Below are 278,709 nucleotides of genomic sequence, written 5' to 3'. Positions count from 1 at the left end.
GCCGCTCGGGGACGGCCCGGGCCCGGTGGGGCGGCGGGGCGGGCTTCGGCCGGGAAGGCGGGCGGGCGGCGGGGCCCGCCGGCTCCTCCTCCCCCACTGTCCCCTGGAAGCGGCGGCCCGGACTCCCGGCTCCGGTCCCCGGCTGCGCGGCGGGGCTCGGCGCCCTGGAACGGGGAACCGACCGGGAGGGGCGGGGAGGGGAGCTCTGGCCCCTTTGGTCGGCTCGGGGCGCGCGGAGGCAGGGCAGAGTGGCCTTCGGGTTGGGGGGGGGCGGAATTGAGGGCTTGGGGGAGCCCAGGTGGCCCAGAGCTGCCGGGTGAAGGCTGCAGCCTCCGGTATAGGGGGCTTCTCGGGGGCAGGCCCAGGTCCCCCAAACCGAGCGAGCGAGGGAGGCTCTGAGCGAAGCAGCGGGGAAGGCGAGTACCTCCACCGAGCCCTTTATCCCACCCAGCGGCCTTCACCCTTTCACTGCCAGGCCGACTGCGGGCTCCCTCTCAAAGGAGCAGCTGCTAGACAGCTGGCAAAACAATGGAGACCCCGCTTCCCCAGACCCCCTCCCCGGAGATAGAAGATGGGGTGAGCGAATGGTAGGCTTTGGAGACTAGGGAGTGCTGGCTGTCCCCGGTGCCTGGTTGCTCACCTCACCTTTCCCTGCAAAGGGGTGGGGTGTGTGTGGGAAGGTCGGACAGCCTGCCCCAGGCCTCTGGGAGCGACTGCCCGGACGCCCCGCCCTACTAACCTGTCATGCCAGTTATTTCGCCAATGGGAAGAGGGAGGTGGTAAGGTTAGCTGCTCCCCCATCCCCGTGTTTGGGTGGGGAACGGGTGCTGCTTGGTACCAAGCATGGTGAGGAGTGGGTCTTGTTCCTGGCTGAGATAAGGCCTGCAGGGACATACCACACATGGGGCTTTGTTGGGGGAAGGGAGGGGGGAATGGGGATGTCACCCTTTTGCAAGGCACATGTGTCCTGCTGATTAGTTAGAAAGGCTGCCAGCCAGAATGAACGGGGGTGGGGGTGGGGGGGCAGGATGGGGTTGGAGGAAGGCAGACAGTATGTTTTTTAAGTGGTGCTCCTTTTGCCTGGTCACTTGGCCCATGGGGCATGTGTTTGGCAGTGTCCTCTTGGTTTGTGTTTTGTAGAGAGGCCCCAGGACAATGCTTCCTGGGAGGGGCTCTCCTGCCTAGTGCCTTCCTGCCCTCAGATGGACCCCCCAAATTATGGAATCAGATTCCCTCCCGCCCTTCACCTGGCGAGTGATTCAGGCTGGTTTGTGTGGGCTCATTTGTCTTTGGAGTACCTGGCATGTGTAGTGCTGAGGAGGCCTTGTAAATCCCCCCAAAGAGAGTGAACTGTCGGAAGTACGAATGCAGTGTGTCTGTGCTGGAAGGGAGGGAAGGTCAACCAGCAGGTAAAGAGTGAGATTGCTTAGCCAGACGTTGAATCCAAGCAGTCAGGCTGCCTTTCCATGTGCTTATGAGATCTGGAGCCCTTTTCTTGGGCAGGTTGGTTTCCTGTTGTCATGGCAATGGGCCAGGCCTTGTCTAACTTTCCCCACCCTTTTGGTTCAGAAGCTACTTTCTATTTGGGGATATTGAAAGTTGCTCTCCTGAGGTCTCTGGCTTCCTGACAGACCTCACTGGCTCTTTGTCAGTGGCCTGCCACCTCCTCAGCTTCCCCTCTGTCCTTTTGTGATGAGGGTTTTCCAGGAAACATCCTCCTGGTTGCTGGTCATGGCTAATTATATATAGCCTGGGGTGTGCTTGTCCATTTGGGGTTGGGGACATTGGTGTGCTGGGGCAGGGGCCTCGATTTCAGGAAGGTGACAGGGAAGCTATTGTGTTGGAGGGTTAGGACAATGAGAAGGGTCGCAGGTGGGGGTGGGTGGGATAGAGCGCTGGTGGTCACTTCCTTTGAAAGCTTTGAACTTTGAACTATTGATGACCTGGTGCCTGGCAGCTCTGAGAATCTAGTTTGTTTACGCTCTCCAAGCCTGGCTCAGGTGCCAGGGTGTGTGCCTGAAGGCTTCCCCAGGTGCCCCAGGCTCTCCTCAGAAGTCCTCACTGTGGATTGTGCCCTTCCTGACTTTCCTGCCCGGTCCCTCAGCCTCACTCCCTGGCAGCCCAGGGAAGCCAGCCTGGAGCCTGGAGCCCCCTTCAACAGCCCAACTCCAGGCTGCTCATGAAGGGGTGCATGTGTCTTCAGAAATTGGGCCTGAAACATTCAGGGTCCCCCAGAGGCAGGTCCCCGAAGGTGGACTGGGTGGGGCAGAAGTGAGGCTAGCGTGAAAAGGAGAATCCACCCAGCTCGGGTGGAGCAGGGAGTTGCTGGAATTCAGGAAACCATGATCCACACTTGGTGTGTCACAGGTCTCCAGAGCAGCAGGGTGGTTCTGGTTCCTTCAAACCTGAGATCTGTACTCCCCCCACCCCTCCACCCCCCACCACCAGACACCCTCACCTGAAGTGGACACCATGGACTGGACCTCCATCACCCGGGTCCTGTGAGCTGGTCCTGCTGGTGGCTCTGGGCCCCAGGTCTCATCCCAGGCCTCTCCTGAGTGTGGTGGGTAAAGCTGAGGGGCTCTAAGCCTAGCATAGTTTAAAGGTTCAAGGTTATGAGAGTGGTTCCCCCAGAACTGGGGCTGGGAGGCTTGATGGAGCTTTGAAGTTCTACTTTGGGTCAGGCTCGTGGGTGCTTGAGGATCTGCTCACTCTGCCCCCACCTCTATCACCATAGGTTAGGATTAGGAGGGGCGGGGAGCAGAACTGGAAAGCCTCCACTCCTCTCCCCACCTCCCTTTCCTTGAGGTGGGACCTGTGTGGCTTGTAAATTATCCATATTCCCTTGATGGTTCAAAGAGCTTACAGTCAGGCAGGACTTTAAACTGTGGACTGAGGTTTTTACAGGGCCCAGGGCCCTTTCTCTCTGCCAGGCACTTTACCATAACTTACAAGGGATTCTTTATATTATTCTCGGAGATTCAGAGATGTTGGATGATGGGCTCAAGGTCACACAGCAAGCACAGGCAGAGCAGGATTAGAACCTTTGCAATTTAGAGTTGAACAGAGTTAAGTCTCCAGCAAAGGCAACGCTTGCGGCCAAGTGTGAAGTCTCAGGCCCACGGAGATTTTATAGTTGAAATAGCTGAGGCCTACAGAGGGGAAAGGACTTGCTCAAGGTCACACAGAAGGGAGGGGGGAGTGGTGTTCCCGGAGTTCAGCGCCCAGCCGGCTGCGGCAAACCCCGCGGGAAGCCGAGGAGGTGCACCTAGAGGAGCAGCGGAGCACTCGGCCGCGCCGCTGGCACGTCTGCCGCTGTCGTTCCTCCCGGGGCCTGCGGGATCCCTGTGTTCCGGGGGAGACGGTAAGCGGCGGGAGGCACCGCGGGCCTGCGGCTGCCTGGAAATGCTCGGCGCCGCGGTTTCCGAGGGAGCGGGAGCGGGAGCCGGCGGGCGGACTGATGTCATGTGAGAAGCGTGCAGTCGGACCGAGCACACCTGGAGCCCGATAAGCTCCGTGTGACCTGGCAGTGAGTCACGGGGCGCTGCGGAGCTCTTAGCGCGACCGGTCGGGAAGAGGCTCGGTGGCAGCGGCCGGCGTCACCCTGCGCTACTCGGTGGAGGCGGCTCCCCACTCGCCCTGCCCCGCCGCCGGGGCGGGTCAGGTGCCGCGCGAGCCCCGCCGGGTTGTCTTTGCAATCCTCCTTGCGGGACTGGCGCCGAAAAAGGCCTCTGGGCTGTAGGAAACGGCCGCTTAGGGAGGTCAGAGGCCAAGGGAGAGAGGCCGGCTCTCTTGGGAAAGTATTTCCTTTGTATTTATTTATGAGTGTGGTCTGGGAGTGGGGAGTGGGGGACTGACCCTTTTTAGTGTCCACCCACAGCAGCCAAGTCTGGGCGCCTTGTCTTGGGATTCTAACGTTATAGTTTCCATTTCCTGGGGTTTCTACTTTGCCAGCTGCAGGGTGACCCATTTAAATCTGTCCCCTCTTAAAGCCACAAGACACTAGTGAGATCTATTTTAACCAAGTCCCCCAAGTCACTGAAACTTTTCCGAGGCATGAGATGGCAAGCCTTGAACCTGCCCATTGCAAACTTGGTTCACAGTTCTCACGCTAAATGGATTGTCAAGCTTTTCTTTTTTTCTTTGTCTGCCCTTCTTTTTAATCTTTAAAAATAGCAAAATTAACATATTCTGGGAAAAGGTTTAATTCCTAGGAAGTCTATTAGATAAAACGATAAAGAGGTATTCCCCGTTTGCTCCAACTGCACGAAAACCCCAGACAAAATTATGTAATGGATATTATATATATATGGGTACATATGATACATATTTATGATAGATTTATATATAACATTATATTACATGATACAATTTAATATAAATATAAATTTTTTTTCTGTAGGAAATAAAGAGCATACAGAAAAGTAGAAGAAATGTTATATATAATCCCACTATCTAAAGTCCCTAGGCCTAGATACACACACACACACACACACACACACACACACTAGCTAAATATTCTCATTGTAAAAAAATAGAACAATACAGATGAAACACCAATCTGCTTTGACTCTTCTAAAATCTGTCTCTTCCCAAAAGCATACATTTTTCTATGCATATGCAAATATTGCATATACATAATACATAATGCACATACATATATGTGCACACATAAACATAGTTTTTAAAATATATGGTTTTAAAAATTAAATATTATCTGAAAACTTGGGTTTTTTCACTTAACAGTATAGTATTGAGTCTTTCCAGGTGGGTGTATACAGATCTCCTTAATTCTTTTTTTAAAATTTTTTTTAAAAGATTTTACTTATTTGACAGAGACACAAGTGAGAGAGGGAACATAAGCAGGGAGAGTGGGAGAGATAGAAGCAGGCTTCCTGCTTCAGGGCTCAAACTCAGGACCATGGGATCATGACCTGAGCAGAAGGCAGGTGCCTAACGACTGAAGCACCCAGGCACCCCTCCTTCATTCTTTTTAATAACTGCCCAGTTCTATAATTTAGCTCTTCCTCCAGTGACAGACCTTTATATTGACAGAATTTTACAGTTGCAAACAATGATGCAAAGATGAGCCATGTTTCTTGTGTGAACATATCTGTCGAGGTCCTGTATGTGGAATTGCCTAGAATATGTACATTAAAATATTTTCACAGATACCCCCAACTTGCCCTCCCTACACCAATTTATACTCCCAATAAACACATGAACTACCCTGCTTCCTATCTTCTATTTGATTGATGTTACTAATAATGGTGGTTTTTACTAAACTGTTAAGTGAACAGCAGTATACCTCTGTGTTCTTTCATGTGTGTGCAGATAAGACTGAGGCTGAAAATCTGTTCGTGTCTGTTGGCCATTTGTATTTCAACAGCTATGAATTGCCTGTACTTAGTCTTGGCAGTAGTTACCTGGGCCCTCTGAACTTGAACCAGTGTGCTCTGGCTTGGCCATGTGCTCACGGGATTGCCTTCACCTCTTTGGGCCGTACTTTTTTCCATATACAAAGGCTCTGTCCAGCATTAAGGTTTATGTGTGGATTTATTCTAGTCACACTTGGGCTGAGGTGCACACTTTGTGGACCTTATGCTGTTTGTCATTCCATTTAGATGATAAAAATGTGTCCTGCTGTGATTAGGTACTGTTCTTGAGGGCCTACTCTGGGCTGGGGTTATCTGGAGGGCTTATAGACCAATTTCATTCAGTTCCCATGCCGTATGTGGTAGGTGCTGTTATTACCCCATTTTACAAATGGGAAAACAGAGGCACAGAGGTGTGAAGTGGCTTTCCCAAGATTGCATAGCTATTACCCTGGATTTGGTCCTAGGTTTGCTACCTGACATCTGAAGCCTTTCTTGAGTTTCACTTATCTTTATTTATTGAATTTATTTTTTGAGGCGGGGGAGAGGCAAAGGGAGAGAGAAAATCTCAAGCAGGCTCCACACTGGACCAGGGACATGACCTGGACACAGGGCTCCATCCCACAACCCTGAGATCATGACCTGAGCCAAAATCAAGAGTCAGACACTTAACCAATGGAACCGCCCAGACCAGCATATCTTGCCTCAAATACTTTAGTATACATATCATTAAGCAGACTTCAGTGTTTGTTTACAGTTCTTTTTTCTTTTGAGTGAATACTTCACATAATAAGATGCACAAATCTTTTTTTTAAGATTTTTATTTATTTATTTGACAGAGAGATACAGAGCACATGTAGAGCAGCAGGGAGAGGGAGAAGCAGGTTCTCTGCTGAGCAGGGAGCTGGAAGTGGGGCTCCACCCCAGAATCCTGGGATCATGACCTGAGCCAAAGGCAGAAGCTTAACCTATTCAGCCACCCAGGCGTCCCTGAAATGCACAGATCTTATGCATGCTATTTGATAACTGTTGGCAAATGTATACACCTGTCAATCCAAATCCCTATCAAGATAATTAAGGTAATATGAACATCACTCCAGAAAGTTCCCTCATGCTCTTTTCCAGGCAATTCCTACCCCTACCCCCTTCCTCAGCATCCAGAGGTAATCAGTGTTCTGATTTTTTTTCACCATAGCTTATTTTTATCTATCCACATCTGTGGCTTACAGTGGCTTTACCTCCTTCCTGATAAACCCATCGTAACTTGAAAATACCATAAGTTGAGAATGCATTTAATCCACCTAACCTACCAAATTTAGGTTAGCCTACCCTCCCTGAAATGTGTTCAGAACACCTTCATCAGGCTACAGTTGGGCCGAATCATCTAGCACAAAGCCTATGTTATGATCAAGTATTGACTATCTCATGTAATTGCTTGCACACTGTGCTGAAAGTGAAGACAGAATGGTACAGCACGGGTACAGAATGGCTGTCAGCATTTCATTTGTTTACCCCTGTGATCACATGGCTGCCTGGGAGCTGCGTCTTGCTGCCACTCCCCAGCATCCCTAGGGAGCCTCTCACTGCATATCGCTACATCAGGACAAGATCCAAATTCAAAATGTGAAGAATGAGTTTTATTGAGTGCAAATTGCTTTCACACGTGTAGCGTCAAGTCAAAAAATTGGTAAGTCGAACCATTGTAAGTCAGGGACCATCTGTACTAGAACTTCATATTAATAGTACTATACTAGTATGTACTCTGTTGTCAAAGCCTTCTTTTGCTGTCATTTGACTCCCTGTTTTTGAGATTCATCCCTGTTGTGTGGATCAGTGATTGCTTCCTTTTGCTTGCTGTGTAGTATTCCATTGTATGAATATGTAAATTGTTTCTCTGATTGATGAACTGGTCGGTGCGTATTGGAGTCAAGTGGTCCTTGCCCTCAAGATGCTTTCTTTCTTTCTTTCTTTCTTTTTTTTTTTAAGGTTTTATTTATTTATTTGATAGACAGAGATCACAAGTAGGCAGAAAGGCAGGCAGAGAGAGGAAAGGAAGGGAAGCAGGCTCCATGCTGAGCAGAGAGCCCAATGTGGGGCTCGATCCCAGGACCCTGGAACCATGACCCGAGCCGAAGGCAGAGGCTTTAACCCACTGAGCCACCCAGGCACCCCCCTCAAGACACTTTCTGTCTTAACATACTAAGGCCTCTGAGTTGACCAAGTAGATTATACTTTGCAGTGATTTGGGGAGCAGTGAGGTCACAATGATGTAGGTACAGACCCTAACTTATATGCATACCTTTCCTCCACGTAAAATTAGGAAAGGCCCCCTGGAATAGGCTCAGGGGAAAAAGCCAGAGAAGGAGGTCAGAAAACTGTAAGGTTCCCTTCATGGGACAGGGTAAGAGATGAAGGGGAGCCCAGAATGAAGAATGGGAAGGTGCTGATATCATCCCTGCTGGAGTCTTTGGGCCCGGGGACAAGAGATGCTAAAAAGTCCAAGGTCTACAAGAAGGTGACAGAGCCCCAGGGTCCCGCAGAGTCGGCTCCAAGGAACAGAGGAGCAGCAGTTCCTGTACCAGGGGTCTGACCCTGGACAGGGAGGTCGCAGGTGGCTCTAGATAGGTGGCACAGGAGAAAACCCAGGCCACAGCCAGGCAGTTGTAGGGATGACAGTGGGTAAGGGGTACCTTGGGAGCCGTGTGCATGACTTTGGCAGGACAGGGGTGCTGAGGGGAGGCCTGAAATGGACTCAATCTCCAGAGGCTCCAGGGTTGGGATGAGAGGGGTAACTTCGGCAGCAAGTTAATAAACAACCTGTGTCCACAAGAGACTTAGATAGTTGGAATTTTCGAGCTAGAAGAGACCTAGGTCATCCTGTCCAGCCTTGAGCAAAGTGACAGGCTGAAGGTCCCCTAGTGATCTGTTGGCAGATCTGGGCCTAGATAGCAAAACCGCTAACCTTCCTGGCCAGTGGTTACCGCCGCCCCCATACTGCTATTCTAGGGCTGACTGTGTGCGCTTCCTATCCATCACAATGGCAGTGAGGGGCAAGCTTTTGCCAAGACAGGGATTTCCATGAAATTACTTCTCAGGGACCTTTCCAGCCCCAAAATTCTAGAATTCTGGGGCCTGTTGTCCGTTGATACTGCTCAGATGTCTAGTCCCCACCCAGCAGAGAGTCAAGATTGGGTAAGGATTACAGAGTAAGAATTGAAGACCAAAAGAGGTGTCTTGCTGGGATAGCGTGGGTAGGCAGTTGGGTTCTCATGGTTGGGCTGAAGCTGAGGCCAGTGGACACATTTGTCCCCTTCCAGTCCCCAAGGTGGGTTTCTTTCTTCATTTCCCACATGGGTGTCTTTGGAGCCATCTTCTAAATCAGTCTTTTTTTTAGAGAGAGAGAGAGCGTGGGGGTGGGGTAGGTAGAGGGAGGGGAAGAAAGAAAATTTTAAGCACTCTCCATGCTGAGCCTGGAACCTGACACGGGACTCCTCCCACAACCCTGAGATCATGACCTGAGCCGAAATCAAGAGTCGGATGCTTTAGCAACTGAGCCACCCAGGCGCCCCTAAATCAGCCTTTTAAGACAGTGTGGGTAGTGTTGGGTGGAGGCAGTGACCACCAGAAGATCCCACATTCTGTTATATGGTAGGTCTGTGCCCCACCCCATCAGTATTCAGGAGAAAAGAGAGAGAAAGACTCCCCAGGTCAAAATAGAGCCCTGAAGAGGGTAGCCCCCCCCCACCCTAAATCAGCCCAGACTCAGCTGGACAGGGCTGCCCCTGGCTTCGCACTTCCAGGGCCCCAGACTTCCTGTCTTCCTACCTCTTCCAGGTACTATGTGTATGGAGCATTTTGAACCAAAAAGTCCAGAGGGAACTTTGTTCTACTAGGTAGAAATAGGTCAGGGGATCAAGGGGTGCCTGTTAGGCCCACAGGGAGCTAGTAACTGGGCCAGATTCCCCACCTCTTTGGATATGCTCTGCAATTAAAGATTTTTCTAGAATTCACTGCCCAGTTCAATAACCAGTAGCTGTTGAATACTTGAAATGTAGTTATTCTGAATTAAGATGTGCTCTGAGTGTAGAAATTACATGGGACATTGCAGCCTTCTTATGGAAAAGAGAATGTAAAATATCTTGATAATTTTCATGTAGATTACATGACATTGTCTTGGATATATTTATATGAAAGTATATCATTAAAGCTAATGATATACTTCTTACCTTTTCTTCTTAGCTTTTTTCTTCTTACCATTTTTAGTGTGGCTGCTAGGAAATTTTAAGTCACACCTGGGACTTGAATCATATTTCTGTGATGAGCGCTGCTCTGGGAAGGATACATCGATCGCTCAGGAACCTCATGGGTCAGGGTGCTGGGCAGGGAGGAGGCAATTAGCCAGAGCCACCAGCACCCTTGGGAGTTCCTGGCCTTGATGTTCCCCTAGGCATTGTATCAGGGCTAGGGGTCCCTCTCAGTAGGTTGGGGAGCCTGGAGGGCCTTGCTTGGTCGTGGCGGTGGGGTACACAGACAGGAAAGGCCTCTCCAGGGCCTCACAGAAGGTTATTCCTGGAAGAAGTGAGCTCGTTGGTCATGTGTCTGGAAATCGGAGGGGGAGGCCTTCTTGGAGAAAGAAAAAAATTGTACTTAATTTCTAATTAGATGGTATGGCCTACTTCTACTCCTTGTTCCCGGCTGGTTAGAACGTGTTCCCTACCTTGCAACTCCACCCCCACCAGGTCTTTCTCAGTCCTGTCCCGAGTCGGGTGCCCACCGTGGGTGCAGGTGTCCGGGAGCTGGCTTGTCTCTTGGGCTGCCACAACTTTCTTCCCAAGGCTATATTTAGTTGTTGGTCTGGGGAAAAGGATATGAGTTTTTCAGGATCCTGTTTATCCAGCAGACCCAACCCCCCACCTCTCAGCTGTCTGTCCTCCGTCCAGTCTGGAACTTCCCCTTCCCTCCCTGCTTCACTTGGGGCGCCATGGGCCCAGAGAGAAAACTGTATTTGCCGCCAACTAGCCAGGTGACAGCTAACATATACTTAATTTTCTGCACCCTGTTTTCTCATTTGTAGAGATAATGATACCTGCCTTGCGGGGAGGCTGCGAGGCTCAAATGAGTGTGGGTCACGCGCCCAGCAGCTGGAAATCACAACATAAGGGTTGGTGCTCTGAGCTTCTCTGTCAGGCAGTGGCTAAGGCGGCTTTTGTGTCCCTTTCCTTCTTCCTTTGTGTTGAATCTTGACTCAGGCCCCAGGTCGGCTTGATGGCACCGTCCTGCCAGGAGGTCCGAGCTCTGGGAGCCACCTCGGTGCACACCTATCAGGGATAAAAGGCGATGACAGGCTCTGGAGTTTGCATTTTTACAACCCTTATCAAAACCTCAAGTTTTCTTATTTGTAAAATGGGGGTAATCGCAGACCTTCTCGTAGCAGTGCTGTGAGGATTAACTTAACAGAGACCGTATTGTATCAAGCCAAGCACCTGGCACAGAGTGAGCCTGCTGTCGGCGAGGGGGAGCTGTGCTCATTAGTTCACCTTGTCTGGACTAGAGACACGGGAACAGGCTCTGTGCAAATAACATCTCCCTCTCTCTCTCTCTTTCTCTCTCTCTCTCTCCACTTCTGTTTGCAGCAGCAAGGTGGGGTACAAGCACCCTGTGCTAAGCACCCGTAATCCTCCGGGGGTGCCCCCCCGAAAGCAACACCCCACCATGTTTAACCTAATGAAGAAAGACAAGGACAAAGATGGTGGGCGGAAGGAGAAGAAGGAGAAGAAGGAGAAGAAGGAGCGGATGTCGGCCGCGGAGCTGAGGAGCCTCGAGGAGATGAGCCTGCGTCGCGGCTTCTTCAACCTGAACCGCTCCTCCAAACGTGAGTCCAAGACACGCTTGGAAATCTCCAACCCCATCCCCATCAAGGTGGCCAGCGGCTCTGACCTGCACCTGACTGACATCGACTCCGACAGCAACAGGGGCAGCGTCATCCTGGACTCGGGCCACCTGAGCACCGCCAGCTCAAGCGATGACCTCAAGGGCGAGGAAGGCAGCTTCCGGGGCTCGGTGCTGCAGCGGGCGGCCAAGTTCGGCTCCCTGGCCAAGCAGAACTCACAGATGATCGTCAAGCGCTTCTCCTTCTCCCAGCGGAGCCGGGATGAGAGTGCCTCAGAGACCTCCACCCCTTCCGAACACTCTGCTGCCCCATCCCCGCAGGTGGAGGTGAGGACCCTCGAGGGACAGCTGGTGCAGCATCCTGGCTCTGGCCTCACTCGGCCAGGGCCCCGGTCACGGGTCCCGGAGCTGGTGACGAAAAGGTTCCCAGCTGACCTGCGCTTGCCCCCCGTGGTGCCCTTGCCACCACCCGCCCTCCGGGAGCTGGAGCTGCAGCGGAGGCCCACTGGAGACTTCGGCTTCTCCCTGCGCCGCACGACCATGCTGGATCGGGGTCCCGAGGGCCAGGTCTACCGGAGGGTGGTTCACTTTGCTGAGCCCGGCGCGGGCGCCAAGGACCTGGCCCTGGGGTTGGTGCCAGGTGACCGGTTGGTGGAGATTAACGGGCACAACGTGGAGAGCAAGTCCAGGGACGAGATCGTGGAGATGATCCGGCAGTCTGGGGACAGCGTGCGGCTCAAGGTGCAACCCATCCCGGAGCTCAGTGAGCTGAGCCGGAGCTGGCTGCGGAGCGGCGACAGACCCCGCAGGGAGCCAGCTGATGTGAGTGTTCCCCTGTGCAGCTGGGCTGGAGCCAGGATTGGGAACTGTACTTGGGTGGATGACTGGGGTACTCAGGAGCTGTGAAGTTGTGCCACTTCTTGGCCCCAGTGACAACTTACCTGGCCTGCAGGGTGGAACCACCTTAGCACGGGTTGGTCCATGGGGATATAGGCTTCAGGAGACAAGGGTGAAGGCTTTGGGCACCTTGTTTCCTGAGCCCTAAATCAGGGCACGGAGGCTCACATGGGTCACTTCAGATGAGAGATAGTCTGGACTACTAGTCCAGCCCAGCATCTGGACAAAAAGAGAGGAGTCCCATCTTTGGGCATTAGACTTGAAAGAAAAAGATGACTTATTTCAAATCAGGGCTGTCTTGGAACATCTAGGCTGTGCAGCTGTTCTGCGAGCTCTTGGGTAAGATGACTTCAGGTTTCCTCTTGCCCTTGAATGAGGAGCTGAATAGGAAGTAGGTTACAGAGACAAGTAGAGGCCAGATCATGAAGGACCTTGTAAGTCATGATAAGAATTTAGATTTTTGTCCCAATGAAATGGGACCTTTGTGGAGTTTGAAGCAGGGGAGTGACTGGACCTGATTTATACAGATCACCTGGGTTCTAAGAGTCTTTATTACCTCTCCTGGAGGAAGAAAATACCCCAGAAACATAACAGGTATCAAGCCCACAGAAATAGTATGACCTGAGTGTCCCCGAGACCCCAGCCTTTATCTGGCCCACACAAAACAGCAGTGGAGGGGGTGACACAGGAGCAGAAAAGATTTAGTCTATGTATGAGACGGTCTCCACGGGGACAGTGATCTCTAACCCCAGGGGTCTTTCAATAGAGTAGCTATGTATCAGTTTGGAATGTTCCACTGGAGACAGAACAGGAATGACAGGTTGGCCTCTGGCCATCCCTGTCTCCCAGCTGTGGGCTTTAGGATTGCCCAGATCTGGTCCAGTGCACAGCCTGGCCAGGACCTGTCAGCACTAAGTGACCGACCAGATGGGTCAAAGTCAGAAGTAGGAGGAAATGCTAAGGAAGCAGTCAGAGTCCTGATGCGAGCTTTCTCCCCGGGAGGGGAAGCAGATACTCAGATGGCAGCTCAGCTGAGCAGCATGGAGGGCCTGGAGGGCCTGGGAGCGGCTGGGTCAGAGTCTGGCAGGAAGCACAGGAGGTGGGTTCCAGACCTTCCTTTATCCTGGGCCCAGCAGAGCTCAGGCAGTTTTGCTAGTCAGTAAGGGATAGTGAGTGGGAGGGAGCCTATTGTGGGAACCAGGGAAGGACCTGGACTCATTCATTCCAGAAACTCACACAGAGCATGTACTGTGTGCCAGTCACCGGACTAGACTGAGCTCAGGGAACCACAGTGTGGCGGGAGTGGGCTTTATCCTAGAACCAGAGCCCATACCATGTCTGTCTTCTTTCTCCCAGGCGGACGTTATTTTTAACAGATGGAATTTTCTTCTTCAAGAATGAATCGCCTGGGGGGGTTGTTGCCAGTTCCCTGTTGAACCACAGCACAGGCCTCTGTGGGGCCCTGGGCCTGGCATCCCAGATGCTATTTTGTTTTCTCTTTATAGCCTAGGGATCATCTTGGCATCTCGTATTTCTCAGCCGCTCTCCCTTTCCAATGAGCGGCTACTCCCCCATCCCTGGGGAAGGGGGTGTTTCGGCTTCGGAGGCCCCAGTAGATTCCCCAGTACCGCCGGAGCTGGTATCCCTGAGATGCTGGCTTGCTTCAGCCCCTGTGGGGCAAGCCCAGCGGTGCCTAGAGGACTTCTTCCCCAGGCTGATGCCTAGGGGAATCCGGCAGGGGCCACACAACAAACTCCAACCTCATGAGTCTCTGAGAACCATGTGAGAGGACAGTGAGAAGCACAGGGCTAAGGAAGCCCTGCATCTGTCCCTCCCTGGCAGGTGGCGGGGACTCAGGCCACCGCAGGGAGGAGCAGAGCGGGCCCGGCTTCCTGGCCTCCCGGGACAGACCGGGAGCTGGTGTGGGAGTGCCGCGGCCACCACGGTGGCTCTCCTCCTCCTCCTCCGTCTCCTCTTCTTCCTCCCACTCCCGCTCCGGCTCCTTTCCTTGGCAGCCGTTCTAAGCTCAGCTCCATGCCAAGAAGAGTCTTCCCACTTCCCTGAGGCTCCTGGGTGGGGTACTCTGACAACTCTGGCCCCGCGAGGACGGCTCCCGGCGGCCACCCTGCCCGTCACGCCATCCATCAACGGTGTCCACACATGGCCCGTCCCCAGGGAGCTCCGAGGGAACCGGCTGGCCATCTGTTCTCTCTCTGCACACAGATGGAGACCAGGCGTCATGGCTCCTCTCCATGGCCTGTTCAGAAGGCCCCAGGGAAAGACAGCCCCTCGGGTTTCCTTCTCACAAGAATGGTTGGCTCACACCTCCGTGTGTCCCTGTAGCTGCCAGCAAGGTTCCACTGGGAGTAGGGGTGAGCCACAGCAGGGGGATAGACATGGAGCCCTGATAGAGATCCCTCAGCAGGCCTGGGACACACAGCTCTTCTCCCCCCATCTAGTCTTCCCCTCCACTCGTTAAACAGACATGCGCTGAGCACCCACGGTGAGCTAGATCTGGGGAGCCAGCAGCAAGCCGCATGTAGCCCCAGGCCCCTCAGAACTCACGGTCTAGCGGAAGAGACGGTCAAGTAGCAGCGGATGTCAGTGTTGTTTGAGAAGCTCCCCAACAGGGGCCAGTACGGGGTCCCAGGGAGCACAGAGGAGGGACCGGAAGACCAGTCTTGGGAGTGATCCCAGGGAAAGCTGCCATCTGGGTGGGAGATGAATGCAGGGGAGGCAGGAGGAAGGGGAAGGCTGTGAGAGACACATACCAAGGCCTAGAGGTTGGTGGGGGGGGGGGGGATAAAGCTGGGGGACAGTGCATGGGGAATGAGGATTGAGAGAAGCAGCAGAAGCAGCAGGCAGGGGACAGGCCAACAAAGGCCCTTGTGAACTAGCCTAGGGAATGTGAACTTCAACCGAAGGGTGAGAAGCTCTTTAATCAGGAAGTGGTGGGAACAGATCTTAGAAAATCTCTGTGGAGAATGCTTTTGGGTGTAGCGAGAGCAGCCATGGGGAAAATAGTGAGGGCCCTGTCACTGTCATCCTAGTGGGATGGAGGCCCGCACTCGGGTAGGGCAGTGGCGATGGAGAGGGATTTCGGACGTGACTGACTGGTGTGGGGGAGAGAGGTGAGGAGAGCCAAATGGGCTGTCAGCTTTGGAGGAGGATGCTGAGTTCCTCCCTTGGCTCCTCAGGGAAAGTGTTTTAGGGTATTTGGTTTTGGATCAGTTACTCTTAAATTGTCTAAAGGCAAAGCATTCCCCGAGTCTGGCGAGATGAAAGAGAGTGTTGGTACCGACAAGGATCTGAAAACCCCAGCTGGATCAAAATTCTTTTCTCCTGCTCCATGAATCTGAGTGGGAAAGTCAAGGGCCCACTGAGAAGGATGAGGGCCCGGGAGGGTGGAGAGCTGCACCCTTCTGTTTGTATCCTCAGTGGACCCATTGCAGGGAGCAGGGATGTAGGATGTTCCTGCCAAGCTCCGAAAAGCCCACCTGCTTACCCCCAGCTGATGTCACTGTCCCTCTGCCACCAAGAGCCAGGGGAGCTAGCCCCCAAGAGGGCTCCACCCAGAAAGGGCTGCTTCCCTGAGATTCCAAAGTTGTGGTGGGAGGGGTGAGGTGGGGATTTCCAACAAGGCACCTGCCCCCTGCAGTCAGGCCTGCTTCCTCGGGCTCTGTATGGAGCTGTCAGGCATTTCCCAGAGATCTGTGATATGATTTCTTCTCCGCTTGGACTGTGGAGTTTCTACTCAAAGGTTCTAGGGCTACGAGGTTCCTTAAGAGGTTCTCATGTCTGTAAACCAGTCACCTGGTTTGCTTACATAGACATGTGTAAACCACCTTCCATAGATTTTGGGAGGTAGTAAATGCCTAGGATGATGGTTAGTACCTTTCCCCCTGCCTGGTTTCTGAAGCCATCAAGGGAAGGTAATTTTGCTGCTTCCTTAGTTAACCCATCCTGATGTGCTTTCCTGTCTTTGTTCCTGGTAAGGTTTTCTTTCTAAGGGGAACTCATGATGCTTCTGTTCCAACCCTTTCCCAGTAGCCCCATCCTCAGAAACACCCAGCTGAAGGAAGAGCTGGGATGCTGGGTGCTCCCTAGATTTTTCCAGCATCTCAGGCTTACCGATGGAAATCAATGGCCTGAAAGGTGACTGGCAGGTCGGGGTTGCCTGCATCCGGGAGAACGGCAGGTGTCCCTCTGCCAGGAAGCCCTAAACCCTTGGGCAGAAGCTGTATGAGTATCACCAACCTCGTCCCCTGACCGCCAGGGACTTTCAGGAGGAGGGTACCAAGGGAAGACAGAAAATCGTCCTGGCCCAGGTCTGCCAGGCCCATGGGCTGTCCCTGGGGCTTCTGGTCATGGTGTTGCTGCCTGATACTGCCTGGGCTCAGTGTTCTAGAACACCTCTGTTCCTAGAGTCACTCCAGATGATCCTTGGAGGGGTTTGGGGTTTTTTTGTTTGTTTGTTTGTTTGTTTGCTTGATTGAAACAAAAAATTCTTCATTTTGTGCCAAAGCTTTAGGCACGTCTGCCATCAGTCTTGCCATGTGAGAGCTCTGGCTTGGGGCCTCAGAGTAGAACCCAGACTCAATTCTTTTGGTGATGAGGTGGCTGGAGAGCTGATGGGTGAAAGGTCTTTGGGAGCATTTTGGCAGTTATCTATCCTGGATTAGTGGGATGCATGGGACCAACAGGATAACCTGGTGGACAGGGTCATATCTATTCTGCTAGGTCTTCTTTCTTTCTCAGAGGCACATTCTGCCTTCTTCCTGACGAGCTGCCAGATGAACTACAGCCCCAGAGTGCCCTGGCCACCCAGTCCGTGGGTGGTGGGCATAGTGCCCAGGCCGCATTGAGCTGGGTGTGGGTACACGTCATGGTCATTGGTTGTTTTCGCCAGCACCGCTTGGCGCCCTGGTGTGGGGGCAGGGCCTCGGTTTGAGGTGGCCCACACTGGCCCCATCCAGCCCTGGCCACAGCACCGTCCCCCCCCCCCCGGCCACACCCCTCCCTGGGGCCCATCGTGCTACCCCCTGGCCACCGGGTCTTCTGCTCCCTTCTAATCTCTTATTTACGTTGAAATGGTTCTGGAAAATACCAGATATGCAAACACCCAGACTGGGGGTGGGTGAGGAGTGGGGTGAAGGGGGGCGTGTGGCGGGTGGGAACACAAGTATTTTAAAAATGCTGCAGATCGCTACAGCGTTTCCCAGAAACCACAAGCACGCGGTCTGCCTGCCAGCAGCGCTCCCCGCCACCCCAACACCACTGAGCTGCTGGGCTCTCCTCGTTTGCCTTAGCTGGAGGTGGAGAGTAGTGTCAGTGGGGGTAGGGGGCCAGTGACCCAGCTGGGGAGGGGGCTCCTCCCCCCCCCCCCCCCCCGCCTGCTGGGGCTGCCTGGCGCTTCCATTGTCAGTCCTGAGCAGTGCAGATGGATGTGCCCCAGGCTTCCAGTAGCACTGTGGGCGCCCACCCGTGCCAGATAGGCGCTGGGAAGGAGTGGAGTCTTCATGGCCTCCCACCTCCTGCTGTGCAGTTTGGTTGGGGGAGAAGGGAGGAGCTGGGGGGAGAGCCTAGTTCAAAGCCCTGCGTGGTGTTTGGCAGCCACTTCTGTTCTGTTAAATACAGGGGACAGTGTCAGCAAAGCTCATGTTTTCAGCTGTTGGCTCTAGTTTAGTTGGGAAACTATTTCCTCAGACCTGGGTCCCCACTCTGGCTGCATTGATCTCCCGCTATGAGTTTCTCAGAATCAGGGCGCAACAGTCTTCCCCCAGCATGGCTTAGCCCAGCCGCTTTGCACTGACTTGGGGGGGGGGGGTGTGGGCAGGCAGGGAAGCAGGTAGGGTGTTCGTCCCAGGGGAAGGCAGCGCATGGCACGGTCGTCTTCCCAGGTGGTGATTAACTGATCTGGTAAAGATTCCCCAGAACAGCAATGCCCTGGGGGTCGGTCATGAGAGGGGACAGCTGGGATGAGGATGGTGGCCAGTGTTCACTCTGTCAGGCACCTCTCTAGCTGTTTTACACATACTAACTCATTTAAAGTGCTCAACAACCCTTTGCAGCAGGTCATGCAATCATCTTTATTTCACAGACGAGGATACCAGATCACCAAGCGGTTAAGGATAAGTCTGTGGCCAAAGGTTTCAAGGCGATTTAAAGTCCCTTGTTGGGAGTTGAATTTAGGATATCAGCTCCTTGCCCTTCATGAGTGCGATGTATGGGGCAGGGGAACACAGTATCTGCGTATCCTTATAAATCCACCAGCCAGCCCAGGCCTATGTCCTCTTGGCCTCTATAGGCCTCGCCTCCAGAAGGGGAGGGAAGCGAGGAGTGACTGGCCATTCTTGCTGTTACTCTGTGGATTGTGAACTACAGGATGGTGAGACTGTCCTTCCAGAAGTTTAGCCAGAGGAAGCGAGCCCACACGGCAGCAGTGGGATTACATCGGGTGGGAGCTGGGAGAGGGACTGGGATGCTGGCCCGTTTGGCCCTTACTGACACATTAATATGGACATCTGCAGTACTTTGGGGTGGCGGGACCCCCCCAGAGCGTCACCTCTGATGGAAGACAGGTCCTCTCCTGTCCCACGGGGGCTGCACACTCTTGCTTCCTAGGGTGCACTGTGGGGGAAAGGTGAGCACGGGCCTCGTGCAAACTTAAATTAGGTATTCATTTCAAGTGGCAGAGGGCCTCGCAGGTGGTGGGTATGTAACAAAGAGTTCTCATTGGCTTCTACCATGGAGTCCCTGCTGTTACTTATGTATGTCATGCTTTTCTTCGCCCATCCTCTTGCCCTCATAGGCGCTGGCCCCGGTTTGAATGTCATTTCCTCAGGGAAGCCTTCCCTGACCCTCTGAGTGGTCACCTCCTTCTCCTTCATTACAGTCATCAAGATTGTTGTTCGTTAGTCACCTCATTTCTCCAGTGCAGAAGGGCTTCGTGAGAGTTGTGGGATGTTTGTTGAAGGAAAGAAGATGGTTCTGTGCTCAGGAACTGGTTTCCCATTCTCTCTGCATGGTTTTCCTCATTTACCTCAGTTTGGGTTCCTAGAACCCTTTCCCCCACTCCGCCCCGCCCACCCTGACTCGCCTTGGTGACTTGTCCATGGTACCTGTCCCACCTTCACCCCCGGACTCCACTTCTTCTGTCCCTGGGCACTCAGCAGCCCCCACAGGAATGGAGGAGACAGGGACTCTAGGCATCCAGGAGCAGGTTGCAGGATGGTCTGCCTCCTGGCCCCGCATTGGTGTTTTTGGAAAGGCTCTGGGCTTGGATGAGTAGCAGATTTGGGGTTTTACGGGGGTCATATAGTGTGCAGACCAGGGGACCTGGGAGCAATGTCCTTGGCATCCTAGCTGCAGGTCTCTGAGGGGGAGGATGTGGCCCAGCAGGGCTCATGGCTCCCTCTCTCCTTCGGCTGCTTTTCCCACTCTGCCTGCATGCTGGAATGTCAGCAGGCTGGGAATTTTCACAGCAAGGATTTTTCCCTGTCAGAGCAACAGATTCCAGCTGGAGCCTGGGGACAGCTCCCACATGGGCATTTGGCTGCCAGATAGGGCCAGGGTCCATTCTAGGCCACCCCACCAGCTCTGCTCTTGGAGCCAAGGCCCCACTCCCACCCTCCACGGGAAATGCAAATATCTGTCTCTCCACTGGGTCAGGTGGAACCTGGAGCTCAGGAGAGGCAATGGGAGGCCTTGGGCACCAGAAACTCCCCCTTGGGGAGGAAAGAACATGACTGGCCATATCCCACAAGCCTCACTTCCTCCCTGGGTGAGTGAGTCAGGAAGGGGAGCTACCTTGGATTCCATCCTCAGGTGGGGCTGTGGCTGCCAGACCCAAGTTCTCTGGCCTGTGGGGGCTACCCAGCCTGGGCAGGAGGTGGCCCTGGAGAGTTAGTCACCCTTATCATGTCTCCAGGGCCTGGTTCCCTCTCTGAGTGACCCTTTCCTGCCTCTGTGCCCTTTGCCCCTTGATCTCAGTTCCGCTGGCCCCTCCCTTCCACTCCCATTTCTGCAAGGAGCTGACTCACTTCCTCTCTCCCTCCCCAGCTTCTCTCACTGCCAGGCCCTGTGGGTACAGGGTACCCACAGGGAGGGGGGTCTCTCACAGGGTGCCTCCTAGGCTCCTTTTCCTGGCGGTAAGACGGAGGCTGCCCCTGGTGCTGGGCAGAAGAGGGCTAGGAGATGGAGTGGGCAGTGGGGGGCATGGCTCTGGGCTGTAGGAAGGCCAGATGTAAGTGGCCCCAGAACCTTAGCGCAATCGAGGTTGGATGTCAGAGGCCGTGGGGAGTGCCAGCCCCATGTCACCCTTTGGGTTCCGTGGAGGAGAAAGGCTGAAGATGCCATCCCTGTGACCAGGAGGCCTGTGTTTTCCCCAGAACAGAAGACATCTGCAGAGGGATCAATATCAGCCCAGGGTGGCATGGGCTAGAGGCCAAGCAGTGATGGCACTGTCAGGCAGCATGAGATGGTCATGACTCTGTGACACCCCGTTTCGTGCCCAGCCCCATCTCATCATGGAGAACATGTCTGCAGATCCCAGCAGCGCCTTCCAGGGTCTGATACCGTCTCCCTGTCGGTTCTTCCTGCTGGGAGCCCTCGTCCTGCCTCTCCCAGCCCCCGCCTCTCTCATCCATGGGTTGGTCTAGTTGTGGAGCCCACTACAGAAGCTGGCTTAGAACAGTAGAAGGTTTCCCCCGCGAGTGGCTAGCATCATCTAGCTTGCCATCCTTGAAGCTGTCGAGGCTGGGGAAGCCTGTGGTTTTAGGGCATTGGGGATTCAGCTTGTGCTGGGCCTGGCATGGCCTGGGATCTTCCCCTTCAGGGGGCCTAGGTTAGCTAAAGGGCACAGGTACCCGGTAAGAGCGAGTCCCCATTTTTCTTGGCCATGCAGCAAGTTCAATTGATGCTGAAGGGAAACTGGGCCTACCCCTGGGAAGCCTGGGGGACTGCTGTGAGCTGTCTTCCTAGAATCAAGCGACCAGCAAACATTCCAGCTCCCCTTCGCACAGGCGGCCTGCCGTGATCCTGATCCTGACCTCAGGAATTCTGGACCCTGACGGGTGTTCTCTTATTTAAATAAGGTTGGGGGTGGCAGGCTAGAATGAGGCCTAGGTGTGGCGAAGGTGAGGGGCACCTACCTGACCACCCCACCCAGGGTACTCTAATCCTCTCTGGCAGGAGGTCCACCACCCCCCACAGGCATGCAGGTACCTGTCTGGTACCTGTCTGTGTATCTCTTCTAGAGTTTCTTTATTGCTCCCTGCCACTGGCCATCACTACCTGGCATTTACCTGTAGCTCAGAGCCAGGCTCTGGGACAGGATACCCAGTTTGGAAATGGCTTGGGACACACATGCATGTACATACACACACACACACACACACACACACACACACACACCCCTATCCTACAAAATTTAAGCCAGGTGTCTTTTTCTCTCAGACTCTTCCAAAGAATTTCTGCCGCTGGCTTCAAATTCTTCTAACCGGCCTTCCCCTTCTCTCTCCAGACCAGAGGATGTGGTCTCCAGGGCAGGGCATGGCAGAGTTTTCTGGCTCCCAGCAAGGGCCTTGCATCTACCTTATTAACACATCAGTTCTCAGGTCTCTTTCCTGTGCCTTTAAAAGAGGGACCCATGTCATAAAGGGTCCCCTCTTCTCCCTCCCTACTCATTCTCTTCGAAAATCCCCAAGCTGTAGATTTTATTGTTGCTATAGAAACAGATGCTTGGCAAATATGAAGTTGGATGGAAGGGCTGGTTTTGGCTGTAGGAACTGATTTCAGCTCATTCAGGGAGGAGGAGGAGGCGGCAGGCAGCACAGGGGAAAAGGCCTACAATTCGGAAGAATGCAGATGGTGGTGTTATTAGTACATTGGGGTATATTGGGTACAACATGGACGCCGGAGCTGGACTCCTGGGTTCAAATCCTGACTCTGCTGCTTCCTAGCTGTGTGACCTTGGGCAAATAATTTAATTTCTCTGTGTTTACCTTTCCTCATCATAAAATAATAATAATACTTTCTTATAAGGTGGTTTTAAACATTAAATGAATCAATACCCGCGAATCACTTAGAATGGCATTACCCTCATCCTTAATCTGTCTGTAAGGTGCTGGGAGGTACTTGGTGCCTGAGAACTTGATGGGCCATCTGCCCAGGAATGCCACAGGCCTGCTAATGACTCAGCTCTGCTGCTGGTGGGGGGCGGGCTTAGGGGGCAGTGCAGCACAGTTTACAATTGTCCCTCGAATGATGCTTTTCCCCAAAGGGCCCTCTGGGTAAAGACAGGGAAATAAGACCCAGGTTGGTCCCCGTGTTTACTCAGGGCCGCATGATGGCCTCAGAGGTTTGTCCATACTAGTCTGTAGTTCGATGCATCCTTAAAATTGTGCTCCTTTTCCGATGACTCCCTCCCTTCGGGTTCTTGACTTCTTTCTCCCTACTTGTTTTCCAGTGGAAAAGACACTACTTTTTCGTGGTCTCTCTACAACGTCTTTTGTTTCTTCATGCCTGTCTTGCTTCTGGATTAGGGCTAAGCAGGAGCTGAGGCCAGAACAGAGAGGCAGTCCCGACCATACCCATTCCTGGGCCTGTTCTCTGCTTTACATATGAGCTTGCCCAGACACTCCCACTTGGATTTTCTAAATCCTGTGGCAAAACCTTTCATATGAAGCACCCAGCAGAAACTAGTAGCTGTCAGATCTGTGTACTTTCTGTTCGCTTATTCCTCCATGGATCCTGGGCTGGGGAAGCTTGTTTCTGCCTCTCTAGCATGGCGAGTGTGCCCTGAAGTCCTTGCTCCACCATGCCCTCCTCCCCCTCTTCCTCATTTGGTTCATCTAGCTAGTGACGCAGGGAGGTGGCCAGTTGCAGTCCCCATTTGCCCCATGGGCAGAATTCCTGGCATGCTGCTCAGAATAAGGCTTTATGGGCCTTATTTGCCCTTGACAGTTCAGGGTTCTGCTGGGACGTCTCTCTCTGGGAGCCCTAACATCAGATGAGTCCGGCAGCCCGTGGTGTGGGGAAGCCCTCAGGCCACTACATTCCAGATGTCTTACCCATGCCTGGTCCAGAGATGCTGCAGAAACAAGGAACAATTGTGTGGCACTAAGGGGCTTTCTCCCAGGCCTGGGATGCCTTGGAGTGGGGGCTGGCTTCCATTCAGCTTTGCCTTTTATAGCCCCTCTGCATCTGGCTTCTGCTCCCTGGCTAGTTGTTCAACTGTGGCTCAATGGTGTCCCCCTCCCCCAGGTCTTTCTGAGGCCTTAGGGGTCAAGGCAAGGCACAAGGAGACGGGAGCCTCAGCAGACTCGGGGGCAGGGGGTGGGAGAGAACAGCAGGGGCCAAGGGCAACACCTGAGGGAGTCTTTGGCAAGGCTGACCAGGGCCCACTGAAAAGAGGACTCTCTGGATCAGAGCTGTCCAGTAGGACGTTCTGCCAAGACGGAAATGTTCCATAGTCTCTCCTTTCCAACTTGGTAGCCATTAGCCATATGTGGCTACTGAGCACTTGACATGTGGCTGGCATGACTGAGGAACTAAATCTTATTTTTTTAATTTGTTTTAATTTAATCCGAAGTATGCCCATTGTTTCGATTAAACTTAAGTAGCCAGACATGGCTATTGCCTGCTGCACAGTGCAACTCCAGATAGCTCCCAGAAAAAAAATGGTGGGATGTTCTTGAAGGATTCTGTCCTCTTGGAGTGCCCCTGGTGAGGCTGGGGTTGGTGTCATTTTCCCTTCCTCTCAGGAAGGAAGCCTCCTCCTCTCTGGCAATTTCTACACTTCAACTCTGGAATCCTGATGCCCCAGGGCCAACAGGTCCCTGGCCGTGCGCCACCACATCTGGGGCAGTGTTTCCCCACCTTGCCAAGCATGTTTTCTGCCCAGCCTTGTAACACACAGGTGCTCACATGCCCCAGTGGCTTTGGCCAAGGCTGTTAATGTGGAGGTGGTAGGCTCGTAGGAAAAGGAGAAGCTTTGGCTTCATCCTTCCTACTTCTATGGAGGCTGAGTTTGCGATTTATTTTCACTTGAAAGGGTTCTAGAAATAGGTCCAACCAGAGCCTCCAGAGGCGAACACACAGATCCTCAAACATGTACTGAGTGCCCAGTGTTTGGAGGAACCCGAGGCTTGTCTAAAGCAGCTCCCTGACTCAGAGAATAAGCACCTTGGATTTCCAGCTCTCACACCCGCAAAGACCTTACTGAGGTTTTATTTAAATTTGTATGGCTGACCCTTAAACTGGCTTTCCTTTTTTTCTTCCCTGGAAATAGAAAACAGTTGTCATTTATGTGAAAAAGAGAACAATAGTTCATTATGCTTATTCTCATGTCTGCCAGAGGGGGTTGGGGATGGGAATATTGTGTATGCGGTACATTTGGTAGACTCAGAAGTGAACCAAGTCTGGGTGGGATTTGGGCAGGGGTCTGGAGGATGTTGTCAAGACCAGCCACCCTTGGTTTTGGGCCTTGTGGGAGTTTGGCTAAGCAGAGGCAGTTTGGAAATCCCCAGGGGCCATGAGGAAATCCCCCGCAGCTGAGCGTCTTCGGGGAGCAGCAGGCCTACTGGAGTGGTCTCTGCAGGCAGCCACGATCTCACTCTGAGGGGACAGACTGCTAGTCTTAGCAGAGAGGACGAACCCAGATGTCACCACTTGGGCTCTGTGCCTGTGAGCAAAACCTTGGGTGTGCTAAGGCAGGCGCTGGGGGCGTGCCGAGCACTATGCCTCAGTGGTAGTGAAGGCAGTGATCTGGGGCGACCCTCTCTCCCTGACTTTCCTAGACTGCTACTCCCAGACCTCCTCCCAGCCCACAGGAATAAAGCGTCCCCGGAGTCTTATATTTATTCACATAGTCGTTCATTCATCCCTTTTATTCCATCAATAAGCATTTATTGAGTGCCCACTATATGCAGGGGCGGTTGGGGGGATGGACCGGCGATTAAAACAAAGGCAGCGCCGAGCTCAACGCTGCCCCTTCTCGCTGTACCCTTCCAGGATAAAGCGAGAGGCCATCTTGCCGCGGCAGCCCCCTTGGTCTGGAGCTCCCGGGGGACGCCTCTTGGGGGCGTGGCCTGGACGGAGGTGAAATCCCGCGGCTAAGGCAGCCGGGCTGGCGAGAAGGGGGCGGCCGCCCTCTGCCGGGCTCCGGAGGCGCTGCAGGGCGGGTGCGTCCTGTAGCTCCGAGCGCACTGCGCGTGTGCGGGAGCTGGCCCCGCCCCTGCGTCTGTCGGCTGGTGGGCGGGGCCAGGAAGCGCGGCCCGGGCTCCCACTGGCCTGCCGCAAGGGCCTGAGTGTCTGGGCCCAGGCTGGGCTTGCACTTTTCACCACCTCCTCGAAAGAATGCATGCCCCCTAACGTCCCTAAATAAGGAGTTGTACTGATGACATTTTAACATTGCAAATTAGTAATAATACAAGCACTATACGATAAGTGTTCATATGTGGAGACTGTTTCTAGACCTTTTTAAAGGAATTTTAATTTAAAGAGGAACTAGAAAGACAAATAGGGTCAGAGCAGTATTCTTTTAAGATGTTAGGTAGAATGCCAGGCTCAGTACTTTTTCAAGCTATCTCCTGAAGTCAGCCTCCATCTGACATTCCTGTTTTGGATAGTGGCTTCAGGCTGTCCTCTTGAAGTCTTGACAGCTTGAAACCTTGGAGGCTTTAGATCTTCTTCCCAACTATCACCCCCGTCCGCTTCCCAGCCTCCCCCACAGCCACCAATTCTCTGTCTTGCATCACCTTCTCTTCCCACTACCAGAATAGGGCAGACCCCTGCCCATCTTTCCTCTGGCCATAACGTTGACTTCCAGTGGTCTTTCAGCTTCCAGCCTCCTTTGCTTCCCAGCATCCTTCTGTTAGATCAGCATTCCTAAAGCACAGGTTTAATCATGCCCCTTCACTCTCCAGAAACCTGCTATGACTCCCACTGTTTTCTAGGCAAGAGGCAGAGTGGAAGGAGCCAGGCTTGGAGTCAGAATAACTAGAGTCCTAACCCAGGCCTTGCCAGTCACTATCCATATGGTTGCAGGCAAGTTATTTAACCTCTGTAAGCCTCAGTTTCCCAAACCACCATTCCCCTTTTGCAGCACTCACCTCCCAGGATTTTGTGAGGAAAAAAAGTTGCACTGTCCCAGAGCCACAGCTAGTGCTCAGAATGTGCCTGCTTTGTCTTTAAGCTGCTTACCTCACTTTTGTCCTCAGGCACCACCCTTTCTGTTGTAAGTGATGGAGCCCAGCTGACCAGGTTTAACAAGAAGAACTGCAGAGGCTCAAACATCTGAAACATTCCAGGGGTAGAACTGGTTATAGGCTCAGCCTTATCTAGAACCCAGGCCTTTTCTAGGTCTCTCAGTTCATCTTCCATGTCGCCTTGGTCCTCAAACAAGTGGTGGGCAAATGGCACAGCACAGGTTTCAGGTCTTGTGGGGAAAGAATAATCCCAGAGTTTCATTCTATGGCCTTGATACTGATTGGGTCATGTGCCTTCCATGAACTAATAATCCCTGTAGTCTGGAGTCATGACACGCTGTGGGCCCAACTCAAGTCACATGCTGGGGTAGGTTGAAATTGGGGTGCTCTAGGCAGGAAATGGAAGGATGGATCATGGGCAGCTGAAACCAGACCTGTCCACTGTGGCATACAGGCCTTCTTGATCTGGCCCCACTGACCTTTCCAGCTTTGTCTCGCATTGTTTACCTCTCTGTGTCCTACACTTCACCCAGTTTCATGCTTTCCCAGTTTCTTACCTTTTGTCATTCTAGTTCTTTACCCTGGAATTCCCTTCCTCCCTCATCTCCTCCTGACAGACTTCCTTCCATCCTTCATGGCCCAGCCCTGAGCGGCCTCTAAGCTATCTGCCTCATTCCCCAACAGGAAAAGAGATCTGCCTCAGAATCTCCCTAGAACATTATCAGTGCCCCTTTTGGAACACAGAGCAGATTCTAAGTCGAATTCTAATTCTTTGGGTACATTTGTTGTCTCTTCTTCTGGTCTGCATGTTTGCTGAGGTCAGGGTCTACATCGGCTTCACCTTATTTCAACTGCTCGCTCACTCACGTGTCGAGCACTGTCTCTGAGCAGGGCCCAGTGCTAGGTGGGTGCAGGGGTACAACCGTGAACAACGAACATATCACCCCTGCCTCAAGAAGCTCATAGTTTAGTTGTGAGGAGACAGAAAAAGTAGCAGGCATTGGGCTTCCCCACAGTGTTGACCTTGAAGGTGTGACACCAAACCACTAGTTGAGTACTGGAATGACTTCCTTCACTCCTCAGAGCTTCCCGTGTAGCCGTGTAGTCAGCCCCCCAACCCCCAACCCCACTCTCCTTCACCACCCTGCCGGGCCCAGGGTCACAGAACTAAGGACCTCTCCCTCACCCCATACCACCACCGACATGGGAGAGCAGAGTAGTTGAAGTTGTGACTCTGTCCGGATATCCCTTTTTTCCCTGTTGTGTTCCACCCAGTATATCTCACAGTACCTTTCAGATGAGTTAGTCAAATCCAGTGGCTACTTACTGAGCGCCTACTATGTGCTTAGTGACCTTCGAATCTAATCCTGTGTCGTGTCTATGCCTCTTCTGTTGTGTCTAGCAGAGCACCATATTGAGGATAAAAAAGAAGCACTGTGTGTATGTGGTGATGTCTAGGTATAGACAGTGAGGGCTGTGGTTTTTGATGATAATTTAATCACTACCTACAGTTTGCCAGGCCTAATGCCAAGGTGCTTTACGTGTACTATCTCTTTAAATTCTCGCAAGCCCATAAAGTGGGTAGACCATGATAAGGCAAGCCAGTGGAAACTCCAAGGAGCTGAGTAACTTTCCCTCAGGTCAGACACCAAGAAAGTTGCTGAGCTGGGATTCAGACCCAGGTGGGCCTGACAGCGAGTGGGTGGTCTTTGCACTGTGTCGCCCGGCAGGCCTTGGGGTCCAGGGAAGGCTTCATAAAGGAGGTGAGACTCAACGGAGATGGACCTCCACAGATAGGAAGGGGTGGGCAAGGGAGAGAGGCATTTGCTCTGGTGGTGATGAGGGTAGGGACTGGGAAGATCAGCCTGAGAAAGTGAGAGCAAGGTGTGCTGGGGAAAGGGAGATGGAGGGAGAAAGGGGAAGTGCCAGGAGGCAGGTCCAGGGGGCTGTAGGTGGGCTGGCTTGGTGTGACTGCTGGGCTGCCTGGGGTCATAGGTTGGGCTTCCTGAAGACTCGGGCCTGGCCCTGAGGCTGCACTGACCTTGGGCAGCAGATGACTGTGTGTGTGGCTGTGTGTGAAGCTGAATGAGTGACCAGGGCCTCAGTTTCCCCTCTGAATGAAGAGGCCTGCCCTTGTCACTGAGGGAAGAAGCTGCTTTGAGAAGATCTCCATCAGTAATGCGAGTCAACTCAGAGACAGAACCAACAGAATCTAGTCTGAATAGAAGAGGAGTGGATCCACACATGGTGACTAATAATCCAGGACAAGACTCTGAGGGTAAAGTGACACCCTGGTCACCCAGAAGTCATCTTCCAGAGCACTGCTGAATGGAAGGTGGGCCTAGAAGGCCCTCAAGCAGGCAAAATAGAGGACAGCAAGTCTGCCGGTGAAAACCCAGACCCTTTGCTCACAGGAGAGTGGCTCTCTGGTAATCTGCTGGCTTTGCTCTGGACTCTGTGGTATCAGGCTTGGCTATCTGGTTTCCTAGCCTCTGGCAGAAACTGCTTATTAGAAGGAAGTGAGACTGTCCAGATCACCTGCACTGACAGGCAGAGTGACAGCTGATGGCCTGACCAGGGAGGGGACAAAAGCAGATAGATGGACACAAAGGGCATCTGGCCTTCCCAGAAGGGGTGTGGAGCAAGGCCCCAGGTGGCTACAGTACCTAGGACAGGGCTGGTGACCTTTGGGAGTGGCCAGGGGCATTGGTAGGACAGGAGCCAGACTGGGAAGTCCGGAGTCCTCACAGTGGCGGTGACGTGCCCCTCAGTGCAGGGTAGAAACGAGGTGGGTTCAAGAGACGAAGCTCGGGCGCCTCGGTGGCTCAGTTGGTTAAGCATCTGCCTTTGGCTCAGGTCATGATCCCAGAATCCCAGGATTGAGCCCTGTGTTGGGCTTCCAGCTCCTTGGGGAGTTTGCTTCTCTCTTGACCTTCTCCCCTCTCATGCTCTCTCTCACTCTTTCTCTCTCAAAGAAAAAAAAAAAAAAAGAAAAGAAAGAGATGAAGCTCAGGGGCTTCTGGGTGACTCAGTCGTTAAGTGTCTGCCTTCAGCTCAGGTCATGATCCCAGGGTCCTGGGATCAAGTCCCGTATTGGGCTCCCTGCTCAGTGGGGAGCCTGCTTCTTCCTCTCCCACTCCTCCTGCTTGTGTTCCCTGTCTTGGTGTCTCTCTCTCTCTCTCTCTGTGTCAAATAAATAAATAAAACCTTTAAAAAAAAGAGAGAGAGAGAGAGTGGAAGCTCCGAATTTGAGATGTTTGAGAGGGGTTTTACTTAGTGTTTTACTTAGAATTATAAAATGTCTATTTTTATGATTTATAAATTAGTAACAGAATTTAGAAAACTACTCAAAATAGAAAATATTTTGTCCCTTCATGGGACTAGTCTTCAGTTACCTGGAAATTTTGCTGTGATGTTTTTCTTTTCTCCCCCGTTAATGATCCCAGATAGATAATAATGGTTAAAAAGTATGGAAAACCTTTTCAGTAAGTTCATTGAAAACTTCTGTGTGAGACACTGTTCCTAGAGCAAGCACTAATTCATTTAATGCCTGCAGGAACCCTCGGTGGTAGTACTATCATTGCCCCCCTCGTAGAAGTGAAGAAATCACACCACAGGCTTCAGCTGTGTAGCTTACCATGGGAACAAGCCACGACTGAGCTAGGCTGGCTGGACCTGGAAGTCTCCCTGTTGACCACGGTGCACCAAGACTAATTCCTTCAAGTGGTTCTCAGACTCACCAGGAGGGCTGGCTAAAGCACAGGAGCTGGGTCCCATATCCAGAGTTTCTGAATCAGTAAGTCTGGAGTGGAGGAGGGGTTGCCCGTCCGGGGACCACACTTTGAGAACCAAATCCTTTCACTCACTGAGATTTTACTGCTCATATACTGACCATGCCAAAGAGTCACTGGCAGGCAGAACCTCATTTTGCAGATGAAGGCCGTGCAAGTCACATGCCCACGATCACACAGTTAAGTCCTTCCTTTCTTTCCTCCGTCATTCACTCAGGCACTCAGTGATTGAACAAAGGAACACTTTTTTTTTTTTTTAAATAAGTTTTTTAAAAATTTATTTGTCAGAGAGAGGGGGTCGCCTGAGTGGCTCAGTGGGTTAAGGCCTCTGCCTTTGGCTCCGGTCATGGTCCCGGGATCCTGGGATGGAGCCCCGAATCAGGCTCTCTGCTCAGCAGGGAGCCTGCTTCCTCCCTTCTCTCTGCCTGGCTCTCTGCCTACTTGTGATCTCTGTCTGTCAAATAAATAAATAAATAATCTAACAACAACAACAAAAAATTTGTCAGAGACAGCACGCACAAGCAGAGAAAGAGGCAGAAGCAGGCTCCCCGCTGAGTAGAAAGCCCGATTCGAGACTCGATCCCAGGACCCTGGGATCATGACCTGAGACAAAGGCAGACACTTCACCCACTGAGCCATCCAGGCATCCCAGCAAAGGGATACTTCGCACCGGTGTTATGCTGCCTTCAAATTGAGCGGTGGTCAGCCTTGCCTACCTCTAAGAATCATTTGGGGGGAGCTCTTACAAATCCTAGTGCCCAGACTTCCCTCCCAGACCAATTAAATCAGAGACCAGGGGGAAGGGGGTGATTCAGGCATCCGTATATTTGAGTCCCCTGGGGGATTTCAGTCTGCTGCCAAGGTTGGCACCATTGTGTCAGGAAAGCCCTGGGGATGTGATGATCTCCAGCACAGCACATGCCCTGGAAGGCCCGGAAGATCTCCCTGGGGAGACACAGCAGTCCCTGGAAAGCAGAGGCAGGAACCCCATGTCCTCATGGCCACCTGTGGCCAGTGTATGGTGGGGGGTGGGGGGTGGGGGCGGTGCTTCGCTGGGCTTTGGTCCTCTTAGGCCGTGCTTACCAGCCTTTTCTCAGAGAAAGTCATGCTGTTTACAGGACCCAGTGGGCTTACAAGACTGGCCCGGGGTGGCAGGCCTGGGGGTATCCAGCCCCCCTTTGTGGGACACTGGTTAGGTGACAGCTCTGTTCCAGGCCTTTCCTCCCTCCCCACCCCACCCTTTTTTTTTTTTTTTTTTTTCCTGGAGAGGAAAAGACAGACCAGCTTCCTTTTTTCTCCAGAGCTGACAGCTTCTGAGACAGCCTCAAAACGCCTGTCTTTTGGCTCCTTCCCATCTGCCCCTAGCTCCCATTTCATCCTCTTGCGAGCCTGGGGCAGGGGTGGGGGTGGGTATGGGGTTGGCCCCCCGCCCTGGTCTGGGCATCCAATGGTCCTACCCAGAGAGCAGGGCCAGGCTTTCCCTTGATAAGGAGCGCTGGCTTTTCACCGGCAACCCTTGCTCATTGGCCAGACACCCGCGATTTCCTCCGCAGGGCCAAGACCCACCCAGCACACCCTCCTCTGTGCCTGCGCAGTCTCCGGCCGTGGGGGGTGAGGGGGGATGTGCAGGGAGAAGGCCGTTGATTCCGTGCATGTCCCCAGTGTATTTCCGGTAAAGCAGCCACAGCGGGCCTCACACGGATCGTGCGGGTCTCTGTTCCTGCCGGACTTTTCCAGGATGGCTGCGTGGCTGCCGATGGGGCACAGCGTGCAGCGGGCCCCATGTACTGGATTGGATGTGACGTTAGTGGCTTTCTTGGCCTCTGCCGCAGTAATTAGATGGCTGGGGTGAGCTTATGATTTGTGTGTTCTCAAGAGTACTGTGATTGAGTGTTCATGCATGATGGTGTGCTTGTGTGTGTATGTGTGTGTGTGTGTGTGTGTGCGCGCGCGTGAATGCGCATGTGCTTGTCTTAATCCTGGCCTGTGGGGCCGGGGGCTGCAGGTCTCAAATTCCTCTGCTATTTTTAGGGGCCATATCAGCCCAGCTGTCCAGGAGCCCGGGTGTGTGTCAGGAGGAAAGTCCCACCCTCCCTGTCCCTTGCCCCTAACCCTCCAACACCGCCTAACCGCCCCCCCACCACCACCCTGCCGGTGCCCTCACTCTCAGCGCCTCCTCTTCCCCTTCCACACACACTGTGTAACCCTCTCCATCCTGGCCTACCTGGTCCCGGCAGTCCTGGAGGCCACTCGCTCTCTGGGACAGGCTGCAGCCAGGGTTGGGCAGCTCGACTGGGGGGGAGGGGCCTGGGGGGAAGGAGGGGAACAGGGGCGGGGCTGCGGCCAGTGCTATTTTGAGCGGCTAGCGGAGCAGCATCCGTGAGGAGACTCCTTGCTCCTGGTTGCTCCAGGCCAGGCCATGCGGGTGAGTGTCCCTCTGACCCCCCCACCCCGGAAATGTCCCAGGCTCCTCAGGCGGGTTCCTCATTTCCGAAAGGAGGGGCCTTTCTGTTATTTCCCCAGATGTGGCTGAAGGAGGTTGGGGGGGTGGTTAATGACTTGGGGCCCCTCCCTGAGCTTCTCTGTAGGGAGGGAATCTTCAAGCTCAGGCAGCCTCCCACCACCTCAGAGGCAAGGCCCTCCTGGCCCTGACTCATGACTTTGAGAGTTTGGGCGGGGGGCACCATTTTCTAACCCTCGCTGTCCTGGGACCGCATCAGCTTGCCCGCGGGCTGTGACACGCCTTCCCCACAGACCTTTAGCGCTTGCGGTCTACATTCCTTGGGGCGCTATTTTCTTCTGGGGCCTGAGACCCCAGTACCTTCCGGACCTTGGGAAGTCTTCTTCCTGCTTTGTGTTCCTGCCAGTGTGGCCCTCCACCCTTCATTCTCCTGGTAGACAAGAGAAAGGTGGTAGAGAGGGGTGGTCCCTCAGGTTGTCACGGGGGGGACTCAGCATAGCCTCCTGCATTTCTGCGGCTCTGACACTTGGAAGGGGCACAGATGGCATCTCGGGGATGCCCTGTCTGTAGATCTCCTTTTTGCTGAGATTACTCCAGAGGAGTAAGTTCCTTAAAAAAGCAAGTGAGGAGAGAGACATAGCCGCCTCCCCGTGGTTCTGTTTCCCCCCACGCCACCCCCTCCCAGACACTGAGGGTCAGGTTTTTGGTCATGTCAGCAGTTGGCAGCGTGTGGGCTGGCCCAGAGCAGAGGTCTACGGAAAGCCTGAGACGTGCCTAAGACGAGCATTCGTCTCTCCCCGTGCCCAGTCCCAGCCACAGAACTGGCACCAGTGCTGAGGTGTGTGGGGGTGTAGCTGGGGGTGGGGCCAGGGAGATGCCTCACCCCACAAGTTGGGTGCTTCCTGGTCAGGCCTTCTCCCCTCCCCACCCCACCGCATCGGGGGCCCCGGGGCCACCAGCACTAGGTCAAAGATTGATGGTGAGGCAGATGGCAAAGGGCCTGGCAGACGGGCAGTGAGGGTCCTCAGGGGAGGGAGGGAGGCCTCCAGCAGGTCCAGCCGTTGGAGGAGGAACCTTGGGCCTGACTGCAAGTGTAGTGGCAGCAGGAAGCCATTCCAGTGCACCTGCTTCCTCCCGGGCCAGCCTGGCTCTCGGTGAAGGCGGGCTCTCGGCTGCTTTCTCTTCTGCCCCATGCTGGGGGAGGGCTCTCCCTGGAGGCTGGACCGAAGGGGCCAGGCAGCCCTGCCAAGCTCTCATCCCCGTCCTCCTCTGGCTGGCAGCATGGCCTTCAGGCCACTCCCTGCAGACAGAGCTCTGTGCAAAGCCTATTCGGGTCATGGTGGAAGAGCAGGTCATCTCTGGAAGCCCTTGCTTTCTTTCTCTCCAAGCTGTTATTCTGGCCGCTGACATCATGGAAGTTCGGCAGTGCAGGTGGACCGAGGGAGGCGGGGGCAGGGCCTGCTTCCACCCCTTCCAGTGAGCCCAGGAGGTTCTTGCTGGAGGACAGGCCTGGTGTGAGTTCTGATCCGCCACTTGCTGCTCTGCGACCTCGGCCATTTGTTTGCTGATCCCGTTTGCTCATTTGTAAAGTGGGAATCAGAGTAGTATGTCCTTCAGAGGACTGTTGTGGGGATTGGATGAGATCATGCGTGCAGAGGACACAGCGCGGTGCCTGACAGTTAGGACAGGCTCAGCAAAGGTTAGCTGTTACTGCAGTTCTTTCTTCCCTCTGCCTTCATCCCCCGCTCCCATCCCTAGATAAGAAGGTGCTCGGGTGGGGCTGGCAGGGAAGGGGTCTCCTGGGAGCTACTCTCTGCTGCTCAGAATGGGAAAGGAGAGGGAGGGAGGGTTCCATGTCTCTTTCTCCTCTAAATGTGCTCTAGATTTGGTAGAGGGAAGAGGGGCCAAGTTCTAGGTCACAGACAGCAGGATCTCCTCTTTCTCTTCCCACTTCCCTTGGGATCTCCCGGTGTATGGATATCTGCAGGGACACTGGAACCTCGATGCATTTTTCCCCGGCCTGGGAGTTCCATGCTCGTGGGGAGCCTGGTGGACGGAAAGCTTCTCCTAGGGGCATTTGTGCCCCATTCCCTCTTGTGAGGGGCACAGAGAATGGGAAGGTAAGGGCGGCGGCTGCTTGCTCATCCCTGCAGAGGCTAAAATGCAGCCTGGTCCAGCCCCCTGAGTGTTGGAAGCCTTCCCAGGCTGAGCATCGATGGGTCCCCGAGCACATTTCTTGGATGTCTCCTCTTGGAGAACAAATGCTCTCAGCTATTATCTCCTCTGCTTTTTCTTTTTTATGGACTATTTAGCCCTCTTTACAATAGAAATAAGCAGTAAGTAACAAATACATAACAAAATAAATACCAAATGTCTCTGTTGTGTCTAATTTACACAATTTACAAGATGACGATGATCACTGTTTGCACGCTATTTCGGTCCTGGTTTCTTTGATTGATCTTAGGTGTTTTCCCTACAGTGACGGTGGTCACACATTCGTTAGTTTAAATGGTGACATAACAATGCATGGGTCCAAGTACCATAGCTCACCTATCCCTTCCCTAATGCTAGGATTAGGATTTGGGTGGTTTCCAGGTTGTGCTCCTACATAGAGTGCATCTTGAAAAGTCTCTCTTTGGATTTGTGGGTTTGTGGGTTTTTTCTTTCTCTGCCTTGCTTTAAATCAGCTCATTGCTTAGACATTCCTGAAGATGGGATGGCTAGAGCCAAAGGGTGATGCATTTTGTGGCTCCTGTTCCTTCCCAAAGAGCTACTCAGCAATTTCAGAGTGTCCCCGCCCTCCCCTCTCACCCCGTGGCATCGAGTGTACTAGTTATTGTTGCTAAGTTTAGAGAGTGTCCCTCCCTTGTGTTCCCCTCATCCCCGGGAATCAGGATTGGCAAATGTTATTCTCCTCAGTTTACAGTTGAAGGAAGAGACCAGATAGGAATGAGACGTTTGCCAAAGAACCCCTGTTGCCACACTGTCATGCGGCAAAAGTGTATTTATTAAGTGCCCCCAGGATGATGGGTAACATTGTGTCCTGCCCACAAGGAAACCACAGTCCAGGAAACACTGTGGACACACAGACAGCTCACGCCCTGAATCCCAGTGTGGCTGCTGACTAGATCTGGGGCCCTCCGTGAGGCCCTCACCCTCTATAAAGTGGGCTTTTGGGAGGATGAAGTAGGGAGGCGGTGTGAAGGGCCCACCGCTGTGCCTGGCTCATTGCAGGGGTTCAGTGAGCACTGGCTATCTTCCCTTCCCTCAAGAGAAGAGGCCAGACAGGCGCCTGAGTGGCGCAGTTGGTTAAGCGTCTGACTCTTGGTTTCTCAGCTCAGGTCCCAATCTCAGAGTCATGAGTTCGAGCCCCACATTAAGCTCCCCACTCAGCACAGAGTCTGCTCGTTTCTCTCTCCCTCTACCTCTCCCCCAACACTCTCTCTATCTCTCTAAAATAAATAAATCTTTTTTTTAAAAAGGGAGACAAGACCAGAAGTACCTGCGAGGGTGGTTGGGGAGGGGGGTCGGAGCTTCCGAGGGGCAGGATCGTGGTGGGGTCTCCCTTTGCAAGTCTAGAAACTTACCCAGGCACATTGAACACTAGCAAATGTCTCCCTGTCACTCCAAGCCTCAGCTGGACCCAGACCTCTGGAGACCTCCTGAATGCTGACAGCGACACAGTACGTTAACCAGAGTTGGCTCCTAACGTTGACTCAGCCCCTCTGACACGGCCTGGCCCTGCAGAAGAGGTGGGCCTCTAAGGGAGCTCTGCAGTCAGAGTGACTTAGGTTCAAATCCCAGCTCCACCACTTAATAGCTTTAGGGCCTCATCTCATTCTGAGTCTTTTTCCTTATAAGTAAGATGAGAAGACCAATAAATCCTCTGTCCTGAGGCTATTGTAAGACTTCCAGTCCAAAGTATGTGTTAAATACTTCTACAGGGCCCATCACCTTATAGATGTTCCATATTCAGTCATGAAGGAGGTTGTCAGAAACGGCTGAAATCCCTAAAGGGAGTAGGTCAGGAAGGAGAGCCCCGGGCCCCCTCCCTGCACAGAGCCATTCGTGCCCAGCTCAGGAAGTGACCATGGTGACCGCGGTGGAGTCATTGCCACCATCTTTGGGGCTGAGTTCCTCCCCTCTTCTGTGTTGGCATGTGTGATAGGTTATTCTGCGTCCTAAGCAAATCTTTGAAACTTTAAAAGCCAGTGATAACGAAGAGAGGAGAAAGAGCCAGGTGATTCCTCACAAAAGCCAGAGAGAGAATTCCCTCCGGGTAGAACCCCACATTTGCATTCAGAGTAGAATTCCTCAGGAAGAGCTGGGACAGAGGGTCAGACCCGGGTGTGAACGGGCTGGCGTCCTCACCACCTGGGACGCAGGGGCTCCTCCCCGCACGCATAGGAGATCAAAGACCACATGAGCTAAATAATTAAACAAAGTCTCGTGTATGAACAGAGTGTATGATAAGAAAATAGACAAGTCAGGGGCACCTGGGTGGCTCAGTGGGTTAAGCCGCTGCCTTCGGCTCAGGTCATGATCTCAGGGTCCTGGGATCGAGTCCCGCATCAGGCTCTCTGCTCAGCAGGGAGCCTGCTTCCCTATCTCTCTCTCTCTCTGGCTGCCTCTCCATCTACTTGTGATTTCTCTCTGTCAAATTAATAAATAAAATCTTTAAAAAAAATAAAAAAGAAAAAAAAAGGAAAATAGACAAGTCAATAAAGCACGTTAAAAATAATTCTCTAATTTTTCACCAGTCATTCATCAGTAAGCAGTAATCAGAATGAACCTGTTCTTAAACTCCACTCAACTGAACGGATTCTTTGGACGAAGCCTCTCCCTGGGAGGAGGCAGATTCTGCCTGTTGCTTCCCAAGAGCACCTATTCTAATTTCTCACCCAGCAATGGGGCGGCTTTACCGTTCTCCAGACCTCCTGCCCCTGGAGGGTAGTGATGCATGGCAGGTAAAAGGCAAAGAAGGTGAAGAGTCCTGGAGAAGCTTTGCTAATACTTTCACGGGCATGTACCTCGGGTTCTTGCAATGGAGGGCTAGAGTGCCTCTTCTACCAGACCCCTGGAGTGCAGACCTGGAAAGATCTTTAGCCATTATCTACCCTAATCCATTCCCTAATGCTGCGGACAGGCCCAGAGAGGTGAGCTGGCTTATTTAAGGATGCACAGCTTCCAAGGGCAGGAATTTCCATGGTCTGTACCCCACCTTGCCGTCTCTTTCCTCTGGTGTTTTATTCACTGTTCCTCCTCTGATGTCTGGGCTTTGCCATCTGTCCCCCCTTCCCCACTTCCTCCCTCCTGTTCCCTGTTACCCAAGGTATTTGTCCCGGCAGGTCGTGGCCTTTAGGAAGACTCGGATGCCCTGAGCGACCCTGCCTACCCCTGTGTCTGCTCTGACCCTGGGTGCAGGCTTTCTTCAGCACCATGGCCTTTTCATCAAGGTTCGCCTTCTGGGAGCAAAAGGAAAGTTGGGTCTCAGAATCCTTGTGCTTTTCCTATGTGCTTGGCATGGTGTGTGCAGGCAGGAGTCTGGCTTGTGGGCAATAGAGCTCTGGGAGCTAGATACGGCCTAGCGCATGTGTGTGTACCGGGGGGCTGGGGAGAATGACCAGGGCGGGGCGCAATAACTCACTCTTCTTTCTGGATGGGCTTCCGCGCTGAGTCATGTTCTTCCTCTGAGCTCCACCTCTGGTAGGCTGAGCTGCCTTTTGGCCCACCGGTACCCATCTAAGTTAACCCCTCCACACCCTTCCCTCCCCACTGCTGCTCTGGCTCACCCCTGGGAACATGGTTTGCTGTGTTGGGGCTGCTGGGAATGGCCTCGGCTCAGAGGCCTCTGGAACTGTGTCTCCCGCGTCTGGGGACCTTGGTGGGTAAGAAGGACAGGAGCCAAGAGTCCGGAGCCAGGCCAGCTGGCTGCCTGGGTTCCAGAGGGTGATTCAGGCGGCAGCCCTGGGCATGCCTTTGTGTGGTGCACAGTCCCCAGCTGGGCAATGACCTATGACAGACAGAGCCCTTGGTTGGGGGGAGGGGTGCAGGGGGGAGGCTAGTGAGTCAGCCTGAGGCTAAATCCAGAGCTGAGCTCAGAGCCCTGCCTGGTGTCCCAGACATTTCGGGGGCGGCCAGTGTTGCCCCCGACGCTCCTCCACTTGGGCGGGACGCTTGGGGTCCCCAGCTCGCATCCCCAGAGGAAAGACAGAATTGGAGCGGGTGAGGGACGCAGAGTGCACTTGGAATCTGGGCCATCCCCGAGCCTGAGCTAACAGCACTACGTGTAGTCATGAGCACGTCTGTGTGGTTTGTGAGACTTGACGTTCCTCTGACCTGTGTGCTCAGGAGCTAATGCATGGTGTGATCCCTGGGGGTGCGGGGGGGCATGGGGGGTGTGAGTGATGGACATTGGTGGGGGGCAGCAGGCGCAGACCTGGACTCTGCCACCCCTCCTCATTCCCTCTCCCTCTCCAGCTCCTCCCTTCCCTTTATCTGCTCCAATCTAAGGCAGTAGACCCCACTCCAAGGAATAATTGCCATTTTCCCTGTGGCCATAACAGTATGAACTAACTTTGAAGCTTTGGCCAGTTGAAAATAGCTTTATAGACAAGACACGGCTTTAAAACTTCAGTGGCCATCCTGCTGGTCAGTGCCCTAGGCACTGCTAATCAGAGCTCAAATGTAGCCAAGGACCCTGGTGACAAACGGAGAGTCTCCCCTGCCCCCCCACCCCCGCCACCAGGTGGATCATTAACGTGATTCTGGACGAGCTTCCAAGGATCTTTTCTATTAGGAATCAAGAACTCCTGCCAGGATACCCACCCCCACTCATCCCCACTGTTCCAGGAAAGAAAGGCATGCTGAAGATGGCCAGCACTGCTTCCAGACCTGCCTTTTTCCCATCGTCCCAAGTGACTAGGGAAAGGAGAGAAACGAAATCCACTAGGACCATCTGAGCTTTTGGAGGGAGAGATGCTAGTGCAGTGGGGACAGAGGGCTCATTCAGACTGAGGCCTGGCCCCTCTAGGTCTGTCCCGAGCCAATCTCAGTACTGAAGGGACCATCGGATTACCCACCATGTCTCTTCTTTTTCCAGATACAGCATGGTGGCTGCCATTTTCCCAACTCGGCTCCTCCCCTCTGACGTAGGCCAGCTAGTGCATAGGCTGAGCACAGCCCCCCCATCCCCCCTCCGCCAGAGCAGCCGGAGGGCATCTTTCCTTCCTCTACACTGTGCCCCTAACTTTGGGGTTCCCTCCCTTGGCTGCATAGTTGACAGTTTTGTGGGTCTGGGTTTGGCAAAACATCTGGCCTCCCGAATCTTTGCCTATGCCTCCTGTCCTGCCTCCAGACGGAGCTCTGTCTGTCTGGAGCTGTCTGACTGGGAAGGCATTTGGGCTCTGGGCTGGGGGGGTGTCGCAGGGACCTCAAAGCAAGTTGGAGCCAGCCTGGGAGCAGTCTCCTCCCAGCAGGGCCCCCACACTGGGGTCATTCCCTCCTTCTTAGTCACTAGGTCAGGGGACTCTTGGTCAGACCGTCCCTCGTCTGAGCCAGGAATGACTCTTGTCATTTAGTATGAGTTGAGTTATCTGGATCTTTCCGTCCGCCCCGTAACCAAGGCCATGACGGCACTCTCTTTAAACAGCCCAAGTGGGACACGTGACTGGGGACTGAGGCCAGGGTTCCCCCGCCCCCCGCAACCCTGGAGACTACTCACTCTTGAAGTTGTCACTGCACAGTTTGGACTCAGGCACAGGCTCTCAGTCACTCGTGTCCTTCACCCCAGTACTCCTGAACACACGGGACCTCTGCCTCCTAGGGAGGAGTGGCCCCTTGGAGGTTTGCCTCCTGTGCTTTTGATGCTCAGCTTCCCTGCCCTGTCCTCCGAGTGACTTCTTTGTCTGCTCCCCCAGGTTAAAGAGGAGGACAAAACTCTGCCGAAGCCTGGCCCTCCTGGCAAGGAGGAAGGGGCTGTAAGTGCTTCTCTGAGCCTCCCCCCCAGCCCCGCCTCCCGTGTGCGTGTCCCCGGGTGGGTATGCCCGCCTGCCCTGGCCTCCTCCACGAGGCAGCTCCTGGGAGGCAGCTCCCGGGAGCAGGCATGCCCGGCGGGGTGCCCCTTCCTGTCTGGGGTGGCCAGAGGGAATGCCACTGACAAGGCAGAAAGTGCAGCATGTGTGATGCCAACTTGGGGTGCATGGAGGACATGGGAACCCCGAGGGGCTTTGGAGATCTCCTCCGACCCCCTTTCTTTCATTTTTACCTTTAGTTCTTGCTTCCTGAACCCTTTGGGGGTGCCGGAGAGGCCTAGGTGTGTGAACTCTGAGATCGGGGAGCACCAAATGAGAGCTCAGCTGTTGGGACTCTTCGTCCCACTCTGGGCGGCACAAGACCCGCCCGGGGAGGGGTTTCGCTGCAGCTGTTCTCTCTCTTCCCGAGACCCCATCAGCTGCTTGGCACAGGTGACCCAGAGGCAGGCTTCAGCTGCCCAGGGCCCCCCAGTTCTCCCCCAGGTCATTTGGCCTTGAGATAGAGACCCTGGACTCATTTCATGCAAGAGAGGGGAGAGATAGTTCCAGAATAGCCAGGTCTGAAAATATGGAATTAGGAGAGGACTGCAGCTGGCTCAGGGGGTGGGAGTGCGGGGGGCTCTGGGCCAGAGCCAGGTCACCAAGCAGCTCCGTGCTTCGTCACCCTGGATGGTGCCTGTCCCAGCTGCCCCGCTTCCTTGGATGGAGGTTGGATCAGCCAAACCTTGTGGCTTCCAACTGATCTGTAGTTAACCCTGCAGGGCGAGCTTGTGATTTCAAAGGAGAAGTGTTTGAGATACGTGTGTGGGAGGGGCCTTGGAGTATCCAGGTCGTTTATGAAAAATCATACATGAAGTGCCCTCAGGACTTCCCGGCATGTGGTAAACCCTGCACGAGTGCCAGCGGTTACCGCCATTGTCACCGCCATCTTCAGCTGGGGGGGATGGGAGGAAAGCCAGAAGAGGGAGGAGGAGGGGGCAGGAGCCAGCACCTGGGGCCAGGAGCCAGCTCCACAGGGCCCTGGCATGCCGCAGTGCACTCCTGGTCCAAGAGGTTGAGGGAGAGGCACCTTCCAACCCTCCTCTCCCCACCCCTGCAACAGGGCCACCAGCGGCTGAGGTGACTTGGCTCAGCTCTGCTCAGGATGTGGGACAGCCTCTCCCTGTGGCAGCCAGAGGGCTGCCCGCCCTGAGCGTCTTCCCGCGTCCCAGCAGAGGTGATAGCCAGACTTGCAGGGCCTAGAGCCCAGGGGCACCCTAGAACCAAGGTCGTTGTTTTGGGGAACAGGGACTCAAGCATGGCCCCTGAGTGGCAGGGCTCTGCCTGACCAGCAAGGAGTCCCCCAGGGGTTGACCTTGCTCACTCAGGCAATGGGGCTGGCTTTGCAGGAAACCCTGACCTGCTATTAGCCAGCCTGGCTTTCCCCATTGGCTTTCCCTTGGGACTGCAGACGCTTGCCGACAGTGTTGGGGGAAGGGTGGGTGCATCGGGCAGTGTGTGCCAGCGTAAGCCTGTCGGGTGCCCAGAGGCTGGGAGGCTGGCTAAGCCAGGGCCCCAGCTCTAGGGCACGGTGATCTATGGCCACTTCAGTGTGACCCTCCATGGGCCCAAGCTGCCTCCTCTTCGTCCTGTCATTCTGTACACGTACTCCGGGAGCTGGGAGGCCTCCAGGCCTGGGGAGGTTTGCAGGAGGAAAACTGCAGAAAGCAGGCTGGGGTGGAAGCTTCTCGGGCCCGCACTGGTCTCCGCAGCCCCTGCAAGTACAGGTGAGCTGTAGACAATGGCCACAAACCAGAGGAGCAGGAGGAGCTTAGCCAATCCTGGGGCCAGGAATTGCCCCCTGAGCGCTATTTTTGCTGGGATGGGTAGGTTTGGGGTCTAAGTGCCCAGAAAGCACAGTGATAGACCGGGGACCAGAGGCAGGAAGCCCCAGAACGAGACCTAGGATTGATGGTGGGAATTGGTGGTCTGGCCTCTCTGTGCTCTCTCTGCTGTGTTTGGGCTCACCTGGGCTGGGGCTTGGTTGCTGCCCTGACGTAGACCAGTGAGTCTGGGACAGAGCAGGGGTCTCTGGGCACTCTGCTGGCATCTCATGGCCCTGTGCTAAGGCTCGGGGGTAGACAGCAGGTGACAGCAGTACCTGCTTGTGCTTTGTGTGAGAGAGAAGCCAAACTCATAGGGGCAGTTGTACCATCTGGAAGATGGACTGAGGGCTTCCTGGTAAGAGCTTCTTAGAGCTCTGGATGGACGGAAGGTCTATTCCAGGACAAGGCCTGAGGTCGCACCTCTCCCTTCCTCTGCACGGGGTGGGCAGGGACGCAAAGGCTGATGCTAATGTCTACCTGTATTTGTGTGACCAGCCAGAGGGCAGCTCCAAGGACAGCAGTGGCCCATCTAAGAGTCCTCAGCCTTCCACCAGCCCTGTACCCTCAGAGACCTCCCAGAGAGCCAAGAGCCCTGCACCCACACTCACCATGAATGGCCCAGGGGCTGCCTCCACAGAAGGCCCAAGCGAGGAGGCCCAGGGCCTGTCCCGGAAGAGAGTGGCAAATGCGGTGAGGAAGGTGGTGAGCAAGGTGCTGCCTGGCGAGGAGCCTGGGAGTGCCAAGGAGCCTTCAAGTAGGGGGGTCCGATCCCCGGAGCACCCAGCTCGAGGCAAGAGGGGAGAAAAGGCAGCACCCGGTCCCAAGCCACCACCTCCCCCACCTCCTCCGCCTCCCCCTGCCCCACCTAAGCCTGACACAAAGAAGGAGGCAGCCAAGGACGAGCTCTCCGTGGGCCTACGGAGCCTGATGTCTCGGGGCAAGGGCAAGGACCACAAGCCCCGTGGCAGGCAGTCTCCAGGGAAAGTGGACAAGCCCTCCAGCCAGGAGCCAGGCTCCCCAGCCAAAACCGAAATCCCAGAGAAGCAGAGTTCCCCAGCCCCACCAGGAGAGCTGGTGGTCCCAGTCTCCACCGGCCCGAAGTCGAACCTCCCTGGATTGCCGCCCTCCAAGTCACCGGCCCCTGACGTGCAACAGGAGGTACCCCAGTGTGTCACTAACCTCCCATGCGCCCGACCACCCTTGTGGGAGGGCCAGGCACCCTCACAGCCAGCTTTCCCACGCCTCATCAACACGGCCGCGCGGCTGAGACGCTGGGCCTGGCCAGGTGCCCGTGGAGGGCCTGCATGGCTTTCCTCAGCCACGGGCCAGAGCCCACGGCAGCCTCTGCTCTGGGATGGGCCCCGCTAACCAGCATGCCGCTATTCCTCGACCCTCTGGCGTGGGATCAGGGCCTGTTCCCAGGCTGCATGGTGTTGGCTAGGGGCTCTGGATCCCAAGCAGAGGTTCAAAGTTTTAGCAGATCAGCACTAGGGTAGGAAGAGAATTTCTGGAGTCGGGCAACCTGTGTTCACCTCCCCAGCTGCTCACCCTGTGCGGGAGCTCAGCAGGGTCCCGTCACTCAACCTTCCTCTGCCAAGGAGGGACGGGACAGGTCTCCAGTCCCTTCTCTGAAGCCCCTGGAGCCAGAAGTGTTTGGGAAGTTAGTGATTTTTGTATTTTAGAAAGTCCTACATAATGAGTAGCAACGTGTAACCCGCACAAATATTTTCACAGGGAAAATCTATGACTGTTCACACAGCAGGGGGCTAGACTACAAACAGGTTTTGCCACCAAAATAGTGAAGAAGGAAAAAAATATTTTGTTGGGGTGAGAGGGAGCTTTTGGCTTTTGGAATTGCAAGCAAGGAATAACCCCAGCTCGGAAGGGTTGCTGTGACGATGAGGAATGGCACACTGCTCTGAGCCCAGTCCCTGGCATGGTGGGTGCCCACAGATGGTGGCATAGATAGCGATGCTCTTAGTGGTGGTTTTAATGCCATCATTGCCATCACTACCTTCTTCAAGCCTGGCTCGCAGTTCCCTCTGGCAGCAGGACTCCTGAGCCCTATGCCTGGGTGGCAAATGGGCACAGTGAACCCCCTTTGGATCCAAGGCCCCATTTGTCCACAAAGTACCCTCTCAGTGGGACAGGAGGCTGAGAGGCAGAAGGGAAGACCTTGGAAGGTGATGCCTGCATGGCTGGTCCTTTGGTCAGGGACAGTTCTCTCCAAACTTCCCTATTTTGTAGAGCCTTCTGAGGCCTCATGAGGTTTGCCAGGGGAGGAGTCAGGTTTCACCACAGTTTCTCCCAGGCTGTTTCATGCTCTTCTGGCAGGAAGGGCAGGGTGGGGGGCGCGGGGGGTAGGGCACAGCCTAGAGGCCCTCCCTGACTGCTTCCTCCTGGGATTCCTCCTAGAACCTACCTTATTCCCTACTCCATTCTTCCTGGGTTTCACAGAACTTAGAGAAGAGCAGGCGACAGCCTTCCCAGCCCTGCTGGCCTCCTTGGAATCAGGGAAGTCACCTCCTGCCACCCCAGAGTTGGCCTGATGGGCAGGCCATGAGGGAAATTGTCAGCCCCTGAGTAGAACTTATAAGTAGCCAGAGAGTGTCATGTGCCTGTTCCCGGGCCTGGCCGCCCTCCCTCTGGCTCCCTGTCCCTCTCACTAGGATGGAATTAGGGGCCGAGGTGGGCCCTGACCTGGAGTTCACCCACCTGCCACCTGGGCCAGGGGAAGGAGCCAGAGGGTATATGGGGGAATAGGGCCATCCTGGTGCTGAAGTTGTGAGGACGGTGAGAAGGAAGAACCCCAGACTTTCCAGGCACCTGTTCTTTTTTTTCTCATCTGACAGTCTAAAAACTCAAGTTGTTGCCTGGCTTGCCCCCCTGACCCTGCCCCTGCCCCACTTGCCTACTGGGCCCCAGCAGCTTCCTAGACTACAAGCTTGGCATGCTGTGCCCCACTGCCCCCAACCCTAGGCCAGGACTAACGGTGGTTTAACCCCTAGGCCGGAGCTGCCCCTGAGGTCCAGCTGACCCCTGCAGAGGAGGCCCAGCAGCGCCTTGAGAGGATCTTCACAGCTTCTGTAATAGCACCTCTCGTGTATGGTTCCCCAGGCCCTGGTGCTCCTCTGTGCCGAGGCTCGCAGCCAGACTGTGGGTGTCGGGGGTGGGGAGAGCCTGACTATGGAAGGATGGCTCCGTGGCAGCCTGGGGGCCTTCACGTGGTCTTCTCACCTGAAGAAATAAGGGAAGGGCTCTCTAGAGAGTCTGAGTGGTGAGGCCTGTTCCTCGAGGGGACCCAGAGCCCTGTGCCCGTGGAAGGGGACAGCCAAGGGGATCCCTCTTAGCTGAGGATCCAGCCTCTTCCTCTGGCCCCATCCTCTTGCCCTGGAGGCCATGGCTTGGTGCCAGGGCCCGGTGGCTGGTGAGGCAGGGAGCTCACGCTCCCCTCTTTCAATGCACTGGCTCTCCAGGCCCTGTTGTGGCCTGTTAACTCCTTGCTTATTCCTTATAGGCAAGGCCCAAGGCCTGGCCGACTTCACTTCCTCTTCAGAAAGGTCTTTAAGTAAACAGACAGAGACAGGTGAAGTCCGGCCCCAGGGTCTGCCCACAGTCCCTTGGTTCATGGGCAGGTGGCCCCGGTGGCATGGTGCCTGTTTGCCATGGGACGGTGTGCCTGCCTGTGAGTGGGACAGGGGTACAATGGGGGATTGAGGAAGGGGGTCCCAGACTTGGGCCTGCTAGTGGTCTTGTTCTGAGACTTGTTCTATGGCGTTCTGCGCAGGGGTGGCAGCCCGGAAGGACAGCCTTGGTACTGGGTGTGGCACCTTTGTGTGTGTTTGGAAGACAGGGACAGCCCTGTTCTGGGGTCTGCTGGCTCCAGGGGACCACTTATCTCCAGGGCACTGGCTGATCTGGAGATAAGGCCAGAGCCACCCAAGGGGCCCAGGCCCTGGGTGTGGGGAGGTAGCCTGGCCTGACAAGCTTGTAAAAGAGCCTAGTTCAGGGTACACTGGACATCCCACCCAGGGGAGACTGTGGCCTGAGGCAGAGTGACATACTCCTGCCCAGGCCACAGTGAGTAACTTAACAGAACGTCTTCTCCGGGACTTCTGATGATAACAGGTGTCTTCGCCAGGCTGGGCCTCTCCTTCCGGGTCTGGCCCCCCTGGACTGGGCACAGTTCACCTGCCCAGGCCAGCTTCCCATCCTGGCCCCTGAGCTCTTCCAACCTCCACCCTGCATCCTGGGCAGCCAGAGAGAGACCACCCACGTGATCCAGAGTGCTTGCTGAAGGGGACATGCCAATGGTCTGCTTGTCTTCACCCCTCTTTCTCTCTCTCTCTCCTCTTTTCTTGCTGCTGTCAGCTGGACCCTGAGGCCGCCTCTCCTGCCCACAGCCAGGTAGGGTGCTCCTGCCCCCCTCAGGAGCCCTCCGCTTCCTCCAGTGGCCACCCGCCACCCCTGGCCCGTACCTGGGCTGGCGTCTGTGCTCGGGCCTCGTGCTGGAGTGTAAGGCCTCTTTCCCCTTCTGGCTCCCACCTGGTATGGGGGGCGGGTATCCTTGGAGGAGGCGATCGATGCCCGAAGTTTGAGATGGAGCAGTTCTATGTCAGGCCCCTTGGGAGCATCTAGACGGAGTGTCACCACTCGAGTCTGGCCTTGTGGCACATGGTTTTTAACCACTGGAGCCCAAGAGCCTGGCAAGAGTGTTAGTTTCTAGGAGTTTCAATTCTGCTTACTTCTGGCTAGAGAAAGCGAAGAGGCTGAGCCCCTCCCACCTCCTACCCACAGTCCCAGTGAGGATATGGCGTGCTCTGGCTCCACCTGCTGGCCAGTCTGGGAAACGTAGTTTTGAATTCATTCTAAAGGATTAATTCTAGGCCCCGCCTGACCCTTTGACCTCCCCCTAGTTTGTGGGGTTCCAAACACCTGACCCATAAAACGTGTCCATTCGAGACAAAGGTTTTCCCCTATATCGTGTGATTTGAAAAAAATTTAAAAAAGAATAAAACATTGTGATTTTTTTTTTTACAAAGTCACATTTCTTCAAATAATGAAGAATTAGCTTTTCCTTTCTTTTTTAAAAATGTCTTCATTTAACAATTTATTTATTTTTTTTTTAAAGATTTTATTTATTCATTTGACAGAGAGAGATCACAAGTAGGCAGAAAGGCAGGCAGAGAGTGAGAGAGGGGGAAGCAGGCTCCCCGCTGAGCAGAGAGCCCGATGCGGGACTCGATCCCAGGACCCTGAGATCATGACCTGAGCCGAAGGCAGAGGCTTTAAACCACTGAGCCACCCAGGTGCCCCTTCATTTAACAATTTAAAATGTTGCTGGCCCCATAGCGGTCCTCCTGTTTGAAGGGTGGTTTCACTGGCCATGATTCCCAGAGCCAGGGGCCACGTGTAATCTAGGCTGCTCTCTCTGGAACACAGAAGGGCCATCAGCAAGGGCGAGGGGGTTACGTGAAGCCAGGACCCAACCTGGGAGTAGAACCCCACCTCTTTTTCTTTCAGCTCCAAGAAATGTGACAAAGAAAAGACTTGCCCTTCCTGATTCCTCACCCAGGAGCTCAGTGACACAAAGCAGTGTCTGCGCCTCAGTCTCACGTCTCCTCTCAGAGACTGACTGTGGCTCACAGCTGCTCCACTGCCCATCCGGGTAGCACGTGAGCCTTTCCCGTGTCCTTCCCAGCCTCCTCCCCCCACGTATGGGGCCGTGCTATTTCATGCCCTTGCATGGACTTCGCCTGTCCTTCTGAGGAGGCATGAGGCAGGAGTGGAAAGGCTGTCATGTGCCTCCAGGGGCGCATCCTCTGGAGGGAAGGCCAGGCCGAGGCTAGGATTCAGGACCCGCAGCTCGTCTTGTAATATAGTAGACACTTCTCTCCTTGGGGCTTGAGGAAGCAAGCACCCTTTCCCAGCTTGGTGAAGGAGGGCCTGTTGGTGGGCTGAAGGCAGAAGCTGGACATGAGAGGTCAAAGTAGCAGTGGGCGGTGGCCCAGGGGGCAGTGTGCTGGTTCAGGACACCAACCCTACAGGCTCCACAGGGAAGTGGGGAAGAAGGTAGCTGAAGGTGGCACCTGGTTTGCATTTTTGTGGTCCGTTGTCTTCCAGGCTCGAGTTCAGAGTGTCCCCTTCCTTCCAGACTCTCAAGGCTGGCATGGTCCCTGACTCTGTGTCCTCATCCTCAGGGCTCCTAAGGACCACCCCCATCCCATGACTTCCCCACCTTCTTCCTCTGACACCTCCGATGTCCCCTGTTCTGTTTCTGCCCCTCAACTGTTCTCCTTACCCAGAGGCTCCTCCAGAAGCACTTCCCTTCACATGTCTGCTCTCTCCTGCTCTCCTGACTCTGTTTTCCAGAACAAGGACTGACTTTTTAATCCCCCCTACCCCCATAGGTGAAGACAGAAGAGCAGATTGCCGCTGAGGAGGCCTGGTATGAGACAGAGAAGGTGTGGCTGGTCCATAAGGATGGCTTCTCTCTGGGTGAGTCTGGAGCTGCCCAGGAAACAGAATGCCTGGGTGGGCCTCTCAGTTTTCAGGGCCGGGTGTGCCTTCTGGGTCTGGTGAGGCCTGGGTGATGAGTGAGGAGAACCCCATGATAGGGCGGGGAGGAGGCAAGACTACAGAGGGCCCAGAGAGGGTGGCAGAGGTCCCCAGGCTTGTGTCTGACTGTCTGTCCCCGCTCTGCAGGCAGTCAGCTCAAATCTGAGGAGCTAAGCTTGCCGGAAGGGAAGGTGCGCGTAAAGCTGGACCATGACGGCGCCATCTTGGATGTCGATGAGGATGATGTGGAGAAGGTTTGCGGGGAGGGCACAGGAAGGGGTCTGGGCAGGATGGGCCTGTCCACTGGCGGTGCAGGCAGGTTCTGCATCTTCAGTGCCTGCCTGCCTGTCCCGTCACACAGGCTAATGCTCCCTCCTGTGACCGTCTGGAAGACCTGGCTTCGCTGGTCTACCTCAATGAGTCCAGCGTCCTCCACACACTGCGCCAGCGCTATGGTGCGAGCCTGCTGCACACGTACGCTGGCCCCAGCCTGCTCGTCCTCAGCCCCCGGGGGGCCCCCGCCGTGTACTCTGAGAAGGTATGGCAACCCCGAGGCTACCATTGCTGCCTCACCAACCCATCCATGTCTTACCTACCCCACCTTCCCTGGCTCCTTGCCTTCCCCTTGGCATCCCACTGGGCTCCTGTCCGCTCTCACAGTTGACCTGGCAAAGAGGAGTCATTTCGGGGGTGGAGACATGAGGCCCTCTCCCTAACCTCCAACAGGGGCCAGAATTGGGTTAGAATCTGCATTTCCACACATGGCCGTAGCCTCAGAGGCCCTCAACCCCCTGGCAGTAAAAGGCCCAGAAAGGCAGACCTTGACAGTGAGGACCTTGGGAATGGGACCTGCTAAGAGCCTTACCCCTTCCCTCCACCCCCCTCCCACCCAAGGTAATGCACATGTTCAAGGGGTGTCGGCGAGAGGACATGGCACCCCACGTCTACGCCGTGGCCCAGACCGCGTACAGGGCCATGCTGATGAGCCGCCAGGACCAGTCTGTCATCCTCCTGGGTGCCAGTGGCAGCGGCAAGACCACCAGCTGCCAGCATCTGGTGCAGTACCTGGCCACCATCGCGGGCACCAGTGGGAACAAGGTGTTTTCCGGTGAGACAGGACACCTGGAAAACCTGAGAGGGGCTGGGATTGAAAGGGCCTCGTAGGTGCCATCTTTTTTCCTCCCTGGCTTCTCTGTGTCCCCCAAACCCCCTCTGTCCCCGGGCAGCCTGGCCAGTGTAACACCGAGCCTCTGCATGCTGGGGGAATAGGCCTGGGCTGGGCCTCTGGAGGCTTTCCTGATGGCCCCGGGCCTGTCTTCTACAGTGGAGAAGTGGCAGGCTCTGTACAGCCTTCTGGAAGCCTTTGGGAACAGCCCCACCATCATGAATGGCAACGCCACCCGCTTCTCCCAGATCCTCTCCCTGGACTTCGACCAAGCCGGCCAGGTGGCCTCAGCCTCCATCCAGGTGAGGGACCTTCAGGGTGGTAAGAGATCGGCCTGGACTCAGGGCATAGAAACCAGTCTCTCTCCTGCGCCTGGTTTTCCAGGGATTTTTACCCCACGAAAATGGACCCTGGCTCTCAGGGCTGGTTTGCTCCACTCTGGGCATTCACCCTTCTGCCCCCAGTGTCTTCTGTCCCCGCAGCTTTCTGCCCCCCCCCCCCCACCTCTGGCCCTGAGTGGGGCATGCCTCAGGGTCCTGCCCACCCTTGGGGTTGGCTTCACCCTACTCCTGGGTCCTGGCCCTGTGCTAAGGGGCTTCTCTCTGGCTAATTTCACCCAGGTTAAGACTGGCTTGTCAGTCAAGTAAGGTCCAGCCAAGGCTGACCCCCTACCAGGCTAAATGAAACATCTCACCATGCTCAGTTCCTTAAGAAGACTGTTCCCCAGGGGCCTGGGCAGGGCAGCAGGGCCCTTCCGGGAGCTGGGCCTCTTTTCTTCCAGGCCTGGGGGGAGCTAGCCTCTGGTGGAGGGTCAGCTGCCGCTGCTTCTTCCCAGGGGCCCCATTCTTTCTAGTGTGAGATGGGAGGGACTTGACCGGGCTCCACGCCCTTCGCCCATACCCTCCCATGCTGTGCTATAGACGATGCTTCTGGAGAAGCTGCGCGTGGCTCGACGCCCAGCTGGTGAGGCCACGTTCAATGTCTTCTACTACCTGCTGGCCTGTGGGGATGGCACCCTCAGGTGAGATGGGGCCAAGGAAACGGGGCCGGGGGTGGGGTGGTGCCCTGGACTCCAGCTCACTCGTGGCTCCTGGATCTTGTCACCCGCTTGCCTCCTGTCCCATCTGTTTACTGTATGCTTGCCACACATGATGTCCAAGCTAAGGGGAGCTACCCCACAGGAGTTCCTGAGCCCGGGGCACAGAATTCAGTGTTCCGGAGCCTTGCTAGCACCTCTGTGGCCCCCAAAACCAGGTCTGCAGAGGAAAGCACAGACGGCACGGGTGGTCAGGGACTCGCCTGTAGTCATCTGGCTAGTGTGGGGCTGAGTGGTGGTTTGGTCCATACCAGTGCTGAAAGCCCGGCGTTTTTCAGTGCCCTCCAGCCTGGCCCTTCCTGCCGTCTAGGCTGGTTGTCTGCTGGGCTCTTTCCTTTCGACACTCAGACTTGTTGTCTTTATTCTGCGGGAGAAGGGTAAAAGGATAAAAGCAGCTCCAGAACATTATCCTCCTTAGGTCTTCTTGTCGCTGAGAGCCCGGTCTCTGTCCTGTTTGGACTCACGCTGCAGGCAGATTCCTTGCTCTCTTTCAGGGGTCTGGCTGGACACTCTTACCAGAGCATCTCTGGTGACCTGGCCTAGGGAGCCCAGTGCTCTGACCAGGCGTCCAGGCCAGTTAGGGAAGGTGGCGGCCTCTGGCCTGACAGTAGAGCCTGATGGGCAGACAGAACTCAAGAGTCTGGAAGCTGGATCCGTCCATCTCCACCCTGGTAGAGAGATGGCCCTTGGCATGGGGACCACACACCGTGCTGATGCCTCATTTGTACCTGTAGGACAGAGCTTCACTTGAACCACTTGGCAGAGAACAATGTGTTTGGGATTGTGCCACTGGCCAAGGTGAGGGGGCTAAGGGGATAGGGTTGGCATCCCTGGGCCTTGGGAGTGGGGCCGCCTCCAGCAACCTGGAGCACCCCGTGGGAGGATCAGGAGCTGGGCTGCAGCCGGGCAGCTCTCCCCAGCCTCACCCTCCCAGGGCCCAGCAACAGGGGGTGCGCAGGGAGGGACAGCACCTCTGAGATGTGGTGTCTACGTGCCTGTCCCTGCAGCCTGAAGAGAAGCAGAAGGCATCTCAGCAGTTCAGTAAGCTGCAGACCGCCATGAAGGTGTTGGGCATCTCCCCAGAAGAACAGAAAGTCTGCTGGCTCATCCTGGCTGCCATCTACCACCTGGGGGCGGCAGGCGCCACCAAAGGTAACCTGCCAGGGGTCTCGACCACGCAGCTTGTCGCTGGGAGAGCTTGTGGAGGCCCTGCCCCTGTGTTCGTTTGTCCTCACCCGGCACAGGCATCTCTGTTAGCAGACTCCCCGCGTTGTCTTCCTGGTCCCCCAGCTTGGAGCAGAAGGCTTCAAACACCCAGAGAAGCATTTCTGCCCCTGGACTTGGGCAGCAGTGACACAGAACACTGTGGAGAGCTGGGGGGTGGCAGTTCGGAGCTGAGGGAGGAGGAGAAGGGCCCTAACTCAGAGCAATCCCCCTGAAATAACTCTGCTTTTTATTCCCTCCCTGACAGAGGCCCCTGAGGAGCAAGCGGGTAACTGACTTTAGCCCCTCCCTGGGGGGTAGAGGCCACCTTGTCCCCTCTTGGTGGTGGCCCTGGGCTCTCTCTGGTGACTGGCTTGTTCTGTCCAAATGGAGGGGACTGGCCTGGGAGAAGCCCCTGATGGAGCGGGGAGAGTGCCTGCTGGCCCTGAGGCTTTTCAGCATCCGAGGCCTAGCTGCTCCAACTCGTTTTGCCTCCTGATCTCGGGACGTCTCAGGATGTCCTCCATGGGGCTCAGATGGGGTAGGGTGGTCTTGGGGCTTTCCGAGGCCAGTTGTCCCTGAGTCTTCTTCCCTTCTTTTCACCGGTTTGGTAGCAGGGGTCTCCTCCTCTTGCATGGCAGGGTGGAGACCACTAGGGGGCAGCAGGCACCGCGGTAACCAGTGGGCTGCCGCTTCTGCACTTGGGCTTGGGAGCTTGTGAATGGCTCGAGCTTGGCCTGGCTTGGAGGAGCTCTGCTGCCTTCCTCTGAGATTATGGCGATGGGCTGGCACTCGGAGCACCTCTTCACCCCTTCCTCCCCTTTCTTAGAGGGACGCTGCCTCTGAACAGCACCTTGGGCTTAGGCTCCATCTTCCTCAGGGATGTGAAGGGCCCCAGGCTGTTGGGGCAGGGACAAGAAAGAGAAAGCACTGGTGGGTGGGTACTGGTGGGCGAGCGGGCAGGCGGGAGCTCAGAGGAGCAGGTGGTGAGGAGTCTGGGTCCTCGCGATCCCAGCGGAGGCATCCCTGCCAAAGAGAAGCAGACTCTGGGTTAAAGAAGTTGTCTCCAGACTGTGTAGGTGGGCAGAGGGGTAGGCGTGTGGCTGTGTCTTGAGGAAGTTCTTCCACTCTGGGGAGGCACCGAGACCAGGTTCCTTATGAACCTGTAGTCCTTAAGCACTGCCGGCCTGCAGACAGATCACACGTGCCTTGTTGCGCAGGGTCTGTTACCTCCTTAGAGCTTCCATTTATTTTCCAGAGGATGCGTGTACGTGTATGTGTGTGTGTCCGCGCGTGGTGTCCTTGTAGGTGTGTGTGTGTGTGTGTGTGTGTGAGCGTAATTACATCCGTAAACATTCTCCTTTGAGATTGTGTGTGTGCGCTTGTGTGTATTTTTGTGTCTCTGAGTCTGAATGTGCTTCCGTTTTCTCGCCTGCTCATCCTCACGAACCCCCTCCAAACCCCCACCACCACCACCACCACAGTCCCTTCCCGTGAGCCTGGCGGGCTCTGTTGATGACTGTTTGCTAACGCGCTGTTTTTCTTTGCATGCTGCATGCTGGTCCTTTGCCTTACAGAAGCTGCTGAAGGTAAAACCTTGTTTCTTGTTAGCTTTCCCTAATTGCTGTGATTAGACACATGTTGGCCGAGGCACGTCTGTCTGCGTGGGCTGTTCCCTTTCCCCTGCGGCTTCTTCCACTTCCCCACTGTTGGGCCGTGGGTGGGTGGCAGTGGTCTCCCCTGGCAGCTGCCTAGAGGTAAGGGAGAGGGTCCCGATGCGTTCATGGAAGGGGGAGGTGCTAGAACACTCTCATGAGGTGTCCCCCACAGGCACAAGTGTCCCTTGTGCTCATCACAGGGGGCCTGGTTCACCCTCTGACTGTCCTTCCCCATGCTGGCATCCCTGAGGCCAGGCCCTCTAGAAGAGATGTTTGGAGCTGCCTGGGTGCCCTCTAGTGGCAGCGGTGTGGAGTTCCCTCCTCTTTTAGGACCTCAAGGGGCACCGGAAGTGCTGGTAGCCAGACTCCCTCTCTTGCTCACCAGAAGTCCCTGTTTTGCCTAAAGCCCTTCTGATGTCATCAGGGCTGGTTTTAACTCCCAAGAGATGCTCACTCCCCATTTCTTGGCCATGGGAGCCAAAGAGCACATCGGTCATCAAAAGGACTAAGGAGGAAGACCCGAGATGCCAGATCCTTCCCTTTTTCTCTACCCCGTAGCTGGGCGCAGGCAGTTTGCCCGCCACGAGTGGGCCCAGAAGGCCGCATACCTGTTGGGCTGCAGCCTGGAGGAGCTGTCCTCAGCCATCTTCAAGCACCAGCACAAGGGCGGCACCCTGCAGCGCTCCACCTCCTTCCGCCAGGGCCCTGAGGAGAGCAGCCTGGGAGACGGCACAGGTGCCCAAGCCCCTTGGCAGGTGGATGTGGTTGGGGGGCCCCAGCCAGGCCTCACTGTGGTCTGCTCTGGCCAGGGAAGACCACTGGGGCGAATAGATGCTTCCTTCAGAGGGAGAGGCCCAGCCCCAGGGCCCTACGCTGACTTGATTCTGGGTGACTAGAGAGTATACCCCCCCATGGGGACCCCCAGGCGCAGGACGGAGAGCTGATGTTCTTGCCTCGCAGGCCCCAAACTGAGCGCACTGGAGTGCTTAGAGGGCATGGCGTCTGGCCTCTACAGTGAGCTCTTCACCCTTCTCGTCTCTCTGGTGAACAGGTGAGTGAGAGGCAGGTGAGTGGGGGTTGGCCAGGAGCTGCCCAGCCTCCTGCTGAGACAAAGGGCCGAGTTGATGCCTCGGGGCTGGTGGGATCGCAGAGGCAGCGCCATTCTCCACCAGCAGGGGGCTCCCTGTCCTCACAGGCGAGGACAGGTGCGTTTCCCGCCTTCCACCACCCGGCACCACCAGGGTCCTGGGCGCCAGGGCAGGGATGGAGATTTGTCTGGGACAGAAGAGGGCTGCCTGGGTGCCACGGGCAGACCGGTGAGGACTGTTTGGCGGCACTGCCCCAGCCAGGCCTGACCCAGTCTCTCCCTGTGAAGGGCTCTCAAGTCCAGCCAGCACTCGCTCTGCTCTATGATGATTGTGGACACTCCAGGCTTCCAGAACCCGGAGCAGGGTGGGTCAGCCCGCGGAGCGTCCTTTGAGGAGCTGTGCCACAACTACGCCCAGGACCGGCTGCAGAGACTCTTCCACGAGTGCACCTTTGTGCAGGAGTTAGAAAGATACAAGGAGGTAACCCTTGACCTTGCCTCAGCCGGACATCCTCCTCCTGGCCCCGCCCCCCCCAGCCTCCTGGCATCCACAGAGAGGACAAGGTGAAGAGGGCAGGTCCCACTTTCCCCACTTTTGCTCTCTGTCATTTCCGTCTCCCTGTGCACCCCGGAGCGGTAGTCATGTCCTGCCCCAGACTGCATCCTTCCTTTGTAAAGAGTTTGCTCTCCAAGAAGTTGCAGATGTACTCGGGGCCCTGAGAACCCCTCCTTGCCCACCCTCGAGGCACCCATCTAGGCCCTGTGAATTGCCACCCCATAGTTCCTATGTCCATGTGGGTCCGGCTGGGCCTTCCCTGGCTCCCGATCTCTTAAGATGGTGATTGGTTATGTAGGGCCCCTTCATAGAAGGGTGTTCCAGATGGGACAAGATCTAGAAATCCTACTTCATGGGCAGGTGAGATGAATGAACTGGAGAGGATATTTATCTTGGATGAGAGAAGATTCGGGAAGCAAATGACAGCTGCCTTCAGGTGTTTCAAGGATGACGGTGTGAAGTTGAGAGTAGGCTTATTCTGTGTGGTCTCATCAATAGTATTCCTGCAAGTAGCAGGAGTAGGGGAGTTTTGTTTAGTGTTAAAGAAGCTTCAACAAATTTTAGCTGTCCAGAAAGGCCATGCGGTGTCTTGGGAGGTGGTGAACGTTTGTCAGAGGGGCTGATGGAGGGGAGGAGCTCCAGAGAGGGATGGAAGGGTGGACTAGCCGGCCCAGTGCCCCCTCCTGGCCTTCAATGTAGGGCTGCACCCTACAAGTGGCCTGCGCTCACAACTTCTCTCCCTTTGCTCCTAGGAGAACATCGAGCTGTCATTTGACGACTTGGAGCCCACTGTGAATGATTCCGTGGCAGCTGTGGACCAAGCCTCCCATCAGTCCCTGGTAGGAATTGTAGCGAGGGCCTGGGCTGACCCTTCCTCCCCTCGTCTGTCCCTGTCCCTCAGTAGAGCCCTTACCGCTCTGTTAGCTGCTGCTGCTTGGCCGGTCTGGCCGGGACGATGGCACTTTTTTCTCCCCTGGTGCAATGAGAGCCTCAGCCCCTGGGTGTCCCCAGGCCCTGTCCTGTGCCTGGCTGAGCCTCACGTGTGTCTGCCAGGAGCCTGGTGTCTCCCCCTTGGTGGTGAGAGCTGGGCTGGACCCAGAGGTTAGAGTCATCCCTCCTGCTGTCCCCAAAAGATGGGTGCAGAGTGGGTGAGGAGTCTGTGCAAATAGGGAATCTGTGCCTAGCTCTAAATGGGAGCCCTCGCCCCTCACCCCTTACCCCTCCACCTTAGGGACAGGCTTTGTCACACTTTGGACAGGGATCTTGGGCACTCTGCTGCCTGGGGGCTTGGTTGGCCTGATGAGCACTTGGCATCTGCTGACTGTCTTCAGTTAGGGAGGTTTCAGAAGGCACTTTATTAGAGAACTGGTGTTCCTGCTAGGCTGCTGCTCCCATCCTCGGCTTTGACCCCTGCCTCCTCCTCCCTCTTCCCGGTGGGCAGGCCCTGCTGTGCTAACAAGGGGGTAGGGCCCAAGGGACAGTGAGTGTCCCCTGGGACTAGTACTTAAAGTGCTCAAGTTCCATGTCCCCGCTAAGGGAAGCTGACTTTTCTTTTCCTGGCATCTGGGTTCCCATGCTGGCCTCCACTGAGAGCCTTTGCCACTCCCAAGAGATGTGGGGAGTCAGTCCATGTGGCTTAGAAGGGACAGTGTATCAGAGAGTGTGTTTGGATGGGACTTGGCCATCTCTTCCCTTCTTTGCTCTCCCTATCTGAGGGACCTTGGCACCTTTGGGGACAGGAGCCCTTGGATGTGGCGTCTGCCACTCACTGTCCCATGGCTTCATTGCCTGGTCCTGCCATGCAACACCAGACCCTCTGGACCTTAGCTCCCCATCCGTCCTTGGCCACATTCTGCTTCCTCCTGCTAGTCACACTGACTCCCTCAGGCAGCCATGGGGTAGGGGGAAGATGCAGGCAACTGGGTGCAAAGAAAGGAGGAAATGGCACTTTTCTTACTTCTCTTGTTTCCCTGGTCCCCAAAGGCAGGAATGGGGTGTAAGGAAGGTTCCATCCTTGCTCAAGGAAGTCTTGGAAATGTCATGGCAAAGGCAGCTCAGACCAGATGCAGCCAAAGGCCTGGTTTGTGTGGCCCGCATGGGGTTTTTGAAATCAGAATCCTCTTAAAAGCTGGAGGGTTTACAAGGCCAGTGTTATTCTGGGACAGCAGCTGGCTGCCGCTGACAGGAGCCCTTCCCTGTGGCCGGGGACAGGTGCTCTGCCATCACCCCGACTCCGCCCATTCCTGCACTTGAGTTTCTGACCCTGCAGGAGCCCCACCTGTGCTCAAAGCCCTCCTCTCTGGGATCCTCCCTGTTTGGGGGACTAGGGCACCCCACAGCCGATGCTGGCTGACAGCTTCCTTTGGCCCATGCCCCCTGCCCGGGGCCTTCCAGACTTCATCTCCTCTCCTCCGCCTGGGAGGCGATGCCTTGGGCTCACCCATGGCCCTTGTGACTCCTGAGAGGATGAGGATGGTTCACGAGAAACCTTCAGCCTTTGGTGACTTTGGACACAATTCCTAGGCAGGAGATTGTGCTGTGGGCTTCTCTCTCTAACACAGTCCAGCTCCCTTTTCCCTCTCACTGCCCAGTGGCCCCACAGGGTGTGACCTGGGAGCAGGGTGTGTACTTATACGCATGTGTTGCAAGTTTATAGCCTGTGGTTGGGCCGGGGGCTCCTTGGGACACGGTGGCTTCTCTTCACTTCTCTGCAGGTCCGCTCGCTGGCACGCACAGACGAAGCAAGGGGCCTGCTCTGGCTGTTGGAGGAGGAGGCACTGGTACCAGGGGCCACCGAGGATGCCCTCCTGGAGCGCCTTTTCTCCTACTATGGCCCCCAGGAAGGTGACAAAAAAGGTAGGTAGCACCCCTGGAGGGTTCTTTGGCTTCCTCTTGAGGACCCACTTGTATGAATTGAGATGGTACTGCCCAGAAGGTTTCACTGAGTCCCTGGGCTTTTTCGGGGCCTGTGCCCTGATGATCTGACCCTTCCTTTTCCCACCCCCAGGCCAAAGCCCCCTCCTGCGCAGCAGCAAACCACACCATTTCCTCCTGGGCCACAGCCATGGCACCAACTGGGTTGAGTACAATGTGGCCGGCTGGCTGAGCTATACCAAACAGAACCCAGCCACCCAGAACGCCCCCCGGCTCCTGCAGGACTCCCAGAAGTAAGAACGCCACTCACCCTGCCCACGTCCCATCCCCGGAGCTGGTTCTGGGCTTCCTGGTCTCAGAGACTCACCAGCAGGGTTGATGGCCTTGGCTTCCAGAGAGGGAACAGCCAGGGCCAAGTGGTCTTGGGAGCCTGGGGGTGGCCTCCTGGAGTAGAAGTGGGATCCACCTGGTTGGACGGACCTATAGTTTGAAGTTTGAATAGCAACCCCCCCATTCTTCATAGAAGGCAGGAGTAACACACAAAACAAAATGAAACAAAACAAAAACACTTTAAAAAAAATTGTATTTATTTATTTGACAGAGAGAGACACAGCAAGAGAGGGAACACAAGCAGAGGGAGTGGGAGAGGGAGAAGCAGGCTCCCCGCTGAGCAGAGAGCCCAATGTGGGGCTCCATCCCAGGACTGTGGGATCAGGACCTGAGCCGAAGGCAGATGCTTAACTGACTGAGCCACCCAGGTGCCCCACAAAAACACTTTAAAAAATGGGGCACCTGACTTAGTCAGAAGAGCATGCCACTATTGATCCCAGGGTTATGAGTCCGAGCCCCACACTGGGTGTAGAAATTACTAAAAAAAAATAAAACAAGATACAAATAAAAACTTTAAAAGAAGGTAGGAGTAGCCTTAGAAACCCCTCAGTCCCATAAGGCCCGTCATCTATCTGTTTATCTAGCAAATAATTATTGGGCGCCTGCTCTTTTTCTTAGGTACCTGGCAGATGGCAGTAAATAAAACAAAACTCGCTGCCCAATTGGGGGCAGGGGCAGGAGGGGCAGGCAGATAACAGCCAGTAGATGTCATACACAGATTATACAGTATGGTAGAGTGTTGGGCTCTAATCTCTCCTGGCACCCTGGACCTCTGGCCTCCCTGGTGATGGAGAAGAGAAGATCACACTTCTGTCCCCCTGCCCACCATGGTTTTGTCTTCTTCCTGTTTGTAGATTCCCCTCCAGTTTCTCTCTAGGGTACAGCAGCCCCAGGCCAGATAATCCATACCCCTAGCCAGGGCGATATGGGGGACTTGGGAGTGTCCTAGGAGCAGGGAAGCCGCCCTCTCCTAGTCTCTCAAAGTGACTTCTTTCCCTCCTTTGCCCTTCCACCTCTGGTAGGAAAATCATCAGCAATCTGTTTCTGGGCCGGGCGGGCAGCGCCACCGTGCTGTCGGGCTCCATTGCTGGCTTGGAGGGTGGCTCGCAGCTGGCCCTACGCCGGGCCACCAGCATGCGGAAGACCTTCACAACAGGCATGGCGGCTGTCAAGAAGAAATCACTATGCATCCAGATTAAGCTGCAGGTGGTGAGTGTGCCAGTCTAGGCCCCAGGGCCCTCTCGGGGCTCCTCTGGCCAGTCTGGGGGAGCCCTGGCTTACCCGGTACCCACTCAGCATCCCTCCCCCCAGACTTAATCGCTGCTGGTGGGTCCTCTGCTCAGTGCCACTGCCTGAGCGGCCCTCAGGCCTCGGGAGGGTGGAGTTGTCCGGGCTTGGCCTATCTCAGCCAGCGGCGGGACGCCTGCCATCCTACAAGGAGCAGAGACGCTCTCCTGGGCACCAGCCGGACCACCAGGAGCTACTGAGGCCTGTCTCTTTCCCTTTGGCAGGACGCCCTCATTGACACCATCAAGAAATCAAAGCTGCACTTTGTGCATTGCTTCCTGCCTGTAGCAGAGGGCTGGGCCGGGGAGCCCCGGTCTGCAGCCTCCCGCCGAGTCAGTAGCAGCAGTGAGCTGGACCTGCCCTCGGGAGAGCACTGTGAGGCCGGACTTCTGCAGCTGGACGTACCCCTGCTTCGTGCACAGCTCCGGGGCTCCCGCCTGCTGGATGCCATGCGCATGTACCGCCAAGGTGGGGAGGGTCCCTCTCTGCTCCTACTTCAGTCTTCCAGAGCTGCTCCCCCCCTCCCCACCTCCCACATGTGACCTGCCAGGCTAGAGGGGTACTGCACCCTCCCGTCTCTGGGCTGTTCCTAGATCTCTTCTCTGGGCGGGTGGGCGGGAGCTGGCAGGGGTTCTTTCCACCCAGTCTGTTCCTTTCTCTTTTTCTTCCCACCCTGGCTGACTCCCTTCTTCCTCCTCTCCCTTCCCTTCTGTATTCCAGTCCTCTTCATCCCCTCCCCACAGGTGACTTCCACACAACCCGTTCTTCCCCTTTCTCTGCTCTGCCCACAGCAGCAGACCTGTGCCCACATAGAGCCATCCGCTTGGAGGTGCTAACCACCTCCGAGAGTGGGCTGGGCCATACTCCCCCACCCCCACCCCACCCCCACAGTGAGAAATGAGGTGCTAGATCTTTCTGAGGCACTTAAAATTCCCAAGAAAGGTCAGCCTGACCCTTTTCAGAAGGGATTGGAAAGGGTGAGAGTGACAGCTATAGCCAAGCCTTGACCAATGCGGGTTTGAGCTGTGTGGGTCCACTTAGATGCTGGCTTTGTGTAGTGCTGTGCGAGAAGTGTATTTTCTCTTCCTTCTGCCTTTCTTAATAACATTTGCTACTTTGCTGTAACAATACGGTATGTCCCACACATTGCACACAGCAATGTGTCCGACTGTTTATGTTATCAGTAAGGCTTCTGGTCAACAGGAGGTTATCAGTCGTTATATTCGGATTTTTGACTGCACAGGGGCTGGAACTTACATTGTTCAAGGGGCCACTCCTCAACATCGTTAAAATATTTATAGCAACCAGGCACCCATTCAGAACTCACCCTACACGTTCCTCAGTTAATCCTCATAATACTCATGAGATGTGGGTACCATTGCCATCTCCAGAGAAGGAGACTGAGGCTCAGAGAGGTTAACCAGCTTGTCCAAGGTCACACAGCTCACGAGTGGCAGAGCGAGATCTGACCCACACGGACCAGCTTCTGAGTTCATGCCTCTTGAGTAGGGTTTCATTTGCCTGGGAGGTTGTGGGCTGCTGGATTTCTGTCCTTGTTTCCTTTGCTAGGAGAACTGGCAGGGTCCCACCCGCCTGTAGCCAGGTCCTCTTGAGGCATCCCCATGGACACATCACTTTTCCTTAGCATCCAAAGCCACAGATTGGGCTCCCTGCCCTGCTCAAAATAAATCATCGATCTGTCCCCACGTCTTGATATGGAGTTGGTGTTTATTATTTCAAAACCAGATTGTTACCGCTCTGAACCAAAATCAATGTGCTTTACTCAAACAAGCAGATCGATGAGGCCGGCAGCAACAGCAGGCCCCCCTCCCCTCGCCCAGCCCCCAGCCGCCATCGATAGCGCTGATGATTAATTAAGATGCCAGGCGTCCAGACCTGCTATCCTGGCCCATCAATTTAATTGCAATTCAGATACAATCAATAGCTCACTTTGTCTTGGCCCCTCAGCGGCCCCCGCCTCCTGTTTCAATTATCGGGCACATGCATCAGCCTCATCTCCCAGTTGGAGGCTTTCCCGGAGCTAGCGAGGCCGGTGGAGCGGAGCGAGCCCCCGACGGGCTCTCAAGAGCCTGGGTTTGGAGTCCCGCTCTGCCTCCAGCTGCAGCCTCTGTGACCTTGAGCAAGCCCGGTCGTCCTCCTCTTCGGCCTTAGTTCCCAGGCCTGAAAGATGAGTTGGATCTGGTCTAAGACCTCTTTTCGGTTTGAAATTCTGTGAGTGTGCATGAGTGGATCTCTAGGTTCTCTCCTGTTGGTTTCGGTGCCGTCAGGTGGCTCAGGGTGACCTCCTACTGGCCACCATCCTGACCTTGTTCCAAGCCAGAAGCCATCTGATCCTTGTCCCAGCCTCAAACCTATGCAGTAGGTAGGTCTTTGCTGGAGGTAATGCTCTTCAGGAAAAGAGAATCTAGAAGTCTTCGGGTCACCTGGCATAGGGCTCAAGGTCAGGATGGGAGCAGGAAGGGCACCCTTTCTGTATCCTGCTTCAGAGGAAAAGAAGGGAGCATTTTACTGAGCACCCACATGATCCAAGCCATGCTTTCCACACATCCTCTCATTCAAACCCCGTGACTACCGTGCAGAGTAAGCAGCAGGTCCCCCTTTGAAAGATGGGGAAAGCAAGAGTCAGAGATGTTGAGTGACTTGTCCAAGGTCACACGGTGCCAAGAGCCAGGGCCAGGATTCCAACCCCAAGCCCATGTACTTTTCCTCTCAGCTACTCTCTGTGGCCTGATTTTCTTTGTGCTTGTTAAGTCCTAAAGACAGTGTTCTCTCTGGGTGTAGCAGAGTCATAGACTTGGAGGCTAGAAAGCATCTTTCTTTCCCGTGACATTCCTTCCAAGGGGGCAGCCATGTCCTCTGTTCACACACCTCACTGACAAGGCGCTTGCTTCCCTCCAAAGGAACCTGTTCCCCTTGTAGCCCTGCAGTCCCCTAGGAGGGCAGCCCAAACTGTCCTAAAGGCCCCTGTCCCTGGTCCTGCCTCTTCTCTCCCCACCCTCCTTTCCCAGGCCTGCCCCAGCCCCAGGCTCTCCACCCCAGCAGCTTCAGCCCCTTCCCATGACTGTCCTGTCCTGCGACCTGGGTGCCAGCAGCCACCTGGCATGTCAGGAGCAGGCAGGACATGGACAAGCCTGCCCTCTTTCTAGGTTACCCGGACCACATGGTGTTCTCTGAGTTCCGCCGCCGCTTCGATGTCCTGGCCCCACACCTGACCAAGAAACACGGGCGCAACTACATTGTGGTGGATGAGAGGCGGGTAGGTCTGAGAAGCCTCACCGGACCCCCTTCTTTCTGCCCAGACCCCTCCGAGCAGCTGCCTCTCATCCCCTCGAGAGCCCAGCTGCCCCTTGCTCAGGCTCCTGGTTTTGGCCACCTGGGGTCAGAACAGGGGCCCGTGGCCACCAAGCTGTGCCGGTCGGGAGAAGGTAGGCTGGGGCGTGAACTGTAGGGATCGGAGAAGAGCCACCGTCATTAGAGGCCAGAGTTGGGGCTCTCCGCTCTCTAGTGAGCTCGTCATTATCTACGCAAGTCTCCCAGGGGGCAGATGTTTTGGGTGTTTGGGTGTTACCCTGGGTAGCCTCTGGGCCTTGCCTCCTGAGTCACAGACCCACATTCACAGACGCCTTGGAAACTTCTCTCCATCCAGGACCTGCCAGCGTCCTGGGCGACCTTGGTGTACATGTAGATGACCCACCCCGTAACACCCTTCTCTCTGACCCCTGACCTTTATTCCAGCCTCCCACTCACGGCTACACCCAGGACCTTGTCACCCCTGGAAATGCTTCACCTCAGAAATCTTAAATCCCAACATGGCCTCCCCTGCCCACAGCCTCCTGCCTGAGCACCTCACTTCTCTCCTCCTCTCAGGACACCTGCTCTTCGGCCCTGTTGAGACCTCTCATTTCTGGACCCCGCCGCATTTTCTCTGCTCTGTCCATTTCCTTCTGACTTTTCCACTCAGTCTCGATGCCCTGCTCCGGTCACTTGGCCCTCATCACCCTCAGCTCTCCCATGCCTCCCACAGCACCTCCCCTGCCCAACCCCCACGCTGAAGGGCCAGCCTCCGGGCATCTGCACTCCTCCGTCTGGGGTTCCCAAGGGCTAGGGGAGAAAATTATACAACAGCTGGACTCGAACTCCTACCGGTTCATGGTCTCCAGCCTCAACTGGGCCCTTGATGTGGCCCAGCAAGTTTTTCATAATGGCCCATCCTTCCCCGGCCCCTGTTCCAAGCTCCTTCCCTGCAGTTCCTACCCTGCCTTCCCAGGTCGTCTGCTCAGCAGTTGACCTTGCCTCTAAATGATAATAAAATCAAGGCTCCTCTTCCTTCTGTACACTTCTCCTCGGGTGCCCTCCTGTCTCGGTGGGAGAGGTGTCCCTTCCCTCATCCAATCCCTTCCTCCTGTGCTTTGGAATCCATTCCCCGGGGCTCCACAAAAGCCCGCTCTCTCCGTGCTGTTTTCTCTCTCCTGTTACTTCGGCCTCTCCTCCGCTGGGTCTTTCCTTCCAGTGGGAAGCATCCTGCAGATTAGTGGAACCTGGCCCTGATACCCTGGACCCGGTCTTCTCTTGCCCACCACCTTCCATGTTGCCAGAGCTAATGGCCACCTTACTGTGCTTCTTGGCAACATCTGACTCTCTTAACAACTCTGTTCTCTGCTGAGCTTCTTTGCTGCCACTGTTGGCTTTGCCTTTGTCCCTCTGAGCGTCCCTTCTTCTTCCTGCCCCTGAAGTAAAGGTCTCTCTCTTCCTTGAGCCGCTGTCCTTGGCCGTCTGTGCTGTCTAGTCTACAACCTCTTCCCAGCCAACCTCATTCACACCCATCGCTTCAATTACCACATATGTATTGACGACTCCCAAATCAATACCTGTAGCCCAGGCCTCTCCCCTGAACCTCAGCTGTGCATTTCTATCTGTTGCTTTCTGGACTTTTCTACCTATGTACATGTAGCATCTCAAACTCACGTGTTCGGACCACACTGATTCCATCCCCTCCCCAACCTACTCTAGCTCTTCCATTTTCTACGTTGGAGAGTGGCACCATTTTCTCTTCGGCTCCATAAGTCAGAAACCTCCGTGCAGTGTCCCTAGATTCCTCCCCCTCATCTGCCCCACCCCCTCGCACTTGCAGGTGCCAGGCACTCTCTCCTTCACGTGCCCGGCACTTCCGTCTCTCTCTTCCCTCTGGGTCACGCTCTAGCCTCCTCTCCTGTGAATCCCTCCAGTAGCTGCCTGAGGGGTCTCCATCTATTCTCCCCCCGTGTGCCAGTGGGGATCCCTGGAAAATGCCAATCCGATCGTGTCCCTGCTTGACCGAACCCTCCAGGGCCTCTCAGCGCACGTGGGCTATTTTCCACCTTTCTAGTTGTGCCTTAACCGCCCTACTCCCTTCCCTCCTGAACTGCCTGGTTTCCTCAGTACGTTGTCTGCCTTGTGTGTCCATGTCTTTGCTCTTGCTTGTTCCTCTGCCCGAAATGCCCTCTCGGCGACTTTGGCTAATTCTTCCTTGTAACTGAAGACAGCACGAACTACATCTTGCCTCCTCCACGATGCCTTCCATGATCCCTTGCCTGACTTCGGTGCCTCCTCCTCTGTGTACTTCACTAATTCACTTGTCTCCCTCCCCAACAAGACAGCTTATTGCTCTCGTAGTCATCCTTACGTCCCTAAGGAACATAGGAATCGCTACAGCCTGATTCTGTGGAAGCCCACCAAAAGCATTTGTTGAATGACTAACAGATTGTCTCAGCAGAAGCCTGGGAAGGACTCGTCCCTGGGCCAAGGAAGCCCAACGCGGAGATGGGGGAGGCCCTTGGCCTCCCTGACAGAGACCTCTCTCTGCAGGCGGTGGAGGAGCTTCTGGAGTCCTTGGACCTGGAGAAGAGCAGCTGCTGCATGGGCTTGAGCCGGGTGAGTGGTCGCTGCAGGAGGCCAAGAGGGCCCGGCCCTCACTCTCTGGTTGCCCTTATCCCAACAGCTGGCCCTCCCCTTCTGCAGCAAACTTGACTTCCCTCCCTCTGAATAACCACTCATTTGGTGCCTTGAACACCCCAGTGACGTGGGGAGGCGGAGTGTGTTGGAAGGTGGCCCTGAACTTGGCCTGAGTCCCAGTGTGGGGAGTGGGGAAGACAGAAGGGAGGAAAGCTGGACAAAGCAGGAAGGCAGCAGGCAGAGAGTTCCAGAGCCCCCGCCCCTTCCCCCCCACCCCCCCTGGGTTTGCCAGGGTCCCAGAAGAGCAAGCAGGACGCCGTGAGGCTGTGCTGCCACCACCTGCCCACAAGCCCAGTTCCTCACCTGAATGGAACGTGGTGTCTAAGAGGCAGGCACGCCCGCACCCGGGTGCCAGTCTGCCACATCGCTCCACGCCAAAGGCCAGGCAAGCGTCCCTCCCACAGGCAGGAGCCCCGCTCACCTCTCGCTCCTCAGGCTGCGAGGCCTGACGGGTGGCATCCACGTATGTGCTCCCAGGGCCCGGGGTGGGAGGGAGGGCGTTTGGGAGCCCGGGAGGGGGTTCCGAACCTCTCTACCTGTCAGCAGGGAGTGGTGAGCCCAGGTTGCCGGGGCTTCATGGGGAGTGTGACGGGGACACAGATGCTCAGAAAAAAGGCCTGGTGTCGCTTGTCCGCTCTGTTCTCCCGGTTCTGTCTTCTGAGTCACAGTCCCCCCCCCTTTGCTTTCCCATCTCCTGTCTGCATCTGTCTGCGCTGGTTTTCCCTTTTCCTTTTGGCCCTGGCAGCTCCCGGCTCTGTCATTTTCCGTTTCTTTCCTTGTTCTCTGGGTCTTCTGTGGGCTCGCTCTTTCTGTGTCATTTTTCTGGTTTTGGTCTCTTGCTGTGCCTGACTCCACGTCTCCTCATCCCGGACTTTCTGTCAGCGCGGGGGCTGCTGGCTGAGCTTCCTCCCCGGGAAGCCTACAGTCCGAGGCTGAAGCAAAGCCTCTCGGTGTCTTGGGCGGACTCCTGCCCCCCTTCCCCCCGCCCACAGGCTGGGCTGCTGCTGGCTAGCATGGGGGTGTCATCTCCTCCAGGGCATGTCTTGGGCAGGAGAGGGCCTGCATAGGCTGGTCCTCTTCCCAGCTACCCTCGCAGCCCCGCTGCTTCGTCCCAGGTGCCAGGCCAAGGCGGGCGAGCCCCAGGGCCCACTCACGCTCGCAGAGACATTAGGGGCAAAGTGGGATGTTTGCTTACATCTGACTTGGGAGAACAATTTCAGGGCCTCTGGGCTGTGGTCGGACCAGCTGAGGAGCAGGGATTCTGTGAGCTCGTCAGATTGCTTTGGAGGACGGGGTCACAGTCTGAGCCCATGGGACCCTGAGGGTTCAGGCAGGGTGAGAGAGGATCCTGAGGGCCTCCTGGTATCGTTTGTAAAATATGTATGGATGTGTCTGTTGGGGAAGGACAGGGCCCTAAGCTTTCACCCAGTACTCAAAAGGATCCCTAACCCCACTAAGGTAGAGCTGTAGGACCCAGGCCTCAGGCTCCCCGCCCCAGCCCTGAGGCCATCTTTTCTCATCTCACCCTGAGGCAGTGAGAATGGGGGTCCACTCTCCAGCCCCTAACCCTCCGCCTCCCTTCTTCTGCCTCAGTCAGACCAGCTATGTGCCCTGACCATGAGCCCCTATGTCCGCCTCCAGGCGGGACTTGGCTATTTCCCACCCCCGGTGGAATCTCAAGGCTCAAGTAGGGCTTGAGGCCCGTGGGAGATCCTGGGCACCCAGCGCGCGAGGGCGGGGATTTGGGGAAGCAAGCGTTTGCTGACGCTGGCTTTCTCCTAGGCCAGCCCCAGGGGACTAGGTTTCTGTGGAGTCGCCAGAGGCAAACCTTTCTCAGCAAAAAGTGTAGGCCTTCTCTCCACTTCTCCCCTGAAGGGAGGCCTGGGGGTACTGTACAGACTGGTTCTGAGTATTTCCCGTGCTCTTTGACCCACAGAAGGGAATTTTCTGTGTTCTGGGCAAGGCGGAGGTGGGCACATGCCTAGGTGTCCCTTTGCCCTCTGTGAGGATCCCGGAGTCTTTGCTCACCAGTGTATTTTCTCACCTTTTTTTCTCTTAGTAGAGAACACTTTACCCAGCCCCAGTTCTGAGCACCAGAGGGAGAGGAAATGCTGGCTCTGGGGGCGCCCAGCTGGTTCCTCTCCTGTCTGTCCTCCAGCCCCCAAACCTGTAGGACAGGTCCCTTGATTGGGCTGGCCCCCACCCACCCCCCCTGGCGTTTTCATGAGCTGAAACCTGGGTGTGTGTGTGGGGGTGGGATGCTGGCACATGAAAGAGGAGGCTGTCTGAGAGGAGACCGAGTGGGGGGGGCCCACCCTTTCTCTGCACACGGCTTCTGGACCTTTCTCTCCTTACACGCTTTCACCACCATCTACTTGGCCTGATCCCAGGCAGCTGGCACCTGCGGTTGGGCCCTTCAGTGGGCTCTGGGCACGGGGGCACGGACATTGTTGCTGGCAGTCCTGGGGGAAGGAAACCTGGGGGAAGAGGATGTTGCTGAGGGCTGTCCTGTCCCCATTTGACTGTGGCTGCTTTATTTCCTTCTTGCCCCAGATACAGATACCTTCCCTTTGCCCTCCCTCTCCTTTTATCTCTCTTTGAAGTTAGATTTCCCACCTTCCTCCTCCTCTTCCGGAAAATCCTCCCCAGGCCGGGCCTGGCCCTCTTCCCTTAGCCTTCCTGGGGCCTCTCCTTGCTCCTTCCCTCCTCTCTTGTTCCCTTGGATCTTCAGGTTCTTCCCTGGGGGCAGAGGGCCACCTCCCAGGCCTGCTGGTGTCCTGCGCCCCCAGCCCATCTCCCGCCTCCATCTGGCCTGCTTCCCCACAGGTGTTCTTCCGGGCAGGCACGTTGGCTCGGCTGGAGGAGCAGCGGGACGAACAAACCAGCAGAAACCTAACCCTGTTCCAGGCGGCCTGCAGGGGCTACCTGGCCCGCCAGCACTTCAAGAAGAAAAAGGTGCTGTTTCTGGGGTATCTCCATCCCACTCCCCGGCCTAGACAGCGAAGTGGAGTTCCTGGGGTGGGGGTGGGGGTTCAAGGGAAGGTGCTGGAGCAGAGGCTGGTCTTGGGTCCACAAGTTATTGTCACCTGGGGGAGATGAAGCAGGGCCCTCTAGGGCCATCATGCCCGGGGCCAGGGTGGGGGATGGGCAGCTCCTTGGTGCCAGCGAGCCTGCTGGTTCTACACGGCACGGTCATGGGGCGGGGGTGGGGGGCAGTGGCTAGGCGAAGGTGGGCTCTGGCTCCTAGGCTGCTCCATGAAGATTAAGGAGCTGTGTCAGCGACTCCTTTTCTTATTAGCAAGTCCATAAAACAGCCAGCACCACCGCCTCTTGTGTTTCAGCAAGATTAGGTTTTATAGCACATCGAGGCCAGGGTGCTGGAAATAATCAGGCAGCAAATAAAGCAGATGAAATTATTCCTAATGACGCCAGAGCGGTTAGTGCCCAGTGCGGTGCTCCCAGGGCCGAGCTCTCGGCTGCCCACTCTCTGAGGGCTGGGGAGAGGCTGGGAGTGGGCGTTGGGGGGTGCAGGGAGTGTTCAAACCGGGGTTAAGGGGGCCAGAGGAGCGGCCCTGTGGCTGTGCTGGTGATGGGCGGGGGGAGGGGCCATCCTGGCTGGGCTTGGGACTGAGAGCTGTGCTGTGCGCCACTGTCACCCCAACTTAGATCCAGGACCTGGCCATTCGCTGTGTGCAGAAGAACATTAAGAAGAACAAAGGGGTGAAGGACTGGGCCTGGTGGAAACTCTTTACCACCGTGCGGCCCCTCATCGAGGTACAGCTGTCCGAGGAACAGATCCGGAACAAAGACGTACGTAACGGCTTGGGAAGGGCCAAGTCGATGGAAAAGGACTAGTTCATCCATGTGGGCAGAAAGTCTTGCCAGCTCGACCTGGGCTCCCAAGTACTCTTTATTTAGTCCAGAGAGCCGATGTCCTTGAACGATGCCCATCAAACAGAAGGCATCCCTCTGGAGCGCTGGCTAAGCCGCTGGGTAGCCTCTTGGTATAAAATCTCAGGCATCCTCAGCATCTGGGGAGGGGTCTAGGATCAGAGCCCCTGGGAGGCAGGGGCTCCCTCCCTATTCCCCATGTCCTGGCTGGAACTTCACCAGCCTCATTTACCCCCACGGTGCAGATTCCAGGCCCCAACCTCTTACAGAGCCTCTGGCTCAGTCTGCCCTCTTCCCTACACCCCAGGAGGAGATCCAGCAGCTGCGGAACAAGCTTGAGAAGGTGGAGAAGGAGCGGAACGAGCTTCGGCTCAACAATGACCGGCTGGAGACCCGGGTCAGTGACTCCCAGGGCCAGGCCGACTGGCCCACCCATGCAGGGTGCCAGGTCCAGGAGCCTCCCCACCCCCAGGGTTCTAGCTGAGTGAGGCAGGCATTTCAACTGGTGGCGACTCCCTCCCCCCGACTCCAGATCTCAGAGCTGACATCGGAGCTGACTGATGAACGTAACACAGGAGAGTCCGCCTCCCAGCTGCTGGACGCCGAGGCCGCGGAGAGGCTCCGAGCTGAGAAGGAGATGAAGGAGCTGCAGGTGAGGACAGGGCCGGGGGGGAGAGCGCCGTGCTAGCTGCCACCGCGCTCTGGCGTCCATCTGCTCCCCCTGGGAACGGGTGGCCCGGCAGTCCTATCTGCCCGGGGTAAGCACGTGCCCGTGGTCTGCATGGCTTGGGGCCTTGGCTGGGCCTGGGTGAGGGGCTGGGCTGGCAGCCTCACAGGCTTCCCTTCCGCAGACCCAGTACGATGCGCTGAAGAAGCAGATGGAGGTGATGGAGATGGAGGTGATGGAGGCCCGCCTCATCCGGGCAGCAGAGATCAACGGGGAGGTGGACGATGATGACACGGGTGGGTCTGAGGCCCTAGGAGCTCACGGGGGCCTGAACAGCAGCCCCCAGACAGCCCCGGCCCTGGCCTGTCTCCCTCCTGGAGCTGGGCCAAGGCTACAGAAATAGACAAGAGTTGAGGTGCCAGCAAATGCAAGGGAATATCGTGGAGGCCTGCGAGAGCCATGATAAGGACAGGGTCCGAGGGCCATGGTCTGCGGGTCCCTGGGAGGGGACAGCACATAGCCACACACCCTCTCTAGTCTTTCCCTGGCTTGGGGGGAAGCCATCATTCCAGAGACCTTCCTGAGTCCCTCTGGCTAATGCCACCTGCTGCCCCTCCCCGTCCTGTCCTTCTCCCCCTCCACCCCTTGTCCAGGACTCTCAGCAGCCCAGTCCTCTCTTGTCGGCCCCACCCTCACAGGCGGTGAGTGGCGCCTGAAGTACGAGCGAGCTGTGCGGGAGGTGGACTTCACCAAGAAGCGGCTCCAGCAGGAGTTCGAGGACAAGCTGGAGGTGGAGCAGCAGAACAAGAGGCAGCTGGAGAGGCGGGTGAGGCTGGTGGAAGGATTGGAGGCCACGGGCCCTGGAGGGGCATGGTGCCCTGGGAGCACCCAGAAGGGGTTGGCAGGTTAGCCTCTGGGCTGCAGACGCCCAAGGGCAAATCGACTCCGTCCCTCATCCCTGGATCTCTCCCTCCCTCGCCCCCCTCCTTCTCCTCCCCTTCTCCACTTCCGGGCCTCTTCCCGGTTGCCGACCCCGCACCCCGTCCGCACCCTAGCTCGGGGACCTGCAGGCAGACAGCGACGAGAGCCAGCGGGCCCTGCAGCAACTGAAGAAGAAGTGCCAACGGCTGACAGCCGAGCTGCAGGACACCAAGCTGCACCTGGAGGGCCAGCAGGTCCGCAACCATGAGCTGGAGAAGAAGCAGAGGAGGTGGGTGGGTCCCCTGCCCCGGACACACGAGACTTCCTGGGGGCCTCCCCCTCCAGGGAAGGGAGAAGGAAGGAGGGCCTGGATTTGGCCGCATGGTCCTGTGGCCTAGAATGGGAACAGGCCTCTCTCCTGACCTCCGAGGAGCCCTCAGGCCCTGTCCCCACTGAAGGCCTACTCAGGCCTCGGCTCTCGGACGCGTTCCCTGCAGCGTGTGCCCGTCACCCTGCCTGGGCCCAGCAAGGACAGAGCTCCCACCAGGCCCCGTGCAGAAAGCATCCTCACCCCTCCTTGCCCCTTGCCCCCACCCAGCTCCCCACATCTCACTCGCCTCAGCCACACAGAAACACTCTCCTGACTAATGTTGTTGAACTACCGTGCCACTTCCATCTCATTATGGTAATGACACAAAGGAGGGGGGCAGCCCTCACAGGATCAGATCCAATCTAAATTAATTTCCCCGGCTGGGGATGGGAATGGGACGCCTTTATTAGCTACACTGGGGAACCCACACACCCTGGGAACAGCAGGGGGCCCCAGGGAGTGGGAAGAGCGCCTGGTTGCCCTCTGCAGGGGAGGGCTTCTTGGCAGAGGCCCCGGGTGCCTTCGTGAAGGGACAGCCCCACACCCACAACCCTGGGGGTGAGCGGGGCAGAGCTGAGTCCTTCCTGTGACCCCGAGTTACCCTCAGCTTCCTGGGCGCTCTGCTGTCCTCCCAACTGGGTCCCGCCAACGGTGAGGGGAGCTGGGAGATCTTATTCCTCCCTCCCAGCACTGTGCCTCTCTGCCTTTACCCCCTCTCCTGTTCACTAGAGGCGGTTCACCCTTAGTGGGACCCCTTCTCCCAAGCACCCCTGCCATGGCAGTGCCAGCCTGGCCTAGTTACCAACTCGCCGCACTCCCTGCTGGGCAACTTATTAGGTTTCATTTCAGCTGCCCGGAGTTTGCTTACCCTTTTTTTTTTTTTGATGTGGGGTTGGGTTGGGAGGGAGTCTTTCAGTATTTTCGAAGGGAACCTTATTAGTTATTCGGGGAAGGTGTTAAGAGGAATTTCAGCAATTTGCTCCTTATTTAGAGTCACTGGGAGGGGAAATAGGAGGCTGGGAGGTAGAGGAGCCAAGAAAGGGGCCAGCACCTGCAGGCTGGGCCTGGTGGGACAGCTGGCTTCTGTTGGCAGGGGATGGGGTCCTGGGGGTGACATGGGTACTGCTGGGCCACATGGCCCTGGCCAGGGGCTGGCACTGAGAGGTGGGGGCTGGAGCTGGCTGCCACTCTGGAGTGGCCAAGTGGAACCATGGAAAGTGAGTTAGATGAGGCAACGGTGTCCCTTTCTATGTATCTCTGAGCCCACTCTGCCCTCACCCTGGTCCCTCATTCTTTGATCTGTGGAAACAGAAAAAGGTTAAGACAACAATGGAGAGCCTGTCTACCTCTTCCCTGGAGCAGCCTGTCCACTGCTTCCCCAGAAGCAGTCTGTGGTCCCCTCCTCAGCTCACCTAGTGTAAGGGCTCTTTAGACCACCTCAGTGAAATGCTCCCCATCCCAGAGCAGACGGCCAGCTGGGCCTCAATGGCCTGTGAGCCTGGGTGTCACCTCACCGCTGCCTCCCACTTCTGGGCTGTATAAGGAGGTCCCCTCTGCTTGCATCCTGTCTGCATCCGTGGCCCTGCTTCCTGGCAGCCTCGGGGTGCTGGAGACCCAGACTCTTCCCTGCCCTGGCAGGGTCACCTTGGCCGTCCCTGCTTCCTCACAGGTTCGACAGCGAGCTCTCGCAGGCTCATGAAGAGGCCCAGCGGGAGAAACTGCAGCGGGAGAAGTTGCAGCGGGAGAAGGACACGCTCCTCGCCGAGGCTTTCAGCCTGAAGCAGCAACTGGAGGTGCGTGGGCCACCCACCATCCCCCCGTCCCCACTCCCACCCCCAGACCAGAGCTGGTCCCAGGCCAGCCTCATCTTCTCTTTCGCTCCAGGAAAAAGACATGGACATTGCCGGATTCACCCAGAAGGTTGTCTCCCTGGAGGCCGAACTCCAGGACATTTCTTCCCAAGAGTCTAAAGATGAAGCCTCTCTGGCCAAGGTCAAGAAACAGCTCCGGGACCTGGAGGCCAAGGTCAAGGATCAGGAAGAGGAGCTGGATGAGCAGGCCGGGACCATCCAGATGCTGGAGCAGGTGCTGCAGAGTCTGCCCGAGGGGGGCCCCACCATTCCCACAGCTAACCCAGGGGGTAGCTGGAGTGGAGGGGGCGGCGGGGGAGGGCGAGTTCCCACGTGCAGTCAGTCCTTCGTTCCCTTACTCACAAAATGCTGAGGGAGCACCTGATCTTTGCCAGACACAGTGTGAAAATAATTAAGCTTTCGTCCCGCTTTGAATAAATCTTGATTGAGCTTTAGTATTGAGGGGTTCGGGATGCCCAGCAGCCAGAAGGCCACGTGCCCACCCGGCCTGCTGCTGAGCCACCATGTCAGTTCAGAGAGCTAGAGCCTGAAGGCCAGATGGAAAAGCTGCCCAACTGTCCTCATGTCTGGCAGCCTGCTCTGGGCCAGCATCAGACATCTAGTGAGGGGATTTGGCTTCTCTGGGGAAGCCGGCTGCCCCAGGAGCAAGGTGGGAGCTTGGGGAAGTGCGGGCAGAGAAACTCCCTGCCCCTGAGCTCAGGGAGACCCATCCTGCAGGGGGAAGGGGGCTGCTCAGGAACCCGGTTCCTCCCCCCACCCCCATCACCTCCAGGCCAAGCTACGTCTAGAGATGGAGATGGAGCGGATGAGACAGACCCATTCCAAGGAGGTGGAAAGTCGGGATGAGGAAGTAGAGGAGGCCCGGCAGTCATGTCAGAAGAAGGTAAGGGAGTGGGTACTCAGCGTGTCCAGGATGAACCCTGCCTCCCCCATCCCTGCTTTAAAGTAAGGGGCTTTCTGATTCCCTTCCTGAGCCACTCTATCATCCATTTCCATTCTGGACCTGAGATCCTGGCCTTGGCTGGGATGTGTGCCCTCAGGGACTATGGAGAAAGCTTGGTCCTTTGAGGGACGTACGCTCCCTGCTTTCTGGGCACTCAGCGAGGCTGGCCTGGCCTGCCCACTCTGGAATGAAGCCTTCCACTCTGGCGTGGGGCTGCGGTGCATGGCCTGCCATCCCTCCTCCCCCTCCCAGGCTGCTTTGAAACCCTGGGAACTTCGAATTCGGGGTCTGACCCCTCTGGGATCTGCTCAGCCTGCCCCACAGTTTTCCCAGGGTCCGGGTGTGGTGGGGGGAGGTGGGGGAGGGATCCAGAAGGGAAGGGGCCCGGCTGGCACTGAACACTGAAGGGACTGCCGGGCCTCTGTCCCCACGGCCCTCCAGTTGAAGCAAATGGAAGTGCAGCTTGAGGAGGAGTACGAGGATAAGCAGAAGGTGCTGCGAGAGAAGCGGGAACTGGAGAGCAAGCTCGCCACACTGAGTGACCAGGTGAGCAGAGCCTGCTGGCCGGCGCAGCCTCAGCGAGGTGACTTTCAGGGATACATAGCTGGGCGGGGGGGGGGGGGGCAGGCTCTGTGGAGCTCATTGTCGGCACATGGAGGATGGGGTGGTTACCGCACAGAGCACACCCTGGCTTCTCTCACCGGCTGGCCTGAGCCCGGCACGTCCTCCACTGCTGCGTGTCTGGGGGGCTCTAGAATAAGGTCAGGGGTGAAGAGTGGGCATGGGGAAGACAGGAAGAGGCTCTGTGGGGGAGGCCAGAGCCCCAGCTCCTGCCATGTGCCCAGGTGAGCCAGAGGGACCTGGAGTCCGAGAAGCGGCTCCGGAAGGACCTGAAGCGCACCAAGGCCCTGCTGGCGGATGCCCAGATCATGCTGGACCACCTGAAGAACAACGCCCCCAGCAAGAGGGAGATCGCCCAGCTGAAGAACCAGGTGCCTGGACAGAGTGGGGCTGGTCAGCTCCAAGGGGCAATCGCACGCCTGTAATTTTAGTTCTTTCTCTCCCGCCCTTCCCCTGCCAGGGATTCTTGAGTCCTTGAGAAGGAAGGTAATGGGAGGGGGAGAAGCCACTCATAGCTGTAGACTCCTAGGATCTGTGAGTTCTAGATAGCATGACCGCCAGGCCCCCGGATGGCGTGGATGGTCCCACACCTGCCATCCCTGCCCTGGGAGACACCCGTGCGTGCTGGCCCAACAGGCCAGGGCTGGGCTCCTTCTCCCCTGCAAGCCCCCCCCCCAACCTTGTCCAGCCCCCCCTGCCCCTGGGGTCTGGCTGACATCTCTCCCTGGGGTGGGGACGGCTCTGTGTCCAGCTGGAGGAGTCCGAGTTCACCTGCGCCGCAGCCGTGAAAGCGAGGAAGGCCATGGAGGTGGAGATCGAAGACCTGCACCTACAGATTGATGACATCGCCAAAGCCAAGACGGCGGTGAGGAGCAGGGGGTGTAGGCCGGGCTGGGGGCGGGGGTGGCTGAGGGAAAGTAGAGTGGGGACAGACGGGGCCCTTCCCCAGCCCAATTCCTTGACTCCAGGGCCTTCTGCAGGGAAAGCGGGCCTCCCCTCCTTTGCCTCTCCCCACTCAAAGCAGAGGCCCAGGAAGGGGGGGTGAGGTGGAAGAGGGAGCCAGCCAGGGCCCGTCTCCCTGTTTAACCACCTGCCTGTGGGAGCTTGGCCACAGGCCCCGACACCATAAATAAAGGCAGCTAATGTGGCTGAGGGATGTAAACAGGTGCCTGGAGATTAGCCAAAGCACCGATAAGAGGATGGGATGGCTCCGGTTCCCTCCCCTTCCCCTGGCCAGCCCACTGACAAGCCCAAGCGGCAGCTAATTAGAGCTCTTATTTAATGCTTCCCTTTTAATTCCCTACCTCTCCCGCGGCCCATCCATCGGCCGGGAATGCATTACCGGGATACGGGCACCAGTACCTCCTTGGGCAGGGAATGGGGCAGCAGGGAGGCTGGGCTTGGCTCTGGGCTCCACGGACCCCCCCATCTGGTCACCCGTCTGTTGAGGGATGCCAGTCTCCCGGGCTTGATTTATCTCTGTGACATTTGTGCTCCTCAGCAGTTTTCAGGTGAGTAATTCAAATTCTTTAATTGTGTTAAAAAAGGCTGTTATAAAATTACCATTTTATTTAAATCCGAGTTAATAAATTTCTTGGCGGAGGCTTCCCCAGCTCCCCACAGCCCGGTAACAAGATGGATGGGGCCGGGAAGGAGCCAACGCAGTCATTTTGGTTTGGAATTACAGGCTAATAGATTCATTCATTTCCTGAAGCTGCTGTTGGCTGTCTGCTCCCCTCCCCCCAGGAGTGGACTGACTGTGGGGCTAGAGGGCCTGGGAGCAGGCCGTCCCAGGGGAGATGCGAATCCAAGCCAAGGGACCCTCACACATTCGAGGGGTCCTTCCCCGAGACCTGAAGGGGGTAGAGTGCGTGCAGGTTAAGGCACAGACTGCTAGGGCCAGGAGGATGGGTCATTTGTTCTGGGCAGACCTTTTCTGCCTTCTCATTAGCCTTCGAAGAGCTGCCAGGAAGCAGCTGTCATTTAGCTCAGGGTCCGCCTGTGCCGTGAAGACAGCCTTTCCTGTACTCCCTGAACGCCCCTGGGTCTGGACCCTGCTCCCCTGGCCGGTCTGGCCGCATCGTCACCCCCCCTCCCGTTGGAGGCAGCGTGGGGAAGTTCAGACTTGCCACCAGGTGCCATTAGGCACTCAAGGCCTCGTGCCCTCTGATCGGTCTTGCCTCCGTCCAGCTGGAGGAGCAGCTGAGCCGCCTTCAGCGTGAGAAGAATGAGATCCAGAGCCGGCTGGAGGAGGATCAGGAGGACATGAACGAGCTGATGAAGAAGCACAAGGCGGCTGTGGCTCAGGTGCCCCACCACGCCCCTCCCCACGGCGCCGTCCCCGTGGTCCTCTTCCAAGAGCCCGCACGCCCCTTGTCTTGGGAGCGGGCCCCAGCCCCGTACCTGGTGTGTGGCAAGCGGGGATTTGTGTTCCCGGGGCAGCCCACGTCAATGCTCACTCCTTTTTCCCAGGCCTCGCGGGACTTAGCACAGATGAACGATCTCCAGGCCCAGCTAGAAGAAGCCAACAAGGAGAAGCAGGAGCTGCAGGAGAAGGTGGGGACCAGGGTCTCCCTTGGTAGAAAGAGGGTGCAGGATGGCTGTATGTGTGGACAAGCCCCCAAGCTCACAGTGTAATAGGCGCTCCTCTCGCTCATCAGTAATCCACGGAGCAGCGTCTATGCGTGTGGAGGCCTAGGCTCCGAGCCAAAGGACCGTAGTAGACATTTTGGCTTTAGCTGCCTTATTTCACATTTCTATTCCCTCTCTGGTCCTTGGCTTTTCCCTTTCTCTCCAAAGAGCAAAATCTGTCAGCATTGGGCTAGGTGGGGCATGCCTCTGGCTCGGGCCCCATCCTTCCCCCTCCCCTGGGCACCCATCCCTCCCTGCCTCAGCCTTCTGGTCACCATGGTGATGGTGCGGGGCCCAGACTCTGCGCCCTCCCTTCAGGGCTCAGTTCCTGCTTCTCTTCCTGCCCCTGCCCCCAGCTCCAAGCCCTCCAGAGCCAAGTGGAGTTCCTAGAACAATCCATGGTGGACAAGTCCCTGGTGAGCAGGCAGGAGGCTAAGATCCGAGAGCTGGAGACCCGCCTGGAGTTCGAGAGGACCCAAGTGAAGAGGCTGGAGGTGGGTGCACCCCCGTCCTGGCCCGCAGCCCAGAGCAGGGCCGGGCCGTCTCGGCGGCTGGAGCCACGCATGCTCCGCAGCCCTGGGCAGGCCACGGCTGCTCCTCGGAGGCCCCTGCCAGGCTGCCAGGCCAGCTGACGGGGCGGGTGCCTTCCCCCCAATCCACCCGCCTGCCCCTCCTGCTCTCTGGGCACCGCGGAGCCAGCCTGCTTTACATTCTGTTTCCGTGCTTGCTTTCTGCCAAGGGACCAGAGCAGCTTAGCTTTTTGTCTTCATATTTTCCTCTACCATGAGCTCCCCCCACCGGTCCCCTCACTCGCTCTCCGGCAGGGTCATAAATATGCAGTGGATGGCGCCACTTCTGTGAGGGCTGAAGTCTGTTCCCTCATCTCACCGCTCGCGTGCTCTCTCTCCTTTCCCGTTCTTATTGCCTTTTTCCCTCAGTTCTTCCCACCCTTCCTGTCTCTGCTTTTTCTCCTCTCTCCTTGCTTGTCTCCACGTCTGCCCCCTTCTTTCCTGTCCCTTTGCGTGTCTTCGCACCCACTCCGCACTCCTTCCTTTCTCCCCCTCCCCTCCCTCCTCCCCTCCTTCCTCTTCCTCTGCTCCTCATTCTTGCCTTTGACCCTTCTCCCGTTCTGCTCGCCCCTCTTCTGCTCCGTCTCGCTCTTCCTTTCACCAGCCATCTCTGTGCTCCACATGCAGTCCGCTCGTTTCCAGGCCCCTGAAACCAGCACGCCCAGCCCCGCCCTCTCCGGTAGAGCAGGTAGGAAGCACAAGGCAGGCAGAATTGTCTCCAGTGAACGCTTCTCTCGCCCTGTTTTTAAGTTCTCCTCCCACTCGAGCTTGTACGCGTGTCTAAGCACAGACAGTTCTCCGTGAGAACTCTGTTCATGGGTGTGCGCACTGAGGAGCGTCTCTGCCTCCTCCCCAGCAGCCCCTGGGGCCGCCGAGCAGACACGAGGGTAGGGATGGGAACAGGCGACTATGGGGCTGGCAGCAGGCATTGAGAGGGCATTCGTCCCCTTGACGTGGGAAGAGAATACGGCAGAACCTCCCAAGGCAAAGTCCCAGTCCTCAGGAGAGCCAGGGAGAGTTGGGAGGCTTAGTCATGTTCCTGTTCCACCCACCACAACCCAGAATGATCGGTAATATATATTGCCATCCCCATTTTGCATGCAGGAAGGGGTAAGGAGATTGCCTTTGGTCACAGAGCTGTCGAGGGGCTGAAGAAGCTATTGGTCTGGTGGCTCTGGGGCAGATCTGTGCACTTGTCTCCTTTTCTTTTGGGCCTCAGACCCTTTCCTCAGCCCTGTCTCTGTATCCTTCTGCCTGGAAAGGCAGTATTGTCCCTGAGACACACAGGATCTTAAATACAAATGGCCCTTAGAGATGGCATAGTCTAGTGCCATTATCTTAGCCACACAGAGGCTGGGGGTCCCCGAGGTGGAGATCCCACAGCCAGTCGGTGGTCAAACCCAAAACAGGTCCTTCCCTCACACCCTACCCCAGCCTCTAGGTCAATTTTTTGCCTACGGCCTGGTAAGGAAAAATGTATTCCATGTTTCCGGAAGAAGAGAGATGCATCAGGCTTAAAGGGATGGCTGTGTGCTTAGAATCTGATGACTCTTTAGTCTCCTAATCCAGGAACTCTCGACGAACCATTTACCTCCAAGCAAGAGATCTAGCTTCCAGAGCTGCTGGGCTCAGGGTCTCTGAGGGAAGTGGGGCTGACAGTGGAGGCCCCACACTTGGCGTCAGGATGGGTAGGCCCAGGCTCTAGCCAGGGCACTGCTCCAGCCATGGGAGTAAAAATGATGATGGTGATGGTGATGGCACCTTTCATCGTCCCAGTCGCCTTCACGTACCTGACCTTATTCAGTCTTTAAAAGACCCTGAGGGATGGGCGCCTGAGTGGCTCAGTCGGTTAAGCATCTGCCTTTGGCTCAGGTCATGATCCTGGGGTCCTGGGATCGGGCCCTGTGTGGGGCTCCCTGCTCAGCAGAGAGTATGCTTCCCTCTCTCTCTCCCCGCCCCCCCCCACTCTGCCCCTCCCCCCACTGCTTGTTTTCTCTCTCTCAAATGAATTAATAAAACCTTAAAAAAAAAGATCCCGAGGGAATAGGTGTTATTCTCCCATTTATCAGAAAGGCAAAGGAAGCCTCTTCGGAGGGCTTTAGTTCCTGCCCACCTACCAGTGAGTGGTGTGGTGCCAGAGCCGGATCCCAGTCCTCCGGACTCTGGAGCTCAGAGCCAGAGCCACACCCGTGTCCGAGCCTAGCTGATGGGCCTGTCTTCCCCGCCTCCCTGTCCAGAGCCTGGCCAGCCGGCTCAAGGAGAACATGGAGAAGCTGACAGAGGAGCGCGACCAGCGCACTGCCGCCGAGAACCGGGAGAAGGAGCAGAACAAGAGGCTCCAGCGGCAGCTCCGGGACACCAAGGAGGAGATGGGCGAGCTCGCCAGGAAGGAGGCCGAGGCAAGCCGCAAGAAGCACGAACTGGTAATGCCCCCCACCCACAGGGCCCTGAGCACAAGGCCAGCTGAGTGGCTGTATGCACACACATCCCCGGGGGGGGGGGTGGGGTATAAAGAAACCAGAGTTGATCATTGGAAGGAGGAGGAACATGTCCAGGAAGTCCCAAAGGCAGGCTAGGGGGCCAAGGGGTACCCCAGTGTCCATCAGGCGAACCCAGTCCACGGAGCTCATGCCTGGCTGGGAGAGACTTAAAGCGGGCTTTTTCTGGAGCACCTGGACGAGAGACTAGCCCTCCTGGTGAACTGGACTACCCACTCTGCTTCTTAGGAGATGGATCTGGAGAGCCTAGAGGCGGCTAACCAAAGCCTGCAGGCCGATCTAAAACTGGCATTCAAGCGCATTGGGGACCTACAGGCCGCCATCGAAGATGAGATGGAGAGTGACGAGAATGAGGACCTCATCACCAGGTGAGGGGGACTCTGTGGCAGCAGCGGCCCGCCCCAAGGCCCTCTGACCACCTCTGGGTCAGGCCACAAGGTGGAACAGCTGCCACCTCTGTCTCCCTACCACTGAGTCACCAGCCCACCTTCCCCACATCGCCAGACCCCAGCACGGACCCCATCCCGTAGCGACCAAAGGCAGGACGGGTGCCACCTGGGTGAGACATCCGCCGTGCCCCCCCCCCCCGTCTGTGCTCCCTCCCCAGGCCTCACGGGAACCTGGCTCTCCTGCTCTGCCTGTCCACGATGAGTTATTCCCCCGTTTAGCTGCATTTCCGATGGTGCCTGCCCCACTCTGGGGAAAGCAGAGATTTAAGGCCTGTGGTGCCTTGTTACCGTGCCAGAGATTTTCTCTCATAAAACCCACCCAGGGAATGGTTCAGGAGAGAGAGAGAGAGAGAGAGAGATTTGTAGTCTGAGGCTGATGAAGAAGCACAAGGCAGGTAGATCTGCAGCTCTGCAGGGTGGGGGTCGGGCCCTGGAGAAGCTCCCAAGGCTGCCTTGGGCAGAACCCTGGCCCCCAGACCTGCCCCCTTCCTGGGTGAGCACCAGTGCCCCATCCTGCAGGCAGAGGGAACCTGCTGGTTTCCAGGACAGGAGAACAGTGCCCCAGGGCAACCCAGCAAGTGAGCAGCGTCACTCACCCTGCCCCCCAACTGGTCTCCACCAGTCAGAGGCATCTCTTGCTGAAGAAAAAGGGGTCCTCAGTGGAAAGGTCCACCTTGGTTTGCTCCCTTGTGATCTCCCTTGCCCACCATTTTCTTTCTGTTTCCAGTTTGCAGGACATGGTGACAAAGTATCAGAAAAGAAAGAATAAACCGTGAGGACTGGAGCGCATGCGCTCTCTGCCTCTCCGTGGTGTCTAACCGCCCCTAACACTGGCTCCCCACCCAGGGCCCCTGCTGCATGCCGCACGTGGACACAGCCTCTCACACCTCCTCCAAGCTGGCCTCACGCTAACACTGCTGACTCTGTCCTGAGGCGGGGCGAGGCGAGGGGACGGGCCCTGCACTGGGGGTAGAGGACAGGCCGCAAGGTGCACTCCCGCAGGAAGATTTACAGCCTGGGTGGGCAGGATGGGGGGCTCCCACAGAGAAGAGCGTTCGGCCTCAGTCTGCCTTCCTGAGCTCCAGCCTTCTTCTCCCTCAGAAAGCAGGTGTAGCTGCCTCCCCGGCCTATTTTGCTGGGGGAAAGTCTGATTGGGCTGGACTGGTCCACACCCTGGGGCTCCTTTGGAGCCTGTGCCACCCCCGAAAAAAGTGGATAGGTTTCATTTTGGAAGGGCCCACCACCTCCCTGTAGCAGACAAGGGTACGAGGTGTGGGGCGACGTCTAGCAGTTTCTTGTTTGCAGAAGGCATCCAGCCAGCTCCTCACGGGCTGCTTCCCCATAGTAGGAGAAAGGAACCTAGCCAGATGTGTTCACCTTGCTCCCTGCAGGCACACTGGCAGAGGAGCCCCCCCTTCCCCGCACTGGGCGTTTGCGCTGGTGCTTCCTGTCAGGTGACGGGGAGCCCAGGAGATCTGCCCTCACCCTCCGATTCCTGCTTTCTGAGTGGGAGCGGGATAGCGGGAGCAGACGCGCGGGCCTTGAGGCCGATCAGAGTGATCCTCTGTCAAGTTCGTCAGGACTGTTTGTTTGGAGGTGTGCTTTTTGTTGTTGTTGTTTTTTACCGTGGCATTGGCTTTCCTCCCCCGACTCTCTCTTGCCTGGCAGGCCTCCTCCCCTGGCCGGGATGTGCTGGCGGCGGTGCCCAGGAGTCCGTGAGCGCTAATGATAAATGTAATAGTGTGTAACAGTGATAGAGGGCCGCTGGAGCCCGGTTGTCACACACAATTAATATCCCCCGCCATCCTGTCTCCGTTTGTTTGTTCCCCCGCGATTTGGCTCCCAGTTAACTAATAGCACATGAGCCTGGACATAAATTGTATTTGACTCGGGGTTTAATTCCGACCATTTAAAATTTCAACTGCCCCCTGAGCCCGCCTGCCCCTGGAGTTTGTTCACGGGCCTGATTATTTAAGGAAAAGAGCCTAAGCATCATCTATAGGCTTGACACTAAAGGGAAGGTGAGGGCAGGCCGGGCGGTGTCTCCACCCATTCATGCTCTGAAGGGAAGGAGGAGAATTTGTATTCTGGGTCCACAGCTGCCTGTCCCCTGTGTGTTCCAGCCTTGCCATCCTTGGGCTGGAGGAGCTTCGAGGGCTGATAAAATGCGCATTTAAGATCATCTTCTAAGCCATTGCTAGGCAGGGGCACACGCGTGCGCGCGCACTCACGTACACACCCAGTGTGCACTCACGCAGGCGCACTGGGGCGTGCAGTCCTCGCCACAGTCCCACTGCTGGCCGAGGTGGTGTGGCTCCGTGCTCGGCCGCTCTGGGCCCCAGCGCCAAGTTATCGAGCGAGCGAGTAAAGCGGGCAGAAAAATAATGTTTCGATTTACTTAGAGATACAGTTGTTATTGCCATAACCTTAATGAAAGCAGTAAACAGTGCAGTATTAAGGGAGATTTATACAGAAACACTTTTAACATGTAGACATAGATTTTGCGATGCACACAGAACCTCCTTTCTAAAGGCAATCAATATGGTTATGAACGGTGGTGATAAATTACAGGTTCTGAAGCTGGAGAAGGAGGTTTTTTGCGTGGGTGTATAAATCAGGTGGTGCTGGCGTTCTGTGGGGCCTGTGTACCATAGTAAATCTGCCGGGCTCGGACAGGCACAGGGCTTACATTAGTGGTTTCGGGGCTGTCTGCTAAACTCCTGTTTACCCGGGGTATCAGCCAGCCTCATCTTTGTTATAATTCTGTTTTTGATGGAAGCCCATAAAATATGCCTCTTTGTTCCCCTTCCAATGGGTCATGCTCTCTCACGGTCTCCAGAATGGAGTCTGGCAGTTTCCTCTGTGTGTGTGTGTGTGTGTGTGTGTGTGTGTGAGAGAGAGAGAGAGACAGACAGAACACACTTGCGTGCACAAACACGCACGCGTGCCTGTGTGGCTGTTTATTCAAGAACATAATTCAGGAATGGGGCTGCTCCTGTTGACACAGATGAAAGGAATATATATCAAGGAGAAATCCTTAGCATCTCCTTAGCAGGGGAATGTGGGAGCAGACGTTTTGCAGAATTCTAGAACATTCTCACTCAGAAGCTGTCCCTAAGCCCCTGCTGCTTTGTAAAGGAGTCACCGTGACTCCAGCCTCCGATTCTCACTCCTTTGGGCTTTTCTGCCAGTAGAGAGGGCTCAGGCCAGCTTGGCGAGATGCACAACTAGGAAGCGAGAGCAGGAGGCTGCCTGAGGGAGGGAAGAGGAGACTTATCCATTGTCTGGGACTTTGTGAGGGCTCAGGTGGATCTCCAGGACACAGTTTGAATCCCAGAGCTATTGCCAGCACCTCGGGAAATGGCGGATGCCCCCTCCTCATCCTTCTCTGTTTCCTAAGGGTCGGGGACGTCACAGGATGGGATGGGTCTGAGATCTGGCCAGCCCCGCTCAGGTGTGCCACTGTCAGCTGAGCCAGGAGGCGTCCAGTTCAACCTAATCTGAAGGCATAATGATGCCTTTCTCTTCCCCGCCCCATGGCCTGCAGTCTGGCTCTGACGGTGAAGGCGTGGGAAATGGCAGCAGCTGTGGCCACGTTTCTGGGAGTGGGCAGACAAGAAACGGAATAGGCCTCAGCAAGTAACTATAGGGCCTCGGACTCCTCTCTTTAACCAGTGGCCGTTTAGCTGGAACTCATAAATGGACAGTTTCCCTGTCATCCTCACTGGAAGCGTTTGGCTCCATAGCAGTCTGTCTCCACAAGTAGAATGGGAGGTCCTCCATGCTCCTCAGGGTCCTCTTGGTGGCTGTCCTGTGTGTGGCCTGCTGAGCGGGGCAGGGTCCTCGTGAATGGGGCGCCCCATCTAACCTCCCCGTTCTGCTCCCTGACTCACTGATGTGCACGCCATCCTGCCCCCCCCACTCCGGGCCAAACCGTGGCCCCTTCAGCGCACCCCACTGGGCCGCGGCTTAGCCCTTCCTCCCTCGTCTCTCCTACCTTTCTGCTCCTCATCCCACAGCGAGGGGGACTCAGATGTGGACTCGGAGCTGGAGGACCGCGTTGACGGAGTCAAGTCATGGTTGTCGAAAAACAAGGGGCCTTCCAAGGCAGCTTCTGATGACGGCAGCTTGAAGAGTTCCAGGTGAGTACATGGCCTTGAGCTGGGAGGGAAAAGCTACCTCATAAGCCAAGAATAAAGGAGCAGTGCCTCGGTCCAGGAGGGGCCAGGCCTCTGGTACCAGCCTCTCGGCCTGGCACGCGTACACGGAGCCTGGGCATGTCCCCAGCATGTGGAATGAGCACAGGAGGCTTGGGGTCTGTGCACCCTTATTTTTCCTAGGTAACGGTTTCCTACCAGGCTCAGGCCTTTGGTTTGCTGTAGGTTTGACTTCGTCCCCATTTATTCATTCAACAAATAGTGGTTGAACCACCAGAAAGTTTGGGCCCCAGAATCAAGATGGGAATGGGGCATAAGGAGTGTCTGGACCCCATGACCCTCAACAGGACTGTCTCAGGCCAGCTCTGGATCTCTGAAATCTTAACAGGACTAGCAGCAGAAAAGGCACCGGTTCCCCTGACTTGCTTATCACAGCCACATTTCTCTTCCTGTCCCCATTCTCTCCTTCCTCTGATCTTTTCACCATGTCCCCTCCCCACCCCACCCCCGTGCTTCCTGCTCACACCTGTCCACTGGAGGAACTCCTTCTTCCCCTCCTGTCCAGCCAAGTCAGTCCAGCTCCCCCTGGAATCTAGCTCCCCAGTCCCCATCCCTCACTTCCCGGCCAGCATGGCAGCAGAAAGGGTAATCCTCTGTTCCCTGTGCCAGTGCCTCCTGCTGGCTCCCCTGCCTAGCAGTTTCTTCCCAACTCAGAGCCATCCTGATCCACACCCCCCCTCCCAGAGTCAGCAGGTAGGCTGGGTTGACAAGTAATCCCACCCCCCTCCTCCCACTCCCCTGAGGCCCCTTCCCAAGTCCAGCCCCTCACCACCAGCACCCCAGCGGCCCCCTCTAATTGGTTTAATTTATTCAGCCAAACAGCATTTCGTTGTGGCAGATAATGCCGCCTTCCCCGCCCCGCTGCCATTCACCACTGCGCGGCACAAGGCTCCAGGTAGTTGACAATGAAATAAATTGAACTAAACGTTTTAGAGGGGGAAAAGTGATGAAATAGAACAATGGTCTAATTTACATGACATTCTCCATGAAGCTATTTTCACTGACGCAAATTATTTTGCTTCATTTCCTCCAATGCGCTCACTGCCACTTCGCTGGGGTGCTGCTGGTGGCTCCCTTTGCCTCCTGTCTCCTCCCTCCCCCTGTGTCTTTATTCTCTGGGTTTCATGCAGGCTCTTCTCCCTCTCTCTCTTTCTCTCTCTCCCTCTCTTATTCCGTCTGTGCTGCTTCTAATCCGCTGCTGGTTCTCTCTTCCCGGCCTCACCTACCTCCCCTAGAACGGCCCTCAACACCTCTGGCAAAGAGGGCAAGGGGGTGGAGGAGAGGCCGGCCTCGGCACTGAGCTCCCTGAGCTACCGGAAGCGGCTCACCCTGAAGGACTCCATCGGGGGCACCGGGGATGAGGACTCGCTCTTCACCACCCTGAGCGAGCGGGCGGCCTCCCCGGAGAGGCCACCCCGGAAGACCCGCATGGCCCCCAGGGAGGAGCCAGACGAGTGCGGCTCCATCGTCTCTGAGGCCCTGAGCCGCCCGGGCCGGGGGCTGGAGAAGCGGTGGGGCTCAGACTTTGACCGGGCCTCCACAGTCTCTGCTCCCACCAGCCGGGCCTCCTCGGCCACACGGCGTGGCTCCGGTGAGGATGGGGCCCGCTCGTCCATGAGCTTCTCACTCTCGGGCTCCCCCATCTCCCGGCGCAGCACCTCCCGGCTGGACACCCTGTCCAGGACCCTCAGTCCTTCCCTGAGTCGCGCCTCGGGCCGGGGCCGGGACAGCCCGGATTCCCGCCTGTCTCTGGGCCAGAGCTGCCTGGACGCGTGGGACGACGGAGCTAGTGTGGCCTTGAGCGAGGCCAACTCCCAGTATAGCCATCCGTCACTGGCCCGCAGTCTTTCGGTGCCACCACGGCCTCGTGTCTCAGCCTCGGCCACAGATGAGCCCCTTGGCGCTGGCATCCGCCCTGTCAGCCGGCACTCCTACTTGGACCCTGACCTGGAGGCTGCCATCAATGAGGTCTTAAGCTTCAAACCCGGCCCGTTCCAGAGGAGCGGCCTGGAGCCCGACTCGGAGGAAGATGACCGGAAGAGCATCCAAAGCGTCCGCAGCGCCCAGCTGGACCTCCCAGCGCGGGCAGCCAGCATCCGCCGCTCGGCCTCCGCTGCCGACGTCTCCCGCTCCCGCAGCAGCCACAAGGGCCGGAGCCGGAGACGCAGCAGCTCCCACTCCGGCTCCAGCTCCGAGGACTCCTCGGAGCCCAGACGGCGGAAGAAGGGGCGCTCGCGCAAGGGCAAGAAGAAATCCAGATCAAGGAGAAAGAGAACGGAGACCGAGTCCGAGTCCTCGTCCAGCTCCAGCGGCTCTACGGTGTCAGGCCACAGCCGCTCGAGCGTGAAGAAGGGCCCCAATGCTGAAGACGAGGAGGCTGCGGGACGGCAGTCCCGGCAGTCTCGGAAGGAGGAGAAGAAGCGCAAGAAGGAGGTGGACAGCCTGATGATGCGGTACCTGTACCGGCCCGAGAGCGACTAGCGCGGCAGTAGGTGGCAGCTGGCGTGGGGCATGGAGTGTGCCACTCGGTGTGAACTAACATGCCCCCATCTCGCCCGCCCGCACGAGGCCTCTGCTTCGCTCCTGTCGGGCACGCCTGGCCTCAGGGAGCCTTCTGGCTCCCACCTTGGAGAGTAGGGCCCGTTAGTCATCCTGAGCCCTGTGCCCCCCCAGACTAATCCTGCGGTGGACAGTCGCTCACACTTATTAAGTCCCTGCTGAGGGCCAGGGCCCCCCCTAGATACTCACCACACTGTGTGCACCTAATCCTCGGGCTAACTCCATAACCAAGGCCGGATGAGCCCCACTTTACAGGAAAGAAAACCGAGGCTCGAGGAAGTGAAGTCACTTGCCACAGTCACAGGTCACACAGCTGGGAAGTGATGTTGCTGAGATCTGAATGGAGGCTATTCAATTTGCCCTTGAGCGCTCCTCCACACGGCCCAGGGCAGAGCACGGGGATAACAGGTTTGGTGCGCGTGCCTGGCAGCACTGATGCCCCAACAGGCTGGTCTCGGGAAAGGGCTCTCGCTTCCCTCCCGGGTGTGAGTTGGTGCACTAGTGGCCGTCATCTATTTTGAGGCCTTCTGGCTCGGCTTTCCCCTGCCCTGCAAAGCCACCTTCCTCCCTGGCACACATCTCAAGCCTCAGAGTGCAAGGCTCCCCAGGGCCACAGCCCCCACAGTACCACCCCCTACATCACACCCCGAGGTGCCTGACTCCCTCCCCAGCCCTCCCACCTGAAGCCCACACATGGGCGGCACCTCAGCTCAGAGCATCTTAAAAAGTAATAATGAATAGAAATTAGCAGCTGCTGACTGACAGACCCCTCCTGGCTCTCCTGCCTCCCCCAGCCTTCTCTCTGTGGGAAGGGAGATCTAGCAGTTAGGCCCTTTATGCCCACACCCCCGTCTCAGAAGAAAGGCGCAAAGACTGACTCACTGGAATCCCATTGTTGCCAGTTTCCCTGGTGGGTGGTGACATTTGGATCACCCTGGTTATGTGAAGCTGTTTTCAGCATGGTACCTCCCAGGGCAAGCTTGCTGCTTCCCAGGAGATGTGACCCCAGAGTGCCGCCCCCTGGAGCATGGCCACTGCATGAACTAACACACCTGTCGCATGCCTGTGGGCCTCGCGTGCCATGGGCACCCGGGCAGGTACACTGATTGGGCAGAATCCTCTCCAAAGGGATCCATTACGTTTTAAGAAATGGACAGGTAGGAGTGAATGTTACCTGCAGCGATTTGGAGATGGGTGATGGGATGGTGCAGAGAGGGTAGAATTTAAACCCAGACCAGGCTCATGGCCGTCTCAGAATCCCCAGACCCTGAGCTGCTCTGACACCAAGCCCCTGGGCTCAGCATGGGCTCTGTCGCTTCCCCCATGTGGCTGATGATTGCAGGGTGCTCTGGGAAGAGCAGGGAGCATCTGGGTTGCACTAGGGAGCTGTTGTCAGAAAAGACAAGTCTACTGCCTCATCCTTCCCCTTGGCAGCCCTGCCGAGTGCCCTCCTCCCCCAGCACAGGAAGTCAGTTGGTAGGCCAGGCCCTTCTGGGTACTGCACCCCTGCCTGGAAAGGGAGAGAGGTGCAGGCCTAGCTGGGCATCGTACGCCACCCAGCCTCAGACCCAATGCTCTCAGCCTCAGTCCAATTTTTGATCCTATGACCAGCAAGAACAACAACAAAAAAGCCTGTTTCTTGCCCCAGCCACCTGCACAGTTCCTCTTGTCCACCAGGAAAGCAGGAGTAGTTCCGAAACCCTACACACCACCACCCAAGAGGATCAGATTCACAGCAGGGAGAGTGGGCCCCAAGCCAGAATCTAGCGGGCCCATACTGAGCCCGCCAGAGAAGGGCCGGGGAAGGGAGGGCCTGGCTGGGCTCAGTGTGAATTGGCTTTGGGTAGTTAAACCGCCAAGCATGGGGGCCAGGGGCAGAGCAGTGGCTTAGCTTCCCATCTGTCAAAGGGGCCCAGTGAGCACTCCGAAGCCGAGCTCATCCACAGCAAAGGCAAGGGGAGGGGGCTGCCACCCTGGGCTCACCCAGCAGAAATTAGCTCATACACCAAATTGTTTGTGACAGCGTTGTGCAGGGGTAGCTGGCTTGTGGGGAGGAAAGCTTTTTGAACAATTTGGTTAAAATTTTCACATTGCCAGCCCTGACTCTTGCCCTGGGGAGGGGGCAAGGTGCTGGCTGTTGACTCTACAGCTGTGGTTCCAGAGGCCACAAAGGAGCCTGGCTTGTAGCACACCTGGCTACCTAGGTTCGGAGCAGGGCAGAGGAGCATGGCATTGGCTCCCCTCTCTGGCTCCCTCTGCCGCTTGCCCAGCACTCAGATGGAGCCGTATCAGAACCTGGCTGTCATTTATCCAGGCGTCTGTCTGCTTGGCAATCACAGGAATGTGGGAGTGGGGGCCTCAGCCCAACTCAGGAGAGGTGCGAGAATGGAAAAGAGCTCAGATTGGCCCTACCCGGCAATGCCCCGTCGGCATCTGGGTCGCAGTCCTGGCATCTGCCTAGCCCCCTCTCCCCGCCCCCCGCCCCCCGCAAAATAACCCTACTGTTTTTCCACAAAGTCCTTTGCCCAACAGCAGACCTTCGCACTTGGGTGCCCAGAAATTCTGTCCAAAAATTGAAAATAAAACCAGGCTCCCACTAATTTAGAATTCAAACAACCCAAAAGCTAAAATAACCCCAATTTTTTCTATGTTGCACAGTCATCATTGAGCTTTATAATTTTGTCCCTGAGACACCCTAGAGTCCTTAAGTGCCTTTGGCCCATCAAAGTAAGACTCATTTACGTTCAGTCTAGTTTGTATGAAATGTGTTTTGTGCTATTCTGATTCCTTTAAAAATGGTAATACATTCATGAGAAATAGGATAACTATTAACCAGACTGCCCCATTCCTGAACCATTCTGCATAATTGAACATGTATTCTATCAGGCTCTTCCTTCTCCCCGGGGAGACACAGAGAGCGAGAGAGAGAGAGAGAGAGAGAGGCCTATCTTTACATACTCCCTGGGCTCTCACCCAGGAGGGCAGGGAACATTCAGGTTTGGTTGTGTTTTCTCTTCAGGTCACCCCATCTAGCAGCAGGCTGGAGTCAGCAAAAGGCTTTGAGGTCTAAGAGTCCACGTTCAAATTTCCATACTGGCTATGTGACCTTGAGCCAGAACCTTTCTGTCTTTGAACCAGCTTCCTGGTGACATTTCATAGGGTTATCATGAAGAGTAAGATGGGTGTCCAGAGTGCCCGGGACAGTGTCACACACAGGAAGTACTCCGTAGCCAAACCCTATCCTCCGAACACAGTTGGAAAAGCTAAGAATGTGGGTCTTGCAGAACACTGTTTCCTCCCCTTTCGGTTTGGGGATGGAAGTTCTTCCAAGGGGCCAGTAAACAAGGTCCCCCATCGGATTCTTAAAGCAGAGTTGGGGGCAGAGGGATCACGGAATTCCTGTTTATCCTAGGGAAAGCTCTCTAGGATGGGGAGGCAGAGCTCTGTCCCTGGGAGCATACTGAGCAGGGACTCTGGGTGCAGGGCCCTGAGGGGGGGGGGGGGGACACAGTCTGGGCTGCATTTTGTTCAGTGTTGAAACTCCAGTGCACTTGAACCAGTGAAGGCAGCGGAGGTGGGAGGGGCGAGGGCAGGCGTCTCTAAGGCTTTGGGAGAGAAGGAAAAAAGATAACTGCAGCAAGAGGTTTCTGTCCTTGCTCAATGCCATGAGCCTGCCCCATCCAGGGGATAATTATCCTTCCCATCCTGGTGAGAGGAAGCTGGAGGCCTGATGAAAACTCTGTAGGATTGGGTTATGGTACCAAGAAAGGGATGACTATGCCACCACGAAGCAGAATTCTAGCCAGTCCCTACATCCTGAGCCTCCCTCCTTCTCTTGCGGTGAGTAGATGATGCCATGGTCAAGGGCAGAAATGCTCACAGGCCTTAGGAAAACAATGAAGAGAAAGGATTAAGGTCTGGGAGTATCCAGTGGGGAAAGACCCTCCCTCTCAGAAGGAATCATGGTTGGGGGTGAGGTTACCGACCCGCAGTCTCCAAGCCAGTGTGGCCCATGGACCACCAGCATCGGAGTTTTCTGGGGAAGAACTGAAAATGCAGAATTCCTCGGTTCCACCCAAAAGCTAACAAATCAAAATCTGTTGCCGATTCTTAGGTTGAGACCTACAGCTCTACGGCATTACTTTCCAGGGACTTTCAGAGGTTTTTGGAATCCAGACAATGCTCTCCTTTCTCTCACTACTCTGCGTATCTTCCGGGGAAGTGAGGGATTGGAGTCACCTCTCAATTTGTGGCTTTTGAGGAATGCTGTGGCGGGGTTGTGGGAGCCTCCTCAGACCCAAGGGCTTTGGTGCTGAAGGTTTAAGAGCATCGTTCCATCATGACCTTGCTCCTCTCTCCTCGCAGCCCTACCAGCTACTGGAAGTCCCTTGCCCCTGACCGGTCAGATGATGAGCACGACCCTTTGGACAGCACCTCCAGGCCACGATACTCCCATAACTATCTGAGTGACAGCGACACAGAGGCCAGACCGACAGAGACCAACGCATAGCCCAGGGGAGTGGTCTGTACCTCTTGTACCCTCCGGGCCTCTGCTGCCACGGCGCCTCTCCCAGGGAGTGGCAGGACACAGGTCTCCCCCACCAGACTGCTGATCCGCATGGGAAACACCCTCCCCCCCCAGGTCTGGGGGGCTTTCCACGCTGCGGGTGTCTGACATCTCCACATGGACGAGGTGGGGGGGTGGGCAGAGCAGAGAGGAGTTCCTGAAAAGACAACTTTTTGCTCCTTCTGCCTCCAAAATGCCACACTCTGTGGGCAGTGGCAGGTGGCTTTGGCACGGCATGGAGCCAGCAAGCTGACCTCCATCTCAGCCCCCTGCTCAGGGACGGTGGACACATTGCCTGCTGGGACACTCTAGGTTGCTGGGTCCACGGGGACGAGTCGGGGGCAGGAACAGCCATTCCTCCCTACTGCCTCCCCTCCCCACAGCCCCCGGCTTGGGGTGAGGGCTTTCTCTTCTCAGTGCCTGCTGTCTTTTTACTTTTAATTTAAATACCCAACCTCTCCATCACAGCTGCATCCCTGAGAGTGGGAGGGGGCCGTGATGGCAGCTGGAGTTTGCGGGAATGACTAGGGAATCTCATCTCCACTTCTCCGAGAGCGGTCCTTTCTCTGTGCAGCTGGAGAGACCGGTGAACGGAGCAGGAGCCGGATTCTTCGGTCAGCCTGGGGAGGGGCTCTCAGGTGCTTCTGGGTATGGGTTGAGCCAGCCTGCACGGACAGGGGTGCCTTGGTACCATCCGGCACTTTCATGCCCCACCCCCTCTGTCTCATCAGTGTGTTAAGTGCAATGACCTATTTAAGACTAAACCCATTCCACCCACACCAGGTCAGGGCCTATCCGAGCGCTGCTTCCCTGCCGCTCTGTCATAGTTGCCTGGACCATAAGCCCAGCTGGAGAGGGAAGGCCGCAGGTGGAGGGCTTGTGATGAGAAAAACTGAAGATGGGGGTTTGGGTCAGTAGTGATGTGTATTAGACACAAGCCTCCACCTGTGTCCTAAGCCGGAGCCATTTTTTTTCTTCCAGTTGTCTTGTCCCCACACACTCACCCTAGACAGGACCACATGTGGCCCGACAGTCCCATCCCCCACTCTAAAGGTCATCCCGCCAATGCCACCAGACTTGGGGGCCCCGAGGGCAGTGCCTGGTGCCGCTCCCATCCGCTGTCCCCCCCACCCCCCTCCTGCAATTGGTTTGTACTCATTGGGCTGTGCTCTCTCTTCCCCGTTTACCTGATGTATGGAAATAAATGTCCTTTTCCTCCTGGCTCTGCCAATTTTCCTGCCTGTTCCTTCAGGCTCAGGTAAAGTCCTGGGTGGTCCCTGGGGAACAGAGGATTCTTGTGGGGACTGGGGGGAAGCGCCTGGGTCACTGTTCTACTCCCACACCAGACCAGTACCACTCAGAGCTTTTTGGAAGGTCATTTGGGGCAGGCAAAGCTAGTAGGATGAGAAGGTTGGTCCAGAAAGACAAACACCACCTTTTAAGAGCCTGCAAACTGTAATCAGGTGAGCCATCCTTGCCGCATCCTCTCCTGGTCTCCGCTCAGAAATGTTGAGATCTCTCTGATTATTTTTTTTTAAAGATTTTATGTATTATTTATTTGACAGAGAGAGATCACAAGTAGGCAGAGAGGCAGGCAGAGAGAGAGGAGGAAGCAGGCTCCCTGCTGAGCAGAGAGCCCGATGCGGGACTCGATCCCAAGACCCTAAGATCATGACCTGAGCCGAAGGCAGCGGCTTAACCCACTGAGCCGCCCAGGCGCCCGAGCTCTCTATGATTATTAAATCTCACCAATTACAGACAACTTTTTGTTTGTTTGAGGGAAGCAAGTCTTTCTTACTAGAAAAAAAGTTTTAGGTTTAATTTTAGTCATTCCAAATAAGACTTTCTTTTTTTTTTTTTTTTAAGATTTTATTTATTTATTTGCGAGAGAGACAGTGAGAGAGAGCATGAGCAAGGAGAAGGTCAGAGGGAGAAGCAGACTCCACATGGAGCTGGGAGCCTGATGTGGGACTCAATCCCAGGACTCCAGGATCATGACCTGAGCCAAAGGCAGTCGTCCAACCAACTGAGCCACCCAGGCGCCCCCCAAAGAAGACTTTCTGACCAAACATGGCAGAACTCCCTCTGGCCCCCAGCCCCATTGGCCACAGGGCAACTTGAGTAGGCTGAGTTCTGGCTTCTCTGCCTTGTTCAGTCTCTGCCTTCATGCCTCCATTTACGCTTGGTCTGCTCACTGACAGCTAAGAGACAGCTCTTGCAAAAGGGCAAAAAACAAATGACTCCTCCTACTCCTCTACCTTCTGTAATGTGACCAGTTATAATCCCTGTACCCATAAAGTTTCTTTTATAACTGGTCAATTAGGCTCTCCTGGTTTGTATAGGAAGGCAGAAAAGGGTATGAGACAGTCCTAACACCAAAGCTCTGGTGATGTCAGCCATCCAGAAAGGGTCAAGAAAGAGAAGGAGGGAGGAGAGTCCTCCAGAATGACTGGGAGAGGAGTATAAAATGGGTCCATCTTGAATGAAAGAGTCTTCCTCTCTCCACTGCTTCCCCTTCCCTGGTTGAGTAGAGAAGGTAGTAAAAGTAAAGTTACTTTTTTTTTTTTTTAACTGTTGTCTCCTCATATTCATCTTTTACTCATGCTTTCAAATAGGTGGGTGCATTTTCTGTTTCTCCCAGGAGCTACTGTGACCCCAACCCTCCCATCTGCAGATAAGATTCCAACTCTGTTGATCCACACTGTCTTGGGCCTTTGGTTAACCAGAAAGACCATCATCAGTATATACTGATGCCAACAGTAGTCTGGGGCAGGGGGCTTTGCTCAAGTCTGAAAGCTTATATTATTCATTGATTCATTTACTCAACAGATATTTCATAACTGCCTGCTGTGACCTAGGCCCTATTCTAAGTACTGGGGATCGATGAGTTTCCTTCCTTCGTAAAGTAGATTTTCTAGTGGAGAAGACAGACATACAAAATAGGTACCTACTAATATGTATGTGCAAGTTTTGCGTGAATAGAAAGATGTAATTCATAGTGTTTGTCGTCTAGGGGCTCATGGATTGGGGCAGACCCACATGGAAATAATTACATGAGACCTAACAGAAGGAGAAAAAAGTTGCTTTGGGAGAGGAGTTTCAGGTGGAGGAGGATGGGAAGGCTTCTAAAAGCTGGTATTTTGAGCTGGGGCTTAAAGAAAGGCTTGTACTTCCACAGGTGTACTGGAAAAAAAGAAGAGCTTAAGCAAAGGCCCTGAGGCAGGGAAAGATGGGTGGTGGTAGGGATCTCCACAGGTTGCCTAAGGAAGCCTGACACAGCCTCTCATGACCAACACTTCAAGTTGCAGCAAAGTCCCTTGTCCCAGGGTGCTAGGCTCCAGGTTGGGACCAAGGCCATGCCCTCAGCACCAACTCCCCAGAGAAGTCCGGGAGCAGGGGGCCATCAAAGCCCAACTTCCTTTTGGGTGTGCCTTCAGAGCTCTATAAGCTCCCACCCTCCCCTGTACACTCATGCCAACTCTGGTCCCTAAGATATAAAGGATTCTCGCAAAACAGGCAGCAGATCTATGCCTGTACCAGGCTCAAAGGTGCCTCGACATTCTCTCCTCTCCAATTTTCAGACCCTCAGGACTGCTGACTCCTGGATGAGAGGTGAGGACCAAAGCCCAGCGAGGCTCCCCGTGGTACCCGGTCAATACCCAGAGATGATAGCAGCCCACAGTTACTCCTGAACTACCTCCTTTTGTTCTGTGTCCCCTTGGCAGATTATCCTAGTTGTGGCCCCCCCCTTGCCCCGCCCCCATGCCTGGTGGTACAGACACTTAGCGATTTGCTCCTTAATTGTCCCCCAGCTAGGCTGCGCAGATGCCGCTCTTTAATCTCTCCTGATAAATGAATCACGCCGCTCCTTTAATCATATGTTCATATCCAAGCCAATTTGAATCAATTTGGCGGTGAGCGTGTTGCAAGAGATGCCATGACTGCTGCTCTCCCCTCCGGGCCCCAGAGCCAGCCCTCTGCTGTCCTCATCCTCCACGAAGAGCCCAGGAGGCCCAGCCCAGGAGGCCCACGGCGGGGAAAGGATCTCCTACCTGAATGGTGGGGACTTTTCAAAGTCAATCATGCATTCCTGTCCTCCACGCTGGGCCCTGTGGGACTAGAGGAAGCCGGGTTCCCAAGGGCTCCCAGGTGGGAGAGAGGAGGCTGAATCCACAGCCTGCCTTCCTTGTCACTGAAAAAGGGCCCCACTGTCATCCTTGGGAGAAAGTGCTGCCTTAAATCTAACCATCATCCTTCTGTTCCCCTTTCACTTCCTCTGAGCTGGTTCTCAGGGAGGCTGAAACTCTTCCTCACCTTCTACATAGCAACACATTCCAGACCAGCCTATGGTCATTTGTCCTTGGCTGCTGCTGCTTCTGGCTGCCACCCCAGCGGTGGGAGTCTGTCTGTCTGGAGCTGGTTCCTGTCCAGCAGACCAGAGAAACCTCCGCGTCCTCTTCGCGTCCTCTAGGTCCCACCCCGCAAGCTCTGCCAGTCCGGGAAGGCGCCCTCCCATTCGCTGGGAGCAGTGTATTAGCATATTCATATGATATTTGCATGACCGGGACCCCGCCCCCTCCTGAAGGGTCTTCCGGCACCTCCGCACCTCCGGGAGGCCAAGGCCAGGAAGCCGCTGGCCTCCTCCAAATGTTCTTAAAGCAGTTGACTGGGGCCGAGCCCATCGGCCTTACCCTTCAAGGATTCCCTCTGCGTGAGGACCCGTCTCCTCCCTCAGCCTGACGTACTGTTTTCCCGCCTCTTTGAGGGCTCTTGGAGGTCGTTGGCAGAAGCTGGGAATGAAGGGTGCCCTTTCCCCCCTGTCATTGTGAAACAGGGATGAGAAGGATGAAAAAATCAACAATAATTCCCATTTTGCTGAGCACCTACTTATTATGTTCCCATTTGCTGAGCATTTACTATGTCTTCCAACCTTTGTCATAACCATGCAGTGTCCTCTCCTTGAGGCTCAAAGAGGGGATGTGTGTCCTAACAGCTTGGTTCCAGCAAAGGGCCAGGTGTCTCCCAGCTCTTCTGGCCTTGTCAGGGGAAAAAGGGAGATGGGAGAGTCCCAGGAATCATTGTCATGTTCCTCATCTTTAATCGCTGTGTGCCTGGTATTCAGCAAAGCTTGGCCTAAGTAAGGAAACACTTCTTGGCATTTTGGGGGGAAATGTCAACCTTACATTTCTGTTGCTCCTTACAATTTTCAGAGCACCCTCCATACATTATCACATTCGGTGCTTCGTGCATATGGTGCCAACAATATGAGTAACAGCTCCACATGGCCTGGAATGCATATATTAAGCTATATTTCCCTCAGTCTAATTTCATTACAGCATAATGGAAAAATCCAGACCGTTCTCTGGGATTGGATCTGGGAGGAGTAATTTCCAGACCAATAGTCATTTTGGAGTTAACAAGGATGCTAGATTTGTTTAGAAGGAATTTCACAGAGAAATTGAGTCTTTTGTAGTGTAAACCCCAGTGATGGGTCATATACATGAGGGAGATTCCAAAAGGGATGTGTGCTTTACAATTGAAGTCAGTGACATAAATCTCCCAGTGGAATACTTAAATGTGCAGATAGAATATGCTTTAGATATCAAAAGTCAGCAATGACAGTTTTACAAAAAAAAAAAAAAAAAAAAACCTCAAAAAGGATATTAAGGTTCAACACCATCCAGACAAATTCTATTTGAGGTGGCTTAAGAGTCAAAGAGTTTCCACATTTTAATAAATTTTTATATGTTTTGTGCCACATCTATGATCTGACTAGATTAGGAAAAGAAGCAAATGGATTTCGGGAAAAGAGGACGCTAGGGAATTTGAAAGCAGAGAATCAAAAAAGGAGTTTAAAAACGCACACACACACATTCTGGTATGAGAAGATGCGGCCAATAGCCTTGGAAACATTATGTCTCTGAAAGACAGATCAATGACTGGTAATCAGGCAAATGCAAAACTGTGTGCAGGGAAATAGGCCTTATGGCTCATATTTAGTCCTGGGGACAGACAGGTGGCAGTGGCAGGTTGGCACCTTTTCTTGAGGGCTGCTTCCATCCCCCGTAGGAGTACTATCCTCGGGAGAGCAAGGAAGAGTTACCCCAGGGAGTGGCACTGCCCTGGAAGTTTCTAGAAGCACAGAACTTGCGGCCAGCCTCTGAAAGCCTTAGAGCGCCTCTGTGGAAGCTGCTCTTTCTGGTAGGCCACATACTGAGCCAACAGGGCAAGACTGAATAATAGAAAATGAATTTCTGCTCCCAGGAACTGGCAAAATAAGACTAGAGAACCAACTAGAAAGTGAGGCGGTCTTACAACTCTATGAATGGGTTCTTAAGAGGACATGTGCCTATGACAAAAGTACATGTGAAAACACAGATAAATAGATAAACCCCAGAAGGCGCCTTAAAAATTAGAAATAGGTTGGGTGCCTGGGTGGCTCCGTTGGTTGAGCATCTGCCTTCCACTCAGGTCATGATCCTGGGGGTCCTGAGTTCAAGTCCCATAGAGGGCTCTCTGCTGGAGGAGGAGAGGGACTGTTTCTCCCTCTGCCCCTTCCCCCTGCTCCTGCACGTTCTCTCTCTCAAATAAATAAGTAAAATCTTTTGAAAAATTAGAATAAGTTTATTTGAGGATGTGGGTTATAGATGAAGTATCTCTACTTATAAAGTTTTCAGATCATTTTTCTTAAGTCCCTACAGATGTATGTCTGTGCCAAACACCAAAGAAAGCCCTAAATTGTCATATTAGTGTGATTTTAAAGAGTAGCTTCTTTCCCGGCATTTCACAGATAGAAATAGTAGCCGATGGTTGGGGGTGGGGGGAACCAATGTGGCAAAGCTTCTTAGAAACCGCTTAGATCCCTTGCTCCGGGAAAGCCGTTTTCAAAGCAGCAGGCATCTCTTGGCACGGCTGAGAGTAGAAGCTGGAAGAGGAGCAGATTGGAAGGTGGAACCTGAACAGGGTATTTAGGGGAGAGGAAGGGGGGGCGGCATCTAGACGGTTCCCCTCCCCGTGCAGCCTGGAGCGCAGCAGGTGACAAGTTTAGGCAAGGAGACTCACGCCCGCTTGTGGGTGAAGGGCCTGGTGCAGTGGGGTGAGGAGAAGCCAGGAGTCCAGAGGTCATTTAGGATATGTGCGTCATGGTTGTATAGCTTTTTTTTCTTTTTTTTTTTTTTTAAAGATCTCTGCGGGTGGACATGGTTCAGTGGCCGGATATTGTGCCCGGCGGATGGATTTGTGCTTCTCAGACCTGACTCCATCTAAGAAGATTTAGGCCCTGAAGGAAAAACTATTTTTGCTCTTTCAGAAAGTCAAGTGACTAGTGAGTTCTCTGAGAAAATGAGAAGGTAGAGGTATTAGAAAGGGCATGGCAGAAGATCCAGGAGTTAGTCCCCTGAGACGGAGGTGGGGGACACATGAGTTTCCTCTCCCTCCCTGCCCCCACTCCTTGCTCCCCAGTAGAAATCAGCTACAAATCTCAGCTTGTTGGGAACAGATGGCCTTGGCTGACGAATAAGCCACCGCAGGCTGCTCCACCTGTTCTCAGGCTGGAATAATCAGCTCGAGACAAACATCGGCGCTGAAATAACTCATGGCAGCGGGTGATGCGCGGGCACAGATTCCAAAAATCTTTTAAATAGACCCCCTCCACGTCTCCCCCCTCCCCAGCCCCTGGAGGCCATCAGGGAAAGGTAATGGAGCAGAGAAGACAGATCGAACACCCCCCTAAAGCCAGCCTGATGCTGAACCAGTGGTGCCGCTGGGTGGAGGTGGGGGTGGGGACCTGGGCAGGGCTGAGTTCTGCGTGGGAGGGGCATGGGGGTAGGGTGGAGGGGCCTCATTCACCTGCGCTGGGCAGGATGTTATCTCGGAAGAGCACGTGGAGAACGTGCTAATGGTTGGTCCATGTCAGGGATAGTAGAGAACTGAAAATTTGGGATTCATTTTAATTGTTCATTAAAGGAGTGATATGCAAATGAGACGGAGCTACAGCGACTCTCTCAGCAGCTCAGACAGCTCTGCCAGCAGCCCTTGAGAGTGGGTGCCTGGGTGCCCAGTCTTCTGTGGGTTTGTGTTGCCTCCCCTCACCTCCTTGATGAAGTCAGCTGGACTAATGTTCCCTGGCAGAGGCAGATGAGCCCGTCGGGGGAGTGACAGTGCAGGGAAGCAGTGGTGACGGCGGTTGGGGAAAGGGGGTGCCTTGGGAGATGCAGGGCCAGCTCCCGTGGAGTCAATCAAGAGAAGGCGGGAACTGAGATTGGAGTGAAGCTGACTTCTTGCTCCGGTGCCTCGGGCAGGTGGCTCCCCTTGGTCCAGCAGCCAACCCCACGAACCCACTCCCACCCCCACCGGGTCACTCCCCACCCCTGCACCTTGGGGCACAGAGCATGGGAATTCAGAAGCTGTGCTGGCTGGAGAACAAGCCTGAGAGCCCTTGCTCACTCCCCATCCCAGGGCATCTCTTGGCACCGCTGAGAGTAGAAGCTGGAAGAGGAGCAGATTGGAAGGTGGAACCTGAACAGGGTATTTAGGGGAGAGGAAGTGGGGGGCGGCATCTAGACGGCTCCTCTCCCCGTGCAGCCTGGAGCGCAGCAGGTGACAAGTTTAGGCAAGGAGACTCAAGCCCGCTTCATCCCTAACTGCCAGGTACCATTTCCCCCAAGTGGTTTCTGCTGCTCTGCCTGTGGCCAGGACCCTCACCTATCATTTAGAGTCCACTTATACTCACAGAGGTGTCATGGTGTCCCCTTTCCTGCTGAATGCCTGGCTGGGTGGTTCTTACCCTGGTGCGTATAGAAAACACTCAGGACAGGGCATCTGGGTGGCTCAGTCCGTTAAGCCTCAGACTCTTGATTTCTGCCCAGATCATGATCTCAGGGTGGAGAGACAGAGCCCCATATTGGGCTCTGCACGGGGCATGGCACCTTCTTAAGATTCTCTCTCTCCCTCTGCCCCCTCCCCCACCCTGCTCAGACTCTCTCTTCCTCATTCTTTCTCTAAAAGAGAAAGGAAGGAAGGGAGGGATGGAGGGAGACAGGCTCAAGGAGCTCCCTTTATTATGTTTTGTACACAAGTAAAAAGAATAATATAATGAACTTCTTTGTCTATCAAGCAGTTTCAACAGTTATCACTGAACAAATCTTGTTTCATCTACCCCCCCCACCCACTTTCCCTTTCCCTTCACTGGGTTATTTTGAAGTAGATCCCAGGTAGGCTATCACTTCGTTAGGAAATACTTTAGTGTCTATCCCTCAAAGAAAAGAAAATTACTCTAGGGATGCTTGGGTGGCTCAGTCGGTCAGGCGGCCAGCTCTTGATTGGGGCTCCGGTGGTGATCTCGGAGTCCTGGGATCGAGCCCCACGTCATGCTCTGTGCTCAGTGAGGAGTCTGCTTGAGGGCTTTCCTTCTCCCCCTCTGCCCCTTCCCTGGCTCACACTTTCTCTTTCCTTAAATAAATTAATTAATTTTTAAAAAAGACTTTAAAAAATGTAATCACAATACTCTTATCATACCTAAATAAATTATCAATAACTTCCTAATACCAAATAGTCAATGTTTAGATTTCTGATTTTATTTTACATATTAATAATTATACATCTTTTGGGCACCTGAGTGGCTCAGTGGGTTAAGCCGCTGCCTTCGGCTCAGGTCATGATCTCAGGGTCCTGGGATCGAGTCCCGCATCGGGCTCTCTGCTCAGCAGGGAGCCTGCTTCCCCTCTCTCTCTGCCTGCCTCTCTGCCTACTTGTGATCTCTCTCTGTCAAATAAATAAATAAAATCTTTTAAAAAATTATACATCTTTTAATATATAATAATTATATATGTGTGCGTGTGTATATAACTTTAAAAGTATGTCCGGGGGCACCTGGGTTGCTCAGTGGGTTAAAGCCTCTGCCTTTGGCTCAGGTCATGATTCCAGGATCCTGGGTTTGAGCCCCACATTGGGCTCTCTGCTCTGCGGGGAGCCTGCTTCCTCCTCTTTCTCTCTCTGTCTGCCTCTCTGCCTACTTGTGACCTCTTTCTGTCAAATAAATAAATAAAAATCTAAAAAAAAAAATGTTAAAAAAATAATAAAATTAAAATATGTCCAAATTAGGATCCAAACAACACTGAGGAGCTTTTAAAAAAAATACTGTGCGGGACGCCTGGATGGCTCAGTTGGTTAAGCAGCTGCCTTCAGCTCAGATCATGATCCCAGCGTCCTGGGATCGAGTCCCACATCGGGCTCCTTGCTTGGCAGGGAGCCTGCTTCTCCCTCTGCCTCTGCCTGCCACTCTGTCTGCCTGTGCTCACTCTCGCTCCTCTCTCTCTGACAAATAAATAAGTAAAATCTTTAAAAAAAAAAATTACTGAAATATTAAAAAAAAAAATACTGTGCTTAAGGGCCTTCTTACTCAGGGATTCTAATTTAGTTGGTCTTGAGTGGGTCCCCAGCATCATATTTCTTTGCTCCCTGAGTAGTGTTACTGTGCAGCCAGGGTTGAGAAATGCTCTACCTTTCCCCCACTCATTTCCTACCAACTCCTCCTTGCCTCAGCTTTTAATACCTCAGCCTGCCTCTAGCCGGTCCCCGGGGCAGGTCCCAGGGCATGTGACGCTCCCATGCCTACCCAGAGGCGTGGAGGGCGGCCCGCCTTCTCCAGCCTTCACCTTCAGAGGGGCTCGAACTCTCTGTGGGCACAGGCCTTCTTTTCCCTGACCAATTCATGTATCATGTATGCCTGTGCCTATCTTTGTCTTCCCTTAGTATGCCTGGTGCCAGTTCTTACCTTGCAAGCGTAGCAGATTTGGGGGGGTGGGTGCGGTTTAAAATAGCAAAATTCCTGCCTCAGGAAAAAAATGAGAACTTCCCTGGCGGCTGTACTCATTTGGCTGCTTCTGTGGTTCGACGCCACAATGGAACTGAGCAAGGGGCATGTCAGGGACTTGGCAGCAGATGCGAAGGAAACTGGGGATTGAATGGAACTGGAACCCAGCACACATTTCGGGGCATCTAAGAAACTTCTTCCGGAAGATGTCGGCCCCGGGAGCCTTTTAGAGAATTACGCCCGGGTCCCTAGCTCAGTCTTCCCGTGGCTGCTGCTTTTGTTCTTCCCCTACCCTTCCACTCCGCCTGCCTTTTGGACTCATTCCTCCCTCCTGTGTCCCCCACTCCATGCCTCACTGAATGTTGGTGAAACAAATCTAGTCTAAAATAATGAGCAATCAACTACCCTGATGCTTGGGGCAGGCTGGGCAGGGGCTGGGGGGAAGGGGTAGGGAGCTGAATCATTTATAAAGCTTAATAAAGATGCAGATGAGCATGCCGACTAGGAGCCCCAGAGCTGGGCTTATTCATTATTCAAAGTTATGCAAATGACACTGGGTCCTGCCCATTACAATCCTGCCCCTGGTCTCTGCATTTCTCCATGCTTGACAGATCCAGCCCACCTTGTGCCTCCCCTTCGCCCCACCCTCACTGCCACCCCCAGATGCTTACATTTGCCCTGCCTTTGGCCCGGATCCAGAAACCCATTTCAGACCCTACCTCAAGGGTTCTAAAAATCCCAGATCTCTCCAGCCAGAAGTCTTCCCGAGGTTTATGGGGAGGCTCTGGCCTACGGGAACACCTCCATAAGCCCAGATGGAAGGGCTTCTCACTGTTAAAAGATTTCCAAGGAAAGGGCTCTGTAAGAATGCTTAGGTACCTGTGTTAGTGTCTCACTAATCTACTTAGTGACAGAGATTCTCTGCGGTCTAATCCAGATCCTTCTTGTAGCCCTGGAAGCCCACCATTGAAACACAGTATCTCCTAAGTAAATTCTCTCTCTCTCTCTTTTTTTTTTAAGATTTTTTTTTTTTTAAAATTTCACAGACAGAGATCATAAGTAGGCAGAGAGGCAGGCAGAGAGGCAGGCAGAGAGAGAAGGGGGGGAAGCAGGCTCCCCGCCGAGCAGAGAGCCCAATGCAGGGCTCAATCCCAGGACCCCGGAATCATGACCCAAGCCGAAGGCAGAGGCTTTAACCCACTGAGCCACCCAGGCGCCCCACAAATTCTCTTTCATCACCTTTCTGGGAAGTAAAAGTCAAGTATCAAGTCACCCTAGCTTACAGTCTCCAGACTAACTCATCCTTGTTGCTTCCTGTTACCTTTTTAAACAGTTGAACCACCTCCTTCCAAGTCATGCTCACACTCCTTAACCTCTTAAGCCCGTCCCAGGATACCAGACTCCCGCAAGTACTCAAACACTACCTACACGTGAACCCCTCTTTTCAGGGCCATAATTACTGACTTGTGCTCCTCAGCCGCCTAAGTCTTAGGACTCCGATTCTTTCCTCTGACTCTGGCCCCTCTGCACCAGTCTTTCCCTTTCCCCATATCCCTCTCTAGCTTTTCAGTTTGGTGAAGCTGAGAGATGAAGAATTGGGTCAGAGTCTCAATGGCATCGATTGCTTCTGCTTTCCCTTCTTTTCTGGACTGGCTTTCTTCCCTCCCCACCCCCCAACCTATTTTTAGCCTGCCTCTGTTTTCCTTAGTCTGGTTGGCAACCATGCCGGCCTCTTTCCCTTCTCTGCCCTTATCTCTCCCCTGCAGCCTGTGCAGACCCTAGCTGCCCTCCCAGAGGTCTCTCATTGCCCACCCGATGCGCTGTGATTTTCCTCCATCTTGAAGATATGTAGGGTCTGCCTGAAAGGGGGTGCCTGGCCACAGAGGGGAGGGCAGGAGGGAAGCAGGAAGATAATGTTGGTGGGTCTGTTTTAGCAAATGCTTTCGTGGTTCTAAAACCCTCTGGTTGTCTCCCCACCCCCACCCCTGCCTTCTTCAGTGGCATTTCCTCTCCTCTAGCCCTACATCCCCTCTTTGCCTCTAGGACCCCACCCCAGCAGCAATAAGAAATGCTCTTGGCCATTCCAGACCAGTTTCCTCTGGCTTTGGGGATGGGCAGCCTCCCTGGAGGTCCTCACCTGCCTTCTTGGCCTGCATATTACCAGTTTCTTCTCCAGTTCCTTTTTCTCTCCACTCCTCGCCCTGACCTCATCGCTCACACACACACACACACACACACACACACCCCTTCCCACCCCCACCCGCCCCTGCCGCACCCCTCCCCGGCATTCGGGTTTCTAGGACACACCAGTTTGGGCAGGGCTTGTGTCAGCATCCCCCACTTGTCCTTTCTCAGCCTCTTCTAGACATTGGTCCCCTCCTTCACTGTCACCAGCAAGCTGAATAAGACTGGATATTTTGGAAGGGGAGCTGCAGCTGGCTGGGGGAGGAGGGCCATACTGGGAGAAGCAGAGGCAGAGGGAACTACGGGCAGGAAGCCGTTGAAAGAGAAGGAGAGGTTCCCAACACCCTTTCTCCCCAATTTTGCCAGCCTGAAAGATGGCATGTTCCTCCAATGATCTCTGTACCCCATTTTTCTCTCTCTTGGTAATAACACAATACCTCGCTTTACAGCTGACCACATGCTCCTGTACATATCCCGATCTCCTCATGGTGTGCTCCCTCTCTTCCAGGGGTTGCTCCAATGCCCATCCCCACTGTGTGTCCCCCCCCAAGACGACCATCACCCCATCACCCCGATCACTACTGTGGCAGAGGGCACCCCTCCCCCAGCATCCTCTGCCTTCCCTGCCCTGTTCTTTTTCCCAACACACTTGTCACCTTCCACATTAGGATATCATTTACTCATACATATTGTTTATATGTCTTCTCACTGGACTGGGTGAACACCACAAGAGCAAAATTTTGTTCACAGGTACATCCACAATACTCAGTACAGTCCCCACCACATTGTGGAATTTCAGTAAATATTTGTGGATGGGATAAATGATCTCATTCGATCCCCACACACTCTTGTAAAGTTAGTCCGTATTATTATTATTTTTTTAAAGATTTCATTTATTTATTTATTTGACAGAGAGAGATCACAGTAGACAGAGAGGCAGGCAGAGAGAGAGAGGGAAGCAGGCTCCCTGCTGAGCAGGGAGCCCCATGAGGGACTCGATCCCAGGACCCTGAGATCATGACCTGAGCCGAAGGCAGCAGCTTAACCCACTGAGCCACCCAAGTTAGTCTGTATTATTATTCCCATTTTTTTAATGGGAATACAAAGCATGAAATGTATCATACAAAACATGAAATGTATCATTTTAATCATTTTTAAGTGTAACAGTTCCATAGCATTAAGTGCACTCTCTCTCTCTCTCTTTTAAAGATTTATTGATTTATTATTGGGGCAGTGTGCAGAAGGCAGAAGAGAGAGTCTTTTTTTTTTTTTTTTAAGATTTTATTTATTATTTATTTGGCACACAGAGAGAGAGAGTCAGGCAGAGGGAGAGGGGGAAGCAGGCTCCCTTTTGAGCAGAGAGCCCCATGCAGGGTTGGATCCCAGGACCCAGGGACCACGACCTGAACTGAAGGCAGAGACTTAACCCACTGAACCACCCAGGCGCCCCAAGGGAGAGAGAGTCTTTTTTTTTTTTTTTTAAAGATTTTATTTATTTATTTGACAGATAGCAAGTAGGCAGAGAGGCAGGCAGAGAGAGAGGAGGAAGTGCTCTCTGCGGAGCAGAGAGCCCAATGCAGGGCTCAATCTCAGGACCCTGGGATCATGACCTTAGCCGAAAGCAGAGGCTCAATCCACTGAGCCACCCAGGCACCCCAGGGAGAGAGAGTCTTAAGCAGACTCCCCGCTGGACATGAGCCAGACTCCAGAGATAATCTCATGACCCTGAGATCACAACCTGAGCCGAAACTGAGTCAGACGCCTAACTGACTCACCATCCGGGCACCCCTAAGTACCCTCCCTTAGGTAGTAAGTACCTTCAAACCACATTTGCGATGTGATTAAAACATGGTTTTGTGGGAGGCACCTGGGTGGCTCAGTGATTAACGGCTCAGGTCATGATCCCAGGGTCCTGGAATGGAGCCCCACATCAGACTCCCTGCTCCATGGGAAGTCTGCTTCTCCCTCTCCCACTCCCCCTGCTTGTGTTCCCTCTCTTGCTGTGTCTCTCTCTGTCAAATAAATAAATAAAATCTGGCTTTTAATTTAAAAATTATTTTTTTTAAATGGTGTGAAACTGATGTGGGAAACAAAGGCAGAAAAAAAATCATTACATTTCCTTACTATCTACAGCCCATTGACAAGTCCTTGAAACAGGCTAGGGACATTCCTCTACGGCCTCAGCTTCCTGGATGTTAATACCTTGCTAAAGGCAAAAGACAATCTTAGCCCAACCCTCCAGGATCCTGTAAGTCTTCTTTAACATATAAAAATTCCTTTGGAAACTTCCTTTATCTCTACCCACCCCACCCCAAGATACATGTTGGCAATCATCCCCCAAGCATAGGAACCACCGATATACCTCTGAAGGGTCTCATGACTGAGGGTTTACTAAACAGTAATAAATGACCTTTTCCCAACAAGAGCTAGACCCCTCAAGATCCAGGAAACTGGGGCACCTGGGTGGCTCAGTGGGTTAAGCCTCTGTCTTCAGCTCAGGTCGTGATCCCAGGGTCCTGGGATCAAGCTCTGCATCAGGCTCTCTGCTCAGCGGGAAGCCTGCTCCCCCCCCCCACCCCACCCCCGCCCCTCTGCCTGCCTCTCTCTGCCTACTTGTCAAATAAATAAATAAAATCTTTTTTAAAAAAAAATCCAGAGGGCGCCTGGGTGGCTCAGTGGGTTAAGCCGCTGCCTTCGGCTCAGGTCATGATCTCAGAGTCCTGAGATCGAGTCCCACATCGGGCTCCCTGCTCAGTGGGGAGCCTGCTTCCCTCTCTCTCTCTCTCTGCCTGCCTCTCCATCTACTTGTGATTTCTCTCTGTCAAATAAATAAATAAAATCTTTAAAAAAAAAAAAAAAAAAAAAAAAAAAAAAAAAAAAAAAAAAAAAAAAAAAAAAAATCCAGAATACCTCGTTTCCAAAATACCTGGGAGGCTTACGCCATTCCTAACCCCCTCCCAACTTGAAAGTACATAATCCTCCAGTCCTCAGGACCCCAGCTCGGCTTTCTGCCCAAGGGTCCTGTCCCCGTGCTTTAATAAAACCACCTTTTGGCACCAAACATGTCTCAAGAATTCTATCTTGGCTGTCAGTTTGGAACCCTAACCTCTTTCCCACATCATCCAGACCATCACCACCATCCATCGGCCGAACGTCTTTATCTTCCCAAACTGAAACCCTGTGTCCATTAAACACTAATGTCTCCTGTGCCCCCTCTCCCCAGCCCCTGCAGGCAACCATTCCACCTCCCGTCCTTTTGCATCAGATTGCTGTCCATGGAACCCTCCAGGGTCTGTCCTTTTGTGTCTGGTTTATTTCACTTAGCAGCACGTCTGCAAGGCTCATCCACATTGTGGCGCATTATTCCGACTTTACAGATGTGATTAGTCCCATTTTGTGGAGGCTGAGGTTCGGGGAGCCTCTGAGAGCACCCAAGATGCAGACCCGGCAGGGGGCTGGGGACGCTGTCTGGCTTTTAAAATACCCTGGAGAAATCAGGGTGGATCCGTGTGCCTAGGCCTATGAGGCAATTCCCTCTGTGTTGTCTTTCCTTTGGGGATATTTTTACTCCTACTCCCATTTCCCACTCTTCCCCCTCAGGGCCGCCTTCTCACATTTCTGCCCCAACCAGTCGCAGGGTTTTTCCTTTTCCTCCCCGGAGCAGGCAAGCTCTCAGGTCAAACCAGCCTGGTCCAGAGATGCTCCCCCAGGGGTCTCTGCCCAGCACACATCCCCCAAGTCCAGGTTTCCACCCCTCACTCCCCCACCCACCCTGGGGTCGTTATGAGCCTGTTCCCTTCCAAAGTAATTAGTGCAAGGAGGGCAGCCAACTCGGTGCTAATGCCGTTTCATTAAGTGGGAGCAATCCTAATGATAATAAAATGGCACATTTAACATTCAAACATTGAACAGGGTTTCTAAGCGAGTGTGTCTCTCTCTTCCTTTCTGGTATAACAGCTCCATCTTCATAAGGACCTGACAATACACCCTAATGAGAGACTGGGGAGCTAAGCCTCTTTACAGAGCTAGAGAGAGAATGAGGACCAGACAAAGGATCCAGGGAAAGAGGGTACAGGGCACTGAGGGGATAAAGACCCCAAGAATTCTTGGGGTTATGGACTCTGGCGCTGATTTAGACAACAAGAGTCTCTAAGAAGTAAGGTCGCATGGAGAAGAAAGCCCACCGCAGACTTGAATGCAATGCAGCTCTTCATTTCTTTGCTTATTCAACACGGTTTTTTCAACAAACATTTATTGTGCACCCAAGGTGAGCCAGATTTGTGGGGCTGGGGTTGTGATGGAGGGTGGCTCTAGTTTTAGGAAAAGGAACTCCAAAGGCAGTAGTGATCTACACGTCATCTTATTTACCCTCCCCTGGGCCGCTTCAGTTAAACCACCCCAAGTTTATAAATGTCTCATGGAAGACAATTCTAATAACTGCTTGGGTTCCCTGAGCCAGTCCCTGGGCATCCTCCTGATTGAGACATCCGTCTCAAAGGTCCTTGCTACTTGGTGATGATAGAATATCTGGTTGACCTTCTGAAAGCAAGAAAATAGTGGGACAGGGAGCTGGCCAGAGAAAGAAGGTCGATTCAATCATCCGCTGTTGACAGGGGACTCAAGAGAGACAAGAGAACAGGCTGCCATTTAATAGCCAGAGTTTAAAGATGGCCAGGGGTCAAAGGTGGGCTTTACCCAGGCCAGGGAAGCGGCTCATTCGAAAAGGTGTCAAGTCATAGGATGGTGTTAATTTCATGCTTAATTCATACAGGATCTTCCCCACAACAGGGGAGAGCTTGAATCCATGTCCTACGTAAAGGAGAGAAGGTGAGATTAGGCATCCTCAGGGACAATGGCCTAGATGTCTACCACCCTCTCCCCAAATTGGGCTAACTCTCTTCTTGGTCCACATCCCAACATGGGAAGTTGCCTCCCAACAGAAGTACCTCTTCTTCTCTGTCTGCTCACCCAGCCCCTTTGTACACTCAAGTCTAGGCCTTGGCCAGCCCAGAGTGTAGAAGACGCCATTTTGCCTGGCAGTGAGATAGATGGGCTTTGAGGCACATCCTGTCCCACTCAGGCTCACCAGAGAATCCAGCACCAATGACAATGTTGTCATACTTCGGGTGGCGATCAAGAACAAAGTGCTCATCTGGGGTGTTCTAGAAAGAAACAATCACACTGTTGTCCTTCGAGGAGAGAAGGGAGAAGGAAGAACTGCAGGTTCGGGGGGAGGGGAAGAGGCTGGGTTGCTTTCCAGAAAGAATGGGAACGGGGCACGGGAATGTGTTCTGCATGCCAGCGCCCCCTCCGGGGGCGACAGTCTTTCTCATTTGTCCATCTGCCTCTCCGCTCATCCAGGGCTATGAACCCAGTAGGTGCTCAGTGAATGCATATAAACTAACTTTAGCCAAGACGCCTCGGGCTCTGGTGACATCTGTCTCTTCTCTTCGTCCCTACGGCCTGTTCAACTAGAACATCTTGCCAAAAAATCTTTTAGAGCTCTTCTGGGAAACGTCGTGAGGGGCTGCCAGGCATAAGCCTAGCCTGCTAATGAAAAGGAATATGAAAACCTCTCATGGGTCCTCTCTGATATGGAGAGGAACCAAACCCACGGAAAAAAGTCATTCGTTTCAAGTCACCTACCAGGTCAGGGGTCAAACAGCAGCAAGCCCGAGCTGTGCAGAGTCTGTCTCCTTCCCCTGTTCCCCAGGCGGTGAAGGGGCCGGGCCTGGCCAGGCTGCCCACACCCTTACCGTATACAGGCAGCGCTCCATAATGGCAGGTTTGGGCTCTAGGTCAGGTAAGTGATCTCTAACAAAGCGGCTCAGAATGTGGATGTCTTGGGTTTCTGAGAATGCTTCCGGGCAGTCCCGCTCCTCAGGATCTGCATTGTTGCCGTGGTGATAGCAGACCTAGCTCCCAATCAGAGCAGTGTGAGCAGCAGAGAGGGGCTGGGCCTTCCCGAACACCCACCCAGCCCAGGGGGCAGACTCGTGCACCGAGTGCCCCCATCCATCATCCCAGCCATCCCCAGCCCTGACAGATGCCGTTTGTCACCACAGGAGGTTCCCTTGGCTGTTCCTTCTACACTGCCCCCCCACCCCACCCACAGCCCCATGTTTGCCAAGGAAGGGTTCCCTTTATTGGGCCTCCGGACAGCTTGGGGGGTGGGGTGTCTTGCATTGCAAATAACGAAGAGGGAAGTGTTCTCCGCTCCTGCTGCTGGGGGATCCCTGGAATCTGTTGAAAGGGGAGTTAGAGCAGCTGCCCCAGATCTGAGGGTGGGGGGTGGGTGGGCCTTTCTGCTCACCTTCATCAGCCCTGGGTACTCTCCGGAAGGCAGCCCATAGATGTGGTGGGGAGCCTGGCTGAGGCCCAGCCCCAGGAAGCAAGGAAAGGCCTGGGACACACCATAGCTTCCAGGAACCTTCTCTCGCCAGTAACACACATTGATCCGCAGGGTCTTGAAGCAGAAAGAGGAAGTGGGAGATGAAGGGGGAAAGCCATGAAACTGTCCAGACGGTGAGAACAGTTTCTTCTGAGATCCTATAGCTCTTGAATACAAGCCTGGATGCCTGGATGCCTCCCTTAACCTGTCTATCCTGTTTTACCCAGGATACATCAGTGATCTATTCCATTTTAATATGAAACATAAAGATCTCCACATCTCTGTCTCCTCCCCCAGACTTAGTCTCCCACAACTGCACTCAGCCCTACTTCTCTCTCCAGCACTTACTAATGCCTCAGATTTAGTGAGTTCCCAAGGGCTTTCTATTGATTCGATCATTTAATTCTCCAACAGTCCAATCCCCATTTTACATGTTATAAAACTGAGGCTCTTGAGGGGAACTAATCAGCCCACGTTCGTCCACCGGCAAGCAGCAGTTCCGGGACTCAACCTTGAGTCCATCGGACTCCCAGGCATCTTCTCTTAGGCACCAATTCTCGGGCTTCCAGTGACTCCTTACCCGGAGGGGCAGCTCAATTCCCAGGGGACGGAGGAGCCGGTTGGTCCAAGGACCTGCTGTGATGATCAAGCTTCTGGCTTGGTAGCTCCTGGAAGTACTTCTCACTGTGATGGGTTGCCCTGGTTTTATCTCTTCCACCTTCTCTCCATCACGCACTAGGCCTCCGAGACGTTGAATTGCATCCTGAAAGGGCAGCGGCAGGGATGGGCAAAATGAGTTAGCTCTCTGTATGGTTCACCCTGGTGAACAAGAGTCCCTCACTTCCGGGGGAACAGACAGCACAGACTCCAGACCTCCTGTCCCATAGTGACAAGGCCTAGCAGCATATATAAAGTGCCTTGCCCCAAAAGTCCAGAATAAACCCAGCAGGGTGAAGGCCCTCGTCGGCCACCTTGCCCCACATGTTGTACGTATTACCTGGAGGGCTCTGAGGGCCCTGTCTGCATAGAGAACCCCTCCAGACTTGTCCAAGAGCCCCACTTCTCCCCTGGCCAACCGAACATTGGGGAAACATTGCTTTAGTTCCTCAGCCGAGAGACACTGGTGTTCCACCCCTTGTCGAGACAAAGTGGCCTGGATGGTTTTTAATTCTGAATTCTCCTTCATTCCCAGCAGCAGTAGCCCAGTCTGCCTGTAATAAATAAATAAATAAAGGCCTATGGGTGAGGGTATGAGTCAGGGCCCTGGGCCATTCACTCTCATTCTTCAGCAAGGGTCCCATCAAGGGACACTGTGCAAAGAACTGGTAAAGTCAGGGCACCTCGCTGGCTCAGTCAGTGGAGCATGGAGCCTTCTGCGAAAGATTAAAAAAAAAAAAATGGGGGTGCCTGGGTGGCTCAGTTGGTTGGGCGTCTGACTCTTGGTTTAGGTCCAGGTCATGATCTCATGGGTCACGGATCAAGCCCGTGTGGAGCTCCAAGCTCAGCAGGGAATCTGCTGAGATTCTCTCCCTCTGTCCCTCCCCCTGCTCATGCTCATGCAAGCTCTCTCTCTCTCTCTCTCTCTCTTTAAATCTTTAAAAAATATACTTAAGGGGCCCCTGAGTGACTCAGTCGTTAAGCGTCTGCCTTCGGCTCAGGTCATGATCCCAGCATCCTGGGATAGAGCCCTGCACTGGGCTCCCTGCTCAGTAGGAAGCCTGCTTCTCCCTCTCCCCCACTCCCCCTGCTTGTGTTCCCTCTCTCTGCTAAGTAAGTAAATAAAATCTTTAAATATATATATACATATGTATATATATTTATATGTTATAAAATAAAAAGAACTGGTAAAGTCATCTCAATGCTGTCATTAGGGTCCCATTCAGTATTCCTGAGCTGACTGCCTGCCCACTCCCAAGTTCCCTGGCTCTCACTATTGGTTTGCTTGTCCCTCCATCCTCTCAGGATCCATCCCTCCCTGGAGGGCAGACATCGGAAATCCTCTTATCGCTGCACTAGAAAGTGGTAGGTGTTTCTTCCTCTTCCTCCATCCCCTGGCCCATTCACTTTTCTGATCTCGATCCTTTTTTTTTTTTTTTTTTTACGATTTTATTTATTTGGGACAGACAGAATACACATGAGAAGCGGGGAGGGAAGTGGGAGAGGGAGCTTGATCCCAGGATCCAGGGACCATGACCCTATCCGAAGGCAGAAACCCAACCGACTGAGCCACGCAGGTGCCCCTGATCTTGATTCTTTATCCTCTTTCCCCCCTCCTCCACCTCCCTGCTCTTTCTTTTCCTGCAGGCCTTTTCCCCTCTATCATGTTCTGTCCCTTGCTGTGCATCTCTCAGGTCCCCCTCTGAGGCTGTCTGTTTCCTGGAAAGGATCCTAAACTAGGAGACTGAGCTCTGGGTCCTGTCTGGGCAGACGCCTCCTGATGTTTGGGTTGCCTACTGCTCCAGCCCCCAGATTCCTCTGTAATGCATGCCGGCTGACCTATTGGTGCTCCCGCCCCGACCCTGGGACACAGTGACCAGGCATGGGTCATTTTTTAAGTTGCCACAATGCCTGGGCGTGGCTCCTCACATTAAGTGGGCTGACCCTGCAAAGTTCAGTGAGATCCCGCCGAAATGCATGCGGACAGCACCCTCGTGCAGAAACACCAGGAGGTGGTCTCTGAGGGTTCCAGCAGAGGGCTCGATCCCAGAAAACCTCTATGGTTTTCTTCCTCCCTCTACTTCCCTTTCTGCTTCTTACTCTCTAGGGGAGGGAACGCTGTTTTTCTTTAATATTTCCTGTCTCTCTGTTGTGAGAGACCAGAGCCGATCTATACTTTCGGTGGGAACGGATCTGAACAATGTAAGGGTCACTTCGGCCCTTGGGACCATTGCCGCAGTCCCTCTCCCTTTCAGCAGCTGCGGTGACCAGCATCAGCCTGGTACATCCCCCAGGTACTGTGTATAAAGCTCGTAATAGCCTATAATGGAGTCTCATGGATATTACATGCTTCCAAATCCCACATTATCTGGTTGGGGGGATTAAAGAGAAGATTGGGAGGGGGTAGGGACACAGCGGGCCCTGGGGCCGGTGTCAGTACACAGAGCCGCGCAGCGTGCCCAATCCATTCGCCATGGCCCCCGCCTACCCAGCACTGAGCACCGGCAAAAAGAATTGAGCGCCTCTGCCTCTTCAAAGCTTTGCAGAAGGAAGATGCTGTTGAATACCCACTAGCCAGCAGGGGCCTTTCCCCATGGCCCCCCAAAGGACTTTCAGATTGGTTCTCAGGTAATGAAAACTTGCCTAGGACACTCCTCAGTCAGGTAAAGGGGATCCTTAAGAAGTCACGCAAGTGCATGACCCTGAGCCATTTTTACTGGATGCGGTTGGAGCTGGATGGGATTCTGGGGAAGATGGGCTTAACCCTCACCTTCGCAGTTACCCTGTCAGATCCCTGGCTCAGGAATCTCAGAGCAGCCTATCCCAACCCCTGCCTGCAGTATACCCACCATGGTCTCCCACGTACCCTACAGTTTAGCTCCTTCCCTTCCACCCTTCCTCCCTTCCTCTTTCCCTCCCCCCCTTCCTTCCTTCTTTCCTTGAAGTCCGAACTCCTCGTACAGGAAGGTGCTGTATGGGGAAAACAAACTCAAGCCAAGACAACAGACCAATCTGTCGAATTCTGAAATGCTGAGTGATGTTCTAATTCCCAAGCCGTCCCATGGTGTATGAAGCCGGAGCTCCCATCCCCGGGAGTCATCAGTGAGCTGATTCTGCCGGTGAATGTAATTGTGCTGATTGTAATCATTTTGCTCCAGCTCTCTGCCCCTGTGGCATTTATTTCTTAGCCCAGATATTGATCTAACAGTGGGAAATTTTCCATCTGAATTTGTGATGCTGGACCCTCCCCTAGTCCGAAGATGCGTTTGGGAAATTCTCATTTTCCGTGGATCACAGCTGAGCTATTTGGCCTGAGGGAAACCGTGCACTGCTGGAGAAATGCCTCGGATTGGAGAGAGATTTTTGACCATTATGAGCAAATCGGAAATAAATGTAAAACACTGCCTGCGAATGCAAAGGCCTGTCATTATGGGAGATAGGTGAGAGGCTCCTGTGGGAAATGCTTCGAGAATTGGAAATCAGTCAGTCAAAACCGGGATCAGAGAATGGGCCTTTTCTCCCCAGTATGAAGATAGATGACTTCCACGGGCAGATTGAAAATCATTTAAGTGCTTATTTTCTTAATGGCTTTTCCTAGATCCCAATAAACAGACGGCTCGTTCTGCACCAATTTCTCACCCCTGTGCTCTGGGCCTCCCTCCTGTCTTTTTCGACTCAGACCTAGGCTACAAAAGTTTGGGAGGAGAGGAATGAGAAGAGACAAGGCCATCGTAAAAAAAAAAAAAAAAAAAAAAAAAATGGAAAAAGAAGAAAGGTCCAGGAAATGCCTGGTCAGGGCTGGCCTAGAAAGAAGCTCCTTGAAGTAAGACTGGGTTGTCAGGGACCCTTGGAAAGAGCGCAGCTCCCAGCACGCCACCAGCTGAGCACAGAGAATGAGGTATGAGCTGTGCCTTCCTCCAGCCCTAGCTGGATCCAGCACGAGGAAGAGGTCATTGAAGAATCCTCCCAAGGGTCTTGTTGGCTCCTCTAGCCGACTAAGCCTCGGACGTGATGTAAGGAGCTGGTGATCAGGGATTTCCATCTGTTACTACAGCAGGACCGGAGGCCGCATGGAGAAGGGAGCCACCGGGAGGGGCACAGAGCTCTCCCTGCACCTGCCACCTCCCATCCCTGGCTCCCACTTCCCCCACCGGGGGTTAAAAAATGCCAGTCAAGCAGGCTCCCAGAGTCACCTTGGGGAAGAGACTCAGTAATGGCTGCTGTCTTTGTTGGTTTTGGAGGAGCTCTTGGCTTTCATCTTCCGCTCAGTGGGCCGAGGTGGAATTGGTTAACAAAGACTGCTCCGGGGAGGGGATGTGGCTGACAAGCCAGACACTTCACAGACACAGGAAGCAGCAGCTGCGGAGGGGGCCCCCGCCAGGTTCTGCCAGCAGCTGTATTGCCTACGGCTGTGATCTTGTCTGATATTGTCAGTTAAGCAGGGGCAGCCTGGGTCAGGAGCTAGATATTAGGACTCAAAGGGAGAAGGCGGGGCAAGCGAGAGATGGGCCCCAGAGCTGGGATTTGCTGGTGGCATCAGGGTACCCGGCTGTACACATCACAAAACACTCAGACCTTGTGATCTGACACACGGGTCGTCTGTACCCGGCATCTATGCAAATACCCTGAGCCCACCCAGGCTGAGTATGCCACTATCACGGAAAGAGGCAGAACAGAATATAAAGAATCGGACAGCTGCCTTAGCGACCACCTCCCGAAGATACTTGTTTGTTTGTTTGTTATCACCATCAAATAGCCTTGAGAAAATACACTCGTATCTATCAGTTAGATTATGATGTTGTGCTCGTTCTCCCAGCAGCACCTAGGAGAGTAAGAACCACGAAGATGATGAATCATTTAGAAAATCAGAATCAAGAACAAAAGCTAAAGGGACTGAAATGGGAAGTATCCATTCTGTGTTCCTGAGTCAAAGAACCAAATAGATGAGTGTGCCCGTGTAAATCTGATTAGCCACGAGAAAGGACTTGATAATGATAATGGTAATAATAATAATGGCAACACCTAGCCCCCTGTAGAGCTTGAACGATTTTCCAAAGCACATTCACTTTACTCTTCATTTTTCATAACTGGGAAGGTAAGGCATCAGAATGGTCTTTGCAGAGGGTCTACGATATGTTCCTGGCTTTAAATATATATTAGCAGTCTTTCGACCCGGAATGATTTAGACATCAGTTTGTTGAACAGAGGGGATGGACAAGGTCACCAGTCTGCACTATCTTCTAAACCAGCCAGCAGACTATGACCCAGGCACCAGATCAGGTCTACCAACTTTTCTTGTTTGTCATACAAGCCAAGATGATTTTTATATTTTTTAGTGGTTGATTTAAAAAGAATATTTTGCGACACGAAAAGTGAATGAAATTTCAGCATCCATGAATAAAGTTTTATTGGCACACACCTATGCTCATTTATTTATGCATCACCTGGGGCTGCTTGACCACTACAATGGCAGCACTGGGTAATCGGCAGAGTTGAACAGTTACAACAGAGACCATACAGTCTGCGAAGTCTAAAATACTATGCGGCCATTCTGGAAAAAGTCCACCAAGCCCTATTCTAGACTAAGAAGAATAGGGCTTGCGATTTGCACTAACAGGTTAAGACCCTCACGGCTCGGTAGCAACCCTTTCATAGGTTATGGGGAGAATTAAGTGACTTAACATGCATTGAGTTTGGTTTTTTTTTTTAAGATTTTATTTATTTATTTGACAGATCACAAGTAGGCAGAGAGGCAGGCAGAGAGAGAGGGAAGCAGGCTCCCCACTGAGCAGAGAACCCAATGCGGGGCGCAATCCCAGGACGCCGAGATCATAACCTGAGCGGAAGGCAGAGGCTTAACCCACTGAGCTATCCAGGCACCCCCCTATTGAGCACTTCTAAAACAGCCTTAGTGGGACGCCTGGGTGGCTCAGTGGGTTAAGCAGCTGCCTTCGGCTCAGGTCATAATCCCAGCGTCCTAGGATCGAGTCCCACATCGGGCTCCTTGCTCCACAGGGAGCCTGCCTCTCCCTCTGACTTTGCCTGCCATTCTGCCTGTGCTCGCTCTCTCTCTGTGACAAATAAATAAATACAAATCTTAAAAATAAATAAATAAATAAACAACCTTAGTTTCTTATCACGAGCGCTAAATACAGGATGATGGCGGTGATGGTGATGACGAAGGACTGGTCAATACCACTCGAAGCCTTTCACCGACTCATCCTCACCATAGTCCCATGAAATCCGCACCCCTCCTTTACAGGTGAGAACGCTGAGTCTCACAGAGGTTAAACAACTTGCTCCAAACCACACACATACACACCTAAATGTGTCAGAGCTGACATGTAGAGCTAGGTCCCCCGGGTCCCACAGCCCTTCCAAATTCCTGTCCTCCTGCCAAGAGGAGGACGGCGAGATGAGAATCTTCTACCCAAACATTCCTTTCCCTTGTTCCCACCACCATGCCCCTTGACGTCCACAGGTGCTGCATCCCACCGGTCTCCCCTTGCCCTTCTTCCTCCCTGTGCAATGGAGATAGGATACAGCTGGTGCAAAATAGGTAGAACGAGCTGCCATTTATCGAAAGGGGCTAGGCTCTATGCCAAGTACTTCATGAGAGTCTCGTTTAAGGGGCACCTGGGTGGCTCAGTTGGTTAAGCCTCTGACTCTTGATTTCAGCTCAGGTCGTGATCTCAGGGTTGTGACACCAAGCCCCACAACTGCTCATCTGGGCGTGGAGCCTTCTTAATAGTCTCTCTCTTCCTCGCTCTCTGCCCCTCCCCACTCCTTCTCTTACAGATAAAGTCTCATTTAATCTTCCACAAAGCCTTGTGAAATAAAAATGAGGCAGAGAGAAGTACACAAACTTTTCCAATGTCACGCAGCCAGTAAGAGGTAGAGCACAAAGTCAAGTTCAAGCCCGTTCTCCAGAATCATGTCCCCTCTGAAAGATTCCAGAGACTCTCCTAACATCATTTCTTCATTACTTCCTTGTCTGCTGGGGAGAAGGGTGCCCTCCAAGGCCTCACCACCTCTTTTAGTACCCGAAACTCAGCAGTATTCACAGATGGCTGACAGAGGGGGGTCGTTTAGCTGGGCCACCCTTCAGTGAGACATGCTCCTTTATTTGGGTGCTGGGCACATTAGCTGCCTCTGGAATAAATCTGTAATTAGCTGTCCTAGCTGTATTTGCATAATGGATTTCACTTTGTTCTTAAGTTAATGGTGTTTTTGCAACAGAACAGTAACCTCTTGGTTCCTGGCCATTAAAATAACTGCCACCCTCTAGGATAGAGCTGAGGTTTTGTAGAAAGTTCGGTTAAGAGCCACAGCGACGGTGGGAAGGGATGTGGGGCGGGTTGGTTAAAGCTCTCTATGGGCCGTGGATCATCTGCCTTCTTCCCCATGAGTGTTTGGAAGGTCAGGGGAGGTTGTGGGCGGGAGTTGGGGGGAGCAGAGGAATCTTAAGGGTTAGAGAGCCACGGGGACAGCAGAGATCCCTAGCAAGCAATGGGGTCTGAAGAGGAGGCCTACAGGGAGAGGCATTCAGAGAAAATGAATGGATGATAGGGGTCGCTCTAGGGGAGAGGACCCGGTTATGCTATTAGCAGGAATATAAAGAATGAAGATGGCAGCCTCTTCCTTTATTTCAACCGCTTCCCTAAAAGAGTCTCAGATGACTACACCGAGATGCCGAGGCAAACCCCAGCTCTGGGTATCTGCTCCCAGTGTCTTTTCAGTCATCTTCCCCACACCCGCTCTGCCGGCCTTGGACACGTGCTGGGAACCCACTGCTGGCACTCAGAGTGTGGCAGGAGCCAGCTGGACTGACCGACAGGGCGATCAGGACAGTGAGCAGAACACGCCCATGTGTCTGGCACGTCCCGAGGCCCTGTGTCCCTCCACTGCACTTCCGGTGTTCATGGCCCTGCTGCCTCACCTACTCAAAGCTCCTCCAGGCCCTGGGTCCCACAATTCAAGCAATTCCCCCACCTGCCAACCTGTGTAACTGGGTCCCAGCCTCACGCTCCAGCTGGGCCCATATCTGGTAGCACTCATCCATCATCTGGGTGTAAAAGTCTTCGGGGTATGCCCTCCGGATTATCCGGCTCTGCCCATGGGAGCTTCCTCGGGAGTGTGGTAGAAAAAACTGGAAATGGAGAACAAGAGAGACAACCGAAGCTGTTACCCCTTGCACACGGTCCCTTCCCCCGCTTAGGAGCTAGCTCCTTGTGTGTTGTCAGGCAGGAGCGTTTATTCTTTAAATATTTCCATACAGTCTCCCTTTATGGCCAAGTTACTGATCTGGCCAACAGCATAGATGTTCTCAGTAGCTTAACTCAGCTTCCCTTTTGGTAACATTACTCACTTCCCTAAATCCTTCTGTTAGTTAGTCTTTGGTCATGTTGCTGCAACCCCTCCCCACTTGGTCTCATAGAGAAGCATAATTGGTTTTTTTGTCTGTTTTTTTTTTAAAGATTTTATTTATTTATTTGACAGAGATCACAAGTAGGCAGAGAGGCACGCAGAGAGAGAGGAGGAAGCAGAGAGCCCGATGTGGGGCTCGATCCCAGGACCCTGGGATCATGACGTGAGCTGAAGACAGACGCTTAACCGACTGAGCCACCCAGGCGCCTGAGGAGCATAACCAGAAAGAAACTTTGATATCATTCCAGTCTAGCCCCTTCTTATTTTTTTTCCCCAAAAATTTTGTTTAAATTCTAGTTAGTTAACATATGGTGTAATATCAGTTTCAGGAGTAGAAGTTAGTGATTCATCACTTGCCTATAACACCCCGTGCTCATCACCACAAGTGCCCTCCTTAATCCCCGTCACCCAGCCAGCCCATCCCCTGCCCACCTCCCTCTGTCAACCCTCAGTTTGTTCTCTATCGTTAAGAGTCTCTTATGGTTTGTTTCCCTCTCTTTTTGCCCCCTTCCCATATGTTCATCAGTTTTGTTTCTTAAATTCCACACATTAAAAAAAAAAATCCACATATGAGTGAAATCATATGGTATTTGTCTTTCTCTAACTAATTTATTTCACTTAGCATAATACACTCTGGCTCCATCCCCATCACTGCAAATGGCAAGAGTTTCATTTTTTGATGGCTGAGTAATATTCCATTGTATATATATACCACATCTTCTTTATCCATTCATCTGTCGATGGACACTTGGGCTTTCCGTAGTTTGATTATTGTTGATCATGCTACTCTAAACTTGGGGATGCATGTACATTTTCAGACAATATCGGGCGCGTTCAGGGTGGTATGGCCGTAGATTCATGTACATTTTCAAATCTGTATTTTTATACCCTAGGGGTCCAATACCTAGGGGAGCAATTGCTTGATTGTAGCGTAGCTCTATTTTTAACTTTTTGAGGAAACTCCAGGCTGTTTTCCATAACTCCCTTCATTTTCTGGACAAGGAAGCTGATGATTTTTCTCTGTGGGTTCCGATCTCTTGGGACAAGGGAACCACCTTGGGATTTAGCAAAAGATGGAGAGTTTCCTGCAAGGTTAGACCAGGAATCCCTTAGGCTTTCTGAAAACCAAGAGAGAAACAAAAAAGGTTTCTAACCAACCCAGTTCATTACCAAGAAGAGTGAACCAAAAGCCACCTGGATAGCCGTAGGCAGGATGGGAGAATAGAAGCCCTTGGAAAGTGGTCTGCGTGGACCTGCCCTGGGAAGGACCCTGGAGATACAGAGCTCCCTGACCCCAACATGTGCAGTGATCACAGTAGAATAGACTGCATGGGGTCACCTTCTCTATAATGACAAATAAGACCTACTTATTCCTGGTGTATCAAACAATAAGGCTGCTATCAACAGGTAGAGGTAGCAGGAAAAACAAAAACAAAAACAAAAAAAACCCAGAAGGCTCCTCTGGGTTCCAAGGTGTGAGGCCAGGGAAACCCAGGGAAGAATCCTACCTCTTAGGCTGACAAATCAGCTTTTCCCCTCTGGGCAAAATTATTTTTACTTAAGGTAACCCAAAGCAGAACGGATTATTTTTCTGGGCTGGATCAAACATTTTGGCACAGAAGAAACTGAGTGGCAGGAAGGAAGAGAATAGGACCTGGGATACTTTTTTTTTTTTTTTTAAGATTTTATTTACTTATTTGACAGAGATCACAAGTAGGCAGAGAGGCAGGCAGAGTGAGAGGAAGCAGGCTCCCCGCTGAGCAGAGAGCCGGATGCGGGACTCAATCCCAGGACCCGGGGATCATGACCTGAGGCAGAGGCTTTAACCTACTGAGCGACCCAGGCGCCCGACCTGGGATAGTTCTTGATCAAGGGCAGGAACCAGGAGGCAGGAAAAGGAGGAAATGTGCCTGGAAACTCAATATGGGTCTTAGGGAGGGTAGAACTCTCTTTGCATTGTCATGAAACACACCGGGCAGCAAAGCTGCAAATTGCACAAAATTTGACAGTCAGACCCTTTGGCCTCACCCCAAAGCCTGCTGGCTCTGGAAACTTCTCGCTAGAGGAGGAGGGAGGGACAGTCCCTAAAGTGGGGAGTGCAGAGGGGACACAGTACCTGCTCCAGCAGGATGACCCTCTTCCCGTGTCTGGCCAGGTGGTATGCTGTGAAGCAGCCTTGGATGCCTGCCCCGATCACAATGGCATCACAGAGATCTTTCTGAGCAGCCATGATGCCCGCTTAGCCCTACAGCTACAAAGCCCACACACAAAGGAGAAAGCAAGCAAAAGTAAGCTGGGGGCTAAAGGAGGAGGAGTAGGGCAAAGTCCAGCGTGACCAGCATTCCCACAATCCCCCGGGGCTGTGTCCTTCTCCCCTGCTCCTCCCTCCAGGCAAAGCCTGGCCTAGGGCTCAGCCCCCACCTCCCCCGCAGAGCGGGACTGGGTAGTCTGATTTCCGAGGTTTAGCCCAGCTCAGCTGCCGGCCTCACCCTTGTATCCCTCTAGCTTTCTATTCTTGGCTCAATTATTGTCATGCAAATGGTCCTTCCTATGCCACCTTCCTGTCTCATTATGATCTTTGTCTCTGGGACTTCGGCCCTGGAATTTCAATGCCTCCTAGACCAAGCTGGGCACCGGGAATGCTGCCTCCCCCTGCTGGCTTCCCTCCCTTCAGCCTGATTTCCTTTGGAGATTCTGAAAGGGCCTAGCTAAGGACTTGGCACTTTGCCCAGGGTAAGGCCCACCTCCCCCGCGGGTGGCGAGGTCAGGGGTAGACCCAGGAAACAATCAGGAGGGCTGTTTTGTGATTATGAAATTATTCTTAGTGTGGTTTACTTTCATTTTTTGCACAGGAGAAGAAATTATCTTGAACAAATGGGAAGGACAGAGGGAGAGGAGGAGATGTCTCCTGATGCAGAGGGGGCACTGGGCACCAGCTCCCGGCAGAGAGGGGCCCTGTAGTGAGCCGGCCACCCTCTGGGCCCGGCTGTGTGCTAAGTAAGTACCACTATATGCATTCAGGACAGAGCTGGGATTTCTAGGGCCCGGTTCTTAGACAATTCGGGGATCTTCTTTAAGGAAAGGAAAAGAAAATTTATGAATCCAAAGTTAGGTGCTAGGGACTAGAAAGAAACTGTCTAATTAACGAGCCCTGTGGTTGAAGTTAGCTTCACGGTAAATCTGTCTCTGTACGCATCACCTCGTTGAATTCCTGCAGCCCTAGAAGGACATATGTTTATCTCCACTTTGGGCACATTAAAGATGGTCCCCAATTCTTTGTCACTCCTCCACCATGGGCTCTGTGACAGTGTGACCAACATAGCGGAAGTGACCCTGGGACACAGGCCCAGGCCTGAGGACACTGAGAACTTCCTCTTCTGTTCCTACAGCTCCTCTTGGAGCCCTGAGCCACCATTTAGAGGTCCCACCAGCCTGTGGAAAAGACCATGTACAGAGGCCCCGAGACTGCATGGAGAGCCGGACAGACGAGGGAAGCCATCTTGGACCCCCAGCTCAGCCCAGCCACGAGCTCTGTACCGCTGAGTGACCCGACTAAGGCCACGTGAAAGAAAATTAGCCAGCCAAGCCCCACCTGAATTCCTGATCCACAGAATCTTGTGATAGAAAAGAAACAGTTATTTTAGCCACGAAATTTTGGGGTATACAGCCATACCTGAAACACCTCTTTTTTATTTTATTTTATTTATTATTTTTTTTTTAATTTGAGAGGGAGAGAGCAGGAGCTGGGGGAAGGTGCAGAGGGAGAGAGAAAAGCAGGCTCCCCACCGAGGAGGGAGCCTGATGCAGGACTCAATACCAGAACTCCGGGATCATGACCCAAGCCAAAGGCAGATGCTTAACGTGCTGAGCCACCCAGGCACCCCTGAAATATCTCTTTACGGCCAAAGACATTAAGGCTTACAAAGACGCATACCTGGTAAACATAGGCACTGAGATGTGATCCTGATTATCTGGGGTTATCTGCTCCTGATCCTGTTCTCTTAAGCACCAGGCCATACTAGGGATTTATCAGAATTTGTACTGATGATTCTGATTTCAATAGTTTGCTATTTCTTTCATGGCCATATGTGAGTCGGGAAAAATATTGGATCAGGAAATCCGTGTGACTCCAGGTGGCTGCCTAGCCTTGGCGAAGTGCCCGCCCCCAGCAAACGATGCTCCCAGGGGACCAGAGAAACTAGCTATCTTCTCCACCAAGCCCCTCCTTTACTAAGAAAATGGGTCCAGAGAGGGGGTACCATATGACTGGCTTTAGATGACTCTAGAGTCCAGGAATCATCTCAACTCCACCTCACCCCTAACCCACATGGACGGGCTAGCATTTGCCTCACAACCGGACATTTCCCTTAGAGGTAAAACATGGTAGACATAACAGGAAAAGTGTACTGTTTAAATATGCAAAGGCTTGGTAGAAATATGTAAGGTCAGCCCCCAGATTCCTCTTGATAAGATGTCAGAGAAGATGAACAGTTTATACACAAGGAAAAGCAGACAATAAATCTTCACATGAAAGTGCCCAGCCTCACCGGCAGGGAAAGAAATGGGAATTAAATAACTTCAAGGTACGATTATGTGCCTATTAAATAAGCAGAAATTTTTAAAAAATGATAAAATCTATTGTCAGTGCTCTCGGAAAGCGGAGAGAATAGGGTGGCAACTCAGATGGTCTGGGCCTTCTGGAAAGAGCTGGGCAGTGTGCATCCATGATCGAATGGTTCACACCTTTTGATCTAGAAATCTGACTCGGGGAACCATACCCCCAGGAAATATCCTAGGGAAGAAAAAGACATTTGTATAAAGACACTCATAGCCATGCGCTTACAATATAGAAAATTGGAAACAACCCAGCCAGAGGGAATCGCTGTGCAAATTCTGGCACATTGACACAACGGAATACTATGTAGCGATTCAAAATGACAAGCTGTGGACTGTGGGCTACATAGAAATGTGTGTATGTAGGAAATCATCCCGAGAAAAAGAACAGAACACAAATAGACACACTCGGATCACAACCGTGAGTTCTGTGTGTGCCTGTTATCAAAGTTCTAAAGAGAATTTGGCACAGTAATTAGGCTTAATGCTCATTAGCTTCCATATTCTATCAAAACCGCGCTTCCATACACAATTTGTAAAAGAGGAGGAATCCCCCTGGGGAAGCCGATTCCTCAGATCTCCCTGGTCACTGGGTCCAGGGGGGGAGGTTCTTTCTTTGTTCTAACCTCAGTTCTTCCTGCTGCCCCGCCCCCGCTCCCAGGACCCGTTTCTTATTGTTCAGTTCTCCAGGGAGGCTACAAAAGCGGCTCTATAGCCCACCTCTCCTTTGTTTAATATAATATCCCTTCAGAAATAAGATGACAATTCCATCTCCCCATCCCTACTTCACAAGCCTGCCCTGGATTCCTGGACTCAAGCATTCGGCTTCTTGTTAAGAATTTCAAACAGCTCCTCGGAAAGCCGACGCTGGCCGCGGCCCAACCTTGAAATGAAAAGGAAATCGACTTCTGAAGGCTTCCCCTCTCTCTCAGGGTTGCCCGTCCTTGTGGCTGTCCTGACAGGGGCAGGCAGAGAGAAGCGATCCCCTCAAATTCCATTTTAACACCCATTTTGGATCGGAAGACTATTAAAGAAAGAGCCAGCAGCCCTAGACCGCGCTGCTGTGTGTCAGCAATTGCGGCTTGTGTCCTGGGGCAGAGCCTCGGAGGATGTGAGGCTGAGCTGCTCATCTGACGGCTTGATTGACACTTCGCACACGGGGGTGGGAGAGCCCAGCCAGGGAAGCAGCAAGCTGTACAGCTCGAAATAATGAGAGGACTCGAGTCGGGAGAGAGCGAGGCATAAATAAGAGAGACCTAGGAGTTGAATGGCGGAGGAGAATCTTCTGTTCTCTAACCCCCCTCCCCGGGCCCGGCCCTCTTTGCCAAGGCGCTGGAGCCTGGGGTGAGGAAGCAGGCAGGCAGACCAGGAAGTGGCCCCTCCAGACCCATCCTGCCAGCTGCCAGGGGGGTTTGGGACCCTGAATGTGCAGAAGATGCCAGAGTGAGAAAACCAAAAACGGCAGAGCTGGATCTGTGCATGGTCTCCATGCAGCTTGGAGACCCATTGCATGTCTCGGGTTTTGCTCCCCCACACCTCCATCATCGCTCCCCTGCCCTCTGCTGCCTTTGCCCCAGGTCATCCATATGCCTCCGCTCACCTAGATTCATGCATTAACCTCATAACCAGTCTCCCGGCCTCTCCTTGCCCCTCTTAATCTATCCTTCCACACTCCTGCCAGAATTCTCTCTCTAAACAGCAAATCGCACAGGTCACTCTCCCCTCCTGAAAATTCCATAACAGCTGCCTATTTCCTATTACGATAAAATCGCAGCTCCTTAGCTTGGCACGCAGGCGGCAGTTTGCATCCCGGCCTCTGCAGCTCAAGGGCGGGTCCCTTCTCCCTGTGCTCTTTAGGCCCTGGCAAGGCTGAGCTGAGAGAGGTTCCAGCCACGATGATGATTCCAAATTCCCCGACACCCCCAAGCCAGCTTGGATGTCCTCTGTCCTAGACTCCCTTCTCACTATCTGTGTCTAGTCTCAGCGGTACCAATGAGCAAAGTGGATTGCAATTGTTAGGAGGGCTGCCTCCGCCCCCTCGCCACTCCTTAAGGGGACTGGGGTCTGCTTCTGATTGCCTTCTTCGGTAGGTAACCCAGACATAGGGACCAACAATGAAAGGGCTCAGAAGAGAACACCGCAAAAAGGATGTCTCCTTCGCACCCTGCCCTCAGCCACGTTGTTCTCCTGGCATGCAATAGTGTTAGCATTTTCATTTGTCTCCTTGCAGAGACATTCTATGAGTGTGCAAACATATTGAAAGTGCACATTCTTTCTTTGAAATCTCAGACATTGTACACTCTATGGCACCTTGCTGTTTCCATTTTTTATAACATGGATCCCACGTGAGTCCTATGGGGCTGGCCCATTCTTCCTGATGGCCTCGTAGTTGTCCGTGCATAGAGAAGGCATTTAGGACAGAGAAGGCACCCGTGCATGTTTGCTGAATGTGTGGCGGGTTCCTCTGGCCTCCTCAGGCACCCTAGACTCACACCGTTCTCCACACTTCGGATGTTGGGTGTTCAGGGAGGTCTTACCCAGGCTGGCCTGGCAAGATTTATCAAAGGCTGACAGTGTCCTCTGTGAGCTACAGGGAGGACAGTGCCCGTCTTGAGGCCTGGAGGTCGTGAGGGGAACACACCCGGGGACCCTGGCTTCTGCTTCCTACCCCAGCTTCATGTTTGCATTTGTTTAAGTGGCGGATATTACCTTCCATCTCACTCCCTCAAGATACAAGGGTTCCATTGCTAGGCAGTCTCCAGGGGAAGAAAGGTAGTAAGGAAAGTCCTGGGAATTGGGGCTGAAACCTCTGAGAAAAAAACTAAATCACCATGTAGCTTTGGAAGGGACCAACCACCTCACACCTCACTAGGACAAAAGGAAATGCAATAAAAATGAGGGAGGAGACAAAAAGTTGAAAATAGAGCTACCCATAACCCAGCAATTGCACTACTGGGTATTTACCTGAAATATACAAACATAGTGATCCAAAGGGGCATGTGCATCCGAATGTTTATAGCAGCAATGTCCACAATAGCCAAACTATGGACAGAACCTAGATGTCCAACAGATGAATGGATAAAGAAGATGTGGTGTATATATACAATGGAATACTATGCAGCCATCAAAAGAAATGAAACCTTGCCATTTGCCATGATGTGGATGTAACTAGAGGGTATTATGCTAACCAAAATAAGTCAATCAGAGAAAGACAATTATCATATGATCTCTCTGATATGAGGAATTTGAGAGACAGGGCAGGGGGGTTGTGGTGGGTAAGGAAGGGAAAAATGAAACAAAATGGGATCATGAGGCAGACAAACTATGAGAGACTGTTAATCTCACGAAACAAACTGAGGGTCGCTGGGGGGTGGGGGGTTAGGGGTAGGGTGGTTGGGTTGTAGACATTGTGGAGGGTATGTGCTATGGTGAGTGCTGTGAATTGTGTAAGCCCAATGACTCACAGACCTGTACCTCTGAGGCAAAGAATACATTATATGTTAATAAAAATAATTTTTAAGGGGCGCCTGGGTGGCTCAGTGGGTTAAGCCTCTGCTTTTGGCTCAGGTCATGATCTCAGGGTCCTGAGATCAAGCCCCACATCTCACTCTGTGCTCGGCAGGGAGCCTGCTTCCTCCTCTCTCTCTCTCTGCCTGCCTCTCTGCCTACTTGTGATCTCTGTCTATCAAATAAATAAATAAAATCTTTAAAAATATATATAATTTTTTTTTAAATGCAGGAGATGTTCTCATTGTCTTAAAGGGAAACTTCCCTGAACACTGGAATCTTCTTTTTCCTCTCTTTCTTCTTCTTTTAAAAGTTTTACTTATTTACTTGACAGAGAGAGATAGAGAGCACCAGCAGGGGAGTGGCAGGCAGAGGGAGAGGGAGAAGCAGGCTCCCCACCCAGCCGGGAGCTCAAGGTAGTGCTCCATCCCAGGGCCCTGGGGTCATGACCTGAATTGAAGGCAGATGCTTAACTGACTGAGCCACCCAGGTACCCCCAAGTAGGTCTCTTTACACCTATGTGTATCTGAGCTGGTCTATTTCTACCACTAGGCTTTTGGCGAGGTCCCATTAAAGCTGAGCAGACACTGGGGGAAATGGCAAATCAAGGAGAGCTCAAAACTAGCATCCCATTTCTGCCCCTTGGAGGTGAGGGTATATCAGGGATGGAAACAATATATCAATCATCCAACAGGACCCTCTCCTCCCTTCTCTGGAGAGATTCTTCCATGGCTTTCTCATGCTTCATAGCTTGGCTATCAGGACACTCTGGGATGGGGATTTGCAGCAAGGAGTGAGAACTGGGGACAGGAAAAATCAAGTGGATTTCACTGGATCGAGCTGGCTTCACAGGAGACAAATAGCAACCCAACCTCAGTAGCATGCAGGAGGACCAACTCCAGGGCCTCAGGGCTCTGGCATTCTCCAGTTTTCAAGGGAACATGGTCTTTCCTTCTCCTGCCTCTGTAGCCTGACTGTTGATGTTGCTGTTTTCTCGGGAATGTAGATATGGGAGCTCAGGTCTTCCTGACATGATATTGCCGAAGGTAAGATCATGGAGGCAGAGAATCAGAGGGAAGCCTGAGGGAGAGAAGGAAAGGGAAGGGAAGTAGAATTCTGGATAGAAAATCCTATGTCATCTTCAATCCCCCATCTTCCACCTGTTGCCTCCAGGTTGACCCCCAAAGCCAGTCTGGACCATCTCCCAAGTCATAACACCTATAAGGCTCATCTCCCTTACTCTGATTTCTCTCTGATTCTTATTCATCTGTGCTTTTCTCTGTTTCTGTCTTAGGTCTCCTTCCTTTCCTTAAGGTCAAGAGAGAAAGAGAAGTCCGAGGGGGAGCCTTTGTGGAGAAGTGGTAGGATACCAGGTCCTGGCTGGGGGAGAGGGCTTGAGGCAGCAGAAGAGGGAGGGGACCCTAAGGGAGCAGAGAATCACAGGCATCGAAGCCACAAAGGTCTGCTTCTTGGAGACACAATTCTGAACTGTATCCCTCCCTCCTCTCTCATATGGCTGCTGATTTAGACAAGACATTCATGCTTGGGATTCACTGGCCTCTTGAATCTGTAGACTTAGTGTCTTTCTGGAAAGCTCTCAGCCATTTCTCTTCTCAAATATTTGTATCTGCCCTATTTTACTTTTCTATTTTTGGGGGGATGCTAATTAAACATATACTAGGGCTCTAGCTACTGTATCTACTATCTTCTCCATCCCTCTCCCCTTTTTGTTTCTCCAAACAATTTCTCATTATTATCTTCCCCTTTGCCAATTCTCTGTTCTACTGCATCTCAGCTGCTTTTAAATTAATGGGTTGAATTTTAATTACAGTTACTTTTATTTTTAAATTTTAAGTATTTGTAGGGATGTCTGGGTGGCTCAGTTGCTTATGTGTCTGCCTTCGGCTCAGACCATGATCCCAGAGTCCTGGGATCAAGTCCCTTGCTCAGCAGGGAGTCTGCTTCTTCCTTTGTCTGCTGCTCCCCCTGCCTTTGCTCTCTGTCTCTCTCTGACAAATAAATAAATAAAATAAAAAAAAAAAAAAAATTTGTATTTGGGGAGGACACCTGGGTGGCTCAGTTGGTTAAGCATCTGCCTTTGGCTCAGGTCATGATCCCAGGCTCCTGCGATTGAGCCCCACATTGGGCTTCCTGCTCAGTGGGGGAGTCTGCTTCTCCTCTCCTCTGCTGCTCCCTCTGTTTGTGCTCTCTAGCTCTATCAAATAAATAAATAAACTATTTTTTAAAAATCAGTCAATAAATTTTTTTTAAGATTTTATTTATTTCTTTGGCAGAGACAGATCACAAGTAGGCAGAGAGGCAGGCAGAGAGAGAGGAGGAAGCAGGCTCCCCACCGAGCAGAGAGCCCGACGCGGGGCTCGATCCCAGGACCCTGAGATCATGACCTGAGCCGAAGGCAGAGGCTTTAACCCACTGAGCCACCCAGGCACCCCAATAAATACATTTTTAAAAAAAGATTTTGCATTTGGAATTTTTAAAGTCTATTTTGTCCCTTTAGATAATTTCTTATTCCATGTATCTATCTGCACTTGAGCAAATTATTATTTTATAATATTATATATTATATATTATTATTTATTTATATATTATATACATTATATAATAAATATTTATGTATTATAATTTATTTATTTATTGTATATTATAATTTACAATGTATTATAATTTATTCCATACAGGAATAATCTGAATATGAAGGGGCTTTCCTCCAGAGAGGATTGTACTGACTTCTGCCAAGCACAAGGGCACCACCAGTCCCGAGCTATCTAAACAGAGTCCCAGGTCCCAGATTCTCTGCATCACGCAGAAGTCCTTTGGGATCTCAGTGTATTGAGGGGAGGGTATAAATGCTCCACCATGTGCAGGCACTGAGCGTGGACTGTTAGCCCGCTCATTCTCCCAGGCGTTCCAAATAAAAGTTCAGATTTGCTAGGATTGACAGGTGCTTTTTCAGAGAAAATTGGTTCCTATGTTTTGGTTTTCTCTTCCATGTTGGTCTGTTGATTTCTTGGTATTTTATCAACTCTTTGGAGATTTTAAGATTTTTTAAATATTTTGCGGGGTGCCTGGGTGGCTTGGTCATTAAGCATCTGCCTTTGGCTCAAGTTATGATCCCAGGGTCCTGGGATCGAGCCCTGTATCAGGCTCCCTGCTCAGCGGGAAGCCTGCTTCTCCCTCTCCCACTCCCCCTGCTTATGTTCCCTATCTCGCTGTGTCTCTCTCTATCAAATAAATAAAATCTTTAAAATATATATATTTTTTTAATATATTTTAAAAATTTTAAGAAAGACTTCATTTATTTATTCATGAAACACAGGCAGAGGGAGAGGGAGAAGCAGACTCCCCAATGAACAGGGAGCCCGATGCGGGGCTCAATCCCAGGACTCTGGGGTCAAAACCTGAGCCGAAGTCAGATGCTTAACTGACTGACCCACCCAGGTGCCCTTTTTAAAAATATTTTATCTAGCACTTCCAGCTGTTTTTACTGGGATGGTCTGTCCAAATAATTCAGCCTGACATTAGCAGGCTTCCAACCTCAGTTACAACCAGATTACTGGGACCCAGAATACAACAGTACGTCCTTCATTTACATTCCCCTCTCCCCTGGGCCTCAGATACAAAGAGTGAAAACAAAGTAGCAATTGTCAGCAAGAATGACCACCTGACAGACTCAGAAGAGCGTGTGACTCTTGGTGTTGGGGTCATGAGTTCAAGTTCCACATTGGGTATAAAGATTACTTAAAAAAAACAAAATCTTGGGCACCTGGGTGGCTCAGTAGTTAAGCAGCTTCCTTTGGCTAGGGTCATGATCCTAGGATCTTGGGATCTGGCTCCCTGTTCCACAGGAAGCCTGTTCTCCCTCTCCCACTCCCCCTACTTGTGTTCTCTCTCTCATTGTCAAATAAATAAACAAAAAATCTGAAAAAAAAAAAAAAACCACCTCCCTCAGAGAGCAGTGAGAGTAAGAATTTCATAATAGCTACCAGCTGAACCAGATTTAGGAGTGGACCAGCCAAACTTCAGTAAAGGGCCGGAATATGTGTGACCCTAAAGCCTCATCATGAATTGGAATAAGATAGAAGAGAATTTAGCTGCCCTGGTGGCTTTCAGGGAAATCCCTGTGTTTGTTCGAAAGGAGGACTGTTTTGGTCAGAGGCAGGTATAGGCTGTGACCTCCAAGGTTAACTACCTTCTGCTGAAAGTGGGTCCTGCTTATTTACAGCTTTTGTTTCAAAGACAGGCAGGCAATCACCCATGGGGAGGCTGACTTGCTGAGAACAATAGAGACGCCCGGTCCTCTGTTCATCCTTCTTTGCAGCACCTAACCTCTTTAAATAAAGTGTTGAACAAATATTTAAAGAAAATCAGTTTTCTCTCTATAACTATAGGAAGAAACTGGCAACACAAGTTGCCTCTGGGGAGTGAAGCTGGGTAGAATCTTGTTACAGAAAAAGGCTTAGAAGAAAATGCTGTACAGGTAATTGCCATCCTGAGGAGCTCAGGGCATCGTCAGCATCCTGCCCGCTCCCAAGCTCCCAGCCCCAGCAAGGGTTTGGCCTGGAGAGGATCCAAATCCACAGAAAGACCCAAAAACAGCTGAAAGGCGGTGTGCAGCATCTCGAAATGTAGGGAATGTAAAAGGGGTGAGATTGCGGCGCCTGCGCCGGGTCTCATCTCTCCGAGCAGGGTTCTCATTCAGAACTTTGCGAATTCACAGTAGCCTGGTATTAGCCGAAGTCTCCCTTCTTCCTGCCTTCGTCCTTGGCAGCCCTCTCTCTGTCTCAGTGTCTCTCCACACCAGCCCCTCTCTCTCCCTCCCTCTCCCTATCATACTTGTCCACCTTTATTTTCTCAGGATTTAGAGGGGCAGAAGAAGGAAGGCTTAGAAAACGCACTGGGAAAAGTCCAGCTGTGTTTGGAACAGACTATCCGTGCTTCTTGCCCAGAATTCTGAAAGGAAAGGGAACAGCCAAGGTCTGTGGAATGGTCTAGGGAAGGTCTGCCTGGAGCCCATCCCTAAAGCTTCCCGGATGACCCCGGTCCTTATCATTGCCCCTTAGGGACCCTCACCACATCACGTGAGCTCATCAAAAGCTCCAGGGTGCTCACTGTCTAGACATCTCATTCAATCTGCAAGACAGCCCATGAGGTGGGTAGAGTAGGCATTCTTAGTCCCATTTTATAGACGGGGAAACTGACAGCTAGGAAGTGACAGAGCCAGCATTCTAACACCCACCCAGGAGTTGAAACCCCAAGCCTTTCTCTGCATCCAGAGACAGACACAATGCTCTCACTCCAGACCATCCTGGGTCCCTGGTTCAGCGTTTTTACGAAGGAGCAAGAAGGTGGCTCATTCCATGTTGCAAATCGTGGCCCTTCCCACCCCTCCCCTGCGAAGAAAGAGAAAGAACATGACCCCCAATGGAAAGATATTCTAAAGCAGCCCCTAGGGACCTTTGGAGAAGCTGTTTGATTTATTTTAGTCCCTACTGGTATTCTGTGCCACATTTATAAACATCAGTGCCGGAAATGAACTTCCCACTGCCCTAGCAGCTGCCGGTTGCTGCTGTCGCTCACTAAGGGTTCAGATAAAGTGTCTCCCCCTCCCCCTGATTGATAGAAAGCTGAGAATAAAAGAAAAATAAAAGCCCCCTGGAGCACAGATGGAAGGGAGGGGGCAGCTTCTCTGGAAGAGAAAGGGCGTGATCTTTTCTAGGCTGATGTTAGTGGAAACAGAGAGGGTGTGTGTGTGTGTGCATGTGTGTGTGCACGTGAGTGTATAAGGAAAAGATCCAGTTTTTAAGGCCACATGGAAAATAAACACCTTTGCTCCTATAGAGAGAGGAATAGTAGTGAAATCCGTGGTCTGTTTCAGGGGCTCTGACACCAGATGCGGGGGGAGGAAAGGCGATCTGTGAGGTTGTCTCTGTAACCTCTAGGTGTCTACCCTCCCTGAGCAAAGTCTGCTCTCTTCCAGGGTCTGGCAAGGGACAGAGACTGGCAGAGACCAAGAGCAAGAGAGTCCTGGAGGAGAGTAGCAAGAAATGAGAGGTAAAAGCTTCCCGAAGGACCACAGAGATCCAAGGCATTGCCATTATGAACTGAACCACCAGCTGAGATGGAAGCCTCCATGCCTGGAAAAGGCTGTGGTCTTGCCCAAGGTACCGTAGTAGATACTGATGGGCACACTTCTTCAGTAATACCTCCTCTTGCTCGTCTTCTAAACGTGTGGTGCTCTCTGGCCTTGGAGAAATGCTGGTTGGGATCCGCTCTGACATCCCAGCCGAGCAACTACGGCGATTCCCAAAGCAACAAGGCGTTGAAACATCACTTTGAATTGCATTGTCTTGTACCTTTATTTTATTTTTATTTTTTAAAAAAGATTTTGTTTATTTATTTGTCAGAGAGAGTAAGCACAGACAGACCGAGTGGTAGGCAGAGGCAGAGGGAGAAGCAGGCTCCCTGTTGAGCAAGGAACAGGATGTGGGACTCAATCCCAGGACGCTGGGATCATAACCCGAGCCCAAGGCAGTGGCTTAACCAACTGAGCCACCCAAGCATCCCTTGTACCTTTATTTTAAAACATAAGCCGAATATTTCCAAATGACTGCTGTACTCTTCAAAGTTACCCCCCTGAGAGGTTTTGTAGTTAACCCAGTGTCACTGGATGTGTGGCCGATGTCATCCTAGAGGGCCATATGTTAATACTTCAGAACCAGTTTATAACCTAGGCAATAAAATGTCTTACTACTTCACAGAGGTTCCTTCCTTTGCCTTAACTTGTTTATCACGCCTGTTTCCTGGTAACTTTGCCCTTTCCAAACACTATATCCTCTATCACACTGCCGGCTCAGAGTGGTTTCAACCAGCCCTGGGAGGACAGGATTATTCATTGAGGGGGTGGAAATATAATTTTTAGCATAAGAGAGAAACACAAAAAAGGGAGAGGAACCATTATATTGATGCCATGGGATCTGGGTGGGTTCTAGCTTCTCACTTCTTTTCACTTTCCTTATATGGATAGAAGCGTTTCTGTTTAAAACAAAAACAAAAACAAACCAGGGGCATCTGGGTGGCTCAGTGGGTTAAGCCTCTGCCTTCAGCTCAGGTCATGATCTTAGGGTCTTGGGATGGAGCCCCGCATCAGGTTCTCTGCTCAACAGGGAGCCTGCTTCCCTCCTCTCTCCCTGCCTGCCTCTCTGCCTACTTGTGATCTTTCTCTCTGTCAAATACATAAATAAAATCCTTTTTTAAAAAAAGTGTGCAGTAAGCAAAAGGTGGTATATTTACACAATGGAGGATCATTCCGCCCTAAAAAGGTAGGAAATTCTGACACAGGCTATAACACGGATGGACCTTGAAACCGTTATGCTGAGTGAAATAAGCCAGTCACAAAAAGGACAAATACTGCAGGATTCTGCATGTACAAGGTACCTGGAGCGGTGAAGGTCACAGACACAGAAAACAGGTTGGTGGTTGCCAGGGACCAGGAAAGGCAGGAATGGGAGAGTTGGGGGCGCCTGGGTGGCTCAGTGGGTTAAGCCTCTGCCTTCGGCTCAGGTCATGATCCCGGGGTCCTGGGATCGAGCCCTGAGCCGGGCTCTCTGCTCAGCAGGGAGCCTGCTTCCTCCTCTCTCTCTCTCTGCCTGCCTCTCTGCTTACTTGTGATCTCTGTCTGTCAAATAAATAAATAAAATCTTTAAAAAAAAAAAAAGGAATGGGAGAGTTGGTGCTTAATGGGATAAGAGTTTCAGTCTGGAAATGAAAAAGTTCTAGAGATAGCCGGTGGTAAGGTTTACACAACAATGTGAATGTACTTAGGGGCACCTGGGTGGCTCAGTCACTTGGGCATCTACTTTCAGCTCCAGTCATGATCCAGGGGTCCTGGAATCGAGCCCTGTTTTGCATTGGGCTCCCTGCTCAGTGGGGAGCCTGCTGTTCCCTCTCCCTCTGCCCCTCCCCCTCACTCATGCTCTCTCTACGTCTCAAATTAATAAAGCTAAAAAAAAAAAAAAACTAATGTGAATGCACTTACCCATGAATTGTTCACCTCAAAACTGGTTAAAATGGCAAATAAGAAGTTATATGAATTTTTAAAAATATATTTTATTTATTTATTTGAGAGAGCGAACACAAGCTGGGGGAGGGGCAGGGGGAGAAACAGGCTCCCCGCAGAGTGGGGAGCCTGACTCAGGACTCAATCCCAGGACCCTGAGATCATGACCCGAGCTGAAGGCAGAGGTTTAACTGATTGAGCCACCCAGTGCCCCAAGTTATGTGAATTTTACCACCACAAATTAAAAAAAAAAAATCATCTATTCTCAAAAGGTGAAGATTTGACATCACTGATGTTATTCACCGGGGTGGGGGTGAGGGGTCAAGCAGGCAGCCTTCCCGGGTGCTCCAAAGCCACTCCGGGGAGAGAAGTTACACCTCCAGGTCTTCCATTCTGACACTTCCTATAACCTTATTCACCTGCAGCTACGAAGTCACCTTCCAGACCCTGGAAATGTTCCACAACGCAGCCTGGGTCTCCCTGACCCAGCCCACCGGGACTGGCCAGCTCCCCTAGCAGCATGAACCAGCCTATCCCAAGTCATGGCTCTGCTGGCCAGGCGGCTGCTGAGGTGGCTTTTTAATCCTCCAGCCGTGCCTTCCTAGTGATTGCTTTTATTAGGAAATGTAATGAAAAGACTGTATGAAGCCCCTGCCAGAAAAAAAAAAAAAAAGAAAGAAAGAAAGAAAGAAAAAAAAAAGCTAATAAGATTTTGCACCAAGTGTGGCGAGAAAAGAAAGGGGGGAAAAAGCACATTAGGAGTCAGATAATGAGATAAATGAAAGACCGCAGGGAAGATCATTTTTGCAGACTTGCTGGATGGTTGTAAAATTTTTAATTTGCTGAATTCTCTTTTTTCCGTTGTCTCTGCCTCTCTCCTTCTCTTTCCCTGGTTTTCTGATGCTCTGAATCTTGTCTCCGTCTTTCTATCTTGGCCTCTCCCGCTCTTCCTGGTTGCTCTGTTTCCGTTCTTGCCTTTGGACCCTGTGTGTGTGTGTGCATGCGTGCGTGTGTGTATGTGTGTGTTTGTGTCCTTCCACCAGGGCCAAATGTGCCCCGCGGGACGGGGTGAGGGGGGGCAGGAGGCTGGCACCTTGGGCAGCGAGCCCCACCCAGTCAGAAGGAGCAGGAGGACAAAGGACTGCCGCTCCCCACCCCCCTTCCAGGGAGCTGCTGTGATTTGGCTGAAGGGAGAGAAAGAGGGAGAGATCAAGGGAAGAAGGAGGAGAAAAATGGGACTGCAGAGGAAGGACAGGAGATCAAAGACCAGAAAAGTAAGGAGGAAGAGAAAGCCCCCGCTGCTCCCGCAAATCGATTCTCGGCAATGCCCGCCCTCCCGTCTGTGCTCTGAGCTGCGGAGCAGAATGCCACCTCCGTGGGACGCCAGGCCTGAACAGAAGGGCTCTGGGGGCACGGGGCAAGCACACAGGCCGGGCTGCTAGGGTCCACTGGGCCTTCCTTGCCCTGTGGAGAGAGGTCTCGCTTCTCGCAGGACGCCCCTATCACCACTCAGGCTTTGAGGAGGTCCCCTCCAAAATTCAGTTTCAGTACTGGCTTTGGCAGATGCCTTCCTTCTGTTCCACACTTGGGAATCCAGAGGCATCTCTTTGCTTCTCTGCATAAATCCCAGGTCACACTGCAGTTAGAGGGCTTGAGAGTGGACGTGATGAATAGCTTCCCCAGGGGGAGGAGGAGCCTGTGAAAGTACAGGAATGAATGGCTCAGGGTGGAGACACATTGTCAGTTATTAGGAAAATCTCTGTCGCTCTTCCATCTCTTGTTCCTTCCCCAGTGGGGACGATCTGTTCCGCTTCCTCCCAGGGAGGACTTCTCTCTCTCTGCTCTGCCTCCAGCAAAAGTGTGCTGTCAGCGACCTAGGGGATGGGCGTTCCCTCCACCAGCCACGATCGAGGAAAAGAAAAGAGCCTCGGAAATCGGCAAGGTCTGTGGGAAGCAGAGGACCAGTCAATAGGGGGTGTGGGGAGTCAGGTGGTGGGGCCCCAAGACGGCTGGACAGAAAAGGTAGATTGGGACAAAGAAAGGCAGTCCCAAGTGGGACGATCGGTCAAGGTCAGTGGGAGGGGTGTGGTTGCAACTTGACCTGGAGTAAAAATAAGCTGGGAATAAGAACAAAGGCACACGGTGCTTCCTATGCAGAGCCTGGAGTGTAATGATTTATTTAACCCTCACCACAATCCCATGAGGTTGGTATGATTGTTAACATCTCCATTTTATACCCAAGAGAACTGAGGCACGGGGAGAGGTTAGCCACTTCTCTGTTGCCCCTCCAGAACAGGAGACCAGTTTGGCAAAGCATCAGAGATGACTCAAGAGGGAGAGCAGCACTGTGCTTAAAAACGTGAACTTTGGGGCCAGACAGCCCAACAGGGACTGGCAGAGGGACCTTGGAGGGGGAGATCCTTAGAACTTAAGGACACTCCTCACAGAATGCACCTGGCCCCTGAGCTCAGTCAGAGGCACAGCCATTACTCCCCATCACCCATGAGAGGAGGGGAGCCTCTCCCATGTTTGGCAGCACCTCTGGCCGCCCACCAGCAACGCTGGAGATGGGCCCACCCAGGGATCAATGTCTTAGGGGCAGGCCGTCCTGCAGACAGGAGAGCCCCTGCACCCACCACACAGCCTCGCACCCCAGAGCCTCCCTACCCTTCTCTGACCTGGTGATCCCTGGGGGTTCCCAGGCTGTGGGAGCATCTCCCCCACCCCGCAACCCAGCACCCTGGCTCAGTGAATTGCTTGGGGAGTGTGTCACCCTCCTTCTCTGCCTCCTTCCCTTCCCTAGCCCCTGCTTTTCTCTTGATGGAGAAGGCACAAATTAGGCAGAAAGGAAAATGTTGACAGTTCCCAGCCCTCCCTTGCTAGGGATAAAGAGAAAACCGTTAACCGCTGAAGCTTTAGGTGGATCAAACATAGGTTGCGAGATGCTTCAAATGTATTATTCATCTCACCAATGAGATGCGGTCTTGGGCTTTCCCTTGTCACCCCCACCAAGAGGAACCCTCAGCCACCGTGGAGACGCTGGGCTCCAGAAATCAGGGGGCACCTCCAGAGTGCCATCTTTTCAATATTAAATCAGTAAGTCTGTCTCCACTCCTTCTATCTCCTCTTGAAGCTTTCCAAATGGGATGGGTCAGCTTGGCGGAGAATCCAAGGGTACAAAGGCTGCACGTGAGACCCACAGAAGTGGGCACGACCGACACTTGGAATCAAAGAGTAACTGTGACCCTCAGGAGGCAAGAGCTGGAGACCTCGCTCCTGGAAGGTGTACCACCTTGAACTTGAGGGATGTAACTCTCATAGGCTAGAAGAGCTCTCAGAGAAGGCATCCCAGCCATGCTATTAGTTCTAAATTGCACTGCGGATGGAGGGGCTGAACTCACCCTATAGCTGGATGCCTGGAGGAAGGCTTTAGATCAGACACAACCCATAGACCTTGGAATTGGGACAAGTGGAGGCCCCTGAGGGTTCTGCATTTCATTCCTTGCTCCTCCTCCTTTTTCCCTTTGGCCACTGAGGTCCCCTGTGAGCTCCTGCCAGCATCCGGGGTTCTGAGGCACCAGGGCAGGCTTCCCAAAAATCACGCACTGCCCTGTTCTTAAACCTCACCCGGAGAAGAAACCATCCCAACTTCCATGCTTTTGTTTCACTATCTCACAAACCTTACACTTGTGCAGCCCTGGGAATAGAGAGTGGGCACTGCTGGTGGAATGAGAGAAGAGAACAGCCTGGAAGGAAGGAATTTTGACGCCACACATCAAAAAGCCTTAAAGCATACATTCCCTTTAACCCAGCAAGTCCATCTCTTAAAAAGCGCTCCAAGGCAACACTGGACAGGTGTGCAAAGTTGTACAAAAATGTCCATTCCAGCTTGTTGATAATGACAAAGCCTACAAACACTTTTTTTTAAAAAAACTTTTATGTATTTATTTGAGAGAGACAGAAAACAAGGGGGGGGAGGGACAGAGGGAAGGCAGCTATGCTCACCACTATACCACCAACGCCCGCTGTGACAGAGGGAGAGCGACAAGCAAACTCCCCACTGAGCAAGGAGCTTGATCCCAGCACCCTGAGATCCTGACCTGAGCCCAAGGCAGACACTTAACCAGCTGAGCCACCAAGGAACCCCTAAACCTGGAAACATCCTAACACCACAATCATAAAGGATCAGATGAATAGTCACTTCTTTTTTTTTTTTTTCCAAAGATTTTATTTATTTGAGAGAGAGACACACATCGAGAGAGGGAACATAAGCAGAGGGAGTGGGAGAGGAAGAAGCAGGTTTCTTGCCGAGCAGGGAGCCCGATGTGGGGCTCGATGTGGGGCTCGATCCCAGAACCCTGGGATCCAGACCAGATCCGAAGGCAGATGATTAACAGCTGAGCCACCCAGGTGCCCCTGAATAGTTGCTGATACAGTCTTTTAAAATCAGATTCTGGGGCGCCTGGGTGGCTCAGTGGGTTAAACCGCTGCCTTCAGCTCGGGTCATGATCTCAGGGTCCTGGGATCCAGTCCTGTATCGGGCTCTCTGCTCAGCAGGGAGCCTGCTTCCTCCTCTCTCTCTCTGCCTGCCTCTCTGCCTACTTGTGATCTCTCTGTGTCAAATAAATAAATAAAATCTTTTAAAAAATAAAAATAAATAAATAAAATCAGATTCTGCAATATGGGGGGAGTAATATACAAATATATTTTCACTCTAAAAAAATGTCAAATAATAGAGGTAAACCACCCTCCCCCTCCCTAATCCTAACCCAGTCCCATTCCTCCCCTCTGAGTACTCATTATTAGCAGTTTAGCATGTTATTTTAAAGAATCGCATTTAATGTAAACAAATAAGAAACCCAGGTTATGCAAGTTGGTAACTAGAGACACATCCATGCAAAGAGAAAAGTCTTGCTGCTTCTACACCAAAATGTCCACAGTATTCAGCCCTAAATAGCGGGACTGTATATGATCTTTACTTCCTTCTGCAGAAATCACTGCATTTTCTACATGAACAGAAAAGAGAAACAATGCTATCTTAAAACAGAGTAAACCACAAGGAATTCATACCATTGGCTGCCTCCAAGGAGTGAGAAGAGAGAGTGCCCAGATATTCTTTTATGTCTTTTGAATTTTGCACCTTGGACATGGGTTACCTATTCAAAAAAATGAATAAAATTTTCTAAAATTTAATATGGCCATAAAATAAAACGAGGGAGCTGGTGGAGAAGCTCTCCAAAGGGCAGCATGCCTTGGTATTCTGGAAATCTGTGGAATCCTTCCAGCTGTAGTAACGGGTTCTGAATCCGCTCAGGATTCACTCTAGTAATGCTAGTCTCTTTCTGACTCACCGGGCAAGGAATTAGGGCCCATAACCTGGAAGAAATGAGGTAGGGTCTAAAATAAACCAGGCTGCCAGCCAGAAATAACTTTGTAATAATTTACCGCACGGCAACAGTAATGGCTCGGTTGAGCCCGTTTTCATACTTTTTTCAAAGTATTTTTCATCTCCTTTTAGTTCTCCCAATTTTCCTTGAGGCTACCTGCTGCTGTCTGATGCCTGGGCAGGAAAAGGACGGGGTCCAAAGCCTGTCTGAAGGGCCATTGTTTGAAGTCTGCCCCAAAGATCCATGTTTCCCAGGGCTGGGCATTGGGTCTCAGACAAGAGTCTGCTCTCCCTCCTGCGCAGGGCCCCTCTGCTCCCATCAGCCCCCAGCGCCTCCCTCAGTTCCCAACTTGTCAGAGGAGGGTAATCCACCTTGCCCCGTGGAAGGCAGTGACATGTGAGTGATGGTTGACAGACCCTATAGCAAGGTGGCCGCCCAGTCAGAGCAGAGGGTCCCCAAAGCTGGAGCCGCTTCCCAGCATCCACTGTGGGGGATGATGTAGATGGCGGATGAAGGCTCCCTGAGGCCTGGGAAAACCACTATGTATCAACAGATGACAGACATTTTTTTTTTTAAGATTTTTTTATTTATTTGTTTGACAGACAGAGATCACAAGTAGGCAGAGGCAGGCAGAGAGAGAGGAGGAAGCAAGTTCCCTGCTGAGCAGGGAGCCCGATGTGGGGCTCGATCCCATGACCCTGGGACCATGACCTGAGCTGAAGGCAGAGGCTTTAACCCACTGAGCCACCCAGGCGCCCCAATGACAGACATTTTTAATCGACCATGTTATGAGAGGTACAGGAGGTGACGTGTGTCTGTGTATGAGGACACAGGGAGCCCACCCAGCCTAGAACGTGCTCCCTGAAGTATTCATTCCCTCCCCTGGAAAGCCTCCTCTTCGGGTCTCCTCCCCTCCTACCAGTCACCCCCTTTCCTCCTCGGGGCTGCCCCACCCCTCTCCACTCCTCTACCCCCCAGAATTACCATTGGATGCCTGTGTCACACACAGTCTCACCAGACCGGATTACTTAAAGGCAAGATTTATATCCAAATCAGTTTTAATACGTCCCATAGTAGGTCTCAGAAACTACTTCCTGAATAAATAAACGCAATTTGGGGGCCCAGGAATTCTTGTAAATTCTCATTAAGGGATCTCACTCCAGGCCCAGAGGCTACCCTAAGCCCTGAGCTCCCTGCCCCGGCTCACTCCAGACTGGACATGGAGGAGGCAGGGGCAGCCAGCTGCAGGAGCCGCCCCCAGTTTGGTCAGAAGCACGCTGGGCTATTGTCCCCGCCATCGCCATGGGAGACTTAACTGCTCCGACACAGCTCCTTCATCTATCTACATGTGATCATTAGATCAGATCAGCCACTGAAAACTCTGATACCTACGGAGGAAAATAACCCGGAGAGGGAAGCAGAGGGTGGAAGACAGTGCAGTCAGGTAACCAGTGTGTCCTCTGAACGGCACTACCCCTCACCGCCAGCTGGTCATTGTCAACTGATACAAAACCCGTGGGTTTGGTGTGGCGAGATCTTGTTTTTGGAGACAAGCCAGAAATCTAGAATTTTCGGTGAGGGCTCCGCTGACCGGGTCTAACTCAAACCTGTAGACCTTTTGCCAAGTGGAGGTTGCCAGTTTGGGATGAAATACCAGGTGACCCTTGACCTCCTTTCTGGCTCTTAAATGACAGGAATTTCAAGAAAGCGGCCTGGATACTTATGTTGGGGGGGTGGGGCAACCTTTTTGGTTTTTTAAAAAAGACTTTATTTATTTATTTATCAGAGAGAGAGCGCGCGCGCACAAGCGGGCAGAGTGGCAGGCAGAGTCAGAGAGAGAAGCAGACTCCCCGCTGAGCAAGGAGCTGGATGCTGGGATCATGACCTGAGCCCAAGGCAGCCACCCAGGCGTCCTGCGGGGGGCGGGGAGTAACCTTTTAAGGGCCAGAGTCAAAAGTCCGGGGTTCCTTCTGGCAACTTCCATCGCGACCCTCAAACTGCTACTCCCGGCGAGTGCTGTCCCCCGCCTACCACCAACCGCCCCCACACAGCAGGCAGAGATGCCGCGGCGAGGAGGAGCCAATGACTGGCTTGTCCCAGGGTGGGCCAGAGGGCAGCCCCTCAAAGCGCAGGTCCAGGAGCAAACCCGCCGCCTCACCTTGCCCTGCACAGGGACGCCCACCGGTGATGCCAACTCACCTAATAAATTCCCGTCAGAGAGGCTGTCAGGGCCTGGGAAATAAATAATGATATTTAACATTTTGTAATAACAACAATTAACCAGTAAATAATGTCCTTTAAACTGCAAACGCTGGAGTAAATTAATTCTTCTAATGAGCTGTCAGGCGCGGAAGAAAAAAAAGGACCCGTTCCCTTTGGTGCCACGCGGCTGCCGCGTGAGCATCAGGGGAAGCTCACCTCGGGCCCCGGGAGCTCATTACCGGGAAGCACGCGGCTCGGGGTCCCGGGGAATCGGCGGGCCCCGCCTGTTCCCACGTGGCGCGCGGCCGCCGCTGTCCTCCCTCCCTGCACCCCGGCGCCCCGGGCCCGCCGCGCCCCCGCACCGCTCACCGCCAGGTGCCCATTGCCGAGGAGCCGCGCGGCCAGCATTTCAATTAGAGACGCCCGGCTCCCTGGCCTTCCCCCCCACCCCGCCCCCGTTGCCCAGGCCCGCGCGGAGCCTCGAGGTGGCTGGGGGCAACGAGCTGGGGACAGAGGAGGGGGAGAAGCCCGGCGCGCGCGCACCCCTAAGTCCTTGCTGCGTGACCTTGGAGAGCTTTCTGCCCTCTCTGGGCCGGGACGTCGTAAATGGAAATGTGAAGCTAATCAAACCAGATGTGATTACTTCTGAGCTCCCCAGAAGCCTGCGACCATAAAAAGACACCTAAGAGTAAAGCAGCTCTTTATGTACTGATTCGGAGTAATCTCCAAGATATATTGTCAGGTGACAAAGGCAAGGCACAGAACAGTGTGCGGGGTAGGCTACATTTTGTGTATTAAAGAAAGAAAGAGAATATGTGTCCCTATTCGCTTGTATATGTCTAGACAGGAAACGTATAATAATGCGCTTGCCTCTGGGGAGAACTGGGAGACGGGGGTGGGGGGGTGGGGGGTGTCTTTTCACCCAATGGCTTTATGACCACCCTTATGTTTGGAACCATGGGGAGTTATTACCTATTCAAAAAAAAAAAAAAAAGACAAAGCCACACACGGCAGAGGACATTCTTGACTCTCAGGAGCTTTCGGGAAGTGAGAGCCACAGGGGCACAGGCGTACCTGGAGCCTACCTGAAAACCCTCAGGAGAGAGCCCCCTGCCTGCCTCCTGACCCATCCTAGAATGCAAGTTCCTGAGTCAGGAAGTCCTTGCCCGTATCTAATCCCATTCCCTCCTGCTACAATTTGAGTTCCTCTCCAAATTCTGTCTTTGGTGGGTGGAAGGGCAGGCAGTCATGGCCCTCTGGAACCACATAGGCCTGGGTGTGAATCTTCCTCAGTCACTCTCTAGCTGTGTGGTCCTTTGTGTCCTTCTCCATTGCTAGGGTGTAGAATCTGGACGTCCCTGCCTCCTTTGGGGAGGACATGGGGGGCTGAGCTCGATGAACAGGCATCCATCTCCCACAAGGGCCTGCCCAGGCCCTTTGCTCCCCAGGACAGACAGAAGACCCCTTTCAGGGGCGCCTGGGTGGCTCAGCGGGTTAAAGCCTCTGCCTTCGGCTCAGGTCATGATACCAGGACCCTAGGATCGAGTCCCGCATCCGGCTCTCTGCTCAGCAGGGAGCCTGCTTCCTCCTCCCTCTCTCTGCCTGCCTCTCTGCCTACTTGTGATCTCTGTCAAATAAATAAATAAAATCTTTAATAAAAAAAAAAAAAGAAGACCCCTTTCATGATCCAGGGCCTTCTGGTCTCCAGATTTGTACCTCCCCACAACACCCAATGCTAGCCCCCAAAGGAGATAGATGTGGGGCCTCACTGGGGCCAAGGGCAGCTTTGCCCACTTAGCACCTAAATTACCATGCTCTAAATCCAGAACAGGCTGAGGGATAGTGTTGAAGCTGGAAAATCAGCCAGGCCCCAGGCTCAACGGAAGCACCTGGAAGGTGTGGGAAGGAGAGGCCTGGGGTTTGCTGCTCCAAGGCTGGGGGCAAGAGAAGGGTCCAGCTCCTAGGCCCCTATTGCTAGCTGACCGGCTCCATTTTGTCTGTTTGTATCCTTGCCTTCCTCATAAGGAGTCTCCTGATTAGAGAGCTTCTTAGCTAGAATATATTTGAAATGCCCTGACCTTGGCCCTTCAGTGCACACCCTGCAGCCTGTCCAAGGCCCCACTCCTCATCACCTAGTTACATTAACAGGACTGGGGGAGGGAAAGAGAGTACATACTGTACTGTAGGAAGATGGCCAGCTTGGCCTCCTGACCCTCCTGTGTCCTCAACACCCTCAACTCAGTACCTGGAAAATCAGGGTGAACATTCAGGGAATAATTACTGATTGTGGGGATGTCTGAGAGTCTCTCTTCTCTGGCAGCCTGGAGGAAAAGCAATGGTTTCATTTCACCTGACAGGATCCAGGGAAGGGTGGGGGTGGAGAATGAGGGCTTCTCTGGTGTCATCTTTAAGACATTGTCAGTGGCTAAGGCTTAGGGGAAGGGAGTCTCACAGTCCTGGGTTCAAATCCAGGCTCCATCATCTATCAGCTGTGTGACTCAGGACAAGTAGCTTAACTTCTCCGAGCTTTGGTTTCCTCATCTACAAAATGTGGAGAACTGTTCCCTATCTCTCTGGGCTGCTGTGAGGGGTAAGGAGATATAAAACACTTAGCATAGTGCCTGAGCATAGAGTAAGCCCCCAGTAAAAGACTGTTCCTGTTCTGGTGAGCTATTTGCTGCTCTGCTACACAAACTCCAAGACCAAGAAGGGCAATTGTCCCGCCTCCTGAGGTAGGCAGACCCTCTCTTTGACTCCCTGATTTGGGAGGCAGCCCGGAAAGGCCTCCAGGCTTGGTTTTTTGCAGAGGGCAGCGGGAAAGAAAAAAAAAAAAAATGGAGCTGAAGCCAGCAAAAAGGATCCCAACCGCGGGTCTGAGTCAGCTCCTCCTGGATCTGGGGGTTCCAGAGCCTTCCTCAAGGTCACACGACCTCCCAGTCACCCTGCCCTCCATGTGATGACCGCCCCCTTGGCCTGAGTCCCCTTGAGGGCCTGCCCAGGCCCCCCGAGAGTCTGCAACACGGGCTGGGAAAGTGCTCGGTGTTCCAGTGCGCAGCGGAAGCTGGGTCTTAGCCACACGGAAATTAAAACCAGCTTGCCCAGTGCTGAGTTACCATGTCGCTTGAAATCAGATTGATTTCTTGGGCTTGTTGTGACGGCAGTGTTACAATTGATTCGTCTGGATGGCAGGGAGTTTATCTGTTTGGAGCTGTCTGTCATTGATCTGAATAAGCTTCTAAAATAGCGCAAATACCTGGCCAGGGCGAGGTCACCACCAAGCCTGGCTCAATATTAATTATAATAATGAACAGGCATGAGCAGGGCTGGTTCATTGCCTGCCCTGAGGGCTGGCCTCTGTGAGGTTTCGTGTTTAATATTCCTTGCAGGCCAACCCAGGCAAAGAGTGGGTGGACCCTCCGCAACTGGGGGAAGTTTGCACGGGACAGAGACGGGACTGGTGCTGTTGCAACGTGAAAGGTTTAGGTTAAACCTTAAGGAGGACTTCCTCATGACTAAAAGAGGTGGATAGAGCCTACCATTCACTTATTAGCTGAGATAGGCTAGTTCTTCCTGTGTCTGTTTCCTCTGTAAGGTGGGGTTTATGATACTTCTTGTAGCTGCTGCTAGAAAATAGCATAAAGCAAAACACTGGAAGCCTCTTCTGGTTCAGAGAGAAGCAAAAGGGTCCGACTCTAGGTAAAAAAGCGTCTGCCTTTCTCAGCTTTGGCACAGAGTAAGCATTCAATCAATGGAGTTGTTATTATCATAATTATTGATTCGATGAATATTTATTGAGCGCCCCGAGGAAACACTGGTGAATGAGCCATGATCCCCTGCCTTTGAGATGAAGCCTGGGTTACTATGGGAGCCAGAACAGCCCCCCTTGTAGGCTCTCAGGAACAAGGGGAGAGCCCTATGGGTGGGAGACAGCTTGGAAGTAGCTCATGGAGGCCAGCAGAGGAGCCTGAGGACCTCATGAGGTGGCTGCCAGTCCCAGGCTATGTCCCCCATCAGTAGACAACTCCACTAAAAATCCAGGGGTGCCTGCACGGCTCAGTCGGTTAAGCATCTGCCTTTGGCTCGGGTCATGATTCTGGGGTCGAGGGATCGAGCCCCCCACATCGGGCTCCCTGCTCAGCAGGGAGCTTGCTTCTCCCTCTCCCTCTGCTGCTCCCCCTGCTTGTACTCTCTCTCTCTGTCAAATAAATAAAATCTTAAAAAAAAGAGCACCTCCAGAATAACGTTATTCCGGAAGAGGAGAATCCTTTCTTCTAAGGATCTGGCAGAAATGTGATCAGGCTTGGGGCTCAGGTCTGCAAGAAGCAAAAAATAACAAGCTGTCCTTGACAACACCAGCTGATGAGCAGCAAGAAGCATGGAGGCTGAACCGACATCAGGACTTCCCGGCCGTGCTTTGGAGGGCTGTGAAGTAGACCCTGGATGGAGAGACTCTCAGGCCTGTCTTCTGGGAGCCTGGTCTGCTGCCTTCTTTGCGACATTCCTTGCTCTGTACCTGCAAAGCTCTCCTCTCTCTTGCAGCTTGTGGCTGGCAGGGACCCCCACGGCCAGCCTTAAGAGAAATATCAGAAGAAAGTTAATAGCGAAATGCTCTGGCGGATCTAATTGATTTTTTTCCTATTGGTTCCCTAATATAGGCAACACTGTTCCTACCGCTTTTCTGGGCTGGAGATTATGTCATAAATAAAGAGATTTGCTCCCAATTTCCATGTGCTTATCTTTAATAAGTTAAGAACTCAACAAGCTTTAGGAGGACTTGAAATAAGCAAGGGATCCGGCAGTGGCTTCGGCTGTGGCAGTGGCAGTGGCAGTCACAGCTTTATTTCAGCAGAGAGGGGGAGGCAGATGGCTGAGCCCGGTGGGGGTAGAATTTGCATCCTGCACTGGGCTGCCCGGGATCCAGGCTCAGCTGGAAGAAGCCAGGAGCAGGAGGGAGAGGCAGGGGAGGGAATTCAGGGAGGCGGAATGAGGCAGAATGGATGGGCAGGGCCCCCTTGAGGCTGGGGAGACCCTGGGGATGGAGAGGGTAGGTTCTAGAACTAGCCTGAGTTCAAATTCCAGACCCATCATTGCTTTCCAGCTGTGTGACCTTGGGCTCTCTTTCCTATTTTATTTTCCTATTTTATTTTATTTTTAAAAGATTTTATTTGTTTGACAGACAGAGATTACAAGTAGGCAGAGAGGCAGACAGAGAGAGAGGAAGGGAAGCAGGCTTCCTGCTGAGCAGAGAGCCCAGTGATGCGGGGCTCCATCCCAGAACCCTGGGATCATGACCTGAGCTGAAGGCAGAGGCTTTAACCCACTGAGCCACCCAGGTGCCCCTCTTTCCTCATTTTAAAGATGATTAATATCATCTGTCTGGTTGCGTGGGGCTCGGCAACAGGCGAAGAGCTTAGAAAAGAGCCTGGGACGGGGTGGGGGGGTACATGCGATATGTTAGCCAGCCCGTGACCATAAAGACACGGTCTAACTCCATGGACCTTAACCACTACTGAGCCTCTGCCATGTGCCAGGCTCTGGGTTTCACCGATGAGTGAGACACTGCTCAGCTGTGACTTCAAGGAGTACCAAGCCAGCCAGCACCCCAGCGCCTGTGACTAGCATGAGCTGGGTGGCCATTCTTTTTTTTTTTTTTTTTTTTTGAGGTTGCCATTCTTATGCCCCAGTCTCAAGGCTCACCCACTCTCCAGTTCCGGACACGCCATGGATTAACTCTCGTTTCCTTGAAGCTGACAGGGAACAGAAACTGCCAAAAACAGCCCTCCTCAAAACTGAGGACAGGTGCCACCACCCACCACGCGCTTAACACGTGCCTGGCTTATTATAAGGACCAGGATTTGAACCCAGGCCTGTGGACTTCCCCTGCTCTAAGCACTGTCCTCTATTCCTCATGCTGTTCTGACAGTCACAAGCATTAACGAAGCACATATAATATACAAAACCCGCAGCTAAGAGCTAAGGGGATATAAAAGTGAATATGACAAGCATTTATGGAGTCCCTTACTCTGTCCCAAGTCTTCCTACAGTTTATCTCACTGAATACTTTTCTCAAAGGCAAGTAGTACTGTTTTCCCTTTCTTTCTTTCTTTTTAATATTTTACTTATTTTTTTGGCAGAGAGAGCAAGAGAGCACAAGCAGGGGGAGCAGCAGAGAGGGAGAGGGAGAAACAGGAGAAACAGGCTTCCTGCTGAGCACCGAGCCCAATGTGGGGCTCCATCCCAGGACCCTGGGATCATGACCTGAGCCAAAGGCAGATACTTAACTGCCTGAGCCACCCAGGCATCCCTGCATTCCCTTTCTAAGTAAGGAAGTGGAAGCCCAGTGAGGCCCAGAAACTTGCCCAAGGAAAGCATGAGGTTGGGATAACTTGAACCCAGACCTGACTTTCAAGCCTGGGCACTAAGCCCCTGGATGAGTGGTCTCCCTCTCCAGGGGGTCCTGCTCTCACAAAACACTAACATGGTTTCAGAGACACCAGCAGCTGTCCCAGCCCATCCAAAAACACCCGTGTGCCCACCCTTACCCTCCTCCCCTCACAGCCACTTCCCCCACTCACTCACAGAAGATGGAGGGCAGACCCAACAGCCTTAAGCCAAGCTGTTGCTTATCCTCTAAGTCAGGAATCAAGGTTCCTTGGCACCTTCACTCCTCCTCTGAGGAGGAAATCAAGGCTCAAACATATGTCAGGTCTTGGTCAGACCCTCTGACTCAGTGGGGTTGAGACCAGAACCACACTCCCATCTCCACTTCCCAGTGGTACATGGGGCCAAGTCAGTGATCCCAGGATTCTGTTCAGCAACCCCATCAATTTCTGCAGCCCATCTGAGTCAGATTATATGAAGTTCTACCTTCATGGGCAATTTTGGAGGGGATCAGTGTCAGTGTAGAAGCTTTTCAGTGAGGGACAAGACCAAGAAACTGTTTTAAACCCCTCTCTGCAAAGGGGCTTGAAGTGGAACCCTCCTCCCTCCCATAGGTTTTAGGTGGCCCTTTTCCGGGAGGAGATGGTTTCCCTCTTGGACCCGCATTTTGCACTCACCCTCTCTCCTCCAAACCATTGTCCAGACCCATAGATTCTGTTGCTTTAAGGATTGGTGACCTCACAGTTGGTTGCCATGGAGACCATTGTGATGTCACATGCAGAGGACAAGTAGTTCAAAGAGGAGTGGAGGGTGGAAATGCATGGCTAGAATCGAGGGACATCCGGGGTTTCTGTCCTCTTTTTATGTCCAGGAAAGGAAGTGTCTGGAGCTGTATTCCAATATCTGAGGGAGACCTGGCCACATTTCCCTATGTTCTCCTGAGATGAAGAGACCTCTGAGACCCAAAAGAGGGGTCAATGAAAGCAAACATCAGAAACAGTCCCCACCCGGGGGTGGTAAGAAGTGGGCTGCATTGGGAGCAGAAAGGAATGAGGTTGGAAGAGGAACCACGGGACTGGAAGACCCCCCATGGAAGGAATGATGTCGCCTCGCCTTAGGAAGCTCAAACCATGGGAGACAGCCTCTAGGCATTTATTATCCTGTTTAAGCACCTTGCGGAGATAGACATGCTGCATCACAGTGACCTGACACTCAATCTCCCCTCCCTGGTCTGGGAGCTCTTTGAGAGCTCTGCCTCTCCCTATTCCCCTCAGGTCCTGGCACAAAAAGATGTTCCCTCATTCAGTAAACAAATGAGTGAAAGGGTGATGAACGAAATGGGTAGGAAGTTGGGTAGGAGGAGGGAACGCATGGACTGATGGATGGATGGACGTACGGGCAGCTGAGAAGGGTAGATCATGTATAGCTCCACTAAACTTTGGAGCTCTACACCTGCCTACCTCTCTAGCAGCATCCCACCACATCCTTCTTTTCTGTGATCCAGCCACATCAACCATCTCTTAGTCCTGCTGACCCCAGGACTTTGCACATGCTGTTCCCTCTGTATGAAAGGTGTTTCCTTTCCCTCTTCAATCAAGTTAACACCAACCCCTCCTGCGGCTTTCTACTCAATCACTTCCTCTTCAAGGTAGCCTTCCCTGACTGGGTCAAACCCCCAGTTTGTGAACCTCACCTGAGTACCTGGTTTGTTAACAGTTTATATTTACTTGGGTGGTTCTGGGTAGGGTCTCCATTCTAGACTGTGAGCTCCGATCCAGCAGGGCCAATGTCTGCTTTCATTCCCCTCTGTACCCCCAGCACTTAGGACATTGAATATGTAATAAATATTTGTCTAATGAACAAGTTAATAAGTGACCAGCCCTGCCTTCCCCTATTCCAAGCAGCCTACCCTCCCTGGACTGCACCAGAGGAGGAAAGGTAGGCACTGGTCCCCTGCAGGTGAACCAAGGACACAGGCCAGAGGTTTAGGGAGCCTGAGGTCCCTCCCACACCTCCCCCTTCTAAGGCCCACGGTCACCTATGCCTTTCTGCTCTGCCTTGTTAGTACATCTTGGTTTAACCATGAACTGCCTACAAATCACTCAGCCACTCAGGCCCTCCATGTCCTCATCTGTACAACAGGGACAATAACAGTACCTACCTCAGAGAATTGTTGTGAAGATGTAGTTAAATCCTTCAACCTGATGTCCGGTAACAGCAAGTAATAAATGGTGCTAGTATTCTTATTTTTAAAGGTCAGGAATAGCCCATTGCATTCAGGGGCTAATTTCCAAAAAAATGAGAATATAATACATTTTTGTGAATCTGCTCTAGATGCAGGTGGCAATCTTTTTAATTTTTTAAAATTTTTATGTATTTATTTTTAAAGATTTTAATTTATTAAGATTTTACTTATTTATTTGAGATAGAGAGAACATGAGCCAGGGGATAGAAGGAGAAGCAGGCTCCCCACAGAGCAGGGAGCACGATGCGGGGCTCAATCCCAGGACCCTGGATCATGACCGGAGCCTAAGGCAGAGACTTAACTGACTGAGCCACTCACCAGTCCCTGAAGTTTTATTAAGTAATCTCCACCCCCAGTGTGGGGCTTGAACTTACAACCACGAGATCAAGATCAAGCATCGCATGCTCCACTGACTGAGCCAGCCAGACGCCCCTGTGTGGCAATCTTTTTAAAGAGGCAATACTTACACCCTTTCCATAAAATATGAGCCAGTTATGAGCCCATTCCTTATGTAATGCCAAAGCTTCCTGCCTGGGTTTGCTCAAAGAGGAAAACTCAATTATCTTCTTGCGTTATTCAAAGCAACCCCCCACCCAACAATCTTGCATCAGTCATAAAAAGGATACAGAGCATTCTTTTGCCCCCAGCTATGGCTTGCCCCAGAGTGAGTACTGCTTGGGACAGGGGTGTGAGGTCAATCTGGCTGGGATAATTGTTCACGCCCACCCCACCCCCCATTCCTGCCCTATTTCTCAGAAGTGGGAGGAGTTGGCCAGGGATTCTGTCGGGTTGAGGGGCTCCCCCTGACAAAAAGGAGACCACCTTTGGGTCAAACACCTCCTCCTTGCTGGTCCGATGCATAAACACCCTCACATCTATTGACCAAGATTTCAGGACAGACCACTCAGGCAAGAGGTCAGTTGGGCACCCTAGTGGGTTCCCCATAGGAAAGAACTGAGATGCCTTTGAGGAAGACTGGGAAGCTTTGATCTCCCACGCCCCCAGCTGACTGTAGCTTCCTGAGGCCCAGCTGCCAGGGGCAGCCTCAGGATACACAGAGGGTTTTCTCCTCCTCTCTCAGGGGCTCGCCCTACCTGGTCTGGTGCCCCACCCCTTCTTCACATGGCCATCACCCTGGTACCAGGGCTCCAGGCCCAGAGCCACACCACCATGAACCCCATGCCTCTGGACAAGTGTATTTTATGTAAGTTCAAGTACTAGAAATATTGAGTTCAGGGAATTTTATTTCTAGAGCCCTCTATATTTCTCTGGGATTATCACCTGTCTTGGTTCCCTCCCTCTCCTGGTTATTATCTTTGGACACTTTCCAAGCCAAGCCACCTGACTGCTTGGGGAGAAGGCTGCCAGCATCATCCCATGGTATCTGTGGGTCTGGTGAGAGTGACCTCAAGGGATCATTTCTTCGTATCACCCTGAACGTGTCCACACTGCCCACACAGGCCTGGCCTTTGGGAGCTGGCTTCACCAAGGGACTCCCAAGTGCCAGGAAACATTGGGGTGTGGTGGTGGAAAGGAGACCTCAATCTCCCCAAGTTAGGGAGGGCTAGGCTCAGGGTGAGCCTCAGGATACAGAGGGGAGGGAGAAGGCCAGCTGTTCTTTTTTCTACTCCATGCCAACCTAGCCTGACACCAAATTAATAGCATTCAAATGAGATGCAAAACATTATGCAAATCTAGAGGAGAAGGCCGCTTTCACGGGCCTCTGGGCCTTTGGAAGGCCAACACCTTAAGCTCTTTCCTGGAGGACCCCACGGGCTCCCTTCAACTTCCACACTCATCCCTTCAGCACCAGCTGGCGTGAAGATTCCAATGAGACTGGAGTGACCCTCTCAAGGTCCTCTGATTCATGCGCCTCCCCTAGTCTCACCTCCCAAGCACCCGGGGCCTCTTCGATTCTGAAATGGTGCAGAGGCAGCTACAGACCTCGGCATAGCCTCCCCTTGGATGCCAGGATTCTGGATCCCCACTCATTAGCAGTATATGCAAAATAGATGCAGGGATTTTTTGCATCTATTTAATTGTCCATTAAAACAGCCCCACGCCCGTCACCTCTGCTCGGGCCCAGGCTTCCAAATTGCCAACCCCCGCTGCCTGCAAACACCATGTGGTTCCTTCGCCTGATAATTGCTATGGTGTTTGTTGAGCTGTATTTGCATTTGATTGTCATTTAACTTTCCATCTTTCTCCTTCAATCAAACTCGGGATCAGGCTGTTGCAATTGATTATTCATTTTATTTTCAGCCCCTTGGTGGGTTTTCAAAGAGTTTCCTTTATTAGTGCCGCAAACTTGAACCCTGGGACTTCTGTCACGTGGAGGGGGAAAGGCTTCCTCCCACCCATTCCAGGGCTCCTACGTGAAAATAATCTGGCCAGCATTGTGGATTTTAAGTCTTATTCCCAGTCTCTCTGTCCCAGCACCTGCCTCATTTCTGCCCAGCCAGTGGCATTAAACATTTATGGAGCTGTAGAGGATCAAAGGCCTTGGCTGGGGGTGACGGGCAGGCTGGAGGCCTTGGTTTGGAGCTGGAAAACAGCTCACATCAAACCACTATGTGCTACCGTCTCCATCCATCCTGGGCTCTTGCTGCAGTGTGGTCCTGCTCCTGGAGCAAGAGCAAATGCCCAGGCTCCAGGACTCCCCATTTATGAGGGTAGGGCCCACCTCCTACCCCTAAACTCAAAGGGTTGACTTCGGGTACTCCAGGAAATACTATCCCGGCCTGTTCAAGATGCTGCCAGGTCTGGGAGCCCCCTCTGAGGAGTGGGTGGAAGTGAACCCACAGCTCTGTGTCCCCGGGAATCTCCAGAGTCAGGTGTCAGGCAGTCTCTTGCCCCTGCTTCTCTAAAGTCCCCAACCCCCTTGGCTCCACAGAAGATGTAGCTTTGGTTCGAGAACTATCTCGGAGGAGACTAATTTTCTTCTCCTCTCACTCAGAAAGCAAGTGTCATCCATGTGAAGACAGAGACTTCAAAATAAGTCACCAGTGCGCCTGTGATCCTGCAAATTGATGGGCTGTTTGGAAGTGGCTTCTCCAGAGACATGGGATGGTTGTCTGCCACTGTCTGGGCAGAAGCTGCAAAGGTCCTTGGGACTGGAGAGCCCCACTTCTCTCTCTCTGGCCCTCAGTCCTAGCACAGCCATTGTAACTCAGACCCCTACCCTCCAACCTTCAGGGTCAGCCCTGAACCCTTCTCAGTTACTACCACTTGCTGTGGTGCTTAAAAACCCACCTTAATAATTCCAGACTCCCTTGTTTTGGTGCAGATATCTCTGTGATGGGATAAATCCTTCAGCCCCCAAGAATGTCTTGCAACTCAGATGACCACCATGTCTGGCCACAAGCCACCCCACATCCTCCCTCTTAGATCTCTACAAGGATGTCCCACTCTACCAGAGCCAAGCCTTCACACTGACCCCAGACTCTCTCGCATTTTCCACCACTTTGTCTTCGTACACGCCACTCCCTCAACTTTGGATGTCCTCCCCGTTCCTTTCCACTGACTGAAACCTAAAACTTATTTAAGACTTTGTGTCAGTCCACCTGTCTTCTGTGTGATGCTTTCAATGACCTCCCCTCACCGCCACAAGAAGATCCTGTCCCCCTTTTCCAGGATCTCACAGCACTCGTTTGGCACCAATGACCTGCGTTGGGCTTTAGACAATCCTCCCTCACCACCCTACCTCCGCTACTCCCACATCATTTATTCACAAATTTTATGAGGCATCTATTAAGTGCCAGGCACATAGTGAGCTAGGTTGGGAATGAAGGAGACAGATATGTTTTGTGCCTTCTAGGAGTTGACAATGAATGGAGAAGACAGACAATTAAGCAACTCTCTCTGAGTTCTGGGCAGAATGGGTCTCTTGGAGGACATAGACAGGGTGCTTGACAAAAACTCTACTGCTTCCCAGTCTGGGCCAGTCTCCACCTCAGCCTAACTGGGAACCCATTTCACAGGGACAGCGCTGACCATCTTTAGGAGGGAGAGACAACCCGGGAGCATTATTCTTCCCATAATGCAGTACACACCCATCCTCTGAGCTCAGGGCAGAGTGCTGCATTCTGGGACTTGTAGTCTCCATTGGATTTTCTCCTGAATGCTTACCTTAGTTCAAGCAATAGGGAAGGAGACCTGGCAAGTTCCTGGGTGTCTCCATTTACCCTTCTTGTGAGTAGTGTCCACCCCAGCTGCCTGGAGACAAGCCTCCCACCAGCCTCCAAAACACCGTGAATCATCCTGTCATACAAAGCTCATCCCTGGGTCATGACTCGCCCTCCTTTTCCCAAGCTACTAAGTTCAAATGGGCCAAAAATCAAGGAGAAGGTCAGGAATACCTTTAAAGAGGAAAGAAGGACTCTCATGCCATTTACCAGCATTTCTCCAAACTTCCCTCAGCCACAGAACCTTCTACCTCCCTCTTGTCCTGACAACTTTTTCTCTCTTCTGCACCTTTCCTGGCTTCCTCTCCTCACCTTTGATTCTTTTGTCAACCTTTCCCCCCCACACTTCTGCCAATCTTCTGCTACTGTCCTCTTTTTTTCTCAGCTTCTTGAAAAGACTGTCCAAAAATCCTCCATTCCACAAGTCACCTGCCTGCTGCCTGGGATTCTTTATGGAAGTGTTTCGGTTGAAGGTGACTCTCGAGAGCCCACAGCAAGAGGATCTGGAGAGATTGTGATGAGCTGAGCTGGAAGACAGTGGAGGTAGTAAGGATCAAAAGATTCTCTGAGGAATGAGACTTAAGAAGAGAAGTCTTGCCACCTGCTTCCAGGATGAAGTCAGGAAGGGTACTGGACAGTCAATAGGTTCTGAAAGCTTTGGGGAAGAGCCAAGTTCATGTGAAAAGCACTAATAAAAAAGCTGTTCAGCCCTCCTCTTCCTCTATGGGGAATATCATCAGTCACATGGTCATGTCCCACTGTGTCCACTGAGGCTCAAGTGAGCCTGTCTATGGAGCCAGAAACCCCTAAGTCTAAACATCACCCTCAGGGATGACACAGCTCTGACTGCCCTTTCTGCTGCCCTATGACTCATTGGAGCTCCTGAGCCCAAGCAGAGCCATGGAAGTTTATTTTTCCATGTCCTTGAATGGCAGAGCCTCCCTGGCTACTCCCCTGAGCTTCAAGTTTCTATCTAAAATAACCCTAGGGAAAGGCTCCCATCCTCCATGCCTGTCCCATTTTCTCCCCCAGTTCCAGGAAAGTGGGCATGGATAGGCATGAAGGGTCTTTTCTCACTGGCTGTTCTTTGTTTTCTCTGGTCCTGGGGGTGGAGAGTGCATGTTGCCAAAACAGGGTCCTGGAGCTCCTGGGCTGCATGAGGACCGAGAATACTATCTTCAGCTGCCCACAGGTTGGCCCAAGTTGCCTCCTGTGAAGAATGTCTTCCCAGGACGCGAGTACCACTGGCTTTTAACTATAATATCGAATAATTAAGCTTTTCTGTGAGCACAGTTTGCTGCTGATGCAGCTGCCTGGAGCCCTGGCATTTATTGAGCGCAAAGTAATAATTTATTATCTTTTGTATGCTCAAAAGCCATCTTCATTATGAGCCCAAGACGGAGCTGCCACAAGGGCACGCAGGCCTCGCCAGCTGCCTCACTCGAGAACATCTTCCCAGGTCACCCTTGGTGCCCTCAGGTACCAGGATGGGGTGGAGAGAGGTGGAGAGGGGGTTGCTCTCTCATGGAAAATCAGGTGAGGACCCCACTTCCTTGGCAGGCTGTTAATAAGGGAAAGGGTGGCAGGCTTGGCTGGGCGTGGGCAGCACGGAAGGGAGGAGGCCGTGTGCCCACATTGAACAGGGCAGCTCTTCCTCAGAGCGGGCGGTGGCGCGGGAGCCTGTGCTCCCGCCGCTGGGTCTTCTGCGCCTTTGCTTGAGACTTTACGGTAAACGCTCCTCCCGCGCCCCCGCCCCCAGCCCCGCGCGGCGATCCCCGGCGCCGACGCCAGGCGCTGGCCGTGGTGCTGATTCTGTCAGGCGCTGGCGGCGCGGCGGCGGCGGCCCCGCTCCCTCTACCCCGCAGGACCCCGCTGTCCCCCGCGCCTACGCCCCGCCGAGCCCCCCGCTTCCCCGCCGTAGCTCCGACCCGGGGCGCGGCCGCAACCGGCACCATGCGCTCGGTAGCTCTGCTGCTCCTGCCCTCACTGCTGGCGCTCCTGGCTCACGGTAAGGGACCCCGGCGTCCGGCGGCAGGACGGGGGCGGGGGCGGGGGCGGGGTCCCGGGGGTGGGAAGAGAGGACCGTACCGCCGCCCAGCCTCGCGCATCTGGCTGTCCAGCGCAAGCACCGCGCTCTGCCGGCTGCGCTGGCCCCCGCGCCGGCCGAGCCGGGCGGGGCACGGGCTCCAACCGGCGGGAAGCTGCCGCGGCTCCCGCCATTCGCGCCCGGCCAAGACCTCGCCTTTAATCATCTCCCCGGATCTAATGGGATTTCTCTGCTGCAATTCATCACGCCACCCCCTCCCCTCACACACTCACGCGCTCACCCGCGCGCTACCTCGCCACACTCCAGGCGTCTAGCAGCGCCGGGACGCGTGCAGGAAGGGGGAGAGGGCAAGGGGCGGTGAGTCTGGATGGTCTTGCTGGCCGCCCGTGGTCCCGCCTTCCCTACTGCCCGCCAAACTTCGCTAGACTTTGCTGCCCGTACCGGGGCCCCCCGCGTCCTCACTGCGGAGGGACGGAGCCGGATGGCGGCCGGACCCCGGGGTCGGGAAGTCGTTCACCTCCCTCCGCTTCGCGCAGCCACGCCGGAGTCGGAACCTAGAGTACAATTCCAGGGAGAAACTCGGGGGAGCGGGGCCCCCAGATTCGGCTACTTGCTCTGATGGGCCGCAACGGCTGAGGTCCTGGGCTAGGGACTCTGCACCAGAGCCTCCCTCTCCGAAGTCCTTTCCTTGCACTCTCCGCCTTGCCCACTCCCGGAGCTTTTCCTCCCTCCCGGCCCGCGGACCTGCTCACCCCCCGCCCATCCCACGGCCGCAGACTCGTCGCAGGAGAGCAGGCACCTTACCCTGCTGCCTCCGGCCCTCTGCTCGCAGTCGGGTCTCCAACTTAATTGGTCCCGGGTCGAGGGAAGCTTGGCCTGAAGTGAGCAGCAAGGGAGTGTTAGGGAGAGGATGAAGGTTCTATGCCTCTGGGGAAGGAAGGTTTCCAAGTCTTGACGGGACCTGCGCGGCCCTGGCTCAAACAAACATTCACCAAAGCTACAGACCCCCAGGTCTTTCTTCCACCGCAGCCGGTAGTCTGGTGGGCTCGCCTGCACCTTGCTTGGAATTGGGACCTGCTGTCCCTCAAAGTATATGGTTCATAGCTTCTGATGTAGAGTGGGGAGAAGGTGGGAGTTTCTAATCTACTCGTTGGATCTTTTCAGGCCATGTTGGAGGTCAGGGCAGCGGGGCCAGGCCCAGGCTGGGCCTCTGGATGGCAGTTTTCTGCGCTCTGCGTCCCTAGGGACGCAGAAGCTGCTCTCTGAGACTCCCAGTCTTGGATCCGTGTGGGTGGAAGGGAGCCGGGTGTCCTCGCCCCGCCCCCTGGCTGCCCTCCTCTGTTCCTCCCTTGACGCCTGGTCCTCCCTTGGTGCCCAGAACTCAGAACCTAGTGTTCACGTTGTGGGCTGGAGGGTGGGGGAAAGCAAGGAGACCCCCAAAACCCCACCCTGCTGGGGGCAGGAAGAGGAAGGAAGAAGCCTGCATCCTTGCCCAGCCATCTGAGGATGTCCCTGGGCGTCCGGGACTCCCAGGTCTGGCCACATCTTGCTCTGGACACCTCCCCTGGGGCTCAGAGCCTGTGTCTGAAGCCTCTTTTGCAGGTGTGTGGGTCTGAGTGTGAACGTGTGAACCAGGGCCCAGTGTGTCTGGAATAACAGATCCAACCAAGGATGTCTGCCCCTCCGGAGGTCTGGATGTCGGGTGAGGGCTCAGCAGTGAGCCAGTGAGAAGAGTGTGTAAGGCCGCTAGTGTGCAGCGCAGCCTATGCCAGAGAGCTCCCTGCAGGGCTGGAGTGAGACTGCGGGTCTCCAGGAGGATGGATGGCTGGTGTGGCTGAGAGTTGGAGGACCCCCACTGGGCATAAGTGTGCAAGTGTTGGGAGGAATCTGTCCACTGTGGCCAAGAGTCTGGGTGCCCCCAGCCAGGATCCCTCCTTGACCTAGCTGGACCTCTCCAATGCCAATGGGGCCACATGCCCAAGGGGCTAGGAGTTCACCTGCTGGGCAAGACCTTTATTTTCACTCCCCAAGGGAGAAAAGGAAGCAGCCATGCAGTGCCAGGCATGAGGAGAGGGGACCTGGACCAGAGCAAGCCCTGGCAGGCCCCTCCATCTCTGTGGAGATTCCAGGTCCTAGTGGCTGGGGGACTGAGTTGTCTCATTGAGAGGCAGAGCATTTGGTCATCTCGGGGCTCCTGGGAGCTCCAGCCATGAGAAGGCAGGCCTCGAGCAGTAAAGACCTGGAGTTAGGGTTAGGTGGTACAGCGCAAGGCCTGTGGCCTCAAGATTGCCCCCAGCCCAGAGTTTTGCTCATGCATAAGTTGAGGGACACAGCTCTGGGCAGCCCATGAGATGCCCTGGGACCCGCCCAGAAGTGGCACAAGGGCCCCTGATGTCGGAGGCCTCAGAAGTGGGGTGGGGGGAGGCAGGATAAGATCACCCTGGGCCTGGCTCAACCCCTCTCTGGATCCCACCCCGCAGTTGTACGGTGGGGGGAGGGTGCGGTAATATCGGTCTCTGGTTTGAGGGCCACTGTGGGCCACCGTGATCCTCCTGACCAGAGGATGGTACCCCAGGGATCCTGCCACATGGAGGAAAGCCGTTCTCTGGGAGGGGTGGTGTGTGCCTGGGCCTGCTGTGTCAGTTTAATGATTTTTAATGAGCAATTACCTTTAGTCATTCTCCTAATTTCTGAATATCAATAAAGTTAATTAAACTCTGCGTGTGTGAATGTGGCCTGGGGAGATTGTGAAGGTGGAAGTGGTACAGACTGGGGTGGGGTAGGGTCTCTCCTGGGACAGAGGCTGCCTTGCTGGCCCTGTGACCTTGGACCCAATGCTTCCAGTCTCTAAACTCGGAGGAGAGTGTGTGGCAGAAAGAGGGAGGGAGGGAGGGGACCACAAACAGGGACTGCTCTCTCTGTCAGGAACCAAGGGATGGTGTCTGGGAGGCACGGCTTGAAGGAGGAAGGCGAGAAAGAGGAGGGCTTGGCCTCAGGAATCCCAGTGCGGAAAGGGTTAACAAACCAGGGCTGCTTTAACCTAAAATGGTAATTGCGGTTTCCTGTAGACTCGATGGGAGATGTGGAATTCTAACAGTACATTTCAAAATCTGGGGGCTGCAGCCTAGGCCCAAGCCAGGTCTTGCTCTTTGCCCCAAGTCTGGCACTTTGGGGTCAGGAAGTGGCTGCTGGGGATAAGGCCCCATGGGATGCAGTCACATGTCACTCAGAGCCCCAGAGGTAGCCATGGTACACAAGAGGCTTGCCTAGGCTTCTGAGGAGACTAGAGGACCCAGAGACTAGAAGGGAAGTCTGGGCTGGCTTCTTGCCCCTCCTGGGTCTAGGCTCATCAGGCTTGGCAGGCCTTGGCCGCTCTCCCAGCCTCCTCAGCAGGGTGGCAGCTTAAAATGCCTTGGGGACAATAATGGGGAGTGAGGCGACACAGGGGCTGGGCTTAATTAGAAACTGGGCTTAATTAGAGCTTTCATGCCCCTCCCACCTTGGCTGCCTGAATCCTGGGAGGAATTCTGAATGTCGGCTTCCTTACCCCCTCCCTCCACCCAGACGTAGATGTCCAAGTCCTCCAGCGTGCCCCCTCCCTCCTTGTCCCCATCCCTCCTAGTCCATTTGGTCTGCATGTGCTGGATGATCTCCGCTCAGGGATGTTACGCCCCCACCTGGGCAGAAGTTTCAGAGCTGGGGACCCCACCCCCCCAAACAAGAAAGATGGGAAAGAAGGGATTACTTTAGTGAAGGAACTCTCAGCCCTGATGGTGAAGAGCACAGGCCCCCTGGGTGGCCCAAGGCGCACCTCTGCCCTCTCTGAGTCTCCACTGTCTGGAGCGCTCAACGTACATTTGCACCACCTGATGGTTGCCAAGCCTAGGAGCACATCAGGGCCTCCAAGGGCTTGTCAAGTCATGCAGATTTCTGGGCCCCCAGCTTCCTGGCCTGCTCTGAGGGAGAAAGAGCCAGGATCTAGAAGTAAGAGTCTGGGGAATGGGGGAAACAATGTTGCTAGCCATGGTCAGCAGCTGGGAGGTGTGGGAAAGACAGAGGGGGTCTTCAAGTCCCCTTCCAGACTAATTCCAGCAGGAAGCACCAGGTCTAGGAAGCCCACTCACCCAGCTAGGCCAATCAATCCCCCAAACCATCCATATTCTCAACAGCTTCTGGGCTCTTTCCATTCTTTCTGCATGAAATTCTTTTCCCCTCTTGGGCCACTCTCACTCTATCTCATGCTTTGGGTTTTGCCTTGGTTGGCACTTCCTGCAATTCTTCAGCAGTATTTTTGGTTCTTCAGGGGAAATCTCATCCGACTGGACCTCTGGCCTGGGTCAGGGGTCTCTCGGCCTCCCACCAGCCCCCACTTTCCCTCATCAGGGTACCCATCTTGTTAGGTCTCAAGTGCCCAGCTGCTTGCTGTTTCTCTCCAAGGAGCAAGACTGAGCTCAGAAAGGATGCAACCAAGTCTGATTTGCTCAGCCCCTCTCTTGGGGCAGTTCCAAGAAGTCCTATTTGGATCAGGTTCAGGGTCAGTAAGGAGAGGTGGGGGCAGAGCAGCGGAGCCTGTGCCTTGAGGCTGCGTTTGCCTAGCAAGCACACTATTTTTACATAGATTGTATGTTAGGATTTTTTTTCCTTTTCCTAACAGTTGGCCAATTATCCCCACTATAAATTATAGCCTTGACTTAGTTTTTTCGTTCCACAAATTATGCTGTCACATCGTCAGCCTGAGGTGGCTTGGGGGTGGGATGCTGATGGCCATTCTGAGAAAGCTCAAGCCTGTCTCCAGCCACCCCTGCTTGTGTCCCCTGTGGCACAGAGCCTGGCATATGACAGACATTAAATACATGTTGAATAACTTCATGAGAGTTGCTCGGGCAGACAGCAGTGGAGGTAAGCCCAGAGCCCGGTCTTCTTGATTCCCTCCCACAGCACCTGCCTACCACCTCTGCCAGCTGAGAGAGGTGCCCTGTATGAAATTAAGGACTAATGAAAGGGAGGGGCAACCCCATGTCGTCGGACTTCTCACCATATCTCCCCGTCCATCTCAGCTTCAGACATCCTCACAAAGCTCAGAGGGGCCAGCATGAAACCTTGGGAGCAGCTCTCAGCCTAGCATGTCCTTGAATGGGAAAGTGGGGGCCCGGGGGTCATCTAGTAATTCATGTCCACAGAGCTTTCAGAGTCTAGGTGCCTAGCCTGCCCCAGCTTCCCTCCACCTCTCCTGAGAGAACAGTCCCTAGAGTACCTGTATCCATACTTCTCTCATTCATGCCACAGCCAGGTACTGAAGCATGAGGCTTGGCCCAGAACCCTCATACGAGCCTCTCACGTGCTCTTCTAGTTATTTATTTATTTAACAGAGAGAGAAAGATCACAAGTAGGTAGAGCAGCAGGCAGAGAGAGGGGGAAGCAGGCTCCCGGCTGAGCAGAGAGCCCGATGCAGGGCTCCATCCCAGGACCCTGGGATCATGACCTGAGCCAAAGGCAGAGGCTTAACCCACTGAGCCACCCAGGTACCCCTCACATGCTCTTTCTATTTAATACAAGAGATTAGTTATCCCCACTTTTCAGATGGGAAGACTGAGTTTCAGAGAGATTAAGTCACTGAACTTGGGCTTCACTGCCATTAAGTAGGCTACTCCAAAGTGCCTCCCTGTTTTGCAAAACCTGGCTACAGACAGCACTGTGTCCAGTGCTGCCCAGATGGAGGCAAAGCTTTAGTACAAGCTCATGGGAACCCAGGCGACTATCACTCATTCTCATCACCATGATGACAGCAATACTAGCAAACATTTATTAGGTACCAGCTATGTGCCAGGCACCATACTAACTAAGCGCTTTCCATGCCTTAGCTCGTATAGTTATCATCCCAACTCTAGATAGAAGTTACTACCTGCATTCCATAGACCAAGTTCAAGCCCATGTGGTTGCACAGAACTGTAAATATCACCTAACTTTCTTCTTGCACATTTCTGATGATGGCAGTGGCTTAGCTTCCTGTCTACTCTCTTCCTTGCTGCTGTAGACTAGGGATATTTTATCTTGCTCAGTTCTTAGTGGCAATGAATCAAACATCCCTTCAGACACTTGGAGCCCAGAGCAGAGGCTAGGAGTCAAGTGAATCTTGGTCTTGGGGACCTTGGTGAATGAGAGGACCAGTTAATCCTGTCTTGGCCTCCAGGCTGCCCCAGCCTAACCCCTCAGCCCCATTGCTGAGGCCCACCCCTCCCCCACCTTCCCCCCAACCGGGCAGGAAAGCCCAAACTTGCCTGAAGCTCAACTCAGCTCCTAGACAGGGCCGGGTGCCAAGCCTGCCCCAGCTTCCCTCCACCTGCCTACCTGCCACCCAGCTGCCAGCCCAGGGAGGGCTTTGGGGAGATCGATGCTGCAGCCGCCGGCAGTGTTGTTGGCCATTGATTGTTGAGATTTCTCGGCGGGCTCTGGAGCAAACAAATCTGCCGCTTCTCCAACAACAACCTGGGTCTCCAGCTTCAGTCTGCAGTCTTGCCGGCAGGCAGGCTGGCAAGAGGGGTGGGGGGAGGGCCGGGGGAGGTCCTGGCTAGTCCCAGCAGGGACAAGGGACTTTGCCAAGAGATGAGAAGAAACTGAGTGGTGATGGGAGGGGAGGGCCATGGAGAGACTGATTGAAGTGCTAGGGTAAACCCCAGACCCCACTCGTGTCTTGTTTGGGCCAACCTCTACAATTTTGCTTAGCCATTTTTCCATTCCTGAAATGCTATCCTGTGTCCCTCTGCTTATTTCTGTTCTCCCACACCCTCTTTTCCTGATCATCCAGCCCAGAGGGCTCTCTGTCCTCTAAAAGCTAAATACCTCCCATTAGGAACGTAGCCTGACAATCCTTCATCCACCCATCCATTCTCCATTCAACAGCCTTCTATCCAGCCCCATCAGGTGTTTGATAAGTAGGAATACAACATGATCAACGCCCTAAAGGAACCCAGTTTAGAGGGGGAGCTGCCTTCTTAATGATAAACTCAGCTGTCACTGCCTTCTCAGTTAGACCTGGACCCTCTGATTTTAATGAAATGAGATACAAATGAGATGCCAAACAGCACCTGTGTGATCCAACCCCTGGCCTTCGGAAGCACAGGAGATTCCTAGCCAGGGACTGCTCTGGGTCAGTTTCTTGTCTGAGGCTAGAGGGCTCACCTTTTAGGTCTTTGAAGGTCCAGTAAGCCTCTGGGACCCTTAGGGCAGGCCATTGTGGTGCCCTTCATCACAACTCTTCCCATCTTTGCTGGGACTAGGTGTCCCCTAACCCCCAAAAAGAGCAGTTGCAGGGCCCCTCCTGGCAACAAGTCATGTCCATGCTGCAGAATGCAAGCAGTGGGTCTCTCCCTTCCTCCTCCAACCCTCCCACATCCCCTGCCGTCTCCAGGATCCCAGTCAGAATCCTGACATCAACCTCAGCATCTTCCTTGGTCCCCCAATCCTTCCCTCCCCACGGGATCCTCCCTCTACCCTCAGGACCCTCCTTTCAGCTGGTCATTGGGCTGGAAGGACAGAACTGGAGAGCCCCTATGAAAAGTGCCTGAACCACTGAGCACCCCCTCCACACAGATGCTCATTTGCATGCTGTTTTAGCCCCCCCCCCTTTGCATGCTTGCTCCCTATTAAAGGCACAGAAGCAGACCCTGCCTCTCCCCACTCCTAGACCAGATCCCTCCACCCCACCCCCCATTGCTTCTCCCTCCCTCGCAGCACAGCAGCTGAGCACCAGCTCCTTTGTCCCCCAAGCAGCCACCTGCTGAGTGTCTGGCCTGGGTCCCATCAGCCAGCAGGTGCCTAGGGAGTCCCAGAGCCTGGGAGGGGGGCTATCGGGGCAGTGTGGAGAGCCAACTTCTGCCTCAGGGAGGAGGGGACATCCTCTAAGGAATAGCAGAAGAGTGCTCGTCAGCGAACCAGGACCCCCCAGGACTTAAACCCAGTTCTGGCTCTTGCTGGCTGGGTGAGCTTGCGCAATTCACGTCACTTTCCTTTGCCTCCATTTCCTTGGGGGTTCATGGCACCTGTCCCACCTTTCACTGAACATCACGGAGATCAAAGGAAATCAGAGCCAGTGGTGTTGGAAGAAAACCAAAAACCCCACTTGGGGCGGTGTCCTCCGGGATCCGGAGCTGTCCAGCACCAAGAAGGGCTGATTTTCAGATTGTCAGTGGAAGAGCCCAGTGACAGACTGTTAAGGCAGGAATGCGGAGGGAGCACCAGCTGGTCCAGGTCTGACCGGGAAGGTGAGACTAGCAGTACGGAGGGAGGAAGGTTGGATTCAGGGTGCTTCTAAGGGCCTTCGACCCTCACTTGCTGCTCTGATGGACACTGTCTTAGACATCATTTGCATCTAGCAAGGGGATGTGTTCGTGAATTGAAACATCTGGTCCAGCAGCTGGCAGGCCCCCTCCTGTCATGAGGCCCTATTTTCTGGCTGGTTAGAGGAAATGGGGGAAAGAGAGTCGCCTTCTTTTGAGGACAGAAGAGCCTCTGGCATCTCCAGGCAAAGGTGTAAAGGTGGGATGAAACAACGCATGCCTGAGAGAGGTCATTTATTTATTTATTTATTTATCTAGCCTCTGCTTCTTCCTCTTCCCTCATTGTCCATTCACTTCTTGCCCATCCCCTGGTAGATCTCTAGTCCTGCCCTGCTGGGTCCTTACCAGCCAGGCCAGGAAGACACCTGCTGCTTAAGTTGAGGTGGTATTCCTGAGACTCAAACCACCTGCGTGGTAGGTACCCTGAGTCTGGTCGCTGTTGCAGCCGTGTCACTGACACTGCCCACTGGCCTTTCCCAACCCTGGGCTTCAAGCAGATGAGACTGGAGAGATCAGAGAAGGAAGACTTAGCCCTCTCAACTCGAAGCGACCACACACCCAATCTGGCAGAGCCCTTGAAGGTCAAAACAAGGTTGAGACAGGAGAGAAGGCTGAAGGGTTGGGGGCAGCAGAGCTGCGTCTCTCTGGTATTCCTGAGGGTCTTGGGAAGAAAAAGCCCCAGATGTGCAAAGAGCTGCATCTGTGTGCCTCTCTGCCTGGCTTGTTCTTCTTTCCCTGGGTGTCCGTGTCCGTGTGTCCCTGCATATGCTTCTATCCCTGCACCGTAGGGCTGTGGTCCTGGTGGAGGCACAAGAGGCCCCAATTGAGGCTGGTGTGTTTCCCTCCCTGCAGCCCCCTCCATTCTTTTCCTCCCCAACCTTGGGCTCCACTGACCCCTCAAGGAGACTTGTAACTGGCGCTGCTGCTGCTATTTTTAGTAGCTCTGCACCCCTCCCCTCCCCCACTCAGCTTGCTGGGGAAGTGGGGAGGATGAGCAGAGCCTGGGGACCCTCACAGTCTGGAATGCTGGGTAGGTAAGGCCCTCTCCCCTCAGTCCTACAAGTCTATGGAGGCAAGGAGAGCCTGGGCTTGTCCGTACGTTCAGGGCCCATACCCTGGGGCAGATTAGGCTCCATCCCATCTGCTTGGGGCTGGGAGAAGGTCCCAGGCTGTTCTCTCCCTCCCTTCTCCCCAGGCTCCTAAGAGTAGAGCCCAGGTCTTCAGTGACTCTTCCCTAAGCTCTTTGGAAGTAAGGCCAGAACTCCTAGGTCTTCGCCCATAGAAGCTGAAGTCAGAGGGGGGCTCAAAGTGTCGGGAACTTCAGTGTAGGGGGCTAACCTGGACTAGGTGACCTCCCCCCAAGACCCCCATCCCCGATTTCTGGTGCTGCCCTGGCACTTCCCAAAGTGATTTCAGCCCCAGACTCTTGGTGTTCCTGGGTCCCACCCCACCACTGCCTCATCTGCTCTGGAAACTGGCACCAGCTGAAAGGGGCTAGGATACAGCAGTCCAAAGGGCATGAACTAGAGGACGGAGCGGGGAGGCAGCCCCAGCTGGCTTCCTTGGAGTGGGTGCCTGCCCTTTGGGCTCTGAAATGCCCTTTCTTTCTGAGGGCCTTTGTTCCTCTGTCTCTCTTCTGCCTGTCTCTTGAGCTTAGCAGGGCAGGGATAGCCCCAGGTCAGCTTCTGGGGCCCACTAGAGCACTTCCCACCTCTGTCAAGTTCTCTAACTATGGGATGGGGCAAATTAATCAAGCAGTGTGGGTGAATAGGCCAGCAGATCCTGGCACACCATAGATGCTCAAAAATATTCAATCCCTCCCGGGGTTCTTTTCTCACACCTCCATCCCCCACCTCCCAGCTTGTCTTCCCCCAATGCACACATATATATATATATATACATATATATATGTATATATATATACATATATATATGTATGTATATATACGTATATACATATATATACATATATACATATATATACATATATATATACATATATATACATATATATATGTATATATATGTGCATTGTATATATATATATACATATATATATACATATATATGTATATATATATTCATACATAACACAAACACATAATTGCTTGCACATGTGTATGCACATACACACAGCCTAGCCTTCCAAGTTCTCAACAAATACTGACCAACATAGAGAGGTGAGGATCCTGAGCTCCACTGCCATACAGAAGGCAAGTGGTAAGTCAAAAGAGCACAGTGTCCCATGCTGTCAGCCCTCTCCCAACCCCGCACATATACTCCTGCCCAAGTGGTTCCATCAGCTCCTGAGCATGGGAACTCCCATTAGGAACTTAGCCTGACAATCCTTCATCCACCCATCCATTCTCCTTCCAACAGCCTTCTATCCAACCCCAGCGAAGGCGGGGCTGAGTCTCCACCCAACCTATCCAAAGACTCTAAAACACCAGAGTCCAAGTACTCTATAAAAAAAGAGACGGGGAGCGCCTGGGTGACTAAGTCATTAAGCGTCTGGCTTCTGCTCAGGTCATGATCCCAGGGTCCTGGGATCGAGCCCCACATTGGGCTCCCTGCTCAGCGGGGAGTCTGCTTCTCCTTCTTCCACTCCCCCTGCTTGTGTTCCCTCTCTCTCCATCTCTCTCTCTGTGTCAAATAAATAAATAAATAAAATCTTTTTTAAAAAGAAAAAAAAAATGGACAGGTCCAGAGAAGGCAAGACAAGCTCAAGGTCACACAGCTTGTCAGTAGAGAGAGCCACCTTCATGCTGGAGTCAGAGTTCTGACAAGACCTCACCAGGCTCCTCAGCTTCACAGCTAAGAACAGACACTCAAGTGACTTCTTGGGCAGAGAGTGGCCAGAAGCATACAGCAGCATTAAGGACCAGGACAGCCCAGAGGTCTGGGTTCAGCTCCCTTCCATCCCTAGCCAACTCTCCCAGGCCATCTCCTCTCAGAGGCGGCTCACAAAAGCAGCCACAGGGCCAAAATCACAAGGTCCGGGACATAACTTTGGCCTCTGTGCACAAAACAAGCCTCAAAATCTTCGGGCTACCGCGCTGTTCATTCACTCCATGTCAAACACAGGCCCTGAGAGCAACCTCAGTGGTGTTGGCTGTTGAACTTCAGGGAAAGGGCAGCAGCCCAGAGATGCTGGTCTGGAACTCAGGAAGGTACCCACTCTGAGGCCCTGACACCCTGTGGCCAGGTCTCGCTGGGCTGGGCGGCTGGGAGGAACTGTCCATGGTAGGTACATAGAGGGAAGCGGGCAAAAGAAGGAGGGGATAGCTGTTCCTCCTGAGATCAACTCCTGTTCCCCAACTTCACCAGTGGACTGGGCCGAGCTGGCCCCAGCACAGGCTCCATGGAGAATGCAGCTCCTGCCTTCACAGCCTTCCTCGGCCCAGCTAACATTCCCAAGGTTTTTCATTCAGAGAAATACCTCCCTGCTGCTAACAGCCTGGTGACTGGAGCATTAGAGCTGGGAGAGGGATGACCTGAGTATCCAGCTCAGGGCCAAGTCCCTCCCTTACCCTGGCCACACTATGTGACATAATCGGGGTGGAGTATGGCAGATTAATGAGTTAACAGGCTGGTGAGGGAGGTGAGGCCACTGGGACTCCAGCAGCTTCCCCCACTCCTCTGGTCTCCCCCAGGGGTGGAGGTCAATTCTATTACCTCTACTCCAGGGCCACCCCCATCCTTTCCCTCTAGGGCCACCCCCATCCTTTCCCCAAGTTCAGTGCCACTTTCCCAGCCCCAAGGAACTGAGGGTGGGCAGGGCTAGGACCCCTGGGTCCCCAGGACCAGCAGGCAGGCAGGAGAGGGGAGTGCAGGGCCACAGGGGAAGGTGGAGCACGCAGCAGGTGACACTGTTCCAGAGGCCTCATTAATCACCTCTCCAGCCCCCAGCTCTGCAGTGGCAAGACCATATTAGATTTTAAATTGGAAAGCAGAGAACATGGCAGTTAGCTGGGAGTTCCCTCTACCCTGGGCCCCTGGTCATAGCCTTAAGGGAGAAAGGGTGCAGTGGGAAGAAGGGAAGAGAGCTGCCCCCCTGCAGTCCAGAGTCCTGTCTCCCCATACCCCCGCACAACTGACCCCTACCCAGCCCACGTACCCAGACCCTTGAGTTGTCCAGGCCACATGGTCCTGGAAAGAGTCAGGTTAGGGCCCAAGAAAAGGGCAGAGTAAAAAGGAGGGAGCACAGTGGCCATCTTGGGGAAAAGTGCATCCTTTCTGGGAGCTAGTGCCTTTTTGAGCTTGAGGACTGTAGGAAGCCAGCCATGTTCCAGGGTGTGCCATCCATGGGCAGGGACAAATAGTAATGACTTACAGCCCATGCATGTGTTTGGATCTGCATACACACACTCACATATACCCCTAGATCCGCACACTCATACACGCATACACAAGCAGCAACCCAGTGTGGTAGAAATTTCAAGCCCAGACAGGGGAACAGGCAGACCCAGTTCAAACCCCTCATTCGCCAGTTTCTTCCACTATGAACTGGGATGATTTACTTTGCTTCTTAGCCTTGGTTCTTTCATATGTAAAGCGGAAAATATTGATTCCAAGCATGAAAGGCTGATGCTCCAGCGGGAGAAGACAGCTCTCTCGAAGGTCCTCGCCTGCCCATAGAGGGTGCTCCGTAACTGTGAGGCCATGGCCTCAAGGTCAGCCAGCTGCTCTGGGGCTGCCCTGGGAGCCCTGTGGAGGGACAGGCCAGGCTCCCTACCCGCTGTGCTAATGACTGGGCAGGGAGTTGCAGCAAGCCAACAAAGCACAAGAGGACATTGTCACTGGACATTCACACACCCTGGTCCCATCCTGGACTGTATCCCAAGAGACCAAGGCTTCCTGGCTTTTGGCCACCCACAAAGCCCTCCCAAACTGGTTCTATCTGTATTTCCAAAATTGCCCATCAAACACCCCACTCCTCAGAACACCAGTGCTCAGCCAAGGTTGGGAAGCCAACAACACTCATCCTCCCCAAAGGGTGAGTGATGATAAGCCCAGCTCTCATAAGACCTTTTGGAAAATCTGAAGAAGCTCCAGGGCTCCTTGTCATTTCTCCCTGCCAACCTCAGTCCCCAGTTTTCTAAGCTTAAAGGAGGAGAGCAGAGACTGCCATGCCATTTTTAACTCTTCTCCAGAACCCCAGCTCTAGACTCTTCCCTTCTGAGAGGTGGTGAAAACTATGGGAGGTAAGGTTAGGTTTGAGCTACTTTCCGTTATGATAGCAATAACCACATGTGGCTATTTCAATGTAAGTTCGGTTACATGAAATACAATTTAAAATTCAGTCTCTCGGTCTCCCAAACCACATTTCAAGGGCCCAAATCACCATGTGTAGCTACTGGCTACCATATTGGACACGCAGATATAAAATGTTTCCCCTCATCACAAAAAGTTCTGTTAGATAGCACTGCCCCAGGGCTGGATCACCCCTGTGTTTGAATCTGATATATTCAAATTAGTCATCTTGCGAACTATGCTCCCTGAGTCCCAGTTTCTCCATCTGTAAAATGGAATAATGAAAGTTCATAACTCACAGAGTTATTGTGGGAATTGAACAAGTTAATGCTGGTAAAGCCCTTCGAATGGTGCTGGGCATATGACAAATTTTCAATCAACAGTAACATTCCATATTTTTTTGAAAGATTTTATTTATTTATTTCACAGAAAGAGAGAGATCACAAGTAGCCAGAGAGGCAGGCAGAGACGGGGGTGAAGCAGGCTCCATGCTGAGCAGAGAGCCCGATGCAGGGCTTGATCCCAGGACCCTGGGATCATGACCTGACCTGAAGGCAGAGGCTTTAAAGCCACTGAACCACCCAGGCACCCCAACATTCCATATTTTTATTCACAAAGTCCTCTTTAGCTCAGTGGATCTTGGGAGGTGAGATCTGCCAGGGTCCTCGGATACTTCTCCCATTTTACCAGTGGGGAGATGGAGACTCGGGTTTGGGAAGCGATTTGTGCAGGGGACCCCAGCCTGTTAGGGACTGGACCAGGACCAGGTGGGCTGACTCCTGGCTGGTGGTCTCTACTTACCCCCACACCTGCTCTCTCCATCTAGCAAGAAGACCCCAACCTTGAGATGCCAAAGCCCAGGGTTATCCACCACCCCAACCCACGATGCTGGGAGACAAATCTACCCCTGGCAGCTTAGGAAGTAGTGAGCTCTCTGTCCCCAGAGGTATGCCCAGAGATGGTACACAGCCCCAGAAGTTTTAGAGAGTTTATTCTTCAGAGCGGTTGGGCAAGATGCTCCCTGAGCCCCAACATCCTGACCCCCAGCCCTGCTCCAAGTTTTCTGCGTCACCTGGGAAAGCCCTTTGGACTCAGGTTCCTCTTGTATTAATGAGGGAGGGATGAGATGTTCACAGAGGCTCCGTGGGCTCAGATTCTGGGGATCAGTGTCTTCCCTGCCTGGGGCCTGGCCAAGAAGGGGTGCCTCTATTCATATCTGCACTCCAGATTTTACTGGACTGCCAGGGGTTGACCAAGAGAGGGTAGTAGAAGGGTGTGATGAGAAGGTGAACGGTGGCAGAGAAGAAGAGGGTGGTCTGAGACTGGGCGGCCCACTAGCTTGTGTCAGCAGACACTCTTCCTCAATTGCCAGTTGGGGCTGTGCTGGGGAACTGCCAAGGGATGGCTGCCCATCTTTTCCCTGTAGGACCCGCCCCTGCCCGCCTCTGCCCTCCCCTGCCCACCCCTGCTGGACAAAGGCCAGGCACTTTGGGGAGAAGGGAGCCTTCCAAGTATGCAGACAGGCAGAATCCTTGAGCCCACCCTTCACTGTGCCAAGCACCAGGGGTCAGCATTTGTGGGCAGAGATGTGGGAAGAGAGAGGCCTTGTGCTGGACCCTTGCTCACAGACCCAATCAGTACATGTGCGGAGCATCCCCCGCCAGGAAGTCCCCCCCACCCAGGAGGTCAGAGGTGGGAGCTATTGTGACCTATTTGGCCAGCACCGATGGCTCCCCAGAAGGGGGATAGGAGCTGGGCCTAGTAGGATGGGGAGGGTTTGAAGAGACAAAGGAAGAGTGAGCAAATGGGGCAGAAGGAAGAAGGCATCTGTTCTAGCTGAGAAGGTCCCTTTGAGTGTATCTCTGTGTCCGCTCTAACCACTGTCCCCATGGGAAACCATGGGGACTTCCTTCCCCATCGCCCCAAACTGTGGGGCTCCCATGACAAGTGCCCTAAGATAGTGGGGCCAGGCTACTAGAAAGACAGTCCGGAGGCCCCAGGGAGAGAGTGGACAGAGATGAGCTATGGAGCTGTCCAGCTCGGAGTTCCAGTCATTAGACGCAAGACCTTAGATGTGTTACTTAACCTCTCTGGACTTGGGAGTCTTTATCTCTGGGGATAATGATACAAACCTCCTTAGAGGAAGGGGAGGAGGAGCGTGGCACGTGAAGGTACTGGGTCAACACTGAGTCCTGACAGCTATCCGGCTCCAGATGAGGCCGAATGTGTCCATTCAGGCTCTGCCATGTCTTCTGGGTGACCTTGGAGAACCACACTCCCGCTCTGGGCCTCAGTTTCCCCATTTTTCACATGGGGTTTATATCGCCTTTCCTGTTAATACAAGTAATCAGACAGCAGCAAACCGACCTCAGATGTGGGGATAGTGGCTGTAAATACCACAGGAGCACATAGAATCAAATCAGAAGCCTCCAGAACTGGACCTCAGGCCTCAGGGGCCCTATGTGGCCCTGCTAGTTTCTAGCTGGGGTCTCTTATTTCAGGCGGCAGGCCTGGGCCCAGTAGTACTGTCACTATGGAGACCAGGCTGCCGCTCTGGGGGCCCAGGCTCTCTCACTCTCAGAACCTCTCTTCCCTCCCTTGGGCTCTGGGATAATGAGGGTCTGCAGGGGCCAGGCCCTCACTAATCCCCTATTAAAAGTTGAAAGGGGCCAGGGAACCTCCAGAATAAACTCATTAACTTTTATGGGATAATAAATGTATCCCATTAAATTCTCATTCTTATGCTGGGCCAGCTTAACCTCCAGAACCCAGAGGGGTGGGCTCCCTGCCCACTGTATCCCCAGGCACCCCTGTATACCCACCTGCTGTCAAGCTCTCCCCTCCCCCACAACCCCAGCTGGGAGCCACTGCTACCACAAAGAAGGGATCAAGGCTGACCTCAGCTCAGAACTCTGGGCTCCCCTCCCTGTGCCCTCTTTGGCTTCCTCCTTAGGAGGCCAGCAACTGTGGCCCTCTGCAGGAACTACCGGAGTGACAGGGGCCCCTTCTGCCCTTGCAGAGAACCGGGTGGGGCTGGCAGATGGGAGCAGAGGCCTGTCTCTAGATGGCCCTCACCAAACCCAGACGTCACCACTCCACAGAGAGAGAGACCAAGGCCCAAGCGGGCGGCCCCCTGCCCAGGTCACGGAGGCAGTGAGGCATATGGATTTGGGATTGGAACCTGAAGTTTTCCAGCTGGCTGGTGCAGAAAGATTTGCAGAAACAATAGCACCAATTGGGGCAGCCCAGCTGGTCCTGAGGGGGCATCTGGAGTCTGTTCCAGGCATGCAGCAGGTGCTCCAGGCAGGGCCACTCCACTGTGACCCCAATCCTTCCATCACTCCCTCCACAGACCAATTCCACAGCCCACGAGCACTGTAAACCCTTGGCAGCCTCCTGGGCCTCAGCGCACCTCAGTTTCCCCATCTATAAGACAAGGACGATAATGCCTACCTGGTTGGATGCTGTGAAGAAAAGTCCCCAGTCTTTCCAGCTTCCCCTAAGCAGAGGCTAGACAACCCCTCACCCTGCCTTCACATCCAATCAGAGGCTGCCCGGTGTGGATCACCCGACTCCCATTTCTCCCCTTACCAAGCTGGGCCCTGGGGAGGAACGGCCAGGCAGGTGGCCTTCCCCGGGAGGCCCAGTCTGGGCCTGGGGAAGGGGAGGGGCCTCCAATCCCAAGAGGGGCCACGGTTGGGGGGTGGGGGTGGCACGGGCTGGGAGGCGGGAGCGGGGGAGAATCCACCGGGGAGGCATCCTGAATGGCTCATTAGTGCCGATGAAAGCCTTTTTTCATTTCGTCTAAATACTTTAAACAGGGCTCCCTCCGATGTCTATTTGCATAGCTTAAGAGCTAATGCGGGGGGAGGGCCCAGGCGGCGGCAGGGCCACGCCGGGGCGGGGGGCTGCCGGGGAGTTCCGGGGCTCCTCCGGGGTGGGGATGGCGGTGGCGGGGAGGAAAGGGGTGTTTCCCCGGACCCACCCCTCATAAAGGAAGAGGCCCCAGGCCCTGCATCCCTCCTGGAGAAGAGGAGAGAGGAGCAGCCCTGGGAGTGCTTTTGGGCCTTCCTGCACCAGGCAGAGCAGACAGGTGGGGAGACCTTGGGGGAACCCATCCACGTCCTACACGGGGGCCTTAGACGCAGCTGCCCTTTGCTTGACAGAGGCAGTAATATCCTCATTTAAAGATGAGGATGCTGACACGCTCGGGGTCAACACATTCTCTCCGACAGCAGAGGCCTCATCTATAGCTGTCCTCTCCTCACCCCAGGCCTGCCTCAATGTTGGCCCAATGGTGGGGGGTGCTGCCCGCCCTTTTGAGTCCCTGTAGCCTCAAAAGCTCTGAGAGGCAGCTTTCCTGGGCTGACATTTGAACACAGGGGTGCCTGCCCCTGCCCCTGCCCCTGCCCCTGCCCAGAGAAACCAGTGTTAAGGGTTTCTGATTTGGGGTCCAGACTCAGATGTGGTTTGGGCACTGGGTGGGTGCTCTCTGGGTCCCAGCCAGGAGACTTCCTGAGAGTCCGGACCAGGTCAGGCTCGACTCAGGTTCCAGATACTAGAAATTCTGATCCCAGCTCTACTTCCAGATTGCATGAGACCTTGGACAAGTCTATTCTCTCTCTGAGCCTTAGTCACTCAGGCTGGCTAGGGGGGTTCTCTACTGGACAGCTCCTCTCTCCTCCTGTGAGACAGGCTAGTATCCTGGGAAGACTAAGCAAAGGTTCAAACCCCAGCTCCACCACTGTATGACCCAACAAGTCCTTACCCCACCTATCTGGGCTTCAGGTTCTTTGTAATTCCCATCTCCAGAGTTGCAATGTCAATGATATAATACAAGATCTGAGAACAGCCTGACTGAGCATGTGGGTCCCTGCCATCCCTTTCACTATGCCCAACATCACATGCTCCCTCTCTGTCAATCTCTGTACCTTTGAACTCAGCGCCAGCGGAGAACCTAGGGAGCCTGGTGGCAGGGAGGGCAGGTCACAGGGCCTCAAACTTCCATCAGAATCACCCAAGATATCCGGAGATGCCCTGTCCCCAGAAATGGCTTCTTTTCTGGAGATTATCTTACCTCTCTGACAGTGGGTAGCACCCTCCGGGACCAAGTGGCAGCTGATTACGGAATCAATTTGCTCCTTTGGGGGCGCCTGGGTGGCTCAGTGGGTTAAGCCACTGCCTTCGGCTCAGATCATGATCTCAGAGTCCTGGGATCGAGCCCCGCATCGGGCTCTCTGCTTGGCGGGGAGCCTGCTTCCTCCTCTCTCTCTGTGGCTGCCTCTCTGCCTGCTTGTCATCTCTCTCTGTCAAATAAATAAATAAAATCTTTAAAAAAAAAAAAAAATTTGCTCCTTTGATATGCTATCTCGATCCCATTTAACCAAGAGCTCAGTCCCCCCAGATAACACAGTCAGTGCAATTGACAGTGACACGGGAGGTGCCCATTAGCTCTGCTCCATTGCCCAGCACCCACCTGGCAGCCAGCGGGAGGAGCTCTGCCCGCTGCGCTGTCTTCCTGAGGCAGAGGATCTCCTTGCCCTCCCTCCCCAAGGGAAGAATCCCACAGGTACCTACCCTGGGAGCCACAGGCCACATCTCTTAGGGGGCAATCCTGGAAAGAGACACTTGGTCTTCAGTCTATGCGATGAGAAAGGCTCCTCTTCCTTGTACTAGGCTAAGATCAGTCTCTATTCACCTGGCAAAGACCGTGTGACATCTGGGAGGTGGGCAAAGAGAGGAACCATGTCCTGGCATGTCATAGCCACTGCTCAGACCCTCTATTGATGACTCAAATGAATGACGCAGGGCCACTGGGAGATCATGTGCTCCAGAGGGTATGAGCCTGCCTGGGCGCTGTGTTGTTGGTGACTGGCACAGAATGCCAAGGCACAGATGGGCTGCTTTGCTGGGCATCTCAGGAGATGCAATTGGTCCTGTTTTCTTGGTGCTTTGGGGCATCAAGACCCCTCTGACCCAAAGCAATGGAGAGCCAGCCCTCTGACCTCCACCCACCTCTCCCACCCCATCTCTTCCCTCCTCCCCTTTGTCTGACACATCAGAGCTGCTATGGACTCCTGAACAGAATGTAGGCCATCTGCCACTTCCTTGTGCCTGCCAATCCATGGGGTGGGTGTGAGTCTGTGAAATGACAGCCCCACCATCAGACATTCAGAGTAACCAACCTTCTTCTTGCAAACTGTTAACGCCCTGGCTGTGTCTCCCGTCAAGTGCTCATGCAGCCATTTTGAGAGCTGTTAGGATCAGAATCCCCTCCCAGCCTTCTCAGGCAGGCAAAATTCTACAGGAGCTGAATCTGGAGCCAGCATCCATTGACCTTTTCCTGGCAGATGAGGAGCTGGAGAGCCTAGTGGGCCACAAGCAGAATAGGCATCATCTGTCCAGATATGGGGTTGTAAAAGTCAAAATAATTAATGGCAGAGCAATCTGTACCTCGAACCAGCAAGAGCAACTAAGTTTCATCTTCCAGAGCCTATCTAATTGACTGGTAGTGGCTGCTTGGATAATTGTGTTGAGAAGGATTCTGAAGTCCCATGTGGCTCAGCAAGAAATACCCAAAATTGGTTAACAGTGTCTGCCATGGATTAGGACTAACTATTCTATCCCTGCTTTGGCTAGTAACACAGGAAAGATAATGGGGGGAGGGCGGAGAAAGAAAGATAATGGGAATTCAGAAAGATGTGTCAAATGAGGAAAAGTAATATCAGTTAATCCTCAGTTAATCCTAAAAATGAAACCCTGGTTTACAGATGAGTAGACGAAGTTTCAGAGAGTTTAGGTTATTTGCTTGAGGTCACACAACCCGGAAGTGGAATGGATTTGGGATTTGAAGCCACACAGGCTTTACTCTAGAGCTTGTCTCTTCCCCCCTCTATTCACATCACTGTTCTAAAAGGATTTAAAAATAAAAAAAGATAAATGACTGAGAAGTGAGAGAAATAGGACATAATGGGACCCTAACAAAGATGTCGTGTACCCATGAGGGAATCTAAAACAAAACCCCAGGGCTCCTGGATGGCTTAATCAGTTAAGTATCTGCCTTCGGCTCCGGTCATGATCCTGGAGTCCCGGGGTTGAGTCCCACATCAGGCTTCCTCCTTGGCAGGGAGTCTGATTCTCCTTCTTCCCCTCACGCCACCGGTATTCCCACTCTCTCTCTCAAATAAATAAATAAAATGAAGGGAAAAAATTGAAAATGAAACAAAACCCCAAATATATGAAACATTTCCTGAGACTAATGACCAGCAGCTTCACTGAGAATAGAAAATGAACTTGAATGACCTATAATCTCAGCAGAAAAGTCACTGTGGTGGGGCCTGGCCTTCTTGGTAAGGGTCTTACCTCAGGGCTTCAACTCACTGGTCGAAGCCACTTCCTTTCTTTGGCCTGTCTCTTCATCTATTAAATGAGACCCCGATTAGGTGTGGCAAATATTTCTCTCTCATGTCAGTCTAAGGTGGCAAGCATGGCTGCCCAGAGTGTTGTGTTGAGAAGGATTCTGAGGCCAAATCTGAGAAGAGCAGGAACTCATGGCGAGATAAATCAGTAACGTCTGTCTACCTCTGGTGTTGGAGGAGAAAGGATATCTCATGAGACATCCTGGAAATAGATGATATCATCTCATTCCCCGGTCTTGGATTCTAGAGCTCCTGGTTCTCAACAGATCGTAGGATCTCAACAAATCATAGTGTCTCCTACGATTTGGATGGGCTGTGGTGCCCCTCCCTGTGGGGGAGGGGGAGAATCTCTGATCATGCGTTATTATTTCAGGACTCTCCTCAGAGACCCCAACCACGGGGGACGGGCAGGCTCCAGGCATCGAGGAGACAGACGGGGAGCTGACTGTGGCCCCCACACCTGAGCAGCCAGAACGAGGCGTCCACTTCGTCACAACAGCCCCTACACTGAAGCTGCTCAACCACCACCCACTGCTCGAGGAATTCTTACAAGAAGGGCTGGAGGGTGGCGAGGAGGGGCTGAGGCCAGCACTGCCTTTCCAGCCTGACCCACCAACACCGTTCACCCCGAGTCCCCTTCCCCGCCTGACCAACCAGGACAGCCGCCCTGTCTTCACCAGCCCCACTCCGGCCATGGCTGCAGCTCCCACTCACCCCCAGGCCAGAGAAAGACCCTGGAGCCGGGAGTCTGAGCCCCCCGTACATCATATCACAGCTCCCCTACCTCCCGTACCCAGCCTGGGTTCCGGGGAAAGGCCTAATACTACACCCCCCAGCAGAGCCTGGACCCCGACCCAAGAGGGTCCTGGAGATATGGGCAGACCATGGGCTCCAGAGGTCAAGTCCCAGACCCTGGGGCTTGGGGTGGAGGGAGCCATCACGACCTCCACGGCTTCAGGGGACGATGAGGAGACCACCACCACCATTGTCACCACCACCATCACCACCGTCCAGCCACCAGGTCAGCTCCCCGCTGGCTTAGAGATCTGGAAATGGGTATGGGGGAACGGCGGGGCCCCTGTAGTCCCCTGCCCCTGTCACTATGCCAGCCTGCCTTGCCCTTTGGCACCAAGGGCCAGCCTGCAGTAGGCAAGTGGATGGGAACCAGATGGCCTGGGTTCTAATCCGGATCTGAAGGAATGACAACAGACCCTAGGAATTTTGCTGAACTTCGCTGAGACTCATCTGTAAAACGGTGATAAGACCTACCTCATTGAGCCACTGTGATAACTGAGATAAAATTGCACCTAGTAGGTGCTCAAAGGTGGTCCCCTTCTTTCAACAGGGAAATAGGTGCCCCAAGAGCTGGGCTTCACCATACACACACACACACACACACAATGGTCAGTTTTAGTTGAACCAACACCCTCAGAGCTGGGCTTAGCCTTGTGTTTCCTCCTGCCTCCCAGGCCCTTGTAGCTGGAATTTCTCAGGCCCGGAGGGCTCTCTGGACTCCCCCACGGCCCCCAGCTCACCTACAGATGTCGGCCTGGACTGTTTCTACTACATTTCCGTCTACCCCGGCTACGGTGTAGAAATCAAGGTAAGCAACCTGGCTCCCACCGGGACAAAGCTGGGACTAGTGTGTTATTTTTCCAGAAACGTGCTGGCCACTGGCCGAGGTGAGGTTGCTCAGCGGCATGGTTGGCCTAGAGCTGGGGCTGGGCCTAAAACTTGGTCAGCTTCTGCCCTGTGCTCTAGAGAGGGAAGAGCTTCTGTTCCCAAGGGCTTCATCAGGAGCTCAGGAGAGTTTAAGGAGGGGCTCAACTCTTGGATGAGCAGAGGAGTGTGTGAGGGTCTGAATTTATGTGGTTGGGGGAGCATGAATGTAGGGCTCCATGGTTGGGCCTGAAAGAGCCAGGGGGCCTCATTGACTGACTTACGCACTCACTCATTCCTTCAGCAAATACTCCCTGAGCAGCTCCTCTGGGCCAGGCCCAGTGCTGGCTCCTGGGGTGCAGAGCTGGGGAAGATAGACATGGCACACCATCAGAGAGAACCATCTGGTGGGCAAGTCAGACCCACAGCCCCAGCTTCCTTCCCGCTGCCTCCCTGGGCCATCTCATCCTTCCCTTGGGATTAAGACTCTCTCTTGCTCCTCAACCCTGAGCCTGCCGGTCCTCCTGGATGTCCCATAGGCTCTTCCACCTCCACGAGCCTCAAAGCTAACTCTTCCCTTTTGCTCCCCTAAACCTGCTTGCCAAACACCACTCCTGACCTCAGAGATGGACACCCCAACCCTTCAGAAACAGGGAGCAGGGCTGCCACCATGCAATATGGATGGCACCTGGAGGCCAGCTTGGCCCCTCTTTCTTCCTCTTCCCTGAGTCCCATCAACTGGTGTCTCCATTCTATCATGACGTTCCCCAAAACTCAGATCTGCCGGCTTCTCCCGTCCATCCCACCACCACCATGTGGTCCAGCCTCCATCATCCCTCCCCCAGGTGAAGCAGTGGCTGCCTCACTGGTCACCCCACTCTTGCCTGCCCCCACTGTCTTCCCCCTCCACTGTAGTCACTTTTCTTTTATTATCTTTTTTTTTTTTTTAATTATATAAGTAAGCTCTTCCGCCCAACGTGGCACTTGAACTCATGACCGCAAGATCAAGAGTCGCATGTTCTATAGACTGAGCCAGCCAGGCGCCCCTCCACTGCAGTCATTTTCCCATATGAAGACAGTCCTCCCCTCCACACCTCCCCAGAGGCCTCTGAATGGAGGCCAGTCCCTCCAGCCCATGTCCAACCACTCCCTCCCTCATTGTCTCCCTGACCCTTTGCATTGACCAGCTAGCTGGATGGGCCAAGGTTGCTTTCCCCACAAGCCCCAATGATACATGCTGGTCCCTCTGCCCAGAAGTGTCATCCTCTTATCCCTTTCTGGGACTCACTCTCGGTGTCACTTTCTCAGGGACTTATCTCCTGATGCCCCATCCTATGAGTCTGTTAATAGCTGGCCACATCCCCAGCCAGACTGTGGGCTCCTTGAGGAGTACCCTGAGTGGGGGCCCAGAATGGGGTCTCCGTGGACTGGCTGAATGAATGCACAGATGGTTGGAGGAAGGAAGGAAAGAGGTAACAGTGGCCTGAGTATGGAAAGAGAATGGAGGTAGAGGCGGGCATTCGGCCCAGCTGAGAGTATCAGGCAAGTGACTGAGAACAGAGGGAAGAGGGCAGAGGAGGAGTCTGGGAAACAGGGCAGTGCTGGCCGCTCCTAGCTCTCAGCCTGCTCCCTACCCGTCCCTATGCTCCCCACCCATCCCTAAACCCCTGGATCTGAGCCTGGAGCCAGCTACGCCTGTCCTGGGGATGTCAAGGGCAGGTCTCTGAGTCAGGACCAGAGGAAGGGGAACCCTCTCCCCCCACCAGTGGGCCCCTCCCCTTCTCTCTGTGACTGTTTGCTCCTGCTCTGCCAAGCTCTGGGCCCCTCGCTCTGGGCTGACAGGGAGGGTAATTAGGAGCCTCCGCCACCCCCCCCCAAGCCATTAGCACTCAGTGCCGCTTAATTAAGGTAATTAATGTAAAATCATCACCTAATGAGAGGTGGCACCGGCTGTGGCTCACCGGGTAGAAGGCACCAGCTGCAGGTGTGGGGAAGGGGGTGGGAAGGGGCAGATGCCAGGCTGAGGGCCCTCCTGCCAGCCTGAGCTGGCATCACCTGCCCCCCAAGGCTGCCATTCCCACTGAAGCCCCCTGAGCCAGGCTGGGCCCGGTCTAGGTCCTCTCCACAAAGGGGCAAGATGCTGGCTCTGTGGGCTCCAGCCCTGGCCCCGGGCATGAGCCCCACCCTGCTTGCCCCCCACCATAAGCCCTATGTCTGTTGTCGTCTGGGGCTGCCACATTTTTTTTTTTCCCATCAGAATGCAAAAGCTGTTACCAGGCAACCCTGAGATGAAGACCTGTCACAGCCCGGGATGGCGGTCTGCAAATGTGGCAGCCAGACGCTGGCACCGCCCTCCACCCCACCACCGTGGGGCAGAGTCCTTGAGGGATCCAGTTGGCCCTGATGGCCAGAATTAAGAGTCTGAGACCATGGCAGGAAGGTCCGGGGGGTGGGGAGGGGGAGAAGGGACAGCATCAGCCAGTGCTGAAGCAAAGGTTACGGTTCATCTCCTTCGGGGGCCAGATCTGGAACCTCTGCTCCTCCTGGGCCTCCCAGCCACACCACCCAGATCTCCTGGGGACCAGAAGAATTAATTACTGATCCTGCAGACTGGTACCAATGGAGAGTTGGGGAAACTGAGGCCAGCAAGGAAAGGCAATCCCTAAGGTCACTCAGTGAGCCATTAACTCACATTTTTTTGTTTGATGAATGACTTTGCTCTACAAACATAAGTGGAGAAATTATCACGTGGCAGGCTGTGTGAGGGGGCGCTGGACACAGTTCCTGGGGGAGATGGAAATCGGAAGAACTGACCGGAGAAGGCTCGGCACCATTGGGATGGAGTGGGAAGCAGGAGCATGGCAGGAATGCAGGGATACGGCACACTTTTCAGCCTGGAGGGTCAGAGAAGGCCTTCCGGAGGCCGTGATAGCCACTCTGGGACCTGACAGAGGAGAGGTCAGCTGACACACCAGGATCAGGAAGCCATGGCTAAGGTGGTCTGGCTGTTGATGGTTCCCAGGACTGCATGGGACAGGTGACTTTCATTGCATGCGAGCAAGAGGTGAACTTAGGTGCTTCCAGATCGCCCTCCTGCCAGAGGCTAGGCCTGAAAACAGTGCTGGTCTCCCTGGGCAGTGGGGAATGGAATGGGTGAGGTGGCTGGAAGACTGAGAAGGTGCCCGTGGCCTCTTCAGACTTGGGGAAAGACTTGTGGCTTCCCTCCAATGTGGGTGAGCCCTGGCCTGCCTCTCCTCGAGTTCACAGGTACGGTTCAGGGCAGGTGGAAGGGATGGAATCCAGGCAGGGGTGGGTGGGAGAAACCATGGGAGGAGAGAAGCATGTGAAGGACCCACAGCTCACATCCCTGACACCATGCTGGGCCCCTGCCATGTGACCATAGCTCTGGATAAAGTCTGGGGCCTCTTTTCATGAGGAACAGGCTCAGGGCTTCCAGAACTCCAAACTCCCATGCTCTCCATGTCTTGGACTCCAGCCCCTCATAACCTGCTTTATCCCCTGCCCCCACCTCCCTTCAGGCCGCTGCACTGATCTGTGCACTGTGGCCGAGGGTCTGAGCTGCCCAGAGGGAGGAGGCCACCTCAGGTCCTCCGTAAACAGAGGAGGTTTACCTCTTTCAGCTGGGGTCAGGCACTGCGCTAGGCTCTCTTGAGAAGTCCCTTCAGGATGGCTGGACACCAGACCCTGGGCCCGTGTGGATGCCATCCCTTCTCCAGGCAGCCGGTCTCCCCTGAGGGCTCCAGGCCTTTCAAATGGGCCTGGCATGTGCATCTCATTGCACTTGGCATTTCAAGAGCCTTCTCACTGCCAGTCTCCATCTTGGCTTGACTGCTCTCTGTACCATCTGGAGCCTGGGCACAGCTGCCCATTATCCCCACCCTTGTGCCCCAGGTGGCCCCATTGGAACATAGCTCTTCCACGCCAGGCCAGCTGCCACTTTGATAGCCAGAACTCCAGGACCAGGCCTGATAGGGACACCAATAGGGTGGTGGGTCCATGGGGTGAGATTTCTGGGCAACCTCCTCTTTTCCAGCTTCTGGAAGGCTCGTCTGAGAGGAATTAGGGAGGTGCAGGCAGGTCTGGCCCCATGCATTTAGACCCCTCTCCCCATCCCTAAAGCAGACTCTGTCCCATAAGGGTTTGTGGACAGGCACAGAGGCTGTCATGTGGGACTGGGGTTCCAGCCTCGGCAGCCCGTCCCTTGGTGACCAGCAAAGCCCCCAGCCTTCCCTGGAACTGTTTGCTTCTCTGTAAAAGAAGATGAATCAGATGATGCTGAAAGGTGCTCCCAGCCAGTCCATCTGAGCATGTTCCCTCTCCTGGGTTCAGGAAGCCCCCTTCTAGGCCAACCGGGCCGTGGTCTTTCAAGCTCTTGACCCTGCTTCCTTTTCCTAGCAGCTGTAGAACCTGGTCCAGAGAGAGGGTGGCTCCCATGTACAGTATCCCGGAGGCAGAGCCCTAGAAGAGCTGGGGCTGTGGTGGGTTGACGGCCAGCTACCATCACATCAAAAGCATTAGTCTCACCAAGGTAGAGCCCAGATCCCCCCCAAAAAGGGGAAGAGGACCCCTCGGCAGTGCTCAGCCCCTTACAGGTGGGATCTCACTTAATCCTTACAACCTTATCAAGTAGGTACAACCATCCCGTTCCACACATGAAAACTGGGGTTCAGGAAGGTCATGTAACTTCCCCCAAGGACCTTTCAGCTAGTCAGTGATAGAGCCGGAAGCTATTTCAGGACTCAAGAGCCCCTGTTCTTCCCCTGGCCTAGGAGATTGGCCCAGGCATGGTTAAGCCGAACAGGGGGTGCATGGGGGTGCATCCCTTTCCTCAGCTCCTCCCTGCCTGTGCCTGTAAGACGCCCGCCTGGAATTCTTCCAGTCTGGGGAAGGGCCTAGGAGGCTATGCATGAAGACAAAGCCCTAGGCCAGGAATCGGGGGTCCCAGTCCAGAATCCTGGCTTTGCTTTGGGTGTATGGTATGACACAAAGAGGAACTCTGCACTTTTCTGATTGCGAGGTGCCCTTGTCTATAGAGCAGAAGTAAATAAAATCTGCTCGGATTCCCTCCTTGAGATTTTGTGATACAGGAAAGGATAAAGGGTGTGAAAGCTTTGAAACGACAAAGGGTCTCCTGGGAAAAGTTGTGCCTCTCCTGCTGTGGGGAGTGGGGGAGCACGTGGGTGTGGGGGAGCACGTAGAGTTGGGGGAGCACATGGATTTTGTGGAGCATGCACATGTGAGGAGGGGCTTGTATGTGGGGGAGCACATGGGAACGAGGGCACACGTGTGCCCTGCCATGTGTTTGAGGGAGCTGCATGTGTGCAACCGGGCTTGTGTCAGAGTACACACGTGGGTGCTGGTGACCAGAAGAGCGTAGGGGAGCAGGGCCTGTGGCCATCTTCTGGGGGAGGGGCTCACACACCAGAGTCACCCTTGAGCTTGTCCTTGGCCTGTGCAGGGTTTTTACTGGGGGGAATTGTGGCACTGTCCCACCTATGAGTCACACCATTAGGGCATGTTCTGGAAACCTGACTGGTGGCTTCAATGGGGACAGACAAGCCAGTCAAGCCTGATGATCTGGGGGGGCCAGCAGAGGGCAACCTAAATCCTCCCTGCCTCCTGGGAGTTTAGGAAGGAGTGGTGTCCCCTCCCCCCACCCCACGTCCTTCCTTGTACTGACTTCAGGGGCAGCAGGAAGCCAGGCAGTGCAAGACAGCCCTAGGTCCTGTCAGAATTGTCCTCACCTCCCTCTGCTCCTTCCCCCTACCCAGCCCCCAGCTCCCTCCTCCTCACCCCTTGTCACAGGCTAGGGGGTGTGGGAAGAAGGCCCTTGTGAGCAGAGCTGACATTTCAATCTGTCTCCCAAGCTCTTCCGATGCCTGCAAATTGCATCAAGACTCCATCACCCTCCTTGTCCAACACTCAGCCCTGTCTGGCCCCTGTCAGGCTTGGCCCTCGAAAAAGTGACAAATTACATTGCAGCCACTGCGGCAGGCCTGGAAGTGGGTGCTCGGAACCGAGGGGAGCAGAGCCACTCAGACAGCCTCTAGCTGAGAACAGGAGGCCTTCAGGAAGTGAGCCCCGGGGTAGTCCAAGTCCATTCCATCCCATGGTCTTGAGGTAGCCCTCACCATGGCTGGGCTGGAAGCCAGGCTGGCTGGAGGGGGCCATAAGCCTCAGCTCCCAGTTTTCCCAGCCTTACAGGGTTCTGGGTGATGGGGGGAGGGGTGTTGTGTGGAAGGATAGCTAGGATAGCTGATAGAAACATATATCTTAACATCTTGGAAAAAGCTCAGTCTGGCCCAAACGCCAGCGCTAAAGCTGATGGGCCTGGGGCCTGGGAACAAGCATCTGGACATCTAGGTGACTGTGGCAGGAGTTTGGGAGGGAAGGGGTTGCCTCCAACAAGGCAAGATTCTTCTACTCAACACCTTGGCGACCTTTTGCAAGTTCCTTAGCCTCTCTGAGCCTCTGTTGACTTGTGGGGATTTCACCACGAGCCTTATAGAAGTGTGGGGGCAAGGAAATCATGCCTGTGAACAGAACAAGGCTTGGCACCTGACAGGTGCTCCATGAATACTAATTGTTTTTGCCATGTTTTCACTACTGGTGGGGAGTGGCAGGGTCGAGAGCTGGAAGCTCTAGGTCAAAGGATGTTTACAGCAATGAGACACAAGGCTAAACTCATCTCTGCTTCTCTGCTTTTGTTTCTTTAGTGATTTCCCTGCAGGGATGTCCTCCCTCCCTTCCCCTCCTCCCCCCAGGTCCAGCCCCCCAAGGCCCTCTGAGATCCACCTGCTCTACACTCTCCTCGAGCCTGCAACCCCTCCCCCCCACCAGAGGATCCCTGCCGCATGCATTCAGTGCCACTTAAGGCAGAATTATATGCTGCCTAGCATCTCTCAATAATTACAGATTCCACGTGTGTGAGTCTTGTTTGCCCAACTCTAGAATCATAGAATCTCCAAGTTTGAAGGGACCTCATCCAGCCTCTGCCGGGCGGCAGGAATTCCCCGAGGAATGTCCCCGGCAGATGGTCAGGCAGCCTCCCCCAGAATGTCCCCTGGAAGGGAAGCTCCTTGTAGAGAGCCAACACTGCTGCCCTGCCATGAGCTGTCTTTGGGGCCCCAAAGACCCACAGGGTCTTTTCTCCCGGGCAGGCAGAGAAGTCCCCAGGGCACCTCAGTTGTCTGCATTGTCAGCACCTAGAGTCTCAGGGGTCCAGAGCTCGGCTCTCTCCTCCGATCTGCCTGAGCTCAGCATCCATCCTTGCACTTCTCAGCCCACAGGAATCGGGCGAAGAATGTACTTCCAGGGGGTCCACACATTCACTGTCTCCATCTTGATTGCAACTGCGTCTTTTTTGCAACTCACCACTGAAGAGGGTGTTGTGACCCCAGATCTTGCCCTGGGCTTTATTTTTATTTTTATTTTTATTTTTATTTTTATTTTTTTGCCCTGGGCTTTAATGGAGAAATGCAGAGAGGACAAGTAGGGAGGGCTTGAGGCAAAAGAATTGATTGGCCAGGCTTGGTAGGCAGAGGGTGAGGGTCCTGAGATGGGAAAGAATGACCAGCTTCACCTGGAGGGCAGGAGGAGAGGGTATTCCTTGCATACGCAAATACCCAGGGGAGTGGAGGGGAGGGAAGGCTGCAGTGTGTGCAAGAGAGGCTGGCTGAGCAATCAGGTCAGCTGAAGCCAAGCTGGGCAGGGCCTTGAGAGCCAGGTAGTGGGGGCTTTGTGGAGCGCCACCAAACGATTTCATTAAGGAAGCACTCTGTTCCGATGGCTGGCCACAGGTTGGGGATATTCACGTACTGATGAGGAGGGAGGAGTGGTGATGCCCTGGAGGCAGGGAGGCCGGCTGGAGACTGCTGGGGCTCCAAGTGAACCAAAGTAGCCAGGAGCTGGGAGTGGCAGGAGGGATGAAGAATAATAAAAAGATCTGGGTCCAATAGATCGGAGGGAATGACTGATTGGCTGTGGGGAATAAGGGAGGAGGCAAGATGTCAGTTTCAAACTTGGGCATGGGATGGATGGAGAGGGAAGCTGCTGGTGGAGGGGAACAGGGCGGCGGGTGGAGGGGAGAAGGAAGAGGGTAGCTCAGTGTGAGGCAGGCTGAGGGTGGGGTGCCTGGGAGACATCCAACAGGGGGCATCCAGGGAAAGTGAGTACATGGGTCTGATGCTTAAAAGACCTCACAAAGGGGCACCTGGGTGGCTCAGTGGGTTAAAGCCTCTGCCTTCGGCTCAGGTCATGATCCCAGGATCCTGGGATGGAGCCCAGCGGTGGCATCGGGCTCTCTGCTCAGCAGGGAGCCTTCTTCCACCCCCACCCTGGCCTACCTCTCTGCCTACTTGTGATCTCTCTCTCTCTGTCAAATAAATAAAATCTTTAAAAAAAAAAAAAAAAGACCTCAAAGGGCTGGTCAGGCCCTTGGACACCCTCTAGTTCAACACACCTACTCCGTCCCCACTTTGCAGATGGGAAAACTGAGCCCTGAGAAGTGAAGGGACGGGAAGCAGCTGGTGTTCTAGTGTCACTGAAAAGTTTTGGAGACAGAAAGACAAGCCTACAAATTCCAGTTCTGCTAATCATCCCTGTGTGACCTTGGATATGAACTTCAGATCCCCTCTCCCAGGGTTATCGGGAAGGTGAAATGAGCCCCTCCTGCGCTCAAGTGCCCAGCTCAGGGCCTGGGGGCTCCAGTGGCCAAGTGGCGCTGAGGATTGGCTGTGTCTGGGGCCCCTAGGAGTCTGTGGGCAGCAGGGCTCCGTCAGCAGGAAGAAGGCTGACTGCTCCGCTTTGCACTGTCTATCCCATGACAGGTCCAGAACATCAGCCTCCGAGAGGGGGAGACGGTGACTGTGGAGGGCCTGGGGGGGCCTGACCCACTGCCCCTGGCCAACCAGTCTTTCCTACTGAGGGGGCAAGTCATCCGTAGCCCCACCCACCAAGCAGCACTGAGGTTCCAGAGCCTCCCACCACCTGCTGGGCCTGGCACCTTCCATTTCCACTACCAAGGTAGGCCTGGGCAGCTGGGGGAAGAACCAGCCCAGACTGGGTGTCCTCCTGGGGATCTCTGGTGCCATTATAGGTATGGGTGTGGGGAGTCAGCGGGACAGGCGCAGGTGCCCTGTGACGCTCTGTACAACTAAAGGTGATTATTGCACACCTGACACTTCCAGAACCTTCCCTCTGCCACCTACTACCTTGTAGAAATCTGGTTGTGAAGGGGGCCTGACACAGAACCCTGTAGTCCCAGGGGGCCCATTTCCACTTACTCATTCACTCACTTATTCATTCGGTAAACTCTTCCTAGCTATCTGCTCTTTGCTCTTCGCCAGGCTGTGCTGGACAATGACAATGTCAAGGATCTTTGAGGGCCTTGAGGCATTCCTTGACCTCAAGGAGTTCCGAATCTCTAGAGGAGGTAGACACTGAAATAGGCAATAACAATAGAAGGCCTACCTCCCAAATGCAAGGGGGTCAAGGTCAAAGGGGCTTGATGTGACCTTCTGGAGGTTCTTAGCAACCAACGTGGCTTTCCTGAACCACCTCATCCACTCTAGACCTGGCTCATGCCCCAGTCAGCTCAGAAAACCTCTGGAAAGAGGGGAGTGGCCAGATAAAATGGGAAAAATCACAGACTCAAGAGATGGGCAGATCTGTGTCTAAATCCTCTTCCCATTGGCTGTTGACCTTGGACAGGTCATTTGACCTCTCTAACCCTTCCTTTCCTCTGCTGTACATGTGACCAACATGCCTATTCCATAAAGTCACAAGGAGGATTAAACAAAAGGGTTCATGGCAAATGCTTAGCACTTAGCCCGTTCCATGAACTTAGCGTGTTCCATGAAGGAACCAGAAACAAGGGTTAAAGAACTGGCAGGATGGGAAGGGGAGGAAAAGGGGCTTGCCTCTGCCCCTTTCCCATCAGCATCTCTCCTGATACCCCTTCCCCCAGGCAAAGTCTTCTTGACAGGGTAACTCACCAGTTCAGACTGGGGAGTGCTAATGGGGAAATAATTGGTGTGAGCGATTATGGCATTGCCCTGCGTTGTCAGGGACCGATTCTGCAGCCCTGCTGGGTCCACAGCCCCGAGGGGGAGGAGGACGGGGCGCTGGAGAGGGAAATGCTTAGAACCCACCTAAGATGCACTCACCCCTCGCTAGCCTCTCTGCCCAAACTGGGAGAGCAGTCTGGTGCTGGCATCAGGAATGGCCAGCAGGGCTTGGCAGAGGCAGGGGGCCAGCTGAGACAAGGGTGAGCATCTAGGCGGCCCGGCCAGCCTCCCTAATGGCTCATCAATCCTCCCCAGCAGCGGGCATAATTTCACGGCATGGTAACCTCTCTTGCCGCAAATTCCTTTGCACAAAACCCCGGACATTCTGTTGGGCCAGACAAAGGTGGCTGAAAGACAGTGAGCTGGAGGCCCGGCAAAGGGTACAGACCCCAAGGAGGGGCTGGGAGAGCTGGCCCAGTCCTGCCTTCTGCTCAGCTCCCAGAAGCCCTCCCTCCTCGGCCCAGTTTTTGTCAATGATCAGCTCTTTCCTTAATGAGTGTAATTCCCCTAATTATAGGCTGTAATTAGCCCTGATCCCAGAGATGGGAACAGGAGGAGCATGTGCTCACACGCGTGTCTCCCTGGGCTGGAGAAAGAGGGTGCCAGAAGAGGGGGCGAGGGGACTAGTACCCACAGCACTGCCGGAGCTATCCAAGATAATGTTGGAGATCACAAGGAAGGGCCCCCACAAGGGCTTCATCTGTAGAATCAGGCTCCGACTCCCCTCCCACAGCCCCTGGCAGGGTGAGGAAGCAGAGGGCCCTGCCAGGCATCCCCTCCTCCCTCCTGAGCATTCCTGGCACTGGACTTGGCCCCAGAAACAGACGCCGGGAGAAAATAGCTCAACAGATTGCCGTCATCCAGGCTCCCTGGGAACGGTAGTCATGGCAACAGGAGGAAGCTCCTCCTGGGAAGTGGCCACTATGGAGTCTGGGGGCTTCCTCATCTGCCCCCAGCCTCCTGCTCTCACCTCTTCCCAGCCCAGTTTCCTAATTTGTGAAATGGGAGACCGCTCTTTCCAGGGTTGCGATAAGGACCCACAGGGAAGATATAAGGACATCTGACTCATGACCGGGAGCTGTCTGGGTATCACCCCCCACTCCCTGCACTCTGGTTGGGAGTGCCCCACACTCTTCTCTGCATCCCATTCTGGCCAGGGGTCTCTCCTCAGGTCATTGTGAGGGGTTACCCTCACCAACTACCCAGGGCAATCTTGTCTATCACTCATGGGTTCCTCAGAATCCTGAGCCCTGGTTTTTACTTCACCAGGGGAAGCAGGTGGGAGACGGGAGATGGAAAGCTCTAGAGCCAGGAGCTTCAAATGCCTTCTCCACCACTTACTGGCTATGTGATCAGGGCAATTCCCCCAGTCTCTCTGAACCTCAGTTTTCCTTATTGGGAAATGTGTTAATAATCCATACTTTGCCTTCCTTCCTCCCAAGCATACTGTAGAAGTGTGAAGGCATTTTAGAAGCTGGAAGGTGCCTGCAGATGTGAGGTGCTTTTGTTAATTGAGATTCCGAACAATAACAGCGGGCTGGGACATTTGGTATTTGTTCTGTGCCAGGAATTATGCATATGTCCTCTCAGTTAACCTCTCATGTAACAAGTCTGGATGCAGTACTGGAAGGGGAGGGGGTGCTCAACAGGGAAATGGAGGCACAGAGAAGTTAGGTAACTTGCCCAAGGTGGCACAGCAAGTAAGGGAGCTTGTATTCTTTAAACCCAGGCAGTCAGACCCCAGAACCCACTCCCTAAACGTTACCCTTTCATCCCTGTCAATCACAAAGAACCACTCATTGGCTATGAGAGAGGGAAGAATAAGAATCATCCTTTCCCTTTTCCTAAGCCCAGTGACTATAGAGCCAGGATGGGTAAAAATCATGGAACTCATTTCTGGATCCTGTTCTGCCCAGAGGCGGCCCCTTTGTCTATTTACACAAACCACACGGAGGCTAGCCGAGGACCTCTAGAACTGCCTGGACCTCTTTCCATCCACCTAGTGCCATCAGTAAGGGCGGGCCCCTCCACCCCAAGATCCTCAGTCTAGACAATCCCTATCCCTCTTACTACCCCCACGGGTTTTCAGACTCTGTAGTCCACGCCTTCACTTGGCCTCTCTCCTTGACCTCCTCCAGCCTTCTTTCCCCCTGTGGGACACAAGCCCTAACCCTCATTTTTAGCTATCTCCCTGGCTTGGCACCGGTCTGGGACTTGCCAGGTTGTCTTGTAGGATTTGCTGCCACCATTCGGTCATACTTGGTATCACAATTCCAAAAGTTACCAAGCTTTCCCAGGCAACTTGTCTTTCCCCCAACTTTCAAGGCAGGCGTGCCCTGCCTCCCCACCCTTGCCCCATCCTGTTTTTAAAAGGAGTCCACAGTCCTTGCCAGTGAACACTGGGAAAGCTTTTACTGTCTGACTTCAGTCGTTCTAGCTGTAATTCATATCCGTCCCCTACAGGAAAAATAGCATCAATACTTTACATGAGGATAGACTTACTGTTTCAAGTGCTTTCCCATCTAGAAGTCATTCAATAAACCTTTCTTAAAGATGTGTTCTCAGCTGGATTCCAGGGACGCCAAAGCTGAATAGAATCCTATCCCCTTTATTCTCTTAATAACCCTGTAGGTAGCCTGGCATTTTGAACCTCATTTAACAAGTGGGAAACTGGGACACAGAAAGGCTGAAAAACTGGCCAAAAGCGTCAGGAAGCTTGGACCAGGACTCAAGCCTCTTAACTTCCAGCTCTGCGCTTGCTCCACTCACCAGCCCAGGATGCTGGAAATATCTCTGGCCCCTTCTGGGGTGGGGACCAGAGTCTTTCCTGGAATTCCCGATGCTTCTTCCGGTCCCGAGTGACACCTCCAGGCAGGCTGTGGCAGACCTCTTTTGTCCTGACTATGACTCAGCCCCTTAGTGCACACGCGCGCACAAACACACACACACACACACACACACACACACAATGTCACCCAATTTCTCTCTGCAGCCTACCTCCTGAGCTGCCACTTTCCCCGGCGTCCTGCTTATGGAGCCGTGACCGTCACCAGCCTCCACCCAGGAGGTAGCGCCCGCTTCCGCTGTGCCACTGGCTACCAGCTGAAGGGTGCCAGGCTTCTCACCTGTCTCAATGCCACCCAGCCCTTCTGGGATTTCCAGGAGCCTGTCTGCATTGGTAAGTGGCTCCAGGGGACTCAGGGCTAAACAGAGGAGTAAGGGGAGGTGGTGCTTATCCCTGCTCTACATTGCTGTCTGGAATCTTCATTTACTCTCTGAAAGGAAGCCAGAAAATGGTCACATACCTCTGTAGCATTTATCCAAACCCTATATTGAGCACTTCCTATATCCAGGCACTACGGGTATACAGAACTGAATTAAATGGAAACCATGCCCTCAAAGGGTCCACAATTCTGGGAAATGGAAGAAGAAGGAAGCACATGGATCACCAATTTCCAAAGCAGGCAGTAAAAAACACCAATGAAGAATCATAAAAAAACACCAATGACGTGGGCAGGGAGGAAGCAATGGTTCTTGGATGGGTATTTGGGAGGCATCTTGGGGGAATTGACATTGAAAGCTTGACTTTTTTTTTAAGATTTATTTATTTGACAGAGAGAGAGAGAGAGAGAGAGAGAGCAAGAGCAAGCACAGGCAGGGGGAGCGGCAGGCAGAGGGAGTGGGAGAAGCAGGCTTCCCACTGAGCAAGGAGGCCTGATATGGGGCTCAGTCTCAGGACCCTGGGATCATCACCTGACCCGAAGGCAGACACTTAACCGACTAAACCCCCCAGGTACCCCTGAAGGTTTGACCATTAAAATATGGACACATATTATGCAAATTACACATATTAATTGTGTGAATAGACAAGAGTACAGGCACTTAGCACAGAGGCAACAAGGTGAGGCAGTGTTTGGGGCTCAGAAATCAGCCAGGGAGGAACTCAGAACAATTCCGCAGGAGAGCCAGCTAGGTGGTATCCAGAGGCCAGGAGGCCAGGCAGGCAAGAGGCTCTAAACTTGACAGTGACTTTGGGAATAGAGAGGAGGGAAGAGGTCCCAGAGACACTGTCGAGCAAAGCAGGACAAGTGAAAGGAGACTTTCTCCCAGGTTCTGGGCCTGGACAATGAATAATTCTGAGGTTGTTGCCAAGGGAGAGGGGCTTCTTGGCAGAAGGAAGATGGAGCATTTAATCAGCAGTGTAAAAGGCAGAGGAGTAAGGGGGGTGGTGCTTGGACATCTTTTCTCTTCTCTTTCTTTTTTAATAGCTCAGGTTCTTAAACCTTATGTCATTTTATTTTTCAAAAAGATTTTATTTATTTGACAGACAGAGATCACAAGTAGGAGGCAGAGAGGCAGGCAGAGAGAGAGGGGGAAGCAGGTTCCCTGCCGAGCAGAGAACCCCATCTGGGGCTTGATCCCAGGACCCTGGGATCATGACCAGAGCTGAAGGCAGAGGCTTTAACTCACTGAGCCACCCAGGCGCCTCCTTTATGTCATTTTATAAACTCTTCCTGGGTGCCGGGAACAAGCAGAGGTGAATAAGCCAGATGTAGTCTCTGCTCTCCGGCAACTCTCTGGCCAGTGGGGAAACCAGCATGCAGCAGATTCTGTGCAAACCGTACTGGGATGGGGTGAATTCAGGGCATGGTCGGGATCCAAGGGAGGGAGAGCTGCTCCAAAATGAAGAAGAAGGCAAAGAGAGCTTCCCAGGGAGAAAGCATGGAAGGACAAGAATGTTAGCTCAGGGAAGTGGAGTGGATTCTTGGGACGGAACATGCAAAGGTGTGGAAAGCACAAAGCATGCTACAGTGAGGACATGACAAGGTGCGCCTGAAGAGCGCATGCGGGATGGGGCTGAAGCCGAGTCAGAAGGCCAGCTTCGTAAAGGGCTTAAAGGCCACCTTGAGCTTGGATGACCTGGGGGAACCACAGACAAATTCAAGTGAAGGTGGGCATGATCACATTCGCGGGGCAGTTCTGTTCTGAGCCCAGGCAGAAAGATGGGTCTTGCCCTCTCTGCAGGGAAGTGGAAAAGAAACTCACCACAAGCCCCTCCCCAAGAACTTTATTAAGTTAAAATATTCTGCCATCTTAAATATCTAGAGACAAGGGTGCTGTGTCTTGGCCAGGACAGCCTGGTCTCAGAGCAGGCAGGGTCCAGAGCTGAGTGCCCAGGAGAGGAAAGTGCTTCCTGGACTCCTCTTGCCTTTGAAACCCCTTCTCTGGCCCCACTCAATTACTTGTGGCCACATAACCCAGAAGTCTTCGGTGATGGGGCTGGGTGCGCTACTCAGCTTCCCCTTGAAAAAGGACAGTCCCAGGCCAGAGGGGTCAGCCCAGAAACAATGGTGATAGTGAGGCTATCTCTGAAAGTAGATAAGGCCAGGTTCTGGCCAGCAGTGTCCGCTGAGGGCGCAACATCTGGAGGTAGATGGTAGGGATACCAGATGTTTGTCAGGCCAGAGCGGGTCCTGCCCTCTTCTTTACCCCCACTCACTCATTTTATTCAACAGACACTGAATACCAACTCTTCCTGGCCTGAAAAGACCTTGCCCCTGCCCGAGGGGGTCCTAATGAAGGGACATATCCAAGCAATAACTAGTTGCAGGAAAGTGGCATGAGATAGAAGAGGCAGATATATCCAAGAAGGTTGGAGCCCCGGTGTGAAGGCCTTTAAAGGGCTTCCTGGAGGGAGTGAGGGAAGGTGTCCCAGGGGAGTCAGCGGAGAGGGAAAGTGACTTCCCCAGGGCCACATGGCTAGATCTACCACTGTCAATGGAGCTGCACATGAATAATCCCAGAGGTGTGGAAGGTTAGGATTCTAGAAACCAGGCTGTCTCGGGCTGAAGGGTCATGGAGGCCAAGGATGGACCTCCAGAACCACAAAGGTGCAGAGGGCACAAGAGCCGGGGTGGGCTGGCAGGTCTGGTAGGCCATCCAGAATCCAGCCCACAGTCCTGGCCCTGTCTCACAGCCGCCTGCGGTGGAGTGACCCGCAATGCCACCACTGGCCGTATTGTCTCCCCGGGCTTCCCGGGCAACTACAGCAACAATCTCACCTGCCACTGGCTGCTTGAGGCCCCAGAAGGCCAGAGGCTGCACTTACACTTTGAGAAGGTTTCCCTGGCAGAGGATGACGACAGGTGAGGGGAGCTGTGGGGGGTTGGGAGCACCAGGCCGGCCAGCATTCCTGCTGTGGGGACAGAACAGAAGTCCGGGCCACACCCCAGCCGGGACAGTGGGACCAGCCGTGCCCCTCCTGCTCTCCTGACCCAGACTCATCATCCGCAATGGAGACAACGTGGAGGCCCCTCCAGTGTATGACTCCTACGAGGTAGAGTACCTGCCCATCGAGGGACTGCTCAGTTCCGGCCGACACTTCTTCGTGGAGCTCAGCACTGACAGCAGCGGGGCAGCTGCCGGCATGGCCCTGCGCTATGAGGGTGAGCCTGCAGGGGGCCCACAGGGCTGAAGGGCTGGAGCCTAGGCCTCTCCTAGGGCTCCTAGGTCCTCTCCTCTCACACCACGCCCCTGCCTCCATTCCATCATCATTCCTTCCAACTCAGCCCCTGCTCACCTAGCACTTAGGTGCCCCTCCCCGAGTCCTTAGGGATTCTCACCCCATTCTTGCAGGAGACCCTCACCTGGACCCAGGCCCTCTAGTCCGAGAGAATGAATCCTTTAGAGTTTGAAGAGCAAAAAAGGCCCTAACCTATAGAGAAGGACAATTGCTGCAAGAGATATTCTAGAATCGCTCCTGCATGCATGCATTAATTAATTTAAAAACCATTTATTGAGTGCCTCGTGTGTATGGAGCATAAAACTAGGTGCTAGGAATACAACGGTGATCAAGCCTGTCTCCTGCACATGATAGGGTATGGTGCTCTGGGCATCCTTTCTCTGCTGCAAGCCTAGGACTGTGGTCGGGAAGATAAAGACCTTGGGGCGGGAGACAGAAGGACACCTGCTCCCCCCACCCCCCATTTGGCCTGGCTGAGGCTAAGCTGTGCCGGTCCGTGGTTTGTAGCCTTCCAGCAGGGCCACTGCTATGAACCTTTTGTCAAATACGGCAACTTCAGCAGCAGCGCCCCCTCTTACCCTGTGGGCACCACCGTGGAGTTCAGCTGTGACCCTGGCTACACTCTGGAGCAGGGCTCTATCATCATCGAGTGCATTGACCCCCACGACCCGCAGTGGAACGAGACAGAGCCAGCCTGCCGAGGTCAGTAGGTACCTGTGGATGGGCCTGCCCTGGGGGCAGGAAGCAAGGTGGGGGACCAGAGCCAACGGCAGAGCCCGGGGCCATAGGGGCCCTGTGACTTGTGAGATTCAAGCTCACCCCCAACGCAAGGAGGAGGTGGGGGCTCCTGGCCATGGGTCAGCACTCTTGTGGGCAGGTGGCAGCCCGAGAACATAGCACAGGGGGCGGGGGGGTGGTGAATGCAGAAGGGACACACCTCTGGGGCCTCCCCTGCCTTCCAGCTGTGTGCAGTGGGGAGATCACAGACTCAGCTGGTGTGGTGCTCTCCCCCAACTGGCCGGAGCCTTATAGCCGCGGGCAAGACTGCATCTGGGGTGTGCACGTGGAGGAGGACAAGCGCGTCCTGCTGGACGTCCGAGTGTGAGTGCCCGCTGGGTGAGGCCGAGCCAGCTCCTGGGCTCTGGGGCCATCTGTGGCCCCAGCCCAACCTGGAGTCCCCAGGCCAACCCTCCCTGACAGTCCTCCTCCACAGGCTGCGCATAGGCCCTGGTGACGTGCTTACCTTCTATGATGGGGACGACCTGACGGCCCGGGTCCTGGGCCAGTACTCAGGGCCCCGTGGCCACTTCAAGCTCTTTACCTCCATGGCCGACGTCACCATACAGTTCCAGTCAGACCCCGGGGCCTCGGTGCTGGGCTACCAACAGGGCTTTGTCATCCACTTCTTTGGTGAGCTTGTTGTCCTTGGGGGAGTCAGGGGAGAGGGGAGGCCCGAATATGGATCCTAAACTGCAAGTTGGAGAGACCAGGGCAATGAGCCTTGGTTCTCTTATCCGACAAGGGAAAGCTGGGAAAAGCTCCAGGCATCCCAGCCCCTGAAGGAAGCTAGTCTAATTCTGCATCGTCCCTCGGGGCCCTGTGATAGGGAGCCTTCCACTGAAGAGATTTGGGTAGACAGCAGGAAGACCTTTGTCACAAATGTGACAAACTAAGGAAAGGGGTTTGTTTCTACCTTCTGACCATCTTGAACAGAAGTGACAATTTCCCCACCCTCCCCAGCCCCCATCTCGGGACCGGGGAACCGGCCAATGTGCTTTTTAAAGTAAAGCCAAAGCCAAAATGATAACCCACGAAGCTCAGAAACCGAATGATGTCGGGGACAGGCCAGGAGGGGCCCCTGGGCAGGAAGGAATGCGTTGCTATGCCTGTCCAGGCCAGGCGAGGCCCAGGCCGAACCGGCAGGAAGTGGGGTGCCCTCGCAGTTGGGAAAGTAATCACAGTTATTTCAGTGCTCGCTGAGGGCCTATATCTTGCTGCCTCTGTGTCCCCCAGAGGTGCCCCGCAATGACACATGTCCAGAGCTGCCAGAGATCCCCAATGGCTGGAAGAGCCCGTCTCAGCCTGAGCTGGTACATGGTACAGTCGTCACTTACCAGTGCTACCCTGGCTACCAGGTGGTAGGATCTAGTGTCCTTATGTGCCAGTGGGACCTAACCTGGAGCGAGGACCTGCCTTCCTGTCAGAGAGGTGAGTACCTGTTCCCAACGGTCCCCTCCTCAGTGCAAGACACTAGCCTCTCTCCTTGATCCTGAACCTGACTTCGGCTGTTACCAGCTAGTGCCCTTGAATTTCCTCCACCTCTTGTAGCCTCTGTTGCCTACCCTGTGATATGGGACAATACCTTTTCAAAGGGTTACCGCCAAGCCTTTCAAATATTTCCTTCCTGGTAGATAGCCAGTGTTTGTTGACTCTAGTGGGTAGGAAGGGGACAAAGGAGGGAGGCACCCCAGCCAAATGGCAGGGACAGAGAAATAGGCAGCAGCGCCATGTGACAAGAAGATAATGGGCTGGCCTGGAGCAAAGCCAGGGTGGACTGGCCTTTGCTGAGTTCTACCTGGGCTACTTTCCCCCATGACCCTCTCCCTATAGTGACTTCCTGCCATGACCCTGGGGATGTGGAGCACAGCCGACGCCTCGTATCTAGCCCCAAATTTCCTGTGGGGGCCACCGTGCAGTATATCTGTGACCAGGGTTTTGTACTGACTGGTAGTCCCATCCTCACGTGCCACGACCGTCAGGCCAGCAGCCCCAAGTGGAGCGACCGGGCCCCCAAGTGTCTCCGTAAGTGTTGAATGGGGAAGAGGGGAATCATTTCGTAGGAAAGATGCCACCTCTGGGGGCTCGGGACCTGGCACCCTCACTGGGCTCTGCCTGCTTTGCAGTGGAACAGCTCAAGCCATGCCACGGCCTCAGCACCCCTGAGAATGGTGCCCACAGTCCTGAGAAGCGGCTTCACCCAGCAGGGGCTACTGTCCACTTCTCATGTGCCCCTGGCTACGTGCTGAAGGGCCAGGCCAGCATCAAGTGTGTGCCCGGGCACCCTTCCCATTGGAGTGACCCCCCACCCATCTGTAGGGCTGGTGAGTATTCTGCCACCCTCAGAACTCCTGTCTGCCCCGGGGCACCTGGGTGGCACAGTCGGTTGAGTGTCTGACTCTTGGTTTTCACATGGGTTGTGATCTTAGGGCTGTGGGATGATGCCCTGCGTCAGGCTCTGAGCTCAGTGTGAGGTCTGCTTACAATTCCCTCTCCCTTTCCCTCTGCTCCTCCTGCTCATGCTCTCTCTCTCAAATAAATTTTAAAAATCCTAAAAAAAAAAAAATAAAAAAGCCAAAACTCCTGCCCGTCCCACAGGGCTGTTCTAGCAGAGAATTTAGCAAAGATGCCAAGTGTTGAACGACCTGTCCACAGCCCCCTTCATGTTACCCTTAGTCCCTCCAGTCTCTGCAAGATCCTTCTGACCTGGTGACAAGACAATGCTAGTGTGGGCTCTCCTTGGACAAATCCTTGCCATGATCAGTCTACTCCCTACCTTAGTGGTTTGGCCCATTGGTCTTACCTTTGCCCTTGGCCCTCCCCTCTTGTTCCAGCCTCTCTGGATGGGTTCTACAGCGGCCGCAGCCTGGATGGTGAGCCCCCCCCTTGAGGGTCAGGGAAATAGTCTCTCTGCCCCTGGCTCTCACAGCTCCCAGGCCATGGGTTCCCCCAGAAGGGAGGGCAGAGAAAGAGAGAGGTCTGGGACCAGCAAAGCAAAATTTCCCTTCACTGCCCCCAGCTAGCTACAGGGAGCTGGTCCCTGGATTCTCCTGGCCAGAGGTGAGGACAGATATGGGCTCTGGGTCACAGGAACTTCTGCCCCAATCCCACCCACTGTGTTTTCAGTTGCCAAGGCACCTGCTCCCTCCAGCTCCCTGGATGCCGCCCACATTGCAGCTGCCATTTTCTTGCCCCTGGTGGTGATGGCGCTCTTGGTGGGAGGTGTGTACCTCTACTTCTCTAGGTGAGTCTGGTTTCCCTTCCTGCCCTACATACCCAACTCACTTCTGCCCAGCATTTTTGACTCACAGGCATCTCCGTCCCACAGGCTCCAAGGGAAAAGCCCCCTGCGGCTGCCCCGGACGCGACCCCGTCCCTACGACCGCATTACTGTGGAGTCAGCATTTGACAATCCAACTTACGAGATTGGAGTAAGTACCCATGCCATTCTTTGCACCCTATCCAGGCCCTAATTCTATGCTCTCTTGGGTGGGTACCCCTGAGAGTCCCTCCAAGCCCTCTCACTCTTCCCCTTTTCCTTGGGAAGCGGATTATGGGCTAGCAAACCTTATACAAGTTTCCAACTCCCAGCAGTCTCTTTACTTTGCAGGAGACGAAAGAATATGAAGTCTCCATCTAGGTGGGGGCAGCTTTGGAGAGGCCAGCTCAGCCCAGCATCACAGCCCAGCAGCAGAGTTTCCAGCTTCCTGCTGTCCCTACACTTCCTGTACATACCATCTGGGAAGAGATTTCACCAGTCCCTCAAGAAGCTGTGCCCTTCCCCACCTGCAATGCCCACCAGGGCCTATTTTCTTGGTACCACTGCCCACACAGGGCCTTTGCTTGGGTTCAAGTCAAGCGGCATCTTCCTCTGGGCAGAGCAGAGCTGGAGTACACGCATCAAGAACCAGCATTCTCCTGACCCTTCTTCATGACCTGGACCTCTAGCCTGGAATTCACAAGCAGAGGAAGAGCACCTCTCTCCAGGTTGACCACCATCCAGCCTGGCATGTGGCACCCTGCAGCAGGGTGAACTCGATGGTGGTGGAAACTGCTCCAGGGTGCTCCTCATGGGGCCATCACCAGTGGCCAAATCTGCTGTCAACCGTGACCTCTGGGGAGTCCTGGCACGCTGACATCAGCCTCTCGGGGAGGTCTCTTCTCTAAGGTCTCTTCTCTAAGGTCTCTTCTCTAAGGCCCTAGGAATGGACAGTTCTGCTTCCTGGAGGCAATAATTCTAAGGGACCCTAAGGGGTTTAGGGACCCCATCCCAAGCTCAGGTTGGGCTTCCCTAGGCACTCATGCTCCACACCAAAGCAGGACACCCCACTGCTTCCCAGGCAGCCCTACATGCCAGTGAGAGGGAGACCTTCCCCTGATGTCGATCTGGCTTTACAAACATTTTCTTTCCCATTAGTCCCTCCCCCAACCCCAGCCACTCACAGTCTCCCTTCCTGGCCACTGGGTTTTAGGATAAGGGGAGCGGGCAGGCATATTCTGGAGAGGAGCTGAGGTCCAAGGGCCCAGGAATTTGGCATGGAACAGGGGGTTAGAGACCCAGAGAGAGACCCAGGAGTTGGCTACAGGCCACTTTGTACATGTAATGTATTATATGGGGTCTGGGCTCCAGCCAGAGAACAATCTTCTATTTCTGTTGTTTCCTTATTAAAACAGTGTTTTGGAAAAAAAAAAAAAAAAGTAATGGCCAGGTAGATGGTGCTTTCTTGGAGGGAAGGGAGGTGGGAAATAAGTGCCATGGGAACTTCAGAAGGCATGATGGACCCACCAACTGATCACTCCCACATTTCATCCAAAACAAGTTACATGCAGATACTTCAGGGACCACTGTCCCAACAAGGTCAATGCAACAGACGGCAGGTGAAGTAAGAGACCCCAGTGGCTGGCCCACAGGGGTGTGGAAGCCCAGGAACCCAACTGCTCACCTACTACCCCAATGCTTCCTTTCTTTCTCTTTGCTAGGTCCAGTACTACAGGCCAACACACTCCCAAACCCCTCCTCAATACCACTGTATTGTTGACAAGGCCCAGGAAGCCTAACACCTCTCTCCTTCCCCTTCGTCCCAGCTAGCAAGGGTTAGGAAATTGGAATAAAAATCAGAGTCTGAACTCCTAAAACGTGAGGCTCCAGTCCGTCCTGGCCTCTGGGAATATCCAGACTATCAGGAGGAGGGGCAACGCAGCTTAGGGTAGGGACCTGGCTCCTATTTTAGCAAAAGCCCTCTCCATGGGCTCCAGAAAGAAGTTGGCTGGAAAGGACCTGCTTAAGTTTGCCATGTTTGGTCACTTGCAGCCCCAATGCCCCTTCCCTATGTCTCCCAAGCACCTCCTGAGTTGAAAGTGTTAGCTCAGTTTTGGTCCCCAGCACGCACATCTGTGCTTAGAGGTGCACTATGCATGGCTGCTCTCCAGAGTAAGAGCAAGAGACAGGCATTGGAGTTATGGACACTCCGAGGCCAGAAAACAAAATCCCTGAAGGAAATAATGACAGCCACCAGCACGTTCTACTTCCACAGTCTTCCAGCAGAGAAGTCCCGGTCACTCATGCCTGGCCACCTTCTGGCTCTACCACAGGCCACCTTGCAGGCCTGAGAAACTCGTCCATGCAGAGTGCAGTCCCTAGACTAGCCACAAGAGGTCACTTCAGAAGACATCTGTATCCCACCTGCTAGCTCGCCTCAACCCCCCTTGAATAACCAGGACTGGAGCTCTCCAAGGTGGTACCAACTTCCAACCACTGGGCTGACCTCCCCCTCCAAGTTCTAAGAGGAAGGTGTGTAGAGTGATTAGTTCCCCCTGGCACTTGTCAACAGAGCCAAGTATTATTTCCCTGGTTAGCCCAACAGCTGTTCCTGTTCTCCACTGCAAATGATGATGTTGATCAAAGCAAAGCCTTTCTCATTGGGCATAGGCCAATGGACTATTTATCTGCCCCATAATGCTTTCAGGCTGACACAGCAGCACAGCTGGGTCCTGAGCAGTAAGAAGCCAGGGAAGGAGGGCACATATGCTCCCAACTTCTGAGGACCCATGGCATGAAACAAAACCTCAGACTAGAAGAGGTCTGGCCACTTTCATATAACTAGCTCAGCCCTACTCTCTCTGAAGTCCACCTCTCTGATCTATAACCACAAGGATTTCTTGTGTGCTGAGGCTGGTAGAGGGCAGAAAGCAGCTAATCAATCTCTCTCTCTCTCTCTCTCTCTCACACACACACACACACACACACCCATGACCTTATCATTCTTCCTAAGCACCAAGAGGATCATTAGAAAAGTCAGAAAAACGGAAACCCAAGACCACACGCTGACATCCCCACCGTATCTAACTCATCCTCCTTACTATCCCAAAAGAAGCAGCAGCAACAACTCCTCACAGACAGTTAACCTGGTGTAGTGGAAAGTGTCCTGGCCTGGGAATCAAATCTATTTCATTCATAGGTCTGCCATAAATTCACTATGAGAACTAGGCGAATCACCGCTCCTCTCTATGCATCTGGAAATGAGATTAACAAAGATAGTATTTAATCCCTTTCCGGTTTTATTCTTCTGCAAATATTAAGTACACCCTAACGATCACAGGTGAGCAGGACACAACTACCTGGCAACAATGCCAACTAAACGCCTAGTGGCAAGCACAGTGATGTTATCCCCTTCTCCACTTCTTCGCCTACAGTCAGGCAAGATAAACCGATAAAAAGGGCAGGGGTGCGTGCCGTGGAGGAAGCCAGAATTCGAGGTGAGGCCTTCAGACTACAAATCCCAGCATACAGCACAGCAGCTCTCAAAAGCATCCCTTCCTGGCAGGCAAATCTCTCCTCCCCGAGTCCATCCCACCATACAGTGCATATACGGCATGCACACGGAACTACGGCTCCCACAACCCACCACATCCCTCGCGAATTCTTGCTCCCAGGGTGCAGTGCGCTCCCGGCCTTTGGACGTCTTGCGCATTGCAAACTGGGAGTTGAAGTCCGCTATAGACAGGTAGCTGGGCGTTGTCAGCGTTACTAACTCTTCGCTGGGGGCTTCCCCTGGAACAGTTCTCAGGGACAGTGATCAAGAGAGGGTAGTAATGGGCCTGCTAAACTCTCCACGGTGTCTTCATTACGCAAGGCAGGGATGCTGAGGCTAAAATTAACTGTCAGGAGCGGGAGGGTAGTGTGTACAGCAGCCATCCAACCCGTCACCAAAAGAATAGTTTTCCGTCGCGGTGGCTTTTCTTTTCTCTTTACCAATATGGCGCCTAGTTCTGCCACACCTGATGCTGGGAACTAAACGATCCAGTACAATATCCCTATGAATACTGCTGTCACCGACAGCCTACCGGCTCCAGCCAACACCACACCTTGCTACTTCTTGTTCTTGCCTGAGGACTCCAAGGACATGGTAGCCTAGATCCCATTACCAAAATGGCGAAAGTAGAAGCATTCTTGTTAGGGCCTGCAGATGACAATACGCTTGCGCGGAAGGCGGCTGTGTTGTGGGGCGGGAGGGGAGCATTCTCAACACGCCTGCGCAGGAACAGAGTAGTCTTGGTCTATACACAAACACCAATGGATGAAGAGCCCCCATGTTCCTGCGGCTGCGCTATGACCCTTAGAAACTCTCCGAGGCGCCTGCGCGAGACTTCAGGTCCCGCCCTCTTATCTTAGTACGCTGGCGCAAGGCAGGAAGGCGGGGCTTCGGCCCTCCAGACGAATGCCAGCGCGGCTGCGCGCCGGGGGGTACCCGCTCACTGCGGCTGCGCGGGAGCCCGGCCGCCGGCTGTCACTGCGGTTGCGCGCGGCGAGCGGCGATCCCGGGGCGCCTGCGCGGGTGGCTTTGCGGGCGCTCGCGGTAAGTTTGCGCCAAGTGCGCGGCAGCCGGGACGCAGACGGCGGCGGCGGCGAGAGGCGGAGCCCGGGGACCACCCCCCATCACCCTCCCCGCAGTCACCTCACGTACCACAACCTCACCTAACCTCTCACCCCCCCTCCGATCCCCCGGGATGGCAGCGCCCGCCAGCCTTCCCGGCCGGACCAGCGGTCGCCAGCGCCGGCTTTAGCCTGTGGGACTAGGCCCCGCCGAGGCCTGACCCCGGGAGCCGGGACCCACCGTGCAGCCAGCCGCCGGGCCGAGGCTGAGGGGCCGCTCCCCCCTCACGGCCCGTGGGGAGGACGCTGCCGTCCCGGGGACTGGGGGCCGGGGGGTGGGGGGGAGCCAGGGCGAGGAAGTCGGGACCCGTGTTGGGAAAAAAGAAGAGGGGCCGGGGTCAGGAGCGCCCCCTCCCCCCGCTTCCCCCCTCCCCCCGGGGTTGGGGGGGCCGGAGCAGAGAGCGCCCAGCCCGGGAGGTGGATGAATGTGGGAGAAAATGGAGACCAAGACGATCGTGTACGACTTGGACACGTCGGGGGGGCTGATGGAGGTAAGAGTGGCCCTCCTCATCCCCTTCCCCCAGCGCCGGGAGGGAACCTCCGCCCTCCGCCCCACAAAGCCGGTCCTGAGCTCACAGCGCAAAAGGGCCAGAGGAAGGGGGGCTTCTTCCTCACCCAGACTCTCCCTCCCTTCTTTGCAATTCGAGGGGCTGAGCTCAGCCTCCGAGGACGTTTGCAGCAGTTTCACCTACCCGCCGCCCTGGATTCGCTCTCCCGAGGCACCAACCCACTCCATGTCGTTGCACCGGCGAGCCTCCCCACCCCCTTCTTGTCGGCCCCTTTGTGCTTCCCCCAGCACGTCCGGGTACCGGGTTTCAGGCCTCTTCAGAGCCTGGCTTTGGAGTCCCCCACTGTCCATACAAGGAAGTGGCGAGAAGGGAACCGCGCACCCTCTCCCCATCCCCCTACCCTGATCCTCCCCATTTGGAAGAAGCTGTTCTCGTTGTGCTGCAGGAAAGCTGTTAGGGTGGGCTCCCCCCGGTTCCGGGGGCTGAGAGGTTCTGGGAGCAGCTTGGATGGGAGGAAGAAGGACAAAAGGGGGGAGAAGGGTGGGTGACGGAGAAGCCTTGCCGGGGGGGCGACGGACCGCCCGGGAGCTCCGAGTGTGCACACACGCCGTTTGTATGTGTGTGCAGCAAATCCAAGCTCTGCTGGCTCCCCCCAAGACGGACGAGGCAGAAAAGCGGAGTCGGAAACCTGAAAAAGAGCCCCGGAGAAGCGGCAGGGCCACCAACCACGACAGCTGCGATAGCTGCAAAGAAGGTGGGGATCTTCTGTGCTGTGACCATTGCCCGGCCGCCTTCCACCTCCAGTGCTGGTAAGGTCTGGGGACCCCTTTGGAGCTCCTTGGCGGACCCTTCTCGGCACATTCCTTCACCCGGCCTACCCCTGGCTGCCGAAATAACGGGCGCTTGCAGCCGCTAGCTGACTTTCTGCAGCGGCTGGGGCGAGCGCCTCCCCACCCCCAGGTGTCTGCCGGGATCTGGCCGTTTGGGAGTGGGGGGAGGAGCAGCAGTGGGTCCGGACCCCGAGGTGGGGGTTGGGATGAGTGAGGAGAGCCCCATCTGGGATTGGAAGGCTCTGGGTAGCCGGGACAGAGCCGGCAGGGCACGGCCGGCGGTGGCGGGGGAGGAAGGGGAGGAGCTCCGGGCCCAGTGCCGCTCGCCTGCCCGCGCGCCCGCCGCCCTCGGGCTCCTGCCGGGCTGGGCTCTCTTGCGGGCGGGTGCGCGGAGCCCTCGGCCGCCGGAGTTGGCGGTGTCCAGACCCGGGGGGCCGGACACCCGGGCGATTGCGGCTGTGGAAGAAATCATGGAGGGTGTCTCTCGAGTCCGCCTCTTCTCCGCTTCTCTGTTTACAATATGGCGACCTGCCTTTAAATTATATTTTTATTCTCAGCGCCATTTTGGCTGCATATATGATTTGCAAACGTCTCCCGGGGAACGGTGGGGGTAGAGGCCTGGAGTCCTTTCTGCAGAAGCTCGTCGGGGACCCGGGCTAGGATCTCGCCGCTTTGGTCCCCTTTCTCTGGCTCCGCTTGCCCCTGTTGCCTCTCGGAGCTGCCTCACTCTCTCCCTCCCCTCCCCGCGCTGCCGCCTCTTAGGAAATCGGGCCGGGTTAGACAATTAAAATTGCCCTTGGGCGCCGATTTCACTTCTCTGCTCCGGATCGGCGAGCCCTTCGCGGCAAAATTCTTTGCTGCCGGGGTGGGATTGTGTGCGGTTAGCTCCGCGAGGGCATTTTTAAGGAGCAGAGAGCTGGAAAGCTGTGCGCTTCCCTCCGCCGCACCCCCCCCCCAAGGGGAGAGGAGGGGAGAGACGGGAGGGAGAGAGAGAGAGGGAGGGAGGGAGGGACCTGGGTTGATCGCCTGCTGCGTGATCCTCCTCAGCAGCTCGGCCCAGAACAATCCGGCCAGGAAGAGTTTAAACTCCAGCTTCTGCCTGGAGAAACCATCTCCACAGAAATCCCACATCTGCTTAGGGAACTCAGATTGCGTCGTGTTGTGATGGTCTTGTTCAGTTGTTCAGCAACAGTTGACTGATGCAGGCGTTTGTGAGAGCGGGAAAGAGAGGGGTTTCTGTTTGTTCCCACCCGTTTTTGATGTTGCCTTTTTTTTTTTTTTAAGTCTACTGTTTAAAAAGAAAAAGTGAGGTTTTTCTTAAACTCTCTACACTGTTCCATTTCACATTCCGTCTCTTGGTTTGTGGACTAGTGCCTACTGTGTATTTGTACTAATTGCAGGTTTTGGAACACTTATTAGACAGATGACTGATACTGGGCAAATTAAGTCTGTGGTCAGAAGTTATGTAGGAAGCTCCCATTGCTATTCCCCAGATACTTTTGCCCAGGAGGGCACCCCATCTGGGCTTGTAATGTTGCAGGGACAAAAATGGTTATCCTGGAGGAAGCTTTGTTGCTGGTTTTAAATTTTTATTACCAGGTGACTAATACCAGCAGGAAGGGTCTGTGGTTTTTAGCTTTGCTTCCTGTAAGGTGTAATCCACCTGGAGAAAATACCTCTGGTCAAGTTTCCCCATGTTCTTGAGCAAAGAAGAGATTTGTACTTGGATATGTATGTTGTTTATCAGTTTTTTTCCCTCTTGCTTACATTTTTTATTGTGCTTGTTTGATGCATATGCTCGTACTGAATTGTAGGCTTCTTCATGTAAAGTGTGGGTGTTTCACCTCTAGGATGAAGCTAGGGTTAGCTAAAGGAGAAGGGTGATCTCCATATTGAGAATTTTATAAGCTCTTTATCTGTAGCCTCCTGTGTTTATTAGTAAAGCTGAGATTTTTTTTTAAGATTTTATTTATTTGACAGACAGAGATCACAAGTAGGCAGAGAGGCAGGCAGAGAGAGAGGGGAAGGGAAGCAGGCTCCCTGCCAAGCAGAGAGCCCAATGTGGGTCTCAATCCCAGGACCCCGGGATCATGACCTGAGTCACCGAGGCGCCCCAAAGCTGAGATTGTTTGTTAGAATTTTAGGTATGGAAAAAGTGTGCTGTTTTGCCTGAGTTTGGGCTTCAAATTCTAAAACCTAACCTCTGGATCTTCTAATTAGATGAGTGTGAGACTTGTCAAGTTGTAACAATTAACAGTTTCTGCTTCTGCTAGGAAAGAGGGAGGTGCTTGTAGCTGTTGGTGAGACTCAGACTTGCCCAGACTGTGCATTTCATTGAATACTTTTTTTTTTTTTAAGACCATGAATGGGAACTGGTAATCAGAGATTTGAGAATCCTAGTAAGTGAGGCAGGGTTTATTTTACATCTCCAGTTCCCTCTTTGAAGATGCCAGTACTGAAGGTACCATTGACTTAGCAGAGTTGTTATATAAATTACAAAACATTCTGGAGACAAGAAAGACAAGAAGTCTTCTTTCAAGTGAGGCTTATCCCACTTTCCTGCCTCCTGTTCCACACTCGTTCCAGCCCAAGTGAACTACTTCATTAACCATCTCCACGAGAGTAGTCGGGTCCTGCCTTTGACATTCTTAGACCATTTTTATTCCTGAGTGTGCCGGCTTTAATTCATGCCATTACTGATTACTTGTGCCCTGTAGGAGTGCAGTTAGGTGTGGCTATATTTTCTCTTGTTTTCCTTTTCAGCTGGCTATGACTGGCTTACAGTTGACCCTTGAACAATGCTGAGGGCTTAGGGACACTGACCCCCATGCAGCCAAAAATCTACATAAGTTTTGATTTTTCAAACACTTAACTCCTTACAGGGCTGTTGACCAGAAAGAAGCCTTACCGGTACCATCAGCAGTCAGTTAACACATATTCTGCATGTTGTATGTATTGTACACTGTATTCTTACAACACAGTAGGCTAGAGAAAAGAAAATGTTATGGAAATCATAAAGAGAAAATGCACGTACGGTACCATACTCTTAAAAAGTCTCCATAGAAGAGGACCTGCAGTTCAAATGCATGTTTTCCAAGGGTCAGCTGTATTTAGACAAGCACAAAAATGATCATTTTCCTTACGTACAGAATGTACAAGAGTGAAGATGGAGGTTTTGCAAACCCAGTTGATCATAATTGTACTGCTATTGCGGGTCTTCATTCAAAATTCTCTGAGACAATCCTTTCTCTGTCTCCAGTGCGTCTTGCCAGCTTGCCTCACAGTGAACAAGATCTAACAAAATGTTCCAAAAGTGATTTAGGCAAACTTTACCTCCTGGGCTTAGTGACATAGTCATAACCACAGGGTATTTTTCTTAGATAAACTACTGTAGGAAATGACTGGTAAGATAAACTGTTAATTGTCTTGTCTTTTCTCAGGGGCCAGGGCTCTGTATGAGGAACTGTTCTCTCTTCCCAATTAGACGGGGAGCCCTATTTCTGGGTTCCCTGTCATGAGCCTTTAGGTGAGGGAATGAATTGTCCTGTGCTCAGTACCATGACCTCGCTGAAGAATTAAACTTAAGGAGGTGATCGATTAGTTTTTAAGTAACAGTATGATCATTTTATCTGAGTTTAACTGGCTTATCAGTTATTCAGAGTGGTAGTGGGGGTTACCAAACCTGCCCCACGAACTGAAAGAGGTATTTTTTTTTTTGTAAGTGTTTTCTGGTGAACCTGACCCCTATCATAATTGTCATGCCATTAGTTGAATTTTCTGAAAATACTGGTCTCCATGGAATGGTCCCTAAGAATTGGTTTTTAAAAAAAAGGAATAACTGGTGGAGCTCTATTTGCCGCTGACCATCTTTCTGTTTGAAATGGATTGAATTGTTCTCACTGTTAAAGTGAGCACCATAGGCCATCAGTAATGAGGCTGAAAAAACTGGATGTTTTTCTCTGATTGTTTTCTCGTGGCATTTTGCTCCAAACGGACTGAGGGATCAAAATGGTCTGAGAAACGCATCTACCTCAGCAGACCTCAGCATGGTTGCTTCCCGTCAGACAGATTTCTGTAGCATTTGCCTCCGCATGTTATATTTGGAATTGTTGGCCGGCTTTCCTCTCTTCGGTGTTGGCAGTGAGATCCAAAATGAGGTTTTCGAAGAATGAGAGTAAAAAGGTCTCTGTGCACAGGCAAAACTAAGCTCAGCTTGGAGTTTTGCATATTTAATTTTCAGTGAGTCATAACAAGAAAGGTTTCACACATAGAGTAGAAAACTGTGTTGCAGAACATCTTTGCTATTTGAACTTTTCAGAAGGTGATTTTTTTTTTCTGATTTTGTTGCATTTAGCTCCTCATTAGAAAAGTAACAGGCTAGTGCTGAATTAAAATACATTTAATTTAATGTTATCTTACGAATCTGTTATTTCTGACATTTGAGGTAGTTGGAAACCTGGCACTAAAGAACTGGAGGGGTCGGCATCTGGACTTCCTCCTGTCACCCTGCCTCCTCCGTAGTAAAATGATTCAACAATAAACAAACCTAATTTGGTTTTATGTGTATTTTATCTCTTTATTTTTGCATTTGCTACATTGTGTTGGAATTTTTAAATCAGTCCGAAAGGGAGGGTCCAGTAACATTGAGCTTTAGCTCAGTTTTATATACATGCTTTGTAAACTTAACGTGGGGCTTGGGCTCATTCTTGTGATCAGAGTGCTTTGTTTCAGTGATGAAAGTATAATCACTGTTTAAAAATGATAACATTTAGTATGAAATGTTTATTCAGAATTGGGTGTGATCTGGGGGCGCCTGGGTGGCTCAGTGGGTTAAGACTCTGTCTTTGGCTCAGGTCATGATTTCAGGGTCCTGGATTGAGCCCTGTATCAGGCTCTCTGCACAGCAGGGAGCCTGATTCCCCCTCTCTCTCTGCCTGCCTCTCTGCCTGCCTGGGATCTCTCTCTGTCAAATAAATAAACTCTTTAAAAAAAATGGGTGTGATCTAGGATCTAGGTGGCTTTGGTTAAGAAAGGATGCAGGGGGCGCCTAGGTGGCTCAGTGGGTTAAGGCCTCTGTCTTTGGCTCAGGTCATGATCCCAGGGTCCTGGGATCGAGCCCCACATGGGGCTCTCTGCTCGGCAGGGAACATTCTTCCCTTTCTCTCTCTGCCTGCCTCTCTGCCTACTTGTGATCTCTGTCTGTCAAATAAATAAATAAAATCTTTTTAAAAAGAAAAGAAAAGAAGCATCAGGAATTTTTTTGAACTGTAGGAGGAGGTAGTGCTCCTCACAAGTAACAGTGTCTGTGTGACGTAAGGCAAGCATTTCATGGTACTATTGCGGGAAATTTGGGGGGGGGGGTCTGTCCCGAGATTAATCGCCATACTCAGTGAGAGGTAGAATACAGTTGTAAACTCAGCAGTTTCCTGCTGCTTTCTAAGGCTCTCACAGTACTTTGTAGGTGGGCTATATTAAAATATTAGGACTGCTTATATTGTTTACATGTAAAATCATGTATAAGACATATTTAGGTAGCATCTTCATTTATAACTAGAGAAGGGATTCATGTTGATCTGTTTTAAATTCTTAAGTATGTATTCAAGAGATTTTTTCTTTTTTTTTTAAGATTATTTATTTATTTATTTATTTGACAGAGAGAGAGACACAGCCAGAGAGGGAACAAGCAGGGGGAGTGGGAGAGGAAGAAGCAGGCTTCCTGCTGAGCAGGGAGCCCTGGTGCAGAGCTCGATCCCAGGACCCTGGGATCATGACCTGAGCTGAAGTCAGACACTTAATGCCTGAGCCACCCAGGCTCCCCTCCAAGAGAATTTTTTAAGCCAAATCGTAAAATAGAAACAAATTATGTAATTTGAACTGAAAAAGGATCCAAATAGTCACTACTGCGTGTTACTGAATGAGACAATGGTTTTTATTAAGCTCTGAGTGAAAGGACAAGTGATAACTCAAAAGGGCTCAGTGAGTTTTCAAGGTTCACCCTTGTAGGGTTTATCTGTACTTCATCCCTTTTTGTGGCTGAATACTATTCCATGTATGGATATACCACATTTTGTCTATCCATTTATCAGTTAATAGACATTTGGGGTTTTTTTCTACTTTTTGTTATTGTGAATAAGGATGCTGTAACATTTGTGTGCAAATCTTGTGTGGACATCTGTTTTCATTTCTCTTGGTTGTATATCCCAGAAATGGAATTGCTGGGTCATAGGGTAACTCATGTTTAACCTTTTTTTTTTTTTTTTAAGATTTTATTTATTTATTTGAAAGACAGAGATAGCAAGCCAGAGCATGAGGTGTGGGGGACCAGAGGGAGAGGGAGAAGCAGAGACTCCCTGCTGAGCAGACACTCACTCTTACTCAATCCCCAGTGCAGGGGCTCCATCCCAGGACCCCGGGATCATGACCCAAGCCAAAGGCAGATAGATGCTTAACCAACTGAGCCATCCAGGCGCCCCCATGTTTAACCTTTGAAGAACTGCCAAACTGTTTTCCAAAATGGCTGCACCATTTTGTATCCTCACCAATACATCAGGGTTCCAGTTTATCCACATCCTTTCCAACACTTGTTATTATCTGTCTTCTTGATAAAAGCTATCCTATGGGCAGGAAGTGCTATAGTTTTGATTTGCATTTCCCTAATGACTAATGATCCCAAACATCTTTTCACGTGCTTATTAACCATTTGTATATTTTCTTGGAGAAATGTTTGTTCTGATCCTTTGTCCAGTTTTTTTTTTTTTAAGATTTTATTTATTTGACAGTGTGCAGACGCAGGGGGAATGGCAGGCAGGGAAAAGCAGGCTCCTGCTGTGGGGCATGATCCCACCAGGACCCTGGTTGGAATTGTGATGGTTATATTATTATGATAATGCAGCACTGGCTCCTGGAAATGCATTCCTATTTTAAGGTGCCAGAGTTTTAAGTCACCAGAGCAGGGGAAGGGGGTTTGCTTTCCCACTTCTACTGTGCTCTTACTTTGACTTAAAAGTCCCCAGGGAGGGGGCGCCTGGGTGGCTCCAGGGGTTAAGCCTTTGCCTTCCTCTGCCTTCAGTCAAGTCATGGGCTCAGGGTCCTGGGATCAAGCCCTGCATCAGGCTTTCTGCTCATCAGGGATCCTGCTTCCCCCTCTCCCTCCACCTGCCTCTCTGCCTACTTGTGATCTCTCTTTCTCTTTTTGGCAGATAAATAAATAAAATCTTTAAAAAAAAAAAAAAGTCCCCGAGGAGTACAAACATGGCCAGCTGCATTGCCATTCAGTGAGTGACACTTATAAGAGCACCTCTGCATAATGCTAGCCTCCCAAGAGACTGGACAGGAGTACAGCTGTCCCCCTGCCAGTTTCCTGAAAGAGGAGGACATTGTATTCAGTGCAAGTCCTAGACCAAATTTCAGAAAGGCACTTTGGTATTGCGGATTTGTCACCATGCCCGGGACACATGCACAGGTCACTAGCTCACTGCTTTTCCCATGACTTGAGAACAGTTAAGAAGAATAAGAAGGTGACTCCTTTTTCTGCCTGCCATTTATAGGTGTCAAAGTCTTCATCCTTTTTAAGTCTAACATTATTTCTGAATCTAGGTCTCAGCAAATAAGAATAAAGATGAAGTGTTAGCACATTTGCATGGGAGGCAGAAGACCCTGAGGGTTACAGTAGACACCAATAAAAGGAAAAACCATTGCTTTTGACCCCTTGTCAAAAAAGAACTTATCTACTATGTAGACCTGTTATTGCATTCATAGTAAGCAAATTCCAAGTACACCTTACAGATTGATGACGTTTCGGGTAATATAGAACTTGACTCGCTCATTCAAAAAGCTACTTTTCCCTTTTGCAACCATGTATTAAATGCACACTACACTACTCAAAAGCCAGGGGCTAACATGTATCCTCTGTTCACTGCTGTGCAATATGTAGTGGTATTACAAATGTGAGACGTGCTAAGACGTGCAAAGATAAGCACTTAGTTGGGGAACAGAACTGATGTCTTCTGCTACCAAGTGGATGATACCTTTAACAGGAACACACGGTCACTATTCCTTTCCCCTTAATTAGATTTGTTTCCTGTATATTAATAGCGTTGGTGTTTAGTCTTTGCCCTTCCCTTGTTTTTCTGACAAACTATATAAGATATATCTCCCAGGAAATGTTTCCCAGTCTTGAAAAGTCAAAAGACAGGGAATGTAACAGTGGGGCGGGGACTCTAAGCCTGTACCTAGCGTCAGTGTTTCCCACTGATGTGGGCTCTGCATGAGGCTCTTTTTTGAAATAAGCTGGAGTGAGCAAGAGAGGATTCTTCACAGGGTTTGAATTTAACCATAGCCGGAAGACATCACTCTACCACCAGGCCAGGCAAGGGTGAGGGAATCTCTCAATTACTAGCAAGCTTGAGTTTCAGGGTGGAAGGAACCCTGTTTGCAGCAGCACGAACACATGGGCCGTCTTGTATCCAGCTGTGATCCTTAGATAGACGTTGAATAATATTTTTCTCCTGTCTGCAGTAGTGCAGAGAAGAGAGCAGAGAAACTAATGAAATGCATGGAACTCTTATGTGGTTGTAGGTAAGTCTCCTCATTATAAAACTGGGCAGTGAGCAGCTACTCTTATTCTTTACACCAGACCAGGTCTCCAGTGATGAGCTGGGTGCTTTTTAATTCCCACATTCATTGAACCAGCAGATAGAGTTCTACTGATTCTTGGTTCTAGTGAAGCTCTGGAGACATTAGAGGGAAATTCTACAGTGAACTTTTTCGGGTTTTCAATCATCAGTTATTAGAACGCATTATGAAAATTATACTTTGTTAATCTCATTAAATGTGTCTAAATCTATACCTTTTGGTAGTTCTTTCTATACATAGATTAGCTATATTCGGTTTTCCTTGATCTTGCTGGCCATTTTTTTTGAAAGAGCATCTTAAATGTAGGGAGAATTCTGTTAATGATTTTGGCCTTTGATAGACATTGTCTTGCTTTATCTTTTTTTTTTTTAATATTTTATTTATTTATTTGACAGAGAGATCACAAGTAGGCAGAGAGGCAGGCAGAGAGAGGGGAGGGGAAGCAGGCTCCCCACTGAGCAGAGAACCCGATGATTCAGGGCTTGATCCCAGGAGCCTGAGACCATGACCTGAGCTGAAGGCAGAGGCTTAACCCACTGAGCCATCCAGGTGCCCCTGTTTTACTCTTATCTTTTTTGTTTGTTTGTTTGTTTGTTAATCCTTTGGTTGTAGTCCTCATGGTTTTGCCTGGCTTAGATAACACTTAGCCATTCTAGCTTAACTTAATTATTAACACTAATTCATGAGACATCTTTGACTGCAGGCCTTAGTTTGTTGGAGCTGAAGTAAGCTGAAAGGTAAGAAAAGTATCTGCAGTTTATTTAAGTTAGTTGGAAAGAGCTTATGTTCAGGACTTGAATTCTTGCTGCATATGAGCTTTCCTCAAAATCTTACCGCTTGTGTGCATACTTTCAGGCCTTTGGGGTGATCATTCTTTGGTTAGGAATCATCTGAGAGAAAAGTGGGCCAAAGGGAAAAAAAACTATGGTGCTCTGTCTCTGAGAGGTCTGTTCACCTCCTAAATAGGTCACTGGGGGTGTAACTGGAAGGCTTCAGAAGCCCAAGTCAGCACTTAGCTGTGGCATCAAACCACGACAGCACAGTTTGACAGCATGCCCAGGAGATTACTTCAGTCATGTCAGGTGGGGAGTTTTGAGGTTTATGAGTAAAATGGGGCTTATGAGTAAAAAGAAAGAGGGAATAGGCCCTGTGCTGTTTTGGTGCAAATCATATCATTATTCTCTATCTTTCCTTTTAAGAAGACCTTTTCAGAGGAGGGTAAATGAAGCAGAAATCCTCCTTAGGGAAAAGCAGCTGGGTCTTAAGTAGAAACCTGCTCTCTCTGTATTTAGTTGAATTTCAAATAAAGATTTTTTTTTTTTAACTTAAAATTTTTTTTAAAAAATTGTTAGTTTTTTCTTTTTCTTTCTTTTTTTTTCTTTTTTTTTTTTTTTTTTAAGATTTTATTCATTTATTTGTCAGAGAGAGCACAAAGGGGGGTAAGAGGGAGAAGCAGACTTCCACTGAGCAGGGAGCCCAACATGGGGCTCCATACCTGGACTCCAGGATCATGATCTGAGCCAAAGGCAGCCGCTTAACCAACTGAGCCACGCAGTTACCCCAAGACATTGTTAGTGTTTTTAGTTTTCCCAGCCTTTATACAATTTTAGATCTAGTATCTATAAGATAGAAACTGATCGAGATCACCTGAGCTGCGTACGCCAAAAAAAATATATGTATATATGTGTGTGTGTCCTGCCTTTTTCCTTGATTTGACCATGGAACAGTACCCAGTTTTCCATACCTCTGAGACTCCTCTGGAATACACAATTACAGTTGTTGATTCTTCCTTCCAAGGAAGAACATTCCCTGGGAACATCAGAAAGTGTCTGCTGAGGCCAGAATGGTGACTCTTCCAAAACACTTAGGCTCCAAAATCTTATCAGGAGGGAGGTGAATAAATGAAACCCATTTTCTTTCTTTCTTTTTTTTTTTTTTAAAGATTTTATTTATTTTTATTTGAGAGAGAGAGTGAGAGAGCGCATGAAAGGGGAGAAGGTCAGAGGGAAAAGCAGACTCCCCATAGAGCCCGAGCCCGATGCAGGATTTGACCCCGGGACTCCAGGGTCATGGCCTCAGCCGAAGGCAGCCACCTCTCCATCGTGGAGAAGCCAAGATTGCCAGAATAGCCAAACTAATGATAGATAAGGCCCTGTGGCACCCAGTCTCCGCTTGTTGAGAAGTTAGCAGGGGCAACACCTAGTGTAACTGTTGGTACTCTACCCTCCCACCCTCCTTTTGCTGCCCTGACTCATAACCCTGTTCTCCAGGTGTCCTTCACTGGGAGGATGCCACCACAGCCCAGCTCTGCATAGAAGGCAGTGAAATTTGGGGGCCCAGTCCGCTAATTTGAAAGGATCGTACGCCTGTGGAAGTGACGCAGCTAGCAAAGTTTCTCAATGGGGCACTTGTAATGGCCTGGCACTTCATTGGTCTCCTTGTTAACACTGCTCCTGAGGCTCTGCATGAAAAAGCCAGCGGTCCTTGCACTTTTTATGTACTTTGTGACATTAGCTGTATTTGAGTTAGTAGCTGGGATGGAGGAGGGTAAGGAATTAAGGATCAGGGACCCCAGGACCTTTCTGCTCTCGTTTCTTGTATCTTCCAGTGTGGCCGTCTTCCTAGCCTTTGAAAGGTAGGCTGTACTTGAAAATAAAAACTGATGCCCATGCAAGTGTCCAGGGGAAGCTGGCTATTTATGCTGACACTTAAATTTCATTAGGTTTTGTTTCAAGCCATTAAATTGGGGTACATTAATACAGCTTTTATGCTTTAAAAGATAATTTTTAAATTAGATCTTACTCAGCATCTCTTTTCTAGAACTGGTTTCAGTTCTAGAAGCTGGTTTCGGTTTATAAAAGGCTTGTTTTCTGTGCTCATAGGTTCTTTGTAGATAAGATAGCTACCAGGAGGCAGAGATGTGATGGTGGTCCTATCAGTGGTTACCTTCCCTCCCATTTTGGCTAGTACCAACGCAGATCCTCAGCTGGCCAAGGGCAGCGGGGCTGGTTTGAGGGAGAGCAGGCCTGTTCTGAGCATGTATTGTCTTTTGCAGTCACTCTTACACAATGCCGTTAGATATGATTGCAGGATTTTTATCTGGTAGTGGACCTCAGATGGATGACGAGACCCATGAACTGTGAAATTAAAAATCAAAACTGCTTGGTGCTATTGTTTGCTGGCTGAATACCCCACCACCACCCAAAAAAGGGAGGAGACATCCAGATGCGGGGAGGGGTCAATGAAATCTTTCTTAGTCTGATATTTTAACTGAGACTACCATATATGGCTAGAGAGCTTCTGATTCTTGGAGAATGATGGGTTCTGACAGGAGGGACCCTAGCAGTTCACGCGACTGACCTCTTTTAGAAGTGAACCCGAGTGGAATGCTGTATGTATATTGTGTACAGATACGCTGTCTGCATAGTGTTCCTGTTCAGTCTTCATATTAAATAGAATATTTTGTCAGTCTAGGAAGAGACAATAAAATGTCTTCTTTCTTAAATAGTTTTCATCTGTTTTGCTTCCTTTTGTCCTAAGACACACACCAAAGCTTTTAATTTGGTTAAGTGATATTTCCATGTCTCCCCAGCTGCCTTTGGCTCAAGTTTTTAAAATGTCAGTGTCACTTAGCTGGATAGACATTTGCAGGCCATACATCAGTAAACTAACATATTTTTAAAAAATAAGTCCAGAGCCTAACACCATTTTGTTCCCCACCATTTTTATCTGCATGTTGTAATGGAAAAAAAAAAAAAAACAGGTCTCTGAAATCAAAGGCAGTCTTTCTGCTTCCCTGTCTCCTTCTCTCCCTTCACCTCTCCCCTCCTCCCTTTGTTCTCTCATTCCCCTCCCCCTGCTCCCTTCCAGTTCCATATTGAAAAACTGCTTGCGCTGGATGGATAATTAACGCAGAGCTATGGAGCAACAGGTCCCACTGGTGGCAACTAAATCTGAAGTAAATGTTAATGTGGTGCAGGCTCACGTGTGTATTAATAGGTGAGGGAGATGAGTGAGGTGAGACTCAGATCAGCCACTCTGGTGTATGACTTGAAATAGATCCTCTTAATTAGAGAGCCAAGAACCATGACAACTAACACCTTCCACCGGCAGTGGTGGGCTGCCGCCTCATTAGTGAATGAAAGAGGCATTCTAAATTAAAACCGGACTTCATCCTTTGGCTGTGAGTTGGGATCATCTGGCTCTGGGCTTTGAATCTTTGACACGGAGGGGGCTATCAGCACAGGCACAGTGAGCCAAGGGTGTGTGTGTGTGTGCATGTGCGTGTGTGTTTGGTTTTCTCTTCCATAACTTCAGAAATATACCAACCTAGGCAGCGTCATCAGCTATAGAGTCAGGTCATTTGGATTTGTTTGTGGGAGTCTGGATGCTGGAGTCCTGCCGCAGAGGCTGGCTTTAGGAGTTTTAGTTTTTGAAAAATAAATGCAGGGGCACCTGGGTGGCTGAGTCAGTTAAGTCAGTCCCCATTCTCCCAAAGAGAATTAAAAAGAAAAAAAATCGTTGGGATGCCTGGCTGGCTCAGTCAAAACAACATGCGACTCTTGACCTCAGGATTGTGAGTTCCAGCCCCTTGTTGGATATAGAGATTACTTAAAATCTCCAGGAGCACTTGGGTGGCTCAGTCAGTTAAGTGACCCACTCTTGATTTCGGCTCAGTTTGTGATCTCAGGGTTGTGAGATGAACCCCCACATTAAGCTCTGCGCTCAGCACAGAGTCTGCTTGAGATTCTGTCCCTCCCTCCGACTCCCCACTCCTGCATACATTCCCTCTCTCTCTAAAATAAATAAATCTTTCTTAGAAAAATTAATGCTTTGACTAGCTTTCTAATTGGTTTGTGTACAGGTATTACTGTCATCGGTTTAATATATATATATATATATATTTTTTAAGATTTTATTTATTTATTTGACAGAGAGAGATCACAAGTAGACGGAGAGGCAGGCAGAGAGAGAGAGAGGGAAGCAGGCTCTCGCTGAGCAGAGAGCCCGATGCGGGACTCGATCCCAGGACTCTGAGATCATGACCTGAGCCGAAGGCAGCAGCTTAACCCACTGAGCCACCCAGGCGCCCCTGTCATCGGTTTATAGGCCCTGACAGGCCTCACAGAGAGCCACACCAGGCTTTGAGATGCATATCTTTCAGATGTACAGTCTTTGAGGAATTAGAGCTCTATTGTTACGAACTGTTTTATAGCTGACAGAATGTCTTTGAGATCAGGTGGTGGTCAAACAGCAAGTTAGAAAGCTGTGAATAGCCACTTTCTGGCCAGGAATTGCAGGCCAGGGCCTTTTTTTTTTTTTTTTTTTTTTAAGATTTTATTTATTTGACAGAGATCACAAGCAGGCAGAAAGGCAGGCGGGGGGGGGGGAGCAGGCTTCCCACTTAGCAGAGAGCCTGATGCGGGGCTCAATCCCAGGACCCCAAGATCATGACCTGAGCCGAAGGCAGAGGCCTAACTGAGCCCCCCAGGCTGGGGCTTTTTTAACAAATGATCTGAGAGGAAGCATTTATAGCAGTGAAGGCAGATGGATATCTGCAGAAGCTCTGCCCTCACAGGGTACTCTCTAAAGAGCTACATTTCCCAAGACAAGCCAGCTCACAGACTTTCCAGGACTCCCCTTCCTTTCTAGGACTTGTACTGTTCTCAGAAGGAATGCTAAAGTCTTAACGTACTTTTGGGTTCTAGATGAACAGCTGAGTCCTCTGTAGGTCTTTAGGGTAGGTTCAGTTCATAGTTGATTGTATGTGGTCTCGTGGTCAGCTCTCCTTTTCAAGTTGTTCTAGGCTATGATCCCTGAGAACAAAGACTTTGAAATCTCACCACTTAGCACATTGCCTAGTGTGAAATAATTAATTGTTCATTAAATGCTTGAATGACTTTGATCTTCTCTCCCCAAAGGCTGTTTCTTGGTGGGATAGATCATAACTTGTCTGCTTTGTCTCTTTCCTCCAGTGTGGTGCCTCTGGCATGGCACTGGTTAGTTAGTTTAGTTAGTAAGCAGTGGGAATGCAATAAATATTGACTGATGGAGAATGAAGTGCTCAACCTTGAGATTGAGAACGCTACCTTGATGGATAGTCCACTGTGTCCCCCAGAAATAAGAGAACTACCAAAGTTTTGTTTTGTTTTGTTTTGTTTTGAGGAATTAGAGCTCTATTGTTACGAACTGTTTTATAGCTGACAGAATGAGGACTCAAGATTTGAAAGAGCCAGGAAACTGATTTGGGTTGTAATTCTGCAACTTCACTGGTTCTGTGGCGTTAGATAAGTCCTGTTCATCACCTGCATGATGGGAGTAAGAATTCTCACAGTGAGCTGGTGAAGATCAAATAAGACCATCTGTGAAAACACTTGTGAACTGTAGTACACTATGTAGATGTAAGATGAGATAATCGTTCTGCTATTTCTAGGCTTTAGTGATTAGGAAGCATATTGATGTCTTTACAAGCAGCACTGGCATATTATAGCGTCCTCATGGTTTTCACTGCTGAGCAGCGGATACTCTGATAGAGCATTTCCAACATTACCTGACTTCTTAACTTTTAATGATTTCCTTTTATAGAGAATGGCCCTTAGCACCTTGTCTTCACTGATACATAAGGATAAGAGGATGCTGAGACAAAGCCTTGTTTTTCTTGACAAACATATCATGGTTTAAAGACTCGCATGTGTATAATTGTTTCAGGGTTGCACACAAGGGAGTATCATTCTTATGGGGGAAAGAGCTTTGAGATGGGAAAGTCTTCAGGATGTGGATGAGGGCCCTGAGGTTACAGAATCTCCTTTCTCCCTAGAATCCTTTCCTTATTGGCAGTATTTCTGACATAGAGCAAAACTAGTCTTTTGCAAAGCAGCCTCTTTACAAAATAGTTCCTGAGCTGATTACTCCAACAGTCTTTCTTTCCTGGATCCATTTCATGAATCCTTTTGCTCTAGATAATTGAGTTGAAAAACTGCCTGCTTGGGGCGCCTCAGTGACTCAGATGGTTAACCATCTGCCTTCGGCTCAGGTCATGATCCCAGGACCCTGGGATCAAGCCCCATGTCCGGCTCCATGCTCAGAGGGAAGCCTGCTTCTCCCTCTCCCACTCCCCCTGCTTGTGTTCCCTCTCTTGCTGTCATATAAATTGGAAAAGGGGGGGGGGCTGCCTACTAAATATCTTGAAAGGAATTGCTAGGGGCAAAGAGGAAACACCGAGAAAACTTTATGATGGGCAGTTTCTGTATTCCTGCTGTACCTGCGCTAAGCATTGTCTAGAAACACAGACTTTCCTTCCCTGTCCATTCTATCTTACAGTTACTGCCTTCTCAAAATACTGCATTTTCACGTTTATTTCAAGATGTACATTCTTTCTCTGAGAAAGCAGCAACATCTCAACAAGGCCTCACTCTTTTAAATGTTCTATGTTCATCCTGGAGACAGTACTCTGACTTTCTTGTGCTATTCCCTAAACTCACAGCCCTCGGGCACCTGGGTGGCTCAGTGGGTTAAACCTCTGCCTTCAGCTCAGGTCATGATCCTGGGGTCCTGGGATCAAGCCCCCGTATCGGGCTCTCTGCTCAGCAGGGAGTCTGCTTCCTCCCTCTCTCTCTGCCTGACTCTCTGCCTGCTTATGATCTCTGTCTGTCAAATAAATAAATAAAATCTTAAAAAACAAAACAAAACCAAACTCACAGCCCTCATCATGCACTTTAGGGCAGACAAGAAGAGCCTGTAGCCGTGATCTAGAATTCTGAGAAATGAGTGTTCTTAAACTTGGTTTCCCTGAAAGTGATCCTTTAGAAACCAATCAGGAGCTACTTTTAAAAAACCTCTTAAGGGGCGCCTGGGTGGTTCAGTGGGTTAAGCCTCTGCCTTTGCCTTGGGTCATGGTCTCAGGGTCCTGGGATCAAGCCCCACGTCAGGCTCTCTGCTCTGCCTCCCCTCTCTCTGTGCCTGCCTCTCTGCCTACTTGTGATCTCTATCTCTCTGTCAAATAAATAAAAAAAATCTTAAAAAAAAAAAGTCTTAAAATTTTTAAGCATTTGACCCACGTGTTTAGAAAAAGAAATGAGAAATCAAATTGTTTAAAGAAGATATAAATGAGTCAGGTGGGGTGGTTCAGTGAGTCTCAGGTTTGCAAGTGTGGACTTTGACTCTGATGTCTTACTGTTTTGTGACTTAGAAAACAAATTATTTCATATGTGATTTAACCACCAAAACAAGGGTCCTCCCAATTGCATTGCCTTGCCTCATGACTTTGGAGGGTTACATTCACTTCCTAGAAGCTCATTCTTTTCGTGTCCCTCAGTTCTTTCAAGCTTTATTGAGCACCTAGTATGTGCCAGGCATCTTGCAGAGTGTGGAGGTACAAAGATAAATAAGCCATAAAGAAAGGGATTTTGGTACAGTGTGGCACAGAACTGCTATAGGGAATCAGGGGTTGCCAGAGAAGGCTTCCTGGAGGCACTACCTGACTTGAGCCCCAAAACATAAAGAGTCCACTGGGTGAAGACATGAGGGAAGGCCCAGCTTTTGTAATTACAGGGAGCAGCTCCAGAATGAATAGACATGCAGTGTGGAGGAAGGGTATGGACTGTGTGGGGAGCCGCCAGGTTAATGAAGCTGGAGAAAGATGGAGAATTCTGGCCACAGGAGTCTTAACCTATAATACTAATACTGATAAAGCTTAAACTTTATCCTGTAATAAAGGATAGGGTAGGGTAGGGGTGATACTGAAGAACTTTTTAATTAGGGGGGTGATATGGTCAGAATTGTGCTTTAAATAACTAATTCTGCCAGCAGGGGTTGGGGCTAGATTGAGGGAAGTGTGAAGGGTGGCCAGGAGGCCATTTACATCTTGGTAAAAGATCGAAGCTCAAACCACCTTGCCTTGCCTACCTCTGCTTTACATGTTTGGTGGATAGTGTCTTGGTACAAAGCCAAGCGGGCAGATGAAAAGAAAGGATGAAAAACTGAATCAGAAGTGACAGCCTTTTCAGGGTTAATTTTAATATGACAGCTGCTGAAGCATAGCAGTCTGTAGGCCTTTGCAGATTACATGCAGGCATCTCATTAGTTTGGATGTGGCCTATGTAAAAATCCATTGGAGAGAAGTGGGAAAGACTTTACAGGTGACATTCATCTGTGGTCCTCTGGGATTTGAAGACCTGTCACAGTAGACCAGTGTGCTCCAGTTTTCTGCCTCCTAGTAAGGATCTCCTGAGATTCCACCAAGGAAAAAGGGAGAAAAGGAAGCAAGGACCTGTGAAGGCCTGGTAGAATACCTAGGGCTGCAGGGAAGCATGGCAAAGCAGGAGCGAGAAATGTTTGCCAAGTCAAGTGCTCTCCTAGCTAGAAACAGACCAATGTAATATTAAGCCCTGGGACTTCAGGAAGAGTCCTTATGTTATTCAGCCCTCAATTTTTTTTTTTAGTATTTCTCGGGAGGGGGGTTCTTTTTTATAAGATATTACTTATTAGAGAGAGAGAGAGAAAACATGAGTGGGAGCAGGGGCAGAGGGAAAGGGAGAGAATCTCAAGCCGACTTCCTGCTAAAGCAGAGCCTAACTTGGGCCCCGGAATCCCAGGGCCCCAGGATCATGACCTGAGTTGGAGGCAGATGTGTCATCGACTGAGCCACCCAGGTGCCCCTTTCTTATCCTTTTTTTTTTTTTTAAGACTTTATTTATTTACTAGGGCGCCTGGGTGGCTCAGTGGGTTGAGCCTCTGCTTTCGGCTCGGGTCATGATCTCAGGGTCCTGAGATTGAGCCCTATATTGGGCTCTCTGCTTAGCAGGGAGCCTGCTTCTGCCTGCCTCTCTGCCTACTTGTGATATCTCTCTCTCTCTCTCTCTCTGTCAAGTAAATAAATAAAAATCTTTAAAAAAAATTTTTTTTAAATTTATTTACTTGTCAAAGAGAGACAGAGCACAAGCAAGGGGAAGGGCAGGCAGAGGGAGAAGCAGGCTCCCCACCCAGCAAGGAACCCCATGGGGATTCAGTCTCAGGATGCTGGGAACATGACCTGAGCCGAAGGCAGACATCCAGCTGACTGAGCTGCCCAGGTGTCCCTCAGAATTTGCATTTCTCATAAGCTCCCAGATGATAACTGATTTTTCCTTCTGATCTAGGTACCACACTTCGAGAACCACTACTGTATAGACATTAGAAATGTGACCCTCCCAAGGATTTAATAAAGTCTCATTATATGGTTCTTGGTGTTACCTTAATGGAAATCAGCGGAGGATCAGTAAGGCCTGCCCTACACAGCTCTGATTCTGACTCAGTATTGACTTGAGTGACTACTCTGTGTACAACCTCTGTATTATAATATAAACCTACAGAGAGGGAAGAGATCCAGTCTTTGTGTTGGGCCCTCTAATGAAAGAAATAAGAGGGGCATCTGGCCAGCTCAGTTGGTAGAGTGTGCAGCTCTTGATCTCAGGGTTGTGACTTCAAGCCCAGCATTGGGCATAGAGCTTATAATGAATGAATGAATGATAGTTCAAGCCCCACATTGGGCATAGAGCTTACAATAAGTAATAAATAAGAAAAGAGAGAACTAGGGTTCCTGTCTGGCTCAGTCAGAAGAGCATATGACTCTTGATCTTGGAGTCGTGAGTTTGAGCCCCATGTTGGTTGTAGAGATTACTTGAAAAGAAAAGAAAAAACCTGTCACACAAGGGAAAACAAGAGAAATACAAAGAGAAAGCGGTGGGGGTAGAGAAAGTACAAAAAGAGAACTAAACCATGTAGCTCAGAGGTCCGGGATGTCTGAGTAACCCAGGAAGAGCATATGGAGGAGCTGTACTCGGTTTTCTGTTGCTGCGTAAAAAGCTATCCAACACTCAGTGGCTTGAAACAGACGCTAGTTATTATCTCTCTTAAGCCTGCAGGTTAACTGAGCTCAGCTGGGTGGTTTTTCTGCTCAGTGTGCTGTTGTCTGGGACCGCAGTCCTTTAGAGGCTCGTCTAAGCTGGCATGGTCCAAGAGGACTTAGTCACACAGCAGTAGTTCATGCTGGCTTTTGGCTTGGCATCCAGAGGAAGCTGTTAATTGGAGTGCCTTAAGTCTCCACAGTGTGGCCTCTCAGCATGACAGCAGGGCTCTGAGATGGAACATTCCAAACATGTAAAAATGGAATCTGCAGGTCTCCTAACACCCAGCCTCGGAAGTTACAACATGGTTACCTCCGGGGCATTCTATTAGTCAAAACAAGTCACAAGACAAGCCTCATTCAAGAGGAAGGAAATGGCCTACCTCTGGATAGTAGGAGTAGCAAAGAATTTGCAGCCATCTTTAATCTACCATATGCTGATTGAGGCAAGTTTTACAGGATTAATAGGGTTTTAACAGGCACAGCTTTCTAGGAGAAAAAGTAGTGTAGAGAAAGAGATATCTGCAAGTCTTTGGTTTGACAGGAGGGGGTGGGGGGGGGGTCCTGGGAAGGGGTGATGGGTCTGTGCTACACAGGGCTCCGAATAGCAGGTGGAAGAGCTTAGCCTTACACTGACAGACTTTGAGGAGTGTGGAGGACCTAGCAATGATTTTATCAGCATGGTACAGTTTGGGAAATGATTCTTAAGGCTCCAAACTAGCTCTTTGTGTCTTTTCCTGTAAGCCTAGTGTTCATAGCTATGGATTTCTTCTCTTTCTGAGATGTGGGAGGGGGTCCTCACTCTTGAGGTTATTACAAATAATGCTAGGTAACCATTTTGAAGGAAGAGAGCACCCTAGCAGTGCTTGCAGGACTGGCCAGAATAGGGGACTTTCGTCTTTGTGCCAGACCCAGCCAGGCTTTTTCATGCTGCATCAAAGGTTAGTAATTAGTCTTGCCATTGTCTTTTCCCTACAGTAATCCTCCACTGAGTGAAGAGATGTTGCCTCCTGGGGAGTGGATGTGTCACCGGTGCACTGTTCGCCGAAAGGTAATAATGCTGCTTCCTGCAGGCTTTGCTCAGAATGCCAGATCTAGAGCACTGATATTCTAGAGCTAAGATGGCCTGGCCCTGAAGGCATTTTCGTCCCTTCTTCTTGTCTTTTCCAGCCCTGGAATCACCCTCATTCTCCCCATGGTGACTCTTTGGAATCCAGTAGGGCCTAAAATCCAAACATGAGCTGCTGAAATGGGCAGAAGAGGTGTGTTAATTTACTGAGCCCTGTTCATTCACTAGTGACAGGAGTAGGCTGATAAGTGGCTTGAATGTGGCAGCTATATCCATGACTGAAAGTGGCTAAAGAAAAACAAGCTTTTCTAGCTTGGTGGAAAAAGGATTTCCCTTACCCCAAGGCAAATAAGTCACTGATATCCAGAGGCTTGGCTAGGTGTATGAGGGACCGAAGACTTTGAACCCATCTGCACCCCAGGTTGCCTAATCCCTCTTTAGCTCCCCTTCCCTTGTCTTTGATAATTCAGCACTGGCTTGGAGAACGTGATTTTCTGTTTTGAGACCTTTTATGGCTTGCAAAAGCTAAATTCCTCTTTCTCAAAAAAGGAAGTAGGTGTGTTTCCATCCAGAATATGAGAGACCCAATCCTCAAATTATAGACTGTGGATTAGAATCTGTCTATGAATCGTAAACTATCTCCTTCCCTCCCATCACACTAATTACACAGCAAGCAACTTGCCTTCGTTGTGACATCACCTCTGTTTTCCCAGCCCCTGAACGTGATGTCACAATGAATGATGATTTCCTTGGTTGCAGAAACAGGATGAGATGATTCAGAGATTGTGGTTTATGTGTATAACAGTTTTTGGCCTTTAGGAAGGTAAACAGATAGACTTTTATTTTTCAACATGTGCACAAGGGTTCTTATTAAAAGGCAAGGCAAGGCCCAGTCAACAACTTAGCCCCAGCTGTAGTTTGATTATCTCCTAAGGTCCACAAACCAGGCTGTCCTCCAGCCTGTCCACCTCACAAGATCTCTTCCTATGTGTCCCTGGTTAGGTTAGAGCAGGGCCCATTAGTAGCACCTGCCAGCCAGGAGGCCTTTCAGAAACCTGCCACTGAAGAAGCTGGATGTGAAAGGGTTGGGAACAGCTCAGGGAGAAGTGAAGCCAGGAAAAGAGGGTGGAAAAGAGGAATTAACATTAGTTTGGTGCCCATCATGTGCCGGGTATTTTGCATATGTTGTCTCATTTAATCCATACAGCCATCTGTGGGTAGGGGAGTTGTACCTCCATTTTAAAGAGGAAGAAACTGAGGCTCACTAATGTAGAGTAACTTTCCCAAGTTAGAAGTAAAGAATTAACAGAGCCAAGATTTGAGCCGAATTGCTTCGCTCCAAAGCTCTGTTACCTCTTCATCAGTTTTCTAGAAGCAGAGCTGCTTGGTGGGGATTCTAGTAGCCTTTTTCTAACATAGTGTTCTTTGCTCATTGTCAAGTCTGCCTTTGCCAAGCACCACTATCTCTGTCCGCCTTTGACCTCCTGTAGTTATGCTGAAGTAGACTGAAATGATACATCCTTTGGCCCTCAGCAACCTCTGATGTTCAGGTCCTGTTCCTAGTGGAGGCTGGATCTTCCCCTGACTCAGAGCCTTCATCCTTTTCATATATGGGACCCTCTTTCTCTACCATATCTCTGAAAGGTGGAGAAGAAAGGTTTTATAAGTCTTACTTTCCAAACAGAGAAATTCCTGCACACCAACCTGAGTCATCTAGGGTCATAAGGAATCATTGGCAGGCAGTACAGGGACAGATCCCAGGTCTCCTGACTGGGGACCAGTGTTAAACCTTCATTTGACCACTCCTTTGAGTCCTAGAGGAAAATGTAATACCAGCCATCCAGTCCTACTGAGTAAACATAGTCTTTTTCCATTTCCCCATCATCCCATTTGAAGAAGTGTCTCTTTCAGAGTTCTAGTTAAACTTGAAACATTGAAAGCCACCGGTCTCAGACACTGTGGTGGCTATCTTCCACACACCAGCCGCCGTCCACCTTGTAGTGTAGTTACTTTACATGTTAGCACCCAGCCTCCCTGGACAGGGAGCTATGCTTGCCTATTTTACCTCTTACCTTTGTATTTGCAGACTTTATTTGGAGCAAAATTCTTAAAACCATTCAGAAGGTCAGGATGCTTCAAGGCAAACTACAGTGATGTTGAATCCCTTTATGTTTTTCTCACTGTTCTCACTTAGCCTCACTCTGTTTATTCTCACTGTGGTAACTTTTTATCCCTTTGCCTCCGTGCTTTGTATAGAGATGCTTTGTATAGAGATAGTGTGGATCATACGATGACTTAGAGTAAAGGATGTATGAGAAGCGTGTATAATTGTTTCTAACTTTCCCTGCTGTTTGGTGATTCTCTGCTGCTGTAGTTTGTTAGTTTAGTGTAGTTCAGGTGTAGTTTTGTCAACTTGAACAGACAGGTGTGAGACTGGTGTTCCGAGTCTCCAGGCGGAGGAGTCTGACAGGTTAGAAAATTTCATAATTTTGGCTAGTGGCCTAGCAAGGACTTGGTAGTATCCGTTTCTTTCTCTTTTGTGGTACTTGATGTGATGGTCCTGCCTGTTCATTTGCACAGAAACGAGAGCAGAAAAAGGAGCTGGGCCACGTTAATGGACTGGTGGACAAATCCGGCAAACGGACTACATCCCCCAGCAGTGATACTGACTTGTTGGACAGATCAGCCAGCAAAACTGAGCTCAAGGCCATTGCCCATGCCCGGATCCTGGAAAGGAGAGCCAGCCGGCCTGGCACACCCACATCCAATGCCAGCACAGAGACCCCCACTTCTGAGCAGAATGATGTCGACGAGGACATCATTGACGTGGACGAGGAGCCAGTGGCAGCGGAGCCGGACTACGTGCAGCCCCAGCTAAGGCGGCCCTTTGAGCTGCTGATCGCTGCCGCCATGGAGCGGAACCCCACCCAGTTTCAGTTGCCCAATGAACTGACTTGTACCACCGCACTACCAGGTTAGCCAAACTCTTACACCCCACCCCCACCTCACCCCAGCTTCCCCAAAGGGCTGCTGTCGGGCTGGAAGGCTGTGCTGCCTGTGGGGTCACTGTGCGCGGAGCTGCCCTCAGGTTCCTGTTCTTCATTCTTCCTGGACATTTTTTAAGGTTTTAGCTTTTACTCTGCTTATTCAGTTTTTTGTTTTCTGCCCTTCAGTGTATCACCTTTTTAAAAATACAGGTAATATGTTCTCATGGTTTGAAAGCGAAAAAATATACAAAGACTTTAAGTGAAAAATTTCCCTTTTGCCCCGTCTGCCATTTGCCTTGTTCCTACCTTCCGACCCCTCACAGATAACCACTGTTTGGTTCTTGTGTATTTCCTTCTAGAGTTTCTTTGTGCATATACAAGCAATTATAGATAATATGCTCGGTATTTTCCCTCTAACTAGCTTACTTGGCATACTGCTCTACGCCTTGCTTTTTTCACTTCACGATATCCTCTAGCAGTCTTTCCATATTAAATGTAGGCATTCCTCAGTTTTTCTTAATGGTTACATAATGACCTATTATATAGACATGCCATAATTTATTTAACTGATTTCCTGGTAATGGACATTCCGATTGTTCCTAATCTTTTGTTGCTATAGATGGTGCTTCAACAAATTTTATAATTATATCATTGTGTACATGTGATTGTATCTGTAGGGTAAATTTCAATTTCTAATGTTTGAATTGCTGGGTTATAACTATGCATTTATCGTTTGGTAAGATGTTACTAAATTGCCCTCCATACTTTTTTTTTTTTTTTTTTTTTTAAATCAAGTCATGTCTTCCACTTGATACCACAAAGCTTCTAGATGTTCCTTTCTTTTTCCCAGAGAAGGTGAAATTGGGAGTCTTAAGAATCCTGGTCAGGGCGCCTGGGTGGCTCAGTGGGTTAAGCCGCTGCCTTCGGCTCAGGTCATGATCTCAGGGTCCTGGGATTGAGTCCTGCATCAGGCTCTCTGCTCAGCAGGGAACCTGCTTCCCTCTCTCTCTCTCTCTGCCTGCCTCTCCATCTACTTGTGATTTCTCTCTGTCAAATAAATAAATAAAATATTTAAAATTAAAAAAATTTTTAAAAAAAGAATCCTGGTCAGGGGCCACCTGGGTGGCTCACTTGGTTAACCAGCTACCTTCAGCTCAGGTCATGCGTGATCCCAGGGTCCTGAGATCGAGTTCCACGTCGGGCTCCTTGCTCAGCATGGAGCCTGCTTCTCTATCTCCCTCTACCCGCTGCTCCCCCTGCTTGTTCTCTCTCTCTCTCTCTCTCTCTCTCAGATGAATAAATAAATAATTAAAATTAAAAAAAAAAATCCTGGTTGTCAGCAGGTTGTATATGGAATCCAAGCTTTTCTGATTTCTGTTAAAAATGCAGTAAAATTACAGTCTTTTCCTCAGGCACCTCCATCAAACAGTCTTTGTTGAGTGACTCGGGCCCTTATATTTCCTTAGGTTACCAGTATCTAACAACCCAGGCTTTTGACTGCTTCATATTTGCCAAACATAGAGCTAGCTGTGTTTCTGCCCCAGAACAAATGACCTCTGACCATGGTTCTGATTTTTATCTGTGTTCCTTTCCCTGCTTTCCTATTACGTTTCTCATTTGAAGCCATCCCAAGGGGTCTCAGAGAGAGACCCATATCTAGGCCATGCCACAGCTTTTTCCTGAGATCTGATCTTTCACATACTGTTGTTTCTGTGTCCCAGACTAGGAACTCAACATCCAGGAAAGCTCAGCACCATCAATTTCTCTTCTAGGTTCTAGCAAGAGGAGAAGAAAGGAGGAAACCACAGGGAAAAACGTTAAAAAGACACAGCACGAGTTAGATCACAATGGTCTTGTTCCCCTACCAGTCAAAGTCTGCTTCACATGCAACAGGTATTTTTCTTCCATCCTAAGGACTCTTCTCCATAGTCAGCAAATGATATTTTTTCTCTCTCCTGTATCCTCTTCCAAACCCTCTCTGTTAAATGTGGACAACCCGTATTCTGATGGTGTGAGTACAGAGACTGGCTGACCGACTAACCAGAGCCTTGACTGTCTTAACAAATTCCCTGAAGTACCTGAGACTGTGTTTACAGAAACTTGGGTGAGAGGAGTTGGACTTAAACAGAAGCAGGAGATACTTAAACTAGCTAAGAGGAGCAGCTCTGGCCAGCAGAGATACAGGTCCCTGGAAAAGGCAGATAATTTTTTAAATCACCAAAGGTGAATTTAAAAGTAGTTCAAGTGTCCATGTAGCTAGTATGCATCAGACTGGATGACTTCCAAACGCCTCCAGGATTCCCCAGTTGTAGCTTTCCTGAGACACTGGTTTCCTTCAAATAGGATCTCCTCAGTGACAGGAACCTGCTGCTTCAATTACTGAAGCCGGACTTTGTGGCTTGGGTGTCTTAGAAGGGCAGGATAGCAGGAGAAAATAGCTATCAAAAAGAAATGTGCCAAAGGGAAAAAAAGAAATGTTCCACAACAAAAGCTGTAGGAAACTAGATAGTAGAGCAGTAGAACTCTGAGCCAGGCCCAGGCCGAGGCTCCCATGCATCTCAGAAACCTGAGGAGAATCGTGGTTACAAGTCAGAGTTGGTGTTTGCTGAAGCTCCTCCCTTAAACCATGCATACAGTAATATGTTACAAAATCCTTCCCCAGCACACGGATCTCTGTGTGTCATTTTTGCTGAGTGCTTCGTGCAGAAGAGACATCTTTTCTTGCTTTAGTGTAAGACTCTAGAAACATGGCTAGAGATTTTTTTTTTTAATGAGGTAGAAGTTAACTTTCTTTTAAGGAGTAGAAAGATCAGAGCAGAGTTGGCCGTCTTCCCCTTGTGGGTACTGAGCATTGATCGTTCCTGCTCTGACAGCCACTGTAGCTGTACTCCAAATAAACATTCCCTTCCCCACAAGACACATTCCTCTGAAAAGAGAGAATAATGGAGAGCCTGGTGGCAGCCCCGAACTTCATCCATCTTCCTGATCGTGAGTGGAACTGATCACTAGGGGAGGAGGCTCTGGGAGAACGTAGTGAGGGTTAAGGAGGAGAGGCTGTTCCACAGTGCAGAGTTGGTTTGAATTTCCCAACTTGCCACAGAAATGGCCTACAACTCTTTTTTGCAGGAGCTGCCGTGTGGCCCCTCTCATCCAGTGTGACTATTGCCCCCTCCTGTTCCACATGGACTGCCTCGAGCCACCGCTCACTGCCATGCCCCTGGGCAGATGGATGTGTCCGAATCACATCGAACATGTGGTGGTAAGTATAGCGTCGCCCCTTCAGTTCTCTTTGGGCACAGCTGGAACATGTGGACTGATTCAGTAGAAAGCATAGTAGGGTCAGGTTTGTACCAGAGTTCACCATAATCTCGCAGATACTGGGTTCTGTAGACCATCCTCTTCAGGTTTGATTATTTTGAAATGCCTCAGCTGTGCATTTTGCCTTTCCCCGCAATGCCTTGTTTTAGCTGTACAGGCAGACTTGGTTGTTTATGTATAATTTCTTCCACAGTGAATTAAGCAGCTGATGTTACAGCTCTAAAAGGGGAGTATGTTAGATCCAACTTATGGGAATAAATGCTCTTGTAGTAGTTGCTTCCATATTTTCCTGCCTCTTATTTTTAGAGGAAACAAAATAAGAAACTCTAAAACATTTATTCTTCTATCCTAGGAATTATCACAGGCAGTCAACTCCCAGTAACTCAGGAGAGTTGAAGAATTGGCATGGGTCACAGCCAGTCAGCTAGTGACTAAACCCTGATGTGTTTTGGGCACCTCATGAGTCTCTTTCCTTTCTCTAGTTTTTGACACCCACCTACCTTGTCATGGTACATAATAGATATTCGTCGAATGAATGAATGGTGTGAGGGTCCTTCTGTCTTCTCTCCCAGGAGTCTCGGGTGCAGTTTCCAGATGCTTCCTGGGGCTCAAACAGAACTCTAGTTTGCTGTCTCCAAAAGAGGCTTAAGCTTAGTTCCTTTCCTGCTAGGCACTAAGAACAGTCATTTACAAGGTTGAATGGGTGAGCGCTTCCGAAGAGCAGCTCCCTCAGAAGAGCAGCCTTTCAGATTAAAAAGATTATCGCTTAAGACACTGTCTCTCAGATGGTAATAACCATGGAATGTCTTGTGACACTCAGCGTGACCGTGTGCTCCTCGCGTTGCACTGAGGGACCGTAGTTAGAGACTTGTACGCGTGTTGCTTCGGCCTCTTCATTCGGCTGACGCTGCTCAGGGCTCAGCTAGGAGGATGCTTCTCTCTGAGCCGCAGTTATGAGTGTTTCATTTTGCCTCCTGCTGAACTGGAAAAAAAGCAACCATGAGTGGTATGGCCAAATACGAATCTTAAAGAGCAGCTTTCCTACAGAAGAAAAATTAATTAGGTAATTTTTTTATTAGCCATTTAGGGGTTCTTCCTACTTGACTAATTAGGAAGCTGTGGTGCAGATCTTTTCTTTTGAGTTACAGTGTAGTGGACCAGACGTGGAAGCGGAAAGGTGGCTCAGGATTTGTATGCCTTCTGTGTGCCGCTGCATCAGCTTCGTTCTTCCCTCCCTCTGGCCTCTTGAGAGCAGTCCCAGTTTCCCACCTCTTGTAGAGCAGGACTGTGGGAGCCAAGTGGGCTTGCTGCTATTCCGTGTTATGTTGAAAGAGGACTAGGGCAGGGTGCATGGGCGTTCTGGTGCTGATCCCTGCTGTCAGCCACACTCCTGTATAGGAAACTGTCCTGCTTCCTGTGGGCAAGAGTGCCTTCTAGAAAGGGAGTCTGGGTCTTGAGGGCCAAGGCCTGCATCTCCACTGAAACCTATGCTCTGTTAGGGTATGCTGACAAAAGGTGTGAGCTGTCAGAGGCTGAATTTGAAGGGCATTTCTTGGCTAATTTCCTATTTCCTGTCCCCCTCAAGCCTCTCTAGGGAATAGAACATACCAGCTTTCCCTGGCTAGACCAGGCAGAGCGGAGGGAGGACGTCTTACCCATGTTCCCCTGGCCTTCTGATAGGAGGGTTGCTATAATACCAGCTCTTGATAGAAGAAGCCTGTGTGGCCAAGAGCTTCTATTTTTCGAACCTAGAGAATAGAGGTCATTGGGAAGGGGATGCCTTTTGAGGTTCATTGCAAGAGTGTGTCTCCTTTGTCCCTAGCTGAACCAGAAGAATATGACGTTGAGCAATCGGTGCCAGGTGTTTGACCGTTTCCAGGACACCATTTCACAGCACGTGGTCAAAGTGGACTTCCTGAACCGAATCCATAAGAAGCACCCTCCTAACCGCCGTGTGCTCCAGTCAGTCAAAAGAAGAAGCTTGAAGGTGAGTCCCAGCCTGGTGCAGGCAAGATGGTGGGCTCTGATTGTTTTCAGGGAACAGACAGGATCATGGGCCTAAATTTATAGATAAGGAGACTGAAGCCCCGACTTTTGTCTCTGGTGTCTCAACAAGTGGTGAATATGACCATACATTTTCATGTTTGAGGATGGAGATCAGGACTTCCAAGGCCAAGCCCCAAATTCTACGAGTCTCCCGTTCTGAGGATCAGTGCTCTTTAGCCCCTTCTGCCAACAGATGTGCTCTGCCTCTGCTACCCTCATGGGGCACTCATGCTCTCTGTTCCTGGGAGATGACCCCCGTCCCAGAGCTGCCTGGTGGGGTGAAGGCGGTGGTGATGAAGCAGAGGACCACCTGTCCCGGCTGAGGAACTTAAGAGGAGAATGACTAAAGGAGAGTTAAAACAGTTTTTCCAGGATGCTGGTAATATATCATGAATACCCCCAAATTGTGGCCTTGGCTGTAATATTACCTAACATTCATATGCACTTGACAGTTGCTAAAGTGCGTCCACAGGGGCGTCTGGGTGGCTCAGATGGTTAAGCGTCTGCCCTCAGCCTGGGTCACAATCCCAGAGGCCTGGGATTGAGCCCCTCATCAGGTTTCCTGCTCAGTGGGGAGCCTCCTTCTTCCTCTCCCTCTGCCATTCCCTCCACTTGTGCTCTCTGCTTCTCTCTTCTCTGTCAGATAAATAAAAGCTTTTTAAAAATAAAGTGTGGGGGCACGTGGATGGCTCGGTCATTAAGTATCTGCCTTCGGCTCAGGTGGTGGCCCCAAGGTCCTGGGATTGAGCCCCACATCGGGCTCCCTGCTCAGTAGGAGGCCTGCTTCTCCCTCTCCCACTCCCCCTGCTTGTGTTTCCTCTCTCACTGTCTGTCTCTCTCTCTCTCTCAAATTAAAAAAAAAAAAAAAAAAAAACTTAAAAAAATAATAAATAAAATGTGTCTACAGAGATCAACAGGGGAAAAAAAAATCCCTTTGTTGAAAAGCATTTGGGGGTGTTGAGGCTGTTTTCATAAACTAGTCAGTTCCCTCATTTAACCTGGAGAGCCCAGCACTGTATACACAAACATAGGGGTGAATTTTATCTTCTGAGAAATCCCACAGATGGTGCTCCATGCCAGTGGAGACCAGCAGTTCTCAAATAGGGCCACTTGGTGGCATCCTCGCTTTAACGCACTCACACCACTCCCATCACTTGGCAGTGGATGTCAGCACCAGCAAGATGCTAACTGTTGGAAATTGTATGACAATCTCTTAACCATGTAAATATTTACACTTCAGTGCAAACACCAGTTTCCAAAATTAAATGAAGGTGTTTTCAGTTGGGGGTATTATAGAGGTGGCATGACTCATACCTTAGTGAAATAGATTTAAAAGAGATCTGAACTGTAGATTAGGAAGAGAACCTGATGACTAAAATGAACAGGTCAAGAAGCCTTGATAAAACCCTGCTGTTTGGGGCACCTGGGTGGCTCAATGGGTTAAAGCCTCTGCCTTTGGCTCAGGTCATGGTTCCAGGGTCCTGGGAATGAGCCCCGCTTCGGGCTCTCTGCTCCACAGGGAGCCTGCTTCCTCCCCTCTCTCTCTGCCTGCCTCTCTGCCTGTCAAATAAATAAATAGAATCTTTAAAAGGGGGGGGGGGCGCCTGGGTGGCTCAGTGGGTTAATCCTCTGCCTTTGGCTCAGGTCATGATCTCAGGGTCCTGGGATCCAGCCCCACATCGGGCTCTCTGCTCGGCAGGGGGCCTGCTTCCTCCTCTCTGCCTGTGTCTCTGCCTACTTGTGATCTCTGTCTGTCAAATAAATAAAAAAATCTTTAAAAAAAAGAAGAAGAAGAAGAATTGGACACTTAGGGGCACCTGGGTGGCTCATTTGGTTAAGCCACTGCCTTTGGCTCAGGTCATAATCCCGGTGTCCCAGGATCAACTCTAGCATCAGGCTCCCAGCTCCACGGGAGTCTGCTTCTTCTGACCTTCTCCCCTCATGCACGTGCGCGCGCGCTCTCTCTCTCTCAAATAAAATCTGTTAAAAAAAAAAAAAAAGGATCGGACACTTAGCCAATTGAGCCACCCAGGCACCCCCTCCCCTTCTATAAAGGGTTCCCTGTTCTTGAGGAAAATCCAAGGCCATGAATTTTCTGAGAAGCATTTTGTACTTAGGCAATCTGGGAGCGGATTGAGGACTGTGGCCAAGGACTGCTCAGCTCTGTCCTGGAACATCTCTATCATTGACTGAGCAGTTCAGCAAAATCAGCTTAAGAACTTTGTAGTTTTGCTGGGGATTCATCTTCCTGCTATGTCTTCACTCTTCACCAGGGGACAACCTTAGATTTGCATACCATTCCATTCCTCCGCCTCCCATTCCTGGATGACCTCAGACAAGCCCCTGGCACCGGCCATCAATAGTAATGGTGCTGACTCTTAATTCCACTTGCCTTGCCTTTCTCCTCATATGCAGAGTTATGTCTGCCTACCCATCCCACGGGCATTTCAGTCTCAACTTGCCCAAGACCAAAAGTCTTCTGCCTCCAAATCTGCTCTTCCTCTTGTATTTCTTGTTTCTACAGTAAATAACCACAGTTTCCACCCAGCCTCTCAAACCAGAATGCTGGAAACCATTTTCACCTCTTCTCCCCTTATCCTCCATAAGGACTTGGTCATCTGTCCTCCAAATGTTTTCCAAATCGACCAAGTGCTTCCACCTCTCTGTGCCATGTATGCTGCTCCACTGCCCTCAGTTCCCCTTCCTCTGCCTGGAAGTTCTCAACTTAACAAGGCTCAGATCAAATACTGCCTTCCTGTAAAATCTTTCCTAATCCCAAATTCCTGTGCCCCCCGACCCAGACAAAAATGAGCACTCTTCCTCTATGTTTTTTATAGTTCCTTAGCCATGCCTCTATCCTAGGACTCATTGTGCTGTGTTGTAATGTTTCTGTGTTTATCTCCCCAAGTAGACTGTGTGCTCCTTGAGAGCAGAGCTTAAGTTTTATTAGTCTCTGGATCTCTAGGACTTGGGACAGTACCTAGACTCAGGAGGTGCCCAGTAAATACTGGTTGGATGTATGAATGACTCTTTGCTTGTGGTGTGGCTCTTTCATTCTTACGTGGTATGATTCAGAATGTGTCTTCTGTCTTTGTACAACAAAGAGGTCTTTAGCTGTTTGATTAGTCTTGAATGAATGGCTGAAGAAAACTGACCTTGACTGAGTGCTTGTCACAGGCCAGGCCTCATGCCGAGCATTTCCACTGTGAACGTGACCTCCTTCAATTTCTTGCCTGTCAGATACTGCTCGCTCCCCTCCCAAACTTGATGCCGAGCAGTGGGAGCCTAGAGTACTGCTGTGAGTCTGTGTCCAGAGTCAGTCTTACACTTCTTAGGCCAAAGCAGTGGTTTCTGCCCTCTGTGGGCCTTAGACTTTGCTGAAGAAGTTGGGGGGGTGGTGGCAGCATGTGCCTGCTGTTTCCATTTCTGTGCCTTCTCAGGCTGACGAGTGTGTGTCTGAGGCACAGAGCAGTTGCAGCCCACGGATCCTCCTTGTCCTAGTGGACCCCAGAGTGCATGATGGTCCCATGGGCATTGGCTCCACCAGCAGAAAAAATGCAGTCGGGGCAGAATCCGCTGGACTTGTTGACGCCATCTCCCTCTCCTTCCTCCTCCTGTCTATCCTAAACAGGTTCCTGATGCTATCAAATCCCAGTACCAGTTTCCACCCCCTCTCATTGCACCTGCGGCCATTCGGGACGGGGAGCTGATCTGCAATGGGATCCCTGAGGAATCGCAGACGCACCTTTTGAACTCTGAGCACTTAGCCACCCAGGCAGAGCAGCAAGAGGTGAGTGAAGGCAGGGCCGGGATCCTGCAGCCAGTCTTCCTTCCATCGCACCACAGCTGTTACTGGAAGTAGCCTCAGTGCCATCCCCATCCCCATCTTCTGCAACCCCACCCACCCCACCCCCATCCCCCAAGAGTTGACTATTCCGGAGAGAACTTCTGGCCAATATTCTGAGGCAAATAGAAGAAGTACAGAGTCAACCAGTCTGCTTCTCTCCGTTGGCCCCCTGCTGTGCTGCGAGACGGGCACATCCGTCTCGTAGAAAGAGCGCAGTAGACCCCCAGAGAGGTCAGGTGGTAGTGCTGAGCGCACAGCAGTGGCTTAGGGTACCTGCCGCCTCTTGGTTCGCGAGGTGAGCCTTAGGGGCAGAGCCCGAACGGGAACCCCAAGCTCTGCTGACCAGGGTGTTGCCTGCTGAGTGCACCAACAAGTCTCACTTGGGACTGGAAGTGGAATCCTGTCGGAAGTCCAGCACACCTTTTCTGGGCATTCGCGATGGGACCTCGGAAACGGCGCTTATCGGCTCTGCTCTAGCCCTGGCCACTGGGGCAGGAAGGACCAGCGCCTCCCAGGCCTCTCACCCTCCTCTCCTCTCCTCTCCTTCCGTTGCAGTGGCTCTGTAGTGTTGTTGCGCTCCAGTGCAGCATATTGAAACATTTATCTGCTAAGCAGATGCCTTCGCATTGGGACTCTGAACAGACAGAGAAGGCTGATATTAAGCCTGTTATTGTGACTGACAGCTCAATCACCACCTCCCTGCAAACAGCTGACAAGGCACCTACACCTTCCCACTGCCCCTTGTCCTGCCCCTCAGGGATTAGCACCCAGAATTCCCTGAGCTGCTCTCCACCCCACCAGCCCCCAGCCCTAGAGGACATCAGCTGCAGTTCTTGTGCGGAAAAATCCAAGAAAGCCCCCTGCGGGACTGCCAACGGGCCAGTGAGCACAGAGGTGAAAGCCAATGGCCCACACCTCTACAGCAGCCCCACTGATTCCACGGACCCCCGGCGACTTCCAGGCGCCAACACCCCCTTACCAGGCCTCTCCCACCGGCAAGGCTGGCCCCGGCCCCTCACGCCACCAGCGGCTGGGGGGCTTCAGAACCACACCGTCGGCATCATTGTGAAGACAGAGAATGCCACTGGCCCCAGCTCTTGCCCCCAGAGGAGTTTGGTTCCTGTCCCAAGCCTGCCCCCTTCCATTCCCAGCTCTTGTGCCAGCATCGAGAACACCAGCACTTTGCAAAGAAAGACTGTCCAATCACAGATAGGACCTCCGTTGACAGATTCAAGGCCACTGGGCTCACCCCCAAATGCCACCCGGGTGCTCACTCCCCCTCAAGCAGCAGGAGATGGTATCTTGGCTACAGGAGCCAACCAACGATTCTGCTCACCAGCGCCATCATCAGGTGAGTGCTGCTCAGCCTTGGGGTAATTTTGGATCCAGTCCTTTCTTGCTCTTCCTGGCAGTTAAACTTCAAAAAACACTTGTATTCCTGTGAATATTTCAGAGGACTTTGGTCTCTCTCTTACTTGCCCTCCCCACATTTAGGTGGTAGAGGGGAAGGCATGCTTTAACTTGTCCCCGTTTTATTGGTGGGATTGCTTTGGCTCTGTAAGTTCAGTGATTTCCTCCAGGTAACCTACCAAGTCAATGGCAGGATTGGAACTACAGCCAGGTCTCCTGACTCCCCTTCCCACACCTCTCAGGCCTAGTCTTCTGCCTGTTCTTGTTCTATCTCCTTAGAGGAAGGCAGCATGCTCTGTTCAGCCACTGTGGTCAGCTGGAGATTCTAGGCAGTGGCCTCCCGAGTTTCAGTATCCACACCAGAGACCAGATCCCACCTGATCTACATTCTCAGAGCCCGCTCATTTGAAGGAACTTCCAGATTGAGGGAAGCAGGGATAGAAAGCAACACTGCCTTTCAGAATAGCAGCACAGCGGCATGCCCGCAGAGGTTGGCCTGGCCCAAACACTCTCCCTCAGGCCACGTGCAAAAAGGCAGTCCCCTGTACCCATACTTGGCCTAGTGTGGGCCTGCTCTCTCAGCTGTCCCCAGTCAGCACTCTGGACCTCGAGATTGCTGACCCCAGCATCTGAACCAGGTTTCAGATGCTGCTGGAAACCCCTGTGGTCTCTCCCGTGTGAACTGAAGCTGGCCTCCTAGTCAGCTGGGAGTCTCGGTAACCAGGTGACTGTGACTTCTCTGCATGGGGGCCCCTGGTCCCAGGATGGCCCCTACCTTCAGGCTCTTTTCCTGTCTTTGTTTACCTCTTAATACCAACCTGGTTTTGCTCCCTGTGAGTTGAGCGTCAGGAGGCAGGAGTTACAGGGGCAGGCGCTGCTTATGTGAGTGCATAGTGCAGGGAGGTAGTGGTGGCCCAGAGAACAGAGCCACCCCGTCACGTTCCCCAGAGCAGTAGATTTCACCAGCTCCCGGTGCCCTGGAGACTCCTGCGTGCCCGGGTGCATTGTTCCATCTGCCCTTCCTCACCACACATTTTTAGCTCTAGGAGTTCCAGAGCCTATGGGGTGAGAATCAAGAAGGGAACATCACCTTGGGTCCGAAATCCAGACCTGTCTCGGCAGTGGGGGATTGGACCGGTGGGTTTCCCTCGTAAGGCGACGTAAGTAACCATCTTCCTGCTCCATCCCCAGATGGCAAGGTCAGCCCCGGCACGTTATCCATAGGAAGCGCTTTAACCGTACCCTCTTTCCCAGCCAACTCTACTGCCATGGTGGACCTCACCAGCTCACTGCGAGCGTTTATGGATGGAAATGGAGGTGAGTGAGTGAGCTACTGCGTGGAGGTGCTGTTCCTGCGCCTTCTAGCTCATTTCAGAAGGGAACAGAAGGGATGCCTGATCTCCGAGGGCTGGGGAGGTGGTTTAAGAAAGAAAGCCCCTCCTTCCTCTGCCTTCTACACCTCATAATCAAAGGTGAAGGGAGAGCAGAGCCAGCTGAGCCTGTGAGAAAAAAGGATAATTACCCAGGGCAGAGTAAAACCAGGAGGTCGTTGTTCCCTGAGTCAGAGAGAACGGAGGCGCCACTGGCCCTCTGTGAAGAGAGGCTGGGTAGAAAAATCTGATTCTCAGGTCAGATATCCAGCCCTCCCCCGATAGGCGGCAAGTGGTGTATCTTGCTCTGCCCTTCTAGGACCACTCGACCCGAAATCAGGCCACCCACCTCCAAGAGACAGCTGCACTGGCTGCAGTGGGGCCTGTCTCTCACTGCACATGACCGTGAGAGATGCCCAGCTCGGGATCCTTACGCCATTTTGTACTCTTTGCCGTTCGAGAACAGTCACTTGGCTAGAATGCAGAAATGCTAAACAATTCGCTGTGTGATCCTCACCTATTTCCACGTTGTATTTCCTCCTCAGCTGCTTTTTAATCTTTCTCTTTGGTTAATAGAAATCGAGATAAATATGCTGGACGAGAAGCTGATCAAGTTTCTGGCCTTGCAGAGAATACATCAGCTTTTCCCCTCCCGGGTCCAAGCTTCACCAGGCAGTGTCGGGGCACACCCGCTGGCTTCTGGAGGGCACCACACTGAAGGTGCGCGTGCACACATCTGCCGCTACAGCCCACCATCCAGTCTCCCCTCTGTGTGTGAGCAGCTGACTCCACTCCTTGAGCCATCTCGGTTTTCAGAATCACAGTGCCCCGTGTGTGCCTTTCACAGGCTCAGTAAAGCACCATGTTTCTTTCCCCAGAAAACAGGAACAAAAAGCAACAGCTTTCACCTCAGACTCAGGGAAATCTGCTTAACTCTCTTTCATGCTCATCCGCTTTGAGACACAGAGGGCAGCTACTGGTGCCTTTGGGTATATATGGTATGCTTTCTGCTGAACGGTGTTCAGATATTTGGGTTACAAAGATTTCCCAAGAGGGAATTATTCAAGTTCAAGGTGAGAAGCCAAATAACAGTTGGGCTAGGGGTACCTGGCTGACTCAGTTGATAGAGACTCTAGAACTTAGGGTCATGAGGCTGAGCCCCGTTTTGGGCATGGAGCCTACTTTAAAAATAAAAAAGAAAGAAAATAACAGTTGGGCTAACCTCCTGGAAATTCTTCCCACAAGTCTGACTGCTTAGGTTCTTTTTCTGAGCATTAACCCTTATTGAGCCTTACTGATTGAAATCATGTGGTCCCCAGACCAGCAGTACCAGCGGGTTTGTGGGAAACAGAGAGTTCAGGCCCCACTTCTGACCTGCGACATCAGAACAACATTTAAGCAAGATCCCTAGTTGATTTGTGTGCACACCAAAGTTTGAGAAATGCTGGTCTGTGCCTTCTGCTGTTTGGCATCCCTCTCTATGGTATCGTCTGGTCTGTCCCTGATAAGCCAGTCAACAGCCCAGGAACTTAGAGTACTTTCATCCATGACTTCTGTGACCTTCTTTTAAGGTGGAAATGCTTAACCCATGTTGGGAATGCTATGGGTGGGAGAGTGTCACACTGAAGCAGCCCAATGTCCAAGGTGTGTTTGGTGGGATAATTCATCTAGTGGGATCTTTTTCTGTAGGCCACAAGCCAAAGGTCTGGGTTCTTCTGGTTTATGTTTGGGTCTCAGGTTCTGAGTTTCTGAATGATCCTATCCCTGTGTTTGTCTTGTAGTGCAAAGAAAGGAGGTACAGGCCCGAGCTGTGTTCTACCCTCTCTTAGGGTTGGGAGGAGCTGTGAACATGTGCTACCGAACCCTATACATCGGGACAGGTGAGCCATCTGGGGAAGGCGCCGAAATCTCTTCAGCCCCAAATACTAATATCCTTTCCCACAGAGGCCAGAAAGTGGGGAGGGAAACCCTCTCCAGGGCTGACTGGTTTAACCCAGCAAATATCCAGGCAAGAGGGACTAAGAAAGGAGATTATCAGCTGCCTGTCTTCCCCGGCTCCAGCCCTTTCGCTTGGGCCCAGCATGACCTCGGGAGAGAGGGGAGTCAGCTCTGATTGCTGCTCAGAGAGCCATTCCAGGCGTGCAGGAAATACCTGTGTAGAGGGCACACACTATGTCCCTGGAGGTCTTCAAGAAAGTGATAGGGCTCACACACCCATAACCTTTCCTTAGTCCTGTATCTTGTACAGAGGGATAGTCAGCTTAGCCTGTGACCAAGAAATCTCCTTTCTTTCCGATGATAGGATTTATGAACCCTGCAGCCCATGTTGTGCCCTCATGGAAGTAACCCCCCCTCTTCAGGAGTTCACTCTTCCCTTCTGGGCAGTAGCCGCATGTTCTGAATGAGATCGGCTGGCAGGGACAGCTGTTCTTTCCAAGGGGATTGGAAAAGAAATCAGTGTTTGTTCAAAAATACAAGGAAGGGGCCCCAAGCTAGCTTCACCATGAGGTCTTACCAGTAGCCGCCCAGAAGCTAACTCCCTGCCCCCTACCCTCCCCATGCATACACCTTACAGTCTGTTCTCTGCCTGCCTTTGCTTCTACTCCTGCCACTTGCAGGAGCTGACATGGACGTGTGCCTTACAAACTATGGTCACTGTAACTACGTGTCCGGGAAACACGCCTGCATATTCTATGATGAGGTGAGGGTTGGGGGTGGGGTGGGAGGGGGCTCTCCCCAACCCCTCTCCTAGGCACTGGGTTTTTTGTTCAAGTGTCCTGGGTGTGGGGAAGCGGGGCGGGGAGGTCGTCTCTTCCTCCGTCCCTGTCATTCCTGGAGGAGAAGAGTCTTGGTATGAAAAGGTGTCCTACCATGGCTACCCTCCCCAGGAACAGGGCTGCCATTTCTCCTGAGGTTGGTCATGGGCTCAGCAGGGGGAGCTCCCCCAAAATCAGGGCAGGGGACCAGCATAGAAGGAAGCCAAGTCCTCTGTGCCAGTGAATAACATTTCAAGAGGAGGCAGAGTAAAGGAGCAATGGGAGAGGGGAGGGAGATGTAGGGGGGTGGGGGCCACTGGGAAGGAAGGCTTCCCAGAGGAGGTGAGTCTTGAGCCCTATTTGAAAGAGACAGGGAAGCGGGGCTTGACTGGGGAAGAAAGAGAGCTCCCCAGGTAGAGCAGCACAGCCTTCTCCATGTGTCCTCTCTCCCCTTAGCCCCAGGCCCCACGCAGCAGACCACACATCTTATCTTCCCTCCTCCTCCTCAGAATACCAAACATTATGAGCTGTTAAACTACAGTGAGCACGGGACAACGGTGGACAATGTGCTGTATTCGTGTGACTTCTCTGAGAAGACCCCGCCAACCCCCCCAAGCAGTATTGTTGCCAAAGTGCAGAGTGTCATCAGTAAGTTGGACCCTGTGGCCCCAGAGCCGGCTGTTTTGGACCTGTTGTGTTAAGAGCCCCAACTGGGTGGCTCTGGATTGCCGCCAATGACTGGCACGTGCCTTCCTGGTCCCACTGGGCAGACTCTCCTTGCTCATGGGCCCAGGGAAAGCCACGGAGAAGCCAGTGCCATACATGTGCACACCTGCTTGGGGACTTCAGACTCCCTTTGTCCTTTCACAGCATCCCCCAGCCCTAGTCACCCTGCAGTTAGAATTGGGAGGTGCAGGGGCCCAGCCACAGCCAACAGCCCCGGCGCCTTCACTGTTCCTCTCCCAGTGACCACACTCCTCCTTCCCAGGGCGCCGCCGGCACCGGAAACAGGATGAAGAGCTGAGTGAGGAGGCAGCCGTGATGAGCTCCCAGGCCCAGGGGCCGCCGCGGAGACCCTGCAACTGCAAAGCCAGCAGCTCGAGCTTGATTGGGGGCAGTGGGGCCGGCTGGGAGGGCACGGCCTTACTGCACCACGGCAGCTACATCAAGCTGGGGTGCCTGCAGTTCGTCTTCAGCATCACTGAGTTTGCGACCAAACAGCCCAAAGGCGATGCTGGCCTGCTGCAGGATGGGGTCTTGGCCGAGAAGCTGTCTCTCAAGCCCCACCAGGGCCCTGTGCTGCGCTCCAACTCCGTTCCCTAGGACTGGCGGCTACCCCGTGACCCGCCTGTCCGCCCAACCCAAGACTCCTGCAATGCAAAAATGTACACAAACCAAGCCCGGGTTTTTTCTATACTCCACCAGAAACCCTTCAACTACAATCTTTGCATGAAATGAAGAAAACCTTTTGACTGTTTTTTAAAAATCCTTTTTCTTTTCTCAAGTTTTAGGGGGCATTTGCACATATATTTGTACTCAACATTTCATGGGAAAGCGGCAGACCCGAGCTGAGGAACAGCGTGGGCAGGGAGGGGAAGGCCCACGGTCTGGACACTTCCTCCAACACGAAACCGTTCCCCACCCACCTCCTGCCCACCTCCTACTCCCTCCCCCTCACCCGCCGTTGTAAAATAATCAGAAACTTGTTCTATTTTGTGGCAGTGACAATAGTTTTATATTAAAAGAAAAAATACAGTTTTCATACAGCAAAATCTATACAATATCATTGTTTTATTTAATATAAAGATCGCTACCCACCCTACTTCCGTGGTTCCCACCCTCCAAGTTATTTTCCCTTTCTGCAGCGGTTGCACTACAGGTAGCTACTGTGTATTATGGACAAATGAGAAATGAATTCTTTTTCTGGCTGTCCATCTATTTTATTTCAAATAAGGAAAAGTGTATTTGGATTTTGTGTAAATACATCTAGTGATGACATTTTTTTCAATGTTTTTAAAAACTGTACAGTACTACATGTGGTAGAGCGTTTTCTTCAAATTGTCTATTGTAGCAAAAACGTTTTTGTCGTAAACCTGTTTCGTCTTCTTTTTTTGTTCTCTTGCCACTTCTCCTGTTCCTCCCACCCCTGGCTCCCTCCTCTCCCCCCAACCCCCACCCCCAAGTAGTACCAATGTACATAGTAATTGTAATGTTTTAGACTTTACAGAAACTTTCCTGTATTCTGTATATAAAAAAACAAAAATACTTCAAATTATGTTTTCTGCCTGTCTGTCCTACCTGTCATCACCCTTAGAGGGGACCCTCCCCAAGATTCTGGTCACAGTCTTATTGAACTAGTCTCATTCCCAGACACTCAGTCCCCAAGGGAAAGCAGAAAAGCAGAGGTCTGGAGGAAAGAGCCCGAGGTGGGTGTGGGAAAGTGGAGGGCTAGGGGTGCATTTGCGGTTGGGTGGGGGGTAGCTGTTGTCTGGCCTTCTAAGTGACCTGGAATCATTTGACATGACCACGTACTGCAAGAATCTGAGAACGTGCAGGCCCTCACTCCTTCCTGATGACTCCAAAACCAAGATAATAAAACAGGAGCTGTTCTGAGACCTCTGCACGCTGGTCTAGAAACTTGAACCTCAGGAGCTGGGGCTGCCTTTAGTTTCAGTTGTTTGCTATCATATTTGAGTCATCAGTTCTGGGAGAAGTCAACACCTGGCTCTGTCCTTTAGCTGTCCGCCTGAACTGGGCACGTTGCAACTCATTCAGGCATCACTAGAGTCCCTCCCCTATGCATGGCCTTTGCTGGGACTTTGGACTTCACCTGGGGAACTCGATATGAGCAGTCAAGAGGTATGGCTCCTGCCTCCTGAAGCTTAGAATCTAGTGGGGAGCAATCAGTCAATTCAAACGTCTCTGGGAAGCATGATGAAGAAAAAGACCAGTGGAGCCGCAGCGTGCGTGACTAGCAATCCTAACTTCCCTATAATCACAGCTCATCAGTAGAATCTGCTGCATTACCTTAATTCTAAGGCCCTGAGAATCCTCTCATCAAACCAAGCTCTAATCCTTTTTCAACTCCTTTTAGACCTGCCATGAGACACTTGCTCTGGGAAGTTCTTTTTGACTCCTTAGAGATACCTGCTCATCTATCCCAGCAGTGTTCAAGGAAGTGGTACCTGTTGGTGTGTCAGGAATTTGCCTTGAGGATGGAGAGCACACCGATTTGTTTCATTAATATTCTTTCCAGCTTCATCCCACAGCGTCTACAACTGAACCCCAAATCCATAGCGCAGCCAAGTCAGAAACGTCCCCTCTCCCCAAATCGGGTCTGTCCCTGGCTTCTACCTACCCGCCTAGCTTCGTCTCCACCACTCAGCTCCTCCTACCCTGATGGGCCTCCTGAACTCCTTGAGGGTAGAAACACATTGTTCCGCTCAGTATTTCCAAGGCTAACCACACTGCTGGGCACAGTGTCAAACAGTGGGTACTCAGTTGTAATGGTTTCTTCAGGCAAGTCCTTGTCCTGGCAAGTCACCTGGCCCGCAGTCCCCTTACCCGAGCCTCCCTAGCTGTCCCCACCCACCTTGCCTTCATAGTCTCTTCTTGCATTGAGTCATGGAGATTCTTATCTTTCTACCACCTGTGAGGACCACTCCAGAGAAATTTCCTCCTGGAAGTCAGATAATAGATTTTGTGTTTTATTGTCTTCCTGCTGCTTCCCTTCAGAAATGTAGGGGATGGGGGGGCATCAGAGGGTACCAAAGGCAGGGAGATAAAGACAGGTAATGAATGAGTGTGGCATCATCTCTCTGACCTTTATAGGAAAAATGAGGAAGAATTCTAGAACCTGAGGGCTGGAAGTGAGGATAAGGAATTGAAGGACTTGTTTACGGAGGCCAAGGCATCCAGGACCAGACTCACTCCCTCTCAGACATAACAGCATTGACGTACACACCTCTCCAGAAGGGGAAGACTCTGCTAAGCACAGAGGACACCCAGAGGGCTCACACACACCCTGTGAGCCCCTCCGGCAAGGCCTCTGCTACGGCGCATGCGCACAAAGGACAGTTACATAGAGGCTCGTTCAAGGGCACACATTGACAGAGACCAGAGATGCATGCACAAACCTGGAGGGACTCTTGGCGCTCATGGGCACAAACCCGTAAAAGGTGGTCCCGCAGCACACACAGCCACAGGTTACTTCCTGGGCCTGCAAGTACACCCACATCTCCAAGGTGCTTACATCCAGGATCCAAGGGCACAAACACAACCTGAAGAGCAATCCTGGGGCCCACGGGCACATTACACACTCACAGAGTCATTCACACTCTCAAGAGTAGGTGTGAATGCACAGAAACAGGCATCTGGAAGGAGTTCCCACAGGCACACGCCTAGAGGGCGCTGCCAGGGTCCAAATGCACACGCGCACCTAGAAGGTGTTCCACAAGCACACACCGGGAGGACGAAGACGCATGCCTAGGGGGCGCTCGTAGGGCCCACGCTCACACGCACGCATACACACCCCTGTCCTGCCTCTCGCCCGCCTCCGCCTCCGCCTCCGCCTTCCAAGGAGGCGCGAGCGGGTGCGGGGCGGACCGGCAGCCGCCGGGCGGGCGACGATCCAGGGAGTTGCGGGGCCTGTGCGGGCGGCGTGGGGGTGCTGGCGGCACGGCGGGCATGGAGGCGCTGCTGCTGGGCGCGGGGTTGCTGCTGGGTGCCTACGTGCTTGTCTATTACAACCTGGTGAAGGCCCCGCCCTGCGGCGGCATAGCTAGCCTGCGCGGCCGCACGGCAGTGGTCACGGGTAAGTGCTAGAAGGCCCGCGGGCGGCCGGGTGGCGGGGAGGCCGTACGGCGGGGTCAGTGACCCACGGGGCTCAGCGAGGCTACCGCCCAACCGCCGCAGGCGCCAACAGCGGCATCGGGAAGATGACGGCGCTGGAGCTGGCGCGCCGGGGAGCGCGCGTGGTGCTGGCCTGTCGCAGCCGGGAGCGCGGTGAGGCGGCCGCCTTCGACCTCCGCCAGGTGAGGGGTCGGGGGAGAGGCCGGAGAAGGGGAGAGGGTGAGCGGAAAACACACTAGGACGCGGAAGGGCGAACAGAGCGGCTTCCTTAACTGGTCGTTACTTGCAGAAAACAGTCGGCTGGTGCTCTGGTCATACAGGGAAGGAGCACCAGACTCAAGCTAGCTAGTACGTTGGCTTTCTGAAAGAACTGATCGCATTTTGAAGACGTTTAAGGATCGGTAAAACTTACATCAATGAAAGACAGTAGGAAAGGGAACAGCGGAGGGAACAGCATATGCAAAGGCCCTGAGGCAAGATAGCTGGAATTGATTTTTTAAAAACTGAAAGCAAAGGTTTATTGAGGCTGGATGGACCACAAAATATGGAGTAAAGAGGTGAAATAAAGAGGCTGGAACCTCTGAACCGGGGCTAGATTCTGGAATCCCTTGCAGACTCTGTTGAGAAACTCAGATTTTATAGGATGAGCAGTGAAGATCCAGTGAAGGGTCCTGAGCAGGGTATGGACTGTCAAAACAGACTTCTGGGAAAAACCCCTCAGTGGCTGTACAGGCCCGGACTAGGGTGGGGGTGGTGGGTGAGAGGAGGGGCAAGAGAGGGGCAAGAATGGGTGAGGGGAGACCAAGGAGAAAGAAGTCAGTTGTAAATGTTAGGATAAGCAATAATGGTCAGAGGGAATGATGATAATAATACCAAGAGCTACCTACACAGTGCTGACTGGTGGCCAAGCACTGTTCTAAGTATTTCACACTTATTAACTCATTGAATCTTCACAACAACTTCATGAGATACATACTACGTTGTTCCCATTTTACAGCGAGAAAACTCAGCCCCAGAGAGATGAATGTCACACTTGTCTAACGTCACGCTCTAATGAAAGACAGTCAGGATTTTGCATCCAGAGTCCATATATTTGTCCACTATATTCTAATGCATAAGGGCAGATCTTAGTAAAAGGAGGAGGAGGACTCTCAAAATTTGGTACCTGGGGAGAGGGAAGAGGAGAGAGGTGCCTGGTGACAACCCCAGCCCTTGCTGCCCCACAGGAAAGTGGGAACAATGAGGTCATCTTCATGGCCTTGGACTTGGCCAGTCTGGCCTCCGTGCGGGCCTTTGCCACCGCCTTCCTGAGCTCTGAGCCACGGTTGGACATCCTCATCCACAATGCCGGTGAGGGGCAGCAGGCCCTGCAGGGGGGGCGGCGGGTGGGCAACTGTCCCCTCCAGCCAGGTGTATGCCAAGGGCCAGTGGATCCATGGGAAGGACACCCCCTACCACCCTCTCACAGATGGGGATACTGAGGTCTTCAGGGGTCCCAGTGGAGCAGTGGTTCATGTCGAGCCCCTGCCCCAGGGATCAGTTCCTGTGGCCGGACCCACAAGCCATTCAATCTGATGCTGCGAGTGAACCATATTGGCCCCTTCCTGCTGACTCATCTGCTGCTGCCCCGGCTGAAGACATGCGCCCCAAGTCGCGTGGTGGTGGTATCATCAGCCGCCCACCGGCGAGGGCGCCTCGACTTCACGCGCTTGGACCGCCCGGTGGTGGGCTGGCGGCAGGAGCTACGGGCATATGCCGACAGTAAGCTGGCCAACGTGTTGTTTGCCAGGGAGCTCGCCACGCAGCTGGAGGGTACTGGTGTCACCTGCTATGCAGCCCACCCAGGTGAGGCCTGGCTCTCTGACTGTGCTTTGAGTCCCCTCTCCGATCCACGGCCCATCCTGTGCACCCCCCACCTCTCACTGAGCCCCAGACTCTCAGAACAGTAAGGAAGCACTGTATGAGGAGAGACCTGTCTTGGAAGGAGGTTCTCCTTGTCTGAGCTCTTCCTCTCACACCAGTAAGCCTGGATGCTGGCTACTGGATAGGGTATGTAATGACTGAAGGCCAGGTTCTCACCCCAAGGAGCCATCCATATGAATGAACTCACTATAATAGGAGGATAATGATGATGATGGCTAATAAATACTTGTTCATTCAAGAAGTTTTTACTGATTACCTATTATGTACCAGGCATTAATCTTGGTGCTGGGAAGACAGCAGTCAATAAAACAGGCCCTTTCCTTGTAGAATTTACATTCTAGTTTAAGGAAAGGGGAGATCGCTAATACATACATTCAATGACAGGTGGCGATAAAATGCTATGGGAAAGATAAAGCAGAGTGACAGGGATAGGAAATGACAGCAGGTGCTATTTTTCTGTGGCAGTCAAGGAAGGCATAGACGAAAAGGTGACAGGCTTAAAGGAGATGAGAATGAGCCATGTGGTCTTCAGAGGAGAAGAGCATAAAGAACAGAGCACGTGCAAAGGCCCTGAGGCAGAAGTCCCTGGTATGCCTGAGAAGGAACAAGGGACCGCATGAGGCTAGAACAGAGTTAGAGGAGGAGAGTGGCAAGAGATGAGGTATAGGGGCATCTGGGTGGCTCAGTGCGTTAAAGCCTCTGCCTTCAACTCGGGTCATGATCCCAGGGTTCTGGGATCGAGCCCCACGTTGGGCTCTCTGCTCAGCGGGGAGCCTGCTTCCACCTCTCTCTCTGCCTGCTTGTGATCTCTGTCTGTCGAATAAATAAATAAAATCTTAAAAAAAAAGAGAGAGAGAGAGAGAGATGAGGTATAGAGATGGGCTGGGTCATCTAGGGTCTAGAAGTCCACTTCTAGCATTTTAACTTTTAGTCTGAGGGAGTTAATGGATGAATAAGGCCCATCTCTGCCTTATGGAACACATTATAGGATGACCCATATTGCCATACTGCATTTTTTTAAGATTTTATTTTTAAGTAACCTCTACAGCCAGCATGGGGCTCAAACTCACAACCCGGAGGTTGAGAGTCACACTCCAACGACTGAGTGAGACACCAACCATACTGCACTTTAGAAAGTCGTTGCCTGAGGCTCACTAGTAATTATAACAGTGACAATAATAATCACAGCTAACATTTATAAGCCTTTATTACACTCCCCATCTCTAATGTCCAGAACAGTGGCTGGTCTGCCATAGGCATTAGTACATATTTGCTGGTTAAACAAAGGAATAGGACTTGAGCTAGAAGAAAAGAGGTCCCCTTGGGCAGGGGATTCAACATGTGGGAAAACCTGGGAGATGGGGGATGTACAGGTGGAGAGGAGGAGCCTTGCTGTTAAAATGAGTGAGGTCACCTTGTGGGGACCCTGAATGCTCACTCAATACTATCCTGGTCTCCCTGGAACTGGACTCTGTTCCCCACTCGCTTCTAGCCCTGTTCTTGTTGCTCTTCCCCTGGGCCCTCGCCCACCATCCTCACTACTCCTTCCTTTCTTCCTGTCTACAGGGCCTGTGAACTCGGAGCTTTTCTTGCGCCATGTTCCTGGATGGCTGCGCCCACTTCTGCGCCCACTAGCTTGGCTTGTGCTGCGGGCTCCAAGAGGAGGTGCCCAGACACCCCTGTACTGCGCTCTCCAGGAGGGCATTGAGCCCCTTAGTGGGAGATACTTTGCCAACTGCCATGTGGAGGAGGTGTCCCCAGCTGCCCGAGATGACCGTGCAGCTCACCGGCTATGGGAGGCCAGCAAGAGGCTGGCAGGCCTTGGGCCTGGAGAGGAGGCCGAACCTGATGAAGAGCCCCAGCCTGAGGACCCAGGGGCCCCATCTTCCCTGAGCAGACCCCACTCTAAGGAGCCCACAGTTTCTGAACCCCACCCCAGCCCTCAGAGTTCACCAGACCTATCTAAAGTCACACACAGAATTCACGTTAAAACTGAACCTGAGCCCTAAATCTCCTAATCCCCAGGCTGGGACGCTTTCCATGACACTTGGTGGCCCTGGAAAACCTTAACTGCATGTCAAACCCTGCCCTGGGCACTGAGGGGTTTGCAATTTTTACCTCCATGCCTCCTGGCTGGGGCTTCAGATTGTGTCCTGAACAGCTCTTTTCCTGGTGGAAGGAAATCGTGGGTGGTGATCTCTTCCTGAGAATAACAATAATCCCAGATTGAGAGGTGAGGGCTAATGCGCCAGACGTTGCTTCTGAGCAATATGAATTCCGTACCTCTGTCCCCACTCTGGGTGATGCTGATCAGCTTTGGATGAGGGCTTACGGGGGTTGTAATTTCTAATTACAGTGCAACACTGAGAATTACCGAACTGGGCCCTTTGCAAAACCATGTAGCCACGTAGTTACATGCCCCCCATTTGCTGAGGCGGGATTGGGCTGCAGAGGTAAGGGACTTGCCCAAGGTCTCACCGCGGGTGGTGGGGCGGAGGGGAGGGCGGGAGCGGTGTGACTCCGGGGCCCACGGCGGTCGGCTGGGTGCGGAGAGGTGAGGCAGGGCCGCGCCGTCGGGTGCGGGAGGCCCGCAGGAGTAGGGTGCGCTGTCCCGGGGTGCTGCGGGGCTGGACCCCAGGGAAATAAAGCGTGTGGACTGACGCCCGAAGCTTTGCGGCCGCCGCTGTCGCCCGGCGGCCCCGCCTTCCGCCGCCACACTTCCGGCGGGGCGGCGAGCGCGGAGGGGCGCGGGCGGGCGGCCGCTGGGGGTGGCGGGATAGGCAGGGCGCGGCCGGTGGTGCGCGCGGTGCTGTCCAGGTCCCTGCGGTGCCCGGGGGCCTTCCGTCCCGCTGGCGCCATGGGCAATTGCCACACGGTGGGGCCCAACGAGGCGCTGGTGGTTTCAGGTGAGAGAGCTGCGAGGGAGGTGGGGCCGGGGTTCAGGGGCCTGGAGGGTGTTGGGACGCGCCGGCCGTGCCCGCGGAGGTGGTCGAGGAGGGGGTTCGGGGTAGGTGCGGGGCTGCGGAGCAAGCGGGGACCGGCTAGGCCGGGGAAGGGCGCGGAGGGTGAGGGACGGGGTAAGGGGCGCGGGTGTCGGGCTGAGAACCTTCCAGGAAGGGCCCCCCCTCCCCATTCTCACGCTTGCGGTGCTCGGCGCCCTCGGGACTCCCCCTGCCACTGCGTGTTTTCTCGTGTTTATTCTCTCCCTTCTCCGCCTCTTCCCCTCTACTCCACCGTGGCCTAGGGGGTCCCGACCTGAGGCCGGAGAGAGTGAACCCGTGGTTACCGGAACACAGCGGTTTGGCTGGATTCCGGCGCCCAGGCCTTGGGGCGGGTCTTACAGCTTCCGAGGGCAGGTGCCTGCCTGGGGAGGGGCGCTGAGACCGGGATCCCTGTGCTCCCGTTAATTCTGAGCAGGTTGGGGCTTGCTGGGGCTTACTGACATTGCCCGCCCGAGAAATGCGGGTGCGGCCTCTACAGGTTGAGAAATCGGGTTCTGGGCTGTATCGCCCTGATTGCAAAAATGCTACAGGCTCTAGAATTTCTGGGAGCTTCCACAGGGCCGTGGGCCTGCTGTACTGGGGAGGGCAAATGTACCTTTGCCTTAAGACTGCTTAATTTGGTATATTTGGGTATCTTGAGAGATGGCTGAAGCCTTTGAAGCCCCGTTTGTGCAGCTCCTGGCTCACCGGTGCTGGGGAGGGTGGTGTTTGCTGACAGCTTGAAGATCTGCTGCAGGAATCCTTCAGGTGATCCCCCCATCGATGCCAGTTTCCAGCCTGTGTGAAGAGTTGTTAGGGCTGTAGAAGGGGGTGGACTAGACCAGGGTTTGGAGCTGTGCCTTGGGGGTGGTCTGATCAATGCACTGGGAGGTTTTACCCCAGAACCTGGCCTGTGGCTGTTTGGATCTCAGAATCAGTCTCTCCTGGAGGACAGGAAATCCCCACTCTTCCTGACAAGCACACTCCTCTCTGGGGAGAGAGCAGATAAAACCAGAGGTGGCCTTGGGATTGGGAGGGCACCGAGGCCAACTTGAACCTGTCTCCCAGGCCCTGATCCTAAAGACAACTTTTAGAACCTATCTGCACCACACTTTTTCTCTCTCGGGGAGTTTCTTTCTGGAAGCCAAGACTCTGGGCTGAGAGAGCAAGCTTCGAGACTGAGAGGTGAGAGGAGCACCTAACATGGGCCGCTCTGTACCTTCCCCTTGCTGGAATCCTGGTTTTCTGGCTAGAGGCCAGTGCATTGTAGCTTCGAAGCTGTTTCAGGGGTGGGGAGAGGAAGCTGAGCTGAGAATTGAGGGTGCTGGAGTCGAGGAAGGATGGGTGAGAAGAGGGAGTAGCACAGTACCTGGGGATTTGAGTTGATCCTGCCGAGATCCCTCTCTCTCCCTGCACCCAAGTTGTGGAAGAGGGGAGCAGCCACTCCCAGCCCTGCCCCCACCTGGTTACTTAAGCTGGTGTCCAAGTCTAGAAGCATCTCGTTCAGCCCAATTGGAGAAGGATGCTGATATATCCCCTGGTCATCTTCTCCACCTGAAAAGGCTGGAAGTTTTTCTGGTTGTCTTACCTCCCTCTGCCCATCTGTAATATAAAACCTCTTTCTCTGTTTCTACTGTCAGGAACTTAAAAGGAGATTCCAAACCCCATACACCTTTCTCTTGTCTCTACAATAAATCAGAGGTTCCTAACCTGGGGTCCATGGGGAGAATTTAGAGGTGTGTGCATTTGGATAGGGAGAGACGTGAATTTTTATTCTCACTAACCTGAATCGAAAGTTAGCATTTCTTCACTTTATAAATGTCGGCCACAACCCAGGATAGTATTAGGAGATATTTTCCTACCACACCACAGTTTTTGTAGGTACCATCAAAGTCACTCATGCTCATCATGCCTTTGAAGTTAAGCTAGTTATTAAATTTACCACTGGATTTTATTATTTAATGTTTTTACTGTATCACATGTATTACCACGTATTACATGCCATACATTTGGTTATTTTAATATTTTTATAACTTTCCAGATGTGTTTCCTGTTTATTTTATGCATTTATGAACACTCCAGCATTGCTCAATGGCTAAGGGGGGTTGTGGCTCAACAAAAGCTAAATCCCCCTTATAGAGTATGGTCTTCTGGAGTAGTGGGAAGAAGGTAGAAAAGAGGCAGGAAGGGAGGAGAGTGTTCCTGAGAGGGCAGAGGGGTGGGCTGGGTCTGGAGGGGCTGAGAGCGGGGTGGAGGTTATTGTGGGATGTTTCATGATTTTTTTTTTTTTAAGATTTCCTTTATTTATTTGAGAAAGAGAGAGCATGAGTGGAAGAGAGGGGCAGAGGCAGAAGCAGACTCCCCACTAAGCAGGGAGCCTGATGCAGGCCTTGATCCCAGGACCCTTCAACCTGGGCCGAAGGCAGACGCTTCATGACTGAGCCACCCAGGCACCCCTGTTTTGTGATTCTTCAGCTTGGGCGAAGACAGAACAAATGAAAGTAAGTTGGGTTAGAAAACGTACGATAAAACCAGAAGAAACTTCCAGGTGTGAAAAGAGTGAGAGCAAGGGAGATCAAGGAAGGGACATGGTCTCCTTGGGGAGTGGTGCTTCTTAGACTCCGGGTGACCAGGAACCTGGGAGGAAGATGCCTTCAAGGGGAGGATCCTGCTGGTGGGCAGAGCAGGCAGACTAGAAGGCCCAGCTTCCTGTTGTTGCTACCCCTGAGAACCTGGCCATGTTGCCCTTGGCCAAGACCCAGCTTAAGTGGTGACAGCCTGCTCCCAAGGTCAAAGACTAAGTTAAGGGTAAAGCATGGACCTCCCCACCTCCCATTACTTAAGCTTCTCCCACCCCACCCCTACCACCTCTACCCCCTACACTGAAGAAGCTCCCTAGAGCTGGCCAGAGGCAGCTAGGCCCTAGCCCTCACCAGGCCAGAGTGAAACAGGCTGTGATGTGTGACCCTTTCTTTAGGTTCTCATATCCTAAAATGGCTTAGGTTTCAGCTTGATCACTTACCCTTAGAGCCTCCCCACCCCACTCCCAGGGCCTAGAAGCCTGCAGTAGCTTCCCTTTTCAGCAGCCCTGCAGGCTGGTATTTCCATCACAGAGAAACAGAGTTCCTCTTCCCTCCCCTACTCATATTGCATGCCTGCTGTTTGCTCCCTGAACTTCCGGTAAGGCTCCTTGTGCACAGTGTAGGCCCTGGAGGCCAAGTGGGCCTGCCGCCCAATGAGCTGGCTCAGGCACCAGCTCTCTGTGCTGGTTGTCACTCTGCCCTTGTGGGGTCCCCTTCGCCTCCACCTGTCCAGAACTCCTCTCCAGCTCCCTGTTGTCTTTCTCTCCCTTGTTGGTGTCCCCACCCACTCCAACCTGGACTCCACAGCTACACTGATAGGGTAGCCACTAGCCATTTAAACTTAAATTAATTAAATTTCTAAATTAGAAATTTAGAAATGGAAATTTAAAGTGGCTCAGTCGGTTGGGTGTCTGCCTTTGGCTCAGGTTGCAATCCCAGGGTCCCAAGATGGGCCCCATGTTGAGCTTTCTGCTCAGCAGTGAGCCTGCTTCTCCCTCTCTCTCTGCTCCTCCTGTTTCCCCCGCCCCCGCACCCATTCATACTCTCCCTAATAAAGAAATAAAATCTTTTAAAAAATTAAAAAAAAAAAGAGGGCTCCTGGGTGGCCCAGTGGGTTAAAGCCTCTGCCTTCGGCTCAGGTCATGATCTCAGGGTCCTGGGATCGAGGCCCGCATCGGGCTCTCTGCTCAGCAGGAAGCCTGCTTCCTCCTCTCTCTCTGTCTGCCTCTCTGCCTACTTGTGATCTCTGTCAAATAAATAAATAAAGTCTTTAAAAAAAAAAAAGAAATTTAGTTCTTCAGTCACATTGGCCACATTTCAGGTGTGAAGTAAGCCCCCGTATTACACACTGCAACTATGCAACATTTCAACCCTCACAGGAAATCCTCTCGGACTAGATTGCTCTGGAAGTTAATTCCCCAACATCAGCCACCATGCCTTGCCTAGGTCACTGCAGAAGGCTTCTCCCCAGTCTCCTAGACCACCCCATCCCCATCTTCCGTGGGCAAAGTGGTGTTTCTGAAATGCAAATGTAATTTTGTTGCTCCCCCCGCTTAAATTCCTATGTGACCCCCTCTCACACACACTCTCTCTCTCTCTTTCACACACACACACACACACACACACACACACAGTTTCTTGGCCTGATACTTGAGACACCCTATGATCTGCTCTCCCTGCTCTGGGTCCTCAGAGACACTGTGACCCAGCTACAGGAAACGACCCCTGACCCTTGCCCATTGGAAGCACACATGCTAAGTCTTTCCCGAAAATCCAAGCTGGTAAATACAGAAATGACAACACCCACTGGCTTTTTCCCAAATCACATTTCCTTTGAATCATCTACTTCCTGTACATTTTTGGTTTTGGGGTTTTTTTGTTTTTTGGGTTTTTTGTGCTGCAAGGAAACTGCCTTCTAGCTTTTACTAAAGTTTCCTTGAACTTGATGAATAATTTTGGCATTTGCAGGAGAGTTCACAACAAGAATTTCAGGAATTGGTTTTTCTCACTTCTGCACAGACAGCGTGCCGGTCATGTCTACAGCTAGATTCAAGTTGGGGCCTGATTCAACATTCTGTGTAATTGATAGAGTTTCCTTTTCGACCTTTCCCCTTTCTCTTCACTTATCCCATGGGTGCCACAGCCTGGCCTTTGTTTGGAGGCCTTGCCTTCCCTCTTCACTCTACTCCCCAGAGGCCCACAGTCAGTGTGCAGCCCTGGGAATAGAGAAACAGCTTTACTGAGATGTGTCTGCTGGGCGTGAGTGAGGATCCCATCTTGGCTCCGAGACTCCTCCCTCCCATCGGCCTCCCAGTGCCCCGTGCCCCCCGCCCGGGGTCCCCTGCGTTCCCCCTTGGCCTGCACACGCCTTGATTACATGCAGATCACACAGTATTAGTATTAATGATCTCAGGAGAAGTTCCCAGCTCCTTCCAGATGGGAGTCGTGTCTTCATCTCTGACTTCCTAGCCCAGAAACCTACATAACGAGTTTGCTGAATGAATGGTTGAATGAAAGATGGAAGCTTTTCCCGTTCACTCCTGCCCACTGACTTCCTCTGTTCCCTGAAAACACTTACATTCGGAACCACTCATTGGATAGCTTTTTATGCAAATCACATATCTACTGAACTTGAGTTTCAGGCCCTTAGGAGCTCTCTTCCCCTTCTGTGTGACCTCAGCAACCAACAGTGGGAATTGTCAAGGGTCAGGGCCAGTAAAGGGCCAGAGTTGCTGGTGAAGGGACGGGGAGTAGAGAGACCCAAGAACTGACTGACCAGCAGTGGTTTGCTTTGCTCTCCAGGGGGCTGTTGTGGTTCTGACTATAAACAGTACGTGTTTGGCGGCTGGGCCTGGGCCTGGTGGTGTATCTCCGACACTCAGAGGTAAGGGTTCAGGGGCCCCCGGGAACCTGGCATCCAGGTGGGCAAGGGAGAAAGAAGGATTTCCAGCCTTCCTCTAGCCCCGCTTCCCCCTGCAGTGAGCTAGAGCATCTACCACTTGCCACATTCCATCCTGGGGGTGGGACCTCCTAAGATGCAGGTGAGAACAGGTGTAGGGGGTTCGTCTGGGCACCTTCTCCTTAGTGGGGATGCTTTGTTTCGCTGGAGACATTGGTTGTGTCCCAGAGCATCTGGGGGTCATGCCCAGACAGAATCCTCATTCCATAAGTTTAGCTCAGTTATTCACGAATTCTAAATTTTCCTCCCTGTGCAGAGGAGAGGCTGAAAAGACCCACACACGCCCTTACCTGTGCAGGCCCAGACAATGCAGGCAGTGGCTACTTATAGACAGGGGGAGGAGAGCCAAGGAATTGGTGCTGGGTGGGGCAAAACAGATCTGGACCTCTGTGGTTAGTCTGGAAAGACTCACTAAACGAAGGGAGATGTCATCGGGCTCTCCCTGGAGCTCCCCCAGGACCCCCAGCAGGCCCAGACTTGCCCCCCCGCCCCCCAGGAAGAGATGAGGCAGGCCAGCCACCTTTCCACCATCACCCTCTTCCTGACTGTGCCCAGATCCTTCCAGGCCAGACCCAGGCAGCAGGGACAGCAGAACTGGGAGGGTAGGAGGGGCAGTGGCGGTTCCAGTGGAAATCCCCCTCTGCCCCAGCTCCACCAGTCAGCAGAGGGAAGCCCCATGGTTACACAGAGGTTGAGGGTGTTAGCTAGGGTCAAGAGCAGGAGATCAACTGTTTAACTTCACTGATTTCCCAGTAGCCCTCTCCTCACTTTGCTCCACCTGAATTGAGGGATCCTAGGGGACTGTTAGGGCCCGAGGCTGAAAGTGTCCGAGAATAACCGCAACTGGTCACAGCTTCCTCTCAGGAGTGGGCCAGCTGGCCTGTCGGAAGCCACAGGCTGCCCTCTCCAGAGGCATTGTCCCGGGATGACAGTGTCCTGTCCAAAGACCTTGCTGCACGCCTGGCCCTGGAGAGTTCACAGCTCACCCAGACACCTGTCCCTCACGGCCATCCACCACTAGGGTCACACCCCTACAGCCCTTGCTCAGTGTTCTTGGCACCCCCCATCCCCTGCTGCTTACTCTAGGGAGCAGAGCCCCTGAGACAGGGGGCCAGGCTTCTCTGACAGTAAGTCTGGAGGTAAGGAGAAGAGGGCTTCATGCCTTGTCCTAGGAAACGGATCTCCCCCACCCAGGCTTAGCGTTCTCCCTCTGGTCCCACTTGCTGGGGAGTCTGAGCCCGTAGCCCCGCCCCTTCCCAGACCCCTGGCCTATATGAAGGACATCTCTACAAGCTGGGGCCTCAAAATTCCGAGGCTGACAGGAGCCTCTCAGGTCAGAGTAGGGGCTTCTAACCCCAGGCTGGATTCTAAGCCTCCCATCCCACAGCCACCCTCAACGTCCCCCACCTCCGTTGTCAGCCATCCGTCTCCAGCCATCTGTGAAGTTGCTCCTTCTGCACTTTGCTGCCAAGTCCTATAGGATCCTGAGGCCCGCCTGTGGGCTCCCTCTCTCTCACCTGAGTGACTGCTCCCCCTCTGGCGTCTGAGTTGCAGCCTCCTTCCTTCCCTCGTTCCTTCTCTCCTTCCTTCCCTCTCTCCTCCTTCCCTGGAAGAGAGCTTGGTGCGTTCCTGTCTGAGCCGGGTCTAGAGTCCTCGCAGGCCCAGGAGTGCTAGGATTAGGGGCTTGAATGAAGGCAGCCTTTGCACACCTGCATGGCTGAGGGCCCCCAGGGCTGGCACTGTGACCTGTGCCAGCAGTGCTCCACGAGGCCTGCTTCTCCCATCCCCCGGCCCACCTGCTTCTGCTCCTTGGGCCTCAGCCACTGTCCTCCCTTCCTCTGATCTCGGGAAACCTCCCACACTGCCCACGGCCTAGCCCAGCCCGCTACCCAGCACGCACACTCACACTCACACTCACACTCACACAGGCTGTGCTAGGGAGGCCGAGCGAGGGTGGGCCGAGCAGCTTCAAGGCACCTCGCTTTCTTTGCCATAACCCCTTCTCTACCTGGGCCCAACTTTGGAAATTCCAAAGTGAACTACTCCATCCCCTCCCTGTTGTCCATGTGAATATCCTGGCAGGGACACACTTCTTCCCCCAGCCTTCCCTGACACCTGTCCCCCCAAATCAGAAAATCCCAGGTTCTCCCTAGGCTTTTTTGGCCCAAAATTCCCTTCTTAGTGACAGGGAGCGCAGACCAAAGAAGGACTTGGTATTTTCCCTGGCCTGTGAATCCCCACATTGGCCTCTCCTGCCCAGTTTCTGGACACAGAGGTTTGCCTGTGTTTGGAAGGTAGAAGTGAGGCCAAGTCTCCCAGACTGTGCCAGGACTGTCCTGAGAAAGTGAGGCGGTGGGCAACCTTGGTGCCCTGTGCATAGGCCTCCCCACCTCGGGGAGGCCCAGGGTGTCAGCAGGCTTTACTCCCAGCCCAGCAGCTCCTCCTTAGATGGATATGGGGGCTAGGGAAAGCATCCAGGCCAGCAAGGGGGTTTCCTCTGTCCCCCTACAGTCCTAGGCTGAGCTGGCAAGAGAGGGCTCAAATACTGAGAGCAATCTCCCCCCGCCCCCAGGCATCAGGCATCATTGCTAGTCTGGTAACCACTGTGTGTGTTTGCTGTGTCCCCTCCTATCCCTCCTGTCCCTACCTCTCCCTCCCCCTGGCCGCTCCTCAGACTGTCTCTGGAGGTTATGACCATCCTGTGTCGCTGTGAGAATATTGAGACGTCGGAGGGGGTCCCGCTATTCGTAACAGGGGTTGCACAGGTAATAACCCACCTGCTTCCTCCTCTGTGTCTAACCTTTTCTCTTCCTGCCCTGTGGGGCCCGGCAGGCAAGACCCAGATGGACTCCCCTCCTGAGAGTGTGCCTCCCTCCCCTCTGCTCTCTCTTGCGCTGCTCTGGGTGCCAGGATAGACCCCTGTAGATCCCCAGTTCCCTTGCCCTCACCTACTGGGGCTGCTAGTGGGGAAAGAGCAAGGGAGTCTGGAAGCTCTGCCTAAGTCTGCCAGGGGGGTGTCCTTGGATGCCAAGGGGTGAGTTGAGGCAGGAGACACAGGGCCCCTGTGTGCCAGAGCAAGGCTGTCGGGGTAGAGGGGTTTCAGTCCAACCACTCCAGGCGCCACGGAGCCCCTTGCTAGCCAGTTCCCACCTGTCCATCTGGACACACGTCAAGTCCTAGCCCTCCTCCTCGAAGGGCCAGAAGATGGGTTTCCTGAAGATTTCTGTTCTCCCAACTCCTTGGCCTCCTCTGATCTCCCTGACAGGTCTTAGCAAAACCAGTCTTGGCTCTTCCCTACCCCTCGTTTTTGTGCAGAAACCTCTGAGCAAATCTCTCGTCACTTGTGTTAGTTTCCTTACATGTGAGATAGGGGAATCCTGTCCTCTGTGCTTTGTAGGGAGTTGGGAAAAGCAAGTAAAGTAATATGAGGGCTCTTTGGGATTTTTGGAAAAGAAGTGCCACAGAGAGGCACCTGGGGGGCTCAGTCGGTTGATCGTCTGACTCTTGGTCTCAGCTCAGGTCTTGATCTCCGGGTCGTGAGTTCAAGCCCCAGTTTGGGCTCCATGCTGGGCATGGAGCCTACTGAAAAAAAAAAAAAAAAAAGGCAGCAGAAGAGGGAGTGCTAGAGAAACCCAGGCTTTATCATGGATCCAATCTCACTTAGAAAAGCAAGTGACCGGATATCTTACTTTCCGTTGCTGTGCAGCTGGCCATAGCCGGGGAAACCCTTTCCTGACCCCTCCCAGTGCTTTCCTTGTGCTGTGCCAACACTCACCTTCATCGCTTCACTCATCAGCTCTCTGTTGAGCACTGTGGATGTAGCAGTGAGCATCAAAAAGCCCCTGTCCCCCCTCAGAGCCTACACGCTGGGTCCCCAGACTGGAAGAGCCCTAACCATCCTCTTACCCATCCCCTTCTCTTGCGTGAAATCGCCCTTCAGGTTTCTCAGGCAAAACCCTACACCACCTCTCCTCTGCCTCGCCTGTCCTGCTGGCTCTTCCCGGGTGGAGGACTGTCCCCACCTCACACATTGCTTGTAGCCTCTGGCAGTTGGGCCTCAGCACAGAGGCCTGAGAAGCCCAGAGCACCTTGTGTGGAGTGGGCAGAGTCCCCGGTTCCCTCGCAAAAGTGGCTCCGCTCCCCCTCCAACCCACTACCTACTTGGAACAGCTGCAAGTGCCCACATCCCCAAGTCTCCAGAGGGATTGGAAAGTCCCTTTCAAGCTGGGTGGTGTGGTCCCTTGAGATGGTCTGGGCCAGGGAGCTCTCATGTGACCTCTGCCCTCACTCCACACTTGAGCCACGTGGGACCAGCCCTAGAGGGTAGGCTTCAAGGCAAACCTGCCGCCAGCTGAAGGGACCAGCCGGGACTTCCCCGGCAAGGGGCAGACGAAGGATCACCTCCCTCGTGGTCCAGCTGCGGGCAGACTTCAAACAAGCCAGGCTAGTAGGCAGAGCTTTCCAGGGTATCTCAGGGTACCGAGCAAACCCAGGATCAGACGAAGGCCTCTGAGGGATGTTCCCATGATGCCCGCAGACGACCAACACAGCACAGCCGGGGGTACCAGGACTTCCGGAGCATTCCCAGGCCATCCGCACACAGCTACCCCTGCAACCCTCCAACCGGCCCAGGTCACCCCCACCCACTTCTCGGCTTCCTTACCCCACGCCGCTAGCCAGGCTGCCCTGAGCAGGGGACATGTGTGCCGTGGGTAGCACATTCCACTGGTGCTGCTCTGCCTCCTCCCACATCTCCTCACACACCCCTCCCCACAAGCCCTCAAAGCGTCCCCCCATCCCTCTGTAGCAGGACCCCAGCCCATCCCAGCTGGAGCAGTGAGGTGCTGGACTCTCCCCACACCCCAGGCCCGGGGCCCCCAGACCCATGCCCCTGTTTTGCATTTCTTGGCAGGATTTCCCTAGAGATTATGACGTTGCAGCCCCGCTGCGAGGACGTAGAGACGGCCGAGGGGGTAGCTTTAACTGTGACGGGTGTCGCCCAGGTATAGTAACTCAGCAGCCCTGCGCATGTCCGTTGAGCTGCCTCGTCCCTCTGCTGGGTGTGGGAGGAGGAGGAGAGGACAGCAGCCAGGGGCAGTCTCTCTCCAGTACCCCTGCCCCTACCCCCCCCCCACCAAGAGAGGGTCGTCGCCACTGGAACGTGCTCACTCGGCCCCTTGGCCACTCAGCAGGACTAACAGACACCCCTTTTCTCCTCAGCGGGGCCCGCAAGGGACAGAACCAGTGCTGAGGGCTGCTATCTGACTAACCCCCCTATTCTTTGCAGGTGTTGGAAGTGCCACGTCCCAGAATCCAGGCCTTCCCTGTGCCTGGGTTGGGGTCTAAAGGGGAGGGGACCAGAGGACAATGCCACATAAGGCAGAGCAACTCTCTGGGAGGTTACTTAGTATTCCCAGCTCAAGGCCTGGGCAAGGGGCTTCCTGCTGTAGCCCAGTTCTCAACTTCACAGAGCAGCAAGGTGCAACCGTGTTAGAGGCCTCTGGTAAGGGGGTGGTTGCCTTAGTACCTGGGGAAGGAAAGGCAGGAAGATACCCACCCTCAGTGGCATCCCCCCAGACCTGTCTCTTGCCCTGTCCAGGCTCTCTTCCTCAGCCTGTCTGTCTGTGTCCCTACTATTCCTTCTCCTTTTCACCCTCTCTGACCCTCAGCCTGCAGGTGTCCCACCTGTGGGGAGCCTGCATGGGAGGAACTGGCTAATGAGGGAAGAGTGAATGGGCTGAGGGGTGAAGAGATGAGCCCCAGATGCCTAGCAGACAGGCCGTGTCAGGGCCTGAGGCTGCCTGTGAACATCAGGTTTGTCAGTGTAAGAATTCCTGGTGTGCTGTCCCAACTAGAGGCCTTGGTCAGTCTCTACCACCTCCTGGCCCCTGGGCCTCCAGGTCTGAAAAAGGAGGGGGGAGGGGCACAGCCACCATCCTCCACACCTTTGGGTCTGGGGCCTCTGCCTGCCCCACTCCAGCCTGGTTCAGGCACCTCTGTGATCACTGGCAGGTGAAGATCATGACAGAGAAGGAGCTTCTGGCAGTGGCCTGTGAGCAGTTTCTGGGCAAGAATGTGCAGGACATCAAGAACGTTGTTCTGCAGACCCTGGAGGGGCACCTGCGCTCCATCCTCGGTAAGGCTCCAGCCCCCCCAGGGACCCTTCTGCTGCCTTCAAGAACCTCACAGGATCTCCAAGGCCGGGGCAGGGAGGGGTGCAGTGCAGGGCAAGGGAATCCATCAGTCCCACCAAGACTTTATTTTCAAAACTTTAGGTGGCCCAAGGGAAGGGGAGGGCGCCGGGATGGGGGGGGACGAGGGCTGCCAGTCTGGTCAGGCACCTGGTGTTGCTTGGGACACCTCTCCTCATCCAGCCTGGGCTCTCAGAAGGAGGCTCGGTGTTAAATGCTGTGAAAAAGAACCCCGAGGAGTACAACGTGTGCACAACAGCTCAGAGTACAACGTGTGCACACACTCAGACCACTGCTTGCATGGTGCTTCCCTTGCCCAGTGGGCCCCCAGGAAGCCAGCCCACGATCCCTCTTTCCCCAGGGACCCTGACTGTGGAGCAGATTTATCAGGACCGAGACCAGTTTGCCAAGCTGGTGCGGGAGGTGGCTGCCCCTGACGTCGGCCGCATGGGCATCGAGATCCTCAGCTTCACCATCAAGGTGATGGGTGCAGCCACCCTTTGGGTGTTTGGCCCCTTTGTGCCTGTTCCCAAGGATGACTCCCCCTTCCCTCCCAGGACGTGTATGACAAAGTGGACTATCTGAGCTCCTTGGGCAAGACACAGACCGCCGTGGTGCAGAGAGATGCAGACATTGGGGTGGCCGAGGCCGAGCGGGACGCAGGCATCCGGGTACACGGTCTTTCCTTCCCACCCCCAGGGACAGGGATCTCAGGGCTGGTGGGACCTTGCCAGCACCGGGGACCCTCAGCACCTGCCCCTGCGGTTGCCAGGAAGCGGAGTGCAAGAAGGAGATGCTGGATGTGAAGTTCATGGCAGACACCAAGATTGCCGACTCCAAGCGAGCCTTCGAGCTGCAGAAGTCCGCTTTTAGTGAGGAGGTCAACATCAAGGTGAGGTGCCATTGGGCATCCCAGGTCGGGGCTCAGGGCTCAGAACCTGGCAGCCGGCTTCTGACAGCCCATCCTCCCCCCTCAGACAGCCGAGGCCCAGCTGGCCTATGAGCTGCAGGGCGCCCGGGAGCAGCAGAAGATCCGGCAGGAAGAGATTGAGATCGAGGTTATACAGCGCAAGAAGCAGATCGCAGTGGAGGCGCAGGAGATCCTTCGCACTGACAAGGAGTTGATCGCCACAGTGCGCCGCCCCGCTGAGGCTGAGGCCCACCGCATACAGCAGATCGCCGAGGGTGAAAAGTGAGCACCCTGGCTGCAGCCCAGTGGGTACTAGACAGGCTCCTTGGTCCGTGCACCCTGCTTGCTTCCCAGCCCCAGCTTGGAAGCCGCCTCTCCCGGAGCCTCTTGACTGTGAAGTGGAGGTGACCTGCCTCCCCCATGGGATTGGCACTGGGAGGGCCGGAGGGGATAATGGAGGTTTGAGGGCCCGCTGTGGGGTTTGGCTCAGCGGGCATCCTGGCTAGTCCCCCCTCCCATTTACCTCTAAGCAGCCAGTGCCAGAGCCAGAAAGCGGGGGCACCTCCTTTCCTGGGTCCCCGCCCGCCGACACCCATCAGAGCAGAGGGCTTGAGGATTTGTCGGCGCCCAGGCAAGGCCTGGGGGGCCCCTGGTTCTTGCCACTTATCCTGCCTGGTGTGAACTCCTACAGAGTGAAGCAGGTCCTCTTGGCGCAGGCAGAGGCTGAGAAGATCCGCAAGCTCGGAGAGGCAGAGGCAGCGGTCATCGAGGCAATGGGCACAGCAGAGGCTGAGCGGATGAAGCTCAAGGCCGAGGCCTACCAGAAATATGGGGATGCTGCCAAGATGGCGCTGGTGCTGGAGGCCCTGCCCCAGGTGAGGCCCCCACCCTGGGGTGGGTCTGGAGGGCCTCTTCCAGAGCACAGCCACAGGCTGGCTAGAAGCATTCAATGCAGAGGGGCCCAGCAGCTGGACAGGACGCCTACAACACACATGGGCTCACCTGACCCCCTGGGTCTCTGACTGTGGCTTGGGGATAAAAGCCCCAAGCTGCGCTGGGATGGAAGGAGGCAGAAGGAGGAGGGAGAAATAGCCGATGGGGCGGGTGGGCAGAGTCAGCACCAGCCAAGCTCTCCTCCCACCCCCCCACCTCCTAGATTGCTGCTAAAATCGCCGCCCCCCTGGCCAGAGTTGATGAGATTGTGGTCCTCAGCGGGGACAACAGCAAGGTGACATCAGAAGTCAACCGGCTGCTGGCCGAGCTGCCAGCCTCCGTGCACGCCCTCACAGGTGTGGACCTGTCCAAGGTGAGTGCCTGGCTGGTGGCAGGAGGAGCCATCACTGGCCCCAGAGCCCCGGCCTCACAGCATCTCCCATCCTGGCAGATACCCCTGATCAAGAAGGCCACCGGTGCACAGGCGTGAGGCTCCCGAAGGAGCCGTTTTCAGCAGCCGTTTTCCTACCACAGCGACAACAGGAACATTACTGACTCTGGTGCCTTATTTCGTAGGGACCAGAAGTGCTGCGTGTTCAGGCCTTCTCTGGCTGTCTTCCCGCCTCTCCTGTCTCTGGCTGTGTCCTCTCACTTCTCTCCTTCCCACACCTTCACATTCACTGCCACATCCATCTGGTTCGTCTCTTCTGCCCTCGTCTCCCATCTCCCCGGACGTTTCTCCCTTTGTCGTCTTCTCTCCCTCTCTTTTCCCACCCTCTACACAGATCATGTAGTTCAAGCTGAAGACATTTATTATAATCACTGTCTTGTCTTGTGGGGGGCGGTGGCCCTGCTGCCTCTCTGAATCCTGGTGCCTTGAAGTTCTCTGTGCATCTGACCATCCTCCCCGTGGCCCTTGCCCAGACTTGGCATGGGTGTGGAGGGTCTGGGTTGGATGGCGCCCCTCCCCTCTCCTGGCCTGGTCTTCCCAGCCCTAAGCCCTACCCCAGGAAGTCCCCAGCCTTACCCACTCCTGAGCCCCTAGGCCTCACTGGCCATCGCCCTCCCCAGCCCTACACTTGCACCTTCCCTCTCTCTCCCTACCTAGGGGCACAGAGGCAAGGCCTCCTGTCTATAGCAGCTCCCTCAGTTCACTACTGCCTTAGGAGGCCCCTGCTTGTGCTCAGGGAAGTCCCCTTCACGGACATGTCCCTACTAGGTGGAGTAGGGCTCAGTCCCAACTCTGTTAAGCCTTTCTGGGATCAGGGTCTAGCTCTGTTGGGGACTAGAAGGTGTGTAGACCCTCTTCCTGCTAGGCCTGCGCTGTCCCAGGTATGGGGCCAGGCCCTTCCAGTGGGCATGACTGCACCAACCCCATACAGAATCGAGTGCTGTAGACTGGTCAGACTCTATACCCCTTGTGCCATCTTTCTTCTGACCAGAGTGGTAGGGTTCCAGCCATGGGGAAGCAGCCCAGCCCTCTGTCTCCTGGCTCTAGTGGAGACAGAAGAACCCAGAGTCCAAGCGTCATGGTGGGGGTGCTGTGGGCATCCGCTGGTCCCTGTCTCCCACTTCTGGCTCTGCCCCAGCCTGTGTAGCTGTTCCTGCATGTGGATGCTGCATGTCTGGTCTGGGGCTTGGATGCTGCACTGCCCCACTGCCTGTCCCTTCTAGTAAAATAAAGATCTGTTATGCCTATACCCCAGACTGTGTCTTCTGTGAGGGGAGGGACTAGGAAGCAAGGATGGACCAGGTTCTCACCCATACACACATTTGGCCTGAAGGCTACACCTTGTTCTTACCCATTATAGCCACTGGGGGGCATCAGCACCCCGGACTTGTCCCCAGTAGCACCCTGGGGCGGCGAGGCCATCAGCCGGGTGCTGTGGCCAGAGCTGAGCCTTGGGAGACGTGGTTCCATTGCAGGCAGAAGATGGTGGGGGCTGCTGGGTTCACTGCACCTCGCTGTCCGTCCTAAGTCCCGCTCAGTAATGGAGCCCGTTTCCCAGCCTTAAGAGCATGAACTCTGAAGTCAGACTGCTTAGGTTTAAATTTTAGCTCTGTTGGTATTCCCCTGTGTGTTCTTGAGCAAGTAACGTCATCTGTCTGGGCTTTCATATTCTTGCTCATTTTACAAACTTCTCTAATGCTTGCTCTGTGCCAGGCATTGTCCTGGATGGTGAGGAGACCACAGTGAACAATATGGATGCTGGCTTTTAGAGCTTACATTCAGGTAGAGGTACAAAATAGAAAGTTTGGGGTGGTGGTGAAATTTTAGGGTGTCAAAGGAAGGCCTCACTGAAAAGGTAGCACTGACGAAAGTAAAGGCATGAGCCAATGAGGAGCTTCCTGTCCAAAGACCCTGAGGTAGAAGTGGGTCTGGCAGGATGCTTGGGTGGCTCAGTCGGTTAATCATCTGCCTTTGGCTCAGGTCATGATCTCAGGGTCCTGGCATTGATCCCCTTAGTGGGGCTCCCCACTCAGCTGGGAGTCTGCTTGTCTTCCTCTCCTTCTGCCCCTCCCCCTGCTCGCGCTTACTTGTTCACTCTCTCTCAAATAAATAATCTTATAAATAAATAAAATATTTTTTAAAAATAATAAATAAAATAATAAAAAAAATGAAGAGGGCCATGGAGGGAGCAGGGAGGACAGTTGCTTCTCACCAATACTGCAATAATACAGCCAAAATAGGATGACTACTTAGACCAATGGGGGTGGTGAGAAGCACTGTAATTCTGGATATATTTTGAACTAGCCTGAGTGGAGGACAATAGATGTGACATAAAAAAAGAAAATATGTCTCCAATATGCCATGCCTATGAATTTGAAGACTCCGTATTGCAAAGATACCAATTCTCCACAATTCCAACCAAAATCCCAAGAGATTTTTTTCACTTCTTTTCCCTTTCTTTTTTACACTTAACAATATTTGTTATTTTGTGTATCTTTTTTTTTTCCACTGGAGTATAATTGACACTCAGTGTAACATTTGAGGTACAACATAGTAATTCTACAGCTCTGTACACATTAGGCCATGCTCCCAAGTGTGGCTCCCATCTGTTACCACAAAAACACTATTACAGTACCGTTGACTGTATTCCCTGTGCTGTGCCTTTCATCCCCATGACTTAGTCATTCCAGAACCGGAAGCCTGTATCTCCTACTCCCCTTCACCCATTTTGCCCATCTCCCCTCTCTTTACTACCTCTCTCCTCCAGCAACCACCCAGTGTGTTCTCTGTATTTATAGGTCTGTTTCTGCTTTGTTTTGTTTTTAGATGCCACATGAGTGAAATTAATCTCAAGAGGTTTTTTAAAGATCTTTTTTTAAAAATTTTTATTTATTTATTTCACAGAGAGAGAGAAAGAAAGAGAGTATAAGCAGGGGGAGCAGCAGACAGAGGAGAGGGAAAAGCAGGCTCCCCACTGAGCAGGAAGCCCAATGTGGGGCTCGATCCCTGAACCTGAAGATCATGACCTGAGCCAAAGGCAGACACTTAGCCAACTGAACCACCTATGCACCCTTAAAGGTCTTTTTTATTTTATTTTATTTTATTTTTTTAAGATTTTATTTATTTATTTAACAGAGAGAGATCACAAGTAGGCAGAGAGGCAGGCAGAGAGAGAGGAAAGGAAGCAGGCTCCCTGCTGAGCAGAGAGCCCGATGCGGAACTCGATCCCAGGACCCTGAGATCATGACCTGAGCCGAAGGCAGCGGCTTAACCCACTGAGCCACCCAGGCGCCCCTATTCTACATGTTTCTAAAAGAGTTTCTGGATAAGATTTACATTTATTTGTAGACTGAGTAAAGCAGATTGCTGTCCATAATGTGAGTGAATGTCATTCAGTCAAGTGAGAGAGAATAGAACACAAACGCTCAGAAAACAGGAGATCCTCCTGCCTGAATGCTTGAGCGAGAACATGGATGTCTTTTCCCCCTTTAGACTTGGATTGATCATTGTATTTCTTGAATCTCCAGTCTGCTGGTTTGCAGACAAGAACTTAACACCATCAAAACCCAGATATGTTAAAGATCTTTTTTTAAAAAATTAAACTCTAGGGGCGCCTGGGTGGCTCAGTGGGTTAATCCTCTGCCTTCGGCTCAGGTTATGATCTCAGGGTCCTGGGATCGAGCCCCACATCGGGCTCTCTGCTCGGCAGGGGGCCTGCTTCCTCCTCTCTGCCTGTGTCTCTGCCTACTTGTGATCCCTGTCTGTCATATAAATAAATAGAGTCTTTAAAAAAAAAATAAAAAGAGTTTCTTATTAAAAAAAAAAAATTAAACTCTACACCTAACATGGGGCTCCCCGTCAAAACCCCAGATCAAGAGTCACATGCTCGGGGTGCCTGGGTGGCTCAGTGGGTTAAAGCCTCTGCCTTCAGCTCAGGTCATGATCCCAGTGTCTTGGGATCGAGCCCCACATCGGGCTCTCTGCTCGCCAGGGAGCCTGCTTCCTCCTCTCTCTCTGCCTGCCTCTCTGCCTACTTCTGATCTCTGCCTGTCAAATAAATAAAATCTTTAAAAAAAAAAAGAATAAATAAAGCATAGAATATTCATGACTTTGAATGCCATGTAGTAATAAAAATGAACTATTTTTTTTTAAAGATTTTATTTATTGATTTGACAGAGAGAAATCACAAGTAGATGGAGAGGCAGGCAGAGAGAGAGAGAGAGGGAAGCAGGCTCCCTGCTGAGCAGAGAGCCCGATGCGGGACTCGATCCCAGGACCCTGAGATCATGACCCGAGCCGAAGGCAGCGGCTCAACCCACTGAGCCACCCAGGCGCCCCAAAAATGAACTATTGATACACGCAACAATTTGAATCTTGCAAACATAACATTGAACCAAAGAAACCAGGCAAAAGAATACATAGTGTATCATTCCATTATCTGAAGTCCAAAAAGCAAGCAGAGCTTGCTCCTGGGATGGAGCCCCACGATGGTGCTTCTCTCTCTCCTGATCCCCCTGTCTGTCCTCTCTCTCTCCCCATCTCAAATAAATAACATTAAAAAAATATATTTTATGGGACGCCTGGGTGGCTCAGTTGGTTGAGCAGCTGCCTTCGGCTCAGGTCGTGATCCCAGCGTCCTGGGATCGAGTCCCACATCGGGCTCCTTGCTCCGCAGGGAGCCTGCTTCTCCCTCTGACTCTGCCTTCCACTCTATCTGCCTGTGCTCGCTCTCGCTCGCTCTCTCTGACAAATAAATAAAATCTTAAAGAAAAAAAAAATATATATATATATTTTAGGGCAACCCTGTTGGGACACCTCTCATTCTTTAGAGCTTTTTCTGTATCCTTACTTAATAAACTTCTATCACTTTACTCACACATCCCCACATACAAATATATATCATATATTAAAATATATTTTATACTCTATATTAATATTGTATAGTAAATAATATAATATAATAAATATATTTTTTAAAGATTTTATTTGACAGACAGATCATAAGTAGGCAGAGAGGCAGGCAGAGAGAGAGGGGGAAGCAGGCTTCCTGCTGAGCTGAGAGCTCGATGTGGGGCTCGATCCCAGGACCCTGAGATCATGACCTGAGCCAAAGGCAGAGGCTTTAACCCACTGAGCCACCCAGGTGCCCTTATGTTTTTTATTTTTAAGTGATCTCTGCACCCAACATGGGGCTCAAACTTACAACCGTGAGATCAAGGGTTGCATGGTCTACCAACTAAGCCAGCCAGTTACCTCATGTTTTCAGATATTAATGTTGTTTTCTAGCTGATTACTAAAATTATATATGTATATGTGTATACACACACACACATATATTTAATTCATTTAATCCCTAAGTCAACCCTGTGAAAAGAGCTCCTGCCCTCTGTTTTATCAAATGAGGACACAGAGGAGCCTGGAATTCAAGGAACTTGCCCAAGTCACATGGTGTCTGAGCCTGAACCAGGACTGCAAGCCAGACTCCCAGACTCCATGCTCCTGCTCTTTTCATACCTTCCTGCTGGACTTCAGGAAAGGGAGGCCTGGGGGAGTTGCAGTGGGGACCAACTAGGACTCGGTCCTGGTTAGCCTTAGTATCTGGGACCGCGGCTAGCCTGAGGAGATGACAGGAGCGATCCGGAAAAAGGCAATTGGCAAGAAAACAGGGGACCTGCTGACAGGGGCTTAAAAGATCCTGCAGAGGAGGAAGCAGCCATGATGTGGGGGAGGAAGGAGAGGGATGATGTATCAGGACCTTTGCTGAAGCCAGGGGTCCCCAGAGCCTGGAACCAGCCTCGGGAAGGGGGAGTAGAGAGGTAGAGAGTATAGAGCCTTTGGCCTAAGCCCTTAATGGCCTGCCCCGGGGTGGGTTGTCCCTTCATTCCCTAGGCTGCCATGGATCCAGGACGGGCTGGAGAGTGCCCAGTGTGTAGACTGGGCTCCTGGAGGACACAGGTGATACTGTACCCCACTTCCTTGTGCTCACGATTCTGGTCTTGGGAACTGATTATGGGGGGGGCAGAGGCCTACCCCCTTCCCTGTTCTTCCCAGTCCCTAGGCCTGAGGGCCCGGCACAGAGGGAGTTAAGGGCCCTGGAACCTTTGCCTTGCAGGGGGGTGGGGAGGCCATGGGGAACTGTCAGAAGGAGCCTTGTCTGCCCTGATAATCCAGGCTGCCTATCTCTTCCACAGCAGCTGTGAGGCGGACAGGTTGTCCTGACAGGGAGGGAAGTAAGGGCCTGGCTGATGGCGGGAAGGATTTGAGGAGGGACACCCAGGCTCCCTGGGGATCCTTTCCCACCCGATAGCCACCTTTAGGACTGTGCCTTCAGGCCATAGGTCAGGGCCCGAGTCTGAACGTGGGGGTTCCCACTGATCCAGAGACCAGGAAGTGGGAGCTGATGAATGAACAGACTTAGGGAGGTGTTGATTGGGAAGTTTCTATTTCTGACTCAGTGTGTGTCTGGGCAGGGGTGCGAGGGGTGCCCTACTACAGGCACCGGCATAGGCCTTTGAGCGAGCACACATGCCCATGGTTCCTACCACACTGGGGAGGGCCAGCAGGGAAAGGCCGCTGCAAAGCCAGGATGGAAGAAATCCCACATTTGTGGAGCTCCTAGGATATGGGAGCCAGACTCTACCTAGACCTTTCCACCTCTACTATCTCATTCCATCTGCACACCAGTCCTGGAAAAAAAGCCATTTAAAGCCCATGTATCTGATAAGGAAGCCAAGGCTCCAAGGATAGGCAAGCACTGGGGCTACCCAGCAGGGAGGAGCGGAGTCCAGGGTCTGACAAATCTGGAGCTGTGCTTTTCCCTGTGGGCTCTGAGTCCCTCCCCGGGGCAGGTGGTCTGGAAGAAAAGCAACTTGAAGGCATAAACCCGGAACTATACAGGCTAAGGCTCTGGTTCAAGCCAAGGATGGCATGGGCGTCCAGGGCTGGTGAACCCCGCACAGGGGCCTGGTCCACAAATGGCAGGAACC

At 52.8% G+C, this 278,709-nt stretch overlaps 6 protein-coding genes across 37 annotated transcripts in view; 5 read left to right on the top strand and 1 right to left on the bottom strand.

The window, feature by feature from the left end:
* MYO18A (myosin XVIIIA) overlaps positions 1-93,873 on the top strand; it is a 94,037-nt gene extending 164 nt beyond the window's left edge. For 2 of the 19 annotated variants that reach the window (XM_045070266.1, XM_045070268.1), the window contains exons 2-45: positions 11,009-12,086; positions 46,893-46,928; positions 48,932-49,019; positions 49,227-49,333; positions 49,441-49,617; positions 49,974-50,187; positions 50,404-50,546; positions 51,165-51,265; positions 52,075-52,138; positions 52,348-52,492; positions 52,812-52,832; positions 54,121-54,132; positions 54,760-54,936; positions 55,162-55,252; positions 55,577-55,769; positions 56,597-56,683; positions 58,559-58,700; positions 58,852-59,011; positions 60,131-60,317; positions 60,620-60,863; positions 63,563-63,672; positions 66,261-66,326; positions 69,234-69,362; positions 70,074-70,217; positions 70,606-70,695; positions 70,831-70,950; positions 71,150-71,261; positions 71,664-71,791; positions 72,021-72,175; positions 73,926-74,049; positions 74,141-74,341; positions 74,900-75,010; positions 75,512-75,616; positions 75,916-76,062; positions 76,443-76,556; positions 77,882-77,998; positions 78,164-78,247; positions 78,679-78,816; positions 81,129-81,314; positions 81,618-81,757; positions 82,566-82,610; positions 85,858-85,980; positions 87,291-88,543; positions 92,980-93,115. In XM_045070266.1, the coding sequence (XP_044926201.1) occupies positions 11,088-12,086; positions 46,893-46,928; positions 48,932-49,019; positions 49,227-49,333; positions 49,441-49,617; positions 49,974-50,187; positions 50,404-50,546; positions 51,165-51,265; positions 52,075-52,138; positions 52,348-52,492; positions 52,812-52,832; positions 54,121-54,132; positions 54,760-54,936; positions 55,162-55,252; positions 55,577-55,769; positions 56,597-56,683; positions 58,559-58,700; positions 58,852-59,011; positions 60,131-60,317; positions 60,620-60,863; positions 63,563-63,672; positions 66,261-66,326; positions 69,234-69,362; positions 70,074-70,217; positions 70,606-70,695; positions 70,831-70,950; positions 71,150-71,261; positions 71,664-71,791; positions 72,021-72,175; positions 73,926-74,049; positions 74,141-74,341; positions 74,900-75,010; positions 75,512-75,616; positions 75,916-76,062; positions 76,443-76,556; positions 77,882-77,998; positions 78,164-78,247; positions 78,679-78,816; positions 81,129-81,314; positions 81,618-81,757; positions 82,566-82,610; positions 85,858-85,980; positions 87,291-88,536 (7,323 nt within the window). In that variant the 5' untranslated portion in view covers positions 11,009-11,087 and the 3' untranslated portion in view covers positions 88,537-88,543; positions 92,980-93,115. Of the gene's footprint in view, positions 1-2,445; positions 3,365-11,008; positions 12,087-32,496; positions 32,588-37,971; positions 38,102-40,542; positions 40,603-42,723; positions 43,680-45,529; positions 45,608-46,892; positions 46,929-48,931; positions 49,020-49,226; positions 49,334-49,440; positions 49,618-49,973; positions 50,188-50,403; positions 50,547-51,164; positions 51,266-52,074; positions 52,139-52,347; positions 52,493-52,811; positions 52,833-54,120; positions 54,133-54,759; positions 54,937-55,161; positions 55,253-55,576; positions 55,770-56,596; positions 56,684-58,558; positions 58,701-58,851; positions 59,012-60,130; positions 60,318-60,619; positions 60,864-63,562; positions 63,673-66,260; positions 66,327-69,233; positions 69,363-70,073; positions 70,218-70,605; positions 70,696-70,830; positions 70,951-71,149; positions 71,262-71,663; positions 71,792-72,020; positions 72,176-73,925; positions 74,050-74,140; positions 74,342-74,899; positions 75,011-75,511; positions 75,617-75,915; positions 76,063-76,442; positions 76,557-77,881; positions 77,999-78,163; positions 78,248-78,678; positions 78,817-81,128; positions 81,315-81,617; positions 81,758-82,565; positions 82,611-85,857; positions 85,981-87,290; positions 88,544-92,979 lie in introns of those variants that run through there. The other 17 variants (XM_013053523.2, XM_013053520.2, XM_013053521.2 and 14 more) reach the window with 17 other exon arrangements.
* A 16,923-nt stretch (positions 93,874-110,796) lies between these two features.
* On the bottom strand, positions 110,797-123,945 carry PIPOX (pipecolic acid and sarcosine oxidase). Its single transcript, XM_004746950.3, has 8 exons — positions 123,770-123,945; positions 121,227-121,375; positions 113,567-113,780; positions 113,150-113,332; positions 112,492-112,644; positions 111,935-112,093; positions 111,265-111,340; positions 110,797-110,987 (listed from the first exon to the last, which is right to left on the bottom strand). The coding sequence occupies exons 1-8, from the start codon at positions 123,881-123,883 to the stop codon at positions 110,857-110,859; spliced, it is 1,179 nt and encodes a 392-aa protein (XP_004747007.1). The 5' UTR covers positions 123,884-123,945; the 3' UTR covers positions 110,797-110,856.
* A 36,097-nt stretch (positions 123,946-160,042) lies between these two features.
* Positions 160,043-205,064, top strand: SEZ6 (seizure related 6 homolog). Of its 4 annotated transcripts, none has more exons than XM_045070230.1 (17): positions 160,043-160,258; positions 181,678-182,325; positions 182,774-182,907; positions 191,813-192,008; positions 196,044-196,229; positions 199,029-199,197; positions 199,331-199,497; positions 200,082-200,276; positions 200,537-200,675; positions 200,788-200,984; positions 201,588-201,782; positions 202,185-202,376; positions 202,478-202,675; positions 203,186-203,224; positions 203,478-203,595; positions 203,680-203,782; positions 203,946-205,064. In XM_045070230.1, the coding sequence occupies exons 1-17, from the start codon at positions 160,204-160,206 to the stop codon at positions 203,976-203,978; spliced, it is 2,964 nt and encodes a 987-aa protein (XP_044926165.1). In that variant the 5' UTR covers positions 160,043-160,203; the 3' UTR covers positions 203,979-205,064. The 4 variants fall into 4 exon arrangements, with proteins under 4 accessions (XP_044926165.1, XP_044926167.1, XP_044926166.1 ...); XM_045070231.1 differs by having other exon boundaries at positions 160,044-160,258; positions 203,962-205,064; XM_045070232.1 differs by lacking the exon at positions 203,186-203,224.
* A 2,990-nt stretch (positions 205,065-208,054) lies between these two features.
* Positions 208,055-250,214, top strand: PHF12 (PHD finger protein 12). 4 transcript variants are annotated; one of them, XM_013053537.2, is made up of 15 exons: positions 208,055-208,207; positions 209,421-209,602; positions 230,118-230,190; positions 232,789-233,182; positions 234,968-235,088; positions 236,322-236,454; positions 238,336-238,500; positions 242,191-242,349; positions 242,962-243,757; positions 245,008-245,133; positions 245,763-245,906; positions 246,968-247,066; positions 247,805-247,887; positions 248,452-248,590; positions 248,931-250,214. In XM_013053537.2, the coding sequence occupies exons 1-15, from the start codon at positions 208,070-208,072 to the stop codon at positions 249,263-249,265; spliced, it is 3,087 nt and encodes a 1,028-aa protein (XP_012908991.1). In that variant the 5' UTR covers positions 208,055-208,069; the 3' UTR covers positions 249,266-250,214. The 4 variants fall into 4 exon arrangements, with proteins under 4 accessions (XP_012908991.1, XP_004747010.1, XP_004747009.1 ...); XM_004746953.2 differs by having other exon boundaries at positions 208,112-208,775; XM_004746952.3 differs by having other exon boundaries at positions 208,112-208,775; positions 208,932-209,602.
* Positions 250,215-252,449: 2,235 nt separating this feature from the next.
* DHRS13 (dehydrogenase/reductase 13) lies at positions 252,450-257,091 on the top strand. Its single transcript, XM_004746956.3, has 5 exons — positions 252,450-252,755; positions 252,857-252,975; positions 254,020-254,143; positions 254,327-254,638; positions 256,283-257,091. Exons 1-5 carry the CDS (start codon positions 252,629-252,631, stop codon positions 256,723-256,725), a joined length of 1,125 nt encoding a protein of 374 aa, XP_004747013.1. The 5' UTR covers positions 252,450-252,628; the 3' UTR covers positions 256,726-257,091.
* A 342-nt stretch (positions 257,092-257,433) lies between these two features.
* On the top strand, positions 257,434-272,972 carry FLOT2 (flotillin 2). 8 transcript variants are annotated; one of them, XM_045070234.1, is made up of 11 exons: positions 257,434-257,622; positions 263,082-263,163; positions 265,913-266,003; positions 269,251-269,374; positions 269,791-269,909; positions 269,987-270,100; positions 270,202-270,321; positions 270,407-270,621; positions 271,031-271,214; positions 271,496-271,645; positions 271,724-272,972. In XM_045070234.1, exons 1-11 carry the CDS (start codon positions 257,574-257,576, stop codon positions 271,760-271,762), a joined length of 1,287 nt encoding a protein of 428 aa, XP_044926169.1. In that variant the 5' UTR covers positions 257,434-257,573; the 3' UTR covers positions 271,763-272,972. The 8 variants fall into 8 exon arrangements, with proteins under 8 accessions (XP_044926169.1, XP_004747014.1, XP_044926172.1 ...); XM_004746957.2 differs by lacking the exon at positions 265,913-266,003 and adding an exon at positions 268,151-268,241 and having other exon boundaries at positions 257,436-257,622; XM_045070235.1 differs by lacking the exons at positions 257,434-257,622; positions 265,913-266,003 and adding exons at positions 260,098-260,198; positions 268,151-268,241.
* Positions 272,973-278,709: the final 5,737 nt, after the last annotated feature.

The sequence above is a fragment of the Mustela putorius genome, unplaced genomic scaffold (assembly GCF_011764305.1).
Source record: "Mustela putorius furo isolate JIRA1106 unplaced genomic scaffold, ASM1176430v1.1 tig00003962_pilon_pilon_pilon, whole genome shotgun sequence".
Classification (NCBI taxonomy): Eukaryota; Metazoa; Chordata; class Mammalia; order Carnivora; family Mustelidae; genus Mustela; species Mustela putorius.
The sequence above is the reverse complement of the archived record's forward strand: the minus strand, read 5'-3'. Positions and strand labels throughout refer to the sequence as shown.

What these genes read in the sequence shown, in the direction of transcription:
- PIPOX (XM_004746950.3), bottom strand. Translation starts at nt 123,883, where the DNA reads ATGGCTGCTCAGAAAGATCTCTGTGATGCCATTGTGATCGGGGCAGGC. An exon ending in GGGCCCTCAGAGCCCTCCAG is followed by an intron (nt 113,333 to 113,566) that starts GTAATACGTACA and finishes CTGCCCTTTCAG; the next exon opens with GATGCAATTCAACGTCTCGG. An exon ending in CATTGGTGCTGGATTCTCTG is followed by an intron (nt 110,988 to 111,264) that starts GTGAGCCTGAGT and finishes TCCTTTACGTAG; the next exon opens with GACATGGATTCAAGCTCTCC.
- SEZ6 (XM_045070230.1), top strand. Translation starts at nt 160,204, where the DNA reads ATGCGCTCGGTAGCTCTGCTGCTCCTGCCCTCACTGCTGGCGCTCCTG. An exon ending in CTGGCAGAGGATGACGACAG is followed by an intron (nt 199,198 to 199,330) that starts GTGAGGGGAGCT and finishes CTCCTGACCCAG; the next exon opens with ACTCATCATCCGCAATGGAG. An exon ending in ATCCAACTTACGAGATTGGA is followed by an intron (nt 203,783 to 203,945) that starts GTAAGTACCCAT and finishes AACTCCCAGCAG; the next exon opens with TCTCTTTACTTTGCAGGAGA.
- PHF12 (XM_013053537.2), top strand. Translation starts at nt 208,070, where the DNA reads ATGCCAGCGCGGCTGCGCGCCGGGGGGTACCCGCTCACTGCGGCTGCG. An exon ending in GCCTTCCACCTCCAGTGCTG is followed by an intron (nt 209,603 to 230,117) that starts GTAAGGTCTGGG and finishes TTTTCCCTACAG; the next exon opens with TAATCCTCCACTGAGTGAAG. An exon ending in CAAAGTGCAGAGTGTCATCA is followed by an intron (nt 248,591 to 248,930) that starts GTAAGTTGGACC and finishes CCTCCTTCCCAG; the next exon opens with GGCGCCGCCGGCACCGGAAA.
- DHRS13 (XM_004746956.3), top strand. Translation starts at nt 252,629, where the DNA reads ATGGAGGCGCTGCTGCTGGGCGCGGGGTTGCTGCTGGGTGCCTACGTG. An exon ending in CCGCACGGCAGTGGTCACGG is followed by an intron (nt 252,756 to 252,856) that starts GTAAGTGCTAGA and finishes CAACCGCCGCAG; the next exon opens with GCGCCAACAGCGGCATCGGG. An exon ending in CCGCCTTCGACCTCCGCCAG is followed by an intron (nt 252,976 to 254,019) that starts GTGAGGGGTCGG and finishes GCTGCCCCACAG; the next exon opens with GAAAGTGGGAACAATGAGGT.
- FLOT2 (XM_045070234.1), top strand. Translation starts at nt 257,574, where the DNA reads ATGGGCAATTGCCACACGGTGGGGCCCAACGAGGCGCTGGTGGTTTCA. An exon ending in GCACCTGCGCTCCATCCTCG is followed by an intron (nt 269,375 to 269,790) that starts GTAAGGCTCCAG and finishes CTCTTTCCCCAG; the next exon opens with GGACCCTGACTGTGGAGCAG. An exon ending in GTGAGGAGGTCAACATCAAG is followed by an intron (nt 270,322 to 270,406) that starts GTGAGGTGCCAT and finishes CTCCCCCCTCAG; the next exon opens with ACAGCCGAGGCCCAGCTGGC.